Source organism: Carcharodon carcharias, chromosome 1 (genome assembly GCF_017639515.1).
Source record: "Carcharodon carcharias isolate sCarCar2 chromosome 1, sCarCar2.pri, whole genome shotgun sequence".
In the NCBI taxonomy this organism is placed as follows: domain Eukaryota; kingdom Metazoa; phylum Chordata; class Chondrichthyes; order Lamniformes; family Lamnidae; genus Carcharodon; species Carcharodon carcharias.
Window position 1 is genome coordinate 70,952,902 of NC_054467.1, and position 288,358 is coordinate 71,241,259.

General features: G+C 42.8%; 2 protein-coding genes and 1 long non-coding RNA gene across 7 annotated transcripts; 2 read left to right on the top strand and 1 right to left on the bottom strand.

The window, feature by feature from the left end:
- The first annotated feature begins 31,338 nt into the window (after positions 1-31,338).
- Positions 31,339-205,261, top strand: LOC121277646 (tripartite motif-containing protein 2). Of its 5 annotated transcripts, none has more exons than XM_041187257.1 (12): positions 31,339-31,397; positions 152,345-152,523; positions 158,338-158,575; positions 164,457-164,608; positions 175,293-175,473; positions 182,716-183,448; positions 186,768-186,871; positions 189,377-189,544; positions 191,742-191,922; positions 196,733-196,803; positions 202,559-202,699; positions 202,939-205,261. In XM_041187257.1, exons 2-12 carry the CDS (start codon positions 152,390-152,392, stop codon positions 203,089-203,091), a joined length of 2,256 nt encoding a protein of 751 aa, XP_041043191.1. In that variant the 5' UTR covers positions 31,339-31,397; positions 152,345-152,389; the 3' UTR covers positions 203,092-205,261. The 5 variants fall into 5 exon arrangements, with proteins under 5 accessions (XP_041043191.1, XP_041043199.1, XP_041043176.1 ...); XM_041187265.1 differs by lacking the exon at positions 31,339-31,397 and adding an exon at positions 44,137-44,156; XM_041187242.1 differs by lacking the exon at positions 31,339-31,397 and adding an exon at positions 96,641-96,836.
- Positions 53,477-96,401, bottom strand: LOC121277672. Its single transcript, XR_005942961.1, has 3 exons — positions 96,133-96,401; positions 87,860-87,907; positions 53,477-53,623 (listed from the first exon to the last, which is right to left on the bottom strand). It is a non-coding gene; the product is annotated as an uncharacterized LOC121277672 (long non-coding RNA).
- Positions 205,262-214,464: 9,203 nt separating the features above from the next.
- mnd1 (meiotic nuclear divisions 1 homolog (S. cerevisiae)) lies at positions 214,465-279,921 on the top strand. Its single transcript, XM_041187297.1, has 8 exons — positions 214,465-214,558; positions 216,004-216,069; positions 238,915-238,972; positions 251,456-251,604; positions 258,373-258,447; positions 277,514-277,628; positions 278,631-278,675; positions 278,801-279,921. Exons 1-8 carry the CDS (start codon positions 214,466-214,468, stop codon positions 278,905-278,907), a joined length of 708 nt encoding a protein of 235 aa, XP_041043231.1. The 5' UTR covers position 214,465; the 3' UTR covers positions 278,908-279,921.
- The last annotated feature ends 8,437 nt before the right edge of the window (positions 279,922-288,358 follow it).

Here is a 288,358-nt window from a genome sequence, read left to right on the forward strand (position 1 = left end):
CTCAATGACTGATTGAAATAATGCTGTCTGACCCTTTCCTGGATTGAACTATCTTCCAGTAAATACCCAATCTTGAATCAGCATTAAGAAGGTATTAGCCTTGGGTGACCAGGGATCCCCAGTTATCAGTGGCTGCTCTCATCCTCTGTCTGTTACTCAGGATTAAGATGAAATCTAGGTCAACTCTAAGAGGCTTTTGACCTCTTTGACATGTGGAGCTGAGTGCTTGAAAATGTTTTAAGTCTTGGTGGTGCTCTGTCTGTTACTGTGGGTGGAATGCACTATAAAAGCAGTTAATGGCCACAAAAAGCTTTCCATTCAACCAACCTTAATATTTTCATCAGTCTCTTGCAATTAGGACTTTCCGTTCAGCTGATGGTTAATGTTTTATTCACAGTTCCCAGGAAGTAGGTCAGGATGTGTCATGTTTTATCAGCCAGACTTTGACGGATGGGCAGGCACAAGGAGAGTTATCACCTGGGTCACTGTCTGGAGCTACATATGAGGTGAGTGTCAATGTTCCACTTTCTGGTTGGTTCTGTTGCTCATTTTGACTTTCTCAGCTTGATTTTTCTCCAAACACCCTGGTATGTGAATCATCACCCACAGTGGGGGAGTTAGCTCTGCCACGCACATTTTAGCAACCGAGATGAGGGCTCAGAAATCAGGTATGATGCCAGGTTACTGGCAGACTCTTAGGAGGTACTGTTTCCATTACGTTTTTACACTAATTGCTTGCAATAATGGTTTTTTCTAGATATTTGGACCTTAATGTTCCCTTTGCATTCTTCCCTTCCTGCTCCAACCAAGTGTACCCAGTGTTTTAGAACTGTGTACACTGCTTAATAATATGAGAGGTATTTGAGTAAGTGTCAAGGTGTCAAACAACTATCAAGATATAACACAGTGACCCTGACTTGTGAAGGTGGTGAGGTAGAGTTTATGGAAAATAAATGAATAACAGGCAGCGAGCTGACTAGAATGTGAAGAAGAGAAAGTGAGTGAGCAGGAAACAGATTAGAGAGGAAAAATAAGCAAAGGAAAGATTCTATTCAATGAATTAGAGATGAAATGAGTTACATGTTTTGGGATGCTCAATCATTTTACTGTAGAATATCTGGGTATGATTTATATTGAAGTTTTAAATAGAGTTCACAAAGGAAATCCCTGCCTGCTGCAGCAGGAGGCTGCAGGGAGGGTGAGGTGTATACTAAAGTCAGGTGGGCTAGTCTATGGAATGTTGCTGGACTTCATTTCAAAGATGGGGATCCATCCAGGGCCATTGTGTTAAAATTGCCCTATTTATTTTGGAAGCAACTGGGAATAGTTGGCAGAGGTTCCATTCATACTGATAGTGGCATCATTGATCGTTAGCTCATCCATTGGTCAGGGAAAGGACTGAAGTTCAAACCCTCAACTTCTTGTTCAGAAAGGGAAAGGAGACACATGTTCTGATTCTGCCAGTAAGTTCTACTGGAATAGTTAAGTAAGGGCCTGGGGAGGAGCTTTAAGCATGAGCCAACCAGGCTCAGAGCATGCCTTTGTCTGAGCCAATGAAAAGGTTCATTAAAATAAGAGCAGCTTTAAAATTTGCAAAGGAAGGGGCACTTTTTCAAGGTGTAGGGTGGGGGGGTGGAGTTCATCTCTGCCTTAAGTTGCTGCAGGAGATTGGGATTTCAGGGCCAGCATTGTTCAATGCCCCTATAAAAACAGTGCGGTGGGTTTTATTATGTTGTTTGTTATAAAGAAGGATTGAAATTAAAAGAAGGGAAGGTGAAACTTTCTGAAATGTGTTGACTTTCTAACTGTAAAATAAAGCAACAAAGCTTTTCAGTAATATTTTGTAAACATGCAAATTGATGATATGGTTCATGTGAAAATGTCACTTCACATGATGTCTGCATATTCTGATCAGCTACCCTCCGAAAATTACTCTCTCTCTCTCTCTTTACATGGTATTCGTTGTGTGTTCTATGCTAACTTTAACATATAACAGCACAAAATATTCTGCTCTTTAGTGACTTTATAGACGTGAGGCTCACTGTAAAAGAAACGGCAATATCAGTTGGTAACCTTTCTGAGCTACTCAGCTGGAATGGCGAGTATTACTGCGATAGCAAAAGATTAGGGAGAGTTACACAACAATGGAGAGTTAAGAGGTCTTTGACTGCTGGACAAAGTCCTCAAAAGACAAATCAATCACAAAGAAATTGTAAAGATACAAAGAAATAGCATGCTGGGAATATTGTTGTCACTGGGTTACGCTGTGAGGCTGGCTGTGAGGGTACTATTGTTCCATTATGCTTTCAACTGAATGGCTAGCTCTTAGATTTAGCAACCAATATCAGCTGCTATTCACTTCAGGGCATAAGGTTCAAATTGAGGCCAAAGATCAAAGTTGAATGTCTCCTTTCAATTGCTTCTTTTCAAGGTTGTGGTTGGTTCCCATAATGTTTGTGAGTCTCAGCTTAAACCTGTCTTGAGCATAAAAACACCTCACATTCAAAAGCAGTTGCAGCCTAAGAATCCTACAATGGAGAGCAGAAAACAAAATGTGGTAATACACATTGGTTGTGGAATGTGCGTTTGTGTTATATTATATATAGATATAATATATGTATGTGTTTGTGTATTTTTATATATATATATAATATATATGTATGTGGATGTGTGTGTGTGTGTGTGCATTTGTTTCTAGTCAATTTAGTCACCAGAAGTGCAGCACGGATGGCTCTGCTGCTGAAGAAGTGTGGCAGGGCTCTCGTGATATGCGATTCAATAGTAACAGGAACAGACAGGCGTTTCGGCGGCTGCAAAAGAGACTTCAGGATGGTATATTGCCTCCCTGGTGCCAGGGTCAAGGATGTCTTGGAAAAACTGCAGGGCATTCTGAAGGGGGAGGGTGAACAGCCAATGGTTGTGGTACATATTGGTATCAATGACATCGGTTAAAAAAGGGATGAGGTCCTACAAGCTGAATATAGGGAGTTAGGACGTAAATTAATAAGTAGGACCTCAAAGGTATAAACTCAGGATTACTACCAGTGCCCCGTGCTAGAGTAGAAATAACAGGATATATCAGATGAACATGTGGCTGAGAAATGGTGTAGAGGGGAGGGTCTCAGATTTCTGGGACATTGGGACCAGTTCTGGGGAAAGTGGGACCAGTAGAAACAGGACAGGTTACATCTGGGCAGGACCAGGACCAGTGTCCTCAGAGCGGGGTGGGGAGGTTGTGTTTGCTGGTGCGGTCAGGGAGGTTTTAAACTAGAGCGGCAGGGAAGTGGGAACCTGAGCAGGGAGACAGAGAAGGGGGAAACAAGAATAGAAACGAGAGACAGAAAAGTAAGAAGCAAAAGTGGAAGGCAGAAAAAACAAGGGAGAGAAACAAATGGGATCATGGTGCAAAATGAAGCTAAGAAGACTAACAAGGCTAAAAAGACAAGTCTAAAGACATTGTATCTTAATGCGCGGAGCATTCGCAATAAGGTAGATGAATTAACAGCGCAAATAGATATAAACAGTTATGATATCGTTGTAATTACAGAGACCTGGCTGCAGGATGACCAAAGATAGGAACTGAACATCCAGGGGTATCCAATATTTAGGATGGACAGACAACCAGGGAAAGGAGGTGGGGTAGCATTGTTAGTAAAGGAGGAAATCAATGCAATAATGAGTTAGGATATTGGCGCAAAAAATCACGATGTGAAATCTGTTTGGGTGGAGATAAGAAACACCAAAGGGCAGACAACGTTGGTGGGGGTTGTCTATAGGCTCCCAAACAGTAATTGAGATGTAAGGCAAAGCATTAAACAGGAAATTAGAGAAGCATGCAATAAGGGTACAACTGTAATCATGGGTGATTTTAATCTACATATAGATTGGGCAAACCAAACTAGCAATAATACTGTGGTTGAGGATTTCCTGGAGTGTGTACGTGATAGTTATTTAGACCAATATATTAAGGAACCAACTAGAGAACAGGCTATCCTAGACTGGGTACTGTGCAATGAGAAAGGGTTAATTAATAATCTTGTACAGGGTCCCTTGGGGAAAGGTGACCATAAAACGATAGAATTGTTCATTAACATGGAGAGTGAAGAAGTTGAATTAGGTCCTTAACTAAATAAATGGAACTACAAGGGTATGAAGCACGAGTTGACAATGATGGATTAGGGAACCTTACTAAAAGGGTTGACGGTGGATAGGCAATGGTTAATATTTAAGGAATGTATGCATGAATTACAATTATTCATTCCTGCCTGGCATGGAAATAAAACAGGAAAGGTGGCACAACCATGGATTACAAAAGAAATTAGGGATAGTATTAGATCCAAAGAGGAGGCATGTAATATTGCCAGGAAAAGCAGCAAGCCTGAAGATTGGGAACAGTTTAGAATTCAGCAAAAGTGGACAAAAAGATTGATCAAGAAGGGGAAAATGGAGTATGAGAGTAAACTTGCAGGGAACATAAAAACTGACTGTAAAAGCTTCTATAAATATGTGAAGAGAAAAGATTAGCGAAGACAAATGTAGGCCCCTTACAGTCAGAAATGGAGGTAATTATAATGGGGAACAAAGAAATGGCAGAAAAATTGAACACATATTTTGGTTATGTCTTCATAAAAGAGGACACAAGTAATTCCCCAGAAATGTTAGGGAACCAAGGGTCTACTGAGAGGGAAGAATTGAAGAAAATCAGCATTGGTAAAAAAAGGTGCTAAAGAAATTAACGGGGTTAAAGGCTGAAAAATCCCCAGGGCCTGATAATCTACATCCCAGAGTATTAAAGGAAGTAACCCTGGAAATATTGAATGCATTGGTGGTCATCTTCCAAAATTCTAAAAACTCCGGAGCAGTTCCTACAGAATGGAGGGTGGAAAATGTAGCCCCACTATTTAAAAAAGGAGGGAGAGAAAAACAGAGAATTACAGTCTAGTTAGCCTAATGTCAGTAGTAGGGAAAGTACTAGAGTCTATTATAAAAGACGTGGGAAGAATTGGAATGCATTAATGGGATTAGACAAAGTAGCATGGGTTTATGAAAGGGAAATTATGCTTAACTAATCTAATGGAGTTTTTTGAGGATATAACTAGTAGAATAGATAAGGGAGAACCAGTCGATATGGTGTATTTGGATTTCAAGAAGGCTTTTGATAAGGTCCCACATAAGAGGCTAGTGGGCAAAGTTAAAGCACATGGGATCGGGTGTAATATATTGGCATAGATTGAGAATTGGTTGACAGACTGGAAACGGAGAGTGGGAATAAATGGGTCTTTTTCTGGATGGCATGTGGTGACGAATGGTGTACTGCAGGGATCAGTGCTTGGGCTCCAGCTATTCAAGATACATATAAATGACTTGGATGAGGAAACCAAATGCAATATTTCCAAGTTTGCTGATGATACAAAACTGGGTGGGGTTGTGAGTTGTGAGAAGTATGCAAGGAGGCTTCAGGGTGATTTAGACGAGTTGTTTGTGTGGGCAAACACATGACAGATGCAGTGCAATGCAGATAAATGTGAAGTTATACACTTCGGTGTGAAAAACCGAAAGGCAGAGTATAATTTAAATGGTGATATATTGGGAAATGTAAATGTACAAAGGGATCTGGGTGTCCTTGTGAATGTCTTACTGCAGTTATACAGGGCCTTGGTGAGACCACAGCTGGAGTATTGCGTGCAGTTTTGGTCTCCCTACCTAAGAAAGGATATACTTGCCACAGAGGGAGTGCAGCCAAGGTTCACTAGGCTGATACTGGGGGTGGCAGGCCTGTCATATGAGGAGAGATTGGTTCGACTGGCCTGTATTCACTAGAGTTTAGAAGAATGAGAGGGGATCTGATTGAAACGTATAAAATTCTAACAGGGATAGACAGACTGGATGCAGGGAGAATGTTTCCCCTGGTTGGGGAGTCTAGAACCAGGGGCCACAGTCTCAGGATATGGGGCAGGCCATTTAAGACTGAGATGAGGAAAAATTTCTTTACTCAGAGGGTGGTCAACCTGTGGAATTCTGAACCACAGAAGGCTGGGTAGGCCAGGTCACTTATTCAAGAAGGAAATTGATAATTTTTTGGATATTAGGGGCTTCAAGGGGTATGGAGAGAAAGCGGGAATATGATGTTGAGATAGAGGATCAGCCATGATCATATTTAATGGCGGCGCAGGCTCAAACGGCCAAATTGCCTACTCCTGCTCCTAGTTTCTATGTTTCTATGTCTAACACAGAAGCATTAGGATCTTAGATGTGTAGAGACTTGTTAGAGACCACAGCATCAGCAGATCCAAATCCTTGAAATTGAAGGGATCTTAAGATGCCATCATTATCTTAGTATCTACTTAGTATCATGGTCTGAATTTTGCAGTGAGAATAACAGTGAGGCTATACTATTACTAAAGTGTAAATCAGACAGCCACTTCTGGCAGCCGCACAGGGGCAGAATATTACGCCTTGTGGGCAGGCGCATGCCCGACCCGATAGGGCATAAAATCGTGTGAGATGACGTCAAGCGAGCATCCTGACATCATCCCACACGCAAGCAACCTTCAGGTCGGCGGGCGCACACGATTTCATGCTCGCCGCATGGGCAAAACAAGCAGGCAGGCAGCCCACTTTTTGCAAAGGTAGGATAAAAAGGGTCAGCAGCATTGCCATTGTGAGTAGTGAGGGGTTTGGGGTAGAATTGTTCTCTTGTCAGGTGGGCTCAGCCAGGGCGGGCAGGAAGACAACCTCCACCCATGATTGGGGTCAGACTGCGATTTCACACTAGCAGGCTAAATACGGCCCACCCAGCGTGAAACGCATGCTGCAGTGCTCGGGGTGGGGAAGGAGGGTGAGCCCAAAAATTCGCGCATGCGCACAGTTGTGCGCAGAAGCTGCCTCTGGGGAGATGAAGAGATGAAAAATCAAAAATAAAGAATTTTAGATTGTTAAAAAAAAGATCCAGAGAGTTTGCAGCAATTGCTGGCTTCCCCCATGTCCAGGGTGCAATAGATGGCACACATGTGGCAGGTGAGGCCGGTGTCTTCGTCAACAGGATGGGCTTCCACTCCATGAACGTGCAGATAGTATGTGATCACAGGATGCCGATTCTGCAAGATTGTGCAAGGTACCCAGGCAGCTCCTATGATGTGCTTATACTTAGACACTCCCAGGTGCCGAGGCTCTTCAGTGCTCCAGCCCGACTGGATTGATGGCTGCTGGGTGAAAAGGGCTATCCCTTGAAAAGGTGGCTTATGACACCTCTCCGCCATCCAAGAACAGTGTCAGAGCAGTGTTACAGTAAGATGTGCTTCCGATGCCTGGACCGTTCAGGGGGAGCACTACAATATCCCCCAGAGTGGGTGTCAGTGATAGTGGTTACATGCTGTGCTCTCCACAATCTGGCACTGACAAGGGGGGACTCACTGGAGGAAGAGGATCTTGAGGCAGCTCCACAGGCCAAAGAGGATGAATCCAGTAGTGAGTCAGAAGAGGAGCACAGTGAGGAGAATGCTGAGGGTGTGGACCCAGACCTCGGTAACCTCCAGGGAGGCAGGGGCACCCGGGATGCCTTGATTCAACGCTCCTTCACCTAGGCTGCCAAAGATCTGCTTCCACCTTCATCCCCGATATTTGAAATGACCTTTTCATTTGCACCCAATCCACTCTGTGCCTGTGCAATAAAGTTTAGAGCCACTCATGTCCAGCACTACATACCAGTGTACCCTGCACCAAAAATGGTGAAGCATACTGAGGCCATTACAATAAAAGCAAAATATATATAATTTTGACACTCACGACAAATGAACATTACCAAATCTGGTGTTAATGCCCACACCAGTAAACATATAAACAAAACATGGCAGAACAGAAGATCACCTGTGAACAGTCTCTCTTGTGCTCCTGGTGCCTTAAACTTACGTTTACAATTTCTACATCTTGATGACCTCCTCCCCCCCCCCCCCCCCCCCCCCCCCCCCCCCCACCACCTCCCCTCACTGGCACTGGCATTGGAGACAGCCTGCTGACTCTGCTGTCCTGTTGGCCTTGATGACCTTGGTGGCTGTCCTCTGGCCTGTGGAGCCTGTGCTGACCTCGCCTGGGAAGAAGCGGCCAGTTCCACAGCTGGCATCTCCCCAGTCATCGCAGCCTCATCAGATGCCACAGTCACTGGCAGATGGGCGGTGGAACTGCTGCCGCCATCCAGATTGCCCTGAGAGGTGCCCACAGAGACGACAAGCAGGTCATGCACTCTGGACCTCCCTGCTCGCCATTGATGGACGGGTACCTAGCTGGGTGCCTCATGCATCTCCTACATTGGCACTGACCACCTGAGGTGCATGTCCAAATGCAACCCCACGAACACCTGATTCTGCTGATTCTGTTCCTGGAGCTGCCTCTCCGTGAGAGTCACCACTCTCTCAATGGTGGAGGCAGTGTGCTCGGTGATGAAGGTCAACGCAGTGTTCATGCTCCACGTGGACTCCTCCACAACAGAGACCATCATGGATCTCTGCCAGATCCTCCCGCACATCCCGCTGGACACCCAGCATCTGCTGCTGAATGGACGACTCCAGAGGCTCATCATCAGCCTTTGACCCAGCATCGTCCTGGTCTCCAGCAGTCCTCCAACTGCTGGCACACTGGGCACTCTCTGCCTCCGCCTACACCTCAAGTGAGTGTGAAGCGCCCTCACCAATGGGCACCGACATTCTAGCCGACAATCTAATGCCCACAGAGGTGCTGGTATCTGCGTTGTTCCCTGGCTCAGAGAGCGGGTGTAACACAGGTGCAAGTGAAGCCCAGCAGTTCTCTGACGTCAAGGGTGGCTCTTCAGACTCCTTCATATGAGTGCCTGCTGGAAAATCTAAGGGAGAACAATGACATGTCATTAGTTTAAGTCATCACACTGTCACTGTGCATGATGGGCACCCTGGTGAGACAATGGAGATCTGCATCATGGTGCCATCGTCTTTCAATGATCATTGGGGACTCCAGGTTTGAGGCTTCCATCAATGATGAGACTACATTAGAATGTTTGCATAATCTAAAACTCTCACCTATGTGCACTGCACTCTTACCTTCGTCAGAGACCCCTGCCTGTCCACAACCGGCTGACCGAGGTGGGTGGCAGCTCTCCAGCTCCAAAGCGTCCATTTCAAATCTCATCATATTAGGAAGTTTGGGGGGCCTCCGCTTGTCCTTGACCTCTCTATGTTGTTATGGCTCCTCTTCTCCTGAAAGGACAGAGGAGCATTGGCTAGTCCACTCTCTACGTGCAGCGCCAGTGCAGCCTGGTCAACCTTATCTGAGGAGCAACTTGCAGGGCACATCCGAGTCGTGGCCCTCGAGCCGTAAGGCACTCAGTCCAAGCAGCCAGTGCTCACCCCCTTGGCCAGCTCCGGCGTCATTGACAGTTGGCCATCAGACGCTAGCACCCCTGACTCCACAGGGGGACGGCCAGCCCTTAACATTTCTCCACATTAATCCATGTCCACATGGTACTTACCCTTGCCAGTCACAGCAGGTTGTTGAACCTTTTGCGGCACTGTACCCATGTGCACCTCACGACATCGTAGCTGCTGGCCTCAGCTGCCACCTCCTCCCAAGTTTTTTTGGTCTGATGCAGTGGCCTCCTCCTGCCATCCCTGGGAATGAGAGTGTCCTGCCTGACACCCACCTCCTGGCACTGGCCTCCATGCTTCCAGCCGCTGATGAGGCCATTGCTCCAGTCTCTAGACCACAGAAAGATTCTCCCCTGGCAGCTTTCATGGAGCTGTCAATGCTGATTTTAAACCGCCTGCCGGGTTGCAATTGGACCCGACGGCCAACAGGCCCGCGCCCGCCCGACCCTTCCCAACCATTGGGAAGACATATTTCATGCTGGAGGGCCTTAATTGGCCAGCCAGCGTAAAATCATGGTTGTGGGCCAATTGCGGTTGGGGGCCTGTTTCCCAAACACCTCCGGGCCCACCGATCACACGTGCCCGCTGAGGAAAAATTCAGGCCCATGTGTAGTTAAATGCAGAAATCAGAAAATTACTGTCTGAGTTGCTCTGTTCCTCCAGAAGCTGCACTGTATCAGAGTCTTGCTGAGAGACTTGGTATTGAAATACATGGAACTTGTTGTTGAAGTTGTTGTATTTAGATGATGGATATCCACTAAACTTGCCAGAGAAAGTTAGGATTTGCCCATTGGAATGTAGGTAAAATTTAAACACTGTGATAAGTCTTAATTAATTACTGCCAAGCAACTTCTCAGACACTGAGAACTAACTTTTGCAAGTGTGGAGTCTCATTCCTTCACATTTGAATCGTTGCCAAAGTTTATGCAAAATTTAAAAATTTAAAAACATTTTTAACATTTTTTCTCAGTTTATTTTTTCTCTATCTCAATCACATTTTCTCCTTCCCTCTCTTTACGTTGTTTCCTGTACATTATTTTCCATTGGATTAAATAATCTAACTGACACTTCCTGGTCCAGACTGTTGGGGCTGAATTTTTGCCAAGGAGGCGGGAAGCAGGAGCCAGGATTGTTTTTGAGTCATAAACCCAGTTCCTCTGGGAAACTGATTAAAGTTACATTTTTTACAGGGCTGATCCCTTAACTGATATGGCAACATTTTTCCTGTCCCGTCAGAGACAGTGTGATGGGGGGTGGGGGGCAGTGGTGAGAGGGGTCAGATGTAGTGTGACTCTGTACTGGAGCCATTACAGAGGATGTTGGTTGTGCAGTGCAGACCCTCACTTCATCGATGCAAACCTGGACCTATGTGAGGGGAAGGAGGGACATCCTTTTCCCAGAGGGTGGCAGCAGGAGGCTATTTCATAGTGCAGCAGGGACACCACTCTATTCAGTGCCATCTCCCTCTGCATCCTCTTCCTCTTCCTCTCTTACTTCCTGCTCTTCCCCTATGAGCTACCTCCTTCCAGGGACTAACTGTCATCAAGGGCCACACTTCTCTGGAGGGCCATGTTATGGAGAGTGCAACAGAACCATCACAATGATCAAGACCAGCACAGGAGGATATTGGAAGGTGCCACCCAACTGGTCCAGGCACTGGAATTGCATCTTCTGAAGCATAATGGCCTGCTCAATGGTGCATTGAGCAGGTGGCAGGTGGCATTAGTTGTATCGCCTCCTTGCCTCTGTCTGGACTCACTCAGTGATGTGAGAGGCCAAGTCTTCCAGGGATCTGCCTTGTCCTTTAGAATCCATCCAAACACTTTGGGTGTTAGAGTGAAGCTCTGAGATAGCCTGGACCGGTGGAGGATGAAGGAGTCATAGCAGCTGCCAGGAAAATGAGCGCACATGAAGGAAACTCCTGTTGTAGTCACAGTCCAGTTGAACTTTGAGGGGATGGAAGCCCTACCTGTTGATGAATCTGACTAGCTAGTCATTGGGTGCCTTGATGGGTGCAATCGCAGATCCACTGCACTTAAGGGAATCCAGCAATGGAGGTGAAACGCAATGCTCTCTGTTCCTATGAGGCTGTGACTCTCATACTGTCCAGCTCAGGCAAAAACCAGTGACCAGTGTGCAGCCATTTGCAAGATGCCACTAAAGACTGCTGATGATCCTTGGAAAGAACCAAAAGTGAAGAAGTATAAGGCCGCAGGAGCGTTAATTAATACTGGCAGGACATGGCGGCTGGTGCTGTGAGGTGCGAGGTCCTTGGCAACAAGGTCACAAATGTCTGTGACCACCTGCCTGGAGAGATGTAGCCTCCCCCGGCACTGGGCTCAGTCATCTTCAGTTAGCTGCGTCTTTGGTAGTAGGTCCTGTGATGAGGGTATAGTTTCCATTGCCTCCCTGCCCCTCTTTCCTCTCCTATGCCCTCCTGCAAGGACAGGTCCGCTCACCATCACTGGGCCCAAAAGCTGACTGTCGGCCTCATTGCCAGCTGCAGTCTTCCTTTTGGACACATGGCTGCCCACTTGTCCTTGGCAGCCTTGCTCCTGGCTCTTCTGCCCCCATAATGCGAGGGTGCTGAGAATGCCCTTCAATGCCTTGGTGCTGAATGCCCACTTTTCCCATCACCTGTGTAGCACCAACGGCACCTCCTCACTAAATTCCATCTCCCTTTACCCCACTGACCTTCTTATGAGGTGGGGGGTGATGCCTTGCAGCACCGACAACTGACTCTGCACTCTGTCCCCATCTTCTTTCAGTGTTTCTGGAGCAGACACATCCTGTAAACTGTGCACCCCCTTCAAAATTCCATCCTATTCCTTGAGCAAGCTCTTAATGAGCATTTTACATACTTTGGCCTCAGTGAGGAGGAGGGCAGGATGCCTATCCCACCCTCTCCCTGCCCAGGTTAACATTGCCAGCAGCAGGAACAGTATCATGAAACTGACAAGCTGGCCGACATTGTTATTTTTGGGCCCCCCTTCCACCTCCAACCCCGAACTGAGTGGATCCCAAAAATTCAGCCCTTTTGAATCAAAATTCACATTGTAGGAATGCTGGTGATGGTGCAACAGAGGAACCAGACCCTCCTAGTGAGGCAAGCTACACCTCCAGCCACTTTATAGTGTCACCCACACGGTGCCCCATTCTGGGAAGGGTACTCATGTGATATCCACAACTCACCCACCACCTTCTGAAGAGCAATTAGGAATAGGCAATAAATGCTGGCCTAGACAGCGATGCCTACATCACATGACTAAATTAAAAAAACATGCTCCAGAAACCCCTGAGCCTCTGCTGTCTTAATGTCAGTCAGCCCGATCAGCTCTATTTACAAACTTGAACCACACAGCCCATTCAATGTATTCGCTTATCAGTCATCGGAGAAGATGTGTTTGGCTGCAAGTGGGGCTCAGCACCAGCATTACTTAAAAGATCAGACAACAATTTGTGGGTGAGGTACTTTTGACATACTCCTCAGGCTGAGTTTGTTGCAAGCACTGTGCTGTATTTTTGAAGGTTTTTTTTTGGGAGCTGTTGCTTAAAATCAGGGAGGACAGAGGACCAGCAGCCTGAGGAATGGAGGCTGTGGGTGCAGTGCTTCTTTGTCTGCAACATGACCATGAGGTGGAGCAGAGGCTGCAGAGAGGGCAAGCTCAGCAGTGAGGGAGGAGGAGGGGGGGGAATCTGCACGGAAAGCCCCATGCATGGAGGGTTTTTTGGGGCCATTTCCCTACAAAAACCTGACTCAGCAGCAGTGCCTGAGGTGATTCAGGTTAAAAAAAGGAAGTGGTCACTGAACTGCGCCAACCTGAGCTGAAGCCTCAAACCAAGGTGGAGCCAGCCTCATCAGTGGCTGTGAAGGTCATCGTTGCCCTAGGCTTTTTTGCACGCAGATCCTTCCAGGTGGGAGTTGGAGACATCCTCAACATTCCCCATGGGGGTGCAGTAGCATGGTGATAATGTTACTGCACCAGTAATCCAGAGGCCTGGACAAATGATCCACAGACATGAGTTCAAATCCCACCATGGAACCTGGGGGAAATTATATTTAATAATTGAATAAATCTGCAATAACAATCTAGCTCAGTAATGGTCCCACTAGCAGGACAGACCCACCAGACGTGGCGGCACAGTGGTATACAGTCAGGAGGGAATGGCCCTGGGAGTCCTCAACATTAACCCTGAACCCATGAAGTCTAATGGCATCAAGCCAAATATGGGCAAGGAAACCTCTTGCTGATTACCATGTAGCACACTCTCTCAGCTTATAAATCAGTGCTTTCCTCCATGTTGAACACCATTTGGAAGAAACACCAAGGGTAGCAACATGGGGGACTTCAATGTCCATCACCAGACTGACTTGGTAGCACTGCTACTGACTGAGCTGGCTGAGTCCTGAAAGACATGTTTGCCAGACTAGGCCTGCAGCAGATGGTGAGAAAACCAAATGAGGAAAAACCTACTTGACTCATGCGATATCAACAACTCACCACCACCTTCTCAAGGCAGTTAGGGAAGGGCAATAACTGCTGGCCTAACCAGTGACGCTCACATCCCATTGATAAATAAAAAAAACATGCTCCTCTACCAGGTTGCAGTTGCATCTGTCCATGACAATGCTGGTGGAATGACCATCACAATAACCAGCTCACTGATATTCAGTGTGGGTTCCACCAGGACCACTCAACTACAGACCTTATTACAACCTTCTTCCAAACTCAGACAAAGGATCTGAATTCCAAAGATGAGGTGACATCAAGGCAACATCTGACCGAGTGTGGTGTCAATGGGCATCAGTAAAACCGGTCAATCAGGGGAAACATCTCACTGGTTTTAGTCATACCTAGCGCAAAGGAAAATGTATGTGGTTGATGGAGGTTAATCACCTCAGCCCCGGGACATCACTGCAGGAGTTTCTCAGGCTAGTGTCCTAGGCCCAACCATCTTCAGCTGCTTCATCAATGACCTTCCTTCCATCATAAGGTCAGAAGTGGGGATGTTCACTGATGATTGCACAATGTTCAGCACCATTTGCGACTCCTCAGATACTGAAGCAGTCCATGCCCACATGCAGCAAGACCTGGACAATACTCAGGCATAGCCTGATAAGTGGCAAGTAACATTAACGTGACTCAAAAGCCAGGCAATGACCATCTCCAACAAGAGAGAATCTAGCCATTTCCCCTTTATATTCAACAGCATTACCATCGCTGAATCCCAAAGCTTCATTTTCCTGGGGCTTATCATTGACCAGAAACTGAACTGGACCAGCCATATAAATACTGTGGCTACAAGTGCAGGTCAGATGCTGTAAATTCTGAGGCGGGTAACTCATCTCCTGACTCCCAAAAGCCTGTCCACCATCTACATGGCACAAGTCAGGAGTGTGATGGAATACTCTCCACTTGTCTGGATGAGTGCAACTCCAACAACACTCAAAAAGTTCTACACCATCCAGGACAAAGCTTGATTGGCACGCCATCCATCACCTTAAACATTCACTCCCTCCATTGGCAGCACTTTGTACCATCTACAAGGTGCGCTGCAGCAACTCACCAAGGCTCCTTCAACAGCAACTTCCAAACCTGCGACCGCTACCACCTGGAACAGGGCAACAGACACATGGGAACACCACCACCTGCAAATTCTCCTCCATGCCACACACCATCCTGCCTTGGAAATATATCACCATTCCTTCACTGTCACTGGGTCAAAATCCTGGAACTCCTTTCCTAATAGCACTGTGAGTGTGCCTACAACTCATGGACTGCAGCGATTCTAGAAGGCAGCTCTTCACCACCTTCTCAAAGGCAATTAGAAATGGGCAATAAATGCTGCCACACACATCCCATGAATGAATTTTTTAAAATTATATGCCTTTCATCAGAGCACCTGGGAGGATTTGGAGCCTATTTACTCTACATGAAGAGTAAATCATCTTCTTTGCTTCCACCTATCACTGACCCTCTATCCAGCTCTACCTGTCCCACCCCCTCAACCAGCTTATATTTCACCTCATTTCCATTTTTCCTTAGTTCTGATGAAGAGTCATATGGACTCGAAACGTTAACTGTGTTCCTCTCCGCAGATGCTGTTAGACCTGCTAAGTTTTTCCAGCTATTTTTGTTGTTGTTGTTGTTGTTGAAGAAAGTACATCATGTTTTCACTTCGAAGGGACAAGCAGGATGAAAGGATGCGTAGCTTCACTAAGATGGTGGGATTCCCAATGGCTCCATTGACTGCATGCACCTGTCTCTGCCAATCACCATGACAACAGGAAGAGGTACAAGAACCGTAAGGGATTCCATTTCATAAACATGAAGTTGGTGTGCAACCACGTCAAGATGATTATGTTGGTGAATGCCTGCTATCCTGGCAGCAGCCATGGTGCATTCATCCTGGACCAGACAGCCCTATCCATCATCTTCAAGTTTCCTAGAGGAACCAGGCTACCTCCTCTACACATGGCTGATGACGCCCCCTCCACCTTCTGCCATCCCACCATATGAGGTGAGTCTGCTGCAGTGAAAGCCATAGAGATACACAAAATATTGTTGAGCAGTCAACTGGCCTGCTGAACCAATGGCTCTATTTCCTTGACCACTTGGGGAGCCCTATGGTATTTAACTGGAGTGGGCTTTGAAGTCCATGATGGTCTACTGCATTCTCCCCAACATTGCCTCCAGGAATCTGGAGCCCACCTTGGGTGGAGGAGGGAGAGGAGGTGGAGGAGGAGGAGAATGAACAGGGGGAGGTAGGGAGGAGGCTTTCTGGTCCCCTTCTAACAACATGGATTGTCAGACTCTGTTTTCAATGGAACTGCTTCCACTGACCAGCATGAACCCACCATTCCCACCATCACATCCATCTGAGACGCTCCCTCACAGGATCCCCATGGCCACCATCTGGCAAGAAAGGCCACCCACAAAAGGCTTCTCATTAAGATCTTTAACCAACATCACCCAATCATACAAAAGTAAACCAACAATTCACCCTTGCCCAATCCCTTAGTGCCTGTCTTGCCCATGCCTGCCCCAGTGGTCCTTCACAATGCTACCCCAAAGGCTGCAGCATGGCTGGTGAAAGGCTGTTGACTTTCACTGGGGGGGGCGGCCTTGGGAGGAGACCTCGAGCAGACTGCATCACCTCAGCATGAATGACAGCAGCCTGGGCTGGCTGACTGAGAGGCAACTGCAAGGGCATTGGTGGAGTGACAGTGGGTGGAAATGTAAATGCTGTCATCCCGGGAGCAGACAGAATGTTCATTCTGCATGGAGACAATGCCACTCCCATGGGATGGCCCTCCACTGTCGGAGTAACCTGTTGGGGGGCAGATTGCTGGAATTCTGTGAGAACCCGTATACCTTTTGAACATTGGGATCCACAGCCATGATGGGAGCAGGCTGAGTCTGCATGGCAGCAAGCATGGATCTCATTACCTCCACCTCAGCTTCCAGTGCAGTACTAAGACGTTGGTGCCTTCTGCCTGTACAGCAATGGGAGTTGAGAGAGTGGCCACTAGACACCTAATTATGTTTCGATCTGCTGGTGCTTTCACAAATTTGTCTACTACTTCCACAGTGGAGAGGATGGGCTCCAAGCTCTATGCGATGCCCTGTGTCACAATGGAGTTGGCCTTCTCCAGGCTCCTCGACAGTGACAGGAGGCTGTCGGGCAGGCCTGCCACTGCACCATGTATCTCAGCATTTAGCAGCATTCTCTGGTAGGCCGTCCCATTGAAATCCTCATCTGAGTCTCATGTAGCAGAATTCATGTGTGACCTCACTCTACACTGAGCTGGTGCACGAGATATCTTTTCCCCCTGACATGGCTGCAGCCCAGTCAGGTCCCGCATTGGCTCACCATACACAGTTCCCCATTCTACAACGCCAAGGTACATTCTGTGCCAGTATCTGAGCTAATGGCTGCAAGTATCAGATCAAGTGATAGCGTTTCCTCATCACTGGTGTGGAAGTGCCCTAACTCCTGCTCCTGGGTATGCTATGGTTGGCCAGGCAGGAGTCTTGGCTCTCAGCAATAATGTTGAAGGGGAGGGTTGGGGTGAAGGGGGGAGGATGGGGAAGGAAACAAGAGGTCCACGGTCACATCTTGATGGTCTCGATGACACCGGATGCCACAGGTTTTCTCACAGTCAGCCCACAATTCGCAGCACCACCTCCTCAGTCATCGCAGCAGATGGCCAGTTCTCAGGGTCTCCCTCTGTTATAAGTGACCTTGCCCTTCAAGAGAGAAGGCAAAATGTCAGTGCTTGTATTGCATTACGTTTAGGTGATATGCCTGCTATTGCTGAATAGCTGCAGGCAGTGAAATGTGGGAATGAGCCTGGCATCATTGGGAAGTTTGTATGGTTGGGCAGGGGGATCTAAATGTTAGGCCTGAATCCTGAATGCCAGGGAATACTTCTGGATGGTTGATGGGCCTGTGGTGCATTGAACAGTGTGAGAGGCTGGTGGCTGGGTGACTGAGAGATCAGGTGTGAGGATGGGTGAGGTCATTGAATTTCTTCCAGCACTGTTGCCAGGTCTTCAGGCCCAGGCTCAGGGGGCTGACCTCCCTTTCCACCTAATCCCATTCCCTTTGCAGGGTCTTGCTTTGAGGGTTTGCTGGGTCCCTGCAGAAACATGGCCTCTTCTGTCCATCTTGGACACTAATGCTTCTACTGCATCTGTGAACCTGTGGTTCACAGGCCCTGGCCTGTGCTCCATATTCCAGATTCAGATTTTCATGCATATCTTTCAACAACAGCCTTCTACTATCTAGTGCAGCTTTCCCTGAAGAGGGACAGACTGCCTTTAAGAGCTGGAGTCTAGCTGCAACACATGCTAGCCTCACATGCTCTGATGCCACCTGTTGGGTATGCAGCCAACCAAGAGAGCAGGATATGCCGGGCTACATGCAAGAGATAGCACTAAATTTATCTGCCGCCAAACTCCACGACAATGGACACAATCATGTCACAAATCACGACCCAGAAAATAGCACAAACCAATTTTTAACCCTATGTGTGTCAGTAAGGATTCTTCAACCTGCTTGGTGAAGGAGATACACAGTTGCTTGCCCTGTTCATAAATCCCCTGTAGAGGGCACCACGCTGTTTCACTCTCCAATTTACAGGATGTTTCAGTGCAAAATGGCATATAACGTCCTTGGGCAAGTGTAAGTACAATGAACAGCTGGTGCATTCGTTTAGTGCTGAAAAATTTGGGCCATTCTTGCATTGTTAGTAGGACAACTAGATTAAACTTAACATGAAACTGAAACCTCATTCTTCATAATCCCTAGAGGTATTCAGTACCATCATTTCAAATAGAATTTTAATAACGATTATTGCCTTCTGGGAATCCACATGAGATATAAAAGGTCTTTTAGCAATGTCAGAGATATTTAAAATATCTTATTATAGAAGAAAATGCAAAAAAGGTTAAAAAGAAACCTCAAATTGTAAGTTTGAATAAAATAACGTCTTAGAATATATTACTTTGTCCATCTGGTTCATCTGGTTTAGCTCAAAGTTTGAAAAATATTAGACATCACTCAATTCCACATAAGTTTCAATGACTTTCCCTACCAAATATTTACCACATCCCTCTTGAATTTTCTGGCACTTTCCAGCTCTACTATATTCCAAGTTAAATTGGTTCCATTCAGCACACTAACAAACCTGTAAACTCTTACTGGCTGCAGACCACAACCCTACAAAGTGGGAACCTGTGGAAGGTGCAAGATTATTGTCGTGTATTGAGGGCAAGGACAACTTTCACTGGAAGTCATAGGTTTACCATCAGGATTAACTATGTGGTTAGGATGTTTAATGAGAGCCTGCCCACCATCCTTAATGGAATGGTGAGATCAGAAGTGACAGGGAAAATACTCTACCGGTTTGGCTCCCTGCAGTTGTGAGCTGGGGACCCCCATTTGGTTCTGTAGCCAGTGGACACATCCTGCCAGTACTTCAGGTTGATGACACTTGGCCATTCTGTAAGAGTGCTCACTGGGGCCTATCAACAGAGAGCTAGCTGCATTTCATTGTCTCTTGCCTAGACCAACAGGCAGCTTCACTAGGATTACAAGCTTCGTCATGGTGCCGATGCCATTGACTGCACACACATTGCATTGTGGGTGCCCCATTTCAACTCTGCCTTGTACTAGAACTGAAAAGGATTCTGCTCCCTCAAAGTCCATCTGGTGCATGACCATATGCAACATATCATGTTGGTCAATGCCTGCTATCCTGGTAATTCTGTGTAGTTCACTGTGTCAGCCACCACGACAAACCAGTGGGTGACTACTGGGCTATTAGAGCTATCGGTCGATGACATGGTTGATGACTCCAATGAACAACCTACGAACCGTGCACAGCATGCACAGAATGAAAGCCATACTGCCACATAAAATGTGACAGAGGAGCCCATTAGTGTGCTGAAGTAAGATTTCCTCTAGCCAGACTGCACTGGAAGAGCCTTGCTAAATCAGTGAAGCGAATGTTAAGATGTATGGTGGTCTATTGCATGCTGCACAACCTCATCATCAAGAGGGGACAACCCTTCAATCAGCTCTATGGGGAGCAGCTAAGGAGCAGGAACATGAGGAGGAAGAGGAAGAAGAGGAAGGAAGGAGGTAACCTAAACTGCCCCTTTCCCCTTAGGCATGGTTGGCAGCAGCTTGGGCTGGTGGGCAGAATGGCAACAGCCAGGGCACTGGTGGAGTGGCAGTGGTGGGAGCATGAATGCTGTCTCCCTTAGAGCAGACAGCAGGTTCATGCTCCACAAATCCTAGTAATCTGTTGGAGGTCAGATTGCTGGGCTGCTGTGAAACCATGGAAGCCCCTTTGCACACTGTAATCTACAAGCATAATGGCAGCCCTCTGAGCTTGGATGACAGCAAACTGAGTTTGCATGGCAGCAAGCTAACCTTGCATATCTTCAGTATGAGCTTCCACTGCAGTGCACAAGCAGTTGGTTGGCTGCTGCTTGTGCTGCAATGGAAGCTGAGACATCAACCATCAGATTATGATTGGGTCCACATGTATGCAAATGGAGCTGGTGACCAATTCCATGCTAGAAATGATGGACTCCAAGCTCTACACAAATTTCTGTGCCAAGTTGATGTTGGACATCTCGATGCTCCTTGACATTGACCACAAGCTTTCTGGCAGGATCCCCAATGCATCAGACACTTCTCTGTGAAACCCATCAGCATTCTTCTGTAGACTACCCCATCTGATCACCTACAGAAGAACTCGGGTGTGACCTTGCCCCCTGGCAGGCTGCCACCTGCTCTAACCTTATACCATTCCCTGGCTCAAGCATACTTGTGCCCAGTGTCTCACCACACGCAGTTCTCTTCTTTAATCTATCCTCTAAGATACGCAGAGAATCAGGGTCTGAGCTGGCCGCTACAAACGTGAAATCAAGTGATAGTGCTGGGGTTCATTATCACTCTCTTCCTGTTGTTCCTCCACTCCCTAACCAGATCACAGCTCTTGAGTATCTGAAAGAGAAAAGGCATATGGGTAAGGTTGTGGTCTGGGGAGGGTGGGTAAGAGCTTCCTGTCCCCTATGAAACACAGGACACTTCTGCTCCTTATCACATCTTCCACCAAAACCTCCAGTTCAATACACAATAAACCTTGAAGCCCTCACTCTCCCATGTCGTGCCATTCCTCACTATTTCCCAGGACAGGTTCATTCAACCATAACTTCCAGCACTTGCTCCATCTACAATGTACCTCCCTTTAAACAGCGCAGGATTGCAGGCTAGCTTTAAACAATGAGGACTAGCTGTACTGTGAGTTAGGCATTGGACCCTTTAATGTGTGCAGCCATTCAACCAAGCAGTCAACTCTGGCTGCACACAGAAATCATTGTAATGAGTAGGCAACACAAGGTTGTCATGCTGCCTGTATTTCAATCACCAGGGGCAGGTTAATAGCCCATTGTGATCTCCAAGCCTGTGTTTGGCAGCTAGCCAATCTAGTCTCCAATTTGTTTTTAACAAATCTGCACTGGCTAGTCCTTTTAAACCCATGCTTCTTGAGGTCAGAATTAATTTTGTCCTTACCTGTAGTGACAAGGTTTATCCCTCTCCCCTTTCTTGGAAAGGTGTGCAACACTTGCAGTCCTCCAGCCCTCTCGCACCACTCTGATATGCAAGGAGGTTGATAGGTTGTGGTCAAAGCTTATGTGATCTGCACCTCAAAACGTTACATTGATCTGACAACATAAACTGTTTTATCTTTGAAGACTAGGATGATTGATTTGAAATGTTCCAGTGTTACAACTGGTCCCTGGGCGAGGTTCCCCCAATTTGTTATGATCCCAGACAAAGTAACCCAAGCTGTTGTGCTCCCAGGTGTGTGTGTGGGGGGGGGGGGGGGGGGGGGGGGGGTGGTGGTGGTGGTGGTTTGAACTGGCTCCCCTTCTTTATTCAACACCCTCGGTCAATCACAATAAGGTTAATTTAAAAAATATCTCTTCCCTCGTGGATACCATTTCCCAATCCAAAAGTATTATGTTTTAAAAGGAGCCAATTTAACCAGGCTTTCTTGAGTCAAAGATAGAGTGAGTTTATTAGTTACTAAAACATGAGAAAAAAAATAATAAAAACGCAACATACACACAGGTTAGAAATGAGAAGAGAGCCCAGGAATAAAAAGTTAAAAAAATATACGAATCAGTCTCTGGCTTGTCCATGAGGAGTAGATGGCGAATCTTGCGGCCTTTAAGTTGGGTGATTCCAATAAAGCTGACTTTGGTAGTTGAGCAGTGGGTTTGGAGATTCTTGGTTCTGCAGGTTAGCTGAAAGGAGTTGTCCTATTTCATTTATGACTTGTAACTTGCTTCCAGCGATCAGAGAGCAAGAGGACTTTTTACCTGCAAGTGCAGGGATACCTAGTTGATGCTACTCAGCTGTGACCTTCACAACACACCCTTGCACACCAGGCCTGGAAGACCAAAACGAGCACACAGAGTCCAGGGATGCAGTTGGTTTTTGAAGTTTTAAATTCCTTTTCTTGTGTATTCCTGGAAGGGAAAAAACAAACATGTCTTTTGGCCAGATCTGCTTTATTTTCAACTCACATCATATCCACAGTCTAGGATATAACACACAGGTGGTGGTTCCTGCTGAGATGGTAATCAGCCTTCATTATCTCCGCAACCATAGGAGATTATAGTTCAGTTTTTGCATTGTATCTTTTCCTTTGAAGTGTCTCTGTTTGAAGTAGGCCTGGACACCTTTTTAGGTGTGACATTCTGATCTCTGGACCAGTTGGTCAAGTGTAATCCATATAGGAATTTTCCAGCAAGTGGTTACATTACAATGTCAGCCATATTTTTCTTGTATACCCTTTTAAAAAAAAATGTATTGTTTAAAAGTTTAATATGTCCGTAAGTAATTTGGGGCTATGATCTGCGGTCATGACACCAGCTAAGTGGGAAACAGGAAGCAGGGGGATCAGCTGCCCATTTGGTATCCCACCCAATATCGCTATGTATTGGTAAGTCAGACAGGGTAAAAGTGGACAAAAGAGCCACCGTTCCCCTTTTTCGGCTTGGCAAGATTAGTTAACATGGACGTGCAGGAGTTTATATTTGATTGTTAAACAGTTCAAACTTTGTCATGGTTTCTTTACTTCCCCTGTCTTTTGTCACTTTTCTTCCCTTGCCTCCTCTTCATGGCATTGACTCCCTGTTATCTGTAGTTCTGAGATCAGAAAGTGGAATGTTGGCAAGCTATTCAACTGGAGGAGATCTCACAGCTGAAGCCAACTTGACCCAATTTCCAGCCAGAATCACTGATAGTTTAGAAGCTGATTACTCCCTCCCTAACCCACTGACTAACCCCTTGAGGTAATACATTTCATTTAAAAGGCTATAGCATGTCATGCTGGTTGGGATCTGGAATACACTGCCTGAGAGTTTTGTGGAGGCAGATTCAATTGTGGTTTTCTAAAGGGAATTGGATAATTATCTGAAGAGAAAAGATTTGCAGGGCTACAGGGAAAAGGCAGGGCAATGGGATGAGCTGAGATGTGCGATGCTCTCACAGAGAGCAGCATTGGCCCAATCCTTCTGTGCTGTAACCATTCTTTGAACCTGTGACTCTCTGCAGGAGATGCGATGTTTGAAACAATGGCCAGCGATTTTCTTGGAGCTGCCCTTGTTCCATCACAATAACTTTGCCAGAAGTACAACAGAAATTCTATTTACCTGTCTGGACATAATTTCACCTGCACATCAGGTTACATTGCAGTGGGCAGAATGGCACCAGCTCAAGGGAAATTCCCTGCCTCTGTGGGTGACTTCTTCATGTTTCAAAAACAGTTTTGCACCACGTCTGTGCATTAAAGATAAAATGGCCTATATCACTGCACCATTGTGGCATTAGGGGCCTGACATTTGCACTGTGAAACTTTTATTCTGGACAATTTCACCACTGTGGTTGGGATGTCTTATTTGTAACCATACAGGATATGTGGCAAATGATAGTCAAACCGGGAGAGTTTGCTGCATTCTGTATTCTCCCATTGCAGCTTCAAATGTTAAATGAATGCAGTGTGGCTGACTGCAGCTGACTTGTGTGGCCCAGCTGGTATCCAGTTCTGAACCGAACATAATGTCAGCCAACAGTAAGTTGTAGTGGTGCAAATATGTGTTTGTTCCACTTTCTCTAAAATATGCACAGTGGTCACACCCATAGGGAGTCTATCACAGTTCTTCTATCATTGCTTTTCTATCACAGGTCTGTAACACTTGTCCCACAGCTAGACATTTCATTTCCCACAGGCCGATGCTAACAAAACATGCAGTACCCTAGTCTCACAAGACGATCATCGCCATTTCCGACAATGCTTTTGTTCTGCCTGCAACCATCCTTATTGCAAAGTCACACTGGTTGTCGTAAGACTGAGAATGAATACATGCTGCTCATAGAATTTCATACGGCACAGAAGGAGACCATTTAGCCCTGCGCTGGCTCTTTAATAGAGCTGTCCAATTCGTCCCACTCCTCCACTCTTTCCCTTTGGCCCAGCAACATTTTTCCTTTTAACCAATATATCCAATTTGCTTTTGAAAGTTAACTTTGAATCTGCTTGTGTTGAGCTGTGATGAATGACCACTTTGTCTCATGCACCAGAGTGCTGCTGCTGTCTATGCAACCGTACACCTGAAATAAACCACAGCTAACACAGAGAGGAGGGAAAAATAGGGCAGAAAACCAGAAAAATATTAATATTCTAAATATTCTTGTATGATCCTATTGCTTCATAGAAAATGTGAAAAAAATTGATTTCTAGAATGCTTTACAGGATTTGTTCTAAAGCTGCGTAAATCAATGGCAGGTACTTTGAAGAACCCTCCCTCATTTTACATTTATACTTTCCACACTGCTAGCAATTTGAAACCCTTTGATATTTTTGTATGACCACATGGTTGTTCTCATTATTAATTACATTGAATCACATTTGTGTCAATCTAGGTCAGTTATATCAGGTACACACTGCACTGCTTCATCCATTTTAATAGCAAGAAGCCATATTTATAATTTTATACTTAGGATGAAAACTGAGGTCTTACAGTGATGTTTATCTTCATATTTCATGGCATTTCATGATAAATCTGTGCATAAGACAAGATGGCCATTAATATCAGATGTAAAGTGCCATTGCTTTTCACCAAAACTTAGGTTAGACCTTTGCTCTATTATGGTGAGTTAAGGACCAAATCTGCAATCCTGTGTTTAATCCAGTTAACCTCACCATCCTCCTCCACTGTCTGAAGAAGAGTCATATGGACTCGAAACATTGGCCAGGATTTTCCCCTCGGCGATTTGGGGACGGGGCCCGCTCACCGAGGGGAAAATGACGCGGGATGACATCGGGAGGAACCCCCGACATCATCCCGGTCCCTTTAAATATTCACGAAGGCGGACGGACAGCGAAATCAGTTGTCTGCCTGCCGACCTGTCAATGGCCAATTAAAGCCACTGACAGGCTAATTAACATTATTAAAGACTCTGCCTGGCCACCCTTTAGGCTGGCGGGCAGGCCAGGAGCCCCAGCCAGCTGCAGATTATTAATGAAATTTCATCCACTGGCAGGATGAAGCTTCATGTCAGTTTTTTAAAACTTTAATAAATTTTATGTGTTTATTATTAACATATCCCATGAGGGGGACATGTAAATAATTTTAATATTTATCTATTTTTAGAGTTTACTTACCTCTCACGAATCTCCCTGAGACAGGATTTTGCCTCAGGGAGCAGTGCGCTCTTTCAAGTGTCGAAAGAGTGCACTTTGACAGTTGGGGAATCCCTCCACCCTATGCCCTTGCTGTCTGGCAGGCTGCTGGGTGGGCCTTAATTGGCCCGCCCACTCAAAATGGCGGCAGGCCCGGTTTCGGGCAGAGTTCAGCTGGCCGCCCGCCCGCCGCCAAGCCAGTGGGACCCACCCACCCATCGAGGTAAGAATTCTGCCCATTAACTCTGTTTCTCTCTTCACAGATGCTGCCAGGCATTTTCTGTTTTTGTTTAAGATTTCCAGCATCTGCAGTATTTTGCGTTTACCTCTCCACTGTCGTTCAGCTGGTTGGGACTGCATTCACCTGGTTCCATTCTTATCTGCCTATTCATAGCCAGCGGATCACTTGAAATAGCTACTCTTCCTGCTCCTGCACCATTAGCCCTGGTCTTCCCCAAGGACCTATCCATGGTTCCCACCTTTTTCTCATCTACATGCTGCTTCTCGGCAGCATCATCCAAAAGCACAGCGTAAGTTTTCACATGTACACTGACAACACCCAGCCCCTACCTCACACCACCTCTTTCCACTCCTCCACTATCTCTAAATTATCAGACTGCTGATCCAATATCCAGTACTGGCGGAGAACAATATTTTTTCCAATTAATTAAGGAAAGACTGAGTCCATTGGCCAGTATTTTATGCCCCCACCGCAGCATGTTTCTCCCCGACGGATGCAGCGAGCCATTTAAATCTCCATTCAGTTCGACAGGACCATAATATCCCATTGAGCGGAAGGGGCCATAAAATCCTGGTCATCGGTTTCAGTCCCCACTTCAACACCATTACCTAGCTACCGACTCCATTCCTCACCATGGCAACAGTTTGAGATTGAACCAGACTGTTAGCAAGCTTTGTGTCACATCTGACCCTAAGATGAGCTTCTGACCTCATATTCACACCATTACAAGATTGACCATGTGCATCTGTATAATATTGCCTAACTTTGTCCTTGCCTCTGTTTATCTGCTGCTGAAAACCCTCGTTCATGCCTTTATTATGTAGGAACGAAATCCCCTCCAACTCAGAAATTTATCAAATGTAATTTCAAACCCACGGACATGTTTTGACCTCATGACTGGAATGATAAATTTCAAAAAGATAAGCTGCAGTCAGCAGTACAGGGCTGAGCAGCAAGAGGTTAATTCAGACATTTAGTGAAAATACAGTGACTCATCAAAAGGGTTTGGACATTGACTAACACAATCAAGGAGTCTGATTACCCAATACAATAGCACAAAGGACATATCATCAACACAATACACTCAAGGGATTATTCAACCGCCACAGGCAATAGTACTGGACTAGGGTCATTCAAACCCTCATTAACTTTGGAGCCAAGTGCTGATACTGTGCTAAACAAAAACAAAAATAGCTGGAAAAACTCAGCAGGCCTGACAGCATCTGCGGAGAGGAACACAGTTAACGTTTCGAGTCCCCATGACTCCTCAACAGACTCGAAACATTAACTGTGTTCTTCTCCGCAGATGCTGTCAGGCCTGCTGAGCTTTTCCAGGTATTTTTGTTTTTGTTTTGGATTTCCAGCATCCGCAGTTTTTTGCTGTTACTGTGCTGTTTCTGTGTTATTACTATGCCACTTCAAACAGCAAGAGAATTGCTTATACAATGAGAACTGATAATATTCGGCTGGATACACCTTCCATGGAAAACTCCATATTGTTTCAACCAGCAGGAGCTGATGATATTTATCTGGACTTTGCATGGAATCAACTAAATGGGTATTGGAACAACAGGAAATATGTTTTAACATGTCTTGAGTTAAATTATTATAAAAGAAGAGCAGATCCAAATATCTGGGCTGCAGTCAGAAGAAGGGTCGAGTTTGGACACCTTGACTCAGCTGTGTTGGCGATTGTAAATTTCAGCCAAATCGCAGTGATAATGCTTAGGGTTTTGTGAAGGTTTGAGGCAAAAGCTTGGTTTTTTTTGCCGGTACCTTGTAACTTGTTTCATGATTTAGTGATATTGGTCTGAGGGTTTTTTTCTTAAGGTTTCAGGACAGGATGTGGCATTTTATAAGTTTTAACTGAGTTTTTGGTGACTTTGTGTCGGGTACTGGGAATAGGTTATTTGAAATTTTGGGTTTCATACTGTGGGGTTGTGGATGATTCAATAAAGCAGTTGCGAATTATCAGAAGAAACGTGTCTCACTGGTCATTCTGTTCAAGCCATACACTTGTGAATCTGGTGTCACGAATTTGAGTGTGGGGAGGGTCTCTGAGGGAAAATGGGAACCCCTACAATTACCTCTAGACTTAACTATTCCAATACATACCTAGCTGGCTTTCCACATTCTATCCTCTTTAAACTTAACATCATCCAAAACACTGTTGCCTGTGTCCTTACTCGCATCAAGTCCTGTTCACCTATCACCTCTGCGCTCACTGACTTACATTGGCTGCTGGTCAGGCAATGTCTTAATTTCAAAATGCTTATCCTTGTTTTCAAAACCCTCTATGGCCTTGTCCCTCCTCCTTGTCCCTCTTTATCTCTGTAATTTACTACAGCCTGATAACCTCTGATATATTTGTGCTCATCTAATTCTGGCCTCTTAAGCATCTCCGATTTTAATCACTCCACCATTCATAACCATGCCTTCAGCTGCCTAGATGCTAAGCTTTGGAATTCCCTCCCAAAACCTCTCCAACTCTCAACTTCCCTTTCTTTCTTTAAGATGCCCCTTAAAATTGAACTTTTTGATGAAGCTTTTGGCCATCTGCCTTAATAATGCCTTAAGTGGCTCAGTATCAAATGTTGCTTTATAACACTCCTGTGATGTGACTTGGAACACACAGCCCCTGTGCACATGCAGCATCCTTCAATGTGCTCCCTATAAGCTCCCCACTGAGAGCACAAAATCAGGGAATCAGGTCTTTAATGTATCATGTTGATCTGAACAAACAAACATGCATTTATAAACCACATTCCTCATCCCCAGGTCATACCAGAGTGTTTCACAGCTGATGAACTACTTTGGCTTTGGCATGTAGTCATTATTCTGGTGTAGGCAAACACAACAGTCAATTTATACATATTAAGTATCCACAATTAACAGTGAGGTAACTGGCAAGATAATCTGTTTTGTTTGAGGGATGAATGTTGGCCAGGGCATGGGGAAAGCTCCCCTGCTCTTCTTCAAATATTGCTATGGGATCTTTCACATCAACCTGAACAGACAAGGTCCTTAGATGAATGTCTAACCTAAAAGGCAGATTTTTGAATAATGCAAATATATTAACCCTCTTAATTACTATTTTAATCAATTAATTAATACATCCTTGGAGAAATGATTTACAAATATTTATTGTTAACGTTATGTCTCTTGAGAAGATTTGTGCCATTAACTCATTTATCTTCAAACTACACTATGTGAACATCAGTCAATGCCTGATGCATTCATGTGCAGTTCCTATGTCTATTATTTAAAGGGGGAATTAACCCATTTATTTTAAAAGAGTAGACAAGATGATTGTGTTAAAGAATCTTAAATATTTGTGGCCTATTTCTTTACATGTGCAAAATAGGATTTGTGTCAAGTTAATTATTTTTGTTTCGCTGAGCATAAACCTTCTCTGTTTCCTTTTTTTTTGGTCACCCTTTGACCAATCATGATCAAGAGAAGTGACAGAGTGGCCTGTTGTTAGGCTTTATTGCAGCATGGCTCTGAAACCGTTTGGCTGGAGGTGCTTGGAGCAGCACATAAAATCAGGTGGTGGAGGGGAGGGGGAAGCGCTCAGATTTTCTCCTTTGGGAAGAGAATAGGGTGTGTTAGCTGGAAAAAGGGTAAAATTAAAGCTAACATTTAAAAAAAAGACAGCGAGATTTGAAGAATAGCAAACAAGTGAGAAAAACATCAAGGGACAAGCACAGGCAAAATGTTTAATTCTTTTTTCATGTATTTTGTGCACCATTAATTCCTGATGTTTAAATATATTTTGCTGTAATCGGTATCACAGGATGTAAATTGAAAAATGAACAGTATCCCTTAGCCCAGAAACAAAGAAGTTTCTCAGCACCTGCCCTGCCATTTCCATAAATCTTATGATGGACTTATATACTTCTGTCAGTCTGTATGAGTAAAATGAATAGAAAAGCAATATGTCCACGCTTATTAGAAAAAGAGGCTGGGAGAAGCGGTAGAGATGAGGAAGATACTCAAGTCTATTGTCTAATACTCAAGTAACTATTTCTAACTGATGGTGAAAGGATGTGAAAAGCTCTTAGTCGTGAGAAAGGCAAATGCATTTAATTTGCATTTGACCTTATACATCATTCAGGTCTGAGCAGATTTCAAGCCTGTCAATCCTACCTATGAGAGTTTGCACCATACCTCTTCAATCCTGGTAATTGCTTTCCATCTTACCAGGACTAAACCCTTAACAAAAAAAAAATCAACAGCTTCATTGTAGAATAAGAAAATATGCTTTTCCTTCATGAATTTTTAATGGAAAGATGTTCATGTTTGCTGGAACTGAAACCTTAACTGTAGGGTTCCTGATGCTGTAGTATTGGCGGGTCAGGGAAGTTCCCTTCTGTTATTAGGCGTTTTCTCTTATTACAGAGATTTATAGCATACCTGACTTGCTGGGAGTTAAACATGCTGCAAATTACCATTATGATGCAGCTTACAATCCATCTTACTGGGTGATTGCAATGGGAATACTTAGGATGCCATTCTGCAACCTATCCAATCCTTTGATGCCAAACATATTTTTATGCAAGGTCAGTCATTCTTGAGAGAGAAATCATAGATCTAATTATATACTGTTTGTCTGATGTACATCCTCTTTGATTCTGTTAGCTTTTTTTTTTCATCCTTCAACTGTAATATTTAGAATTCAAATACAGAGGTAGCTACAGACAGATGTCATCCCTACATTTTGTTAAATTAAGTAGGCACATTTCCCACATTATCCTTCTTTTAAGGAAAAGAAAATGCTCCTGTAGGTGGGAAGACCTTTTTGTTAAACGGATACATGTGAAATTGCCATGGAAACAACCTAATGGAGAAGCAACTAGTTCCCATGGTTACTATGGCAACGGCTCTGAAGAGACAGGTTCTTCAGCAGGAAATGAGGTGAATATTAATAAGTCATTTTTTTTTAGCTATGTTATTGCTGCATTTTCTATGAATGGTTTTGTAAGCCCTCTTGCACATAAACAGCTGCGTTGGAGGACAGTCAGTTGCTAGGTCCTTACTTGAAATGGGCCAAGCCAACCAACATTGCTAATGTAAGATATTAGTAATTGATCTTTATCAATATAAAAATAAACTGCAGATTTCTACTTGACACCAATTTGCATGTCACAATATTCATTCAACAGTTAAAGATATATTGGCGCACACTGAAGTGATTTGATTTCTCTCCACCAGGTAACCTTGCATCTTCTTTACGAATGCAGGTAATTTCATTTTCATTATCTCTGCCCCCTCCCTCTTTCATGAAGGATCATGACGTGGATAATAAAGCTGGCAGCTGCTCCTTGATACACATGGGGACCGAGCATATGGAAAACAGTAGATTTAAGGAAGCAGCTTTGTTGTGCTCTCGTGCTGAAAGCCAGATATACAACTCTCTCTCTTTCCTTTTTTCTTTTTTTAATAGCTTTTGCTGGAACAATGCACAACTTTCACTAGTACATTTCTACATGTAAGTACACTGGGCTATTTCATGCATTCAGACTGCAAATGTTTTTTTTTGTGGAGGATCCTGTGCAGTTCAGTTTAGCCAGGCAGATATTTTGTGGTGGAAAAAAAGATTGGCAAATGAGCTGTGAGGGGGTTTATGTAGAATGTGGTAGATGGCTAGAATGTGTAGTATTCTTTTAAAGTTGAAAACTAGACAGGAGGTGAATGGATTTTAAGTGTTTTTGAGAGTCTGGTGCACTCTTTAATGCCATTAAACAGTTAGCATTTCAACCATGCTGTCCTTCTTCACCGATCAGTAGGAGACTGCAGAGCACTGAAAGGGATAAAGCTGTCAGGTCTGACAAAGATTACTTAAAGTAGGAAGGAGTTAACAAAACAAAGGGGTGGGGTCAGCTAATATTAGAAAATATAAGATTTTATTTTGGAAAAAAAGAGCCCTGTCTTTCAGCCAGTGTGCGGCTTCTAGTTTGGCTAGCACAGTACAACGATAAAGATGATTGGTAAGACGTGTTTTGAATAAGTGATCAGCAGCTTTCTGCTTTGCTCAGAGAAAGGGGTGCAGAGGAGGCTGCGGATACACAGAGGCTTGGTCCATGGTGTTTGGAGGATGGGGTTAGTAGGTGCTTCCATTTTCACTGCGTTACTTTTCATGACAAGAGACACCTTTCAGTCGCATTGAAATGCTGCTGCCCCTGTATGTCACATAGGGTCAAATAGCCGTGAGCAAGAGTGCTCACATCAAAGCAAATCCAGATCATCATTTAAAATCTGTCACGACAGATGGGTGAGGTTTGTGCATTGCTGTATAATCCATACTGATAGCACACGGTTAGTGCTGATGCTCATTTCCTTCATGTTCATTGATGTTTGTTTCGAAATGTTGTCATGCGATACAATGGTAAGAGACTTTACATAAAACTAAACAAATTGTGTTTAATGCAATGATATTAGATGCTACAGCATCGCTTGTCTGAAATGTGAGATCTTTTTCTTCACTAAATGAGCTGGTGTATTCTTGTTGTACAGTTTTTGCATAGTAAAATATTTTTATTCTAAAATATAGTTATTGAAACCGGTCAGCTTTTCTTCATAGTTTGTGAAAATTTTATCAATCTTAGAGAAAAGGGATGGGGAAGTTTAGCTTCAATCCTTTAACTATATAGATCATTTTTGCTCTGTCTCAAGTGTCGCCATACATATAATATAGTCATACATTTTACTTTGTTAGCGTCCTAAACGTTTCATTTAACTAATGTTGTCAGAGCTGAGATTATAAAATTTTAATGGTTGCTGTATTACAAAATTGATATTGCGTTATTGCAAATTGGTTAGCCCAGTTCAGTTTCCATCTTTGTTGGGTATTTTTACAAGATTGTTGGGCGTTCCAAGAGTCCTGATTTTTTTTCCCCTGATTAGTTTTCCCCATTTGGTCTCTCCAAGCTCAGATTTTTTGTGTAGGTGGTCAACTTGCTTCCAAGCTTCCAACTGAATTGACCATTAGGAGACGTGTAAGAGGAGTCTACTGATGATGTCTACTCTATATTTCCTCCCTCCTCACTGTGGCCTTTGCTCTGCACTTCCTGGGAGCAGCACTGTAGAGTGGAGAACCAAACCTGTGTCCGACCTTTCAAACCTGGAGCCTGTTATTCAATGCTGCTCTGCTATAACCCGTGTAAATGAAGAGACAAGGATTTCAGTGCGCAGCATTCTTAGGCAGATGGCGACACTCTGGTAACAGGATTGTTTTCTTTTATTCACCTTGCAGTTTTTTTTCTGTCCTTCCCTCAGTGTTGCTACCTGCAGCCATGCTTCTTCCTTCAAGTAGGAAGGAATAATAGATGGTCTGGTCTATGTGTGAACTACAATTTAAAACTACAAAATATTTTTCAGGTGGGGTTGTAAGAATCTGAATCAATAGGATTTTTTTCAGATTTGACTTAGTTTTATTAAAGTTTTTAAAAAATGTATACCTGCAAACAACCTCTTGATCATGCAATTTTTTAAAGTTCCTGATGAATATAGACAAAGCTTAATACATGTATAGTTACACTATACTATTTGTTTCAGCACCATTTCAGCCATACCAGAAGACGAAAATGAATACTTAGAAATGACTGGTACTGGTCCTAACTGGAGTTCTTTTTTAAGGTATACAAAACCAGTTCGGACATTTCATGCATCAGACATTTCCAAGTTTTACTAGTTTTTCCTGACCTTTGGCTGGGCAATGCATACCCTGGCCGGGGACTCCTCTGGGCGTGTTGTCGATTAGACTGTTTGGCCAGTTGACAATGGCGGTATTCATCCTGGGCAGCAATGATCCTTATTAAAGAGGGCTACCTCACTGCCACACTGCCACTTTACCTAGTGGAAGCTAATCAGATTAATGGTTATGGTTTGGCTGCCTAATGGCACAATCACAATTTTTTAAAAAAGTCATTTATCTCGTTGAAGTGAAATTTTATGAAATGTGAAGGAAACGATGACAATTGAATGGCATGGATGATGCATAAGTTAGATCATGTCATTCCTCTTCTACCATCTGGTTTGGCTGTCACTAAACTAAGGCAGCTGGGCTGAAAGCCTGCTCATTCTCTGATGGCTCTTAAAGGTCACAAGTAAAATTAGGCAGTGAGATTAGGTAGCTTCAACTCAATTCCCAGTGCTTGAAAGGTCACACAGCACCAAACTGCTCATAATTCAGCCCTAATCAGAGACACGGTATGGATAAAGTGTTTCCAATGAGTGAAAAACCATGCATGCAGAGCAGAGATATATGACTGCAATAAAAAAATGCCCTGTGAGGATAATAAGGCAAGTTATTGGAATAATCTAGATGGAACTCTGTACTGCAGCCAACCTGTGTTTACCTGACCATTCAGGCAGTGCTAAGTAGGATCACTAATCTCACAGAGCAGGGAAACATTCATATTTCACAAACACTATGGGCTGGGTGTTAGCTCAGAGGCAGCGAGCAGGTGGGTCTATTGAGTTGGGGGGAGGAGTGGAAGAGATCATAGGGGGAAGTGTGTTTGAAAGGAGTGGCAGGGGGGATCAGATGCTGATTGGCCATAAGGTCTGATCGCGGGAGGCATGAGTTTTCTGGTAGCTTGTTGGGTCCAGAGGAAACACTCCTGTTCTTCCTGGCCCACGAACAGTATTGGATTCAGCCCTTGTTGTCGCCTTTCACCTGCTGAGTTTCCTGAGCTCAGGGAAAGCTGCCTGATGTGAGTTAAAAATTGAATCTCTGTTAAATTGAAAGCAGGCAGTCTCAGCCTCCTGTGAGCGGATTAGTTGTCTGCCCCCATCCCGCCCTCAGGCTCAAAATGGGTTGGGCTCATGTTCAGATTTTTAACTTTTTAACCTCCCACTCGAATGAAACCTACCTGTTTTAGGGGTTAATGAGTACAAAAAAATCTGAATAAATTCATAAAATAAGGCAGAATAAGATATTTATTTCTAAAACATTGGATCAAACTAAGGTTGCCAGTAGCATCTTTCTATTAACAATTACTTTGAAGCAAGGTCCCTATCTCCCAACAGTAGCACAGCCTCTCTATAGTTTGCCTTGCTGCTCCATCTGGCTTGAAAGGTGGTCTCTGCGGATTTGTCAGTTTGGAGATATGCTGGTATAATTCCATGAAAGCCATTTGCACAGGCACATACTGGGAAAGAGGGCAGCATTTCATTTCTTTGTGATGATATTAGTTCAGGTATGAGTTAATGATTTGCTATAGGATTCTGTGACACTGCCAAAAATATTGCTGCAGCCTGTTTAGATCGAGCGGATCAAGGTCACTGTGTTGTTTTGCAGGGCCGTGTGAAGCAGTAATTTTCTTTTCTCATATTACTTGCTGTCTGTTTAGACATAGGACTTAATCTCTGCATGCCCCATTACTTTTTGACTTTGTTGGTTTGAACTTGGGATAGTCAGCAACGTGAAAATGTGGGTCAAAAAATACATGTGTCAGAAGACATCTTTTTGAGTTGCGTTTGTAGTGTGATGGAGCCTATTTAAGAAGTACAAAGCTCAAATCCTTTTTTGAACTGGAAGATCAACTCTCTACCTGGGGTACTGAACCATAGGCCAGAATTTTCTGCTTCCATTGGCAGCCGGTGTCTTGGTGGGCGTGAGCAGACAATATGGTGAGAAGGCCAAAAATCGGTTTTATGCAATCGTGAAACCAGTTTGCGATCATCCGCTCCACCAATCCATGGTGGGCCGCGTTTCCCACCGCTGCACTTCAGGAACCTAATTTCAATACTTTAGCATCTTTAGAATCATCCCCCCACGCTGGACCACCCGGATCATGCCGATGTGTTTCACAACTGTACACAAGCGACGTGCACCTGGCGAGCTACACTTCACTTGGGACTTCAAGGTTTGTTTACCTACCTTGCTTTGGGCAGGACTCACAGTCATCACTGCCAGGCTTCATAGACAACACCACATCACTTTTAGGGGGGTTCATGGGCAGGTCTTTACCCACCAGACAAACTGTAAGGCGGGGTGCTTTTCATGGCTACAAGGCTAGGGCTTGTTTGGGAAAGGGAGAGAAATCACCTCAGGCAAGGGAAGGAGCTGCAAGGCAGGAGTTGTACTGGAGAAGGGGAGTACCCCAGAGTGTGTGTGAGGATCTGTGCAAGTGGCCTCAAGATTATGAGGGCTGAGGAGGCCAGATGAAGATGTGAGGGTATGTGTGAGAGAGTGAGTGGTGATTTCCCTTGAACTGGCAGTGAGTGAGATGCTAGTGAATGTGTAATGGGCTCGAGTGTGTGAGTTTAGAGTGATGAGATGGTTGCCTTACCCTGACGGCACAGATGAGATTATTCATCCTCTTTTTGCACTGGATGATCAAGCTCTTCTGTGCAGCATTGGCACTGACCACCACTGCCACTGCCTCCAAGTGGGAGTGGTGAGGTTGCTGGACCTCCTGCAGCCAGAGTGGGGGAGGCAGACATCACGGTGGGCATTCAGAAAGGCATTCCAGTGACGAGGCACTGAATTTTTCTTGGTTTTCAGGGCCATGTCTTCACTGGAGCAGTCCTGGGTTGCAAGCATTGAGAACTGTGAAGGTGACTACAGTTTAGATATGGCACCTGGATTGTGGAAATGGTGAGGTAATGGCATGGCAGGTGATTCAGAGGCTGCCCACCAATGAGGCGGTGTATGTCCTGTGGCTGCATAATTAATGAGGCAGGAAGGGGATGATATGGTGCCATTGCAGGCGGTGGGTCAAAGGTCTTTTTTCACACTCGCTACTGCACTTAGTGCAATTCTAGGATGATTCACCCATAGACACCAGGAAGGTTCCAGACTTGATTTCCTGAATATGTTGAACTAACTGACATCAGAGATAAGGATGGGAATGTTATCATTGGCATCCACAGCTCTGAGCTAGAGAAGGAAAATAATGATTAACTATCCAGTGTTTGCAAAGTGCATATTAGGTGAGGACAGGATTGAACCCAATTGATATGCTCTTTATGATTGAATAGCCACTCATCGTCTGTTATATTTGAAGACTGACCATATTCGAGATCCAAGAAGACTGTGATACCCATGGAACCATGCCTCAGTGAAGAGTTCAATTACTTCAGCAGAGAAGGAAGTGGAAAAATTGGCATAAAAAGTGTAATATTTGAAGGTATAAAAAGAAACTACAGTGCAAATGCAACAAATTGAAGAAGACATGGGGCTGGAAGTAGATAGTTTGGTGATGGAAAATTTCAGATGCTAATTGGACATGAGTTTAGACTCAAGGGGTTGGAATTTAGTGTGATTTTGGTCTTTAAACACATGTTCAAAGATTAATCCTCAGAATCAAAGGCCTATTAGTTTAGCAACAGGAAAAAAACAGAAACACACCTCGAAAATGCTTCATAAGCAGGAGGGAAAATAGCAGACACCGAGTAGATGGGAAAAAGGAAATGGGGAAATAGTTTGCACTGAGCTCAGAGACATAATCAATGAGGGTTTTGAGGTTTTTGCAAGCAGATAAAAGGAGGTAACAGGACAGAGAAAGCCAAGGAGGGAGATCCAAAGGATAGGGGTGTAGTGGCTGGAGCAAGGATCATTGATGGTACAACAGAATGAATGGTGAACAAGGAGTTGCCCAGAATCAGAGAATGTACGGTGGGGGGAGCAGGCAAAGTTAGGATGGACTGAGCTGTAATGGATACTAAAGAGATGGTGACAGATGCATTCCTAGCATATGGCACTCTGACAGGAGGGTGTGACTGGAGTACGAGTCCATGCAGGCGAAGCCATGGGTTGCAGTATTCTGAATACAAAGGAGGCCAGCTATAAAAGAATTGGCAAAGTTGAGCTTTAAGATAATATTGAGTTGATCAGAGTTTCAGCAGCAGTTAGAAGTAGTATTAGAGGTCGACAATATGCCTGGGGATAGAGGGAAGCAACTTTGGTAATACAGTGATTTGGGGGGAGGGAGCTAAACTTGGGGTCAGATTTGACATCTCCAGACTCAGTCTGAGGTGACATTTGGAAGACCAGAGACACACAGGATAGAGAGGAGGCTTTAACATGGAGGGAATTTCAAGGAGGCAGAGGACAGAGTGACTGTCAAACCCAGCCAACATCACCGGTTTGAGGCCCAAATTATTTTAACTCCCCACCCTCATTTGCATGAAACTGGCCATCTGACCGCCCCCGAGGGAAGTGGAGAGGCAAGTGGCTAGCTTCAAGTCGGTCAAAATCACGAGTCTGGGAGTTTTCCCATTGGTACCACGGTAAATCACGAGGAGGTGGATCAGGACTGTTTCTTGGGTAGAGGTGGGAGATAACCTGAGGCACCTGTAGTCCAGACATAGAAGCAGTACTACTCCACCTGGCCCTATTAAGAAAAGATTCTGACTTATCTTGAAGTGCTTCTTCTTCCTCCATGCCGGGTTTTACTAAGCAGAACACCTTTGGTAAGCAGTCCATTCAAAAGTCTATTAAAATGCTATTGGGGACCTGATAAAACCCTGATTTCCCTTTATTAATGGGGCTTTCACCAGAAACAGTTGGGCTTCCCGAGTACCTAAACAAAAAGCCCAGTTAAGAAGGTAGCATATGGAAATTGTGTGGTAGCAGGGTGTTAAGTCTTTGCACAGATGTTTGAATTGTGCAGCCAAGTAAGGTGGGTTATAATGCCCCTTGATAGTTACAATTTAGCTGGAGAAAGTTTTGGATTAGTCTGGGTTTAATGTCAGACAGATAAATAAAGAATGCCAGATGAATAGAGAGGCAGAGAACTAAAACTGAGTATTATCACCTTACATGTAGAAATGGATCCCATGCTTTCAGATGATATTGTTGAGGGATAGCGATTTTACTGGGAAAAATAGCAGTGTCTTTAATAAAGGAAATAATTTAGGAATGTAAGGTAAATTTTTTTATTTTTTATTCATTCACATGATGTGGGCTTCATTGGCTGGGCTAGCATCTGTTGCCCATCCCTAGTTGCCCTTGAGAAGGTGGTGGTGAGCTGCCTTCTTGAACCACTGCAATCCATGTGGTATAGGTACACCCACAGTGCTGTTAGGGAGGAAGTTTTAGAATTTTGACCCAGCAACAGTGAAGGAATGGCGATATATTTCCATGTCAGGATGGTGAGTGACTTGAAGTGGAACTTCCAGGTGGTGGTGTTCCCATGTATCAGTTGCCCTTGTCCTTCTAGATGGTAGTGGTCGTGTGTTTGGAAGGTACTGTTGAAGGAGCCTTGGTGAATTCCTTCAGTGCATCTTGTAGATGGTACACACTGCTGCTACTGTGTGTTGGTGATGGAGAGAGTGAATGTTTCTGGGTATGGTGCCAACCAAGTGGGCTGCTTTGTCCTGGACAGTGTTAAGCTTCTTGAGTGTTGTGGGAGCTGCACTCATCCAGGCAAGTGGGGAGTATTCAGCACACTCCTGACTTGTGCCTTGTAGATGGTGGACAGGCTTAGGGGAGTTAGGAGGTGAGTTGCTAATTGCATGATTCCCAGCCTCTGACCTGCTCTTGTAGCCACAGTATTTATATGGCTAGTCCAGTTCAGTTTCTGGTCAATGGTAATCCCCAGGAAGTTGATAGTGGGGGATTCAGTGATGGTAATGCCATTGAACATCAAGGGAAGATGGTTAGACTCTCTCTTGCTGAAGATAGTCATTGCCTGACACTTGTGTGTCGCAAATGTTACTTGCTGCTTGTCAGCCCAAGCTTGGATATTGTCCAGGTATTACTGCATTTGAACATAGACTGCTTCAGTATCTGAGGAGTCACAAATGGTGTTGAACATTGTGCAACCATCAGCGAACATCCCCAGTTCTGACCTTATGATGGAAGGAATGTCATTGATGAAACGGCTGAAGATGGTTGGGCCTAGGACACTACCCTGAGGAATTCCTGCAGCGATATCCTGGAGCTGAGATGATGGACCTCCAACAACCACAATCATTTTCCTTTGTGCTAGGTATGACTCCAACCAGTGGAGAGTTTTCCCACAATTCCTATTGACTCCAGTTTTATTAGGGCTCCTTGATGCCACATTCAGTTAAATGTTGCTTTGATGTCAAGGACAGTCACTCTCACCTCACCTCGGGAATTCAGCTCTTTTGTCCATGTTTGAGCCCAGGCTGTAATGAAGTCAGGAGCTGAGTGGCCTTGGCGGAACCCAAACTGGGCATCAGTGAGCAGGTTATTGCTAAGCAAGTGCCGCTTGATAGCACTGTTGATGACCTCTTCCAATGCTTTACTGATGATTGCGAGTAGACCGATGGGGCGGTAATTGGCCCTGTTGGATTTGTCCTGCTTTTTGTGTACAGGACATACCTGGGCAATTTTCCACATAGCCTGGTAGATGCCAGTGTTGTAGCTGTACTGGAACAGCTTGGCTAGGGGCGTGGCAAGTTCTGGAGCACAAGTCATCAGTACTATTGCTGGAATGTTGTCAGGGCTCATAGCCTTTGTGGTATCCAGTACCTTCAGCCGTTTCTTGATTTCAAGTGGAATGAATCAAATTGGCTGAAGACTGGCACCTGTGATGCCAAGGACTTCCAGAGGAGGCTGAAATGGATAATCCACTCAGTACTTCTAGGTGAAGATGGTTGTGAATCCTTCAGCCTTCTCTTTTGCACTGATGTGCTGGGCTCCTCCATCATTGAAGATGGGCATATTTGTGGAGCCTCCTCTTCCAGTGAGTTGTTTGATTGTCCACCACCATACACAACTGGGTGACAGGTCTGCAGAGCTTAGATTTGATCCATTGGTTGTGGGATCGCTTTGCTCTGTCTATCACTTGCTGCTCATGCTGTGTGGCACGCAAGTAGTCCTGTGTTATAGCTTCACCAGGTTGATACCTCATTTTTAGGTGTGCCTAGTGCTGATCCTGGCATGTCCTCCTGCACTCTTCACTGAACCAGGGTTGTTCCCTGGCTTGTTGGTAATGGTCGAGTGGGAGATATGCCGGGCCATGAGGTTACAGATTGTGCTCGAGTACAATTCTGCTGATGGCCCACAGCACCTCATGGATGCCTAGTTGTGAGTTGCTAGATCTGTTCGAAATCTATCCCATTTGGCACGGTGGTAGTGCCACACAACATAATAGAGGACATCCTCAATGTGAAGGCGGGATTTTGTCTCCACAATGACTGTGCGGTGGTCACTCCAAATGATACTGTCATGGACAGATGCCATCTGCGGCAGGCAGGTTGGTGCGGATGAGGTCAAGTGTGTTTTTCTCTCTTGTTGGTTCCCTCAGCACCTGCCACAAACCCAGTCTAGCAGCTCTGTCACATAGGACTCCGCCAGCTCGGTCAGTAGTGGTGCCTCTGAGACAGTTTTGGTGATGAACATTGAAGTTCCTCACCCAAAGTACATTTTGCGCTCTTGTCACCCTCAGTGCTTCCTCCAAGTTGTGTTCAACATGGAGGAGTGCTGATTCATCAACTGAGGGAGGGTGGTACGTGGTAATCAGAAGGAGGTTTCCTTGACCATAAAAACAAAAAAACTGCGGATGCTGGAAATCCAAAACAAAAACAGAATTACCTGGAAAAACTCAGCAGGTCTGGCAGCATCGGTGGAGAAGAAAAGAGTCGACGTCTCGAGTCCCCACGACCCCTCGACAGAACTTGCGTTCGAGTCCAAGAAAGAGTTGAAATATAAGCTGGTTTAAGGTGTGTGTGTGGGCCCCCCACACACACACCTTAAACCAGCTTATATTTCAACTCTTTCTTGTTCTTTCCTTGACCATGTTTGGCCTGATGACATTAGACTTCATGGGGTCCAGAGTTGATGTGGAGGGCTCCCAGGGCAACTCCCTCCCGACTGTATACCACTGTGCTGCCTCCTCTGCTGGGCCTATCCTGCCAGTAGGAAAAACTATGGGCAAAATGCTCATGTAAATTGGTATTTATGACAAGTAGGTTATGGGTACAAATTTATCAGAGTTGACACTTAAGTATAGTACATACAATTTAGAAAAGATGTGGTAAATTCCTCAACAGGGGACTTGTGTTAAAATTGAATTTAAGGAAATTTTAATGACTTTAAAAAAGGCAAAGCAGAGTTTATATTGTTCAATAAAATTATCATAGATTAAAATTTTATGACCAATCGAAATTATGTGAAAATTGTTTTTGTTAATGCTGAAGGCTTAAAGCAAAGTGTATTATCTCAATTTCTTTTCAAAAAGACACTTATAGAAAAGGTTGTTAATTACTAACAAAATTGTTCTCTGCAATGACTCTAAACAATGATTTAATATTTAATTTATTTTAAAAAAGCAAAAGAATATTTCACCCATTTTGTTGGAAAATTTTTGAGTATGCCTGACCAGAGGAAGATACAAATAGAGAATCCAGCACAGATAGCAAGTTAGGTTTTTGAAAATGTGAGGCAGTCAGGCAATAGGATGTAAGAAGGTTGCAGTGTCGGAGAGAATAGTCGTAAATAATTTTGGCTCAGTGAAGCCTGACCTGTGACCATGAGGAAGCATTAGCATTTTTATTATTTTGCATCATTACACCAAGAAAAGTTTTAATGACTGAACTATGTGACTCTAACCCTAGCACTTTGTATGTTGACCCACTGTGAAGTGAAGCAATTTAGTAATCTGTGTTATTCCCTCCCAAGTATATGCTCGAACTGCCTTAGGGGTGGAGAAGTACAAGTATGAAAGGCATGATTACCTGATTTGGGTCACAATGTGGGGAGAGGGGTGGGAATAACCTTACAAGCAGATATGGGAATGTATTATCAACTCTTGTAACAATAAGATGCTCAGTGTGCTAACAGGAGTGACCGACACCGCTGAAAAATATCTATGGCCAAAATGAATTTGTAAGAAAACTGTCTGGCGATCGCCAAGACAATTAACATGTGTGAAGATAAATTCAAATAGGTGAACTGACAAACCATAAATATTAGCATGAACACACTTGGCATATTGGGGATGTTTCCAGTGGACAGGATATATGGCAGGGTAGGGCAGGTAGATCGATCTTAATTAGAATACTCTTGGATAGCATTAAGAATCAACCACGTAGTGTGGATTGGAGTCACCAATAGGCCAGACCAGGTAGGGGTGGGATCTTCCCTTTCCTAAAGGGCAAGTGAACTAGTTAGGTTTTTACAACAATCAGCTTTTAATGATCATTTTCTGGTACAGCACTCAAATTATCAGATTTTTATTATATCTACATTTACAACGTGCTCTGCTGGGATTTGAACTCCTAACATAAGGAAAGTGTAGGCCATTCAACCTCTCAAACCTGTTCAGACAATAGCCGCTCTGATCTGTTATCTGCTTCTCCTCTGTATCACATGATGCCCCTACCTATTAAAAATTTTATCAATCTCAGTTCTGAAAATTTCAATTGACCCAGCATTCACAGTTTTTAGAGGGAGTGAGTCTCACATTTCCGCCACTTTTTCTTTGAAAAGTTCCTCCTGATTTCACTCCTAAAAGGCCAAGCTATAAATTTAAGATTATGCCCTCTTGATCCAGGTTCCACATTTAACCAATTAAATTCCCTAATCAATTAAAGTACCTCGAGTAGATCACCCCTCAGCCCTCTAAATTCAAGGGAAAACAAGCCAGGTGTATGCAAACTGTCCACATAGCCCTTTAAACCCTGGTATATCTCGTGAATCACTGTTTTCATGCTAATATAGGTTGCTAGCCCAGGACCAAAGCCATACACCACATTTTATAATCAGTAAATATTATCGTCCTTCTGGTATTACCTTTCTTCTTTCTACAGCCCCCTTGATCTGTATGGACAGCCTGGGAGGAGAGAGGGTGCTATGTTTGTGAAAGAAAGTTCCATTTCCAAAGGCAGTTCAAAAATTTTGACTGGAACCTCTTAATAAATGTTGAGGAGGGTTGGGGTGCTACCTGACGTTTAATAAATGATCTTTAATTTTCTGCTAAGCCAATGATCTCTTGGTTTACAGCTAATTTTTTGAATTTAAGAGCCTCCTCAACAAGCCAAAAGATAGGCCAGGAATTTTAGGATGGCAGGGTTTCCCTTCCTACCATCTGAAGTGTGTTCCCCGCCGACACCATCTGCTCCGCAGCGGTTTCACACTCTAAAGGGCATTAATTGGCTGGATGCGAGACTTCCGCCCCTCACTCGGGAGGAAGTCCCGCCTTAGAGGGCTGCCGCTCAATTTGATTGGCCAGCAGCTCTCTGGTCCATAAAGTGCCAGAAGCTACAGTGGACAGGACTGGAACTGCAATCAGTCTGCAGAGCCTCAGTCCCGGGATTCCAGGATGAGGTATGTTTTGGGGAGTCTGAGGGGATATGGGGTGTTGGTGGAGAGGCTCGGGTGGGAAGGAAGGACCTGCTGTTGGAGGCTCCCCCACTCCCCCCTTCCCGCCGAAGGCCTGAACCCAATTTTTTTTCCCGGCTTCCCCCAAACCTGGAACTCCTCCCACCAGCCTGAAAACTGAGGATGGGCAGGAAATGGCCCTTTAGTGGTCAATAATTGGCCACTTAAGGACCTCAGTTGGTGTAAGGGCAAGGCCTCGCCCATCCCAACGTAAAATTGCAGTGAGGTTGGGGTGGCGGGAACCCAGCAGGAAACTCATCCGAGGAATTTTAGTCTCACCCCCCACCTAAGGATCGTAAAATTCTGCTCCTAATTATTCATTTTAAATTATAGACTAGTGGAAATGGCATCTTTGAGGAAAGATGAAAGTAAACTGCTTTTCTCATTTCTTAGAATTGTTCAAAACCATTCCGCTGTTCCTATGGGATACTTTGGGGAGACTTACACTGAAGAATGCAATTAATTCCACCAATGTAGAATTGCACTCCAAGCTGCATGAAGCACTGCGTCCAATAATATCCACAAATCAACAGTGCTGTTTCCTTTTCTCAGATGCACTTTTTTGAATCTTTTTTAAAGAGGGCAAAATATTTAAGGGGGAAAATAAACAACACATTATAAACAACGTATTATTGAGTTTTCTCTGACAAGGTACATGATTAATTTACACTGCATTGAAAGTGTTTAAAACATAGATGAGGTGTTCTCAGCATTGATTTTTCAAGAAAGCTAATTGAGGATTTTCTCATACTTCTGTTAGTTAGAATGAATTCAATTTTTCAGCTAATTAAAGATCTTGAATTGCAAATGAAAAAGACTGTATTTGTGTGTTATGACTTGTGATTTTTCTTCCCTTAGTCTGCTTGTCCTAAAGGCATTGACTTTTGTCAGGGTACAGCTCCATGGGCAATGGTAGAAAACACATTCACTCACACACAATTACAGACACAGAAAGAGGCCATTTGGCCCATTGCATCTACTACAGCTTCATAGGCAATGGTAGAAAGTATATTCACTCACATACATGGGAAAGAATTTAATGCCCTCCCTGAGGTGGATTTGGAGGTGGGGAGGACTCTGCCGCTTTCTGCCTCTGCCCCAATTAATTCTGAGGTGGGAAGACTTGTGGAAGCTGGCAGCTTTCAGGGCGGGACTTCGAGCCCCTGGTTACTTGAACCCAGTGATGACCTGCCGCTGGCCACTTCAGTGCCTTATTGGCACTTAATAGGCTGGACCCTCTCCAAAGGAGGCAATGCGGGACTCTCACTGGCTCTGCAGCCAGCAGGCAAGACCCCTATCAGCTAGATTAAATACTACCCATAGAATCCTAGAATGATATAGCACAGAGGGAGAGCATTTGACTCACTGCATCTGTACTGGCTCTTTGGAAGAGTTATTCAATTAGTTCCATTCCCTCTTGAAAGTTACTTTGAATCTGCGTCCACCACACTTCCAAGCAATGCTTTCCAGTTCACAACTCTACATTTAAAAATTCCTCTTTAAGGTGTTGATGCCCAGAATTGAATACATACCGTAGCTGAGGCCTAACCTGTGTTTTATAAAGCTTGTGCATAACTTCCTTGCCTTTGCACAGCCTCTATTTTGAAAGCCAAGTATCCCATATGCTTTTTTTAGTAGCCTTCCCACCTTGTCTTGCCACCTTCAAAGATTTATGTGCATACACCACCCAGGTGTCTCTGCTCCTGCATCCCCACCCCACCCACCCCTTAAAATGGTAATATTTAGTTAATATTGCCTTTCTTTGTTCTTCTTCCTAAAATGAATCACTTCACACTTCTTGACATTAAATTTAATCTGCCACATACCTGCCTATTTCACCAGTCTTTTTATGACCTCCTGAAGCCTATCACTATCCTCCTCACTGTTTACTGTCATCGGTAACTTTGCAGTTCTGTCATGCTACCCAATTTCCTACCAACTGTGAGGGAATACCACTGTACACTTCCCTTCAGTCTGAAAAACAACCATTTGTCACTACACTCTGCTTTCTGTCCCTTTGCCCATTTTGTATGCACACTACCAAGGTGCCTTTAATCCCATGGGCTTTAATTTTGATTAAACTTGGAGAATTTAAGAACTCTTTCCAATTCTGCCCTAACCTTGCACTGTATATTTCTGGGTAACTGTGCTCACTGAGTAAAATGTCAATGATTAAAGTAACACGGAGGTTGAGGGTTGGAAGGGAAGAGTGTCTTGAACTTAAAAGGAGAGAATATGGGAGAAACTGGGTTCTGTAGTACTCATTTTAAGATTCTATGCAACCTTCAAACACTTGAAAATTACATCAACAATGCACACGCACACTTCCAAAAGGAACTGCGGCAGAAACCAAGGAGTTTGGGCAAATGCACCGACTGACTGCCAGCAGCAAGCAGCTCAGGCAGGTTGTGACATCAGTAAGTGTGCTCAGCTGACTTAATGCCACAACCAGCTTACTAAACTCACACAGCTGAACACGAATTTAACTGCTTGAAGGAGCCCCACTCTCCAACCCTCCAGAACACTATTTAAAGGGATCATAAACTACTTACAAGCTAGATTTTCTTCTGGCTGCTGGTACAATAATGAAGCTTTCCTATACTTGCTCAAAGGTTGAATCCTCTACAGCGAGCGGTTTGGCCCTTGCTGAATTACTTTTTTGTTCATTTAAAAGCTTGTGCTGAAACCAGTTGCTTTAGAAATGGCTCACTTGATAGGACTTCCTCTGAGAATTGAGCATGATTGGACCATGAAGAGAGGCCATGCAGGGCAGGACAAGCTGCTAGAAGAAGGAAGAGGAGAAGGTGGAGAAGGGCTCTCAGCTGGAGACCATATCTACTGAGGTCCTTAGGAAGCAATTCTCCCACTTCAATGAGGATATCACAGGAGATGTTTTTGCTGCACAAAAGAGGTTGTGACTGTAATTTGCCAACTGCTGTAGCCACAACTGCAACCTTAAAGTAAGGCACGTACCCCATTCCCCATGGCCCTTTCCTTTTTATATCTCTGAGTCCTTCTAGGTTGCTATTGAGATATAAGTACACTGTATGGTGGGCTCGGAATTGGAGGAGGGGAGAATTAGAGGGAAATGTGACTTCTTACACTGGGGTCAGAGGGAGGACTATCTCGCTGCAATGAGGCTGGGTGGGGTGGGGGAAATTAGAGGGGAGAGTGTCTCCTCACACTGAGGGTGTGGGGGTTAGTGGGGAAAGGTTCTCACACCGAGGAAGTGGAGTGAATAGTGGGGAGAGTACTTCCTCACACTAGGTTGGGGGAGTTGGGGTGAGGGGGAAAGTGTCTATACATACTGGGGGTTTGGGAGTTAGACAGGAAAGCATGCCCTCACACAAAGATGAGGGGGGGATGCTAGTGGGGAGAGTGTACCTGTGAACTGGAGGCTAGAGGTATTTGATGCCCCTATGAGAAGGGATGAACCCTCTGGGAGGGAAGGAGACTTTAAGTAGCTTTTGAGGAAGTTTGCTGATTATGAGAAATATTCATGAACTCAAATTTTGCTTATTTTTCCTGTTTTTAAGGATTATCAGTTAAGAAATTAATGCAGTGTTTGCACTAATCCTGAATGCACCATTTCTAATGAAAAATTTAAGCATTTGCCTCGAGAACGTATCTCCGAATCCTCCCTAGGATGGTGCCTGGCAGTGGTGCAGGAAGAGGGCAGTATTTAAAAGCTGTGGGGACAATTCAAAATGTGTTGCTTGTGCCACTGATGGTTTTTTTTTAAGTAACTATTATGCGAGCGAGAAAGGTCAATATCAAAGAATAAAACAATTCACCTTAATTTCATCTCTCCCACTCAGACAGACTGTATGCAAACAAGATCTTTCAATTGTCAAAGACTTATTTGGTTTCCAGGTAATTGTTGCTTGAAACCATCGCTAATGCAGTTTTAAAAATGTCTGATTTTTTTTCATTATAACAAGACTAGGTTACACAATTAATGTAAAAATTACAAAAGTGTGTCAAGGATAGATTCTGCTCATCGGGTGTTTAACACTGGCAGTCACTCAGTTCACTTGTTCCAATGTTCCTCAGTGCTATTTTGTTATATATTCATGGCAACCTCCAGGCGTTATTAGCACTCTCAGAGATAGAAACCCAATGCTGCTGCAGCTACTCAAATACTCAAGGTGGCCATTTTGTGTCTGTAACAATGTGGTTCAATGTAATGCTTGAGATTACAGCTTCATCGAGGTATGGAACTCTCAAATTTAAAGGCTTGTCAGTTGAGGTATTTATTACTGCCTGTAATCTGGCAAACTACAATTCAGTTTTGTGGGCCTGAACTGAGGTGGCCCATGATGATTCACAAGTCCATGAGAGGAGATGGGCTTCTTGAGTGATGCCTCACCCTCTATCCCAACCCCTGCCAATTAAAGGATGTTTTCCGAAATCTGACATGTAGTTCATTTGAAGGTGTGCAGTCTGTCTCCACATTCTCTACTTCTTTCTTAAAGGGGAAACAACCAGCATCCAAAGACAATGATGTCTCACCTTCATCCCTCTGAGCATCTGCTGAAAATCATTAGTCTGGCACCTCAGAAACACTGCCATTGCGGGACAAGTGTTAAGCTATCATTGAAAAGGCACAAATGTAGGCCTTACACAGTCAGAAGGCTGTCGGATTTCTTGCCAGTGAGATATGTTTGGCGCTGATGGCACATATGCAGAATAATATGGGGCTAGGTGGAGGAATGCCTGTGTGAAGGATTAACAAACCCATCTCCAAATGGTGGCCCTGAATGTTGTCCAGGAGAGCCTCATGTTAACCAAGGACTGAGATGAACTGGTTGCCAATCGGGGATATTATGGCAGGATTTATGCAATAACTTCATATTTGAGGTTTCTGTTATGAAGTGTGACTGTGGTTATTCCACTGTTCAGTTCAAACACTGCTAAGAGCGATCAAGTAGGTCCACAAGAAAGATTGAGTACCAGTGTGTAGGGGCTGGAAGTCACCTAGAATTCCTGTGGTAACCCTCCTGATCCTCTTCCCTCTTAGTAAGGTCCAAATAAAACCCTATTGGTTCCCGCAGCCGAGATTGCAGTCATAAAATTAAAGTAATATCTGGTAAAAAAAAAATTTTAAAAACACTTCAAAGCAATTTAAAGTCCTTGCAGATTCTTTAAAATTTGTAGATTCTTTTAAAAACTGAGAAATTTTAAAGAAAGATTAAAAAGCCTTATGGATATCTTACACAAAATTACAAAAAAAAATTAAGAATAATTAAAGACAATTTTATATAATAGACATCAAAAAACATAATTAATGAGCCCCATGACCTTCATATGGCTGATCGCAGACGGGCTTCAATGCACCAATCCCTGAGATGTTCTCGGCTGCTGGCAATGGCTGAGAGACCTGTGGCCCTGTATCAAACCCCATCCACCTGCTGTCATTTAGGTTCACTGGGGCAAGGATACAGAAATCCAAGGTATCCACTCCCAACAGGGCTGGGTGGGAAAGGCATCTGGAAAGCCTTTATGGCAGAGATCTGGTTCCATCTGATTTTCTTCTCACTTGGGCAAAAATGAATGACCAAATAGATGAAAATCCAAATGTATATGGACCTCTTGTCCAATCAGCTGATGGGTGGGACTAACCAAAGTATTAGTGGCTCGAGAGCATTTTAAAAAAAAAGACACTGGGGATGAGATGGAAACAATTTTAATGTAAGATAGAGACAGGAGCTGAGGATATATAGACATAGTCAACGAAGGAAAGAGTCAGAATTGAACATGGTTTATAATCATCTGGACCTTGGGACTGGATTGAAACTTTGATGACACAAGAGTACCTTTTATTTCCACAATAAATATGCCCCGTGAAGTTCAGAGTTATATTTAGCTTTGGATCTTAGCTTTTTTGTACCAATGACTGTTGTGGTGGATATCGATGATCTGAAATGATATTCAAACTGTACTTAATGACTGGGAGAAAAATACTTCAGTTTTATGCAGCGATTGTTAATCGTTGATTACTGGTAGATGCAGGGGTTAGTATATGCTATGTTTTTGTCTTGTTCCATGGATGATAACATTATTGATTACTGACTACCATAATGGCTAATTTGGTATATGCAGTAAATAGTATGGAACAGCACCATGTGAATGAGGTTGGTCTATGCATCCTTGAGCTAAGGAGGTGATAGTCCGCCAGGATTCATGATCCTATCCACAGCCCAGTAACTGGCTACACACAATGTCAAGTCTCACAATGAAGCCCTTATGCTTGGTTGAGAGTCCAGACAACCATTATTGTTGTTGCAACACCTGCATCCTAGGGAAAACATTGCTTGATAGACAGCTCTGGCTGTCTGATCTCTGCTGTCAATTTCAAAATGTTTGTTTACACAACATTAAGTGGGTCCAAGAGTTTGTGTTTTTTGTTATCAATACTTTAAAGGGTCTGGATGATTGACACCTTTTATAAGCTTGTAGTGAAATGACTTTTTTTTCAACATAGTGGAAAGTTCAGAGTGAATTACATTTTTAAAGCTTTTTTTAAAACTTTTTTTGTCACTATAGGGTTCATTTGTTCTAGACAGTGTATACTGGGTCAATGGACATGGAAATGTCCACAGCTTCCAACCTGATAGTTGCCCAACCTCGGACGGCCCGCTTCTATCTCCTACCCAAAATCCACAAACAGAACTGCCCCGGTAGACCGATCGTCTCAGCTTGCTCCTGCCCCACAGAACTCATTTCTCGTTATCTTGACTCCCTTCTCTCTCCCCTTGTCCAGTCCCTTCCCACCTACATCCGTGATTCCTCTGACACCTTACGTCACATCAACAATTTCCAGTTCCCTGGCCCCTACCGCTTCCTCTTCACCATGGACGTCCAATCCCTCTACACCTCCATCCCCCACCAGGATGGTCTGAGGGCCCTTAGCTTCTTCCTCGAACAGAGGCCCGAACAATCCCCATCCACCACTACTCTCCTCCGTCTGGCTGAACTTGTTCTCACGCTGAACAATTTCTCCTTCAACTCCTCTCACTTCCTCCAAATAAAAGGTGTGGCTATGGGTACCCGCATGGGCCCCAGCTATGCCTGTCTCTTTATGGGGTATGTGGAACATTCCTTGTTGCAGTCCTACTCCGGCCCCCTTCCACAACTCTTTCTCCGGTACATCGATGATTATTTCGGTGCTGCTTCATGCTCTCGTCAGGACTTGGAAAAATTTATTAATTTTGCTTCCAATCTCCACCCCTCCATCATTTTCACGTGGTCCATCTCTGACACTTCCCTTCCCTTCCTTGACCTCTCTGTCTCAATCTCTGGTGATAGACTGTCCACCAATATCCATTACAAACCCACCGACACCCACAGCTATCTCGACTACAGCTCCTCACACCCCACTTCCTGTAAGGACTCCATCCCATTCTCTCAGTTCCTTCGCCTCCGTCGCATCTGTTCCGATGATGCTACATTCAAAAACAGTTCCTCTGACATGTCCTCCTTCTTCCTTAACCGAGGTTTTCCACCCACGGTCGTTGACAGGGCCCTCAACCGTGTCCGGCCCATCTCCCGCGCATCCGCCCTCACTCCTTCTCCTCCCTCCCAGAAACATGATAGGGTCCCCCTTGTCCTCACTTATCACCCCACCAGCCTCCGCATTCAAAGGATCATCCTCCGCCATTTCCGCCAACTCCAGCATGATGCCACTACCAAACACATCTTCCCTTCACCCCCCTTATCGGCATTCCGTAGGGATCGCTCCCTCCGGGACACCCTGGTCCACTCCTCCATCACCCCCTACTCCTCAACCCCCTCCTATGGCACAACCCCTTGCCCACGCAAAAGATGCAACACCTGCCCCTTCACTTCCTCTCTCCTCACCGTCCAAGGACCCAAACACTCCTTTCAAGTGAAGCAGCATTTCACTTGCATTTCCCCCAACTTAGTCTACTGCATTCGTTGCTCCCAATGTGGTCTCCTCTACATTGGAGAGACCAAACGTAAACTGGGCGACCGCTTTGCAGAACACCTGCGGTCTGTCCGCAAGAATGACCCAAACCTCCCTGTCGCTTGCCATTTTAACACTCCACCCTGCTCTCTTGCCCACATGTCTGTCCTTGGCTTGCTGCATTGTTCCAGTGAAGCCCAACGCAAACTGGAGGAACAACACCTCATCTTCCGACTAGGGACTTTACAGCCTTCCGGACTGAATATTGAATTCAACAACTTTAGGTCGTGAGTCCCCTCCCCCATCCTCACCCCCTTTCTGTTTCCCCCTTCTCTTTTTTTTTCCCAATAAATTATAAAGATTTTCCTTTTCCCACCTATTTCCATTATATAAAATAAAAAAAAAACCCACTAGAGCTATACCTTGAGTGCCCTACCATCCATTCTTAATTAGCACATTCGTTTAGATAATATCACCAACTTTATCTTTAACACCTATGTGTTCTATTGTACTATTGTTGTTGACATCTTTTGATATTCTGCTTCTATCACTGCTTGTTTGTCGCTACAACCACACCAACCCCCTCCACCTCTCTGTCTCTCTATCTCTCCGCCCCCCACACACACACCTTAAACCAGCTTATATTTCAGCTCTTTCCTGGACTCGAACTCAAGTTCTGTCGAAGGGTCATGAGGACTCGAAACGTCAACTCTTTTCTTCTCCGCCGATGCTGCCAGACCTGCTGAGTTTTTCCAGGTAATTCTGTTTTTGTTATGGAAATACCATAGCTTGGCAAGGGAGGCATGAGGGGCCATAGGGGGTGGGTGGAAAGGCAAAGCATGGCATAGGGGGCATGAGGGACAATGGGGGTGAATGGGAGGCCATGAGGTGGCATGGGGAGTGTTTAGAGGGTGAGGGGAGGAGTGACGACTGGTCAGCCTTTGTGTTTTTATTTTAACTGTGACAAAGTCCCATAGCAGTGAGGCAGACCTTTTAAACAGCCCAACTCCGCCTCCGGCAGCCCCTTTGACTGCCTGCAAACTTCTTCCTGGGTCGGCTGGCCAGACTCCAGCTGCACCCGCACCGCAGCAATGAAGATCCCGCCTTTGTGGGAACTTTCTCCAGAGGCGGGCAGGCCGAGCTGGGAATTTTCCTGACCCCCCCAAATCCCCCTTAATCCACCTGAAGGATGAAAATCAAGGCCATAGTAACCCTTTCACAAAAAATGACTCAGGTGCTGGTGTAGCTTTGATTGAAATATTTTTATAAAGTGAACAATTCCAAATCAGGATTTGCTGTGTGCTGAGCTTTGGAACACTTGACAATCACAAAGCATGTCAGAGCTGTGAGCACTCTGGCTGACATGCACATATCTTAGTACCTCAGGGATCACCAAAGTGAACCTACTAACAGTCATTGTGGATCCCTGGGGATTTCAGTGACTTCGGCATCACCCTTCTGGAAGCACGCAATTCTTCCTGGATACCTTGGCATAGAGGACAGGAGCAATCAAATTAACCTCCTCTGAAATTCAGCAATGGTATTTGCAAACAAGTAATCAGACTCCATCCTTAAATTGTAAATATTGAAAATAGGAATGTGGAGACAGGAGTAGGCCATCTAGCTTCCTGAGCTGGTTCTGCCATTCCATTACAGCTTGCCTGCACCTGACGTCCACTTACTCCACCTTTGGTCCATTGATCTTGATGCCATTATCTAACTTCAAAAATCAATTCATCCCGGTCTTTAAAATTTCAATTAACCCAACGTCCACAATCTTTTTCGTCTGCGACTTCCAGATTTCCACTATCTGTGTCAAAAAGTGCTTTCTGATTTCACTAAATGGATTAGTTTTATTTTAAGATAACAGTGCCTCATTGTTCTGGACCGAGATCAAATGCATAAAGCTAAAATATACTTTACAAGTCATATTATCGGGGCTGAATGTAGGGGATTCAGATCCTTAATATTTGAAGTAATAAAGGCGTTTTTAAATCTAATGACAGTTGTGAGAAAACTCTTGGAATCCATAATTGAAGATAAAATTAGTAAGCAGACACAGACACCTACAAATTCCCCTCCAAGCCACACACCATCCTGACTTGGAACAATATCGCATTCCTTCAGTGTCACTGCATCAAAATCCTGGAATTCCCTTGCTAACAGCACTGTGGGTGTACCCGCAGCACTGTGGGTATGGGTGAACAGCAGCAGTTCAAGATAGCAACTGACCACCAGCTTCTCAAGGGCATAGGGCTAGGCAACAAATGCTGGGATCTTGCCAACAATGTTCATGTCCCACAAAAGAATTAAAAAAGCATTTAGAAATGCTTGGTTCAAACTCAGATGACCATTGTAGATTTGTTAAAGGTGGATCATATTTGACAAATTTATTGGAGGTTTATTTTGAAGAAATGACTGGATAGATAACAGTAAAATGCAATAGATCTAATTTATATGGATTTTCTGAAAGCTTTCGATAAGATATTTCACAAGAGGCTTGCTAGAAAAACAGACACCTGGTATAAGAGATGTAGTAGCATAGATAGAAAATTGGTTGATGGACAGAAAATAAATACTTAGGGCATACTTAGGTAGGAACTGAAAAAGGATTGGAACTAGGTATATGCCAGAGGGTCAGTGCTGAAACTTTGTAGCGCATGCAGGAGATTTAGGCCAAGGGAATATGATCTTGAAATTGCTGACAAAACAAAGGAAGAGGTTGGCAACAATAACTCAGGACAGGCCTGCAGAATGGACAGACTTAGGCAATTTAATGCAGAAAAATGTAGGGTAAAGGAAGGAAAATCATGGAGTGGGAATATTCACATAATGAAAAGACACTGAAGTGTGTGAATAAGAAGAGAAAGCTGGGAAATTAAATACGTAATTCTCTGAAAGTAAAAGACTGTTTCCTATGGTTGGGAGCTAAGTAATTAGGAGATAGCAATTCAAAACAATTACAATGACAGTGAGCAGAGTGATTAGGAGAAATTTCTTTACACAGAGAGTATTTGCAGCATGGATGCTTTGCCATGGGAAATGGTTAAAGCAGCGACCATTGCATGTTGCATCCTATAAGGAGAAATTGGATAATTATTTGATGGTGAGGAAGGGACTGGGTTAGGGGAGAGCACAAGGCAATGGCATTAGTTTTGGATTACTTTAGAAAACAGGCAGCACAGACACTAAGGGCCACCCATTTCACAACCATAAAAGCTTGCAGCTCAGAAGGAGAGTTCATGGGATGTGGGTATCGTTGGCTAGGACAGCATTTATTGCCCATCCCTAACTGTCCTCAAGAAGGCAGCTCACCACCACTGACAATTAGAGATGGGCAATAAATGCTGGCCTAGCCAATGACACCAACATCCCATGAATGAATTTTTAAAAAATGGTCTCTTTCTGAGCTGCAAGCTCCTGTGATTGTGAAATGGGCAGCCTGGGCCCTATGGTTCTCTTGTTTGAAATATTTTTGTGGATAGTGAGAACTGCGACTGAATTCGCTGGCTCTGTTTCTGGCTGTTGTATGGCAGCTGCTGAGAATGTAAATGGGAGAGAGTGATTCCCTGGGGTATGGAGAGCCCTGCTACCAGCCTTTTCCTATAAAATTGCCTTAACTTGCGCTGGCTGCAAATCCAAGATAAACTAGAATGAACAATTACTTATAAATGACCATAAAAAGAACAGCAACAAGTCGTGTCTGGGTGTGTAAATCCCAGGATCTGTAGGAGCGAATTTTAATGCTTTTGATGTACTATGTGAAGGAGCATAGATGGTGTGGAAGGGCTTTTTGTTAGTTCCCTCAGGACTGCCAATGTCTCACAAACTTACTTATTTAAAATTTGATCAGGGGGCTAAAGCAGAATAAATATCTAATGAGTAAATCTGCACAGTCCTGTAATTCCCCAGGCATCTATAATTGAAGTGGTTGCGCAGGTGCAGCCAGCCTTCCCTCAGTTCACAGGGTGCATGCTAATTTAGTTCAAGTAGAATGTATAAAAATCAGTTTGTTACTTCCTGATGCTAGGTTCACACAGGAGATACACCCACACCTGCAATTTATTGCAAGCCCTCTTCTTCATATTTGTAAAAATATAAAATATTTAATACTTCATCTTTCATTTAAAAAGAAACAAAGCTGTAAAATATAAAATAATCCAAGTGTTTTCCAGTCAGAGACGGAATACCACCTTGTCACTGACTGATTAGCATCTCTCATGTGGAGCTATTCACCCATTGCTCTGTTATTGTTGGTTTTCGTCTGCATGTGGTGGTCTTGGCCCTGGATTTACTGATCAGGCTGGAGATGATTCTGTTAACAAACTCGCGTATCTTTAATTTAACATTATGTCAACTATTTACAAGGCAGTCTCCGCACGATGCTGTACGTAGACTATCTCTGTTTTCATGTGATCTTATGTCACTAATGATGTAGACTATATATTTACATGTTCAACATTAACCCTTTATATTACATCTCCCCCAAGTCTCTGATTCAAATACTATTTACATTATCCTACATCTCCCCGTCAAAGTCCCTGCCTTCATCTCTGGCGCACAGAGGTGAGTATTGTGGTGATTTCACCAATCTCCTTGAATTGGTTCAGATCTCTTTCAGAGGTTGCATAGGATTCAGGTTCTTCCTGTTCTCTCTTGAACTCTGTTGAGTAGCTTGTGAATCTTCAGAGGCTATTGGTTCTCTCTTCAGGCTGTCTTCCTGATCAAATGGATAGTTAGTCCATTTAAATGACGGCTGATATGAGAGCACTTTTATCTCTTCTCATTATCCCATTCTCTGTTTCAACCAGATAAGACCTCAGACTTTGTGTCTTTTTCAGGACTTGGCCATCTCTATTCTGGTCTCTAAACCAGACTGTTTCACCTGGTTGGAGTTCTGGTAACTCCTACCCTGTATGACAATGGTTGTAATTCTTTGTCTGATTTGCAGTATACTCATCTACTTTCTCCCTTACCCTCTCAATATCAGAGGTTTTCAGACATTGTATGAGTGTATGGGAAGAACAGGAAGTTGTGTGCGTAATCTTCTTCTCATCAGTAGTTCTGACAGAGACAATCCATTCTGTAGTGCTGTGAAACAGTAGCTCATCAGTGCTGTGTTGAGATCATCAATTTTTTTTCAACAAAGCTTGGACATTCTTATTCCTTTCTCAGCCTCACCATTTGCTAGTAGGTACCTGGGTTATCTAGTTGTGTGGACAAATCCATAATCTTCTGTCCATTCCTTGAATCCTTAATTTCGAAATTGTGGACCATTGTCTGAAATGACAAAATCTGGAATGCCCTGTGTAATAACCACGGATCCTATCCCAGAATTACTTATAGACACACTGAACTTTAAGTAAGATTAATTTTTTTAAAAAAAGGGACATACAAGCAAAAGCTGGCTGAGACTGTAAAGTAACCACTTGCTGGAAAATTCCTATGCAGATGAATTGACCAACTAGCTCAGAGAGAACAGAATGTCACACCTAAAATGTTTGACACGGCTTACTTCAGACAGAGGCACTTAAAAGGAAAAGACACATTGCAAACTGAACTGTAACCTCCTGTGGTTGAGTAGTAATGGAAAATGATTACCACTTCAGCCAAAATCACCTCCTGTTGAGTTATATCCCAGACTGGGAGCATGAAATCCGTTTGAAAATAAAACAGAACTGGGTGAAAGACATGTTTGTTTTTCCCTTCCAGGAATACACAAGGATTGGGGTTTAAAAAAGCCAATGGCAACCCTATTTCTGTGTGCTAGTCTGGTGTCCTATTCTGGTGTGTGTGTGCTGTGAAGGTCACAACTAAAGAACACCAACTGGGTATCCCTGCGCTTGCAGATAAAAAACATCTCTCTTTGATTGCTGGAAGCAAGTCACAAGTCAGCAAAGCCACAGTCGAAAAGGAAACAGGAAACTCCTTTCAGCTAACCTGCAGAATCAAGAATCTCCAAACCAACTGCTCAACTGCCAAAGTCAGTGCAACCGGAATCACCCAACTTAATGGCTGCAAAATTTGGCCATCTACCCCTCACAGACAAGCCAAAGGACTGATTCATTTTTTTTGTACTTTTATTTTTGAACTCAGTTTCTCATTTCTAATCTGTATGTATGTGTGTTGCATTTTTATTATTTTTCTTCGCACTTAGTAACTAATAAATTCACTCTTTTTTTGGCTCAAGACAGCCTGGTTAAATTGGCTCCTTTTAAAACAAGAATAAATTTGGATTGGGAAAAGGTATCCAAGAGGGAAGGGATCATTTTTAAATTAACCTTGTTGTGACCAACAGAGGGGGTTGAATAAAGAAAGGGAGCCAGTTCATCCCCCCCCACCCCTTCACCCAGGAGCACAACGGCTTGGGGTATCTCATCCAGGAGCTTAACAAATTGGGGGAACCTCACCCAGGAATGTTCGTAACAGGTGTGACAAATATTACTTTTAATGAATTGGTGACTGCTTCTGCGATTGTTCCATGAAGACGTCTAACCTCAATCCATCTGGAATAATAGTCATCAACCATGAAGAGTGTCCTCACCTTGAGCTCCAATAGGTCCACTCCAAGATGTTCCTAGGGTCTGGATGGAAATGATGATACCATCAATGGTTCTTTTCGCTCTTGGCGATGGTTTGCACAGGTATAGCTTGAAATCATATCTTCTAGTGATTTTGAGATTCCTGGCCCACCAGACTGAATTTTGTGCCCTAGCACAATACTTTGTAATGCCCAGGCGAGTCAGAGAACTCTTGGGGCAGAGTTTTACGCCCGACTCGATTGGGGTTTAAAATCACGCAAGACGATGTCAGGTGAGCGTCCTGATGTCATCCTGCACGTGAGCAATCTTCAGGTCAGCGGGTGTGCATGAATGTTGGAGCCATACCCGCCATCAATTATAAGGCCACTTAAGGTCATTAAAAAGGCAATTGTTCACGATTTTACATTTCCCGTGCGATTTTGCACTCGTTGCATGGGCAGCCCACTTTTTCCAAATCCTCATCCAAGGGCAGGAATAAAAGGGTTAACAGCATTGCCAGTCTGAGTAGTGAGGAGATTAGGAGATAGTTTGCTGCTGGTTGCTTATTTGAACTTGACAGCTTCATCTTAGTTCTGAGCTTCATTCTTAGCATTTCAAGGCTTCATTTCAGGATTCATTGGTGTCTCCAAGGCCCTTGGAGGATTTTGATTATGTGGACTCTTCTAGGTATCAGACAGCCTTCTGTAACCCTGGTAATGGGGATTGTGGTCTCCGCAGATAGTACCCCCTCCTCTGAGGAAGACAGTGGCAGAAGGGAGAGGAGGCCAGGTTTCACAATGCAGCCTCCAGGGGAGCAACCTGTGGGGGGAGAGGCACAGGCACAAGGGGCACAGGGCCAGCAGGTAGTTCAAGGCGTAAGGGGCCAGAGAGGATGTCACTATCCTGCTGCCAGGGTTTACAGGTGGCAAAGCAGCTACCTCAATATGTCTGAGGTGCAATGCTGAAGGAGGGTCTGCCTCTCCAGGGAGACTGTGACCTCCACTTATCAGCTCCGACTGTGTGGATGGACACCCCATGCCAGTGACTCTGAAGATCATAGTGGCCCTCAACTTCTATGCCTCCAGCTCTTTCAAGGGGTCAGTGGGTGATCTTTGTGGAGTCTCCCAATCAGCTGTCTACAGTAGAGTCAAGCTGTTGACAGACGCTCTGTTCAGGCGGGTAATGACATTTATTCATTTCTGTATGGACGAGGCCAGCCAGGCTGAGCAAGCCCACATCAGTAAACATAGAAACAAAACATGGCAGAACAGAAGATCAGCTGTATACAGTCCCTCTTGTGCTCATGGTGCCTTAAACTTACATTTATAAGTGCTGCGTCTTGGTGCCGCCTACATTGGAACATGGATTAGTCCACTCTCTACCTGCAGCAGCATTGCAGCCTGGCCAACCACTGAGGCACACCTCGCAGAGCATATTCTCGAGCTGCAAGGCACTCAGACCAAGCAGCCAGGGCTCACCCTCTTGGCCAGTTCCAGCATTATTGACAGTTGGCACTCAGACTCTAACAACCCTGAGCTCCACGGGGCGACCACCAGCCCAGAACGCTTCTCCACACTGACCCATGCCAACATGGTACTTATCTTTGCCGATCCCAGAAGATTTGCGAACCTTTTGTGGCACTGCACCCTGTGCACCTCACGACATCGTCCTGCCTGACACCTACCTCCTCCATGAGGACCGCAAGGCACTCATCTGAAAAACCGGAGGGGGGGGGGGTGCCGCGTGTTCCCTGCACACACACACACACACACACACACACACACACACAACCCCCCCCCCCCCCGGCCACCGCCGCCCCCAACCTGACCTCCCGCCTGACGTTTCCAGCTGCTGGTGAGGCCATAGCTCCAGTCTCCAGACTGCAGAAAGATTCTCCCCTGGCAGCCTTCAGGGAGCTACCTCTGTGATTTTAAACCACCCACTGGGCCACTATTGGACTCCACAGACCCCTGCCCCTGCCTGGACCTTCCCGACCATTGGGAAGACGTGTTTCACACTGGCTGGTCGTTAATTGGCCAGCCAGTGTGAAATCGCAGTCATGGGCCGATCACGGTAGGAGGCCTGTTTCCTGACTGCTGCTGTGCCCACCTGTCGCCTTTGCCCAATGTGGGAAAAATTCAGGCCTTGGTATGAGCAATTTTTCATCGTAGATTAGTCAGTCATCCACAACACTGAGATGTGTGCGTTGCTCAGAATACAGTTCTGAGATGATATTAGTGGGAATATATTCTGGTCATCCATTTTTGCAGTATTCTCTGATTTTAGCACATTCTTCATCTGTTTTCTGTGCTTGCCGTATTTTGTTCAGCTTCCGTGTAGTTGCTGGTAAGAATTTCATTGAGTGAACTGTATGACTCTACCTCCTCAACAAAGTTTACGTCCTCCTGTTCAGGCTTGTCTACAGGGATGTGTGACAATCCATCTCTTGTTCTTTGCTGCTTGCCTTGTACATACTCGGCCTTTGCATCGGATCTCATGAGTCTCAACTGGAATCTCTGGACTCATGGGGCTAAATTTTCTGTTTGGGGGGGGAGCAGGGTGGGAGCGGCCAATTAAGGCCCGCCCAGCGTAATGCCCGACTCCCGAGGATAGCGAGAATGGGCGGGCTGTGGCAGGAGTGCACTGTTCCAATGGTGATCCGGCAGCCTGTTTATCTGAAGCACTGGCAGCCTTTTGTAGGCTGCTCACAATGACAAGGGGAAGGGCTTACCAGAGGACTTCTGGTGAGCAGGCCAGTCCGGAGGATAGGTCAGCGGAGCATGCAAGGTGGAGGATAGGGCAGCAGGACAGGCCAGGCCAGAGGGTAAGGCGGGGAGCCAGTGTGCCCCTCGTTTTTCGGATGACTCCCTTACTGCCCTCCTCAAGGAGGTGACAGCACAATGGGAGGTGCTGGTTCCCCAGGACGGGAGGAGGAGGTCCCCCCTCCACATGACGAAACGTGCCTGGGAGGAGGTGACAGAGGTGGTGAGCTCCCACATGGTGTGGCGTACCTGGATCCAGTGTCGCAAGAGCTTCAATGACTTGTTGTGCTCTGGCAGGCAGGATGAGTACCATGTTGGCATTGGATCACTTAACTCAAGATGGTAGGCTTTCCCCCATCTGCTGCCCCCCTCCTTCCCAAGTCTGAGTATAGTGACTGCATTGAATCATTGACAGCATGTGTCCTTTGCTGGGTTGGCCAGCAGATATTGCCCATGCTGAGGTCAGCCTGAGAGGGAGGTGAAGAGATGTGTTTTGCCCCTGCAGCATGTGGTACACTGAGACCCACATGACTGTTTTGAGGGCAACCAGAAGGAGCTGCACCTAGGCGCTGTGCTGAAACTCCAGGACATGCCCAAGTCAGGATGATGACACGCTGGGAGGGGAGCTTCAAGGTGGTGTGGCGCCAAACCATCTACTGTCCTCTGCGCTCCACGTGCTTGTGCCTCCTTGCTATGGAAGTATATATTGTGTGGTGCCTAATGTGATGTAGGCAGCATGTGGCCAAGGTCGGGGTGTGGGGGTGGGGAACAGGCCTAGCACCTTTGTGTGAGTATTTGGCAGCAGCGAGGTGAGGAGGCGCTGGGGCCCTGATATGTCCCACTCTGGTTGAGGTGGGCCATGTGCGAAGAGAGTCTATGTACAATTTACACTAATCAATGCTCGTCTCTCATTTTCGGGAGAAGAATGCTCATAATGCGGCCGAGCGTGTGAGGACTGGCGGCGGCCAGGTGCAGTTAGCCACTCTCAGCTAGTTTGAGCAGGAGGCCCTGGATTTGGAGAGGTGCCATGCGCCCAGGGCCACTGGTGTCGGTGAGGCTGGGGTGCCACGGCCAGGTATGTATGCCCAGCAGTAAGGTCAGCATTGTTCTCCCAACAGCCATAGCAGTGCTGAATGTTAAGTGATTTTAATTTTGCAACATGGCTTGACCATTGCTTATGGAAAGATGAGCACATAATGATCCAGGGGACAGGGTTCACTTTGTCATTGTCTCCATGTTAACTGATCCAATGTCCTTGTTCTTTCTTTCAGCATCAGCAGAGCAGGGCCGGGAGGAGGAGCAGCAGATGCCCCCTCTCACATCTGAGGGGCCTGAAGTCTCACTAGCGTCACACCATCCCTGCCAGGCAGGCACCAGCGCAGATTCTAGCACCTCGGTGGGAATTCGTACATTGGCTAGTGTCCCAGGGCACAGCGGTGAGGGCACTTCACACTCGCTGGAGGAGCTGGCAGAGACAGAGAGTGCCCATGGCACCAGAAGTTAGGAGACTGCAGGGGACCTGGCACATGCTCAGTTGGTGCCTGATGATGTGCCTCTGGAGTTGTCCGCAACACAGGAAATGTGGTCAGGTATGCAGGAGCATCTGGGGGAGATACATGAGGCTTGGCTTGGCTTGGTCTCCGTGGTGGAGGAGTCCATATGGACAATCACCGAAGCAATGAGCCACATGTCCGAGTGCCATGCATCCTCCATGGAGAGAGTGGTGACTCTTGTGGAGAGGCTACTCCAGGAGACTCATCAGGGCTTCCTGGGGATGCACTCTGACCAGCAAGCACTTACATCGGCAATGACCTCAGCTGGTCAGTGGCTGTGTGTGAGATGGTCTGGGCACCAAGTTTCCCAGCTCGGTGCCCATCCATCCACGGTGAGCAGGGAGGTCCTTAGCGACCTCACATTGGTGCAGCAGCTGCCTGTCGTCTCTGTGGGCTCCTCTCAGGGCATTCCGGATGAGGGCGGCAACTCCTCCGTCCCTCTCCCAGTGATCATAGCATCCGGTGAGGCTGCGATGACTGGGGAGATGCCAGCTGTGGAACTGGCAGATCCCTCCCAGGCGGGCCCAGCACAGGCTCCAGGGCCAAAGGACGACTGCCAAGGTCATTGAGGCCAACAGGACAGCAGAGTCAGTAGGCTGCCTCCAGTGCCACTCCCAGCACCAAGACATTGCACCCAGAAACAAAAGCTTAAGGCACCTTAGGCACACCAAGGGTTTATCACTGGTGCTTTTGTGTTGGCCTGAGATGAGGTCCTTATGATTTGTTTAGTTTGGTAACACTATTCTCTTTTTTTTGTAATAAGTTTGTTTGCTTGACAGAATAAATTCAGACATCTGACCATGGCTGAGGGTGCCTCTTTTCTTCTGCAGGTGTATGGTTTCCAAAACTGTAATGAGTGCTTTGTGGGACATTCAGCTTCATTAACAAGGCCCTTAGTTACTGTTCCTGACCTGGCAGATTTGGCACTTAGGTGTCGAGCATCAAGCCTACAGCCCAGACCTGTCCTGTAGTCCAGCTGTGGTGTGCTAGATGAAGGTTCGTTGGATTAAAGCCTCCTGGGTGTCCCTGCCTCCCTGCAGTATGTCCTCAGCATTTCCCTGTGCACGCTCATCCTCGGACTCATTGCTGGACTTGTGTGCAGCTGCAGCCACTGCGTTCTCACCTTCATCATTCACTGTGTCCCCCCTTTCCAGTGCAAGATTGTGGAGAGTTCAGCATATAACCACTATCACCGAGACATGATCTGGGGGGTAGTGGAGTGCGCCCCCTGAATGGTCCAGGCATCGGAAGTGCATCTTGAGATGACCGATGGCTTTCTCCACCACAGCCCTTGTGGTGGTGTGGCTCCTATTGTACCGCTGCTCAGCTTCTGTTCTTGGATGGCGGAGAGGCGTCATGAGCCACCATCTAAGGGGATAGCCCTTGTCACCCAGCAGCCATCCATCCAGCAGCGCTGGAGCACTGAAGAGCCCCGGCAACTGGGAGTGTCTGAGGATGTAAACATCGTGGGAGCTGCCTGGGTACCTCGCACAGACTTGCAGAATCAGCATCCTGTGTTCACACACTATCTGCACGTTCATGGAGTGGAAGCCCTTCCTGTTGATGAAGGCACCGGGCTCACCCGCTGGCACCTTGATGGCCACATGTGTGCAGTCTATTGCACCCTGGATGTGGGGGAAGCCAGCAATGGCCGCAAAGCCTCTGGCTCGCTGTGTCTGGCTTGCCTGGTCCCAATAGAAGTGGATGTAAGTCAATGCACGTCTGAACAGAGCGTCTGTAACCTGCTTGACAAAAGTGTGGACAGCTGATTGGGAGACACCGCAGAGATCACCTACCGACCCCTGCAAAGAGCCAAAGGCATAGAAGTTGAGGGCAGCTGTGACCTTCAGAGCCGCTGGCATGGGGTGTCCACACAGTTAACGGAGATCTCAGGCCCTATCATTTCACAGATATAGTTGACTGTCTCCCTTGAGAGACAGAACCTCAAACATATTGAGGTAGCTGCTTCGCCGCCTGTAAACCCTGGCAGCAGGGTAATGGCATCTTCAGCAGCACCTTCCGCCTTGCACTACCTCTTGGCCCTGTGCCCCTTGTGCCTGTGCCTGTCCTACCAAAGGTGGCTCCCCTGGAGGCTGAATGTGCACTCCTGGCCTCTTCCCCCTTCTGGCCCTCCCTTCCTCCTCAGAGGAGCTGCCTCCAGTGGATAGTTCAGCTCCCATTCCCAGGCTAAGGGAAGGCTTCCTGAAACCTGTAGGCCCAGAAAAGATTCCTCACTGCAGAGTGCTGACCTGAAGATTAAGAGTCCAGAAAAAGTAGCTGGGATGCATGCTGAAGTACTGCAGATCACATAGATAAGTTTCAAAAACTTCCAGAAATAAGTGCTTGACTGTGCACACTCGCGACCCCACTGAGCCTTCTTATCCCGCCTGTAGATGAGGTTAATACAAATATCTCCTACCCACCTGCCCGTTGCGCCCATGCGCCAACCCGAAGATTGCACTAGCGCCAAAAACTCTGTGTCGATTGGCATCTTAAGGGCCTTAACTGGCCTGTTAATTAATGGCGGGTGTGCGTTGGACATCATTGCATACCCACCAGCAAAATATCGTGATAGCACGCGGTGCCATCTGGATGCTTGCCCGACGTCACTGCACGTTATTTTACACATGGACGTGTGGAGCCCGGCCCTGCACACCAAAGGCAAAATTCAGCCCTGGGTGGCATCTTTGCTACTTCCTTGATATTTAATAAGGTCACCAATGGTTTGTGGTCCATTTCTATTTTGAACTAGAGGCTTGGGACATAATTGGTGAGCTTCTCATAGACCCAGGTGGCTGCCAGTGCCTCCTTTTGAATCATTGTGTACCTTTGTTCAGTTTCACTCAATGATCTAGACACACAGTGCAGGGGTCAATGGTTCCATCTTTCTAGATTTGAAAGCGTAAGGGTCCTAGTCCGGTCGCTAATGCATCCGCAGCAACTATTGTTGGCTGTTCCAGGCCAGTGTGCCTGGAAGCATGTAAGTACGTTCTCAATGCTCTAGAACAAAATTTGTTGATGTTCTCCGCAACAACATGCCTGACCTTGTTTGAGAAGCTGTTGTCGTGGTCACTTCACATGTGCCATGTTAGGGAGGAACTCTCCTACCTGATTGACCATCCCCATGATGCACTGGAGCTCCGTAACATTGTGGGGTGGTGGCAAATCTTTCATGGTCTTGGCCTTTTGAGGATCAGCCCTAATGCCTGTTGCGTGAATGACATATACCAAGAAATTTATAGTGGGTTGTGAAAACTCACACTTATTGTTGAGAGTTAGGTCTGCTCCTTCAAGAACTGCAGCACTGCTCTTCTCTCACCCACTAATGTTCCCATGTGGTGGACCCGTGGATGGGGATGTCATCTATGTGGCAGATGACCCCTTCCAGTCCCTTCAAAATGGCTATCATTGTTCACTGTAAAATCTCTGGACCCAACGTGATTCCAAAAGGTAGGTGATTAAAACAATACCTCCTGAAAGGTGTGGTAAATGTAGTCAGTAGTTTGGATTCCTCATCCAGAGGTAACTGCCAGAAGCCACTGTCAGCATCCAATTTTGTAAAAATGATACTTTTTGCTACCGTTGCCAGACTCTTATCCACAGATGCCACTGGGCGGATCTCCGTTTCCCCCACCCTATTTAACTCTGTGAGATCAACACAGGGGAACAGACAGGCATTTCTGCAGCTGCAAAAGAGACTCCAGGATGGTATGTTGCCTCCCTGGTGCCAGGGTCAAGGATGTTTCAGAGGGGCTTCAGGGCATTCTGAAGGGGGAGAGTGAACAGCCAATGGTCGTGGTACATATTGGTACCAACGACAGGTGAAAAAGGGATGAGGTCCTACAAGCTGAATATAGAGAGTTAGGACGTAAATTAAAAAGTAGGACCTCAAAGGTAGTAATCTCAGGATTAGTTTCAGTGCCACATGCTAGCGAGAGTAGAAATAACAGGATACTGAAGAAATGGTGTAGGGGGGAGGGTTTCAGATTCCTGGGGCGTTGGGACCAGTGACCGGTTCTGGGGAAGGTTGGACCAGTACAAACAGGACAGGTTACATCTGGGCAGGACTGGGACCAGTGTCCTCGGGGGGTGGGGAGGTGGTGTTTGCTAGCGCAGTCAGGGAGGGTTTAAACTAGATAAACTAGAGTGGCAGAGGGGTGGGAACCTGAGCAGGGAGACAGAGGAGGGGGAAACAAGGATGGAAACAAAAGACAGTAATGTAAGAAGCAAAAGTGGAAGGCAGAAAAACAAGGGTGAAAAACCAATGGGGTTATAGTGCAAAATAAAGCTAAGAAGACTAACAAGGTTAAAAAGACAAGTCTAAAGACATTGTATCTTAATGCACGGAGCATTCGCAATAAGGTAGATGAATTAACAGCGCAAATAGATATAAACGGTTATGATATAGTTGCAATTATGGAGACATGGCTGCAGGGCAACCAAGGATGGGAACTGAACATCCAGGGGTACTCAACATTTAGGAAGGACAGACAAACGGAAAGGAGGTCGGGTAGCGTTGTTAGTAAAGGAGGAAATCAATGCAATAGTGAGGACAGATATTGGCTTGAAAAATCATGATGTGAAATCTATTTGTGTGGAGATAAGAAACACCAAAAGGCAGAAAATGTTGGTGGGGGTTGTCTATAGGCCCCCAAAAAGTAATGGAGATGTAAGGGAAGGCATTAAGCAGCAAATTAGAGATGCATGCAGTAAGGGTACAACTGTAATCATGGGTGACTTTAATCTACATATAGGTTGGACAAACCAAACTCGCAATAATACTGTGGAGGAGGATTTCCTGGAGTGTATACATGGTGGTTTTATAGACCAATACGTTGAGGAACCAACTAGAGAGCAGGTTATCCTGGACTGGGTATTGTGCAATGAGAAAGGATTAATTAACCATCTTGTTGTGCGAGATCCCTTGGGGAAGAGCGAACATAAATTGATAGAATTGTTTATTAAGATGGAGAGTGAAGAAGTTGAATCCAAAAATAGGGTCCTGAATCTAAATAAAGGGAACTATGAGGGTATGAGGTGTGAGTTGGCAATGATGGATTGGGAATCTTACTAAACTAGTAAGTGGATAGGCAATGGCTAATAATTAAGGAACGCTTGCACGAATTACAACAATTATTCATTCCTGTCTAGTGCATAACTAAAACAGGATATTTGGCTCAACCATGGTTTACAAAAGAAATTAGGGATAGTATTAGATCCAAAGAGGAGGCATATAAAATTGCCAGAAAAAGCAGCAAGCCTGAGGATCGAGAGCAGTTTAGAATTCAGCAAAAGTGGACAAAAAGATTGATCAAGAAGGGGAAAATGGAGTAAACTTGCAGGAACATAAAACCTGACTGTAAAAGCTTCTATAAATATGTGAAGAGAAAAAGATTAGCAAAGACAAATGTAGATCCCTTACAAGTCAGAAACGGGGGGAATTATAATGGGGAACAAAGAAATGGCAGAAGAATTGAACACATATTTTGGTTCTGTCTTCACAAAAGAGGACACAAATAATTTCCCAGAAACGTTGGGGAACCAAGGATCGAGTGAGAGGGAGGAATTAAAGAAAATCAGGATGAGTAAAAAAAATGGTGCAAGAGAAATTAATGGGGTTAAAGGCTGAAAAATCCCCAGGGCGAGATAATCTACGTCCCAGAGTATTAAAGGATGTGGCCCTGGAAATATTGGATACATTGGTGGTCATCTTCCAAAATTCTATAGACTCTGGAGCAGTTCCTACAAATTGGAGGGTGGCAAATTAATTATTTTAAAAAGGGAGAGAATAAACAGAGAATTACAGACCAGTTAGCCTCACTTCAGTAGTGGGGAAAATGCTAGAGTCTATTATAAAAGACATGGGAACAGAATACTTGGAAAGCATTAACGGGGTTAGACAAAGGCAGCATGGGTTTATGAAAGGGAAATCATGCTTAACTAATCTACTCTAATAGAGTTTTTTGAGGATATATCTAGTAGGATAGATAAGGGAGAACCAGGGTATGGTATATTTGGATTACAAGGAGGCTTTTGATAAGATCCCACATAAGAGGCTTATGGGCAAAATTAAAGCACGTGGGATTGGGGGTAATATACTGGCATGGATTGAGAATTGGTTGACAGACTGGAAACAGAGAGTGGGAATAAATGGGTCTTTTTCCGGGTGGCTGATGGTGACTAGTGGTGCACCGCAGGGATCAGTGCTTGGGCCCCAGCTATTCACGATATATATAAATGACTTGGATAAGGGAACCAAATGCACTATTTCCAAGTTTGCTGACAACACAAAACTAGGCAGGGTTGTGAGGAAGATGCAAGAAGGCTTCAGGGCGATTTAGACAAGTTGTGTGTGTGGGCAAACACATGGCAGATGCAGTATAACGTGGATAAATGTGAAGCTATACACTTCGGTGTGATAAACAGAAAGGCAGAGTATTATTTAAATGGTGATATATTGGGAAATGTGGATGTACAAAAGGATCTGGGTGTCCTTGTACACCAGTCAATGAAAGTAAATAGGCAGGTGCAGCAAGCAATTAGGAAGGCAAATGGTATGTTGGCCTTCATTGCAAGAGGGTTTGAGTTCAGAAGTAAAGGTATCTTACTGCAGTTATACAAGGCCTTGGTGACACTACCCCTGGAGTACTATGTGCAGCTTTGATCTCCCTACCTAAGAAAGGATATACTTGCCACAGAGGGAATGCAGTGCAGGTTCACTAGGCTGATACTGAGGGTGGCAGGATTGATGAGGAAAGATTGGTTTGACTGGGCCTGTATTCACCAGAGTTTAGAAGAATGAGGAGGGATCTGATTGAGAAGTATAAAATTCTAACAGGGATAGACAGACTAGATGCAGGGAGGTTGTTTCCCTTGGTTGGGGAGTCTAGAACCAGGGGCCACAGTCTCAAGATATGGGGCAGGCCATTTAGAACTGAGATGAGGAAAGGTTTCTTCACTCAGAGGGTGGTCAACCTGTGGAATTCTCTACTACAGAAGGTTGTGGAGGCTGGGTCACTGAGTGTATTGATAATTTTTTGGATATTAGGGGCATTAAGGGGTATGGAAAGAAAGCGGGAATATGCCGTTGAGATAGAGGATCAGCCATGATCATATTGAATGGCGGAGCTGGCTCGAAGGGCCAAATGGCCTACTCCTGCTCCTAGTTTCTATGTTTCTATTAGATACATATGCAGCTGTTCAGTTTTGCTACAGCAACCATGCCTGAACACCAGTCTGTGGGTTTGGTGAGGTGACTCCCTGATATAGCATGGATTCTATTTTTTGTTTCACCTTCTTTAAAAGTGGGTGTGGAACCTTCCCTGGGGTGAACAAGCACATTGTTTTTGCATCTGGTCTCAATGTGATGCAATAGGCCATTTTCAGCTTCCCCAGATCTCTAAATAGTTTTGGGAATTCTACCCTGAATTCTGTTGATTTTTCTGAGCTTTCTAGTTCATCAACTTTATAGATGAGTTGTAAGATTTTTGACTTAACAGTGAGCATCCTTGATTGTGAATCACAAACAAGGTTTCTGTGATTTCTTTCTTTATGCTGAAGTTGAGCAGTCAAATGTCCCTTGACATTCAGCTGAATGCTTCCTGAACCATGGAATCTTATGGTTGATGGCTGGAGGATCTCTGGTTTTATCCACTTTTCTGTACCTGACATAACTGAGACATTTGCTGCAATGTCTAACTTGAAGTTGGTTTTATGTCCATTGACCATAATGTTTGCACTCCATTTGATTGCGTGCCTTCTCCCAAGAATGCTACTTCTAGTCCTTGTTCTTCTTCAACTTCTTGAATGTTTTCAGTTTCCTGGATAGTACACCTGTTTCTCCTTTAATTGTTTGGTTAAAAGCTGTTTTCAGTGGCATACTGATTTAAAATGTCCTTTCTTCTTGCATGAATGGCACTCTGTATTTTTGCTGGGACAATCTTGTGTCGATGCAGCCTTTTCCCGCCACAACGAGAACACTGAGTAATAGCAGCTACTGCGGCTTCTCTTTATTTCTGTTCAGGTTTAGGTGTGCTAAATTTAACTGGACTGTATCAGCTTGATTTCTCTGTGAGATTTCTTTTTTGCCTCGAGTAAAATGTTTGTTTTGCTTTTTCTTTTCTGCTTGTGCCTCTATCTATACCGCTATCAATCGGATCATGTCTTCCTAGGACTGCAAAAAAATCTGACAGTGTCTCTTCTAAGACTCCCACAACAATGCAATCGTTAATTAATTCGTCTTTCTGGGCTCTGTATTCAGGGTTCTGCTATCCGATCCTTAATAAAGGAAGCTATCCTCTCTCCCAGTCTTTTGATGTTCCTAATAATTTTTGCTCGCTCTATGATGGTGTATTTTCGAAGACTAAGGTAAGTATCGCAGGCTTTAATGTCTTCTTAATGTGATGCTGTCTCTTCATTTATACCCTGTCTGACCATTACATTGTCTGCGCTGCTGCCTATGGCATATAGTAAGGTACTGACCTGCTCCTTGCTAGTCTTTTCTGCTGATCCCTATGCCGTTCTGTACTTGGTAAACCCGCAACACCAGTTCTGCCACTTATTGGCTTGATCCGGGCCTTCCACATGGTAAAAGCATTCTGGTAAAGGTAATACATTTTCCATCTCTTCCTTTTTACTCTCACTTCATCTGGGGTATGGTTGAAGATTTTCCTGTACAGCCCTTGTCGTGCAGTTGTTTCCCTCGCTGCTCCTTCTAGTCTCTGGGCTCTTCACTGATTACTCCTTTCATCGTTTTTAACTGTTGCCACCATCTGTTATTGTTGGTTTTGCTCTGGTATGTGGTAGCCATTTATTGGTAAGGCTGGAGGCGATACTGTTAGCAAACTCTTATTTAACATTATGCTATTTACAAGATAGTGTCTGCATGAAGCTCTACATAGAGCTATCTCTCTTCATGCTCATTTATCCTGTGATCTTACATCACTGATGATGTAACTATCTTTTATACATTCAATATTAACCCTTTATTCTACAATTACCCCTGTGCTCACTCACCTAAATTGGCACCTGGACCAGCAAAATCCCAACTTTAAAATTCTCACCCTTGTTTCCAGAGGTTGGATTTTCCAGTCCCGTCAGTGATGGGTGTCGTGGTGGGCGGAGTGGGAAAATGTAGACAACAGTCAAAAGTCAGTTTCCAACCGGCATAAAAAAAAAATTCGCAATTTTCTGCTCCTAACTCATGGCCGCTAATATATACCCACTGCACCATGTCGAGAACTGCATTTGCATCAATTTGAATATCATGAATACTCATTAAAGAGGCAGCTTACCAGAATCACGCCCCCCCACCCCCAACCCTGCCATCCCTCCAGATCAACTAGCCACACCGGCGGCTAATTAGGCCGGCATGCTTCACAACTGGATATAAGTGACGTGCGCCTGGCAAGCACCAATTCACCTGTGACCTCGAGGTATCGTCACCTACCTTTCATTGCGCTGCGCTCGTGGCTGCTCCAACTCAGTGCCAAAGCTGCACAGCCAAGACCAACAGGAACTCAAGTTGGGGTCAGAACCAAGGTTTACCATGCAAGACCAGTGGGAAGGCAGGAGGGTTGGCGGAAGGTGCTGGAGGGCAAAGGCTTGACTGGGGGCAAGGTGTGAGACAAGACAGAGGTGAGGAAAGGGGCAAAGGCTTGACTGAGGGGGGTACAACTGGGGAAGAGAGCACAGAGACACATGACTGAGGGGGATAGGAAATTAGTTGGGGACAGAAAGCATAGACAGTCCTGAGCAATAGAGCCACGGATAATCAGGTAGTTGGGGCCAGAAAGTAGTCAGTCCTGTGGACCTGTGCCACAATGTAGAGAGCTATGCTTGGTACACTTGAGCTGGTCCCAGTCCAGCGAGGGGGAGGGTCTGTCAGTTCTGTATCAGTCGTGCCCAGTATGGTGGGCAGGGCATGGTCAGTTCCTCACACACGTCAGTCCTGGGGGTTAGTGGCTTGATACTGGGCCACATATGGCACAGTCACAGTCAGAGGAGACATCTGCAGCCTCTAAATGGGGAATAGGTAATATGGAGGGAGGACACTCAGTGCTCTCATGGGAGGAATCTGTAAGTCACAGTACAATGGGCCTCAAAACAGGGAGGGGTCAGTTCTACATGGGGCATCGGAACATCAACTTCAAACAGTTCAGGGGGCAGAACAGGGATATCAACACGATAACGATGGGATCAAGATTAGAGGGGGGGAGCAAGGAGGGTGATAAACCTGAACATGTTGCTCCTCCAGCACAAAGGGAGGGATTTTGACAGTCACCGGCGGGGGTGGGGGGGCGGTGGTGGGGAGATCTCGAAGCTGGTCTGGTAGTAAAACCTCAGCACCAACATTTTCCAAGCTGATCCAATGACGGATGTTGAAATCCAAATTAGGAAAAACATTGCCAGGAGACGACTCTCAGGGCTTGTGGGAGGAGTGGACCACTGCACTTGTGGGTCGAATGAAGGGGGACCAACTAAATTCCACTTAACCAAATGGAGAGGAAGGCACAGCTGAGACATGTTAGAAACAGTCAAAAGCTAATTTAGGGAATGTGGCGCCTTAGCTCATTTTGCACTTTCTTGTGAGAGTATAAAACTGATTGGGGCCCTTGTTGGATTGGCTTTCAAAGACCCTTTGTCTCTCTTGTGGGAAATCCCGAGTGTCAGAAGGAACCAACTGGAAATGGCCAAAGGCCAAAGTGCATATGCCTAATAGCCCCAAGACCTCTAAACTTTGCAGCTGGCAGTTTAAGATTTTGAAAGCCCCTCCCTCACAATACTCTCTTAACATGAGTGCAAGTTGAGGCTATTGTGCCCTCCTAAGGATATAATCTGACAGTGCCCTGACTGAGGCTTCCCTCGCCCAGCAGAACTCAGCCAGTTCCAAGCGGGGGTGGTTGGGATGGTAGGTGCCCTATTGGTGATCCAGAAGCCTGGAATAGTGTTCCAAGGGACTAATGGGGATGTAATGTCTGGGATGAAAGTGACCCACAGGCTCCACAATGACTCACTAGTTAGTGACAGGAAGGTGACTATTGCAGGCTTCTGTTCATTCATGTTCCTGTTCAATGTTTCTGCAGAGATGAGCATGAGTGCCTCATGGTTGGAGCAGGCAATGTTGTGTTCATCCTGGCAATCAGGCAACTAAGAAGAAGGGCCTTTTGCCATCAGGCTGACTTAAGGGAAGAGCCTCACCCTGAGGAACAAGGGCCAGTGGGGCCCCCCCAAGACCCCAGAAGCTGAGGCTGACAGAGCCACTGAGCGGAAGCATCTGGCAAGACCAAGGGTGTACAGAAGATGCCTCTCATACCTCCAGGTGAGCGAGAGACAGTGCCGTAGATGTCTATGCATGTCTAGGGATGTGGTGGCTCACATCTGCCGCATTCTCCGAAAGGAGCTGACGCCACAGGGACTGGGAGGCCATCCATTGTGAGTGGCTCTAAAAGTGACCATCATTCTGAACTTCTTCACCAGTGGCTCGTTTCAGGGATCCACTGGGGACCTGTGCGGGATTTCTCAAGCATCTGCTCACAAATGCATTTGAGAGATTACAGATGCCCTAATTGGCAAAGCGCACAATTACGCCTAGTTCTCCCTGCATGAACACAGCCAGCCTGCCAGAGCAGTGAGATTTTCGGTGATCCTCGGATTCCCACAGGTGCAGGATGCCATCGACTGCACACATGTGGCTTTAGGAACTCCCTGGGAACAGCCAGCACAATTCACCAACAGGACAGTGTTCCACTTTCTCAATGTGTAGCTGGTCTGCAACCACCAGAAGCGGATAATGCAGGTATGTGTGAGATATCCTACAAATTCCCAAGACTCCTACATCTTGAGTCACTCGTAGATGCCACAGATCTCGAGGGCCCTCAGTGCATCCAAGGTTGTCTCCTTGGTGACAAAGGTTGCCCGCAAAGGATGTGGTTGATGACACCCGTTTGTCGGCCACAATGTGCCTCAGAGGAGCGGTACAATGAGCTCATTCTGCAACACACTCATTGACTGAGCAGACCATGGGCATGCTGAAGGTACATTTCAGATGACTGGACTTGTCAGGCAGCGCTCTCCAGTACTCTCCACAGAAGGCCTCATACATCATCATGACTTTCTGCACTCAACACATCCTGGCTTTCCAAAGGGGGAATGTCATGCTAGATGGAGAAATGGAGGAGCTGCACATCTCCTCCAATGAAAAGGATATCGAAAGGGCTGAGCTCGATGAGGGTGAGGTAGTGAGGCTCCAGAGGAAGAGGACATAGTGCAGGCCAGACCAGGCAGACATGCATGTGACATGCTAAGATCCACCAGGTTCAGGAGGATGATGACGACTAGTCATACGAGCCTCTTTAATTAGTGTCCTCCATGCTAGATCCACCTTACCACCTTGGTTGTGATCCTAATCAGGTCAACTCAGCACATCCATCTCTGAATGAGCAGTGACAATCTTGTGTCATGATGTCATCATCCTTGGAAGGTATGGCAGCCTCGAGGGCATGTGTCATTTCTGTAATGGGGTGATTACTGCTACAGGGTGTTTTGTGATCAGAGCTGAGATGGTGCGGCCTCTTCAAATATCTTACCAGCATTCCACTGCCAACAGCAGCCTTCAAGAGGCAGCAACAGCACTGCAATCCTCAGTGCTCTTGTGGCAGTATGCCTGCAGTCTGGCAAGGTGCCTCAAGGAGGACAATCATCATTCGGTGGTGAGCCTTCAGCTTTCATGTATGAGGTTGATTCTATATCCGCACTGCGGTTTGTCTGCACAGGCAATGGTTCAGGCGAGACAAGTGTTCAGGCCTCATCATCATACTCAGTCCCAGCACTAAATCTATCTTCAGGACACATTCATCTGTAACTCTCAGTAATGGATGTGAGGCTGCACTTCAGCTCACCATTCAGTGCCAATGAATCCTTCAGGAGCAGCAAAGTCTAAAGTCTGTCAAGCACCATGACCATGCCTCCATTTGGCGTTTCCCAGTGTCCTGTGCTGCCTAGCCATGGCATTTGTGGACACAAAGGAAACTGCTGACACTCCATCTGGGCCTAAAGGACCCCAATCATTGGTAATAAAGAGCATACATCAGATATCTCGGAGACTCGCTCTGATCCCATTTGAGACTTCCACATTTTCATTCCAAAAGTTTGACAAATGCACATGGAACCCAGGCAGACCGATGCAACGGTAAGATGCACATTACCATGTCAATTGACCATCTCAGAGCTGGCAGAAGGTTAATGTGACAAGACACTAGCCAGACCTTCTGGCCCAGTGCTGCATTCTCCCGTGTCCAAGTCAGGCACCTGGGGCCTCTGCACACAACTCCTAGGTTGCAGTTTTAACCATCTAGCAGGAATCACAAGCTTACTATTTGTCACCGAGGTTCATAGCTCTAAATCATGGAGATGGGAAGGTGGGGACTAATGTTGGGGTGATGTTCAGATGTAAACATGGACATGAGATAAGGCTGCAGGCAGACAGGAGTACATAAGAGCTCTGAGTTTGGATTCATATGTAAAACATATACAAGGCTGAAGGAAAGTACATGGAGGCTAATGAAAGATGCACTAGCTCCATGCGCATCGCCATTCAATCCTCTAAGATCCACACTGAGCACTGTTCACTGCAGAAGCATCGGGGACTAAAGCAGCTTCTGGGTTCTTAACTCAAGAGGCAATACCTGTCAGGGATGGTTCTCAGAAGTGCCTTAGCTAGCTGCAACTTTCTTAGAGAAAGACGCTTCACTCATGTTGAGACTGTGCAGAGACCAGTCAGGCACTGTAATGAGACGGTTCTAGACACCACAGAGTGGAGGCAGAGGGTGGGACATCTGGAAGGAGTGGGGGCATCTGTGACACTTGACTGACCACAGAACATCAGATAGATGAGGCATACGCAACATGAGAAGTGGAATGAGTCAAAATCTATTTACATTTGTGCACATTATATACAGATCATGGACACCCATGTTATCTTTGTGTTCTTAGTATTTCTTAACTTTCCATACCCCACCCCTACGTCCTGGTGCATCCCCGACATCCACAGCAGAAGTGGCAGCAGCCTGCTGACTGCTACGACCTGTTGCCTGTGATGATCTTGGCGGGCCTCTGGAGAGCCCGGCCTACTTTGCGTCTCCTGCTGTGGGGCAAGTGGAGTTGCAGCTGATGAGGTCACAAGCAAAGGGGATTAGGACCGGCTGGACACTCTCAGAGTCATCTGGGTGGATAGTCCCAGGGTGTCCAGCTGATGATCCTCCTCCCTATGGGTGCCCAAGGGCCCCTCCCTGACTCCTTGAGGACAGGGGCATCTGGAGTGAAGTCAAGACAGGGAGGTGCCCCATCCGCTTCTTGTTTAGCCACTGATGGATCCCAACTATGACTAGAGTGATGGAGTACAGGTCCTGGCGCAGATCAGGCACAATGTCCTGGACAAAGGGCTGTATGGTGGTCATCATCCTCCCAGTGTTGATCTCGGTGCACTGCATATTGGCACAATGATATCAGACTGAAGGTGGACAGACTCCTCCATTGCCCACTGCAATCTGGTGACAGCATGTGACAACCCTACCTGATGTTCCCATGCCTGTTTTTGCAGCTCCAACATCGGAGTGAAGGCGGAGCCCAGGGGCTCGTCATCTGACTCGGATTCAGCAGGCACAGCTATGCTGTTCTCACCAGATGGTGACCCTGAGCCTGCTCTAGAACTGGGTTCCACCGAGGTGTGTGTCTCTGTGCTGCTGGAGGGTGTGGGTGTGACAGGCTTTCCATCTAGTGGGCCCTCAGGATCCTCATCTGAGGTGCTGTGGGGTCTGGGGCCATTGGGCTGGCTGCAGGTGGGCCTCATCCTTTTCCTGCTGGTGCCTGTTAAAGAGACAAGAGATAATTAGTGACTGGCTGCATAGTCACCAACATAACAATGCTCTCACAGTTTTGCTGGGTGACCGATGAGCTGTTGATGGGTCCTCACTGGCTTGGGAGATGCTGGTCTCATCCTTGGTGCAGGCACAGTCCTGACCCTTGCTGACCAGCTCTGCTACACGCTGTTCATACTGGGTAAGAGCTCTGAGCTCAGGCGTCTCCCCTCCAGTCTGGGATCTCTCCCTGTTGTTGTAGACGATCTTGTCCTGCGTAAAGACAAGTGGACAGACTGTGAGCAGGACAGATGCCAAGGCAGATGTCTGTGCTAAGTGGACCTGTGTAAGGACTAAGGATGTGAGCTGCACAGGATGTGAGCAGAGATGAAGGTGTCGAAGTGTGTTTGAGAGAGTCAGTGGTGATGTCCCTTGTACTGGTAGTGTGTGAGATCCCTATGGACTGTGACCCTGTGAATGCCTGATGGCCTTGTGAGAGTGTGAGCTGACGGTGAGGAGAAGGTTGACTTACTCTGAAGGAATGGGTGAGATCATTCCTCCTCTTCCTGCACTGGATGGTGGTCCTCCTCTGAGGAGTATTGGCACTGACCGCCCTGGCAATCTGATCCCAAGCTGGCATGGGTGAGGTTGGTGGACCTCTTTCTGCTATCACAGGGATAAAGAATGTCCTGGTGTGCCTCCACAGTGTACAGAAGTACACCAGCTTATTGTCATTGAACTTGGGAACAGTTGACTTCTTACCTTTTGGGGACATTGCTCGCCACAACCAGTCCTGGGCTGCAGAGAGTGAATGATGTGCACGGGTGTGGTTTAAATATGGCGCCTAGATATATGAGCCAATGAGATCTTGAAGGGGGTGGACAAATCCCAGCCAGCCCTGCCACAAGATACGACATGCTTCATGTTCATGCATATATAATAAGCTGAAAAGTAGAGAATCTGGCGGGGAAACCTGCCATGCCGGTTGGCGGGAAATGCTCCACTTTTCACACCCGCCACCACACTTAAGTCTCCCGAGTGGAAAATTCCACCCCAAGTCCCACCATGGCCTCATTCCTTCTTATCTCTGTAAATATCTGCAGTTCTGCAGGCCTCTGAGATCTCTGTGCTCCTCCAATTCTAGCCTTTTGCACATCCCCAATTTCCCTTAATTTCTCTAATTAGTGGTTGTGTCTTCAGCTACCAACGCCCTCAGCAATGGAATTCCCTCCTTAAAGCTCTCTGCCTCTCAATCACTCTCTTGTCCTTTAAGACAGTCCTTAAAACCCATTTCTATGGTCAAGCCTTTGTCACTCTTAATGTTCTTTACGCGTCTTGCTGTCAGGTATTGTTTGATAACATTCTTGTGAAGCACCTTTGAATGTTTTGCTGTGTTAAATGTGCTACATAAGTGAAAGTTGTTTCTTGTTGTTCTGATAAATGAAGAGAGCTGCTCATCTGAAATTCTTCAATGGCTGCAGCTGTAAGTCATTCGATTTCAAGATCTCAAAAGCTTAAGATATGTAACCTCCCGTCCATCAACTAGCTACAGGCTTTTAAATCTCAAATTTGACATCATCCAGCCACTGCTTCCTTGTTTATCTGGTCTTCTCTCCTGTTGGTATCCTGTTCTATGGTCCTTGGCACTCTAACTACATGAGTCATTCTGGCTCAGTGGGTGACATGCTTGCCTCTGAGTCAGAAGATTGTGGGTTTAAGTTGCACTCATGACCTAGAGAACATAATCTCAGTTGCCACTGCGGAAGTACTACAGCGTCAGAGGTGCAATCATTTGGGTGAAATATTAAACTGAGGTTTTGTCTGCTGATTCCAGAGAATCAGGCAAATATTGAAGATAATTCAATCATTGGTAGCTGAAGACACAACCACTAATTAGAGAAATTAAGGGAAATTGGGGATGTGCAAAAGGCTAGAATTGGAGGAGCATAGAGATCTCAGAGGCCTGCAGAACTGCAGATGTTTACAGAGATAGGAAGGGATGAGGATGGGACTTGAGGTGGAATTTTCCACTCGGGAAACTTAAGTGTGGTGGCGGGTGTGAAAAGTGGAGCATTTCCCGCCAACCGGCATGACAGGTTTCCGTGCCAGATTCTCTACTTTTCAGCTCATTATATATGCATGAACATGAAGCATGTCGTATCTTGTGGCACAATTCGAAAGAGAGCAGAGTGTTCTCCTGGTGTCTGATTAACATTCCTCCTCCAGCCAACACCACCAAAAACAATCATAAAAAACAAAAATGCAGGTCTGGCAACATTGTGGAGAGGGAAAAACAGAGTTCACGTTTCAGGTAGATGACCTGTTTTGATTTCAGATTTCCAGTATCCATAGTATTTTGCTTTTATGTTACCATCAAAAACAAACTAATTGGTCATTAATTTTATTGATGCTTTTGCAAAATAGCTGCTGCATTTACCGACACAACAGCCAAGTTTTAAATTAAATCATTGTATGAGGATGTGTTTCTGAAATGTGATATAGTGCTATTTATATACAGGTCTCTTCTATAAGTTTCTTTTGTTTAGTTTACCCTGCTACTGGAGCTGCCAATTCTGATTAGAATATATGGACATATTTCTAGAGATGCCATCACATGGACTCCCACAGCCAAACAGGCATTTTTTCTTATCTGCAATATTTTCATCTTAAATGTACATGAACAATAAATAGCACACAATTTTTAATGCCCCTATGGTCTTTCTTCTGGGCTGTTTGCAGCAATATCCAGAAGATTAAAATTGAATTCATGGAGACTCCAACACAATCCTGTAGGGTTGGCATCACACACAAGATGTCAGAGGGTGGAGTGAGGCAGGGCTGTGGTTGGCAGTCATCCAACTGGATGAATAATCAGTGTTGAGCATTAATATCTGAAGCAGCTAGCTCCATGGTCTGCACCACTGAGCATTACTCAATTAACTATGAAAAGTTTATCGGTTCATCTCCTGTTTTAGATGGAGACTAAGGTGAGGCCCAACCCCCTCTGGAAAAAAATATATATTTTGTTAGAAAATGGCACTAGCACAGATAGCAGAGGTCGTGCCTTATGTCTCGTACATGGTAAATGGATACTACATGGGTAGAGTTACAAACAGCTGCCGCAGACCCCAGCAGAGGTTGACAATAGCCTGAATGAATCCATTTCTGGAGGCTGCATATTGATGAGAATGTTCAGGCGACTTTCAGTCATTGATTGAAAGGCTAATTTTAAAATTCTTATGAAATGCTAATCACTAAATAGGCAGAAACATGATTTTTGAAACTTACATTTTTGCTCGGTTTTATGTTGCTTGGTGCACAATTAAATTGAAGAGACAGGAAAGAATAATGAAGTGTACATGAGGCCGAAATGAGAGAGGAATAGGCAATTAACAACAACAACAAAAACACCATTATCTGATCAAAGCTGTATGAGGAGCCATTGAAAGGAAGTAGGGATTAGCATGAGAATAGGCAGGCTGTGGCAAGATGCACTCATGCTTCCACGAGTAGCAGACACAATTGATAATTCCACAAACTCATTAAATTTTAATGAGTGCTTTAACCCTCAATTGACAATAAGCAGCTGGGCTTTCACCTGGTGCTGTGGCTAAGCACCCATCTTCTTTCAAAGGTTTTATTTAAAGAGTCTCCATTTAACAGTGAGGCTGGGAAGGAATCAGCTAAAGCAATTGTCTACAAAATATATTTGGGAATGGTACCTCTATAGGAGGCAAATGTTCAATTAATTTCCACCCAAATTCCCCTTTACCACCCAGAAAAAGGGACCTGTGTAAGGAGAGGAGGGAGGTGAAGATAATTAATCAACAAATTTCAGAAATATTGTGCAAACATACCAAATTCTAGAATAACACAATCAGTCAGCCAGTACCTGAAAAATAGGTTGATTTTTCAGGACGCATTTTTAAAACTCAAGTGATAATCAACCTTTCTCTATCAGGCACTGGCTGCCTTGCTGTGTGTTTCCTACTTTTCATTTCAGATTGCTGACTTCTCTCTTTATCTCTTTCCAACTGTCAGTTAGCTGCTCTGTATAAAAACATGAAATGGGTGGTTAGCGCTTAACTGGATGGAAAATTCTTTGCATTGAGAAATTTCCAATATGTCTGCTTATTATTAATCTGTGCCCTGTGTATTACCATCTTGGCATTAAAAAACAATCAAAGGGCTCAACAGCCTCACTTTTAAAACTGACATTTCTAAAAGGAATGTTCTAGAAAGGAAGTTGACAAGAAAGTGAGTGCACAGTCTGCATGTTATGCAAAAATGTGGGTGATCAAACTTTGAACAGAGGCTTAGAGACTGCTTATTTCTGTATAAATTTATGTCTAAAGGAAAAAAGGTATAGCAGTACTAAAATAACCTAAAAAAAAGCTACACAGTTGTGCAATATAACTGGTAAAAAAAATGTAAGGAATTTACTCAATGGGGTTTGTGAAAATCCCATTATTTTTAGCTAGCATGGGGTAATGGCCACTTGTTCACCCCATTGTATAAAGCACACTGGCGTCTTGAGCTGGCAGGCATTGTCTCATTGTCTGTGGATTGCCTTTTGATGCCCTTTTTAATTGAAATGAGATGTTAAAACAAAAGCTAACTCTTCCAGCTGCAGCCGTTAGCTGTATCAAAGCTTACAGCGCGTTGGACTTGGGAGCTGGGGTGAGGGAGGGAGGGACTTACTGCTGATAATTAATAAAGCCTATTGGTCTGCATTGACCTTGCTGATATTGTGGGCCGACCTCAATAGAGCCTTTGGGTGGAACCTCAGCATTGCTATTGATGTGGGTAGGGTGAGACACAAATAGCTACCCACTGTGCTGTGGTAGGTAACACTTATTTATGCAGAGCAATGTGTCATTGAACAGTGTGGGATAGATATGCAAATGTCTGTTTCTATGCCCTTCTGGCATACTGACATTCAGTCTCTCCTTTGTTCCAGAACATTTAGGAAGGAAGCTAAACACAATATACTGATAATTAAAGAGGCAATGTCTTTGTGAAAACATATATTGGAAACCTTGGGGAGAGAGAGAAGCGACCTGTGTCATTTTTATCATGACATCATTCACAATGACATGAATCATGACTTGTTTTTGTAAGCAATCGGAGAAAGGATTTCCAAACAGTTTTTCATGAAGATAGTGCTCCTTTAAAGGGATGTTTATTTTCCACTGCGAGTAACTGATAGTGTTTTTCAAGAAGTGGAATTGTAGCTGAAGTTATTATGAGTGCCTTGTCTCACTTAAGATAGGGCGACTGTTTATATATTATTTATTTTAATGGGGCAAAAAGAGAGCCAGTGCTTTAACACTAGCACCATTGCTAAGCCACCACTGAACAATTTTATTATTTGTGTTGCATGGAGGCGTTTACAAACCATTGATGTCAAAGTTCATTGTAGTACATGAATGCTTTGAGTGTTCTTTTCTCTGATCCTGACCTAGTGGTTGCCTAGTGTCCTGCACCTCCACCAATGTGGTACTGTGGGGAAGGAAGGGGAAAATATCTCCTTTCATGTGTTTTGGTGGTTGCTCCACTTTTAATTAGTATAATATGCAGTTCCTAATATTAACAAGTAATGCTGCAGCAGCAGAGCTGGAGGTATCACCACAAAATCTGTGTAATCTCAAGGGGCCCCAAGCCCATCAGGAGATCTAAAGTGGATGCAGATTAAGTAGGTAGTTTTTAGCATCATTGTGTAGTAAAATGGAGGGTCCCAAAACTGGACCATGCAATGCAAGTGCAAATCTTCTTCCATCCCGACCACTTTAATTTTGCAATTTCTGTGGAGGAAAACAATCCACAGAATTTAAATCCCTGCAAATATCTTTCCTTCAACTGATTTCAATGATCATACCCTGTGATTACAATTCAACAAAATGTTAGAATTCATGCTGCACATAATGGGCATCATGGTCAAAGGATTTTGCGATAATCTTATCCGTCTGTTTTATCTGAAAGGAGGTGGAGACACTGTGAGGAAATTAGATTCTTTCTTTAAGGAGAATGTAATTACAGATCTCGGTTCAGTCGGTCCCCACATTTGAATCGTTTTACATAAAGAGGTCGCGACAGCAGCAACACAATCCACCCTCCCCCCATGCCTTTCTCACATTCTGCTGCTGCAGTATTTTAATTTCAATGCAGCCACTTGTCATTTTCACAGTGACACACTTCAGGGGCTGGGAATGATTTCCTCAACTTGATTAGTGCCCCACTGTTACATATAGCGTTCCATAAATCAAGAAATGGATTGCCGTTGTTTGGCTTTGATTGTGAAAGTTACAATCAGTATTTGCAGGCACATGTCAGTGATTGTGATCAGACTACTGAACCATTTATACCAAGCCCCTGCTCACTGCAAAGGTGAATTTTTTATTATATAAATCTTCAGATTATTATCCCATTCAATATGATTATTGTGGTGAAGTAAAAAATGTGAATTTACTTGGTTACAAATTTCTAATTGGGGTCTTTTGCTATATTGCCGATTCTTTAAAGGTCTTCTTTCAGCCAGGGTCAGAGCTGTGTAGGTGTCATGTCACAAATTTCGATTCCCTTTTGCAAATTTGTAATGTTGCAAAATTGGGTTTCTCAGTTAATTTTACTTGTTTGAGGGAGTTCAGTTTTTAGGCAGATTAAAGAAACTGGGATTATTCTCCTTAGAACAGAGAAGGCTAAAGAGAGATTTAAGTGAGGTGTTCAGAATTATGGATATTTTTGGACCATAAGAGAATTATGCAAGGTGAGGATGCAACAGGAAAGTGGAGTTGAGGTAGATCAGCCATGATCTTATTAAAGAGCAGAGCAGGTTCAAGGGGAAGTATGGCCTTCTTCTTCTACTTTCTATGTTCTTATGAAGTGTTTTAATGGAGTAAATAAAGAGAAACTATTTCTACTGTCACGGAGCTTCAGTAACCAGAGGGCACAGGTTCAAGATAGTTAAGAATCATCAGGGAGATAAGAAGACACTGGTTGCAGAATTTGGCTCTATGGTGCCTGGTTTCTTGGCACTATGAGTGCCGCTTTGCTGCCAAAGTGGTATTTGTGGTGTGCATGCAAAGTTCTGGGGCTAGCCACACCACACACCATTTTGGAGAGGGTGTTAGTGCACCTGTAGGGAGCATCTGCCAGAAGTATGCAGAGTGGGCATCTTGTAATCAGCATGTAATGCTTTTTTGTAATGCTTCATGTAATTGCCAGCTCTGCAATTATGGAGCTCAACTCTATAACTAATTCCCTCTCTTAACCCCACACATGTGTTCTGCAGCAGGAAGGACCCTAACAATATTATTTAAAGAAGTCATCAATTACTTTCAGATTAGTTGCTGATTAAAGTGTTCGATGGCTTCCAAAATTGTTGCTGAAGTCTACTGGGAGTGGTGTATCAGTTGCTGAAGGACTTTGCCCAGACTTCAAGAATTCTGCACAAACCACTTGCCCTCAGACATGGGTGCAGCAGTTTTCATCCACCTTGGACTACAGCACGATAGGGAGAATGAGTAGAGGTGACGCAGAGCAGGACAAGCTACTGGAAGATGGAGGAGGAGGGGAAGAAGGATTCTTAGCAGGAGGCCATATCCTTCCAATTCTCCTACCTGAACCTCAGTCAGGATCAGTATTTCTGACATCTCCGCTTCACTAAGGGTGTCCTCACTGAAATCTGTCACCTGCTGCAGCCACACCTGCAGCCTCAGAGCAAGGCAAATACAGCATTGCCATGAATCTTTAAGTATCTGGCTCCTTCCAGGCTGGAGTAGATGAAATTTGCAGCATCTCTCAGGTCACCAACCACTCGAGTCAGGGAGGTCACCGAGGCTCTATATTCCAAGAGAGCTGAATAGATTTGTATTTTCTCTTGCCAAAGAAAAGCAGCCTGAGTGGTGCAACAATTGCAGCATTCCTCATGGTGCAGGGTGCCATTGACAGCACACAGGCCATGGTGCAGTTATGTCACATGCTAATTCCGGCAATTGATTTCACTCCCTCAACATCCAACTGGCGTGCGAACATATGCAGCGTGTCATGCAGATCAATGCCTGGTATCCTGGCAGCAGTCATGATGCCTTCATTCTGCATTATTCCACTGTAGAAGTCTGGACTGGCAGGCTAACAGGCAACAGGATGGGAAGCTGCATACATTCATATGCAGGGACCTGTCCTCAGCAGGGAAAAGGCTTTGCACCTTATTTGAATTAAACAAAAGAGTGGGGGACAATACTTCCCTGGTTCAGTCTCCATGGCAACGTCTCAACCAATCAGGGTCAACTTGCTAACCAATCAGCACCCTTTTTCTTATGCAGTATAAATTGTTGCTCCCTTTGTAGTTTGGCATTCTTGTAACATCTTGATGAGTGCAAGACAAAGAGCTTCAACAGCATGTCTCTTTTTGCAGCAATAAAGTTCAGTAATACCAAGTGAATATTTGGATATGTTTGTGCTGAGTTAGCTAAAGTATTAGAGGGATTACAGCTGGAGTCAAAAGGGAATATTATTTTGTTTCTGAACCTGGGGTTATTTGGGCACAGATAATACAGGAAAATTGCACGCAGGTTGGGCAGGGTGGAGTGAGTGGAGGAGAATTTCATTCCAAAAGACCCCAACTGAATGTGCAAAAAATTAGGTTAAGACGTTTGTTCATCTCTGCCAAATTTTGCTCTTTGGCTGCTTGAACCAGACGCCTGAGCAATAGGGGTTAATCCTAATCTGAGTGACTGCACGGGTTTCATTCCATCATCCATTTAACACACAGCCCAAATTAATTTTTCATTGCGATCCATCCCTTATCAGCCTGATTCCCCTATCCAGCGGTTTAGGTTAAAATTATCCCCATAATCTTCTGGCTAAAAAGAAGAAAAATAAGTTATGGTTCCCACTTCTGATTGCTGAATTGCAGTGCCAGTTCTGAATGCTGAGAGTAATCTCAGCTGGAAAAGGAGTATCTGTGGGTGAGGCAGGATTGGCTGCAGTCTAGATTTACAAATCGTCAAAAGCAAGTTAGACTGCAGTGTCCATAGAAACCATACCTCAGCATGAAATGACTGTCTTCAAGAAAAAAGGAAAGAATAAAATTTGGGGAAAATGCTGCACAGTTCTTTAATTTTACATTGTGGAATATGCTCCTAACTATTCTTTGTGTTCCAAGGCTGTAAAACCTGAAGAAAGCATTGTTACGTGATGTATCCTAAATTAACCATTCGCAAGGTATTCAGTTCACCTATCATACAACAACTGTTCTCTCTGTAAGACATGATTCTGACAATTCAGTAAATGATGAAAATATATAATCAGGAAATTTCAATAAATGAAATTCTCAACTTCCAATGCGGAGAATTGATTTTAACATTTACTTTAAGGGCAATTTTTGGGGCAAAAAAAAAAACAATAAAAATAATTGAAAAATTAATAAAACAACGTGGGATTCAAAATGATGATCCTAGGATTAAAAATTCCCAATAAATGAGCCAAGGAGGGGGAAAGGAAATGGGGAGAAGATTAACTGAAAGGATAACAGATAGGAACAGGAGTTGTGCTCGTTTCTTGACATGCCAACTTTTCATCCTGCGTAATACTTATAATGACATAGATTTACACAGAATATACAGCACGGAAACAGGCATTTGGCCCAGCTGGTCCCTGCTGATGTTTGTGCTTTACAAGAGCCTCCTTCTTAACCTTCACATCTAACCCTATTCTACTTCTTTCTTGCTCATTTGCTTATCTTGCTTCCCTTTAGACATATCTGCCTTATTCAACTCAACTGCTCCTTGTGGTAGCGGGTTTCACATTCTAACGACTCTCCAGAATTCTCAATTGGATTTATTTGTGAAAATCTTATATTTGCACTCTCCAGATGTTCCTGCAGCCAGTTCTTTTGAATCTTTGATGAAGAATGACACTGGGAGCAGCTTGTCTGCATAGTATCCTGAATGAAGTAGCTATGCGATTCTGAGAAAACCAATAAAAGGCGATTTTTGGTCTATTTATTAAATGGGAGAAAATGTACTTACAATGCCCAAAAGCAATAATGTAGATGTAATCAGATTATTTAGCATGACCTGTGAAATAAAGAAGAGGAGTATCAAATTATCAGGACCGAAACTAGAAATGAGAATAAGAATTGTTTCTCCATAACAGGCTTCTAGCAAATCCATTTAATGCTCTGTTGATTAATTCCTTTAACAAAGAATTTGTCAAGATGTGCTGAATGAGGTTAAAATAAATATAGATAGAGGTTACCAAGTAAAAACTAAAGCTCTTTTGAGGGGGCTAGGCCAAGCCCTGTGGCTCAGAACACATCCAAGTTTGAAAAGAAAATGGGGTTGAATTTTCTTGGGTCTTTTCTCAGCCACCAGAAGTTCAGCAGAAATCTTGTTATGATGGCAGAGAGGGGGAGGTTCAGAGTAAATCCCACCCTCCATATTAATCAGAAAATTGTGATGCCAATTTTTTAAAAATTAATTCGTGGGACCTGGGATTTGCTGGCTGGGCCAGCATTTATTGTCCATCCCTAGTTGCCCTTGAGAAGGTGGTGGTGAGCTGCCTTCTTGAACTGCTGCAGTCCATGTGGTGTAGGTACACCCACAGTGCTGTTAGGGATGGAGTTCCAGGATTTTGACCCAGTGATAGTGAAGGAACGGCAATATATTTCCAAGTCAGGATGGTGAGTGACTTGGAGGAGAACTTCCAGGTGGTGGTGTTCCCATCTATCTGCTGCCCTTGTCCTTCCAGATGGTAGTGGTCGTGGGTTTGGAAGGTGCTGTCAAAGGAGCCTTGGTGAATTCCTGCAGTGCATCTTGTAGATGGTACACACTGCTGCTACTGTGCATCGGTGGTGGAGGGAGTGAATGTTTGTGGATGTGGTGCCAATCAAGTGGGCTGCTTTGTCCTGGATGGTGTCAAGCTTCTCGAGTGTTATTGGAGCTGCACTCATCCAGGCAAGTGGGGAGTGTTCCATCACACTCCTGACTTGTGTCTTCTAGATGGTGGAAAGACTTTGGGGAGTCAGGAGATGAGTTACTTGTCGCACAATTCCTAGCCTCTGACCTGCTCTTATAGGTATTTATATGGCTACTGCAGTTCAGTTTCTGGTCAACGGTAACCCCGAGGATCTTGATAGTGGGTGATTCAGTAATGGTAATGCCATTGAGCATCAAGGGGCAATGGCTGGATTCTCTTTTATTGGAGATGGTCATTGCTTGACTCTTGTGTGGCACGAATGTTACTTGTCACTCGTCAGCCCAAGCCAGGGTAATGTCCAGGTCTTGCTGCATTTGGATATGGACTACTTCAGTATCTGAGGAGTTGCAAATGGTGCTGAACATTGTGCAATCATCAGTGAACATCCCCACTTCTGATTTTATGATGGAAGGCCACTGATGATGCAGCTGAAGATGGCTGGGCTGAAGAAACTACCCTGAGGAACTCCTGCAGTGATCTCCTGGAGCTGAGATGACTGACCTCCAACAACCTCAACCATCTTCCTTTGTTCTAGGTATGACTCCAACCAATGAAGAGTTTTCCCCCTGATTCCCTTTGACTCCAGTTTTGCCAGGGTTCCTTGATGCCACAGTTGGTCAAATGCGGCCTTGATGTCAAGGGCAGTCACTCTCACCTCACCTTGGGAGCTCAGTTCTTTAGTCCATGTTTGAACCAAGGCTGTAATGAGGTCAGGAGCTGAGTGACCCTGGCGAAAACCAAACTGAGCGTCAGTCAGCAGGTTATAGCTAAGCAAGTGCCGCTTGATAGCACTGTTAATGACCCCTTCCGTCACTTTACTGATGGTCGAGAATAGACTGTGTTATAAAAGCCTATGATTGTAGGATGGATGAGGACCAAGGGAAGGAATAGTCACAGAGTCTTGAGATGCTGAAAATAGAATGAATTAGGATATGGTGATGAGTCTTAAGTAAGGAGGGTTCTTAAGCTGTTGAATTTGGAAACATTATACCACTGAAAGCAATGATGTGAATTGTAGCTGTTCACCTACAGAAATCCTGACAATAATTGTTTATTTTTCATTGTTTGATCATGTTCTGGTTTGTGGTGGCGGCTTCTCACTGCACCTATTTCCTTAAACTTGGTAATTAAATCACAGTTATTTCTAAAATGGTGACAACTTCTTTTTGCAACTTGTTTCATTTAGTCCTTGTCTTCCTGTACACCAATTTTAAGTACTATTTTAGATGGAGAAACTTGAAAGAAAGTTTCCTTGTGAGGCAAAATGGATTGTATAGATTCTAGAATGGAACAAATTGTACAATGTCTATGGGTCAAGTGACCTTTTCTCACCCTATATTTCTCACATTATTATGTATGCAATTTTGTGAAGAATTGTAATACTCTAGTATTATTTTAAAATAACTAACACATGTGGAAAGCTTTGTGGAGAACAGTAAATTCAAATTTTTTACTTCACCACAATAATCATATCATTGAATGGGATAATAATCTGAAGATTTACACAATTAAAAGGAAGATATAATTTATTTCTACTGGAGATGTACAGTGCCCTCCTACGAGAGGATTTGTCTAATTTTTTTCTCAACAGACAATTCATTAGCAAGAATACTGAGAGGACACTTTGTGTTTGTTTAGCTGAATTGAATCTGTGACTAAGCAGCTGGCAGGTTTCCCACTGAACAATGACATCTTCTCTGTTCAGCAGTTCACAATGGCTTATTAGCTTATCCAGCAGAGCCCAGTTGTTTTCACCAACTTTGCTTTGAAAGTCCAAAGGAACAAAGCATCCCAGTAACAGCCGAACTGTTCTGCGACACCATCTGCCATGGGGAGAATTGAAGCTTTGATGAATGAAGCACGGTCCTGTTCTATTTGATGGGACTAACAACTCCTTCTGCCTGGTGGAAACCAAACATTACTTAGCGCTAGCTTTCTGCCACCATCTCCCTTCCACTGGTTTAATCGGGGTTGAGGGATTTAGCTCACCCAGGCAGGAACCTTGTGAATACACTCAAGTCAGATTTCAATAATGTAAGATAGAATCCCAAAACCATTTTTGTGGCATATTGGACAGAAATATTCACTGTGGACACTCTGACCAGCTGCATCTGTTGACCAAGAAGCAGAGGTCCTCAAAGGTATGTGGAAAAACTATTTTTGTACGGCCATGGGGAGCAAGAATGGTGGAAAGATCTTGCAGCATGAAAGCTTTATGCGGTGGCACCTTTTGCCTCAATGAGAGGAGCGGTCTTTGATCCAGTTGTTATGTGCAGGGCATTGTACAGCAGGTGGCCCAGCTCTGTGGCAGCCTGTCTTGTGGATTGGGCATAGCAGCAACAGGTCTCCTTTGTCAGTCTGGGTGCAGGCTCTGAGGCAGTGACAGATGTGATCAAAATACCTTGACAGGGAGTGGGGGGGGGAATCATTCCATCGGCATTTGTTGGCTCATCACAAGATCCTCATCCCCATCTCAATAATACAGCATGTTCAGAGACCCCTAAGGAATACCTCCTTCGCAAAGTCAAAGCCATCAGAAACGAAGGCCAGAATTTTCCAGCCCCATTGAAGTCGGGTGTCATGGCGGGTGGGGAGGGGCACAATATGGTGAGGCTGCCAAAAATCAGTTTCATGCCATCGTGAAACCAGTTTGCGATCATCTGCTCCACCCGTCAATGGCGGGGCACGTTTCCCACTGCCGCACGAGGAACCTCATTTCAAAACTGAGCATCTCATTATAAGCCCTGCTGAGCGGAATCATCCCCCATGCTGGATCATCCAGGCATGTCAGCATGATTGAATGCTGATGTGTTTCACAACTGTTCGTAACCGACGTGCACCTGGAGAGCTGCAACTTGCTTAGGAGTTCGAGGTTTGTTTGCCAATCTTGCTCCGGGCAGCACTCGCAGTCATCAGCACCAGGCTTCACAGGCAGCACCACATCACTTTTAGGGGGGCTCACGGGCAGGTCTCTACCTACCAGACCAGCAGTAAGGTGGAGAATGTTTTTCAATGGCTGCAGGGGTAGGGCTTGCTTGGGGAAGGGGGATATCACAGGGTGTGAGTGGGGACACATGTTGAACTGTGCAAGCGGCCTCAAGATGGTGAGGGCTGGGGATGCAGTCTCCAGACGAGATGAGGCAAGATGGAGATGTGAGGGTGTGTGTGTGAAAGAATGAATGTTGATGTCCCATGAGCTGGCAGTGAGTGAGATGCCAGTGAATGTGCGATGACCTTGTGAGTGTGAGAGTTTGCAGTGATGAGATGGTTGCCTTACCCTGTATGAGATCATTCATCTGTTTTCTGCACTGGATGGCCGACCTGTTGTGTGCAGCATTGGCACGGACTATCTCTAAAAAGCTAATTTTATATTTGTGCAATTACAAATGTGTCCATAATGATTAAAAATTCTGCATTTTTAAAATTGCTTTTTGACAAGTTTGCTTTGATATTTTAGCTTCTATCTTAACCCAATCATAATTAATTTATTTCACTGTCACCACAGCCATTCTTCTGCGAGTAGTGTCCTAGGCCCAAACATCTTCAGCTGCTTCATCATTGAGCTTCCCTCCATCATAAGGTCAGAAGGGTCATAAGGTCACTGATGATCACACAATGTTCAGCACCATTCGCGACTCCTCAGATACTGAAGCAGTCCGTGCCCGCTTCCAGCATGGCCTGGACAATAACATTCGCGCTATCATGCCAAGCAATAACCATCTCCAACAAGAGATAATCCAACCACTGTTCCCTGACATTCAACAATATTACCATTGCTGAATTCTTCCATCATCAACATCCTAGGGGTTACCATTGATCAGAAACTGAACTTGACCAGCCATATAAATACTGTGGCTACAAGAGCAGGTCAGAGGCTGGGAATTCTGCAGCAAGTAACTCAACTCCTGACTCCCAAAAGTCTGTCCACCATATACAAGGCACAAATCAGGAGTGTGATGGAATACTCCCCACTTGTCTGGATGAGTGCAGCTCCAACAGTACTCAAGAAGCTCAATGCCATCCTAAACAACGCAACCCACTTGATCGACATACCATTTGTCACCTTAAACATTCACTTACTCCACCACCTATGGAGGGTAGTAGTGTGCACCATCTACTAGATGCACAGCAGCAACTCACCAAGGCTCCATTGATAGCACCATCCAAACCTCAAACCTCTACCACCTAGAAGGACAAGGGCAGCAGATGCATGAGAACACCACTGCCTTCAAGTTCCCCTCCAAGCCACACAACATCCTGACTTGGAACCGTATCATCATTCTTTCACTGTCGCTGAATCAAAATCCTGGAACTCCCTTCCCCTTCCTAACAGCACTGTGGGAGTATGGACTGCAGCAGTTCAAGAAGTCAGTTCATCATCACCTTTTCGAGGGCAATTAGGGATGGGCAACAAATGCTGGACATGCCAGCAATGCCCATCTCAGAAACAAATAAACAAAAAATTTAGGAATAACGCAAGTGGTTCTCAAGCTCTGGCCAGTAGCTGCTGTTCAGCTCACCACTAGAATGTGGGCCAGAGATGCCTAAGGAGACTTTTATTAATCCTTTATTTTTGTTCTATATTGAATTATTTCTAATATGTATCTTTGTTTTTTAAAGATTTCAAAAGCTTGTCCACAATAACAACAACAGCTTACTTTTATATAGCACCTTTAACATAGTAAAATGTCTCAAGGTGCTTCTCTGGAGCATTAGGCAGATTTTGATACCTAGGTACTGAAGGAGATATTAGAATAGTTAGGTCAAAGGAGGCAATCTTAAGGAATGCCTTAAAGGAGATGAGAGAGGTAGAGATGCAGGGAGATTTGGGGAGGGAATTCCAGAACTAATGGCCTAGGCAGCTGAGGACAAGTCCACCAATGGTTAAGCGATGAAATTGGATTGGAGGAGTGCAGATGTCTTGGTAGGTTGTAAGGCTGGAGGAGATTACAGAGATAGGGGGAGCGAGGGCATTGAGAGATTTGAGAAGAAGGATTAGAAATTTTAAATCTATGTATTGCTAGACTGGGAGCCAATGGAGGTCAGCAAGCATATGGATGATGGGTGAGCAGGACTTGGTGTGAGTTAGGATATGGGCAGCAGAGGTTGGGATGAGCTCAGGTTACAAACGGTACAAGGTGGAAGGCCAGCCAGGAAAGCGTTTGATAAGAGTTTCATCAACAGAATAGCTGAGGTAAGAATAGAGATGGGAGATATTATAGAGCTAGAAATAGGCAGTCTTGGTGATGGTAAGGATATGGAATTGGAGGCTCAGCTCAGGGTCAAGTAAGACACCAAGGTTGCAAACAGTCTGGTTCAGCCTCAGTTGACCAGGTAAAGGATGGAGTCAGCAACTAGGGAATGGAATTTTTCGCAAGAGTTGAAGACAATGGCTTCAGTCTTCCCAAGGTTTAGAGGAAATTTCTGCTCATCCAATATTGGATGTTGGACAAGCAGCGTAACAAATCAGAGGTTGTAAAATGTATCAAACTGGGATAATGGTGTGTTTTAAAAAATGAATAACTGAGTCACAGATTCCTGTAGCTTCTAGTATGTTTGTAAAATTGGTTTCCCTTCTTTCCCATTATTCTTTTGCCTTGTCTCTCTGAAAGTGAATTTCAATGGGGACTGGTCACCTTCTGTGACTATTTGGTATGAGTGTTGGCAGACTGTTTGATCATGAGAGAAGCATCACAGCTGAGCCTTTGTCACCATTAGACTTGACTATTCAAGTCCCACTCCAGGACTTGAGCACAAAAATCAAGGCTGACACTTAATTGAAGTACTGTACCAAGGGAGTGCTGCTCCCTTGGGACTAACAGCATAAAAGTGGAAGTTTTCTCAATTCACTGATGTACACTGGGAGGAACCCCACAGAACACACTCTGGAGGAACATGGAATCATCAATAGTAGCTTCTGGGCTTACCCATTATGCTGTGCATGTGCGGACTCCTGATGTTGCTGTCAAGTTCAGTGAAGTAATAATGGCAAATATTAACAGTTTTACTGTTAGAGGTGTTGTCCTTTGGTTGAGACATTAAACTGATGCCCTGCCTGCCCCCTCAGGTGGATGTAAAAGATCCTATGGTACTTCTTTGAAGAAGAGCAGGGGAGTTAACCCTGGTGTCCTGGTCAATATTTATTCCTCAATCAAAATGATGAAAACATATTATCTGGTCGTTATCACATTACTGTTTGTGGGAGATTGAGGTTCACAAATTTCCTACAACAATGACTAACCATCAAAAGTATGTCATTAGCTAAAGAGTGCTTTGGGATGCCTGTGTGATCCTGAAAAGCACTATATATAAATACAAGTCTTTATCTTCTTTCACTCCAGTGCACTCCTGGCCAGCCTCCCATATTCTACCTCCATAAGCTTGAGGTCATCCAAAACTCTGCTGCTGTGTCCTTACTCACACAAGGCCTGTTCCCCTTCTGTGCTTGCTGACCTACATTGGCTCCTGGTCAAGCAATGTACGATTTAAAAATTCTCTTCTTTGGTTTCAAATCCTTTCATGGCCTTGCTATCTCTGTCATCTCCTCCAGCCCCACGACCCTCTGAAATATCTGCATTCACTTAATTCTGGCCTCTTGAGCATCACTGACTTTAATCACTTCACTATTGGTGGCCGTGCCTTCAAGTGCCTGGTCCCTAAGCTCTAGAGTTCCCTCCCTAAACCTTTCCACCTCTTTAACCCTCTTTCCTCCTCAAAACCTACATCTTTGACCAAACTTTTGGTCATCTGCCCTAAAATCACTTTATGTGACTCGGTGTCACGTTTTCTTTTGCAACTCTCCTATTAAGTAGATTATTATGTGAAAGGCACATTATATACACAAGTTGTTTGGTTGTTGAGTCTGATCCTGCCCTCATCACTTTTTCTACCCGAGGTACTCGATAATGATCGAAAGTGGGAAACCAGGATATTTCATCTCTCCCTAACTCACATCTGGTTGAGATTAACAGAGACTAGAGATGTTTGTTTCTATATAACTCAGCTACTCATTTACTTAAAACAACGGAGTCATTGGAAGAACTAACTTCTAATGTGTGGTCAGTGTCAGAGACACTTCACAGTAAATCCTTACTAGAGAATAGGACTTGTGATGTCTCCCATTCTCATATGCAAAAAGAGCAGTTCTTTAAAAATGCATGTGGTGGTGTTCTCTAGATTTGTGTTACTGGGGTCGGTATTACCCCTTCATTATTCTTGTTTACACAAATATTGTCAACGTCCAGCTCTAGTAACACATTGCGATCATAAATCCTGAGCGGTGTTAACCTTTGGTTATTATTAATTGTTTTATATAAATCCATACCTCACACGAGGGTGTTGTCCAGGCGCACAGGATTATCTGGTTCACAACCTAGTGCTAAAACTGCTTGGAAATGGCTGACAAAAAAGGGATTCACGCAGGATTAAGCTTCTGCCGCTCCTACATCTCCACCTCCTCCCCCTGCTGTGTGTTGCTCCATTTAGTGCTCTGCGGAAAACCGATGGAACTCCCCATTTAAGGCAGCCCCCAGAGCACACACTCAGTACCACCTTCTCCTTCCTTAGAACTGGCTGGTCACCTTGCTCACCGCTGTTCGGATTCAGGCTTCTTTATTTCTGGCATACAAGGATTTTTTTAAAAATATGCTTTCCTGTGTGATTTTATGCTTTTGCCGCGGCCCTGCTGCTCAAATGAGCTGGTGATTTGTAAATTTCTGCTGTCTGTAACCTCTGCTTTAACTGTCCAAACTCCACCCCCTCTCCCAGAACATGAGCTCACAGCAGCCAGGAGAGCTCAAGAACCCAGTCATTGGCTAATTGCACCTCCCTGACTGTCGGCCTCCCCGGCTCTGGCTGTGCACTCGAAGCTGGTTAGTTGTCGTAGCGTCACTCTGGACTCAGCAGCTTGACATCAGTGCCCGTCTGATGGAAAGTCTGAGTGCTGAGCAGAAAGAGGGTTTCTCACAGTGAGGATTATATTTTTTTGCGCTGTGTAGTACATGAAAAAGAAACAACCATGTTGGACAAGTGAGTAAAGATGTATTTTGCTGAAAGCTGAGATGCTGATGGAGCTTTAATTTCACCTTCGGTTTTGGTGCTGGCGAGATAGCATATTATTTAGTTTTAAACATATTTATTATCTAATCCTTCGACAAAAGCCGGGTTGCCTGCTGCAATTTTTTGACAAAAAAGTTTCAGTGACGCCTAGGAAGAATAAAAGAGCTAGTAATTTCAGTAATTTAACCATAAAAGCAGGTCAAGTACAGTGCTCAATCTACTAACGACAAATCCAACTATTTTTGCCTTATTATTCTGGCAATATAATTAATTTGTCACTACTTGGTGACATGACTTGTTTTCCTGTTTAGTAATTTTTAGCTTTTTTTTACTGTTGACATTTACCACAGAACTGTCATATAAATATAAATTTGTTGTTTTAGCTCATGTAGTTTATCATATATAAACATTTGTAGAATAAATAGAAAATGTGAATAATATATGCTAGCATTATAGTCAATTCTAATTGCCAGCTATTCAAGTTTTCTTTTAAGAGCTGCAGATGCTGAGAGGCTGTTCTCCTGAGAGAGTCTAGAACTAGGGGTCATAGTCTAGGATCAGGGGTCTGCTATTTAGGACTGAGATGAGAAATTTGATCACCCAGAGGTTGTGAACCTTTGGAATGTTTTTTACTCCAGAGGGTTATAGATGATCAGATGATGAGTATACTAAGCCATGATCTTATTGAATGGCAGGCAGGGGCTGTATGACCTGCACCTATTTCTTACATTGTAGCCACATAAATGGGACATGGCATCCATCCATTGGGTGCATTCTGGAGACACAGTCCATCATTCACTTTCATTGAACCCATCTGGATATTGTTTCACAAAGTTTATTAAGCCTCTACTGGTCTGCATTCTTTTGTTTGCAAGTAAGAAAACTACACAATAATCCGAAATGGTGATGCAATCTGTCCACGCTCACCTCTCAGCTTTTCATATTGTGATTGAGAAGCTATTGTTACTGGAATGATTTTAGGCTGCCCATATAGGAATATAAATGGTTGAGTCCCAAATTATGTATTTGTCTGTTGGGGTTGGGAGAGAGTAAATTATTTTAAAACTAAGCTTGAAGCTAGCACAAAATGTTTGAAAATAAAGGTGCAGAAGTTGCATTTCCAACAATCTGTATATTATTGCAGTGAATAAATATTCAAACCAGCTTGTTGAAGAGTATGAACGTTTTCTAACAAATGTATGAATACAGTGAAGTACTGAATGTCCGAGCAGTAGCTGGGATCTTGGGATGTTGGGATAGTACTTTTTATGTGTACTGTGAGACAGGTGTAGAGCATGATTTGCACAGAGGTTTGAATAATTGAAGGTTCTGAATGGTAACCTATTGACCAAAATGCAAACAGATATGGAGACCTTCAAAGAGGAAATGGTTTGGGTACTGACTAGACAGATTCCCAGGAGGGCATCCAAAGTTAACGCTTCCCAGATGACTAAAGACACTGAGGTTAAGATAAGACAGAAAAAGGAGGCTTATGGTAATTGTAATGCTCATAATACAGTGGAGAACTAAGCTGAATATAGAAAGTACAGGAGAGATGTATAAAAGGGCATAAGAGGGAAAAGAGAGGGTTTGAGAATACGTTAACAGCTAGCATAAAAGTGCATCCAAAAGATTTTTTACAAAGATATAACTAATAAAGGATAGTCAGAGTAAGAGTGGGGCTGATTAGGGACCAAAAAGGAGATCATCTTATGGAGCAAAGGGCATGGCTGAGGTACTAAATGAGTATGTTCCATCTGTCTTCAATAGAGAAGAGATGCTACCAATGTAGTAGTAAAGGAAGAGGCGATAGTGACATTGTATAGGATTAGAATAGATAAGGAGGAGGTACTTAAAAGATCTGCTGTCCACAAAGTAGAAAAGTCACCCGGTCTGTATGGGATGCATCTAGGTTACTGAGGGAAGCAAGGGTGGAAATTGCGGACACTCTGGCCACAGCCTTCCTTGAACATAGGGGTGGTGCGAGAGGATTAGAAAGCTGCATATGTGACACCATTGTCTCAAAAAGGGGGAGAGGGGTAAATCTGGTCATTTACAGGCCAGTCTGTCTAAGGTCAGTGGTGGGGAAACATTTAGGGATGACATTCCAAACCAAAATTCATTGGAATTTGGAAAAGAATGAACTAAAAATTAGAAAGTCAGCATGGATTAAAGGCAAATCTTCCTTGGCTAACTTGATTGAGTTATTTAACAAAGTAACAGAGTGGGTTGAGGGGGGTAGTGTGGTTGACTTTGTGTATATGGACTTTCAAAAGGCTCTCCAAATGAGCAATTCATTTAATGCCATTCTTCCATCATCTCATTGTAACCCTGCACATTCTTCCTTTTCAGATAACAGACTATTCCCTTCTGAATGCTTCAGTTGAACCTGCCTCCACCACACTCTCAGGCAATGCATCCTGACTTTTACAACTTGCTATGTGAAAAAATTGTCCTTATATCGCTTTTGCTTCTTTTACCAATTTAAATCTGTGCCTCTCATTCTCAATTGTTTCATGAGTGGAACAGTTTCTCCTTACCTATTCTGTCCAGACACCTCATGATTTGGAATAACTCTTTCAAATCTCAGCTCAGCTCTCTTCTCCAAGAAAACGGTCCTAACTTCTCCAATCTACCTTCATAACTGAACTTCCTCATCCCTGCAACCATTCTTGTGAATCTTTTCTGCACTCTCTCTAATGCTTTCATGTCCTTCCTAAAATGCAGCGCTCAGATCTAGAACCAATACTCTAGCTGAGGCCAAACTAGTGCCTTGTACACTATGGAGGAAACGTGGGGGTAGTGTGTCTGACTTTGTGCGTATGGAGTAACAGGTTTCTGGAGGATATTGGCAGATTGATGAAATGGGCAGACACATAGCTGATGAAATTTAATGCCGCAAAGTATCAAGTGGTACATTTTGAAAGGAAGAATGAGGAAAAGCAATATAATATAAATGATGTCATTTTAAAGGCGATGCAGGAACAGAGAGACCCGGGTTTATGTACACAAGTTTTGAAAGTAGCAGGAAAAAAAACAATGAGATCCTTGGCTTTAATAATAGAAGAACAGACTACAAAAGCAAGGAAATTATGTTAAACATTTATCAACCATTGTTTGACCCTTGGCTGGAGTATTGTGTACAGTACAATACTAGACACCACACTTTGGGAAGTATGTCAAGACTGTGGAGAGGATTACTAGACTGGAGAAGAGATTTAGGGAAGCAGGGAAGGTTAAGAGGAAATTTGATAGGGTTGATCAAAATCATGAAGGGTTTTGATAGAGCACATAAGGAGAAACTGTCTCCAGCGGCAAGGGGTTTGGTTATCAGAGGACACAGGTTTAGCTTAGGTTGGCAAAAGAACCAGAGGCAACATGAAGAAGCATTCTTTTACATGAATTGTTGTGATCTTAAATGCATTGCCTGAAAGGTTGCTAGAAGCAGATTCAGTATTAGTATTCAAAAGGGAGTTGGATAAATACTTGAAGGGAAAAAAAACCCACAGGGTTGTGGGGAATAGCCAGGGGAGCAAGATTAATTGGATAGCTTTACCAAAGAACAAGCACAGGCATGATGGACTGAATGGCCTCCTTCCATGCTGGTTTGATTTTATATTCTAAAAAATATCAAACTTGACTTAATAAGAACAATACAATGATTAGGAGTGAACAAATCAGAAAGGAATGCTTGCATTTATATGGCACCTTTTTACAATATCAAAGCATTTGTACAGTTTTTCAGAACATTGTGCCTTGCTCTGAAAATTCCAGTGATTGAATGTCCTTGAATGGACGTTCTTCAGTAGCCTGTGTACCTTTCTTAACCACAGCAATTTCAAATAGATTTCATTTTACCCAGTTCAGTAGATCAATAGAAGATTGCCATGGGTAGGACATGTATTTTGCTTTCACTTAAATCTAATCAAACAATTACATTTTCAATTCTTCTGAGACTTTCTATTCCAAAGTTATAGCACTTAGTTTATGGATGTCATTCCATGCCAAATGAATTGCTTGAACCATTGCCTATTGTTGTGATGTAACATTTAGGCAAACTACAGTGAGTAATGCATGAGCAACAATGCTGGCTGCTTGCACTCATATACCACGCTCACATGATACATAATTACTGGACTAATGTACCTACCAAACCCGTGACCTCTATCTAAGGGCAGCAGATGCATGGGAACATCACCATCTGCAAGTTCCCCTCAAAGACACACACCAACCTGACTTGGAACTATATCGCCTTCGCTGTTGCTAGGTCAAAATCCTGGAGCTCCCTTCCTAACAGCGCTGTGGGTGTACCCACGCCACATGGACTGCAGCGGTTTAAGAAGGCAGCTCACCCCCACCTTCTCAAGGGCAATTAGCGATGGGCAATAAATGTTGGCTTAGCCAGCAACACTAGCATCGAATGAAATAAGAAAAAAACTATTATTTAAATAATAGTGCTGAATAATATTTGCTTCTTTAATCTATATGTACACACAGTACTTTTAAAATAACCCTTAGCTTGGTTATTTGCTTTGCAGGAAACCTAGCTCCATATGGCAAAGCACAACTAACTGGTGATTTCTGGCATATATCACCAATGCGACCCTCTGAGAAATGTTCTCACACTGGTTGTGTGCTCACCTTTTCTCCAAGTTGATCTTGGTGATCACATTGAGTGTTATACTGCATCACAGACGCTGGTACATTCTTCTTGGTCTCCTTCTCTGTCTAATTTGGTAATGATTGGATGATGACAGTTTCAGCATTCAGCGCAAAACCGATGGAGTGCAAAATTCATGAGTTAGTAGGTGGTGGAAATTGGGTGGCCCATTTGCAAGGGAGCTAGAATTTGGAACAGAATCTGAATCTGTTTTGCCTCTTTTCCCACTAGCATGGTGAGGATAGAAGAAGTGGTATTGTATTCTGCCCACTCCTCCTGTATCTCCATGCTACCTTGGGAATACTGCCCAGCAGGTTCCTTAGAGCCGATGTGGATTGCTTTTTGAGCCTTGTAAAGGCCCTAAAGATATAAAGGAGCAAAGACAATCAATCCCAAAGGATCCTCTCTGATTCCCTTACATTTTCGATCCATTAGCAATCTTGGACAACCCCCCCTATTGGAGTGGGAGGGCTGTGCTTTGAATTTTTCATTGGCAACATGAATTGAACACTAATCTTGTGCCTATACAAGCAAGGGCCACCTATTCCCATCTTAATGTGATCCATTACCAAGATTAGGGTTAGGGTGAATAGTCTGGATTGGAATGCAGTCCACCCTGTCACCTCTGGCCAGTACAGAAAGAATTTAGCATTTCTGGAGTATTTCCATCATGGATTCCAAAACAAACTTGGGGTAACCAACAGTACCTTAAGGAATATATCATTGAATGAATGATCAGGGCACATACAGAAAAGGGTTAACAGACATTATCATGGATCCTTACCAAATCTGCAAATTGGAAGACAAGAGGTGAAATTTTCAGTTTACTTTTGATTATGATATAGATTATGATATTTGCAACTTTCTTGTAGAAAACTATTGCTTTAATACTAAAGTCATAAATAATATATAGGTGTACAAAATGACTACTCAAACCCACATTTGCCAGTCTAGCAGCTCTAGTGCCTAGTGACTCTAAAATAAAAGTAGAAAATGCTGGAAATAATCAGCAGGTCAGGCAGAGAGAAAAACTGAGTTAATGGCCGAATCAGGGTGCCTGGGGAGTCCTTTAAAAATGGCAGATGGGTCCTGATTTTGGGATTCTTGACCCCATTCTCGGGCTGTGCGATTTTTGGGAGTGCCTTTAAAGGATGTGGGCTGGCTGATGTCAAAAGCCTGTACCTGGCACTCTCCTGACCTGGCCGGCTCCATTGCGGAGATGAGCGTCTCCTACTCCTCTACAATTTTCATGGAGTCTGGCCAGGTTTTTAATGAGTCAGGGTTCACGGCCCCTTAGAGGAGTCATGAAGCTGAGTCTGCATGAGCAAAAAGCAAGTTCAAAAGGTCCCCCTCATGCCCCCTGTGCCAAGTTGCAAGCCCCCCCATCCACCCCCCAAGGCCCCTGTGCCAAACCCTGCCCTTCCACCCACCCCCTATGGCCTTTCATACCCTCTATGCCAATCTATGGCACTTCCAACCCCAATGACCCACTGTACACTTTGTTAAACCAAGTAATGTAAAGTGACATGTGTTTAAAAAAAACCCTGAAAAAGCCACCCATTGAGAAGTTTCTCCTTTTGAAAAAAAGTATGAAGCACAAGCTAATAAAAGTGTCAATCATTCAGGCCCTTTGAAGTTTCAAAGACCACAAATCCTTGAAACCACTTAATTTGTATAAAAGTCATTGTGAAATTGACTGCAGAGATCAGCGAGCCTGAGCTGTCAATCAAACCTTAACTAAATGAACATTGAGTATTTCTGAAAAAGATGTGCTATTGATGCTTTTCGACTTGTACTCATGAAGACAGCTCACAAGATAAACCAACAGTAAAGAGAGCAACAATTTATGCAGCTTGAGATGTGAGCGCTGATTGGTTGGCAACTGGCCTCTGATTTGTAGAGGCATTGTCATGGAGAATGCAGCAGAGAACAGTTAACTGTCAAGCTTTTGTTCAAATTCAAACCAGGCAGGTTGACTCTGATTGGTTAAGGCATCGCCATGAGGAATGAACCAGGAATGGCTGTTCCCCAAGCTTTTTGTTGGAAAAAGATGCATTGCATGGGCCTGCTCCTTCTGTCAGCAAAGAACAGGACCCTGTGTGTGAATACATATGGCTTCTAGCATGCATAAGTGAGCAACACTGCAAGCCCGAATGGTAGTCTCAAATTGGTTTTCAGTGTAATTCTTAGCACAATCAGGATTGTTTAGCAAGTGTTGTCCAATCACAGAATCACATCTGATGTTGGACACTATGTTGTGAGTTTTGCAAGCATGGGCTGATTGGGTATTGTCTGTAATTTGCCTGTTGCAAACAGCCAAAGGGACATGCTGTTTGATACGATCCACTAGCCATTAGGACATACGGCCTACATGCCAGATGGCATCACAATGGCACTGAAATTCAACCTGAGAGCCCAGACAGCTATTAGAATGTGAGAACACCTCCTCCCCAGAGGAAACATTGTTTGATTGACAGCTCAGGCTTGCTGATCTCTGCGGTCAATTTCACAATGATTTTTTACACAAGTTAAGCGGTTTCAAGGGTTTGTGGTTTTTGAAACTTCAAAGGGTCGGTATGATTGGCACTTTTATTAGCCAAGGCGGGTGAGTGGGGAGAATTAGATGGCATGGATGGGGCATAGGCAGTGTGTGGAAGGTGAGTGGTGAGGGACGGAGAGTTTTTATTTTACCTGGGACAAAGTCCCAAGGCACCGAGGTGGGCCTTTAAACAGCCCACCTCCGCAACTGGCAACCCCTGTGGCTGCCTCCACACTTCTTCCCAGGTTGGCTGGCCCAACTCCAATCCCCACCTGGCCCCCAGCCTGAAAATCCCACCTTTGCAGACACTTCCTCCTGAGGCGGGCTGGCTGAGCCAGTAATTTTCCCAACCCCCTCCCCCTTTACTCGCCTCAAGGATGAAAATCCAGGCCAAAATTTCAATGGCTCTCTTCTTGGAGAAGAGTGGTAAGCAGAGACTGAGATTTGATGATGGAAATTCAGAATGAGGTCAACTTTCAGCAGTAGACTCGGTAATCCAAGAGTTGAACCAGGCAGATTCGCAGTATTCCAAGACATGGCTGATGATTGATGAATCAGCCTGGCTCATTAATGATACTTGCAGGAGCAGACCAGTCACCATGTTCAGATTCTTACAGCTGGGCCCTAAGTAACGCTGTAACCAAGTTCTCTAATAGGTAGCAGGTCTGGCAGCATCGGCGGAGAAGAAAAGAGTTGACGTTTCGAGTCCTCATGACCCTTCAACAGTTCAGTTCTGTTGAAGGGTCATGAGGACTCCCAACGTCAACTCTTTTCTTCTCCGCCAATGCTGCCAGACCTGCTGAGTTTTTCCAGGTAATTCTGTTTTTGTTTTGGATTTCCAGCATCTGCAGTTTTTTTGTTTTTATCTCTAATAGGTAAAGTGGTACTGGCTGCTAAAACAAGGGAATCTGACCATTGCACTATTGTAGCTGGTTGAACTTCACAGTATCTCTGTACACGCTTTGGCAATGCCAAGGCTTAATAGACACTCCTGTCAGTGCACTGTTTTCTGAACATGCTTAAGCGAGGTGACCCAATGGGGCGTGTGTACACACTTCACATTGGGCAAACATGAATTCTTCACTTCTCGATTTCTCCGTAGATTTGTTTGAAGGCTCCTAAATGTGGTGATGAGGATCCATGCATGTGTCAAACATTGGATTGAACAAAGCAATGCTCAATAACAAATATGGACAGTGCTAAATAACAAATATGAACGTATATTTTTAAAATTCACAGTATTGTTAGTCAAATGCTTCCTACATTGGAATATGTTGCTACTTTGTGTACATGCTGTAAAAGCAGAGTGATTTCAGGGTAAGGTAATTTGATCAAGATTCCATCTGAACTACAGTCTAGGACCATAGTCTGAATGTTTGTTTCAAGGAAAGGCTTTCTCAGCTCTCCACATTTGTTAAAAAAATATCCATACAACACTGCTAATGTTGAAAATCCATTTTCTTCATTTCTATTTTTAAAAAACAAGTTTTCATGGTACAGTATTGAGTTCTCCATTGTGTTGTAATCTTTTCATGAGTTCGTTGGTCATACAGAACTGGCATGTTGTGACCTTGTAGTGATTGGATAAAAAGGAAAGCAAATCACACAGACCAGAAGGAAGGGACTATGTTGCCCTGGGAGTGCTGTTGTTCAAGTCGAAACATTGCACTCTAGTTCAAGGTGGCATAAGTGACTTCCCAGGTAATTTCATTGAGCTTTGAATGTTTGAAAACTGGTACATATTCTGAGTGGTGGCGGTGTTAGTGGTTGGGTTAGCATGGTGAGGAGGAGAATGTTAGTACAGTGATGCCTTGTTCAGCAGTTTACAAAATGCAGTCCTACAAACCAGCCTTTTGTGCCACTGTAGTTCAGCTACGGGAAGCTGTAGCATACTAATGGTACAAAGTATTTAATTCTTTTTAAACAAAAAAAAACCGTACACGGAGGTTTGAGCTGGTGTTTGTTTCTGGGTAGGTCACTCAGAAAAAGAAGATTAATATTTCCTCCTACTTGCGCTATGTGTGCCAAATCTTCAAAACCTCTGCTGGAAGTACTAGTGATACAGACTGTTGCATCTTTTGCTACATCTATACTTCATTCCAGCACTGAAATGGCACCTGTCTGTGCTGCTTTCTATGCCAGCAAAGAGCTGAAAGTAGGACATTTGCCTTTGTGTGTAACCATGTTATAGCACAACTCCCAGCAATTCGCCACTGACTTCAAAACATCAATCTAACAGATTTAAACTGACGGACTTGTGCCTTTTGCTGTGACTGAATGACTTACAGGATCATAAAGCAAAGAGGCTAATGTCTGAAAATATGACAGGCTGCACTCGTTATGGAGATTTGTTTGTCTAGTGTCTAAGGTAGATGCAGCGAGAAAAGTGGTGTACACCCCTGTATGAATAATACCCATCACTTACACCAACACTGTGCAGATCCCGTATATATAGTGAGTATCTCGAGATCCCATCTAGGCAGTGAGTAACTGATGGAAAGGAGGAAAGGAAATGATCTTAAGGGGAAAAGAATGATCAAAGATCAGGCTTCTTAAAAGGGTTTTTGAACGTAGGAAGCAAAATACATTGGGGGTGCTAAAGGAGGAGGCCCAGGGGGCAGGATCATATTTACTGAGGAAGATTTGTTGGTGCTGTAACAGAGAAATCAAGGAACAAGGATTTAGAGAGTGTTCTTAGTGATAAATAGTGGAAGGTGTGGAGATGGATAGGGGCAAGGCCTTGAGGGATTTGAAGGCAAGGAGGAAAATGTTAAAAAGCCAATTCTCTGGTACATAATGAGGTTTAAAATCTTCAACTTTTCCATCATAACCCTGGTGTGAGTGCAGCAGAAGAGCTAGGATGAGAGGGACTTAGATACATTAAGTATGACCTGTGCTGGGCTTTGTAAGGGACTGGAACTTTCATCTACCCCCTTAAGGCCAGTGATGTAGAAGAATTGGGATTCAGCCATCTTACATTGGCAGTCCCCAGGACCTCTTAGAAGCTTTGACGAGGCATACCAGCCTCTTCAGTGCTGGTTGAAGGACTTTCCTTGGTGCCTCCTAGACTTCTGAAGATTTAGGCCTAAGTAAAATGTTTTTGTTTTATGAGGTCCCTTTACAAAAAAGGGCAGTGACAGGCTGAATTGAAATTTACTAGAGGAGGAAGGTGTGGGTGCCTGACGTCATCTCCCAGCCCATGCAACAAGGTCTTATTTTGTAGCATTCCCTGTGTCTGAGATGGACCCATATTGGCACAGATTTCTGCTGCCTGTTTTTAAATGCAGTGACCTCCCACTGACCCCACAAACATCTAAACCGTCATTGGAAGAGGCTGCGTGTTGCCTCAAGGGATTTCCAGGCAAATGACAACATCAGCTTATATCTCTATAGCACGCTTCAGGTAGTCAAGTGAGTACACAGCCCCCATGTTATGCCTGCAAACCGCATACTACAAGTATTTACTTTAGCACTTAACATTTACTAGTTGTGTGCTATTTATCTCCAGTAAGTCATTGGCTGTCCTTCTGTACATTGTAATAGCTAAATGAATATTATAGTTTGATAAAAACAAAAAAACTGCGGATGCTGGAAATCCAAAACAAAAACAGAATTACCTGGAAAAACTCAGCAGGTCTGGCAGCATCGGCGGAGAAGAAAAGAGTTGACGTTTCGAGTCCTCATGACCCTTCGACAGAACTAGGGTCATGAGGACTCGAAACGTCAACCCCTTATAGTTTGATAGTCAGTAATGCCACTGCTATTAAACCCTTGGAGCGATTTCCTTCAGCAGCTTCAATGCAAGATTGTCAAGGTTGCAATGCTTCTCTCTGACAGATGCCATACCAACCACAAAGGAAATAATTTAAGCAATAGCACTATCATTTTATTTGTATGCTCTTTCTACTTGCTGCTGTTATTGACATTAAGAAATTAAAAATATTGAAAAACGTTGACTGTAAGGGAGCTATGAGATTTTCTGATCTTTCTCTGTCTTTCCCTGTCATTGTCATACTGTTCTTAGGGCTTGAAATAACTATCTGTGAAGCATGGAGCAACAGCTCTGCAGTGAGCAGAAAGAGACATTCACAATTTACTGTAGCATTCATGCTGGGTTCTCAGAAATCACAAGCAACTTACTGTACAGGGTGGGGCACTGTTGTGAGTGGTGGCCGAGTTGGTACTATTTGTAGATTTGATCAGCAGACATTTCTTGGGTGGAAACTTAAGATGTAGCTTCTCAATTGTAGCAGTTGACATTGGTGACTTCACCTCATATATGTACAACCATTTTGAATGGGCATCGACAATGAGCAGAAACATTGTTCCAAGAAAGGTCTCACAGAGTCAATGTGTAACCACACCCAGGGTCTATCTGGCCACTCCCAAGGGTTTGACAGAGCTGTCGATGGCAATTTTTGCAGTTGCTGATATTGCACACAATTCTTCACTAAACTTTCTCTTTCGCCATCCATCCCATGCCCCAATAGGTAGCTGCATGCTATGGTCTTCATTTGGGAAATTCCTGGATGGGCACTGTGTAGTTCAATTAAAAGTGGCCCCCTTACCTTCGGAGGAACTATCACTCGTGCTCCCCACAATAAGATGCCATCCTGGCTGGTTATTTCATGTCTTCTGTTGAAGTACAGTTTCATTTAGTCAGACACGGGCTCTTGTGATCAACCATGAAGCACTTGTTCTCGTACTTGAGATAGGACTGGGTCACGACTTGTCCAGTCTCTGATCTGTCGAGCACATACCAGTGATGAATCTAAGAAATTTAACAATAAAGCAATAAAACAAGTTCCGATGGAACTGGGACGTGCTCATCATTTTCTTGTAAAGGCAAATGACTAAGTGCATCGGCATATACGATTTGATTGCCAGGCCTATTTAAGAAAGTGTATTCATATGCTGCCGGTATTAAAGTCCGTCATTGTATTCTTGCTGAGGCTATGCGTGGTATAGCTTTCTCCTCACTGAACAATCCTAGCAATGGTTTGTGGTCTGAAATGATTGTAAAATGGCAGCCGTGTACAGACTGGTGAAATCTCTTTATGCTAAAGACGATGGACAGGCCTTCTTTATCTATGAGTATCCCTTTTTTGCTGTGGTAAGTGTCCTTGATTCATAACCTATTGGATGTTCCGTGCCATCGTCCATCCGATGAGAAAGCACTGCTCCCACTCCGTAGAGAGTTGCATCACATGTCAACACCAATTCTTTTGTCTGATCATAATGCACTAATGGGTTGGACGAGTGCAACAATTCTTTCACCAGTATGAAAGTTTCTTTCTGGGGTGCCTCCCAAGATCAACATTGGTACCTTTTGAGTAGGCCAGCACTGTAGACAAATTGGGTAAGAACCGTCCATAATAGTTGATCAATCCTAGGAATGATTTGAACTCTGAGGCGTTCTTTGGCACAGGTGCCTTTCTTATGGCTCTCACTTCCTCCTCAATTAGGTGGAGGCCCTGTGAATCTACCCGGTGACCCAAATAGATTACGTCCCTCTCTTGGAACGTGCACTTTTCTTCTTTTAAACGCACTCCATCTTGCAAGAAACGTTTTAAGACTTCTTCTAAGTTTGCCAAATACTGTTTTTCAGTGGATCCTGTCACCAATAGATTGTCTAAATAGACTACAATGTGGGGCAGTCCCTGCAGTAAGTTTTCTGTTGTTCCCTGGAAGATGGCGCAAGCTGAGGAGACACCAGAAGACAATCAAGTATATTGTTACAACCCTTTGTGGGTATTAACTTTGACAAATTACCGGGAGGCATTAACTAACTCCTAGTTGTTGATAAGCATGACTCATATCGAGCTTCGTGTTGGTGGTTCCACCTGCCAGCTTGGCATACCCTATTGGGTACTAAAGATCATGTGATCTTTGATTTTTGGAATGGGGTGCTTGTCAAGCTTAGCTACTTTATTAACTTAATTTGTAGTCTCCACAAATTCAGACCCTTGGGTCGGGTTTATGGATGGGGACTATGGGCACTGCCCATTCTGAGAACAGCACAGGTACACAGAAGATAAATATTTTAAAACATTTTCTGAGTCAGTGATAATCCAGTGTGCCACTAAAGGCTCTTCGCTCTTCCAGTGTTGTCATTGATATAACAGTTTCCAGAAGAGCTTCTTATTGTTATTTTGTTCATGCTATTTCATGCACATTGGGTCTTTAGATGTAATTTTCACCTTGATAACATGGGCAGTAAGCTGCTGAACTGCATCTCCTGCTTGTTCGAGAACCTGCCCAATTTTTATTTCCATTGAAATGGATGGAAGTGAAAATCAGACTGGCTCTATAACAAGCGGCCAATTTCCTCCACCAGTCATTGCTTAAACAATGAAGGTAAAAGTTATCTCCTTAAGTGTTAAACCAGCAGTAAAATCTCCTCTTACAATTTCATCATTTAGAGCTGTTTACTAACCACAGTCTTCTGACTGAGTGATACATGAAAGGAATAGTCATCCTTTTGAGTACCAGATACCCAGTAAGAGTCAGGACACTTGCTTTTTTAACTCTAGTAGGAAACCGTGTAGCTAAGTCTAGGTAACCTAACATATATTTTCCAACTGCCCTCTGCTGGCACAGAAACTTACATTGGGCATGTTCTGCTCAGGTTTTTGGGATTTTCAACAGCCTAACCAGCAGTCATTCAAGGGATAGTTGAAGACTGTCACCAAAATGTATATTTTCTTTTAAACTTGCCTTCCAGTCCTCCTCCATCCTCTCCCAAACGTACCTGAGGCTTGTTGCCAGTGAGGTAGCTCATTGGCTTAAATTGATGCTCTATTGTTGATGAGCTACCTCTGCACACCTGATTGACTTCCACAGCACACTCCAACTTCACCTCCAACAGGGCCTCCAACTTCACTGCCAGTGCTCCAACTATTCTGTGTCACAAAATGAGCCAAAATGAATTTTTAGCCCAATAAGTGGCCATGAGGTCATGATCCGATGGTCCCAGCACCAAGTGGCACTTCCAATAATTGTATCTCTAGAAATTGGAGGCACCAAGCCATGAGTCTGATTCATTAATTTCAAGGGACAGAAAATCACAGGTTGTATGCTTGTAATTTCCTAAAATATGCCTCTGCCTGCAGGATTGATGGGTCATGTAGTTAACCCAAAAAAAAACATAGATCCCACTGGATTGAAGATTAGCTAGAACTCCTGTTTTGGAATAAAAAGGTGACGGACAAACATGGCTAATGTGATTTCAGAGGATTTTGGGGAGGGGGTGGTAGGTCTTGCCTGACCACTCTCTGTGCTTTGTTGAGGAAATGATGTCCCGATTGGAAATTGGAAAGCCCAATAATGTATTAGATCCAGACTCTCAGAATGCTTTCATTAAAGTCCTTCATGAAAAGTTGAAAGGGAGGAAGCAGCAGGTACCAGATAGAGGAGTGATGACAAGCTTGGCAGGTGCACTGAATGCTCCAAGGATCAGTGCTACACCTTCAATATAGGACAATGAAGTTCAAATTAGCAAAAGGCATTGTTTGGATCTGATTTTGGAGCATTTCTTCACACAATTAAGTGTGATTAATATCTGGACAGGTTTTCCGTGTAGGGTAGTGGAGGGAAAAGTACTAGAGTCATTCGAGAAGCACTTGGATGTCATGAAAGGGAAATTAGGCTTCTAGAGAAGTCTGAGCCAGATGGGCTGAATGGCTTCCTTCAGCTACGCTCATTGCTGTAAGTGAGGAATGTGAAAGATAGAGAAATAGAAATTCCTAAGATCAAGGAAGGAAATGGGGAGAAAGGAAAAAGATGTACAAGATAAAAATAGGAAAATAGAAGGATCAATTACAAAAAAAACTAGAGGGGTATGGAAGTAGCGAATGTTCAAAAACACAGGTCAAATCTTTTAAGCTGTGCGTCAAATTTTTTCTTTAGCTGCAATTAGAGATTGATATAAATATTCATATTGGGAAGTAGCTAAATAAATTAACTAATGTTATGTGTTGCTCCATGTCTGTACTATTTGAAATGGACAATGATTCAATGTGATGGAAAGGTTTATGGGAGACATTTAGGAATTAATTGTAAACTATATATTCAGGAGTCCAGGAGAATCCTGCCAGACTAATTCAATTTGAATTGGTCGACTGTACATATTGAGTGTAGCTAGACGGCTCAGAGTTAATCTTATCATCAAACGACTGTCGATCAAAAATGCCAACGTTTATTCATAAAGTCAAATGAAATGGTATACTACTTTAGAGATCAGGATCAGTAAACTGTTGAGATGTTATTGTGGAGCTTCTCAAAAATAAATAGCATTCGGATCCACTTATTTTCTTTCTTCAGTATGTCCGGTCTGTGTTGTAATTAGAAGACCATAACAAAGCCAGACTGGACTTTTCCCAATGCGGTACTTGAGAGGATTGTTGGTTACATCAAAATCAATCATGGTTGAGGAGGAACCATGCTGCAGTTTTTAAACCAGCACATTAAATGGAACTGGAGAACTGGCTTATAGAAAGGAGGCCAGTCAGATGACTAACACAAACTGTTCCATCAAATTACTGTAAAATTACATGGGTATATTTTTTCTTTGTATCTCAAAATTTTTATACTCAAAATTATAGTTAACTAAGACAGTACTAAGAGAATAAATATGAAGTATAACAGTGTCTTCATATTGTTTAAAATTCATTAATCAAATTTATTGCTGTAAGAATGTGTAAAATTAATGGATCAGTTAATTGATGTATTTTATTATTAAATTCAATAAATTGAAACAAGGAACTATAGGGATTTGGTCTTTTTTTTCAGCTACTCTGAGGGACTAGCTGTTGAAAGCTGGCGCAAACCATTACACAAAAGGGTCATAATCTGTGTTTGGGGCCACATCAGTCACTGAAGAGCTTGATGCTGCTCTCAAATCTGCAGATTTACCTTTGTCTGGAAACATCCTGCTGTGTGATGAGCAGATGGCCTCAACAGCCAAACTGCCCAATCAAATTGCACAGTATCATGCCACATCATCTCGTATAACCAGACTACATGGTGCCAAGGATCTTTTGTATAATTGTACGTGAGCAATTGAATATATTTTTCAATATAGTTTCTGCTTGCGCTGGCAATGTGTGAAGGGCCAACAGATGGAAAGTATTGCATGAGTGTCTTTTGGATCTGTTTTGGTTGACCCTCTGGCTTAAGAACTTAAGAACATAAGAAATAGGAGCAAGAGTAGGCCATTCAGTCCTTTGAGCCTGCTCCGCCAGCATTTTCTTGCGCTATCCCTTGAAGTTTTTAGTGTGCAGCAAGCTATTGATCTCAGTCTTGAAATCGCTCAGTGACTCAGCCTCCACAGCCCTCTGGGGCAGAGAATTCCGAACCCCAGCCAGGGAAAACATCCTTCCTGCACCTGCCCTGTCAAGCCCTGTCATTCTTCTAAACTCCAGAGAATAAAAGCCCAGTCTATTTAATCTTTCCTCATGGGACAATCCTCCATCCCAGAAATTCATTTGATGAAACCTTGTTGCATTCCCTCTATGGCAAGTATATCTTTCCTTGGGTAAGGAGATCAAAACTGCGCACGATACCCCAGGTGAGGTCTCACCAAGGCCTTATGTAATTGTAGTGAGACATCTTTACGCCTATACTCAAATCGTCTTGTAATAAAGGCCATCACACCATCTGCCTTCTTAATTGCTTGCTGCACTTGTATTTTAGTTTCAGTGACTCCATGAACAAGGATACGCAAATCCCTTTGAAGTTCGGCACCTTCCAGCCTCTCATCATTTAAGAAATACACTGTGTTTCTGTTTTTCCTACCAAATTAGATAACCTCTCATTTCTCCACATTGTATTCCATCTTCCAATTTATGCTCACTCACTTAGCCTCTCCAAATCCCCTTGAAGCAACTTTGCATCCTTCTCATAACTCACACTTCCACCTAGTTTTGTGTCATCTACAAACTTGGAAGTATTATATTTGAGCCCCGCATCTAAATAATTGATAGAGATTAGCTGGGGCCCAAGCACTGATTCTTGAGGTACCCCACTGGTCACAGTCTGCCAATCTGAAAATGATCCATTTATTCCTATTTTCTGTCCATTAACCAGTTCTCAATTCATGCCAATACGTTCCCCCCAATCCCATGTGCTCTAATTTTGTTCACTAACTTCTTGTGTGGGACCTTTCAAAAACTTCCTGAAAATCTAAATATACCACATCCACTGGTTCCCCCTTATTTATCCTGCTCGTTACATCCTCAAGAAACTCAAACAGGTTTATTAAACATTTCATAAATCCATGCTGAGCCTGTTCAATCCTACCTTTACTTTCTAGGTGTCCTCTTATAGCATACTTTATTATCGATTCTAACATTTTCCTACAACTGATATTAAGCTAACAGGTCTGTAGTTTTCCATTTCTCCTCTCCGTCCTTTCTTAAATAGCGGGGTTACATTTGCCATTTTCCAATCTGCAGGAACCATTCAAGATGATGACCCTTGCATCTACTGTCTCTACAGCCACCTCTTTCAACACTCTGGATGTAGCCATCACTCTGTCTTGTATTGTGGAATGCAAATATAGACTTTTGGAGAATCTTTCACTGTTGTGTTCCCCCACTTTAAAATGGTACAGTGTTGGGCCTGGACCGTTGATCTTGTGTCTTTGGGGATGTGATGTATTTGCTTTCACCAGATGTCTCTTCATAATCGTCATTCCTAATCTCCTCATCTGAGTTGTTGACCTTTAAATTGAATTTTGATGGTTGGCTTGTGGAAGAATTATCAGTGGAGATAAAGAATGAGATAAATCCTGTCTTCCAAGCTCCTGGGGAAAAGCTTACCAATCTTTAAATTTGTTTACTGGAATATCACAAGGACCACAAGCCCAAATTTGTGAACGGTGAGTCAGGAGTGCAGAAAACAAGAAGTTACCAGAATATTTTAATTAGTTGACTTTACTATTCATGAACTGCAATGTTTTTTTACTACTGTAAGACATTTTCAGTGGACAAAGAGCTAAAAATTATTTATATGTGCCATAACAGCTACCAGGCTTGAGTTTATAAAGCATGCCGGCACTTCAGTGTAGCATGGAAGGGAGTGTTGCATTGTCAAAGGTGCTGTCCTTTGGATGAGATGTCAAACTGTGACCTTGACTCAGCTGGACATAGAAGACGCTATGGTAGTATTTGAAGAAGGGCAGGAGAGTTCTGCCCCTGTCCTGACTATACTTATTCCTCAACCAACATTACTAAAACATTTTCTTTGGTCATTTATTTCATTGCTATTTGTTGGACCTTGCTTTGTACAAATTGGAGGTCATGTTTGATCACAGTACAACAGTGGCTACACTTCCAAAAGCAATTATTAGTCCATGAAATGCCTCAAGATGTACTGAAGTGCGAAAGCAGCACTATTTAAATCTAAGTTCCCTCTTTTTTAAGTGATCATGGATTCAAGACAATGTAGTTGTGATTTTAAGTTTTGACTAAATATTATCGGAAAATCAGATACAGAGGACTTGACAAATGTTGCTACAACACGTAAACATCTTTGCTTCCATTAACTAATTGTAGCAAAAACGTTGGTTGTGAATTAATGAGGTTTCTCACTTTGTGCACATTAGGCTAAATTTTCCACCATTATCAGGAGGTATAACAGCAGAGAAGGAAAGAAAATGGGGTGGATTCCATTGGATTCCTGATTATAGAACCTTGGTTATAAGTTTCCTTATCCTCTTTTGGATCTCGGCCACACCATCTTTGAATTTTTTTCCCTGTATGTAAATGACGATGGAGAATGGACGTGGGGAACTTGGGTGATTAACCTGCATTCCTGTTGCTGTGCTGCCATCCCAAAATATGACCTGAAGAGGAGTGGTGGTACTGATTATAATGGCAACTGGGAGGCTGCTGAAGATCCAGTTGGTGGGAGTGAACATCCCCAACTCAGCTGCCCATCACTAAACTAAATTAGGCCTCAGGCTTTCATCAGAAATCTTCTGGGAGCTTCTGCTTCCTTCATCAGTGGCTCCTCTTATTAATGAGTTACAAAGAATGAACTCTAATCAGGACAAGAAGACTCAGAAGATGTGCTGGTCTTCTCAGCTAGAACATTAAAACATTTAGTCAATTAGTATCATTGTGTGGCAAGTGATTGCCTGAAGTGCTTCACTGTTTGAGAGATCTTAAATTTGAACTCTCGGCTTCAGTTGTTGATTCAATTTCTGCAAGTCCCAGCATTTCCTATTACTCAGGAAATGTAAGTATTTCTGTACAGTGACAGCCCCAGGTATCTTAACGCCCTTCTGTTGTGGTTAATGACATTGTGGTGCAAAGAAAGTATGAATGAATCTTATGTACTGCTTTTTTTGTACTTTCTGAAGATGTGGATTCCTCAGTAACTTTTTTGTCACTATTTTGCACCGCTTATTGCCATCTGCATAACTTGTCACATCATTGATTAGATTCAGTGACTTATTGATGCAGTAAATTTGGATAATTTCCATTAACATCTGCATTAAGATAAAAGACAATGGATCAGATATGCCCCATTAACAGCTTGGCGGTACATGTAGTACCTAAAGCCATAAAGCTGCCTAAGGTGCTTTGATATCTAGCAGCTTGAAAATTCGTCCCCACATACTGGGGTGTGAAATCATCCTTAATATTATAGCTGTTCATTATCACAAAATGCATAACATGTTTCAGAACTTGCTTAAAATTGGTTAATTCGAAGCTTGCATCACTCTGTGTGGTATGGATAATTGGACAGTTTCTGTAGCAACTGTACTCTTTGATACATTCAACTCCAAGGAAGCATCTACTTCAATGTGACAAATGACCTATTACTCACCCTCACACTATAAAATTCATGATTCTCACAAAACACAAAGGAATTGAAAACACATCTTGAAACGATTGTAGTAATACCTTCATTATAATAGCTAACAAAGGAATTTTATATTAATGCATTCATCACTAGCATCACAAAGCATGATTTCACCTCCTTAGATTTGGAATCAGGATCCTAAGCAATGTTCACAATGTGCAGGCAATAAAGGAAGTTAGTTTAATGTTGCAATGCACCCAGAGCCATCAAAATGTTTTAGATCGTGAGGGGATTTTAACCCTACCCACTCAGCAGGAACTGGCTTGGTGGGCAATTAAAATGCCCCAGGTTACTGACTTGCTGGATCCTAAGGTGTTGGATTTTAACCTGCTCTTCTGAGCCAGTGCCGGAGGCCTGCAGCTGACAGGGTCCCTCGATAAATAAGCTATGCCCATTAACATCAATCAGACCCCAAAGCATCCTAATCCAAGCCTGCAGCTTTCCTGCCAGATTGAAAAGGATCAAGATGTGATGAGACTGTAAAGGGTAAGTTTTTTACTTTCCTTTGTGAGACCAGGAGGTGTAGACATGCTGCTGCAGGCATTGCAAGGAAAGTTTAGGCTGGCCCTGCCTTGGATGCCCCCATTGTTTCTTCAGGACTCTCTCTGACTCCCTATTCCTCAGCAGGCCAGGACACGGCAATGAGCTGACATCTACTTCCCGCCCACTTTCCTCGAGGAGCAGGGTCCGTCTCTACATATACTTCAGGTGGGTGCCTTCACCACCTGCTGAAACCAGCAGATTGTAGATGGGAGTGCACTGGTGGCATGGCAATGAAGTGCAGAAGTTGGAATTGCCATGGCCTTTAACTGTGGAAAACTGGCTCCCCACTGGGAGTTAAGATCAACCTCATAAATCATTCTTCTGTAAAATATGTTCTCAAGTCCTTTCTGTTAACTTTATCCGAGTGAATGGTTAGATGAGCTGTAGAGGAAACATTTGCCAAGTGGCTATTTCTCTCGCAGTTTGTGGAAATCCTGATCAAGCACAACCCTCTACCAACTATCACATTCCCCTGAAACTGAGATAATATATTACTAATTGGCACCCAGAACTGACTAAGAAGTTTATTTATTTAACATTTTGGATTGCAAATAGTTCTCGATTTCCCCAAGGAGCCCCAGGGTTAGCATCATAACACAGCTGGGCCTCTGCACGTTGTGTCCTGTGAATCATCTACACAGAGCTGTAGTCCTAACTTGTTTTTTGTGTGTCGTCCAGCTCCACACTATCAGTAGGCTGTAAGTTTAGTTAGACGTGAACTGGTCTGCATTTTAGGGGTTCACCAGGACTGTCGACAGCCTTTAAACACAAGGTATATTCTAAAGGAGGGGTTTGTTGTTTAAGCAAGATGGTGAGTCGTGTCACTTCAATAGCAAATTAACTCAGATTCAGTCTTACAAAACTTAAAGACTCAGCTTGGTTCAAATCTTCTAGCATCAATGGATTGAAAGAAGCCTTCCAACTTCATATTCTTTGGAAAATCCTGATAAATAGAAGCACGCCTCAAATGATTCTATTTGAAATTACTGCGGAATATGTGAGAAGATGGAAATACTACTGCTTGCTTTAATTTTCTACAGCACATGTGGTTCTTTAAGAGCCTGCCAGGAATAGGTGAAGTATGTTTTCATATATAGTTAAAGTTAAACCAATGATAAAGCCTTAGCATTTCCTTCTCTGCCTTAAAAATAATTTACCACAAATATGCACTTAAATATCAGCAAAAAACTATCCACATGTACAAGTTTATACATGCTTTGTGTCTACATATTGTTTCCTGCCTTGTGATAATAGACAATATTGGCTGTTAGTCATGTTGGGAAATAAGCTTCCTTATAATATTAAGATATGTTAAAGCCCAGTTTTGGCACAAAAGGAGATTTTTTTACTATGTGCTATCAAAATTTGAAACCCCTGAATGAAATTACATATAGAACACGGAGGAAATCTTAACTCTAGGATAGTCATAATGTTTTTAAAATAAGAAGAAACTGGTCTCCAATTGCCATTCCTTTGAATTAAAATCTCTGTTATATTTGTGGCAGCAGTGCCTGAGATTATACACAGAGTAACCTTCTAGCATCAATGGATTGAAAGAAGCCTTCCAACTTCATATTCTTTGGAAAATCCTGATAAGTAGAAGCATGCCTCAAGTGATTCTGTTTCAAATTACTGCGGAGTTTGTGAGAAGCTGGAAATACTACTGCTCGCTTTAATTTTCTGCAGCACATGTGGTTATTTAAGAGTCTGCCGATGTGAGATGAATTGATCATGCAAGGCCTATTCCCCCAATATTGGCAGATTTGTGCTTCAATCATTTCTACAGCAGGTAATGGAACTAAAATTGATCAAAATGCATTTGAAGCAAGTGGCAGAAACATTGAACTTCCACCTAAAACTGGCTCCCCAAGTTTGGAGGAGTGACCGCTCAGCCCACCAAATTTAGCATTAAGCATCATTCAGATGTCACCAAGCTGCAGGCAGGAAAGGGTCAGAGAGTGGGGAATCGACCGAATCCCACAATAAGCTGACTGGCAGGTTAGGCTTGGACAGTGCGGCAATCCTGTGGGGGCGGAAGGGCAGGGCTGGGGTGGTGAAAGTGTGAGGTGGTGAGCCTGAGGGGCCTGTAATACAGCAGCAAAAGGCAGGAACGCTCCAGCTTTAGCAAGTTGAAACTAGGCAGAATATGTGCCTTGGAGGACACTTGCTCAGTACCTGGAACAATTAGTCAGATAATTTACATTTGGAACTGAACTCTATTTGTGGCCCTAGGTGCTTAACACTTGTTTCAGGTGGGTGGCCTGGAATCACCTGAGAAAGTGTGGCGTCCAGCACACCTTTGGTTCAGTAAGGTGCAGTGGAACCCAACATTAAATTTGGTGGCTTAAAGCCCATTTTACTTCCACAAAACAGAAAACCAGATATTGAATTTCTCTTGTGTATTTGAAATTCATAACCATGACTGTTGTGCTACTTCCTTAGGTTTCAGAAAGAAGTGCCACTAACATGGTTGCAATTGTGCCAGTCATGATCTCCTAATGTTATTGTGGATGCTAGCCAATTGTCTCTGGCAGTAATGGGGTAATAATTATTCTACTGGCCCTGTGTCTTTGATGTAAACTTTAAACCAGCAGGAACAAAACATCTGACCTCTGTTTGATATCAGATATCAACTTAATATGAACTGACTTGAGCCCAGGGTATGGAGAATTGTATCCAAACTGTGGAAATTGGCACAAAGGTCAGTGGTACAAGTGAGTGAAATCAGATTTCTTCTGCAGTGGAGAATTCTGTAATTGCTCTGTGCCCAAACTGAAGAACACTGTTGGTTCTGCCTAATGAAATTTACCGAATCGGGAATGCCTCAGCTTCCTGACTGGAAATTTTTTCATTCTTCTCGAGGGGCTTGAGTGACAGTGTTTGATATCTTTATCAGCAATTTAACACATGCACAAAATACAGTCCTCAAGACATTAATGAACCTAATCTGGACTGTAAACACACTTTCACTTTCATCACAGGTAATCCCACAAGTGACCAGAGTGTACAAATACACTCAGTGTCAGTAAATAGATGAGCTAATTGTTCATTTACATCATAAGTTATTTTCTGTTTTCTAAAGCCTCATTTATCATTCATCAGATTTTGCTTCTTTCAGATTTCCTCAGGGAAATACAATTGAGTGAACAATAACAAAGGCCATGGCTTTGTGTAGTTCTGCTGAAGAGTCATACGGACTCAAAACGTTAACTGTGTTCCTCTCCGCAAATGCTGTCGGACCTGCTGAGTTTTGCCAGGTATTTTTATTTTTGTTTTGTGTAGTATGTACTTAGTGAACAAAGTTAACTGATACTTGTGAGGATGTTAAAAACAAAAAAACTGCGGATGCTGGAAATCCAAAACAAAAACAGAATTACCTGGAAAAACTCAGCAGGTCTGGCAGCATCGGAACGTCAACTCTTTTCTTCTCCGCCGATGCTGCCAGACCTGCTGAGTTTTTCCAGGTAATCTTGTGAGGATATTTATCTCTGTTACCTGTAGCGATAAGTGGCAAAACCTGAACTGATTCAAATTGGATTTACTTTGCTGGTGGAAGAAAGGGATATCTTTTGAAATTTGTTCCCTTTTGAAATTTGTTCAGATCATTTCAGATATTGCTCAGTTAAGATATATTTAATTTGGGTTTTCTTCAACAGAGATGTTGGAATTCATGCTGTGATATTAGTAGAAAATGCATTGGTGCATTAAAATTTCAGTTTGTTATTTTAATGAAGGAGTTATCCAAATGGGCTTTAATTAAAATGAAAGAATGAGAGACATATATGAATGCATTAACACATTCGTAGCTAATTCCATGACACAATTTTCAGTCAAAGAATCCAATGTTATTTTCACATTTGAAAGATGGGCACAAGTCCAAAATCTGGACTTTGAGAAAGTTCCCAAACCAAATTCAAATTCTGATCTAACTTTACCTAACTCTGATAACATGAAATTGCTCACTTTGATGCAGTTTTCAACCAGTTAGTTATTAAGACTTCTAAAGAAAGCAACATGAATCAGATTGAAGAATGAACAGGCTGGTAGAAGACAAGCCATATAATTGAAGTAAAATCAAAGAATTGGCACTGCAGACATTCATGATGTTGCTATGAAGGATTAGATTTTACAAATGAACACTGGTGCAGAATTATGAGTAACAGAAACACTTAAGCAGGAACTCGAGTGCAGAGCCATCCGAAATTCCAAATATGTCATTCCATCACTGAAGCTCTGCTCCATAGTAAACCAGCAGCAAGCCAGGGAAGATTATCCTTGTCATCCTTGGACTAGGAGATGGAGAAATCAGCTGGGGGTTCCACTTTAGATCAAAACTGAATGGCCTGTGCTGAAAGGTACACATGTGATCCCAATGAGCTGTGGTACCCCACACATTCCATACTGGTGAATGATCTTCTAACATCCACCATCTACAGTGACACCACTTGGGAACAGTCACAGAGAGTTGCTGAGAGCTGAAGAATGTCACCCTACAAGAAAGCACAGCCTGCCTGAGAAGAGGAATAAAAAAAAGAAAAAATATGTCTATTTTAAACTTGGGGAAAAACATGAAGAGGAAATGTGTTATAAAATGGTGTTTGCCATGAAATCACCTAGTTGCTATTGTGAATAGTTCAGTTAGATCCCTGGTTTGATTGTACAAACCAAGCTACCACTATATAAAGCGAGATGGGAGGTGTCCGCAGTGTTTTAATAACATCCTGTAGGATTTTCTCTTATCTAGGGCTAGAATTTTCTGTTCCCGTTGGTGTTGGGAATCATGGTGAGCGGAGTGGCCAATATAGTGAGAAGGCCAAAAATCAGTTTCATGCTGTCGTGAAACCAGCTTGCGGATGTCTGCTCCATCCGTCAATAACGGGCCGCCTTTCCCACCACCCCACATCAGGAACATCATTTTAATAAATTTACTTATCATTATAAGCCCTGCTCCTGGAATCTTCCCCCCACGCTGGATCATCCGGGCATGTTGTGTGATTGCTGGCCAGCATATTTCACAACGACGTGCACTGGGCGAGCTGCACTTCACTCGGGACTTTGGGGTTTGTTTGCCTAACTTCCTTCAGGCAGCACTCGCAGTCATTTCGAGCAGACTTCACAGGCAGCCCCACGTCACTTTTAGGGAGGATCACGGGCAGGTCTCTACTTACGAGACCAGCTGTAAGCCAGGGATGGCTTTTCAACAGCTGCAGGGTTAGGGCTTGCTTGGGAAAGGGGGAGAAGTGACCTCAGGCAAGGGAAGAGGCTGCAGGGCGAGGGCTGTACTGGAGAAGGAGGGTATCCAAGGCTGTGTGTGGGGACACATGTTGATCTGTGCAAGTGGCCTCAAGAGGGTGAGGGCTGAGGAGGCAGTCTCCAGAGGAGATGAGGCCAGATGGTGATGTGAGGGTGTGTGTGAGATCGTGAGTGGTGATGTCCCTTGAGCTGGCAGTGAGTGAGATGCCAATGAATGTGTGATGGCCTTGTGAGTGTGTGAGTTGAGAGCGATGAGATGGTTGCCTTACCCTGGCGGCACGGATGACATCATTCATCTATTTTTTGCACTGGATGGCCAACCTCTTGTCTGCAGTATTGGCACTGACCACCATTGCAACCACCTCCCAAGTCGGAGTGGTGAGACTGATGGGCCTCCAGCGGCCTGAGCGGGGGTAGAGGACATCGCAGCAGACCTCCACAGTGTCCAGATGGCATCCTAGGGATGCGTCACTGAATCAGGGTCTGCACTCTTCTTGGCTTTTGGGGCCATGCCTTCACTGGAGCAGTCCTGGGCTGTAAGCATTGAAACATGTGTATGCAGCTGCAGTTGAAATATGGTGCCCTGCATGAGGAAGCAGTGAGGTAAAAGCATGGCCGACAAATCAGAGGCCATCTGCCAGCGAGATGACATGTTTCTTCTGGCTGCATAATTAATTAGGTGGGAATGGGATAATACAGCGCAAAAAGCTGCCAATGTGGTTGACAATTAAAACGTCCTTTTTCTTGCCCATTACCGCACCTAGTGTAAATCTGGGACAATTCCACCCTAGATGTTGTATGGTACATTTTCAGAGCCTTTGGTTGTGGCTGGCCAATGCTCCACTGCCAGCATACTGTTCATAATCTTCTGACGCATATTGTGGACAGGTGTGGACTCAGGCAAAAATTGTTCAGTCTTTCATGAAGCACGTGTTTTTTTAATTTTTTTTATTCTTCCTCCATGCCAGCCAGCATACTGGCTTGGAAGCTTCCAGGCCTTTGCCAGTAATTGACCAGCAGAGTTACACCATAGGCATGCAGGGTAATATTCACTCTGACTTTTCATCCTCCCTGGGGGAAAATTCCTAAATTGGCTTGACATCTTCTCAAGACTGCACAGCTAATTCAGAAATATATACAGTAGGGAATATGAACATGAATCTGCATTCTATTTCTTAAACAGCAGTGATACCATAGTTAATGCAAAGCTGTGTGACACATATCATTGGAATTGAACTTGCTAGAACCTGATTTGCTACTGGTTTGACAACTTGAGACCACAGTTATTCGACCATTTTTGCACTGATGCTGTACAAATGTTGTGTCACATTAACACAAAAACTGGGCTATAACTGAGCCATTGGACACAGTTGCTAGAAATTATTTTTGACATTAGCTGATGAGCTGCTAAATGACTGCTCAATTTTATTTTTGATTAGTGCGCTGTTTACAAAAACATTGCTTTGTTGATTAATTTTTCCCCATCGTTGAAAAATAGGTGTTTTCGGCTCTTACAGGAACTTGCTCATTACAGAGAAAGGAATCCTCCTGCAGCAAGAGATTAAATTACGCATTGAGAAAACCCCAAATGTATTAGATAAACGGTTTTTAAACAATCATCAAAGATGTGGCTAGCTCTGAATTTTAAAACAGTTTTGGTGGTCTCACCTTATGATCAGACTTCCTCCCTATTTTCAGAATTTTCCTTTCTGTTTCTTATGTGGTGGCTACAGAATAAAAACATCAAGAAATGGTGAAACTGTTTTTTATAATTTTCCTAAATATTAGTGGAAAACAATTGTTACACTTAGTCACAACTAGCGTATGCCACTAAATGCAATTACCACTTCTAAAATACCCTCTATGTGCTGAAAATTGAAGGTCTTGTGGTGACCACTTCCTCATAGAAAATGCTATATCCTTCCTGTTTACTTCATGCATTCTGCTGTGATGTGCTGCTTTTAAAATGTCTCTAACCTATTAGTGGATGACTAATAATCTGTCACCCTCAGTAGTTATGGGAATACTTAATATCAGACTGGAATGAACAAGACTTTATCTTTACTGAACATTGAATGCATGTGGAAAACAAAGATGTTTATAGGTTTTCTTTCAACATTCTGAGCCTAAATGTTTCTCCCATTTTATTGGGAGAACATTATTGTTGTTCCATTTACCCGGCCACTCTGCTCTTCCACCAGAATGGAAGATTGCTTTTGGTTGTTTCTTCAAATGGACAAAATGCTTCAATAGACCTTGTTCAAGAACACAATTCTTTCAGAGTTCGAGATAATCAGGAGATTAGTTTGCTAGGGCTACACATTGTCATTTAACCTCTGAGGTCTAGGCTTGAACTGCTGCTGGTTGTAAGGGTCCACTGTGAAATGCGTTTGGGGAGTCTTAATCCAGTTCCTGTAATTTGTACAATTTGCATCAGAATTGCACTCTTGATGTTGGGGGGAGTGGGTTTAAGGCTTGCTGCAGTATAATTATCCAGTATCAAATGTAGTCCTTAGTGTGCCTAGGAGTGCTCCATAAAATGGGGACAAGTTTCTTTCTCTGACTTTCAATGTGTTTTCAGAATGCAGACAGACATTTGGCCTCTTTTCAGCTGAAAGCAGATCTGAAGCATATTCTTATTATAAGATGTCAATTGACATGGTTTGACGGATTACATGGCCACTCTCCTAGCCCAGAACCTTCTCAAAGTTCAAAATAAATATCTATTAGAACCAAAACTGATTTCAAGCTAGAAAAATCAAAGCGCTGATTGCTTCAAATGCAAGTTTTAAAATTATGGTCTTCTATTTAAATGAAACCAAGAAACCCAGTGCAAACTGGGTGTAGGGAATGATCTCTAAGTCTCGGGACTCATTTAGACAGTTTACCAGCGAGGACAGGTTGAATTTTGGTCTCCTGCATTTATCTCAGTTTATTTGTAGATGATTTAGATTACTGCTAATATTTCTAGAAACAGCAGCCTGTCCATTTTTTAATTGTAGAAAAGACAGGTAAATGGCTCCCAACTCATTACTTGTGGCTTCACAACCATAACAATATTGCAATGGGTGTAATAACGGGCAGAATTTTTCAGTCGGCGTGCGGGGGCAGGCCCAACACACCAAGTGTGTAAAATGACATGCGATGATGTCGGGCGGCGGCCTGATGTCATCACACAGTATCGCGATGTTTAGTTCAGCGGGTGCGCGCTGGAGTTGGCTGCGCGCCCGCCAATAACTGATAGACCTATTAATTAAATACAAATTAGTTAGTGTCATTGTTTATGCTGCCTGTCCAGCCTTAATGTTGGTGGGCAGGCAAAAAGGCCAAGCGGCCTTTACGTTTTTTAGGAAACCTCTTCCACGAGCGGGATGAGGTTTCCTAAAGCTTTTATTAATTAACTTTTTTAAATTTCTGAAATATAAAAATATGTCCCATCTCATGTGACTGTTTTTCATTGGTTTTATTAATGTCTTTATCAATCGCTTCAATGTCCCTGAGGCAGCTTCTTGCCTCGGGGAGATTGAAGCACTTTCTCGTGTGGATGTGCGAAAGAGCGCTGGTCCCGACTCTCCCTCCTCCCACCGCCCGCATAGGTATCGCTGAGCACTACCGTTCATGTAGTACGCTGGGCGGGCCTTAATTGGCCTGCCCATGTAAACTGGCAGCATAGAGCTGATCGTGTGGAGCTCCATGACCGACCCCGCCTGCTCCCAGCGAGCCCGCCCACCCGCAGACTGAAAAATTCAGGCCAATGTGAAAATGGTAAAATGTAAATAAATCAATAGACTTGTAGCTGTAATTTACTTTTACGCCACATTTATAATTTATCAGATATATGACCTCAGGAGTATGTGTTATAGACCCATTCTTTTCATCCTATCCTGCACTGAGATTTGCAACTTGTTATAAAGCAGCAAACTATGATACAATAGATTGCCTTTGAGTGACATGCTCAGTAAATATATATGTGTAAATGGAAGCGAGTTCTAAAGAGTTCATATGGACTCCTAATTAATGGTGGAATCAGAAATGGCAACAGTCTTGGAAAATTAGAAGGAATGGAAGGCAGTTTAATTTTTGGAAAAATGTTAATTGTTCAAAGCATTCCTCGTATGGGCAGATTTGATATGGTCTGTTGTATTATAGCTCACAGTCTGCCTTCAGCATAATCTGCAGTTTAGACTTGTTCTCTCACAAGTGCCATACGGCAAGGACATTGCCTGCTTTTTGAAAGCAACTGATTGGTTTCCTTGTGAGTTGAGCAGCTCAAAGAAAGCCTTGATTTCAAATATGCTTGAGCCTAACTGTAGTTTCAATGTTCCAGTTGTTTGGGGTGACACTGACTGGGTTCCCTTTGCCATTTGAATGGCACCACAGTACAAAAAGTACCAATTCATTACAAACAAAACCCAGAAACTGAAAACAGCTCAATCACGATGTTTGCTCAGTAATTCTAGAGACTGCATTCGATGACTGACTCACTTTGACTATTTTTTCAGCCTGGTGGGCAGGGGCCCTTAAATCCCCATAGTTACTTTAAATTATACATTGTGATTGGAAAATGCACATTGTAAATCATATTCCTTGTTGTACATATGAGTGATGTATGATTATATATGTATATAAAAAGGAGCACAAATGAATAAAATGGCCACTTTTATGATATTTAAGTGTTCTATCCCATAGATGCAGTTGGATAAATCCAGCTGTCAGACCACTGTCTTGCACAAGGAACCGAGCATCATTCACCTTCAGTACAATGGCTGCTTGTTCAATGCTGTCACTGGGCCCATTTTTTTGCAGGCTTTTATGATAGCTCACTTTTTTGCAAGCATAAATTGGTTATTTCTGCAATGCAGATAAATAAATCAAAGCTTATTCATCATATAAAGGGCATGAGCTGATTTTTGTATACGTTTAATTCAATTTCCACTTTAGACCAGAAGAAACTACCACAGATATTTTGCCCTGGCAACAGTGTTTGGCAGTGACCATGCAAACACTGAAACATATCCCTATTAAATACCATTGCCTGACGTTAAAATCAATACACAGTGATGGCAGCCAGCCAGTTTCTAGCATAAATGTGCTTCCAAACACAAGATACAAAGCTGTCATTCCACCTTTTTAGCAACCTTTTGAAATTGTGTTTAAAACTAGTGATTTTGACTGCATCACCCAAATTCAAGGGTTGTCAAAGTGGTTGAGGTTTCTGAGTCGATTGTTAACTTAATTTCGAAATATTAGTTCCAAGATTATAATTGTTAATAAGGATTTTGTGGTCAGCAGGGAAGAAACAGTCTTGTTGTTCACCTTGCTGACATCTGCCCATATAGATTTGACCAGATTTAGAACAAAGACTTTCAGTTATCAGGCATAAGATCTAGCGTGGCACCCTCTACAGGGCATCTGGAACAAGTGTGAGCAGGTAAAGCATCTGTGTGGTTCTTCAGCTAAACAGACTAAAGAATCCTCACTGAACCCCACAGAGTCCAAAGCAGCAAGTATAAAATAGGAATATAAATTAGATTTAGACAATGTATACAAAGTGAAATAAAGATCAGGAAATACAGATGGGATTAAGGGAGTGAGATGAAAGAGACAGACAGAGAAAGTAAAAAAGATTATTATTTTTAAAATCTCCAACACTTATTTTCATCTGAGGGAATTAGATTCCACACTTATAAAATTATGTTTTTCAGGGCCAGAGAGTTTGTTCAGTTACAATTAGCACTTAGCGCACTGTTAAAAACTCACTTTCCACTGACTGCATCAGCCCTAACTTTATCAGCCACGTTTAATGTGGAACCACTTGGCAAGTATCCTGAGCTCACATCATTATGTCATTTCAATGCCGGGTCTATCGACGAGGTCAACCTGTGGAGAAGCAAGGCACCTCTGACAGCAACTTTTGGATTTCTGAGCTCAACTGCACAAGTGTAGATGCCAGAATTTTCCATCTGATTTACCCCATATTAAGATTGAGCACTGATACCCTCACCATTATTATTACAGCAAAATCCAGGCCAAATAGTTTATCCTGAGTAGCATAACGTATGACCTTGTATCTCTTTATCTAAATCATTATACAGCTATCCCTTGTTTAGCACTCCTAGGGCTGAATTTTCCCCCTGTTCTGGGGCAAGTTGATGGGTGGGCATGTATGGGCGCACTTCTGATTGGCGCCCCCGATCGGAGGCGTAGTGCCATTTTACGTTGGCAGACCAATTAAGGCCCGCCCAGCGTGACGTCTGCACAGAAGCGCTATGCGCTCCCTGTGTGGGCTGGGTGGGGGGGGGTGGAATTCCCAAAATCGAGAGTGCGCTCTTTGAGGCATGCACACGAAAGAGCGCACTCATCTCCCTCAGGGAGATCGGCTGTACGTGTAAAAAGACAAAAATAGAAAAACTAGAAAAGGTGCTAAATGAAAATCACTTTCCCATAAGAAAGCATGTAATAAGGCTGGATTCCCTTCCTGATCTGTAATTTTTATATTAAAACCCTAATGGCTGCCTTGAACCTAATTAGCCCAAATGTCCTCTTTCTACCTTCCTCCTCACCCCTTGCCAGCCCCTCACCACTTACCTTCCTGACCTCCTTGGTCCTCATTCGTTCCCACTCGCCGCCCCTCTCCCAAGCCCCCGCTACTCCTCTCCTGAACCCTTACTAACATTGAGGGCTTAGAGAGCAGTAGTGAGTAAGCTGATGAGCAGGAAGCAGCGAGTAGGAGGGAATTATAGGGTCAGGAGAGGGAAGTGGTGAGAGGGGCAGTACGTGGGAAGGAGTGAGCAGTGCAGGAACGGGGATTGAATCCTGCGCTGTTAATGTTATTCTGAATCACATGCTAGCTATCTAGCCAACTGTGCTAACTGCTCCCCAAAGGATGTGCTAATTTGTTTGAAATTAATGCATTTGTATATTAATCTTTGCACAAAATAATTTAAAGTCTAATATTAGTTGACAATAGTTTCCGGCAGGTGAAGAGATATTACTAAATCAGAATCAATGAACAAAATGATGAACTTTGGTAACTGACAACATAAACACAATCATTTGAAATAGTCAATGACAGTTAACATGGTTACTGTTGGGGCAACACACACAGGCTTTTAAAATTATTTCTTGTCCATACCAGTATATGGGTCATTTCTTCAATGATGTTAAGATGGACATAACACCTAATGAATAAAGAAAAAAAATCATCTGACCTGCCATTCATCTTTGCACAGTTTTACATTTTTTCCTTAAGTTTGATGCTTTCCTTAACTTCTTTAGTTGACCACCAATGTTGGCCCTCCCCTAAGAATTCTTCTTTATTCTGTATATTCTGAAATATCCCCTTAAATGTCTGCCACTGCTTCTCTATTGATCTATCCTATAGCTTAGAATCCCAGTTCACTTCAGCTATTTCAGCTAGCTCAGCTCTCATGCCCACATAGTTGCCCTTATTTAAGTTTAAAATACTAATCTTAGACCCCTCTTCTCCCTTTCAAACTAGATGTAAGATTCAATCATATTGTGGACACCGCTACCTAGGGTTGCCTTTACTCATTAAGTAATCCTGTCACATTGCACAATACTAAGTCTAATATAACTTGCTCTCTGGTTACTTCCAGAATGTGCTACTCTAAGAAACTCTCATCCAGGATATTACTTCCAATCTAAATTTTCCAGTTTATATGTAGATTAAAATCACCCATGATTATTGCTGTCCTTTTATTACAAGCACCCAATGTTTCTTCTTGTATACTTTGTCCTACATTGTGGTTACTGTTAGTCGGGTTGTAGACCACTCCCATGAATGACTTTTCCCCCTAATATTCATCATCTCTCCCCAAACCGATTCTACATCCTGATCTCCTGAACCAAGATCATCTGTAACTATTGCATCAATGCCATCCTTGATTAACAGTGCTGCCCCTCCACCTTTATCTAGCTTCCTATTCTTCTTGAATGTCAGATGGCTCTCAACATTCAGGGCCCAATCCTTGGCATCCTGCAGCCACATTGCAACACTGGCTATCAGATCAGATTTATTTACTTCAATGTGGGCTATCAATTCATTTACTTTGTTATGAATGTTATATGCATTCAGATATGGAGCCTTTAGTTTTGTCTTTTTGTTATCTTTATAACATCTAGTCTGACTGTTGGTATATTCTTAGGTTTTACCTCTGTCCCTTCCTGTCATTCACTCCCCCTCTCTCACTCCTCTCTCGCTCTTTTATCCCCCGACTCCTCTCTCACTCCTCTCTCACTCTTCTCTCGCTCTTTTATCCCAGCTCCTCTCTCACTCCTCTCTCGCTCTTTTTTCTCCCGGTTCCTCTCTCACTCCTCTCTCGTTCTTTTATCTCCCGGCTCCTCTCTCACTCCTCTCTCGCTCTTTTATCCCAGCTTCTCTCTCACTCTTCTCTCGCTCTTTTTTCTCCCGGCTCCTCTCTCACTCCTCTCTCGTTCTTTTATCTCCTGGCTCCTCTCTCAATCCTCTCTTGCTTTTTTATCTCCCGGCTCCTCTCTCACTCCTCTCTCGCTCTTTTATCCCCCGACTCCTCTCTCACTCCTCTCTCGCTCTTTTATCCCCCAGCTCCTCTCTCACTCCTTTCTCGCTCTTTTATCTCCCGGCTCCTCTCTCATTCCTCTCTCGCTCTTTTATCCCAGCTCCTCTCTCACTCCTCTCTCGCTCTTTCATCCCCCGGCTCCTCTCTCGCTCTTTTATCTCCTGGCTCCTCTCTCACTCCTCTCTTGCTCTTTTATCTCCCGGCTCCTCTCTCACTCCTCTGTCGCTCTTTTATCTCCCGGCTCCTCTCTCATTCCTCTCTCGCTCTTTTATCCCAGCTCCTCTCTCACTCCTCTCTCGCTCTTTTATCCCCCGGCTCCTCTCTCACTCCTCTCTCGCTCTTTTATCCCCCGGCTCCTCTCTCGCTTTTTTATCTCCTGGCTCCTCTCTCACTCCTCTCTCGCTCTTTTATCTCCCGGCTCCTCTCTCACTCCTCTCTCGCTCTTTTATCCCAGCTCCTCTCTCACTCCTCTCTTGCTCTTTCATCTCGTGGCTCCTTTCTCACGTTTTTATCTTGCAGCTCCGACTCGAGCTCTTTGATCTCCCCAGCTCCTCTCTCACTGCTTCTCACGCTCTTTTATCTCATGGCTCCCCCTTCGCTTCTTCTTGCACTCTTTTATCTCCCGGCTCCTTTCTCACTTCTTCTCATGCTTTTTTATTTCCTGGATCCTCTCTCACTTCTTCTCACGCTGTTTTATCTCGCGGCTCTTCCCTCGCTTCTTCTCTCGCTCTTTTATCTCCCGGCTCCTCTCTCAATCCTCCTCATGCTCTTTTAACTCCTGGATTCTCTCTCACTTCTTCTGGCACTCTTTTACTTGCCGTCTCTTCTCTCGCTGCTTCTCACACTCTTTTATCTCGCAGCTTCTCATGCGCTCCTTCTCGCGCTCTTTTATCTCCCGGCCATTTGTCTAATTAAGTTTGTGATCCACTCCCAAATTATTGGCTCACTTGATGCTTTCAGTTCCTGTTAATCCCACATTGAGAGAATATGGAATTCATACGGTGTGCGAGCAGCACTCGAATTGTTTCAAGTGTAATTTTGAACTTGTTGGTCATTTGTTGGAAAAATTAATGATAGTTAAAGTATATAACTTAGGCACTGTGTTTTGCAGAATTAATGGAGAGCTGGAGAGGAGCATTGAATAGTACCCATTCCATCAGTGGTGCATGGATAGCTCTACTGATGTCACATCTATTCCTTGCATTTGGAATGTATTCAAAAGAATTGTTTTAGATTTCATATTTGCTTCATTGAAATTTCAAAAACCTCATTGTTGACTTTAATTTTCATTCTTTCCAAGCCATGTAGCACCCTGTGGCTCTGAGGTTAGACAGGCAGCTCCCAGGCCACTGTAAATGCTGCGGTAGAGCCAACTGCTGACAGGTGTGTGCAACAGAGACCTGGAGCAATTCACTGACATTTTTCTCTCCCTCTTGTGCTTGGTAGCCTGACTAAGATTGGGAAGTCAGCATGCTAAGAACAATGGAATTAATTCATTTCTTAAAGTTTTGAAGGTGTGAGAAGTGCTACATACCTAAAATACGCTGAAAGCACAATTACTGCGTGGAATGTTTTGGAGTTTAAAATGTGATCTGTTTAATTCTTGTTTGTTCATGTGATTCAAATAAAAATATTGTGACACTTAAACAGTTAGCTCTTTGCAGCTCAGGCAATCCGAATGAAAAAGAATAGCTCTATGTAAAGATCTCAGAAAGATTGAAGCTACCTTGAACTTTGGTTAAGTTTTCTTACAATACTCTTTTTGCAATTTGTAAGGATAATAATTAAAGGCACATGAGAAATCCATTCTTTTCTAGTAGTAATTGCAAGTGGATAGGAATTCTGTCAAGTTTAGGTGAACATTTTACAGTCAATGTGAACAGCTGGTAAGAACCTTCCTTTGTGGTTACTGCAGATGGCTGAACTGCTCGAAACAGATTCTTGGAAAGACTGCAATTGTATGTGGAAAATTGTGAAAGATAACTTAGTTACTGTTCTCCTTGGTTATTCCTGTAAAAGATAATTGTTTTCATTGGAAAAGTGGGAGAGGGTGGTACAGCTGTTTTAAATGGTGGTCCAATTTCTAAAATTTTCATTGAAAATTTGAGAAATGTCATTAAGGAGGCAAAAGAATCATGTAGCATTTTTGTCACAACGTGATTATATCCAAGTGCTGAAATGATCTATTTGAACATGGGAACACATGAAAAAAGAAGTAGGAGCTGGAGATGGCCATTTAGCCATTCGAGCCTGCTCTGCCTTTCAACAAGATCATGGCTGATCTTCCACCTCAACCCCACTTTCCTGCATTATTTCCATATTTCTTAATTTCCTTAGCACCCAAAAATCTATTGACCTGTGTCTTGAATATACTCCATGACAGAGCGTCCACAACTGTCTGCAGTAGAAAATTCCAAAGATTCACAACCTTTTGAGTGAAGAAATTTCTCCTTGTCTCAGTCTTAAGTGGCCAACCCCTTATTCTAAGACTGTGAGCCCATGTCCTAGACTCCTCAGCCTGGGAAAACATTTTCTCAACATCTATTCTGTCAAGCCGCCTAAGAATTTTATATGTTTCATTTAGATCATCCCTTATTTTTCTAAACTTCAGGGAATATAGGCCTAGTTTACTCAACTCTCCTGACAGGACAATCCCCTCATATCTGGAACTAATTTAGTGAATCTTTGTTACACTCTCTTATATGTCTTTCCTTAGTTAAGGAGATCAAGACTGCACACAGTACTCCAGATGTGTCCTCACCAATATCCTGTCTGATTGTAGCAAGACTTCTTCACTCTTATACTCCAATCCTGGTGTAAAAAAATCTAATATACCACCTGCTTCCTAGGTCGATGATTGGTTTATTGAAAAATCATCATGGCAGCATATGCCGAATTGTGTGTGAAATTCATAATTCATAATGAAAAAAAAATTCATAATTTAGTGATAGACAATCATTAAAATTAAAATAAAGTATAAAAGGATTGCACAATTATGAACATTTTAGATAACAAATAACAATAATACATTGCAAAATGCAGGTCTCCTTAATTTACAGAATAAAAATGAAAAGGTTTCACTCTGCATTTTTCCAAAGTCCACAGATCATATGTTGTCAGGTTGAATTCATTAAATTCTCAATCATTTGCATACTATTTATAAGTTTTATTAAGTAGGGGACTAGGCTGCCCTGTAGTCTATTCGTTCTATATCTTATTTGTGGAATGGCATCTTCTTTCCTTAATTCCAACACACATTTACAAGAGATAGTGGCAATCGGAGGTGGGATTCAAGAATTTTCTAGCAAAGTCCAGACAGAGCTTTTTCCTGCCGTTCAGCAAGGGAACACTTATTCAGTTGTTTAATTGGTCAGAGTAGCTTTGGTACATGTTACCTAGGATCAGTTTCAGTGCTCGTTTCTGAACACTTTCAAGTTTGTTCATATGCTCGTGGCTAAGTCCAGAATTCCAAACAGGCGCTGCATATTCAACAATGGGTCTTGTGTAACTAGTAAACACAGTAAATACGTCAGTTAGATATACGTTCACTTTGAATGTAGAATCCCAATAGTTTAATGTGCGCTTTTCGTGCAATCTCAGCATCTTCAAAGTTGATGAGAGGAGGATCAAAACAGTTGCGTATGAACCAAAGCATTGCACTTCAGGGGTTCAGTCCCATGTGATTTGCTGTTGCTCATTCACTCAACAAAGTGCCCCTTGCATGTGAGATGCATCAGGTGTGGTCATAACAATTCAGGCATCGTTGATGATTGGGAAAAAATATATTAGGGCCTAATTTGATTCCTAGTGGGATACCAGCAGGTAGTGTAAGTACTTGATCCATTTCAAAAATATTGTTGTCGATTGTTGAGAAAGTCCAAGATCCAGTGTGCACATGATGGGTTCATTCCTAATTGAAAGAAATTGTTGATTGCAATGTTATGATCCACGCAGTCAAATGTCTTACTGAAATCAGTTAGTACCAATGTTGATGATGTTTTTTGTTCATCAGATTTAATATACAGCTGATTGTGGAGATCCATGAGACAATGGACTGTGGATAATCCCTTTCTATTACTAAACTGCTGATGGCTAAATGTTTCGCCATATCGCTCATTGTCCACTTTGTGATGAAATGTTCAGCTCAATTGGCAAAATGATCAGTGAGAGAGATGGAGCAAACATTCTCAACAGTAGCTTGGGTTGACTTTGGCACAGGGGTGATGATTGCTCCTTTCCAGTGGCAGAATAAAAATGAAAAGTTTTCACTCTGCATTTTTCCAAAGTCCACAGATCATATGTTGTCAGGTTGAATTCATTAAATTCTCAATCATTTGCATGCTATTTATAAGTTTTATTAAGTAGGGGACTAGGCTGCCCTGTAGTCTATTCGTTCTATATCTTATTTGTGGAATGGCTTGGCCCTTCCCTTTCCCCTCTCACTGAGTTTCTCAGTAAAATTCTTTCCATTTTTTGCTCATGTGAAATTTGGGCCAACATTGTGATTCATTAAGCAGCGTCTACAACACCTGATACACTTTCTTAGATTGCCCCACTTCCTCCTTGGAATCTTTGAAACTGTTATCCACTTGATATTCCTTAACATTTGTTGAAAATATGTATCAATGGTTCCCTGAGTTTGTGAATTCTCTTATCAAATGCACAGATCCTCCTGCTCATGATGTTTATTGCTTTTAATTCATGGAAAACCTGCCACTATTGGGCAATATTTTGGGGCTGGTAATGTGGCGACATAGAGACAGGCTCTTATGTAGAATAGGTGCAAAAAGGCCATTGATACGATTGCCGATACCCAGATGATTATCACTGTCAGCATTGGGTACAATCATCAGGAGTCGATGAGGGATGTCAGTCATCAAACATATCCCTTTATACCATCCCGCTGGATCACTCTTCTTCAAGCGCTGGATTCACTCAGAGGAAAGGTTGCGTTTCACATCTATAATTGTGTGGTTCACTTTGTTTCTGTATAAGTGTCTATACAGACTGGTGTTATCATGGTGACAGTCAGGCTGCAATTTTCAAATCATCAATTTGACAAGAATTGTTTGCTGTGCCTCTGTGTTAACTTTCTGTAATTCGTGGACAAGGACATCCAAATCCCTCTGACTAGGGATTTATCATTTTCTCGCTATTTAAAAAAAATTGTGCTTTTTAAGCAGTGGATCATTTCATACTTGCCCACATTATACTGTATCTTCCACCTTCTGCCCATTCACTTAATCTCTTTATATCTCTTTGTAACCTCTTTGTGCCCTCCTCACAGCTTACTTGCTTCGTATTGTAAGGAAACGTGTATATATTATACTTGGTCCCCTCATCAGAATTGGAGATGATTTTTTGAATGTCGGGATTTCCCACCCCGCCACCTGAAGAGCTGGTGGGAAACACATCCCTGCTGATACTGGCTGCCCAGCAGCTATTTAGCATTCTGCGGGGTGTTAATTGGTTAGGGACAAGACTTCCACCCTCATCTGGGGAGCAAGACCTGCTTTTGAGAGCTGCCGGCCAACCAGATGGCTTGCAGTTCTGCAGTCCCAGCATCACCAAGTTCAAACGATGGCCACTGCTGGGACTACAGCCAGTCCCCAAAGATAATAGAGACTGAATGAAAGTAAGTCCAGGGTATCAGCTGGGCCTGGCTGGCAGGCCCAAGTGAAAAGAGTGAGGGGGGTTGGGGGGGGCTAGATTTGACAGGCCAATGCGGTATGACCTTGGGGGGGTACCTCCAATGGGCAAAGGGGAGGTATCCCCACTCTTCTAACACCAGTCTGTGCAGCTAAAGTTGGCAGGCTATCCGCTTGGCATGAGCCTCCTCTGCCGCAGATAAAATAGCGGTGGGGTGGCATGAGGCACTAAAGTGGCCATTGATTAGCCACTTAAGGGCCTCAATAGGCTCAAAGATGGGCAGGCTGCCCGACACCTCCAACGTCCTGTAAAATGAGAGACAGATCATAGGCAGGCGGCTGGGCAGTGGGCAGGCTATGCATTACATGTCAAAATACACCACCTTCAAATCCACCAGCGGGGAAGTTTAAAGTCAGCCCATTGATATTGATTGTAAATGTCTGAGGCCCAAATACTGATCCTTATAGCACTCCACCAGTAACATCTTGTATCCTGGAAATGACCCATTTATTACTCCTCGAACATAACAAAATCATTCACAAACTCACTGTGAAATTTCATCATACACTCTTCCGCAAAGGATCCTTATTAATGAACCCTTTCTCAGCACAGAACACTAAATCTAAAATAACCTATTATCTAGTTGGTTTATCAACCTATATAGAGTCCTTGAGTCATTATGACACACAAGATGGCCATTTGGCCCATCAAGTCCATGCTAACTCTTTGTCGAGCAAAGCAATCAGTCCCATTTCCCCGCTCTATCCCCATAGCCCTGCAAGTTTATTTCCCTCGAATGCCTGTCCAGGCTCCTTTTGAAATTATTGTCTCTGCTTCTCCCACCCTTGTAGGCTGTGTTCCAGGTCATTACCACTCACTGCATAAAAAAAGTTCTTCCACACATCGCCCCTGTATCTCTTGCCAGAAACGTAAATCTGTGTTCCCTAGATCTTGTACCAATAGCCAATCAGAACAACTTTTCATCATCTACCTTATCTAAAGCTGTCATTACCTGTACACCTTTATCAGATCTCCCCTCAACCTCCTTTGCTCCAAGGAGAACCCTAGCTTCTCCAATCTAACCTTGTAGATAATTCCCTCACCCCGGGAACTATTCTGGTAAATACCTTCTGCACCCTCTCAGGGACCTTCACATCCTCCTGAACTGGGCTTTTGGTCTAGAAAATTTTCCATTGCATTCCATTAGCTCATTGTCCAAGCTACTTTTGACAATTTGGTTCGCCCCATGCATATGAGGATTAAAGTCTCTCAATTACTGTACTACTCTTGTTACATGTTCCTCTGATTCCCTGATTTATATTCGGTTCAGTACTATAACTACTGTTAGGAGGACCATAAACTGCTCCCAGGGCAGAATTTTATCCGTGGTGTGCGGGATCGGTAGGGGTGGTTGAGAAGCCAACTGCTGCGCACGATTGGCAGCGCTCCACGATTTTACGTTGGTGGGTCAATTCAGGCCTGCCCAGCATGATAAGCACCGTGGGAATGAGCTCAAAGGGGCGAGCGGGGGCATGATGTCCGCCGGGTCCAATGGCGACCCAGCGGCCAATTCAAATGCGGCCTCAGCAGCCCCCGGGCCAGGCTGCCACCAAAGGACACGGAAGTGTTGCGCATGGAAACCATAGTAGGTGGACATGGCAGGCAGGAGGGCAGGTTGGTAGGGCATTCAGCCCTACGTTTCTCGGATGAGTGCCTCGTTGCCCATTGGAGGACGTGACAGTGCAGAGAGAAACCCTTGTCCCCAGGGATGCGAGGAGAAGGCCCCCACCCCTCCACATCATTGTAAAGGCCTGGGAGGAGGTGGCATCCAGGGTCAGCAGCCTTGACATGGTGAGGCACACATGGATGCAGTGCCGGAAGCACTTCAATGATCTCCTACAATCAGGAAGGGTGAGTACCGTGTTGGCATGGGTCACTTTGCAGAATAGTTAAGAGCTGCCCATCCCCCCCCCCCATGGACCTCAGAGGTGTTAGAGTGTGAGTTCCAAATGTCAGTGAGGCCAGAGCTGGCCAAGGGGGTGAGCCCTGGCTGCTTCGACTGAGTGCCTTGCGGCTCAGGGGTCACGAATCGGCTGAGCCCTGCGAGGTGTTCCTCAGGCAGGGTTGTCCAGGCTGCATTGGCGCTGCAGGTAGAGAGTGGACTAATCAATGCTCTTCTATCCTTTCAGGAGAAAACATCCCATAACAATGCTGAGAGGCTGTGGACTGGTGGGGGATCCCCACACCTCCTCATCCTCATGCGAAACAAGCAGGAGGCCCTGGAGCTGGAGAGGTGCCATGTGCTGAGGTCGAGCAGCCGTGGTGAGGCTGGGGTGACAGAGGAAGGTAAAAGTGCAGTGCATTGAGGTGAGAATGTCAGTTTTTGCTACCATTCCAATGTAGTCTCTATATTGATGCGAGCCCCGAACCTGGAATCCTTATTGGTAATCGAAAGACAAGGGCATCATGATGCATATCTCTATCTCATCAGGATGCCAGGCATGCACAGTGACAGTTTTATGACTTAAACTAATGACATGTCCTTCTTCTCCCTTTTAGGCTCACCAGCAGCCAGTCGTCATGAGGAGCCTGAAGGCCCATCCCTGACCCTTGAGGACCACCATGCTCACAACGCACCTGCGTCACACCCTATCTGTCAAGCAGGCACCAGCGCAGATACCAGCACCTTGGTGGGCTTAACATCGCTGTGTACTCTATTGGTGCACATTGGTAAGAGCACTTCACACTCGCTTGAGGTGCAGGCAGAGGCAGAGAGTGCCCAGGATGTCAGCAGTTGGAGGACTGCTGGGAACCAGGACAATGCTCGGTCGGTGGTTGATGATGGGCCTCTGGAGTCGTCCCTGAGGCAGCAGATGCTGGAAGTCCAGCAGGGTGTGCGGGAGGATCTGGCTGAGATACATGAAGGAATGCGTGCCATGATGTCTGTTGTGGAGGAGTCCCTGCGGAGCTTAAGTACTGCGTTGACCCTCATGGCTGAGCGCAATGCATCCTCCATGGAGAGAGTGGTGACTCCCATGGAGAGGCTCCTCCAGGGACTCAATCAGGGGATGCACTCGTACCTGCAAGCCCTGAGGCAATGACCTCAGCTGGTCAGTGTCAATGTGGGAGATGGATTGGGCATCCAGTTTCTCAGCCAGGGTACCTGTCCATTAAAGGTGAGCAGGGAGATCCAAAACGACCTGTTGTTGGCACATGAGCTGCCTGTCATCTCTGTGGGCTCCTCTTAGGGTGCTCCAGATGACAACAGCAGCTCCTCCTCCCCTCTGTCAGTGACTGTGGCTGTGGTGACTGGGGAGATGCCAGCCGTGGCACTGGCCGCTCCCTTCCAGGCTGGGCCAGCAAAGGCTCCACGGGTCAGAGGACACCTGCCAAGGTCAGCAAGGCCAATAGGACAGCAGAGTCAGCAGGCTGTCTCCAATGATGGTGCCAGCGAAGGGGGAGCACCTAGAAGTAGCACCCATAAACAAAAACTTAAAGCAGCTAAAGCACAACACAGGCTTATCACAGGTGACGTTTGGTTCCCCCATTTTTCTTTTTTTTAATGGTGTGATGTAAAACACCAGTTAATGTTAATTTCTGCAATGTTTCACATTCACAAGTAAATGAGATGTTATTTTGTGAAACTGGCCTCTGTATGCTTCATTTGTTATGTCGGTGCAGGATAGGCCATGATGTTATGAAGGACACGTGTCTCCTCAAACTTTATTGCAAAGGCACAGAGTGTATGTTGTTGACCAAGGAACTAGTCCTGTCAGGGATCGAGTATGGACCCTGCAGCCCTGGCATATGGTGGTGGTTCTTATTTGATAGTCTAGCTAAAGGAGCGTTGGATCAAAGCATCCTGGGTGCCCCGGCCTCCCTGGAGGTTTCCCAGGTCGGCGTCCATGCCCTCAGCATTCTCCTGACCAGGCTCGTCCTCAGACTCACTTCTAGAATCATCATTTGTTGCCTGAGCAGCTGCGTCAAGATCTTCTTCCTCCACTGCATCCCCCCTTTCCAGTGCCAGATTGTGAAGAGTGCAGCATGCAACCACTATCAGTGACACACGATCTGGGGGGTACTGGTGTGCGCCCCCTGAATGGTTCAGACATCAGAAGTGCATCTTGAGAAGACCTATGGTTCTCTTGTGGTGCCATGGCTCCTATTGTACCGCTGCTCAGCTTCTGTTCTTGGATGGCGTGGAGGCGTCATGGGCCACCTTTTGAGGGGAAAGCCCTTGTCAACCAGCAGCCATCCATCCAGCCGGGCTGGAGTACTGAAGAGCCCCAGCACCTGGGAGTGTTTCAGAATGTAAGTGTCATGGGAGCTGCCTGGGTACCTTGCACAGACTTGCAGAATCTACATCCTGTGATCACACAATATCTGCATGTTCATGGAGTGGAATCCCTTCCTGTTGACGAAGGCACCGGGCTCGCCCGCTGGCACCTTGATGGCCACATGTGTGCAGTTGATTGCACCCTGGACACGGGGGACCCAGCAATCACTGCCATTAATTCATCTAGCTTCGTGCGATGCTTTGTGTATTTAGATATATTGCCTTTAATTTTAACTTTTTACTATTTTCCCAGATATGGCCTTAGTCAAATGCCCTATTACTGTGCTCCTTCAAATTATGATTTAGGAACTCAGAACTCCATCTGAGATGGCAGACAGGACCTCGGTTTAACATCTCATCTGAAAGATGGCACCTCTGTCAGTGTAGCATTCCCTCAGTATTGGACTGAAGTGTCAGTATAGATTAGATGTTCAAGTCTTTGGAATGGAGCTTGAACAAGGAATCTTCTGACACTGACCAGAGTGCTACCACTAAGTCATGGCTGACAATATACTGAGTTGGAGCACCAATACACTGTACCACTGTTCCGCTATTTCAGAGGTTTTGATGTATTCAAATCTGGAGGTTCTGTTGACATATTTGTGCAGTGGAATCTTGTTATGAATGCTTGGCTGAGCTCCAACCCCCACTAATGGATTTAGCTCAGCAAGGGTTCTTGATTAAACTATCAAGGGGGCTGTGAGTTTTGTTTAGATTGACAGTTTTATGAGCTCCTAAGAGGATAGCTTGGTTTATAAATGGTATTAATTTTGACAGTTTTATGACCAATAAAGAGGAATTCATTTTTATTTCAAGAGGAGACAGTTTGGTTGACAGTTTTATAAACTCCTGAGAGGATTCAGGTTTTTTGAAGAGATTTTTGAATGACTGCTTGATTATTTTGACAGCTTTTTGAGTATCTCAATATAATTTTATTTTTGGGCTCATGAATTCTGCCCATAGTGGATACTGGGTGATTGGGCTTGGAGATACAGCGGGGACATAGGGGAGATGGCAGGGCCAGGAAGTAGATGGGGGTTGAGGGGGTGAGGGCTGGAGAGTCTAACACACATATACAGAACTGGGCTGATGTCCCAGTTAACTGAGATGGGCCTTCTAACCTGCTCACCTCAGCATCCATCCACCTCCATTCCTGCCTTGTGCCTGCTTTGGGATGCAGCAGCCCCAGCTCCAGCCCATTCCTAACACCCCAATATGAAAGTATCGTGGGCTAACACTGCCAGGCAGGTGGCGGATCATGATGTCAGGAAATCTCCCAACTCCCGATTCCTGTCTCTAAGGGGAAAATCTGGTCCCAGTGTCTGAAACAAATGTTTGGTTCCTGATCTACAAATGCGAAGGGTCTAAGTGCCCACTTCACATCCCCTTCCTAAATTGCACAGCCTAGAGAACTGTTGGTGCCAGTTCACAAATGGTGTTGTGAGGTGATTTTATAGGATTTAAATGGAGACTTACTTTCTTCCACTACTTTTTATTCCTTATGAACTATTTATTTGGCAAGTGTCTCTCATGATACTTAGGAGCCTGAAAGAATACAAGCTCTGAATACTTTAAAAGAGCCATGGTCAGGGTTTTATCCCAAGGAATTTCAGCTCCATGACATATTACTAAAGAACCAGCTGCAGGATTAGTTGTCTGAATTCAAATTGATAGGAATGTATTAAAATTTGAGTGTTTATATTTATACATAGTAGCCACATAGAATAAGCTCTAATTCAATTTATGCTGTTGATCTTGTATTTTACGCCCAAGCTTGTTGCATTGCTACAATTTGCAATGTTTGATTTGTACGAGTAAGAATATGGAAAACTGTCTCAGCTCATTAGATAACTTCATGTATCAACAAAAATCAATTCAATAATTACACATATTTTGCCATTAAACTTTTCACAGTTCCAGATAGTATTTTAGAGAGTAATCCACTACATCAGAAAATTTCACCAATTTGGTCATAATCCCAGGAGAATTAGGTAATTGTTTTGTCACTCGGATTATACCATTATTATTTCCTGTACCATCTGTGTAAATAGATAAGTATATCAGTATATAAGCAGACTCTCAAAGCTGCATTTTAATATTCACAGAGCTAGCATCCAAAATAGCAACTTCATCTTTATACTTGCTCCCCCTTTTTAAAGTCTTCTTTCTGTAATGAATGGCTCCCCAGTTAAGAGAGCAAGGGGCTGGCATTTTCTAAGCCTCAGCCTTGTGATAGGGTTTATGTGCAAGTAACAAAGAATAGCACTTCTTCATTCTTCATTACATTTTTATTTTATTTTCCTCCTTGTGGGAAAGATATTATCCAGCTCCCCACCAAGGACACGGCTTACTCAGAAAGTCGAGGGTCAGTTTTAAGTGTGAAACCACTTGCTGGCCTAAGTTTTAGACCTGGGCCATATTAACTCCTGTGCCTGATTTTAATGCCACTGAACCACTTCACTTGTGAAATGGGTACAGAGCAATTGCCAAGAGGAAAAACTCCAGGTCATTGGCAGTACTGGAGTAGGGAAGGGGTGGGGTGGGGGGAGGATGGGTTGTGGGGTTGGACATCAAGGGAGACTGCAACTTTACTTGTGGGGCCTGGAGGTGTGACTAGTCTGATTCTGACAGTCTTCTGCTGATAGTGGAAGTTCCACCCGTAGTTAAACCACAGCACAGCAGAGGCCACTGTATCCCAGAGCCTAATGTTAAATCCTTTATCCCTTTTTGTAAAAAAATAAATATTTATATATTTTGTTGAATTATTGCTAAATTTGTTAACCCACCTGCCCAGATAAAAATTGCTGGGTCTGTTCTTTGACAACCTTGGATCTGTCTGAGCATCAGTTTTGCTTCCCCAGTGATTGATGCAAATCAGTGCTTACAAATGCAGATCCATCCAAGTTGTAAGAGGAAGTGCTTGTTTCAAACATTAAAGTAGCGACCTAAAATGTTTAATATCAATATGTTAAGCATTTATGTGTTATCACAGTGTAGTGTCAAAACATGCTTCTGCTGTGCATTCATACCACTCTAAAATATTTAGCATATTCTACAGTCTTCTGCCATGTAACTTTTGGGAGATGTTGTAAAACCAGCACCAACTATCTCTTGAATCTTATGCCATTATTGTAAAAATAGTTAAATTATAAAAAGATCTATATTTCAATCTGTAAAATGAAGAGCCTCCAAAGTAACTCTGCTAATAGAATGGAAGACCCAGGCAATGCTCAAGCACTGTTAGCTAGTGCACCTGCATTTTCCCCCATTGTCACCCATAGGGCAAAGTTGTTATTCTTAACCTGTCTGTGAGATACGATATACAAAGAGCTTCCCTAAGAAAAGGGATGAAAAATCACAGCTATTCTCCAGGGTATTCATGTGTACCACCCAGAGGCTGGTTACAGAGCACCAATGGTAGGGGCCTGAGAGCAATTGGTCTACCCATCTTCATGAACAGAGGATATTTGGATGCATGAAAAAACCCACAGGTTTACAAAATGCTAGTGTTACACGATTCAAGATCCAACCGAGCAGTTATTTGCTTTTAATAAACACACGCACTCTGTTAAACACACACAATAGCCACACACTCAACCCCTCACCTTTAAAAGTAATTGTTAAAAAACATTTTAAGGAGTCAATATAGATGGCAAATATAGATGTACTTCCAGAAGAACAACCATGAAAAATGCATTCTTAATATTGTAATTGTTGACTTTACTGCTACACATTTTTTGGGACGCCTGATAGGAATCTTCATGGAGGTTTTCATAATCCATAGCTGTGTATCACTTTGCACTAGTTTGAAGTGGATTCAATTTTAAGTTTGAAAATTGCCTGAGTGTAACCAGAACCAGATGGGAGTCTGGTATTGATTTTGAGTGGTATACATACTTTGGAAATAATTAAAGATTAAGAGTGGAACGCTTGTCAGAGTCACTAGTCTTTCTGAACGAAGCAGTATTGTCTGGTGATGTGGCCTCACAGAAACAGCAGCGACGCCTTTCCCAACAAGCATAGAAGTTGCCAAGGTAACAGTCTGTCGGAGCTGAGCCGCAGAGATCACAAGCTGTTCTATGTGACTGATCAGACTGCAGGGAATGCGAACAGTTTCAGTGTGTACAGTAACTAATGGTTGGGACAGTAAGAATCATTGTAATAGAAGATGTAAAGTTGTATGATGGAGGTAAATGAAAGAATGAAGAAGGATCAGGTGTTTGGAGGCTTTCAGTGGCATCATTCCAAGGAGTTGTAAAGGAGCTAAAATCTATTATTTTTATGTTTGAGGAGATATTAGAGAGAAAAGAATAGAACTGAGTGGAATCTTTTATCAGATATTGTGGAGGAGGGTGCAGTACGGAGAGGGGGAATAGTAATGTGAGAGAAAAAATATATACACCATATATATATATATATATATATATACCACAGGCAGAATATATATACACCACAGGCAGACATCTCAGTGATTTTGTTCTTATTCAGCCTGTTAATTATTGAAGCACCAAAAAAATTACGTTCCTATCAGAGACTCATCAGAATGTTGCTGTGGCAATTTTAGGTAATACACATCAGTGCAAGTTCAATGCCAGTTCTTTCTCTACAGCTGCCACATTAACATTATTTCCTCTTGCTGCAATGATCCGTTAAACAATGTTAGATCACAGGGTATTCAGTCAAGGATGGAGACTTGTGAATGTGTGTAATATATTTTTGTTTCAGATACAGTTTTACAAGAATCCACATTGACAGACTTGCTTATCGTGGTGGTGTATATTTTCTAATTTTATTGAAAAGGACCCTTATCACAGGGTGTTTACCACAAGCATTTGGCTTTACAAAACCAGTCAAAATAGCAAGAAAACCAAAAGAAAATCAATGATCTTATTGAATGTGGAGCCGGCTTGAAGGGCCGAATGGCCTACTCCTGCTCCTGATTTATATATTCGTATGTAAATCTGAGAAGACAAAGGAGGGAATATTCTGAAAGGAAATTAAAGTTTCAGGGGTTGAATAAACTGTGTTGAAATCAAAGATCTAGCTCCAAAAGTTAAAGTTCATCATATGTTTACATTATCATTTGGTTATCATAAAGATTGCTAAAAGAGCCTAACAGACTTAGATTAGATGTAAAAATTCAACTGTGTTTTCAGGTTGGTATTGAGACGCTTTAACTAAAAAAATTAGAATACAAAATGGGATAGGTATGATAGAAGAATGGTTTGGCATATTGAACATTTCATAACACAAGCAGATTAGGATTCAAAATAGGTCACAACAGCATATTATTCATTAACAGCCACGGATAATCTCATCTGTTTGTGGCAACCGTAAAAAAAAGCACAGCCCTATTGTTCGCTTGAACTCATTGCTTTGTGAGTTATTTATGTAGCTATTCGGTTATAGTGTGCCAGATGTACCACAGCAACTATGTTTTAATAACAGCTTCACTTGCCCATCCCATAATAGTGTCCTACTGATCTAATTCAGTGACTGTGGGCCTTTAAGAGTGCTGATTGATGATCTACAGCAAACCAGCAAATCTCAGCATAGCTGACTGCTGCATCCCGATCCCAGCATCCTTTGCATGATTTGCTGCAGTCTCCTAGCACAGAGCAAGAAACATGCATTAAATAAAGACTGATTTTGTTTCAATTCTGCTGGGTCTTCCCCAGCCAGTGAAACACTGCTCGTTACTGACCTAGAAATGTTATTGCTATAGCAGATAATAGGGTCACCACTTTTCTGTTTTCATTGTTTTTTTCCCTTCTCTATTCTCAACATGGAGCATCACTACGTGCAGCAAGACATGTCTTTGCTCTAAGAATTGCAGTACCATGGTAGGATTATACTTCAGATAGTAAACTGCATGTAACTGAAAAGTATTAAATTCCACAATGACTGTAAGCAAGATCTTCTGACTAACAGCTATCTAAAAGAGTACAAGTTTTATTAAAATGTTTGACGAATGCAGAGTATTGGTCTCTTGAATGATATTTGTTTCGGTGAGATTATGAGTAGTCTAAACTATTATTGGTGGATAATAAATCACTGCTGGCTGCTCAGCACAGTTCCTATATATTGTTTTGCATGGAGGGAGGCCAGAAAGGGGTAACTGAGAATGGAGAGTAGCTAAGTGTGTTTGGATGTCTAATTCTGAATCAGCTTCTGAATCAAGTTATTTGTCTCTTGATATCGTCGGAAATGAATTTGATTTACTTTAAGTATTAAGTATTAAATGAGAACTTTTATTGTGACCCTAATTGTAGTTATTTAATTTCTTCACTACATATTACTGCAGTGATGCCAATTCCTAATACTTCTGCACAGCCTCAGTAATAATTCCTTACTAAGCCTCTTCCATTGACATGGGTAGTCTTTAGCAGACAATGAATTCAATTCCAAATCAATTTGAGCCTGGAGGCAAATGCACATGTTTGTTGATTTCACTTTCCAGTTTCAAGTTCATGATCAACAACCAGCATGCGAAAGATCACAATGAATTTAATATAACCTATATTTTTTTTAAAAAAAAACAATGATCCAGAAACTCTTCAATTCTTAAATAATGGTTTGCACAGAAAGCAACAAAATCCTTGCTTTAAAAAGGATAGTAATTGGTGCTGTCTTTAAAAATCACCTTTTAATGTGAAATTAATGTATTATTAATTTAATTACTGATAAAATATAAGATGCATTGGAAGAATTGAAAAATTAGGTTTAGGCCCCACCCCCCAAAAGAGCTGGAAAAATATTTTCCTTTATTTGCTAATTTTAGCAAAAAGAAAAAGCAAGCATAGTGATTTTTCCTCTTTATAACCATGTCTAAAAGTGGGGAATTGAGGAAAATACAGGCAGCTGTGAGTGATTAATCTCTTAAAGCCACAACGTATTTGTTGAACTATTTTGGTTCAGTGACAAGAGTGCGAAATAAGCCATGCAAAACAGAACAGCACAGATAATTTCCACACTCAAAATAACCAAAGAAGAAATGAAGTAATTGCATTTGTATAAGAGTCTGTCATAACCCTAGGCCATCCTGAAGTGCTTCGTAGTCAATGGAGTATTTATAAAAAGTTGTGATGTTAAGAAACATATCAGCCGATTAGTGCACAGCAAGGTTCCACAAACAGCAATGAGATAAATGACCAGTAGGTGTTGCTTGAGGAATAAATGTTGACCAGAAATCAGGAGAACTCCTCTGTCAGTCTTCAAAAAGTATAAAGTTGCATCCACCTGAAAGGGCAGACAGCACATTGGTCTATTGCCTTGCCCGAAAGAGGCATCTCTGACAGTGTAGCATTACTTAAGGCAGGGGTTCCCAAACTGTGGGTTGTGACCCCTCCCCAGTGGGGTTGCGGAACGAGATTTTGAGGTTGCAATCTCTGAAGCAGCAATGACAGCCATGGAGCTCAGACTGAGTTTTTACAGCTGCAAGGCCCCTTTAAATGTTGGGTTTTTAAAAAATCTGTCAGTGGGCGTGGCTTAATCATCTGTTCTCTGAGGCCTAAATACTGTTACAACCACAAGCTGGAAAAAGGTGGGTGTTTGCTTTCTTCAGGGCAAAACCAGAAGTTTTAAATACACAAAGCCAAACCCCCCCACCCCCCCGCAACCCCCCGACCCCAGAACAATTCTCTAACCCTCCTCCAGTTTTCACTCTGGGGTCAAACAAATTCTAAGGCATTAAAATGGGTCACATCAAGAAAACGTATGGGAAGCACTGACTTAAGGACTGCACTGTAATGTCAGCTGAGCTTATATGCTGAAGTTTCTGGAGTGATGTTTGAATCCATGATCCTCTGATTCAGAGGTGAGAGTGCTACCAGAGCCAAGAGTGATATCTGGGAGGTAGGAGTATTAAATTTGGGGAATCAGTAGTGAGACCGTCTTCACCTTGAAATTGTTTAAGATTTTAAAATGCCACTATCAGGTAAATAGGAAGATATTCTTTGGAAAGAATGTTTAAGATCTAGGATCAAATGGTGTACAATTTATAATATGAGCAAAATAAACATAAAGAATTTCTTCCTACTTATGGTGGTTGACCCTAATTTAATGAAGCTCAGTGTTTATTGGGTACAGGCTCTCAAAAAACAATTTGAAAGATTTCTGTTGTGAAATAATGTAAATAGTATCATCAGCTTCTTTGGATGGGATGGTTACTGTGTTTGCACTTGCCCCTTCACTTTTAATATTTCCTCCCATCATCCCAAGTAAGTGGGCAGGTGACCTCCTGTTAGGTTTATGTAGGGTTTATTTCCATAAGCCCCTGCAGCTATACTTATATGTCTTTTTCAATTATGAAAGAGCAGAAACGAGAGAAATCAGTGTGTGCAGAATAATTTATTCTATCACTTAGTGACACTGTGCAGGAAAGTAACTATATTACTGAATTCCTGTACCATACCTGAGGGTTCCGGATTTAAGTTAAAGCAAATCTCTTTTTGATGAAATAAAAATAGAAAATGCTGGAAATACTCAGCAGGTCAGGCAGCATCTGTAGAGAGAGTAACAGAGTTAACATCTCAAGTCGATGACTTTTCATAAGAACTAGGAAAAGTTAGCGATGTATTAGGTTTTGGCAAAGGGTGGGTCAGACAAAGACAAAAGGAAAGATGCAAAGAAAAGGAAATAAAATGGACAGAGATTAAGGTTGAAAATTGTTGAACTTAATGTTGAGTCCAGAAGGCTGTAACGTGCCTCATTGAAAGAAAGATGCTGTTCCTCAAGCTTGCGTTGAGCTTCACTAGAATAGTGCAGCAGACCAAGGACAGAGATGTCAGTGTGACAGCAAGGTGAAGAATTACCTGGGGTCATTCTTGCAGACTGAACGGAGATGTTCCATGATACAGTGACCCAGTCTGCTTTTGGTCTCCCCAAAGCTGAGGAGACCATATTATGAACAGCAAATAGAGTAGACTAAACTGAAAGAAGAAATCGCTGCTTCACCTAGAAGGGATGTTCAGGACGTTGGACGGTGAGGAGAGAGGATGTAAAAGGGCAAGTGGGGTTGAAGGTGAGGGAAAGAGGAATGCTATTATAGTTCTGAGAGGGAAGGGAAGGGGTGAGAGCATAAGTGCAGGGAATGTGGTGGGTATAGTCGAGGGCCCTGTCAAACACAGTGGATGGGGTGAAATCCTAGGTGGAGGAAAAAAGCAAAACAGATCAGTAGCGTTGTTGTGGAAGATTGCATCATTGGAACAGGTGCGACAGAGACAGAGAAATTGGGAAAATGGAATTGAGTCTTTACAGGGTGTAGAGTATGAGGAAGTATAGTTGAGGCAGCTGTGGGAGTCTGTGGACTAATAATGAATATTAGTTGATACTCTGTTTCCAGAAATGGGGATAAGAAGTTAACGAAGGGAAGAGTTGGAGGTGGACCATGTGAAACTGAAGACGGGTGGAACCTGGAAGCAAAGGATAAAAATGGAGGATACGAAAATATATCTGATATGTTTTCCTTTTTCCTGAACTGAGGGTTCCCCATCACTGTGATTGACAGGGCCCTCAATCATGTCTGACCCATCTCTCACACCTCTACCCTTACACCTTCCCCGCCCTCCCAGAATCATGATAGGGAACCCTTGCCCTCACTTTTCACCGCACCAGCATTTGCATTCAAAGGATCATCCTCTGCCATTTCGGCCAACTCCAGCATGATGCCACCACCAAACACATCTTCCCCTCACCCCCTCCGCCCCTGTTAGCATTCTATAGGGACCGTTCCCTCCATGCCACCTGGTCCAGTCCTCCATCAACCCCAACCCCAACTCCTCATCCTCTTCCCACGGCATCTTCTCATGCAATCACAGAAGGTGCAATACCTGCCCCTTTACCTCCTCCAGCCTCACCATCCAAGGCCTGAAATACTTCTTTCAGGTAAAGCTCCACTTGCACCTCCTTCAATTTTATCTATTGTATTCGCTGCTCCCAATGCAGTCTCCTCTACAGGGGGAGACTAAATGCAGACTGGGTGACCACTTTGCAGAACACCTTTGCTCAGTCCGTAAGCATGACCCGGACCTTCCTGTCGCTTGCCATTTCAACACACCACCCTGCTCTCATGCCCACATGTCTGTTCTTGGCCTGCTGCAATGTTCCAGTGAAGCTCAACGCAAACTGGAGGAACAACACCTCATCTTCCGATTAGGCACTTTACAGCCTTCTAGACTTAACAATGAGTTCAACAACTTCAGACCATGGACTCTCTCCTCCATTTTTAAATTTTTATTTATTCTTTAATTTTTATTTTTTTAAATTTCTTTTTCTATCCTTTCTCCCCCACACACAAGGCCACCGTCAATTGTTTTCATGTTTTGCTTTCACAGAGGGCTGACCCTTGTTCTGCTTTTAACACATTCTGCTATCTTACCTTAATGCCACTATCAGCACCTTCTTTAGGCTTTAACACTACCATTAACACTGCCTTTGTCTTGTGTCCATGACATCTTTGTCAAATCTCTCCTTACCACCCATCTATCCCTGGCCTTCTATTTTGCTCCACCTGCTCCACCCCCTCTTAAACAGTATAAAATCCATGATATTTCTACTTCTCTTTAGCTCAGCAGAAGAGTCTCAAAATGTTAATTCTGTTTCTCTCTCCACAGATGCTGCCAGACCTGCTAGGTTTTTCCAGCATTTTCTGTTTTTATAAACAAACAAACTTATTGGGCCAAATGGCCTTTTGTTCTCTAGTCTTACATCGACTGAAATGAAAACTGCATCATATTCTACACTATTAAACTTACTATTTGCTACATCCCATGTTTATCACATTAAATTCTGGTGGCATATTAGCTTTGATTTAGCGGTGCTTTAGTTAGATGCTAGTTGTAGTAGACAGACAACTGATTCACTGATGATTTTATCTCTCCTTGGTTAATCTATTACACACTGTAGCAAGTCAGACAATTGTTTCAAAAATCTGTTAACATTGTTATATGTTAGAAGATTTTATTTGGCTTGAAGTTGTGACAAGATTTGTAAACACATGAACTAAGCTGCAAGTTAACTTTGTTTTTGCAAGTTAATTTCTATTGTTTTCTTTATCCTTTCTTTCAGTGTGCTGGGTGAGGGCAAACTGGACCCATATGTCAGTGCATTAGGATGGCCAGTGACGGCTCGAACATTACCAGTCCTGTGGTACGCCAGATTGACAAACAGTTTCTGATCTGCAGCATCTGCCTGGATCGTTACAAAATTCCTAAAGTCCTTCCTTGTCTACACACCTTTTGTGAGAGGTAGGTAACCTCCTTCCTAACTTGACTGAAAAATTTCCTCAAAGGCTGTGCTTCTCAATATTTTGCATCATACTGAATAAGTTCAAGGGAGTAAGGTGCTGTTTTAAAACCACTTTTCATAGGTGAATATCATTTGTGTAAAAATGATCAAAATCAGACCATTTCGGCATTTGCTTTCTAAGCAGTGAATTTATTGGAACCTGATATTGATGGTTCTTGCACATGGAGTCCTTACTAAGGGAATAGCACAAAACGTTCTTACTGGATCAATTAATTAGATGAATGTAATGCAGTGTTCAAGATAATGGAGGCTTTCTCTTCATTTCACGAATGAACCTCTGTGACCCTTGAATCTCTTGTTTCTTCCATTAAACTGGTTCAATACAAGGTGTCAGATATCTGTCTGGAGTCTGGGTTCCGGGAAAAAAAGGATGTGGCTAAACATATCCTTTTTCACAGTTCTGCTAACATCAACACGGATTTATAGGTAACTAACACTGGGTCAATTTCTTGCGAGTACTTCATTCACAAGATGATATTTTATTTTACAGCATGTATTCCAGTAACCTGTACAACGTACAGTGGCTTTCTCAATGGCAGCTAAAGCTCCCAGCACTACCAAAATGTTAATATCTTTGCTAAACTGTGAATTGCAAAATCATAGCACAGAATTGCTGCCAATGATGCTCCTCCAACAGCATTGTATCCACTGAGACCTACCCAAGTGAGTCTTCTGCTGAAAGACTGGCATATAGGTGCATTGTAGAATTGCCACAAAATTTAATGACTTGCATAAAACTGTATTTTATTTTAAAAGGCCAAGTTTTCAAATCTGGACTTTGTCGTTATTATAAAGAATAGCTCAGAAATGTTTTTAATTATATTATTGAAATATGGTGGTGCTAGGTGACAGGGCTATTGGCTTCTCAGTTCAACAAATAAAACTGACTCCTTGTTGCCATGATTTACTCTATAGCTTTATAGCACTATGTTTTATGCCCGTATTAGACTGAAGAGTTCATGAGCAATTCGAAGTTCAACCAAAAAGGTTTATTGTGTTTCTGATGACTAACAGCTCTTTGAGGAGTACGAGTGACCTATAACTACAATGACTGCAGTAAAGGTACCAACCTGCCCATGGAACAAAACCTAGTCTTGCAACAAATTGAGATGTGACTTTACAGAGGTGCATAAGACCATAAGTAGTATAGAAAAGGTAAATATGGAACAGCACTGTAAAATAAACTGTAACAGGAAGACAAGAGGACACAAGTTTAAACTACTGAATGGCAAATTGGGATCGGATGTCAGGAAGTTCTTCACAACAGGAATGGTTAGCATGTAAATGGACAACTGTGTAGGGTAGTGGAGTTGAAAATCCTGGAATCCCTTAAGGAACTATTGAATACTGTGAAGGGAGGATGTGAAGTAGGATTTTCAGGCTGGGTGGCTTAAAATGGTCTGAATAACTATCCTTGTGTTCCTGTGCAGAATACAAAAGCAAAGGCGATAACGTAATTAGAAGTAGATGTTGCTGAAAAGATACCCATGTGACATATACATTGCAACAAAGCATGCAAGCTGCAGCTGAAGGTGAAATGTGCTGAGTTTGCCTAACTGAATCCTTGTGTTGCCTGAGTCATGCCTTTTGGGAACAAATTGCATTCAGATAGAATGGTGTGAGTTATACATGTGGGATTCATTTATACCCATTGTTGATCAATCTCAGGATCAATTCCTGCACTTGAATAGTGAGGCCTGAGGCACTCCCAATATTTAGCCTCGGGTCTCATTTCCATTGAGCCAGCAAGCTGCCCATAGCAACAGGCAGCTTGGTGACAAGTTTGATTGAAGACTAGCCGGCTGTTGGTGTCACAGCAGTCCTTGGTTAAGTGAAGAAGTGGACCAGGAAGGGAGGTAGTTACGGTGGTGATCAGGAGGGCACGCATACTTTGAATATGGAATAGGGCGATTGCTCCTGTTCCTCCTGGCCCCACGTTGAGGTAAGAATGTTTTAAAAATATTACCTTGTTATTTACAGCAGGGTCTACCTGTTAGACTGCATATTGACCTGGTTTTTCTGAGGTAGACCAACCTTGAACTGGGGCCCTCAAATATGTGTTAGGCCCCTTATTTCCACATGCAAAGGGATTAACAACTTTCAGCACAAGTAGCGGTAAATGTTAGGTGAATAAATAATTTTAAATTTGAGATTGGTAGATTTTTGCTAGCCAAGGTATTTGAGGTATATGGACGAGGATAGGACGCAGATCAGCTATGATCTCTTTGAATGGCGGAACAAGTTCGAGGAGCTGAATGGCCTCCTCCCATTCCTATGTTCCAGCGCGGGCACTGCAGACTGATTTATTCGCCTTAACATTGGGGCAGGCAAGGCACTTCCACCTTGTAAAATGTGTGTCCTGCCTGTCTGCTACATTAGGAAACCACCCGAAAAATGGGCCCTGCATGTCTCATAACAATGAAGTATGGACAGTGTTACATATTTAGAGACCATGCTTATTTATAGTTAACTTTAAAGGGCTTAGATAATTTCTGATTTTATGTAGCTTAGAAGTCATTAATACTGAATGTAATTCTTATTTGTATGTAACTCTTAATATTTCACATAATAACTTAACACCACTGTTCCTTCACAGTGGATGACTTATGTGTATGCACTCATCTTAAAGATAATGCTGCATGTGTACAATCTATTTGTCCTCTGCACAACACATTCCAGAGTTTAGAGAGAATGTTGGTTATTACAAAGGCAACAACAATTTACATTTATATAGCGCCTTTAATGTAATGAAACGTGCCAAGGCACTTCACAGGAGCATTATAAAACAAAGTGTGACCATAAGTCACATAAGGAGGTATGGAATTAGATAACCAAAAATTTGACCAAAGAGGTAGGTCTTAAGAACTGTAAGAATGTGAGTTAGAGAGAGGAAAGGTGTAGGAAAGGAATTCTGAAGCTTGGGGCCTAGTCAACTGAAGGCATGGCCACCAATGGTGCAGCAATTAAAATTGTAGAAGCACAAGGCCAGAATTAGAGGAGTGCAGGAATCTCCATGAGTGGGGCCTGAGGAGGTTACAGAGATTTGGAGAGCCAAAGTCATGGAGGGATTTGAAAACAAGGATGAGAATTTTAAAATCAAGATGTTGTTTGACTGGGAGCCAATGCAGGTCACCAAGCACAGGGATGATGGGTGAATGGGACTTTCTGCCAGTTATGACATGGACAGAGATTTGAATAACCTCAAGTTTACAGAGGGTAGAATGTGAGACACCAGCCAGGAGTGCATTGGAGTAATGAAGCTTGAGGTAACAAAGGCACAATCGAGGGTTTCAACAGCAGATGAACTGAGACGGGCGAAATCGGATGATGTTATGGAAGTGGAAATAGACAGTCTTGGTGATGGCATGAATATGAGGTCAAAAGCTCATCTGGGGATCAAATGTAACACCAAGGTTGCGAATAAACTGGTTTCATCTCAGACTGGTGCCAGGATGAGGGATAGAGTTGGATTATTTGAACCATCAAAGAAAAATGATTTCAAAAATATTATTATCAGGGCCATTGTGTTTTACAATGACTAAGTCAAATTCCTATTTTTTTGTTGCACAGAATTCTGGAGATTTTACTATTTTGGGTTTACATTCAAATACATTTTGCCATTTTAATTACTTCCATCGGTCTGTGGTAACTGAACATGTCACATTCCAGTTTTATTATATGGAATTAAAGAAGTTTATTAGTTTTTATGGCAATGATGTTCTGTGATTCAGCCCATTTTTCCACTAACACTATAAATCAATGGCCTTGGTAATTAATAACACGGTTTTATTTGCATCCATTTTATTATGTAAACCTGAAGAATAATAGATTAATTTGTCGGATTAAGTACTGGGACCCTGTGATATTGTACTGAGATTTAATTTTATAAAGTACAGGCTACTCCAAGAGCTCCTACTCAGGATCTGCTGTTTGGTAAATTGTACATATCAAAAATTGATTCAGAAACAACAAGGCAATTAACAGAGGAGTGACTAATGCACTGATTTGCAATTGATTAAATTTACTATCTAGAGCAGTTTTAGTAAAATTAATTTTGACTGATTGGGATAGCATCAGCAGGCTAAAAGCGCATTGATTTCTTTTTACTTCAAACTGGTCTCACTACGTTTTGCAAGGTAGTCAGAAATGAAACGCTGTTATATTTTCTTCCTATTTAATTTTACTTGACAAGTGCACAAAACAATTGTCTCTGTTTTGAAACTTTTGTATCCCGGGATCAAAATACTTTTTGGGCTGCATGAGCCAAGCAGAAACAATTCCTAATTGTGAGTGGGGATCAGTAGAAATCTAAATTCCAAACTCAAACTGGGTCAGTTCACATTATGCCAGCTAATCCTTGAATCCTGTCATCAGTTTTTTTATATTCGAGGACAGGTCTGAAGATATAGTTCAATAACTAGCTTTTTGGTTCTCTTAAACAACTTGATCAAGAGTCTAATATATGAAATGAATGCTTTCTGCAAAGTTGATTTTGAAGAACACTGCACTGAACTCATTAGTTGGCCTTTTTCCCTTTGGTGGATGTGTGTTCTGCAGGAGGGTCTCACTGGCCGCCTGCTTCTCTTGTCCATTCTGGGTGGCCCAGAAGAGGGTGTCCATTGATTCGCTTGAGGCATTCTGCCACCAGTTGACACTGCAGGAAATGAAGCTTCTAACAGATGCGTGGAATAACATCACAATTTAGTTTTCTGAGGTCCTTTTTAGTTCAGTTGAAATCAGACTTCACGTTTCAATTTTTAAAATGAAGGGGCACGTGCAAATTTATGTCTCTGTTCATTACATTTAGCAACCCAGCGCCATCTCTGTGGATCAATTGCATGGTTAATTTTGCCAATATGCTGATTTAGTTTTATTTTAAGCTCCTGTGCGTTTAATTGGACCGCATATTAGGCTATTGTATTAGTGGTAAAAACAAAAAACTGCGGATGCTGGAAATCCAAAACAAAAACAGAATTACGTGGAAAAACTCAGCAGGTCTGGCAGCATCGGCGGAGAAGAAAAGAGTTGACGTTTTGAGTCCTCATGACCCTGTTGAAGGGTAATGAGGACTCGAAACGTCAACTCTTTTCTTCTCCGCCGATGCTGCCAGACCTGCTGAGTTTTTCCAGGTAATTCTGTTTTTGTATTGTATTAGTGGTGCCCTTCAAAAGGAGTACTTGTGTGGCTGATTTTCTGTCAGGTGATACGGGATAATTCAATTAAAATAGACCATTTAGTTATATATCTCAGAGCCAGCTGCTGCATATAATCCTTTCTAGGGAAAGTGGACTTTGTTCACAGTTAAAAGGTACCACTGTCTGAAGGTTAGAGAAACGAGCAATCATTTTTTGATAAATATCTATTAGTAGCAGAAAGATTCTGGACAGGTTAAAATTGATTATCATGTTATTATAAAATAAAGGAATGGTACTGGTTTAAACTGGTTTCTCCTCAAGCGTAAGATCTTCCTTGTGTCTTACTTTTCTTGTTCATTGTGATTAATGGTTGAATGCGTGTGGTTATACCTGGGATCCCTGAATTTCTGCAATTTGCAAGACTATTCTCATAATTTGAAAAATTAATATGGAGGAAGAGAGACTTGACATTTCGATGTTCTTTTCTGCGACAATGTAGTGTGTTTTAGCATCTTTATTGATAAATTTGAAAGTGAAATTCCTTTCCAACATCAATATTAATTTCAAAACTCTATCAAGGGAGTCAAATGACTTTTGATTGTTTCTCTTCCTCATCAGGTGTCTGCAAAACTACATTCCTGCCTACAGTTTAACTCTTTCCTGCCCAATCTGCCGTCAGACTTCCATCTTGCCTGAAAAGGGAGTTTCTGCACTACAGAATAACTTTTTCATTACAAACCTAATGGATGTTCTTCAGCGGACTCCAGACAACAGCTGTGAGGACTCCTCCATTCTGGAGACTGTCACAGCAGTAGCAGCAGGGAAACCCCTTTCCTGCCCAAATCATGATGGAAATGTAAGTTAGTCTTGGTATTAAGTGTGATTCTACTCTGCTGCAACTTTAATCAGGATTCTTTATTATCCTTGTCTGTCTTGGTGATGGTGGGATTTTACAATAAAGTTACACCCACTACAAGTTGAGTATATTGTTCAATCAATTAGACTGGATTAGTAAATTTGCTTCACTTCTTTGTGTACAAAGACAAGACTTCTTGCTTTCAATCTTGCAATACCCTATACCTGCAGTCCTCAAACAACATAAAAATCAAGCAAATCAGGCTGTAAGTCATGTTATGACTATGGAGCATGTTGTCAGAGAATTGTACCATACTTACTTTAGTGTCTAGTTTCTCTGTATTTATTGCACTTGCCATTCTGTGAAGGCTTTTTCATCTCCAGTCCAGATATTTAGATGCGGTGAGAATCAAAGGCAAGCTTTATCCTGTTCTCCCCAATTGGCATGTACATTTTCTTTTAGCAGAGATTTCCAGACAGTGATTAGGAGTTGGAACCTCGACTTCAGTTCTTTTTCCCATCACCCCTTTTCCTTTCTGGGGTTTTGTAGCACTAACATTCAGCTCCATGGCATATACAATCTGCATCATGCAGAATTTCATCATCTTAACTGCAAAAGTTAATCACTCCCTCAAAGGGAAAATGGGAATTAGAGGAAGCAGTTTATTTCCATTTGTCCATTTCCATTCTTATCTATATTGTTGTAGCTGTGGTATCACTTTTTTTTCCCTTTATTCTTTCATGGAATGTGGATGTTGCTGGCAAGGCCAGTATTTGTTGCCCATCCCTAATTTCCCTTGAACTGAGTGGCTTGCTCGGCTACTGCAAAAGGCAGTTAATTGCCCTTGTTCAGAGGGCATTTAAGAGTCAACCACATTGCTATGACTCTGGATCACATGTAGGCCAGGTTAGGTAAGGTTGGCAGATTTCCTTCTCTGAAGGACATTAGTGAACCAGATGAGTTTTTACAACAACCGATGATGGTTTCATGATTACCATCATAGACTAGCTTTCAATTCCAGATTTATTAATTGAATTCAATTCTACCAGCTGCCATGGTGGGATTTGAATCCATGTCCTCAGAGCATTAGGTTGGGCCTCTGGATTACTAGTACCATTATACCACTATCTCCCCCTAAATGCTTCTCTTCCCACTCCATTACTCTGGTGACCTCAAGAAATTAACCTTGTCCCCCTCCTATTTCTCATTTATTTGCTGCCCCTTGGTGACATCATCCGAAAACAAAACAGAAGTTTTCGCACGTATGCAGATAACGCCCAGCTCCACCTCATCAGCACCTCTCTCACCTCATCCACTGTTGTCAAATTGTCAGACTGCTTGTCTGACATCCAGTACTGGGTGAGCAGAAATTTCCTCCAATTAAATATTCGGAAGACCAAAGTCTTTACTCCCTGCTACAAACTCTTCCATAGCTACTGACTCCATCCCATTCTCTGGCGACTGTCTGAGGCTGAACCAGTCTTGGTGTCATATTTCTCACCAAGAGGAGCTTCCAATTACAAACACACACCCTGCTGAGACTGCCACCATTTCCATCTCCTGGTACATACAAACAGAAGAATTAGATGCAGGACTAGGCTAATCGCCCCCTCAAGCCTGCTCCATCATTTGATAAGATCATGCCTGGTCTGACTGAGGCCTCTGTTTTCCTGTCTCTTCCCTATATCCATTAACTCCTTTGTCGGTCAAGAATCTATCTAACTCAGCCTTAAAAATATTCAATGACCCAGCTTCCGCTGCTCTCAGAAGAGAATTCCTTTCATTCTTCTAAAATCCAATGGGCAAAGGCCCAACCTGTCCAAACTTTCTTCATAAGACAAGTCCTTCATCCCAGGAATCAGTTGAGTGAACATTCTCTGCACTGCTTCCAATATAATTAAATTTTTCCTTAAGTAAGGAAACCAAAACCACACACGGTACTCAAAATATGGTCGTGCCAATGCCCTGTACAACTGTAGCAAAACTTTCCTACTTTTGATATTCCATTCTCCTTGCAATTACTTGCTGTACCTGCGTACTAACTTTTTGTGATTCATGTGCCAGGACACCCAGATCCCTCTGTACCGCAGAGTTCAGCACTCTCTCCATCAAAATAATATGCTGCTTTTCTATTCTTACTGGCAAAGTGGACAAGTTCACATTTTCCCACATTATACTCCAGCTGCCAATTTTTTGCCCATTCACTTAATCTATCTATATCCCTTTGCAGACTCCTTATGTTCTCTTCACAACTCATTCTGCTGCCTATCTTTGTGTCATCAGCAAATTTAGCAACCATACATTTGGTCACTTCATTTAAATCATCCAAATCATCAAGGTAGATTGTAGATAGTTGAGGCCCAGCATTGATCCTCGTGGCGCTCCACTGTTTATTTCACGCCAACAGAAAAACTTTCAACTTATCCCTACTCTGTTTCCTATAAGCTAACCAAACCTCTATCCATGCTAATATGTTACCCCCTATAACACAAACACTTATTTTGTGTAGTAACTTTGTCAAATGCCTTCTGGAAATCCAATTACCTGGGAATTTGTCAGCTGTTAGATTCAATATCCTTACTCTGTTGATTGTAATTGTTTTAAATTCCTCCCACCCTTTCACCTCTTGATTCATGGTTATTTATGGGATGTTATGTGTGTTTTCTACAGTGAAGACAAACACTAAATACCTGTTCAATGCATCTACCATTTCCTTATTTCCCATTATTAATTCCCAGACTCTCTCTCCAGAGGACCATTACTCACTTGTGTTACTCTTTTCCTTTTTAAAAACCTGTAGAAACTCTTAATATCTGTTTTTTATATTTCTAGCTAGCTTTCTTTCATACTCTATAATTTCTCAATCTTTTTGTAACGTCACTCAACTCTGTCCCTGTCATAGCTCAACAACTGCTGGGACCCTAATCCATGCCTTTCCCACCTCTAGACTTGACTATACCAATGCACTCGTAGCTAACCTCCCACATTCATTCTCCATAATGCTGTGGTCATGCAAAACTCTGCTGCCTGTGTCCTTACTTGCATGAAGTTTCATTCCCCGAACACCTCTCTGCTTGCTGACTTACATTGGCTCTAGTTTAACAAATGTTTGGATTTTAAAACTCTCATCCTTGTTTTCAAATTTCTCCATGGCCTCACCCCTCCCTATCTAAAATCTCCAGCCGCACAATCCTCATGCGATATCTGCACTCATCTAATTCTGGCTTCTTGAGCATTGCTGATTTTAATTGCTCCATCATTGGTGGCCATAACATTAGCTGCCTAGGTCCTAAGTTCCAGAATTCTCTCCCTAAATCTCTGTGCCTCTCTGTTTCCCTAGCCTCCTTTAAGGTGTTACTTAAAATCACCTCTGACTTAACTTTGCTCTAGTATCACCCAATGTGGTTTGGTCTCCAATTTTGCTGTATAATGCTTCCATAATGTGCCTTGCAATGCTTTATTACATTAAAGGTACTAGATAAATACAAGTCATTCAAAGCATCAATTTTTTTTCCACACCTTGAATAACCTTGCAGTGTGGGTTGAAAATATTGGAATCACTTAATGGTCTTTCTGAATGCATGATTTAAGATCGCCTAAATGGCCTTTTACATCCAGAATTATCAGGTTCGTCAGGTCACTTCACTGCCCTTAACCTCATATGGGAAGGAGAACAGGAAAGAAATGCTTTATTTAAGAATCTTTCCCTTTCCCCAAAAATACTGAATGCATTTCCTACTGTGGGTCAACCTTTGACAATTTGCCTAAGCAGTGACTATTCCTGTATGAAACCTGGAGGAGACTCAATCAGGTTACTCATTACTAGGGAAATTATCTTTGTAAATGATCCTACCATTGATTCATTTACATTTATTAGAAACTTCTTGTCACTTGTGATTGGCAGATGAGACAAAGAGGAGAAGAAAAACATGCTGGTAGAAGGTATAGTTGGAAAGCAGATTAAAAAAGTGGTGCGATTTATCCTTACACAAGAACATAAGAAATAGGAGCAGGAGTAGGCCATTTGGCCCCTCAAGCCTGCTCCGCCATTCAATAAATTCATGGCTGATCTGCCCCAGGCCTCAACTGCTTTTTTGTGCCAGCTCCTCAGAGCCCTCAAATCCCTGATATTTCAAAAATCTATCTACCTCTTCTTTAAATACTGTCAGTGATCTAGCCTCCACAACTCACAGGTAGAGAATTCCAGACATTCACTACCCTCTGAGAAGAAAATCCTTCACATCTCAGTTTTAAATGAGTGTTCCCTTATTCTGTAACTATGTCCCCTAGTTTGAGATTCCCCACTAGTGGAACCAACCACCTTCTCAACATCTACCCTGTCAAGCCCCCTCAGAATCTTGTACGTTTCAATAAGATCACCCCTCATTCTTCTAAAATCTAATGAATAAAGGCCTAACTTGTTTAGCTGTTCTTGATAACTCAACCCCTTCATCCCTGGAATCAGCCCAGTGAACCTCTTTTGAACTGCCTCCAATGCCAGTATATATTTTCTTAAATATGGGGACCAATACTGTACACAGTACTCCAGCTGCAGCCTCACCAACACCCTGTACAGTTGTAACAAGACTTCCCTATTTTTAAACTCCAATCACCCAGCAACACAGGCCAAAATTCCATTTGCTGCCTTAATTACTCGCTGCACCTGCATACTAACTGTTTGCGTTTCATGCACAAGAACATCCAGATCCCTCTGTGCTGCACTTTTTTGGAGTCTCTCTCCATTTAAATAATAGTCTGCCTTTTGATTCTTCCTGCTAAAGTGCATGACCTCACACTTTCCTACATTAAATTCCATCTACCAAGTTTTTGCCCACTCACTCAACCTATCTATATCCCCTTGCAGATTCCTAATGTCCTCATCACAACATACCCTGCCACCTATTTTTGTATTGTCAGAAAATTTGGATACGTTACGCTCTGCCCCCTCCTCCAAGTCATTAATATAGATAGTAAATAATATGAGGCCCTAGTACTGATCCTTGTGGCGTTACGTCTTTCCAACCTGAAAAAGACCCATTAATCTCGACTTTGTCTTCTGTGTGTTAACCAATCCTCAATCCATGCTAATATATTACCTCTAATACCATGAGCTATTATCTTTTACAATAACCTTTTATGCGGCACCTTATCTGGCCTTCTGGAAATCAAAATACATTACATCTACCAGTTCCCCTTTATCAACTCTGCTTGTTATATCCCCAAAGAACTCTAGCAAATTTGTCAAACATGATTTCCCTTTCACAGAACCATACTGACTCTGTTTGATTGCGTTAAACTTTTCTAAATGTCCTGCTATTTTTCCCTTAATAACGGACTCTAGCATTTTCCCAATGACAGACCTTAGGCTGACTGGACTGGCCTATGATTTCCTGCTTTTTGTCCCTCTCCCTTCTTGAACAGGGGCGTCACATTAGCGGTTTTCCAATCCACTGGGACCCTCCCAGAATACAGTGAGTTCTGGAATATTTCAACCAATACTTCCACTATCTCTGCAGCTACTTCCTTTTAAACCTTTCAACCTCAGCTCAATTGTAGCTATAAATAAGCTGTGTTTCCTTTTCATAAAAATATTGCATTGGTTATTTTGATATTTATCTTGCTTTAGCCCAATTATCATGCCACAACATCAAACAATGAGACCATTTTGCCTAACAATGGTTATCTATTAAAGCGATTCTGGAATTGTGCAATTTTTGTTTTGAGTCTTGAGTAGGAGTTTGAAGGACTGTGAATGTAGAAATCTTAAATAAAAGAGAAATGGACTATTTATGTATGTTTGCAGCAAAATCAAGTGCTTTGGAAAGTACTACAATAAATCATTGTGGTTTTCCCCTCCAATTCTATTACTGCCTTTCTCCAGGTGATGGAGTTTTACTGCCAATCCTGTGAGACAGCAATGTGTCATGAATGTACAGAAGGTGAACATGCTGAACACCCAACTGTTCCCCTCAAAGATGTGGTAGAGCAGCACAAAGCTTCCCTGCAGACTCAACTGGAGGCTGTCAAACAGAGGTAATTGTACTACGGACATACATCATGAACCTGCCTAATTCGATCACCTAATTTGATGGTATATGTTGATTACACCTGTGAGCTAGTTGGGATTAACAAATTCCTTTAACCTGGGCATAGGTTATCAACGATCAGTTTTGTAATCTTGCTGCTTACCATGTGCTGCAAATTATTTTGGAATCGTGGGTAGTACAGCACAGGAGGGGATTCTCCCAACCCCAGGAGATAGGGAAGAGGAGGCAGGAAAATAGGGGTGTGGCAATGGGACAATTGTCTTCGGGTGTCTTCGGAAAGGAAGCTCCATGTCCTGATGCTGGGTCTGTGGCCCAAACTAATCATCCAGAGGCATTTATTCCCCTCCGCTCTGAGAACCTCTTCACCTTGTAATCTCATGAACGCCTCCATGTTGAGATGCCCTCACTGTCCTGGGTCTGCCTCAGCAGTGCCCATCTTTCCTGATGGGGTTACAGGGCTGCTGGCTCTCCATGCTGGAGGCCCAATCTCCAGGATGGTGGAGGTAGTCGATTAGGAACCCCATTCTGGAAAGATTGCTTCCGGCATGTGAGTGCTTGGGATCCTCATTTGGTCCAGATGTGGCATCTGGTATAATGCACTCCATTCTGTCTGCCAGTTCTTTCAAAGTGTAATCCAATTAATCCCGCTCCCCTGCTCTTTCTCTTTGAGCCTGTATTTTTTTCTCTATTTATCCAATTCTCTTTTGAAAGTTATTGTCCTTTCAGGTGGTTCATTCCAAATCATCGCAATTCCTCGTGTGAAAAATATTCTCCACTCTACTCTGGCTTGTTTGCCACTGATATAGTTAAAAATTCTAATTAAAACCTAAGTCTTCACATAGAAGCAATGCATCTGCGATGTTTAAGACCTCTTTAGATCTTTAGAAAGGGAAATGCTGCCCTTTCTTGTTTGCTGTGTGTCCTCAATCCCCGTAATGTATTTGTAGTGAAAGACCAATTGCCTCTGGTTCACAATGCTGTCAGATTCTCAGCGGAAGTAAATTGAATTGCACTTCAAGGTAAATGTTCAGTGCTGCTCTGCATATTATGGCAAAACAATCCCTCTCCAGGGATTACAAAGGAAAACTGAATGAAATAAAAAGAGAAATGTTGAAAATGCCCAGCAGCTCAGCATCTGAAAGAAATGTTTGGTGGTGGAACACCCGAAGCGTTAATCACTTTCTCTCCAGTTACTTTGCAGTTCCAACATTTTTTCCTTTGTTTTCTCTCTCTCCGCTGGCTGTGTATACTGTCCACAAGGCAAGTGTAGGCTAGAATCATTCATCCATGAAAGTGAGAGACATGCCTTGTAATTGTGCACTTCAACTTAAGCTGTTTCAAATGTGCCCTGTTTTTGTCAATATTGAAACCATATGGTAATTCTAAATTTTCCAAGGGGTCCAGAGTGGCACTCAATTGGTGACCCACTACCTCCGTACATTATTGACTCAATGTTGCTGTTTGTGCTAAAATCAGAGAGCCATGAGTTCCATTAGTAAACCTGAGGGAATTCATTCAGTTGCCTTTTCTTAAACGTGGACTCAGTTACAGCTCACAGGAACATTGTGTTCTCTGCTGCCACAGAGGCTGAATTGTTTATAAGTGCAGTTGATTTGCGAGAATCGTGAATGTGCTTGCACTCGTACCATTACATAGTGAATAGAAATGTGAAAGGAAGGAATCATGGTTTTTTTGGTGAAATCTAACCACAGTGGTTTAGTGGCTTAGGCTTTGGTTGCTTTTGTATGCATGTATCTTTTCTGGCTACAACTTGCTGCCTTTTGAGTTAATTCAATGTTTGTTGGAATGCTTCTTTACCACTGGCTTGCAGATTTTTGAAGAAGTGGAAAGTTTGCTTCAGCAATAATTCAGTCAGTTTTACTAGTTCACACTCAGTCATCTTTCTAATATAAGAGCACAGAGGATAGCAGTAGAACTACAAAGAAGTTACAGCACAGGATCAGACCATTTAGCCCAACTGGTCAATGCTGCTGTTTATGTTCCACGTTAGCTTCCTCCCACTCTATTTCATCTAACACCGAGCATAATCTTCTCTACCTTTCTATCTCATGTACTTTTCTAATTTCTCTTGAAATGCAACTAAATTATTCACTTTGACTATTTTGTGTGGCGTTGAGTTCCACTCTCTAGTTTCTTTTGAATTTGTATTTGATTTATTAGTGACTATCCCATATCTTTTATTCTTTCATGGGATGTGAGTGTTGCTGACAAGGTCAGCATTTGTTGCCTACACATTTAATCTATCTATATCCCTTTGTGGCCTCCTTGTGGCCTCTTCACAACTTTCTTTCCTACCAACTTGCCATCAGCAAATTTAGCAACCATGTATTCGATCCTTTCATCCAAGTCATTTATATAAAATTGTAAAAAGTTGAGGCCCAGCACTGATCCCTGTGGCACACCACTTATTACATCTTGCCAACCAGACAAAGACCCATTTATGCCTACTCTCTGTTCCCTATTAGCTAGCCAATCTTCTATCCATGCCAATATGTTACCCCTTACACCATGAGCTTTAATTTTTCGCAATAAACTTTGATGTGGCACCTTATCAGATGCCTTCTGGAAATCTAAATATGGTACATCCGCCTATTCCCCTTAATCCACAGCATATATTATTTCTTCAAAGAACTCCAGGAAAGTTGGCTAAAGATGATTTCCCTTTCACAAAATCATGTTGAGACTGCCTGATTATCTTGAATTTTCCTAAGTGCCCTGATGTAACGTCCTTAATAATAGCCTCTAACATTTTCCCTATAACCAATGTTAAGCTAACTAGCCTATAATTTCCTGCTCCCTCCCTCCCTTTTTGTCTCCCTCCCTCCCTTTTGGAATAAAGGAGTTACATTTGCTATTTTCCAACCTAATAGGATCTTCCCAGAAACTAGGGAATTTTGGAAAATTAAAACCAATGCATCAACTATCTCACTAGCCACTTCTTTTAAGAACCTAGGATGAAGTCCATCAGGACCCGAGGACTTGTGAACCTTCAGCTCCAACAATTTGCTCCTTCCTTATCAATATTTTGGCTATTCTTTGCTGTTTTTTATATTCTGTCCAATCTTCTGACCTGCCACCCATCTTTGTGCAATTATATGCTTTTTCTTTAAGTATGATACTGTCTGTAACTTTTTTTAGTTAACCACGGACAGTGGGTCATACCCTTGGACTTTTTCTTTCTCATTTGAAGTCTCTCCATTCTGTGAATTCTGAAATACCCCTTAAATGTCTGCCACTGCATCTCTATTGACCTATCCCTTAACCTACTTTACCAGTTCACTTTAGCTAGCTGTGCTTTTGTGCCCTCATAATTGCCCTTATTTAAGTTTAAAATACTAGTCTTGGGACCCACTCTTCTTTCCCTTAAACAGAATGTAAAATTCAATCATATTATGATTGCTGCTACCCCTCAGGGCGCCTTTACTATGACACCATTAATTAATCCCAATCATTGCACAATACCATGTCTAGTATAGCCTGCTCTCTGGTTGGTGCCAGGACATACTATTCTAAGAAAGTATGCTGAAAACATTCTGTGGATTCTTCTTCTAGGCTACCTTTGCCCATCTGATTTTCCCAGTGCAAATTAAAATCCCCCATGATTATTGCTATTCCTTTCTGGCAAGGTCCTATTATTTCTTCCTTTTATATGCTGTCCTACTGTATGTTTACTGTTAGGAGTGCCTGTCCACCACTCCAAGTGACTTCTTGCCTTTATCATTTCTGATCTCTGGCCAAACCATTTCTACATGCTGGTTTCCTGAAAATAAGTTGCCCCTCTCCAATGTGCTAATACCATCATTACACGTCCATTCTGCAAGTTTTTTAATGCCTTGTATATTGTAGTGTTGTTCTTCAGTCTTAAGTAGCTCCTTCTCTCCTCCACATCTTGCACACAGACATACAAAATTTGGTGTCATCAGCAAATATTGAAATTGTACTTCTGGTTTCTGAGTTTAAATGATTTATGTAAATGGTGAAATTAATGGCCCTTGCACCAATCTCTTTGGACTACCACTTCTCCACCTTCAGCCAGTTGGATAGTGAAAGGAGGGATTTAGAAAGTGGTGCCTTGTACATTTTGAATAAATGTTTACTGTCAAAATATTTGCCTCAGCACTGTAGTCATAACCTGCCATCTGTTCAGCACTGAAGTTTTCAGTTTTCTCCATGGCACCAATAGCAAGTAATACTACCAAGATGTTTACATGAGTAATTTTTCCTATGAATTATGTTAAAATCATTGATGTAACAGCTTATCTGATCATTATACCATTGCTATTTGTGGAAGCTTGCTATGTGCAAATTGGCAGCCTACTTGTAACAGTGACTACACTGGCCTGGCTAGCGACGCCCACATTCCATGAATGAATAAAAAAGCATTTCATTGGCTGTAAAGTGCTCTGCGATATCTCATTGTTCTGAAAAACACTGTATAAATTTAAGTCATTAGCACTGAGAAAAGTGTGATTTTACACAGAGAGCCACTGTCTAATTAGCACATGATGAATCTGCAAACATTTTGGTGTAAAATGTCATTCCAACCCACAAGAAACAGCTTAGATGCAATCTTTGGTAAGTGATTCTTAGAGATACATAATGACACATTTTGATCATAAAATTGTAGTGACCATAGGGAGAAATTATCACTTTTGAAATTGTAATATGTTTTGTACATGAAAATTAAAAAAAACTGTAAGTCTATTCAATTAATGAGAGGGTTGCTCACCTGGTTTCCCCCACTCTTTTCTGTCGTTACCTTTCCCCTTACTCATCTCACCCATTTTGTTTTTTCCCTTTAAGCTGAGGGATGTCTGAAGGTTAATTATGAAGGTTAATTATTTACTTTTTCAGCCATCGAGTACAACAAAGATCACCTTGTACCACGTTCCAACTAGCTTTAATCCCAGCTTCAAGCAGTACCAATAGGCCTACCATTGCCAATCCCATCGCAGCCATTCTTTGCCCTTCTGAGACCAGTACTGTAGATCTGTTTGTGCTAAACAATTTTTTTACTCTATTAAATGAGCTAAGATATTCGTCCAAGGAAGAAGACTTTGGGCTGAATTTTCCCCCGTCAGGTTGGGGGTGGGGGGCGCGTACAGGCGCGCTTCCGATCAGTGCCCCTGATCGGAGGCGTGGCGCCATTTTACGTGAGTGGGCCAATTAAGGCCCGTCCAGCGTGACGTCTGCAGGGAAGCGCTGTGCACTCCCTGTGTGGGCGGGCGGGGTGGGGGAATTCCCAAAATCGAGAGTGCGCTTTTTCGTGCATGCGTATGAAAGAGTGTACTCATCTCCCTGAAGCTAAGTGCTGCCTCAGGGAAATCGGCTGTACTTTCAAAAATATTAAAAATAGAAAAAAAAATTCTCTTACATGTCCCCTCATGTGACAAAGTGACATGAGTTGGGACATGTCCATAATTTTTACAAAATCTTTATTAAAAATTTTTAAAGCCTACATGAAACCTCATCCCACCTGTGGAAGAGGTTTCATGTTTTTTCTACTTCCTGCCAGGGCTCCTGGCCTGCCCGCTAACCTTAAGGTCCCCGCTCACCAACTCGTAAAATTCTGCCCTTTATTTCTATTCACTAGATTTTAACCCAATTCTCAGATGTATGGGCTGTACTTTAACTTCTTGCATCATGAAATGTATTTGTATTTAGTGAAAATCAAATATGAATTTCTCTGACAGCGCTGGATTATATTGCTGCACTTTATTTTTATTAGTCCAGTTCGTCATCTAAACAGGTTCAAGTGACAAAATGCACTGTAAGCTAAATACTCAACACTGTCAGTTTGATAGATGGCATGGATCTCACTCAGTGGAAAGTAATGATAATCCCATTGAAGATATCGATTTTTGTTTTTTAACTGAAATAGAAAAAAGGAGTTTTATAAGAAGCAATTGCCCTTTTTAGGACAGACACTATTCAGTCACTCCCACTGTATTGCAATTTTACTCTTAAGGGCTGGATTTTGCTCTTGGGATTGCATTTTACGAGTCAGGCCATTTTGCAACTGGCAAACTGCACACACAACTGATGAGACTTTGCCTGGGATTTTTGTCTTTACCTGCGGGGTTCAGGTTTGAAGAGCAGTTTGCAAGCTGCAAATCAGTGTTGGAGGAGTGCAGGCGTGCAGGTGGGCTACTGAGAAGGCCCACCTCTGTTCTTGGCGGCAGTGGCAGCACGGCTCCTAACATTGCTTAAAGACTACCTCAACCTGACCACTCATCCCCCTAACTCCCTCATGCACCCCCCTGAATGAGGCTCCACACTATTAAAAAAGATGAGAGGGAAACCAGGGAATTATAGACCAGTTAGCCCAATACCTGTTGTCGGGAAATTGTTACAGTCGATAATTAAGGATAGGGCTACTGGACACTTTAAATTTTCAGCTGATAAGAGAGAACAGGGATGGATTTGGATTTGTAAAGGGTAGGCCAGGCCTGACAAATCTGACTGAGTTTTTTTTTAAAGAGGCGACTAAAGTAATGAGCAAGGGAGTGTCTACGGATATTATTTATATGGATTTCTGGCATTTGATAAAGTCCCTCGTAAAAAACTATTGACTAATGTTGAAGCTCATGGGATTAAAGGTAATTTATTTACCTGGTTAGGAAATTGGCTGAGAGGAAGGAAACAGAATAGGAATAATGGGTATATACTTTAATTGAAAGGATGTGATTAATGATATTCCACAAGGATCCATGTCGGGGTCTCACTTATTCACCCTGTTTATTAATGAATTATGATGGGATAGAAAGCCACATATCCAAATTTGCTGATGACAAACATAGGAGGCATTTTAAGCAGTATAGAGGAAGCATAACATTGTAAAGTGACATTAGTGGATGACGTGAATGGAGAACACTGGAAAATGCATTACAGTGTAGGGAAATGTGATGTTCTCCTCTTTGGACCTAAAAGGATCGAACAGAGTACTTTCTAAATGGTGAAATGCTAGAAACTGTGGAGGTCCAAAAAGATTTGGGGGTCCACGTAAATACAGTATTAAAATGTCATGAACAGGTACAGAAAATAATCAAAAAGGCTAATGGAATGCTGGCCTTTATACTTAGAGAAATAGACCACAATGGGGTAGAAGTCATGCTTTAGCTATACAAAACCTTGGCTTGATGATACCTGGAACACTGAGAGTTGTTCTGGGCACCACAAGTTAGGAAGGATATTTCAGGTTGGCATGCAGGGTTGGGCTTCGCTTGCCGACGTGTAAAATGACGCACGGTGACGTTGGGCATGTGTCCCGATGTCACTGCATGTCATTCAGATGTTCAGTTCAGTGGGTGCGCACCAGAGTTGGCTGCGTACCTGGCGAACTGTCAAAGGCCTATTAAGGCCATTTAAATATCAATTAACATACTCAACTGAGCTGCCCGTCTAACCTCAAGGTTGGCGGGCAGGCGATGAGCCCAGGTGGCCTTCATGTTTATCATGAAACCTCATCCACGGGTGGGATGAGGTTTCAAGAAGGTTTTTAAAGTTTAATAAAATTTTTAAATAAAATTCATTGACATGTCCCAGCTCATGTCACACTGTCACATGAGGGGATGTGTCTTAAACATTTTTTTTTGTCTTTATCAAAATTTTTAAAAATCAAACTGATCTCCCTAAGGCAGCTCTTTGCCTCAGGGAGATTTCTGTACTCTTTTCGCGTGCTTGCATGAAAAAGCGCAGGTCCAGACTCAGTCTATTCCCCCGCCCACGCAGGGAGCGCTCAGCATTTCCGGATGCATGTCATGCTGGGTAGGCCTTAATTGGCCTGCCCACTTAAAATGGCAGCATGCAGTGGACCTCGGGCGCCGATCGGCTGCGCGCCCTCTCTCGCCCAACCCTCCCGATGGGGAGAAAATTCTCCCCCTGAATATTATTCAAAAGAGAGACATGTGGCTGAACCTTTTTGTCTTGCACTCATCAGGACAAAACGCAAGAATGTTTAACTGTCGTGATCGGAAATTTAGCAATGTAGTACATTGACTGCTGATTGGTTGGCAAGTCGACTCTGTCGACATTGCCATGGAGAAAGCAACTGGGAACTATAGGCTCCCCAAGCTCCCGGGTAATTCAAGAAAGGTGCAAAAGCCTTGGCCAATCACTGTTGACTTGCCAACCAATCAGCATTCTTTTCTCTTGCAGTACAAATAATTGTGATCATTTGAAATTTGGCATGAAAAATTTTGACAACATTTGTCTCTTTTCAGCAATATTCAAGTTCTGTACTACAAAACAACTTAATACACCAATAAAAATTCTCTTGCACTGTAATGGAAAAGCACTAACTTTTTTCTGATGCATTCAGTGTGTATCCATCACATAAACACAGCAACTTCATGTCTTTCTATGTGTTTCAATAGCTGGCCTCTCAGTGAGATACAAGTGCAGCTTGTGGAGGGGCTGGGCAACTCTGACAGCAACTTCCTGATTTTGGTGTTTAACTGCACATGTGCAGTTGCAAGAAGTTGCTGTCCAATTTACCCTTTAATACCAGTGATCATTCACCAGTTTATAGAGCCAATGTCTATCACACATATCCAGATATGATTTCCAACCTTTTAGTAGGTAGATTGACAAACACTGAGATGAGTCCAGATATGAATTGTTGAGCTGCTTTATTTTACCAAATTAAATTGAATGTGCAGAGTAACAATTATAATCCAAAACTTACTCAATTTATTTAACTTCAGGTACCTTTTTGAGTAAGAGAAACAATAAACCATGCTATACTATCCCATTTTAGTGCTTACCTGAACTTTTCCTGGGGCAGAATTTTCCCCCCGTTGGGGGGGGAAGTTCAGGGGTGGGCGCACCTCCAATTGGCTCCCTTGATCGGGGACGTGCTGCCATTTTATGTGGGCAGGCCAATTAAGGCCCGCCCAGCGTGACATCTGCCAGGAAGCGCTGTGCACTCCCTGTGCGGGCAGATGATTACCTAAGCCGAGAGTGCGCTCTTTCACACACGTGCACAAAAGAGCGCACTCATCTCCCTGAGGCTAAGTGCTGCCTGCAGGAGATCGGCGCCAAATTTCAAAATGGTCACTGTACAAAAATAAAATTTCCCTGCCATGTCCCCTGATGTGACACTGTCACATGAGTTGGAACATGTCCATCACTTTTAATTAAACTTTTATTAAATATTTAAAAACCTACATGAAACCTCATCACGCCCTTGGATGAGGTTTCATGCATTTTCTGAAGCCCGCCAGGGCTCCTGACCTGCCCGCCAACCTTAAGGTTGTGGACGGGCAGGACCTTTAACTACTTCAATTAGTTTTTCAATGGCCTCAATAAGCTGTTGACAGGTTGGTGGGCGCATAGCTGATTCAGCTGCGCCCCCGCTAACCTGAAAATCGAAATGATGCGGAGTTCCGCCCGACATCATCCCGCATCATTTTACGGGTCGGCGAGCGGGCCCCGCCCCCGACTTACTGACCCCGCCCCCCTGCTCGCCAACCTCAATATCCTGCCCCTGGTCAGCCACTGATTCTACTGCCTTAGCATTTAGGTTAAATGAATTTTCCCTCTCTAGATTGGTACCACTGCCCAGACCTATCGTTGTTGACTACAAGAAGTGGGTGGGCTGAGATGAATAGGACATCCGAATTAATATGTTACAATGTTTGTCGGAAGCTGGGGTGGGTCACTCGGGTTGGGGGGGTGTTGGGGGGGGTGGTGTGAGGTGATAATGAATTTAACTGCCGCTCCCAGTTGTTTTGGAAACCCATTGTCACTGCCTCATTTTCACACATGCTCCTCTATCTCTGCAGTTGCAACATTTTTTCTTTGTGAGTGGATGGATTTAAAGAAAAATCTCAAACTGTGACAAAAGCATTAAGAACAAGAACCCACTCCATCCAACACCAATCATACTGAAAACAAATTTCAGATCTTGTTTTTGGCTTATTTCATTTTACGATGTAAAATATTTATTTGGTTTCTGTTATGGCTAGTACCTTTTAAGCTGTACAAATTTACAGCACAAACGGAGGCTATTCAACCTGTTGTGCCTATTCTTCACCTTATCTCCTTCTCACTGAGATGGCCTCCAATGTACGCTAAAGATTTTCCTCCATAATGTGAACATAACCGCTGAGGAAACCCTTGTGATAGAATTCTTTAACACTAGTGCTCCTCATTTCCTCCCCCTCTATTTTTCCTCAGTAATTACAATCCCAGTTTGCCTAAAGCCATAGCAACTCTATTATAACTACAATGTCGTGCCCCTCCATAGTTTGCAGTTGTATTTCTCTAAATCTGTTTTGAATGCTTTTTGAGTTCACAAACATGCAATTCAATCCTGTCTCCTTTTTTGTCAGTGCTCAACTCCCCCTCCTACTTACTTTCTCTTTGCTACTTCCCTATTTATTTCTCTTGATCTTTGTTTGTCCTCTGTCTCTTTCCTCTTTTTCGTTCTTTTCTGCTTTCTTTTGTTTTCTTGCTGCTCCCTGCCATAATTAACTGTCCCTCCCAACAATAGTTACTCTTCCAGTGAGGATGTTGGGCCCGCCCTCTTCAGGTGCAGCCTAAAGGTTGCTAATGGCTCACAATTTATGCTATCAAAAAATTCTGAGTAAAGTAGCTAGCAAAGCCATGAAAAGAATCCGCAGAAATAACATTTGATCTTTTCACAGATTGCCCGAGTTGGACACTGCTCTGAGTTTCCTGTCCGAAATCTTGCAGGATTTGACCAATGAGAAAGTAAGCATTGAAGAAGAAATCCATGCTACTTTCGATGAGCTCCAGAAGACTTTAAATGTACGAAAAAGTGTTCTGCTAATGGAACTGGAAGTCACATATGGCGTTAAACAAAAAGTAAGAGAACTTCAGTATTTACCAAATTAATGTTGAGTGACTTGCAACAAACTTACAACTGCTTAAGTAGATTGATTCATTCAAAATTAGTTTTTTTTCACTCCTGGTTTGTATGAAGTAAGACAACTGAAGTAAGGCTATGGTTGATGGATTATGTAAAATTAGCACAATTGTAACTGCTTGGTAGAACAGTAAATATTGCAGAAAGCAGCATGTTTTCAGTAGCACCAGGACAGTTGCTATGCAGAGGACCTAGCAAGAACAAAGGGTAAAGGACGTGTCCTGATTAAAACATGACAGTTAAGTGTATAAAGAATCCTTGATAACTAAACCTCTTTAACCAGTTTTTTTTTAAATTTGGAATTGTTAGCTTGCTCTCTCAATCTCTCAATTTTCTCTCTCCCCCTCCTTCTTCCTAAAGTTGCTTCATCCTTGCTGTAGTATGGTTTCTGAGGTGCAGTCACTCTCTAGTTCCAAATCATGATTATTCATCATGGGCCTATACATTGAATATTAACATGCTACTACAGGGAGTGTCATAACTGAGCCGAGCCTTGTTATTGCCCAAGGTTTGCATCTCCAGCAGAGACTGATAGATAGCTTCCATTCCTTAATTCAAGGGGACTGACACTATACACCATCCCAGCTGAGATCAGCTAACTTGGTACAGATTGGGGATGAAATCTGGCTCAGCTTCTTGCAGGAGGCTGAGGTTTTTTTTGTTTCAATGAACATTCAAAACAGGAGTTGACATCTTTGGGATATTCTGGTGCATACTAAACAAAAATAAAGTTAAATTCTACTTGATTAGTCTCCACTTGAAATGGAAGTATATTGGTACAGAAAATATATTCAATCAAGGGTAAGGTTCTTCACATTAATGAAGGCTTGAGGGTTCAAAAGAAACTGTCAATTTAAATGATTTGTGATTTACTGTTACTTCTAATATTATGCCAATATTTTAATCCTACTGTCTTGTCCAAGGTCCCGTGTGCTAGACTATTATTCACTGTACTTTGAATTGCAAATATCTTTAACAGGACATTAATAAGGAGTTTTATATCAAAACATAGTGTACAGATTGTTTTGCTTGGAATTGAAATCAACATGGTATGGAGTCAGACAGTTATCCATGAGACATCTAGTCAAAACTTATTTTCCTCTTATGACTAAAATTGATATTTTTTTTGCTATTAATCCAGTATTTGAGGAAAGCATGTGATGCTGTATCAGTTTACAGGAACAGCCCTCCTGTTATTTTACTGTTTTTTAAGAAGAAAAGAATTGACCTATAAGTTGATTTTTTTCCCACCACTCCCACGATTATACCCTGCTGATCTGGGAACAAGAATACCTGACTTTATATTGCAAGTATGAATAGTTGTGCACAAGATGATAAAGCTTGTCTGAGTGAAATAGAACAAAGAAAAGTACAGCACTGGAACAGGCCCTTCGGCCCTCCAAGCCTGCGCCGATCATATTGCCTGTCAAACTAAAACATTTTGCACTTCCATGGTCCATATCCCTCTATTCCCATCCTGTTCATGTAGTTGTCAAGCTGCCTCTTAAACACCACTATCGTACCTGCTTCCACCACCTCCTCTGGCAGCAAATTCTAGACACTCACTACCCTCTGCATAAAAAAACTTGCCTCGCACATCTCCTCTAAAGTTTTCTCCTCTCACATTAAATCTATGTCCCCAGCAATTGACTCTTCCACCCTGGGAAAAAGCTTCTATCTACTCTGCCCATGCCACTCATAATTTTGTAAGCTTCTATCAAGTCGCCCCTCAATCTCCGTCATTCTAGTGAGAACAATCCGAGTTTCTCCAACCTCTCCTCATAGCTAATAACCTCCAGACCAGGCAGCATCCTGGTAAACCTCCTCTGCACCCTCTCCAGTGCCTCCATATCCTTCTGGTAATGTGGTGACCAGAATTGCATGCAATATTCCAAGTGTGGCCTAACCGAGGTTCTATACAGCTGCAGCATGACTTCCCAGCTTTTATACTCAACACCCCTGCCAATGAAGGCAAGCATGCCATATGCCTTCCTGACTACCTTATCCACCTGCGTTGCCACTTTCAGTGACCTGTGGACCTGTACACCCAGATCCCTCTGCCAGTCAATGCACTTAAGGGTTCTGCCATTTACTGTATAATTCCTGCCTGCATTAGACCTTTCAAAATGCATTACCTCGCATTTGTCCAGATTAAACTCCATCTGCCATTTCTCCGCCCAAGTCTCCAACCAATTTATATCCCATTGTGTCCTTTGACAATCCTCTTCACTATCTGCAACTCCTCCAACATTAGTGTCATCTGCAAATTTACTAATTAGCCAGTTACATTTTCTTCCAAATCATTTATGTATACTACAAACAGCAAAGGTCCCAGCACTGATCCCTGCCGAACTCCACTAATCACAGCTTTCCATTCAGAAAAGCACCCTTCCACTGCTACCCTCTGTCTTCTATGACCAAGCCAATTCTGTATCCATCTTGCCAGCTCACTTCTGATCCTGTGCGACTTTACCTTCTGTACCAGTCTGTCACGAGGGACCTTGTCAAAGGCCTTACTGAAACCCATGTAGATAACATCCACTGCCTGTCCATCATCGATCATCTTTGTCACTTCCTCAAAAAACTTGATCAAGTTAGTGAGACACGACCTTCTGTTCACAAAACCATGCTGCCTGTCATTAATACGCCCGTTTGCTTCCAAATGGTAGTAAATCCTGTCACGAAGAATCTTCTCCATAATTTCCCTACCACTGACGTAAGGCTCACCGGCCTGTAATTTCCTGGATTATCCCTGCTACCCTTCTTAAACAATGGAACAACATTGGCTATTCTCCAGTCCTCTGGGACCTCACCCATAGCCAGTGAAGATACAAAGATTTCTGTCAAGGCCCCAGCAATCTCCTCCCTTGCCTCCCTCAGTACTCTGGGGTAGATCCCATCTGGTCCTGGGAACTTATCCACCTTAATATTTTTCAAGACGCCTAACACCTTCACTTTTTTGATCGCAACATGATCCAGGCTATCTACACACTCTTTCCTAGACAAATCGACCGCTAAGTCCTTCTCTTTGGTGAATACTGATGAGAAGTACTCATTTAGTATCTCTCCCATTTCTTCTGGCTCCACACACAGATTCCCACCTCTGGCCCTGAGTGGGCCTACCCTTTCCCTGGCTACCCTCTTGCTTTTTACATATGTATAAAAGGCCTTGGAATTTTCCTTAATCCTGGTTGCCAATGACTTTTCATGACCCCTGACTCCTTGCTTTAAGTTTCTTCCTACTTTCTTTAAATTCTCCACGGGCTTCATCTGTTCCCAACCTTCTAGCCCTTACGAATGCTTCCATAATCTCACAATATCCTTCGTTATCCACGGTTCCTGAAACTTGCCATACTTATCCTTCATCCTAGCAGGAACATGCGGTCCTGAATTCTTATCAACTGACGTTTGAAAGCGCCCCTCCCGAACATGTCAGTTGTTGATTTGCCCTCAAACATCCGCCTCCAGTCTAGATTCCTCAGTTCCTGCCTAATATTGTTATAATTAGCCTTCCCCCAATTAAGCACCTGCACCTGAGGACTCCTGTTATCCTTATCCGCCAGTACTTTGAAACTTACTGAATTATGGTCACTTTTCCCGAAATGCTCCCCTACTGAAATGTCGACCACCAGGCTGGGTTCATTCCCTAATACCAGGTCCAGTATTGCCCATTCCCTAGTTGGACTATCTACTTACTGTCTCAGGAAGCCCTCCCGGATGCACCTAACAAATTCTGTACCATCCAAACCCCTAGTACTAAGTGATTCCCAGTCAACATAGGGAAAGTTAAAATCACCCACCACAACAACCTTATTGCTTTTACATCTTTCCAAAATCTGCCTACATAACTGTTCCTCAATCTCCCGCCGGCAATTGGGAGGCCTATAGTAAACCCCCAACAGTGTGACTGCACCCTTCCTATTCCGGAGCTCTACCCATATTGCCTTGCTTCACCAGCCAACTGAGATGTCCTCCTCTAAATAGATACAATAACTTAGCAGTTGTCTAACTACAGTAATGAGGACCATTTGTAAATATTGACACAGTGCTGAGGATTCCCTCCACTAGCTTCCCAAAAAACTACTTGTCAGTTATTATAATGAAAACAAGGTATTATTTCAGAAAACATTTTCATTTGTACATAGTGCTGTCTCAGATGCCCATAAATCTGACCTCTTTGCCCCCTTAGAGTTCCTGTTTGAAAATCTATGCAACAATTCCTGAAATCAGTTGAGTTTTTAGTGACAATTAATATTCAGCAACAGTATATGTTTAAAACTACAAACTCTTTCACGTAACCATAACCTCATGATACGAAACTTGGAAATGTAGTAAAATATGAGGATGATAATTACACACTTCAGGAGGAAACGGGCAAATGAAATTTAATGCAGAGAAGTGTGCATCCTATAATGATACAGCATAGAAGGGGGACATTAGTTCCGATGTGCTTGTTCCAGGTCTTTAATAAGACAATCCAATTGGTCCCATTCATCAATCTGCCCCAGAGCCATATAATTTTTTTCCCTATAAATGAAGTAATACATTTTTGTAGTAAGAATAAGAAGTAAGTGGTACAATTTTCAAGGGGATGCAGGAACAGGGAACTGCAGTTCTAAGTGTAGAAACCTTTGAAGGTGGCAGAACAAGTTAGGAAGGCTCTTTTTTTTAAAAATAGGATCTTTGGCTTTGAGGAATCTATTACAAGAGCAAAGATGTTATGCTGAGTCTCTAAAACACTGGTTAGGCCTTGGCTTTCTATATTTTGTTCAGTTCTATGCACTACAATTTAAGAAGGATGTAAAGGTCTTGGAGGAGGTGCAGAAGAGATTTACTAGAACAGTACTAGGGATGAGGGACTTCTGTTATGTGGAGAGACTGGAGAAGTTGGTAATGTTCTCCTTGGGGAAGAGAAAGTTAAGCAAGATTTGATAAAGGCGTTCAAAATCATGGATGGATTTGATAATGTAAACAAGGAAAAACAGTGGCAGAAGAGCCAGTAATCAGAGCACTCAAATTTAAGGCCATTGGCAAAAGAACCAGAGGCAAAATGAGACCTCTTTTAATGCAGTGATTTTTTAAATAATCTGGAATGCTCTGCTTCAAAGGTGATGGAAGCAGATTCAATGATATTGAAAAGGGAATTGGATAAATACTTCAAGGGAAAAAAATTGCAGGCGAGGGGGATTAATTATACAGCTTTACCATAGAGCTGGCAAAAGTACAGTGGGTCGTATGGCCTCCTTCTCTGCTATACCATTCAATGATTTGGTGATTTGTATCTCAGGAGTCTTCCAGGAATTCACCTTTGGCCCACTTACATACTTTCCCTTGGTGAAACTAAATCAATTTCCATGAAGTTGGATTTTCATGTTGGGCTTAGGAAACGTAAGTTGGACCATTCCCCGACTGCGGAAACCAAGCCTGTCACCTCTGCACAAAACATACCATGTTTCTATCTCCTGGAGACATGGGTGGGCAGCATTTGGGTTTTCCGACTTGCAAGGCAGCATCGGAAGAGTATGGGTGCCAGTGCAGACTGGTTGGAAGGCCTACCTCTGTTTGCTCAAACACTGGCCCAACTTTCCAATATGGCCCCTAATCTTACCATGCTCACTTGCTCTCCATGAATCCTCAGAAGCCATGCTAAAGCAATGGGAAGTCTTTGAACAGTACACCTCTAACAAATCTAATGGAACTGTCACTCAAAACCACAACCATTCACACTGGGGTTAAAAACCCACACCCAATGAAAAAAACTTACATCCACTCAAGTCATTCTGTTGTAAAAAACAAACATTTATTCAGTAACCACATCAAAGATCCTTTAATAATCTCTTAAAACTGTCAGTCAAATTGTCTACACAACCCCCTGCATGAACTAATCAGTAATCCAATCTGCATCATAAAGCTGCTTGTAAGAAAGCATTAAATGCTCATGAGACAAAATCCATTGATCAGCTTCAACCCAAACTGGTTATGTTTTTCTGGTCATGATGGGCCAGTTCCGTTGGGCTTGTTGCATTCAGTTGCTCTGTGCCTTTCTGTGCCTTTTGGCTCTAAGCCATATCCTGGGGCATTGAGAGCTGCCGAATGAAATGAGACTCCAGAGCTTTGCTTTAATTCAGGGTTGGCAACCAAACGCTGTACTTTCATGCGATTCAGACCCTCCCCTCACAGGCTGACCCACAAATGGGGAATTTTCCCTGAGTCTCTTCCCTGCCCACAGCCTTTGGCTGATGAGTCTGGAGCACTCTCGCCTTCTGAAGCCCAGTCTCTCCCAGGCTTTTGAGGATTTGCCTGGCTCCTCAAATTGCACCCTTCTCACCACATGCTGCTCTCTCCTTGACACCACACCCCCCCACAACACCCACCTCGAACTCACAGTTCCTCCAATACAACTCCCCCTCTCCAGCACTTGTTGCTTCTCCAATCCTATATTCCTTCACTCCTGATCTGAGTCTTCTTCAATCACAGCTGTACTTTCCCACTCTTTCCAGCCAGTTGCACTTTTACTTTTAGGGTTTGAGCTCGCTGTTGTCAGCGACCTGTTTAGCACAATACATGGCACATTGGAGATGGCTGAGCAGCTGTGTACCCTCAGAACTTAGAGGGAGAGTTGCAGTGTTATATAAAAATGTTCATGGAATTCGTTAATAATTAATGAACTCTTACTTCTCTTGAGTAGATCTAGTAATCTGTATTTTGCAACTAGTGACTGCCCTGGAAGATGGGAATTTGTAAGTCAGTAGTATGAAAAACACATTCATGCTCAATGCTTGTAGTCTATTTTGTTGGCATTATAACTAGTTTGAGGCTTGAGTCAAACAAGACAAAGAATCTCATATCTTTATAACCTTGCCTTAATGGAAGGTGGCATATGGTAGTGTGTTGATGTCCCCAACCCTTTAGTTTGTGAGACCTGGTTTACATATTATCTTTGTGAGTTGCATTGCCTTCTCAGGTCTGAACAATTTTTCTCTCTTAATTGATCCATTAACTATTAATTAGCCATTATACTTTGCACGAATGCTGGTGGTGGAGGGAGTTGAAAGTTCTTGTTTTGTGGGTTGTACTCACTGCTTCAATGAAAGAAATGTAATTTACTGAGATTTTTGAGCAAATATTAAGGTTCTGAAATAAAAGATATGTATAGATATTTTAATTTTTTTTTGTTACAGGTCCTCCAAGCACAACTGGATGCATTACTGCAGGGTCAGGAAAGCATCAGGAGTAGCTGCAACTTCACTGAACAAGCTCTAAACCATGGGACCGAAACAGAAGTTCTTTTAGTTAAGAAGCAAATGGGTGATAGGTTGAATGAACTAGCTGTTCAAGAATTTCCTTTACAACCTCGAGAAAATGATCAGCTGGAGTTTGTGGTGGAAACTGAAGGGCTGAAAAAATCCATTCATAATTTAGGTACCATAATCACCACGAATGCAGTGGCATATGAGACTGTTGCGACAGGTGAGGGTTTGAGACAGTGTGTGATTGGCCACCCTACATCTGTTACTATAACAACAAAGGACAAAGATGGAGAACTGGTGAAAACTGGAAATGCATGCCTAAGTGCTGAAATTGCATCTCCTGATGGTAGCGTGGTCGATGGGGAGATACTTGACAATAAGAATGGCACCTATGACTTCCTTTATACCATTCAGAAAGAGCAGAAGGAGGGTGACTTTACACTCACTCTCAGACTTTATGATCAGCATATTAAAGGAAGTCCATTTAAGTTAAGGGTTGTCAAACCCACTGACCTTTCTCCAACATCTGATGGAGTCAAACGACGTGTGAAGTCACCTGGTAGCGGACATGTTAAACAGAAGGCTGTAAAACGGCCAGCAAGCATGTATAGCACTGGAAAAAGGAAAGAGAATCCAATTGAAGATGACTTGATCTTTAGAGTTGGTATGTAGAATTTTTAGATTTTTTTCTCTTTCTCCTCTGCACCCCCTCTCCCCACAGTGCAGCCTGGGGAGAGGTTTGAACAGTACCAGTTTGCAATCACACCATATACCTGAGTCATTGACCTGGGAATTGGTTGAAAGGGGGACCTCGGGCTTCATCTGCATGAAACCAGTGAGTTGCAGGCACCAATCAGGTGTCCTGTTGCAGCTTGCTGCATGGGGCCTAAGGAATTATGCCAAGCTGCCTCTTGACTCCACAGAAACTAATTACTTCTTTTCACTTTTACTTACTATTTTCTGAAGACCTGAAATATCTAGCAGTGCATGCATAGTGCATAATCCGTCTTGTCAATTAACAGTTTTGTTTCCGGGTCCTGCAACAGACATTAAACCCTGATTTGCATTTCCCAGGTGCTTCATGGCTGCCCTGACTCAGCTGTTAATGTAGCTGTCAGTGCACTTCCAATAGGAGAGACCAGGCACAAGGGTTTGTAACCTGAAATGGGTCTTCCCAGCTTTTATCTAGTCTAAAATACAGACACAATGGGAAGAATTTCACAGATCCCCCCGACCCAGCTGGTGTTTTTACAGGTTGGGGAGGGGTATGTGAAATTCACTGGCTTGCGACCCACACCTTCCTGCCCACCCTGAGCTGTTCCCCATAATATGATGGACGGCTAAGGCTTCAGCCAGTCCGTCCACCCTTAGGCCTATTAATGCTTTTAACTGGCCTCATTCTGCCTCCACCACCATAATATGGCTGGGGCTGGGGGGGTGGGGGGCAGTGGTGGGTGCTGTTGGGAGAAGGTGCAGTGAAGAAAGCCAGCCACTCTTTCACATCCTCAGGCTTAAAGGTGGGAAGGCAAGAGGGTTACCTCCTTTGAGGATGTGCTGTGCCCATCAGGGATAACCCCCAAGTTGGTATCCCCTTTGTTCCTCCCTTGGTATCCAGAACCCAACCCATTCCTCCCTAGGGTCCCTGATTCCTCTCTGACCAAATGCCCAGGAATTAGCTGTAAGTCCAGCATCCATGTTCTTCTTTCTTGGAACTCCTTGTAGCCCAGCAGTGGGCACCACTGAGTTCTGGCGTTGCTGGCACTACTCTGCTTCCAGCCAATCAGATTGGCTGGCAGTTCTTGAGGGGCAGGACTTCCTTTCCCTGAGGGGCAGAAGTCTCACTCTCGGCTCGTTAAGGGCAGTTGAAGGACAAGCATTTTTGAAGTCAGTCGGCCCAAGACCAACTTTTTTAACTGAGGTTGGGGGGGGGCAAGAAATATGCCCCCCCCCACTAACATAAAATTCACCCCAATGATATTCGATTCTTCCCTCAACTCCCTCCTGTTCCTCCAATCTCGTCAGTGTAATATTGCCCCATCCAAGCACTTCATTCCTCCTGGCTCTGGTCTTTTGTGCAACTTCCTTTGCATTCCCCCAACCTTATCACCATTGATAGTGGATCATTCATAGAAACATAGAAACTAGGAGCAGGAGTAGGCAATTTGGCCCTTTGAGCCTGCTCCACCATTCGTTATGATCATGGCTGATCATCCAACTCAATAGCCTACTCCCACTTTCTCCCCATACCCTTTGATCCCTTTCATCGCAAGAGCTATATCTAACTCCTTCTTGAAAGCGTACATTTAGCTGAGTGAGTTCTACTTTCTGAAATTCAAAACATACACCTTTCCATTCCCCTCAGCTAAACTAATCTTTTGAAGCTTTAGATCACCCTTCTTAATCTCTCCCACTTTGGCTGTTTGGCAGTTTTTCTTGTGTGAAATCCCTTGAGACGTTCTTTATGTTAATGATGCCACATAAATGTTGGCTGACAGTAGCCATGGTAAGAATATTAATTTATCAGTGATTGAACATCACTATGTGGTCTGAACTACACTTGCACAGTGAAACAAATAATAGATAGTTTTAGACAATGAGCATTAGCAAATTAATGAAACATATAAGTTTCTGAGAGGGCCTGACAGGGTAGATGCTGAGAGGCTGTTTCCCATGGCTGGAGAGCTTAGGACTAGGGAGCATAGTCATAGCGTAAGGAGATGGCAACTTTGGACTGAGATGAGGAGAATTTCCTTTACTCAAGGGGTTGTGAATTTTTAAAACTTCTCTACCCCAGAGACTATGGATGCTCAGTCAATGAGTACAGGATATGCAAGGCTGAGATCAATAGATTTTCCAGGGGAATTGATGTATATGAAGAACAGGTGGGAAAATGGATTTGTGGTTGGGGATCAGCCATGATCTTTGTAATTGTTGAAGCAGATAGAGGCACTGTGGGACCTAATCCTGCTCCTATTTCTTAAGTTCTCCTTATCCTTACAACTGAGTGCAAGGTGCAAATTCTGACCTGCTCCCGAGATATTGCTTTGTTCTGCTACATATCTAGAGATTGCCACTTTGGCTATGATCTGACCATATAAAATGTGTGCAATGCAATGTTGAATTTAAGTTGAATAAATCCCTTTTCCTACAAGTAGATATTGTCTTCACCAATGATTAAGATTATTCATGAAAGCATATCTGACTCAGTATTTAAAAATCAGTTCAAATCAAATTATATGCTTCAGTGATAGTGTATCAAATACAGCCCCTGAAGCTCCATGGTGTGATTTGATGCTTTTGCTATAGTGGGAAATTCCTTGGACTTGTAGCTTGCTTTGCTAAGTTACATTGAAGAAAACATGGACGTAAATTTTCACTGCGCTGCACTGTCGGCAGAGAGGGAGCTGCTAATGGATGTGGGCGTCGCTGGCTAGGCCAGCATTTATTGCCCATCCCTAATTGCCCTTATTCAGAGGGCATTTTAAGAGTCAACCTAAGGAGCATAGTCGCAGTATAAGATGATGTGGGTCTGGGATCACATGTAGGCCAGACCAGGTAAGGACAGCAGATTTCCTTCCCTAAAGAGACATTAGTAAATTAGATGGGTTTTTATGACAATTGGCGATGGTCATCATCAAACTTTTAATTCCAAATTTTTATTGAATTCAAATTTCACCATTTGTCATGGTGGGATTCAAACCCAGGTCCCGAGAGCATTACCCTGAGTCTCTGGAATACTCGTCCAGTGACAATACCACTATGCCACCACCTCTGAACAGTGTATTGCTCTCTGTAAAACTGTAGGATGTTATGAATGTGGACTCACTAATAGTGTTTTTTTCTGATTTATTTGAGTGTTTTTCTCCCATAAACATTCTGGTAGAAGTGATGCTTGCTTAAGAATATGCTGTGGCTCCAGTTAATGCAACATTTGTCTTTCCAAATAAAGGTGTGCACACTTCACAAGTTTTGTTTTATTGCAGGAACAAAGGGAAGGAATAAAGGGGAATTCACTAATTTGCAGGGAGTGGCAACATCCACCAGTGGAAAGATCATGATTGCAGACAGTAACAATCAATGTGTGCAGGTAAGGGTATATTGTAAAAGGTTTTCATTCTTATGTTGTGTGTCCTGCTCTACTCTTGAGTTGCCAATATGTACTTGCATCAGTATATTCTTCTGAATTGTTAAATGACTTTCACAACATTCTCCTGTACAACATTCTCAAGTCAACACATCTTGCAGCTCCAGGCATTCTTCCCTCCCTCTCTCCAGACACCTACTTGAACTTTTGCAATCCATGTGGTGTAGGTACACCCACAGTGCTGTTAGGAAGGGAGTTCCAGGATTTTGACCCAATGACAGTGAAGGAACAGTGGTATAGTTTCAAGTCAGGATGGTGTGTGGCTTGGAGGGGAACTTGCGGGTAGCGGTATTCCCATGCATCTGCTTGGTGAATTGCTACAATACACCTTGTTTATGCAAGGCCATTTGCAGACTGTTCCACTGAAAGCAGCCTTCCACCAGCCACATGCAGCCACTGGGGTTGTACTGTGTAGGAGCACTAGGCCAAGCAAAGACACTCTCAAGACAGGCACTCGGGGAAACATCGAGTGAATAGGACATTTTTTTATATTTCAGAATTTTGGCATGGAAGACACTGGTGGTCATAGCAGAAGGCATGGGGAAGATAAAAGCAAAAAATTGCAGATACTAGAAATCCAAAACAAAAACAGAAATAAAAATACCTGGAAAAACTCACCAGGTCTGACAGCATCTGCGGAGAGGAACACAGTTAACGTTTCGAGTCCGTATGACTCTTCAGCAGAACTAAGGAAAAATAGAAGAGAGGTGAAATATAAGCTGGTTTAAGGGGGGTGGGGGGCGGTGGGACGGGACAAGTAGAGCTGGATAGAGGGCCAGTGATAGGTGGAGATTGCCAAAGGATGTCATAGACAAAAGGACAAAGAGGTGTTGACAGTGGTGATATTAGCTAAGAAATGTGCTAATAGGTGACATTAAGGGTAGAAAGCAGGACGAGAAACGTACAGATAGCCCTAGTGGGGTGGGGTGGGGGGAAGGGGTCGAAATAGGCTAAAAGGTAGAGATAAAACGATGGATGGAAATACATTTAAAAATAATGGAAGTAGATGGGAAAAGAAAAATCTGTATAAATTATTGGAAATTTATGGGGAAGTGTTGAGTAGTGGCAACATGGAGATGAGATTTTAGGGGGCTGGATTCCCAAGTAGCTGCTCGTGGACAGCCCACCTGGAGCGACAGGGATCTTGGATGCTGGCTCTTCCTCTGCTGCTGCCTCCACCTGAAGTGCTGACTGGTAACAAGGGCTGTGCCCTCATGGGAGCTGGGTTGCAAAGGATGCAGCTGACCACCACAATTTTGGAGACATGTTCCTGCATGTATTGGAGAGCTACTCCACCCTCACTCCCCCACCACCACAAGAAAAAGTGAAGAAATAGTGGGACTAATTAGAATGCTGTGGGTGATCCTTCTGTGCTGAATTGTTCTATGATTCTGTAGCCCCCAATTTGGACAGCAGGCTTTTTGCTGACATGCCTTCAAACTCTCTGACCCCTTTGGCAAAAGCCCAGCACTGCTCCCTTCTGAATCCAACAACTTCTCCACCAACAGTGAACGCAGTACTTCTACCTCGCAGCAGCAAAAGAAAGTCTAAAGGACCTCAAGTGAAAGCCTGATGCTGATGCCTTTAAGTAGCAGAGTGGGTGAGGGTTGGGGGTTGCTGCTTGAATGCATGTTCAGCTTGAAGTGTTTGAGGAAGCACTAATAGAATCGGAAAGGTCCAAAATGGAGGTTGAGTGCCAAATCAGCATTGGATACTCTGTTTATTGTCACAGTCTACCCTGCTTCTGGTGCATGAATAGCACACCTACGCTAATGTCCTTACAAGCATTGTGTGCTGTGCCAGAAGTGGCCAGAAGCAGATAGGACTCCATTTTGCAAGCTTCAAGCCACCATAGCATGGCACTATGAAGCCAAATTTTGCATTCAATTTGTTCAAGCTTGCAAACATTATTAACAATAAATATGGGATTAATCGTGTAGAACTATTTAACTGATCTCAAAGTAGTATTCCTATAAAGTCTCTTCAAAAGCAACAATGTTGTCATGGTAACTTGGGACCAAATTTCCAACATAATTCCATGGATCTTGCTCTGGAAATTACTACTTATGCCAATATTTGTAATCGAGGCTTTTAAAAACATTGTCACATTTTCCATTTTGAGTAAAATAGCATTTGGTAGAATTGACCTAGATGATGTCCTTGTTGGTAAAGTATAGGCTGATAGCCATGACTCAATGTCTCAAATCTATTCTGGTTTAGGCCAGGTTGATAAATTATTGGGGAATTAAATTGTGAATGTACTTCACTAAGTGGGTTTTCCTTCTGTAGTGATACAGATGATCATTCTGGTTCTTCACAATGCCTAACTGATTCTATTTTAAAAAAAAATACAGACTACAGTATAAATTTTTTTTTATAAATGACAAAATATAATATCTTGATTCATAACTTCAACATTATACAAGATGTAATAAACTTGTATTCTAGATTTTCTCAAATGATGGACAATTTAAAAACCGGTTTGGTGTTCGTGGCCGATCTCCTGGGCAGCTGCAGCGTCCAACAGGTGTAGCTGTACACCCAAGTGGTGATATCATCATCGCCGATTATGATAACAAGTGGGTGAGCATTTTTTCACCAGATGGGAAATTCAAGGTGAGCAGGTAGTCTTTGTAGTAAGCCAGTTAATTAACTGAGTTGTGTGCATGCTTGCATGTAAATATGGCTCAAATGTTTGTCAAATATTCTTGTTCATTGTTCATTCAATCTATTTTTTTTAAAAAACTAAACGAGTCCTCGATGAATAAATCAATCAAGACAATTCCCGTATGAGCCATGCACAATGCAATTGTAACTTCAAACAGGTAATAATTGGTGCAATCTTTGGCCCAGATTTTCTGATCTCCAGATGGTTGGAGACCGGACGTACCCCGGAAGATGCGCCACGGAACCTCTCAGAAGTCCCAACGCAAGGACTCTGTGGGCACTGCCCGGGATATTTGAATTTTGGAGGGGCAATTCACCTGCTCCCTGGGATCCTCCAGAAAAGTCTCCAACTCTGAGTTACAGTCGGAGACTTTGGACAGTTCCAACTCACTTACCAGGATGGTTAGGCAGGAAATGCTGGACAGAGAAAAACCTAGTCTAACTCCTGGGTAACTATACAACTCACCTCCAAATCACTCACATTGTTTCCATCCCCCCACTGTCTCCCTTTCTACGCCCTCAACTCACTCCGACCTGATCTGACTAGCCCCATTAACCCAACCTAACTAGCCCCCAGCACCAGCCAATTTTCCCCCCACCGACTCCTCCATGACCTGATCTGACCAGCTCCCAACCTGACAACCCCAATGACCCAAACCAACTATCCTCTGACCCATTTACCCACTCACCCACCTGCCATCCAACCCACCTACCAACCTGCCGTCCTACCTGCCTTCGTCCCTACCTTCTTATGCATCTAGCTCACACACCCTGACCCCTTACCCACTTAGCTTACTTGTCCTATCCCTTTATTCACCCTACTCCTTACCGAGACCAATACAATGTGAGAGAATTTCAATGTGATGTGTGGCAAAAATCATATTTAAATGGAGCCTGTTTTGAGAGATTTGCATTAAAGGGGTTTTAGGTTAATACATAATAGCCCAGATCTTCCATGCAGCGGCAATCATCATCAGATTGCTTCTCCACGCAAACTTTTCCACACCTTTGTTGCTCCGCATTTCATGCTAGTCTTCCAAGCCCGGCTTCTCCAGAAATGCTGAGTGCAGCATCCATCGAAGAACTCCATCATAGCTCTGTAGCGTCAGATGAAGGACAGGACAAGCTCCCTTTTTACGGCACTAGTTGCTGTGTGGTAAGTTTACTGAGGGAATGCTGCACTGTCAGAAGTGTTGTCTTTTGGATGAGACATTGAACCAAGAACTCAAAAGCTCTTTGAGTGAATGGCACTATTTTGAAGATGAGCAGGAAAGTTATCCCCGGAATCCTGGTCAATATCTTTCCCTTAATCTACATTACAAAAACAATTTATTTGGTTATTATTACCTTTCTGTTTCTTGGACCTTGCTGTGCACAAATTGACTAACTGTTCCCTCCATTACAGCAGTGACTAACTTCAAAACTACTTCATTGGCTGCAAAACACTTTGGGACGTCCAAAGATTGTGAAAGACACTATATAAATGCAATTTTTTTTCTCTTTAGGTGTTTCTGAGCATTTAACACCACATCATTTTTTTATGCAGCAAGTTATGATCTGGAATGCACAATTTAAAAGTGTGGTGGAAGCATACTCAATAGGAATTTTCAAAAGGCAATTGGATAAGTGCTTGAAAAAGAGAAATTTACAAAGGAGATTGGAAGTAATTGGATAGCTGTTTCAAAGAGCTGGCACAGACATAATGGGACGAAAGGCACCATTCTGCACTGTGATTCTATAATTCTAACGTGAACAAAATATTTGCCTCACATAATATATCTTTTTTAAAAAAACTTTTCCCACATCCTTTGTAAATTCAGATGCATGGTTGCTAAAATTTTCAAATTATTATTTTAAATACCCAAGTTACTATTTTCAAATTAGTCAAAGTAAAATACAATTTTATCTATTGACAGCAATTATAACAAACCATAATTAGACATCAAGGCAGTGCACTGTTCTGGAACTCCACTGCGGTAGGATTACATTCATTCCTGAAATTCCTCAGTCTCACTGTGGCACTTGTGTCCAAATGACTACAGAATGACTTTGGAAATTCTGCACATCCATCTGGCTGAGGGGAAAAATGGAGAATAAAAATATAAAACTACTTTTAAAATGATTGCATTCCATTCTCTCCTGACAGACCAAGCTAGGTTCTGGGAAGCTTTTGGGACCAAAAGGAGTAGCAGTGGATCGGAATGGTCATATAATTGTGGTGGACAACAAGGCTTGCTGCGTCTTTATTTTCCAGCCTAATGGGAAACTGGTGACAAAATTTGGTAATCGAGGAAACAGTGACAAGCAGTTTGCAGGTACACTTGATGGTAATACTTGAACCCCCTTTCTTGCCTCTTCTGCACACATTTGCATGAAGACTTAGCATGGTCAAATCTTGATGCATAAATTGAATGCATGCTTGTTCTTATCCTAAACACAATGATAACTGCATGATTCCTGCCAAATGTACTTCACCAGTTGTCATCTGTATTAAATGAATAAATCCAAAAAAGATACATGTCAACTAAAAGGATGCCAAAAATTCATAAAATTGTGTTCTGGAGAGCAAATCAAGGGGAAAAGAATCCCATATTTAGAGCTTAAACAGATTTCCATTTAATGAGTCAACTTATATTTTGTGTCTTATTCTAAAATGAACCTGGCAATGAGTAAAATCTTGGTTTTGTTTAAAAGTCTTTTGTGACATTCTACATGTCAGTTGTTCGAGTTGTGCTTCCTACCAAGAGACATCCCATTCCTATAACTAGTGCATGCCTCTAATACTACTGAAATTGCAAACTTTCAACATGGGGATATTCTGGAAACGATTAATAGTCGTATCCTTATGCTCTGTGCCATCAGTTCAATAATCTTTTAGGGCATAAAGGGTCTAGGTGGTGGAATGGATCTTGTCCTTCTATGTCATCTGGTGGCCTACTGTGGCATCTTTATTTTTATAACAGCAATTGGCATCTTAAGTAGTGTGGTATATCTTGCCAAAATGTGCTTAAATTTATGATAGATCCATTTACTTTAATATTTTTACTTTTTTTTATGCTGACTCCATTATTGTTTCTAGCACATGCCTTTACCTTCCTCTGTCTGCATTGCTCTCTTTTCATTGTTTGAATGTGCTTTTTTGTATTTAAGTGGGGATTTTGTGGTGTCAATGGCTGATATAATTGTTTGAACTTTGTTTTTTGATATTGAATTACAATGTGTATACCATGATTCTGGGGGCATTCTCCAACCATTTACTAAATAGTAAATTCTGCTCAACATTCCCTCCCAGGAAGAAATGTTATATAACCATTTCCTTTTGTAAACATTATAATGTTAATTGTTGGGAACATTCCGTGATTGAACTTTCAATCCATAATATTGACCTGAAGAAGTACATTGCTTTATATAAAATATATATTCATTTATTTTGCTTAATTTGTTTTTTTCATTGGATTATTACAGTTGCCTGAACAGTTTTTTTTGTACTTTTTAACAGTTGACCAGTTACTCTGTTTGGTACTTGATGTGTCAAACCTCTTAATAAGTACTTTGTGATTGCTGGGCAAGAACCTAGTGATCTTATAGCATAGGGCTACTAAGAATACCCCTCCAAGAGAATTGAGAAGCAATCTTAGGATCAATGCTAAAAGCAAAATACTGCGGATGCTGGAAATCTAGAACAAAAACAAAAATACCTGGAAAAACTCAGCAGGTCTGACAGCATCTGCAGAGAGGGATACAGTTGACATTTCAAGTCCATATGACCCTTCATCAGACATTTTTGTTTTTATCTTAGGATCAATGTTAGTTAAGCTTGAGCTTTTGGTTTGGTTTATTAATATGAACATTGATTATTTAGGTTTTTGTTTTACAAATGTGCATAGGGATGACTTTTTTCACTTCCCTTTCCTAGAAATGGTTTAATTATTTTGGTTTGGTTTAAAGGTTTTCTGATGATGCTGTTAGGAGAAAGTAGTGTTTGCTGCATGACTTTTGACAAAAAATACTTTGAAGTAGTATATGAATTATTTATAGAGAGGAAAATTAATTTAATCCACATATAATACTACAGAATCTAATACCCTTCAGGTCAGACTAATTGGACATTTTTTAGTTTTCTTAAAGAATGACCAGATTTACCAATTTTTATGTCACAAAAGAATCAAGTCCCCACTTGTCAACCATTTCTTGGACATTCCACACAAATTACATCCTCATGGTGGTGATAAACTAAATGCTACATTAGATTTTCCACTGATTATGACCCTTTTTAAAAATATACACCTCACATTTGGAATTTTTCAATTCCTTTGATGTTGCAGTTGCCCTTTTGGCATAGGGTACATCTATTCTGCAGAGCTCTGACAGGCTTGCTATTTCCAGAGTCAGAAGCTACATTCATTGTGATGCTAAATGACTGTTCAATAATGAATGAGTTTAAAAGGTTTCATGAAACGTAAAAGAGAAAGAAGTCAGGCATAAAGCATTACACAACAATTACACAGGCAAAAGCTGAAGTTAAAAGTTGCTGGCCTTTAGACTTCTTTTGGAAGTGCTTGTTGATCTTTCCAACCAACTGACATGTACTACACTTTTTTTCATTAATTAAAGTAGAGGGACCTGGGTTACTAACTGACACTGTTCCAGGTCTTTGTAGAACCGCAGAAATTACCAGCGTAGACCAAAACTATTTGGCATATTGTGTCTGTACCAGCTTGAACAATCCAAAACTAATCTCAAAAAACAGAAATACCTGGAAAAACTCAGCAGGTGTGGCAGCATCGGCGGAGAAGAACAAAGTTGACGTTTCGAGTCCTCGTGACCCTTCAACAGGGGGTGGGGTGGTTGTTGGGACAAGCAAGCAGTGATAGGAGCAGATAACCAAAAGATGTCACAGACAAAAGAACGAAGAGGTGTTGAAGGTGGTGATATTATCTAAAAGAATGTGCTAATTAAGATTGGAGAGCAGAATGAGCAAGGTAGCTCTAGTGGGGGTGAGGTGAAATAAACCATGGATGGAATACATTTAAAAATAATGGAAATAGGTGGGAAAAGAAAAATCTATATAAATTATTGGAAAAAACAAAAGGGAGGGGGAAGAAATGTAAAGGGGGTGGGGATGGAGGAGGGATTTCAAGATCTAAAGTTGTTGAATTCAGTATTCAGTCCGGAAGGCTGTAAAGTGCCTAGTCGGAAGATGAGGTGCTGTTCCTCCAGTTTGCGTTGAGCTTCACTGGAACAATGCAGCAAGCCAAGGACAGACATGTGTGCAAGAGAGCAGGGTGGAGTGTTAACATGGTAAGCGACAGCATTGGGAGCAATGAATGCAGTAGACTAAGTTAGGGGAGATGCAAGTGAAATGCTGCTTCATTTGAAAGGAGTGTTTGGGCCCTTGGACGGTGAGGAGAGAGGAAGTGAAGGGGCAGGTGTTGCATATTTTGTGTTTGCATGGGGAAGTGCCGTAGGTGGAGGTTGAGGAGTAGGGGGTGATGGAGGAGTGAACCAGGGTGTCACAGAGGGAACGATTCCTACCTAATGCCGCCGGGGTGGGGTGGGGGGGTGAAGGGAAGATGTGTTTGGTGGTGGCATCATGCTGGAGTTGGCAGAAATGGTGGAGGATAATCCTTTGAATGCGGAGGCTGGTGGGGTGATAAGTGAGGACAAGGGGGACCCTATCATGTTTCTGGGAGGGAGGAGAAGGCGTGAAGGTAGATGCGCGGGAGATGGGCCGGACACAGTTGAGGGCTCTGTCAACTACCGTGGGTGGAAAACCTTGGTTACGGAAGAAGGAGGACATGTCAGAGGAACTGTTTTTGAAGGTAGCATCATTAGAACAGATGCAACGGGACTTAGATATGACCCCAACTTAGTCTACTGCATTCATTGCTCCCAATGCGGTTTCCTCTACATTGGAGAGACCAAACGTAAACTGGGCGACTGCTTTGCAGACCTTTGGTCTGTCCACAAGAATGACCCAGACCTCCCTGTCGCTTGCCATTTTAACACTCCACCCTGCTCTTTTGCCCACATATCTGTCCTTGGCTTGCTGCATTGTTCCAGTGAAGCTCAACGCAAACTGGAGGAACAGCACCTCATCTTCCGACTAGGCACTTTACAGCCTTCCGGACTGAATATTGAGTTCAACAACTTTAGATCTTGAACTCCCTCTGCCATCCCCACCCCCTTTCCATTTCTTCCCCCTCCCTTTTGTTTTTTCCAATAATTTATATAGATTTTTCTTTTCCCACCTATTTCCATTATTTTTAAATGTATTCCACCCATGGTTTATTTCATCCCACCCCCACTAGAGCTACCTTGCTCGTCCTGCTCTCCAATCTTAATTAGCACATTCTTTTAGATAATATCACCACCTTCAACATCTTTGTTCTTTTGTCTGTGACATCTTTTGGTTATCTGCTCCTATCACTGCTTGCTTGTCCCAACAACCACCCCACCCCACCCCCTTAAACCAGTTTATATTTCACCCCTTTCCTATTTCTACTTAGTTCTGTTGAAGGGTCATGAGGATTCGAAACATCAACTTTGTTCTTCTCCGCCGATGCTGCCAGATCTGCTGAATTTTTTCAGGTATTTCTATTTTTGTTTTGGATTTCCAGCATCCAGTTTTTTGTTTTTATTACCAGAACTAATCTCGATCCTTCATTATCTCTCCTAAGGGCTATTTTTAAAAAAAAATGTTTCAATTATTTATCCCACTACCCCTTTTAAATAAAATGATGGTTCTTTCCACGAATGCTCCCTGTGACAAAGCAGTCCAAGCTTCAGAAACACTTGAATCTTTTGATTTAGTAACAGGAAAGGACTTAAATTCCTTTCCAAAAGAAATTGGGCCTTTCATTTTGGAATTGAATTTGTTCAAATGCAAATTGTTGGAAATGCAAGTTCGGTTCCTCCATGCAGATTTTATAGAATAGGAAGTTCCATGTACGAAGATAATTTTATTTTTCATCTGGTTATCATCAATTTGTCTATACCTATAGTGTTTCAAAAAAAGCAACATGTTAGAATACATGTTGTGTTCAGAATCCAAATCCATTATTCAATGTTTTTCAAAGAAAATTGTTCTTAGAAACATATTGACAATATTGTTAATTTTCTGCCTTTCTCTTTCAGGTCCTCATTTTGCAGCAGTCAACAACAATAATGAAATCATTGTTACTGATTTTCATAACCATTCTGTTAAGGTATAGAAAACTTTACATATTGGCAATCTATTAGACACACCTTTTATTAAGGATGACTAAATGCAGAGAGCTGTTCTCAGGCTCCTTTACAAAGTGAAGATTTCATTAGGTTGAAGGGTGAGCACTGGTCTAAAATGGAAACCCGATTGGCTGTTGTGGCTTATTCACAAAATGCTAAATTGACCTTCTGTAAATTTTGGTGCAGATGAGGTGATGGATGTCATTGTTAATTTTTTAAACCTTAGTCAATTAACTGTTAACACGCCTTAATCCCAACTTTAATGCCCCTCTGCTTCAGTTTTTAAATTCTATTTCTCATATTAACCATCTTTACGAGCTGAGAGATTGGCAATTTGTACTGGATTAATGGGCCGTGTAGGTATGCACCCAAAGATACCGAAAAGAATTAGGATGGTCCTCATTTATTATACATAGGATTCTTGCAGTTCACAGAAAGAAAGGGGGAGCATTTCATTCCATCCTTAAGGACTGGTTTGAAACCTGGGTTCCAAAGATGAAAGGACAACGTCTTATGCAATTTGCTTCTCTCCCCTTCCAGCTTGATTTTTAGCCAATTTCGATTTAGGGTTCCAGTGCCTTGTTTTGTCTCTTAAATCTGTTGTATTTTAATCACTGGGGATAGTGCCACTGTACTTCTATTAGGTGATGTGCAGTCTTTATAGGGGGGTTACATTTAAGTAGTATCTTCAATAATTGACTGTATTGTATCTACAATGGGGCATTATTACAGTCCAGAGTGAATGAGATTTTATCATGCAGTAGCATGATTAGAAATACACTATCTGATTTACAGCTCTAATTCTGCCATCCACGGTGTCATACATTGGTAATACAACACAGCTGTTATTATAAAGCATCTTTAATATAAAATATCCCAAGGTGCATTACGGGAGCATTATAAAACAAAATTTGACACCAAAACACATTATGGGGCATATGACCAAAAAAGTAGGTTTTAAGGAGCATCTTAAAAGAGGAAAGAGGTAGAGAGATGGAGAAGTTTAGAAGGAATTCTAGAATTTAGGGCTGTAGTAATTATGGTTTTGTTAAATGTTGGACTGTACATTTAAGAATAGTCCTGTGGTGTAAGATCACATGATCTGTGTAAACCAATGCATTAGCAGCATGGGCTACCTCCACAGTCAGTGTAGAGATAGAGATGGAGTTGAATGCATATCTGTAGTTGCTGCTGGCTGTCTTGTAAATAAACCTACTGTTTCCACTTAGAAAGTTGTCTGCAGATCAACTCTATTACAAATAGGCGACAAGGCCACAATACAACAAGGGCCAAGGCAGTTGGAGATATGGCTACAAATACTGAATCAATTTAAAATTGGGTTGCTCGAGGCCAGAATTAACGGAGCACAAATATCTAGGAGGGTTGTGGGGCGGAAGAGATCAAAAACAGGGAGAGATGTGGCCACAAACAAATTTGAAAATGACGATGAGAGTTCTAAAATAGTGACATTACTTAACCAGGAGCCAATGTAGGTCTGCGAGCACAGGGGTGACGGGTGAATGGGACTAAGGCCTAAATGTTTGGGTGAATGGAGAAGGTCCTTGGCTTAGGCAAAATAGTGCTAGAGGCTTCAATCCAAAAGTCCTGTCCCTGAACTCGGCCCACATCATTTTTGCAGGGGATGGGGATAGGTGGAGAAAAGGGGCAGGTTGCACTTTGCATATCTGTGGTTCACAGCTGTGCAGCTGTCTTCAGTTGGTTCCAGTTCACACTAGTGGGATGTCTGAAACATAGCTTGTGCACTTTAGACCTATCAGGAGAAGGTCTAAAGTTAGTGGAGATGTTTGGAGAGATAGGATACCGGGACATTTTTGGGATACGTGAGGTGCCCTTTGGGAGAGGTAAGCTGCCCTTTGGGGGTTGTTAAAATTAGACAGGAATTTGTGTAAAATGTGGATAAAAACTGTCAAGTTCACTGGAGCTGTCAAGGGCACTGTCAAGCTGTCAAGGCATTTAAATCTCTTACTCTTTAAATATTTGAAAAATACTGTGTATAATGTTTTTAAAAAGCAGTGCTTGCTATTTCACTCTGTCTGTTGACATACGCCTGATGGTTGTCATTATAGGATTGGTGCTGCATGATTGATTTCACAACCTATCATTATCATAGTGAGGTGCCTGTCAGTTCACAGTTTGATTGACAGCTCCAAGTGCTTATAAAGTCTTTGAAGTGGGACTATGAATACAATGCTCCTTGTCATAAGGGTAAGTGGTTGAAGGAATTTAAATGCAGTGAATGGGTTTTTAATTAATGAGAGTTTTTAATAGTGAATTCATCAATAGACCATTAGAAATTTATTTCCTCTCAGCATGGGTCCTGGTGGATACTGGGTAAGTTGGTGTGGACGGTGTAAAGGCAAAGGGTGTTGTGTGGGGACATGGGTAGGCATTAAGTTGGCATATGGGCAATAAAGGACCAAGGGGGTGGGTAGGGTATAGATTGGCATGGAGGGTATGAGGGTCCATGGGAGCCACAAAGGGTCGGTGGGGACATGAGGTGGCATGTGTTGGCATCAATGGGTCATGGGCTGAGGTTGAGGGCTAGAGGGATTTTTTAATTCTATTGTTTTGTCTTTTGCAGCTGGGACAAAGTATCAGATCACTGAGTTTGGTCTTTCGCCCAGCCTACCTCCACACCGAGCAGCCCCTGTGCTGACTCCAAACTGTTTCTGGGGTTGGTGGGTACAAGTCCCATTACACCCCCCACCCTCCAGAATGAAAACCTGAACCTTTGGGGCTGTTTGTCAAAGTTGGGTTCATGGTACTGAACATTCTCCCGACTCTGTGCTCCTGATCCAGGTGCGAAAATTCAGGTCTTGGTGTGGGTTAGGAAATGGGCAGCAAAGATTTGGATGACCTCAAAGTTTACACAGAGTAGAAAATGGGAGGCTATCCAGGAGTGTGATGAAACAGTCAAGTTTCAAGGTAACAAAGGCATGGATGAGAGTTTCAGCAGTAGTTGAGCTGAGGCAGGGGTGGAGTCAGGCAATGTTAGAGGTGGAAATAAGTGATCTTCGTGATGACACAAATAGACGATCAGAAGCTCACCTCAGGTTCATATATGACACCAAGGTGAGAACAGTCGAGTTCAGCCTCAGACAGTTGCCAGGGAAAAGGATAGAGTCAGTACCTGGGGGAACAGAGTTTGAGGTGGAGATTGAGGACTATAGCTCCTGTCTTCCCAATATTTAATTGGAGGAAATTTCTGCCCATCCAGTCCTGGCTGTCTGACCAGCAGTCTGACAATTTAGAGGCTGTGGAGGGGTCGGCAAAGATGGTGGTGAGGTAGAGCTGGGAGTCGTAAAGTATATGTGAAAACTTTTTGGATGATTCCACCACAGGGTAGCGTGCAGATGAGGAATAGAAGGGGGCCAAGTTGGATTCTTGGATGACACCAGAGGTAATGGTGCAAGGATAGGAAGAGAAGCCATTGACGGTAATTCTCTGTCCAGATAGTTAGTAATAGAACCAGGTGAGGCCGGTTTTACTCAGCTGGTGGAGGGGTATTGAAAGAGCATGGTGTGGTCAACTGTGTCAAAGGCTGCATTCAGGCCAAGAGAAAAAGAAAAGACTTGCATTTATATAGCAATTTTCCCAACCACCGGATGCCTCAAAAGTGCTTTACAGCCAATGAAATACTTTTTGAAGTGTAGTCACCTGTTGTAATGTAGGAAAGATGTAGAGAGATAGTTTACCTTTCTCACAGTCATACATGATATCATTTTTCACTTTGATAAGTGCTGTTTAGTACTGTGCCAGAGGTGGAACCCTGATTGGAGGGGTTCAATAATAAAGTTGCAAGAAGGATGGTTACCAATTTGGGAAGCAACAACACGTTCAAGGAGTTTGGACAGAAAAAAGGAGGTTGGAGGTTGGGTGGCAGTTTGCAAGGACAGAGGTCCAGAATTGCTGCTGCTTTAGGAGACACGTGATGATGGCAGAACTGTTTTATTTGCAGGAATAACATTTGTTAGGCCTATGTAGAGCAATGTACTATCTCTCTTTAGGACTTATAAAAAACAGTAGTATTTGGAAACTAACTGCTCACGCAATTCATGATGCTTATTTTCCCTTCAGTTTCAGCCAGTTATGTCTAGATATATCTGATGGCAGGAGGTATTGAACTGCCCTGCACCATTGTCTGACTTAATATTTAAAACATTGATACAATCCTTTCCATTAAATAAACAAACACAATAGGAAACAGGAGAATGTCATGTTAGTCACTTGTGAAACAAACTCGTCTCCATTTCATATTCTGTATGCATTTCTTCCAGCTTGAATATTTCAGATACGAAATCATTAGAGATGTTTTTTTTTGTTAAATGAGGTCAGAATCACTAACCTTTAAATTATATGTGACAAAGGTCTCAGGGATTTTCTCTAGTTTTGAAAGCTCAATGAAATGTCAGGCAAACATTTAAAATTATTAATAGTTTGACTTAACTGTCTTGCTAAAATATTGAAGGACCTGGATGTTCTGTTACTGTTTTGATCTGTTTATTATTGACTATAAGCTCCTTACGCTAGGTTTGATTTTGGTCTAGTTTCAATAGATTAATACCAGTAATGATGAATAGTCTAGCATTTATTCTCCTGACCACATGTTGTCCTATCTTTGTGCTGACACTTATGTGACATTGAGGAAAAATTAAATACCGATATTGGCATCACATTAAAATAAAGTTTCTATTCTCCCACTACAGCAGCACATTGCAATTCTATGCTATTGGGAATAAAATAGCATTTTTATGCACATTTAAACCATTAGTTTAACTATGATCCAAGTATTGCTCTAACAAAATTTATTTTTGGGGGTAGAATCAGAGGAAGTAAAATAATTACCTTTCTCGACTGTTAATATGATTTTGAACTGCATTTGGCTTTCAATGGCTTGAATTCACCGCAATGAATTAAGGATTTTTGCATAGACAAAAATAAAGCCATACAGGATTTTAACTTGGTTGCATCGTTTTTAAAAACAAAATAATTGTACTGAACACTAAGGGTTAGATTTTCTCATTGGAGGTGGGAATTATCCCATATTGTCTTCCCATCCCCATCTCTGTCTTCAGTGTTCCATGAAGCGTGATTTTCACAAGGTTGGGGTCTTAATGACCCTAGAGTCTGCTGCCCACTTTGTGACTGGCAGAACATCAGGGAAATTGCCCATGTTCCAGCCTGAATCGGCAGCCATCTGTATGTTATCTTAAAAAGAGGATCTTCATCTTCCAAGTGGTCAGGGCAAATGAAGAGTTGAGACCTGAAATAGAGTAAGGAAAGGTTTTTTAGTAAAATTCTATTATTGCTCCTTAATTTCTTGTCAAAACTGTCACTTTTTTGCATTAAATAAAACTTTCAGCACTGCTGCCCCTGTTCAGCTGGTCAGCTTCAGAGAGCTCCTAACACCAGCCCACCCCTTGAAAATTTTGGGAGGTCAGAAGGCATTTTTGAAATGAGCTCCCAAATGACTTCAATCTGTACTTGACTTGTTCACCTGTCCCACCCGCCTCTATCTTTGTCCTTGGGAATGTCACTAGAGGTGGGAATGGAGGCAGCAGACTAGCAAGCAGGGCACTGGTGCCATTGTTCTTGCCATTCTGCCTCCATTCCATCCTAATTTGAGATGGGAAAATCCTACCCTGCCTGGCTTAAAAGTTTAAGGTTAATTGTGTATTTTTTAATATGTGCTACATACTCTCATTTTATGCATAGGTGTTTAACACAGATGGCGAGTTTGTATTAAAATTTGGGTCTAATGGAGAAGGAAATGGCCAGTTTAATGCTCCAACAGGAGTGGCAGTGGATTCCAATGGAAATATTATAGTTGCTGACTGGGGAAACAGTCGCATACAGGTAATAACAATATAGTTTTAATCACGAAGTCACATACATTTTTGTTACAAGTTTGTTCTTCAGCTAACCGATGCTACGTAAATGATTGGTAAATGCAGAGATTGAACAATATTATTCAAAAAAACTTCTAGCCATTTACAACATTTTACTGTAGCTTTGAATATATAGAAGACAAACTGAAATTAATCTTTACTCTTAAGTTGTAGTTTCAATTTTGGTTTATTTCTATTTTAAAACAGGTGTTTGATGGAAGTGGATCATTCCTCTCTTATATTAACACTTCAGCTGATCCTCTGTATGGTCCTCAAGGTCTGGCATTGACCTCTGATGGTCATGTGGTAGTAGCTGACTCTGGAAATCACTGCTTTAAAGTTTATCGCTATTTGCAGTAATAGTTGATCTTTGGATCCACAAATCTAATTGGAGAACTGGATACAGAAGAGCTCCTGTGTTAACTCATTCAGTTTACCTTTAGGATGGGAGTCGCCTGTTTGAAGATTGTTTTTGTTTGGCACCCTCTTCCTGCCCCAGTTTATTTAGGTAAACTAGACATGTGGAAGAATATGTGCAGTTTTATACCCAAGGATTTCCTCTACCCTTCATTGTGCTGTGTGTTCCAGCTTCACATGAATCAAACATTGTTATCATAAAACTAATAAATTAAACAGACGATTGCACATCTAGATATGCAGGTACAAATAATGGAGTATGTAGCTAGCTGCTCATGAATTTAGGAATAAAACGTACTAGTGTATTATTAAACAGAAACTGCATTCATTCTGTACTGAAGAGCTTTCACATCAAATGTCCAGATATATATATGTGTATATATATATCTTGAGTATATGGTTGCAAATCAGTAAATGGCAGAAAGCAGGAGAGGTGTCCTGAGTGACATTCATAAGTAAATTGAGCACTTGATTTTGCGCTTATGGATATCTCTCTGCTCCTTAAAATGAATGCTACTGCCCTTGTTCACACCTATATTTTTATTTTTTATAACCTATATATATATATCTCTCTCTAACTAGGTCTTACAATTAAACCCTCATATTTTAGTATGGAGGGTAAATCACTGGAAGTCTGTAGTGAATGCATTAAGTCATTTTCTTACATTGACAGTTGTATCACATTAATGCAGATATTCTATTAAATACCACAACAAACCAATTCCAGAATAATGCCACTTGTTTTGCACCAGGGTGTAATGGTATAATGCAATTCCATAGCAAATTCATGAGGGAATTGACAGCCTAGTATATATTGTGCTTTAATCCCTTGAGATCTTTTAGAATAACGGCATCAAATATAGGTCTCTGGTTGTTTTATCAAGATTCCCAGTTTTAACCAAAGTCCATGATGCATGCTATGTGCCGCTCTGTTAGCTGTGCAATCTGTCATTCTTGATTTAAGACAAAATGTTTGAAATAAATAAAACATTAATATTAGCCTGACTTATTTAATGTATCCTAAATTAAATTGATGAGAGGTATAATCCTGCAGAACAAAAGGATGCAAAGTGAAAGTACATGTACACCTTCATTAAGATACATTTTCTACTGTCGCTATTTATTGAATTTGCTAGGTTTGTTGTATGATTTGCTAGTTCTTTCTGCAGTCTACTCAGGTAATTAGTTTGCATTTATTTATCATTATTCTAATTTGTGCTAAGATTGCATAATTGGAGAAAATTTGTCAATCTTTTGAAGTGCACTAAAATATTGAAAGTTGAGAGCTGATTTACATTCAACATAAATATAGTCTCTTTTAATCTGTGGCTGCTGTTTTAGAACTATTTAATTGCTGTTGTGCACATTTTCTTTCATGAGGGGATGGGGAATTTGGGAGGATGAGGAGAAACCCAAGTTAATGTAAATGGTTAGTATTGTGTGTAGATTAGTAATCATTTATTTGGACCAGTAAGTAACTAATCTCTCCTGAGCAGGGGACAAAGAACAATGTGCTGCACTAGGCTGTAAATTTAACATTATTATTTTGTCTGTAAAAATGCTGAACAAAACTATTTATATTTTATCTCAATGTATTAACAAATGCCTCTGTTGCCAAATGTTTGGGAAATTGAGAGAATATGTTCAAAACACTAAAAAGTGATGCTGAAGGTGGTATTTTGAATAGCTGAAGCTTGGATGTGATGTGTATAAATGTAAGCCCTCTTTTGCTCCTTTTTTGTTGTACTTCAGAGAATGGAGTAGGTGACTCCTTTCTCCTGCTCCCTTCCCCATGCATCACTGAAGTTCGCATGGTGTGTAACAGCATGGCCTTAACAGGTGTACTCTTCTCTGTCAGAAATCATACAAAAAAAAAGAGTTTCCACAGAAATGTTTGGGGATTCTGCATTGTGTGTGCAACAAAACTGGAATTCAGTTTATCAACTTGGGCATTTTTTTGTTGTAAGTTCCATGTTAAATGCTTCTGCTAATATTTGAGGGATAATTTATGCATTATCTGAATGTTACAAACATTCCATTGTTGTGATTCAGTTGAAAAGAACTTGTTTTGTGTACAGCACATGGGGGAAAAATAAAAATGTCATGCATTCAAGATGTCCAAATCCTGTGTTCTTTTAAATACCTAATACGTGTTTCCAAAAACAATCAAGTTTGACTTTCTTTTGTGTTCTTATACTTCAGCTTAAGAAATAGACCCTGCGTGCTAAAACTTTTTGGATCCTGTTCTTTCCTGTCTAATTTATTGAGGCAAACTTGGACTAATTCAGTAGAATAAGTGCAACATTGCTGCCTTACATTTTCAAATGTGCAATGAGTAAATGTTGGACACATTTTCAGAAAAAACCTTGAGATTCTGTCTAAATTGAGAATATAGACTGCTTAAATCAGATTAAGGAGTTCAGTTATGGTTTAGTTTCTTGATAAACTTATTTTTCCTCTGACAGATCAAAACCACCCTATTAAAGAAAATAAATGACATTCACATAGCACCTTTCACCTACAGGACATTCCAAAGTACTTCACAGCCAAGGAAGTTCTTTTGAAACATAGAGTTGGATTTAATGTTCCCAACAAGGATTTTGCCCACCGGTTGGAGAACCGCTGGGCCTTCCCTGGGATTTAGGACTCTGACAGTAGAAATCCCACCTGCCAAGTGGTGGCCACCCCTGTTAATACTCCAAGGACTTCACCAGAGACCCTTGACTCAGGTGAGTGAGGGCAGGATGGGGGTTGCAGTTGAGGAGTTGGAGGAAAGGGTGGAGAGAGCAGCTTTCAGTAGCCCAGCCCTTTCCAAAAGCTGGGTCCCTCAGCCACGCACCAAATGCCTTACAACGAAGAACATTACCCCCCCAAGTCAGGTTTGCCAGCAGTATACGGGTGAGAGAGGAAAGCCATGCAACTCCCATTTAATCACTGAGCCACCACTAAATTCTAGATGGCTCAGGGATAAATAGTGCCAATTGGCTCATTAATGAGTCTAATTGATATCCTGCTGCGAGCGGGCAAGTTTTTCACATCAGTCCCTCCCCACCTCCAACATAATCGTGGGAGATTTTCAAACATGAAAAATGCTGGAAAAATCTGTGGAGAGAGGAAGACTCAACATTTCATGTCAATAACCTTTCATTTTTCATCCAAACCCCTTTCCGCCTATTTCCACCTGGACAACATTGCTCGACTTCGCTCCTGTCTCAGCTCATCTGCCACTGAAACTCTCATCCATGCCTTTGTTACCTCTAGAATGGACTACTCCAATGCACTCCTCGCTGCTCTCTCACATTCTATCGGCCGTAGACTTGAGGTCACTCAAAGCCCTGCTGCCCAAGTCCTATCTCCCCTGTGCTCTCTGACATAAATTGCCTCCTGGTCAAGCAACAACTTGATTTTAAAATTCTCATCCTTGTTTTCCAATCCCACATGACATCACCGCTCCCTTTCTCTATAATTTCCACGAGATATCTGCGCTCCTTTAATTCTGGCCTCTTGTGCATTCCCAAATATAATTGCACAACCTTTGGTGGCTGTGCCTTCAGTTACTTAGGCCCCAAGCTCTGGAATTCTCTCCATACACTTCTCTGCCTCTTTACCTCGCTTTCCTCATTTAAAACACTTCTTCAGACCTACCTCTGACCAAAATTTTGGTCATCTGACCTCGTCTCTTCTGTGGCTCAGTGTCATACTTTTGTAATATTCCTGTGAAGTGCTTTGGGATGTTTCATTGCATTAAAGATGCTTTATAAGTACCAGTTGTTGTTACTAGGTACACTTGAGAATTGATAGTAAGTATTAAAAAATAATGGCACAGAATATTTGGCCCGCTCTGGTGAGGCACAAGTAAAAATAAATCTCTACTTTTCTAGACATATTAACGCTTAAGGGAGTGGTTTGCTTTAACTTTTAATGTAAGATGCAATTTGATTCCGCCAAATATAACTAAGTGCTCCCTTGTAGAGCCACCATATTTAATGTGGTTGAATTAAGCTGCTTGCAATTGTTGTTTACCTGCAATCTACTTCTACTTTTCACTATGCAGTATTTGGTCAGATAAAGTTTCCCTATTGTGTTTAAACAAGACAGTTGTATTTTCCGTGATAAAATATCACCACTGCTATGCTAAATCTTTTCTAAAGCTGCTCAAACATATTCCCTGAATAGGGCTAATTGTCTAAAATCTAGTTTTTATATATTGTATTCTCTGAAACTCTCCCATTAGTATTTGAAAGAGTATGTTGAATCCAGTGGGCTGTCAGAATTTCAGCTTAGGCTATCATTTCATCTTGACTGCAAACCTTGTTTTTGGCCTTGGTACGATGTATGTTGTATTCTTATTGGTTAACAGGAAGTGTATTTCCAAACCCTTGCTGTTAGTTTGGTTGAGCATGAATGACATCTTAGAATGAGTCTGAGACTCAATCTGAAATCTGTTGCAAAATTCAGCATTCCTTTGTCCTGTTGCATTGAAGTGGCAGTTCAGAGATGGCTAGCTCAGGTTTTTGTTTAATAATGGCAGTTATTTTTGCTAATATAAATGGAAACAAAGCTTCACTTTGTCATGCCATTTGCTTTCCAATTTGCAATCTTTTGTATATTGTCTTAAAATGCATATAGTGTAAGTACATTTCTGTATCTTTCAAGACTTTAATAGGAGGCCTTTGTACTATATGTTTCCTTCAGGTTTTCATAATCTGAACCTTTTAAGCCCCATTTATTTTAAATGATGCACTTTAAGATGTTTTTTTTAAAAAATTGAGCATTCCGAGGCGAACCCGGTATTTGGGAGAGAAAAATTACTTCATGGAAATTTAACTTGCATAGATGTGAAATGAGAACAGGTTTGAGTTTGATTATGATGGCCTCACATAGAACAGTGAATACTGAAGACCGTGAAGGACTCCTCCAACAGGTAAAAAAACCAACGCTTATGCTACCTGGGGCCTCTTCTCCACAATTTAGCAGCAGATACAGGAGTGGCAACTGTGAAGCCCTAGAGCTGACTACCATATACAGTGTGTGGTGCGAGAAGGACAGTTGGGCTCACAATTGCATCTGTCACGTACACCACAGGTTGCTTGGAAAACTAGCTGAAGATAGGCAGCAAAATGCTGATGTAATTAGCTCTACTAACTCCTCTATTTTGGCAGAAATCTATCACAAACTGAAATCTTGTGCCCTCCCATTTATGATGTGTGACCTTTGTATTACTATACAGTAGGGTGAAGTGGGGGGGGAGAAAAACTTTTTTTGTATGCGTATTAAAACTCCATTAGCTTGAAGCTGCACACAACATATGGACTGCCAAACTGCTGAGGCAGTTTGAATAATAAAGTGTATCAAGCAAGAACACACAAATGGAGGGCTCCAACAAGTAACTGCAGAGAAATAAGAAAACAGGGATGGGGAAAGCTTCAACCTTAACTCCACTGGTGTGATGTGGCCCTCCCCAATTCCAGGAGCAGTGAACTGGATACAACAATCAGAGGAAGCAAAGAATTAGGCAAGAAGGTGGAAAGAAAAATATATTTCCACTTTCGCACAACGATGAAGGATGCAATGTCAGCTCTTCGGCCCATCATGTCTGTGCCAGCTAAAAAAGCTATTAACCCTAATCCTGCTTTTGGTAGGTTACAGCACTTCATATCCAAGTATTTCTACATGCTACAAGGATTTCTGCCTCTACCAGACTTTCAGGTAGTGAGTTCCAGAAAACCACCACTCTCCGGGTGAAAGAATTTCTCAACTCCTCTATAATCCTTATGCCAATTACTTTACACCTATGCTCCTTGGTTACTGACCTCTCTGCTAGGGGAAATATGTAGTCACGGATTTGGGCCCCGTTTAATTTTATACATCTCAAGTAAATCTTAAACAAAAACAGAATTACCTGGAAAATCTCAGCAGGTCCGGCAGCATCGGCGGAGAAGAAAAGAGTTGACGTTTCGAGTCCTCATGACTCTTCAACAGAACTAAGCTTTCCTCAGCTGCCACCACTCCAAACAACCCCAGACTATCTAATTTTTCTTCATAGCTAAAATTCTCCATTCCTGGCAACATCCTTTATTTCCTCTCAAAATATAACCACATTTTTACTGCAATTCCTTGTCCAGAACTGTGTTTTGTACTCTAGTTATGGTCCAATTAGTGTTTTTCTAGCATAACCTCTCTGCTCTTATATTCCTCTGCTAATAAAGAAAATGAGCCCATCTGCCTGCTTAACCACCTTATCTGCCTGCCCTATTACCTTAAGGGATCTGTAATACGTTCCTCTACATTTCTTAGTTTCTTATTTATTTGTATTTCCTTGCCTTGTTTGCCCCCTCAAATGCATTACCTCACACTTCCCTGTATTGAATTTCATTTGCCATTTTTCTGCCCACCTGATCAGTCCAATGATTTCATCCTGCAGTCTCTAGCTTTCTTCCTCATTCAACCACACTACCAGCTTTTGTAACATCTGCAAACTTCTTAATCATGCCTCTACATTTAATCATTGATGTATACCATGAAAGGCAAGGGACCTAGTACTGAACTCTGCAGAACGCACTGGAAACAGTCTTCCAATCACAATAACACCTGTCAGCTATAATCATTTGCTTCTTGCCACCAAGCCAGTTTTGGATCCAACTTTTTCCTTCGATTCCATGGGCTCTTACATTTCTAACAAGTCTGTCAACTGGGACCTTGTCAAAAACCTAGCTAGACTACCCTCACTGAATTTTTTTGAGGAGCTAATAAGGAGGGTCAATCAAATTAGTCAGATATAACCTCTCTTTAACAAACCCTTGATTAATCCAGCATTTTTAATGACAATTTAAAATGTCCCTTAGAATTTTTTTTAATAGTTTGTCCACCACTGAGTTAAGGCTGACTGGCCTGTAATTAGTCGGTGTATCCCTACCTTCCTTTCTAAACAACACTACGATGTTAGTTGCCTCCCGTCCTCTGAAACCACTTCTGTAGCCAGAGACAATTAAAAAATAATGAGAGTCTCTGATATTTCCTCCCTTCTCTCTTATCAATCTGGGATACATTTCATCCCGACCTGACAATTTATTACTTTCAAAGATGCTAAGCCCCTTAATATTTCTTTCTCACTAAATTTAAACCATGCAATATTTCAAACTCCTTTTTAACTACAATGTCTCATCTCCCTCTTCCGTGAAGAGAGACGCAAAGTATTCATTAAAAACATGCACTTCGTCTGCCTCTACACAAATTATCTTTTTGGTTTCTAACTGGCCTTACTCTTTCCTTATTTATCCTCTTGCCCTTTGGTTTTCCTTGGATCTTAATGGCAATATTTTTTCATGCTCTCTTCTTGCTTTCTTAATTCCATTTTTAATTTTACCCCTGGATTTTCTATACGCTTTAGGCTTTCTGTGTTTTTGACCTCTTGGTTTCTGACTAAGCTTCCTTTTTTTCACCTTATCCTGCTCTGTAAGTCTTTGACATCCAGAGGCTCGAGATTTGGGAGTTCAACCCTTTTTCTTTCAGGAATGTATTTGTTCTGAACTCTCCCTTTCTCCTCCTTGAATAACACTCACTGCTCTCACACTGTTTTACCTTCAAGTAGCTGTTTCAAGTCGCTATTTCTAAATCACATCTCAGCTTAGAAAAACTGACCTTTCCCCAAATTAAAACTTAGTCTTGGTCTATCTTTGTCCTTTTCCATAACTATGCTTAGCACCAAAATGCTGTCCCACTGATACTCCTTCCATCTGCCCAGCCTCATTTCCTACAGCTAAACCAAGGACTACCCTTATCTTGTTGGGTTGAGTATGTACAGCCTAAAAAGGTTCTCCTGAATTCAGTGCCCTCTACACCTTTTATACTGATTTTTATCCCAGATAATATTATGGTAGTTCAAATCCACTATAATTAATATCCTATTGTTTCTGCAGTTCTCAACAATTGCCTATATATTTGTTCTTCTATCTTCTCTGACTGTTTTGTTTGTTTGAGAGTCCACAGTGTATTCGCAACAGGGTGATTGACCCTTTTTTGTTGCTCAGTTTAACCCCCATGGGACACGGCCAATCCACAGGATTCCGCCCCCCAATGTCTCCCACTTCCCCCCCCCACCCCACAGGGGACTTCCCACAGCCCACGGGACTTCCCCGACCCACCCTCCCCCAGCCAGGCCTGACTGTCAACCTTCCCTAAATCTCCCCTCCACCTCCAAATCAGGTCTTGACACCTCCACTGCCTGCTCCCCACCCCGCTCCCAACATCCAAGGATCCAAGGTCTGAACCGACACACCACCACCACCCCCCACGAAGGCCCAACCCAAGCTGACATCGTCCCTCAGGCCTGACTCAAGACAACACCCCTGCACTGCCCCCCCCCCCCCCCCCCCCCCCCCCCCACCACCAATACACCCCTGCAGCCCTCCCCAAAGGCTCAACACAACCCGGCAAAGCCCCTGCACCCCCACCCCACTCCCAATAATCCTGCTCACTTACCTTATATAGTTATCTTCTCCCAGCCTTGTCAAGGACTTTTAAACCTGTTTGGATCTTTTAACCTGGTTTACAGCAGCTGTGCCATAAAAATGGGGGCATAGCTTCCTTGCCTGCGACTCTAGGCCCCAGGGACGCACTGCACTATCCAGCTCTTGCCTGGCCTGAGTCGGAACATCAGGCGAGATAGGATTACAAGGTAAAAACTTTCAAGCGAAGTGGCAATCCAACTCAATTACCACTCCATCGGAAATTGTGGCCCATAGTTTCTTTAACCAGTATTGTGACCCGTCTCCTTTTTAACCCCCTCTCTATTCCATTTCAAACCCTGTAACCAGGAATGTTTAGCTGTCATTCCTGCTCTTTAAACCAATTCTCAGTAACAGCTATAATATACTTCCAAGAGTCTATCTCTGCCTTCAGATCACCTGTCTTATTCACCAGATTTCTTGCATTAAAAGCATATACCACTGATTCCTCCCCCGCGCCCCCCCCCCAAGGATGGTCTGAGGGTTCTCCGCTTTTCTTCCTTGAACAGGGGCCCAAACAATCCCCCTCCGCTGCCATCCTCCTGGCTGAACTTGTTCCCTCACTGAACAATTTCTCCTTTAACTTGTCTCACTTCCTCCAAATAAAAGGTGTGTCTATGGGTACCCACATGGGCCCAGTTATGCCTGTCTTTTTTGTGGGATATGTGGAACATTCCTTGTTCCAGTCCTTCTCAGGTTCCTTCCCACAACTCTTTTTCTGGTACACTGATGACTGTATCGGTGCAGCTTCATGGTCTCATTTGGACCTGGAAAAGTTTATCAATTTTGTTTCCAATTTCCACCCTCTCTCACCTTCATATGTGCATCTCCGACACTTCCTTTCCCTTCTCTCTCTCCATTTCTGGTGATAGTCTGTCTACCAATATACACATTACAAGCCCATCGATTCCCACAGCTACCTCAACTACACCTCCTCACACCCTGCTTTCTGTAAAGACTCGATCCCATTCTTCTACTTTCTCTGCTTCCATCACATCTGTTCTGATGATGCTACCTTCTAAAACAGTGCTTCTGACATGTCTTCCTTAACTGAGGTTTCCCACCCACTGTGTTGACAGAACCCTCAACTGTGTCCGACCCATCTCCCGCACCTCTGCCCTCACCCCTTCCCCTCCCTCCCAGAGCCATGATAGCGTTCCCCTTGTCCTCACTTTTCAGTCCACCAGCCTCTGCATTCAACAGATCATCCTCTGCCATTTCCCCCAACTCCAGCATGATTCCATGCACATCTTCCCCTCACCTCCTCTGTCAGCATTCCGTAGGGACTGTTCCCCCCATGACAACTCCTCTACACACCCAACATCTCATCCTCTTCCCACGGCACCTTCTCATGTAATCACAGGAGGTGTAACAGCTGCCCCTTTACCTCCTCTCTCCTCACTGTCCAAAGCCCCAAACACTCCTTCCAGGTGAAGCAATGATTCCCTTGCACTTGGTTCAATTTGGTCAACTGTATTTGCTTCTTCCAAAGCAGTCTCTTCTATATTGGGTAGACTAAACGCAGACTGGCTGACCGCTTTGCGGAACACCTTCGCTCAGTCCGCAAGCATGATCCGACCTTCTTGTCGCTCACCATTTCAATTCACCATTTTGTTCTCGTGCCTGCGTTTCTGTCCTTGGCCTGCTACAAATGCTCCAGTGAAGCCCAACGAAAACTGGAGGAACAGTACCTCATCTTTCAATTTGGTACTTTACAGCCTTTTAGACTTAACATTGAGTTTAACAACTTAGACCATGAACTCTGTCCTCCATTTTGATTTTTTTTCCCACAACCCCCTCCCCCAACAGAGCCTGTCTGCACATTGTTCTTATGTTCTGGTTTCTGAGAGCACGGAGCCTTGTTCTGCTATTAACACATTCTGTTACCTTACCATTATGCTACTATTAGCAACTGCTTTAGTCTTTAACATTATCATTCCCACTTATTTTGTCTTGTGTTCATGACATCTTTGTCAAATATCTCCCACCTATTCCTAATCTATTTTGTTCCACCTGCTCCACCTTTTAAACAATATAAAATTCATCACATTTCTACCTCTCTTCAGCTCTGAAGTCATACGGACTCAATGTTAATTGTTTCTCTCTCCACAGATGCTGCCAGACCAGCTGATTTTTTCCCCCAGTATTTTTAGTTTTTATACTATTGATCATTATGCTGGAATACTCTCCACTTGCGTGGATGAGTGCCAGTCCAATAAAACTCAAGGAGCTCAACATCGTCCAGGACAAAGCAGCCCGCTTGATTGGCAGCTGTTCCATCACCTTAAACATTCATTCTATTCACCAGCGACGCACAGTGGCTGCAGTGTGTACCATCTACAAGATGCACTGTGCCAAGGCTCCTTCAACAACACCTGACAAGGGAGCAGAGACATAGGAACACCACCACCTGTAAGTTCCCCTCCAAGCCACTCACCATCCTGACTTGGAAATATATCACGGTTTTCTCTAATGTCGCTGGGTCAAAATCTTGGAGCTTCCTTCCTAACAGCACGTGGACTGCAGCCGTTCAAAGGGGCAGCTCACCACCTTCTCAAGGGCAATTAGGGATGGGTAATAAATGTTAGGCTTGCCAGCGACACTCACTTTCCACGAGAATGAAAACATCATTTAAGAAGTGCACATTATCAAAACCAGCAGGTTCTCTAGCTGCTGAGCTCCCTTTCCATTCTCCAGCTGCCACAGGGGCCGCTGTCTCCAGTCGGCAGTGCGGAGGCCTGTTGCTCAGCAACAGGAAAGCCAGGAGGCGTCCTTTCTTTCTCCCGGAAGTCTTTCTTCAGCAGATTCGCATGGGATGCTGGGTGGCCGGAAGGCGCCAAGATTTGAGCTTTGCGGTTGGTCTCCTTGGAGACGGCGGAGAGTCTGGGCTGTCCGACAACATGGTGAGTGTGAATCCCCTGGCCTGGAGCCTGCTCCTCTCCCCGCTCCGTGTACATCTCTCTGAAGCCCTTCCTTGTGTTTAAACTTTTCCTTCTATCTTCATCACTGGTCTCTCCAACTCCCCAATGACCTGACGCTGTTACCTGCCTCATGCATTTTCTCATCTCTGGGATCGCCTATCCCAGCGCATTAAAATGCTAAATGTAAAACCGTCCGCCCCCACCTCCACTAACCTGTCAAATTGCAGGCTCCAGTCTTAAGCCCAGACATAATCTTTCCTGCCCCTTCTATCGCCTCTTTTTTTATCCCGCGCCCTTCCTGATGTACTTTACACAGTTGACTACCAGATGCTTCTTCTCCATCACCCAGCCTATGACCCTGTATTTCCTTGATTAAATTGATAACTGTCTGCAGCAGTGGCTCTTACACTATTACTTCCGCTATGCCCTTTCCATGTCTACAGCATGCCCTGCCTCTCTTTCTGTACCTTGCGCCCACTGCCACTCGAAAACCTTTTCCACGTTTTTGTCACCTCTGAATCTGATTTCTCCAATGCCGCCTGTAGTGGCCTCGAACTTTCCAAAACTCAGCTGCGAGTCTCATGTGATGCGCAATGGTTTACTAATCTCTTCTGCCCTCTCAAACGCGCAGTGACTCTGAAAAGAAGCCTGAGGAAAGCTCACTGGGCTCCACCATTGCCCATTTTATCCATTAGGTGGTGCAAGCTCGTGCACCTTTCTCCAATACCTTGTATTGCTAATTCCTGGGAAGGCAAAATCTTGTGGGAAATGCTCATAAGGAAATTTCTTGCTGATTTCTTTAAGGCCGTTGAATAAATTTCATGAGACCATTGTTGTTCATGATGCCTCACTAGCTGTACTTCTAATCTACACATAATCCAATGTTATTAAGAACACACAGCCAGAGAGACAATTTCTATGCATTGGACCAGTCTGAAAGGTTGCAGACTTCCTTCCCCAATCTGGTGCATTCTTAATTGCAGAAAGATAAATTTGTTTTCTACATGTTCTGGATCTTAGAATAAAGACTAAGTAGTACCAAAGAGAAGCCACAAAAATAGAAAAAATGAGATTAAGTTATATTGTAAAATATCAGTAAATTCAGGAAATGGTCAAAGAATAAAACTGTCCTTTGTGCAACTGAATGCCATAGTACATTTGTGATTAAAATCTTAATCGCCAAGATGGTGAGCTAAAATTCCGTAGCATTCATTCATTGCCTAATCCTGTTTGTAATATGCATTTCTTCCACTGAGCCCACTTACATTGAAAATGATGATCTTGGCAGAGTACTGGACCTACTTTGTAATTTTTTAATTAAACAAAATGGCAGAAACTGCACAATAATTGAGTGAAATGCTTTGAATATTGTAACACAATCAGGTAAGCTTACAGTAACCTTTCTATGTTGATCCTTGAATTCTTAGTCTAAAAAGAAAGGACTGAGCATTGAAGAGAAGCGAACTCGTATGATGGAAATATTTTTTGAAACAGTGAGTATTGAAAATTCCTGCTGTAAAGCTGAAGTGCTTCATCAGTATTGTTTGTTTCACAGATTGATCAGCACTACATTACATGTGAAGTAACAGAAGCTTGTAATTAAATGTTTGTTTTGCACTTAACCAGTTCTTTATTCAGAATAATTGACTGTTGGGAATAAGTAGACAAATGGGAACAATCAAGATGCATACTTTTACTTGCCTTTGGAGTGACACTCAAACCTGAATGAAGTCATTGGGTCTGCTGCTCTTGGATATTCCCCATCAACAACGGTGTGCATTTATGTTGTACCTTTAAAATAGTAAAAAGCCCCAAGGCGCTTCAACAAGAGTGTTATAACATAAAATTTGACAGTGAACCATATAAAGAGATATTAGGAAATGTGACCAAAAATTGATTGAAAAGGCAGGTTTTAGGAGACATTAAAGGTGGAGAGTGAAACGGGGAGGGAATTCCAGAGCTTTAGAGTTCAAGCAGCAGAAGACACTGCTACCAATAGTAATTAAAACCAGCAATGTCCAAGGGGCCGAAATTGGAGGGAAGCAGAGATCTCAGAGGGTTGTGGAGTTAGAAGTGGTTGCACAGATTGTGCGGGGGTGAGGCAATGCAGGGATTTGAAAGTGAGCATGAGAGTTTTAAAATTGAAACATTGCTGGACTTGCTTCCAATGTAGGCCAGCAAGCCCAGGGATGATGGGTCAAAGGGATTTAGTGCATGTTAGGATACTGGCATAATTCATAAGAACATAAGAAATAGGAGCAGGAGTAGGCCATTCGGCCCTTAGAGCCTGCTCTGCCATTTTAATAAAATCATGGCAGATCTGATTTTGGCCATTTTCCTGCCTGTCCCCGATGACCCCGGTAGATCAAAAATTTGTCTAACTTGTGTAGCCTACCAAGCAGAGAGACTCAACCTTAGGGGTGGCATAGCAGTAAAGACAACAATCATATTTCAAGAGCAGTGGGATCATGCATGTTAGCCGTTCATAATACTTAAACTTGTCCACAGGTGTATTGTGGGTTTTTGGACTGAAGCAAGTGGCAATCAGAGAGTAATAACAGCACAGTGCCCTCTACAAGGGATCTGGGACCTGTGTGAACAGGGCAAGCAATGGTGTGTCTCTTTAAGCAATCAGATTGAAGAATCATTACTAAGACAAAATTAGGAAGTGAATATTAGGATAGTTAATTCAATGTCAAATCATGCAAGAAAGATGGAATTAAGATGGAGATGAAAGGCAGAAAGGAAAAGTAAAACAAAAACTTTAAAAAATTTCTAATGATAATCAAAATCTGAAGCAATAAGACTCCATATTTCTAAAAGTTGATTTTCAGTGCCTGAGAGGTTATTTGGAAGTAATTAAGATTCATCACACTGTTAAAAATCCACAAAGCCCACCCCCTCATTCTCGCCATGGAACCTGGGCAATGAGTTAGAAAGGACCGATCAAACCAGGATGAAGTACGGTGGGACTCCTTAAGTCATGGGCCGCTTTGGGAACCATGGAAATACTCAGTGGATGGTGCTGTGGCAAGCAAGTCCTCAACGGCAGAACAGCTGGAGGAAGATGTATCATCTGGAATACCTCAATGGCTGTTCCAGCGGACTAAGGCTGCAGCAAAATTAAACCTCCAATCGCCTTGGTTTCCTTGCCATTGGATCAAAGTTTTGTTCTTTCAAGACACGCGGAAGCTGCTGTGCAACAGTTTCTCCACGCTAAAAGATGTCATGCACCGTTGTCTTTCTTTCCGAGGACATCATCCAGCTCCTTCAACGACCAGCAAATGGTGACAGGAGCAAGGTTGTGTGGTCTGGAAGCTTCTAGTCATGATCTGGCACAGAGGTGGCAGTTACAAAATGGTCGTCCAGCACTTGGACGAGGCAGGGATGCCTTTCAACACTTGTAACTGCGACAGGAGCAAGGTTGTGTGGTCTGGAAGCTTCTAGTCATGATCTGGCACAGAGGTGGCAGTTACAAAATGGTCGTCCAGCACTTGGACGAGGCAGGGATGCCTTTCAACACTTGTAACTGCGACTGAGCAGCCCTCCTTAGATCTATTCTGCCAACTCCTTATTGGGGAGGGGGTTAGAAAAGGTGCCCTAAACATAGTCTGCCTCACCTCTCCTGACTGGATAGCCATGTCCAGAGGGATCACCTTCTGCATTCGAAACACACAAAAGACAAAAGTAATAAAGTTTGCCACCTGGATCATCAGCACACCCAAAGTGTTGCACGGTGTTTGTCACCCGAGAACTCCGGCAGTATGATATCAACATTGCCACCCTGAGTGAGATCTGGTGATCTGGAGAGGGGCAGCTCAGAGAACTCCGAGGCAGGCATACTCCCTTCTGGAAAGGGAAATCAGAAGAATGCAAAGTTCATGGAGTTGGATTTGCCATCAAAATGAACTACTGAACCAGCTTCATGGGCTCCCTCTTGGAAGAAATTGCCTCATGACTCTGCATCTCAAACCGGCAAGGCACCAATTTGCCAATGTGATCAATGCGTATTCCCCAACTCTGGACGCTGATGATGAAACCAGGGAAGATTTCTATGCCAAACTTGACCAAGTTCTCTCTGGAGTTCCGAAAGAGGATAGCTTATTCTTCTCGAAGATTTCAATGCCAGAGTTGGAAGAGATTCCAGTCTCTGGAATGGAACTATTGTCAAGGAAGGCACTCGAAATGTCAACTACAGTTGCATTCTTCTCCTTACCAAATATGCAGAACATGGGCTTATCATCACCAACACCCTGTTCCACCATAAGAACAAGTACAAAATATCATGGCAACACCCATGGTCCAAGCATTGGCACCTGATCGATTACATCATTGTCTGTCCCTGAAGTCATAAAGATATCCACACAATGAGAGCAATGACAGGCTGATAACTGCTGGATCGATCACCGACTTATTCGTTCAATTATATCCATCAAACTGGCTCCCAAATGATGGGTGCAGCAGAAAAGATGTCCACAATAGATCAACCTTAAAGCTCTGGTGGACCCAATCAAAAGAGACCGATTCTAACAATGCCTTGGGGAACAATTTACCAACTTCAATCAAGAACAGAACAAGACTGTCCACAGTGCTTGCGATGTCCTTAAGTCCAATATTATCAATGTCTGTAAAGGGGCATTTGGATTTTCTGTCAGGATTGGTTTGATAAAAATGATCAGAATATCGACGAACTGATCGTAAGCGCAAGACTCTGTGCCTGGCAGAATGACCTGAACTCAAAGCAAAAGAAACTGGCTCACTGACAGGTAAAGGCCCAGGTACAAAGGTGCACCAAGAAGAATATATGGGCAGACAAGGCAAAGGAAATAACATCTCACTGACATGAATGATATCCATGGCTTCTTCACTGCCATAAAGACTAATTACGGCCCAAGTACTCAAAGACCAGCTCCTCTTAGGCCTAAGGGCAGGGGGGTATCTGATCATGGAAAGGAAGTTGTCAGTGACCATTGGAGAGAACATTTTTGGAAGACCTTTTCAATCAAGAATCAATTGTTGGTTAGAATATTTTCAACTCCATCCCACAACACCCAGTTAGAGACAAGCTCAGAACTTCACCAATGCCTATGGAGGTGATGAAAGCCACCACACACATGAAGAACAACAAAGCAGCAGGAGCTGTTGAAATGTTTAAGCACAAGGAGCAGAACCAACATTACAGCTCCATGCCCTTATCTTACAGGTCTGGAATGAAGAGGAAGTTGCAAATGATCTTGGACGCCACAAGTGTGACAGCCTTCAAGAAAGGGGACAAATCCAACTGTGGAAATTGCAGAGGCATTTCCTGCTTTCCATTGCAGGAAAGATCATTACAAGCTTCAACTTCCAAATCAACTTATTACACTTGCTGAAGAGCTATTCTGCGTATCTGTGGGTTTAGGCCATCAAGAGGCACAGCTGATGTGATTTATTTTACCGTTCACCAACTACAAGAAAAATGTCATGAACAACATCAACCTCTCTACATAGCTTTCTTTGATTTGACAAAGGACTTCGACTCTAAATCGTGAGGCACTCTGAAAGATTCTGCTGAAGTATGGATGCCCTCCAGAATTCATTACCGCTATTCTCCTTCTTCATGATGCTATGTGAGTGATGATTCTTAACAATGGATCCATTACTGACCCTTTGAGGTTAAGACAGGAGTCAAACAAGGTTTGTCATCGCTCCAACTGTTTCTTTTTTGATCTTCCTTGCTGTTATGCTCCGACTGACTAGAGACAAGCTCCTTGCTGGAGTGCAGCTTATTTATCGATGGACAGTAAACTATTTCAACTCTGATGACGTCAATCAAAAACTAAGATTACCCATATCTCAGTCATTGTGCTGCAATATGCTGATGCTATTGCAGTAAACACTGTGTTGGAGACTGATCTCCAGAGATTCGGTGACATTTTTACTGAGGCATACAAGAAGATGGGACTTGCACTCAACATTAAGAAGTCCAAAGTTCCCTGTCGGCAAGCTCCAAATGCACACGCCCCAGCCCCATTGATTAGGATTCGTGGTGTTTGGAAACTATGGAACCCTTCCAATACCTTGGAAGTTATCCTTCACACAAAGCTCACATTGACAAAGAAATCTAGCATTGCCTGAAATTTGCTGGTGTAGTCTTTGGCCTCTAATGAAGCAAGTTTTTGACGATCACAACATCAAAATTGAAACCAAGCTCATGGTTTACCATGCGGACAAGATCTTTCCCTAACAGCATGCAACTAAAACATGGACAATGTACAAGAGGCATCTCCAAAGCACGAGTCAGATGATCAACACTGCCTGCAGAAGATCTTAACATATTAAGTGGGAGGACAGACGCATCAACATCAGTCGTCTTTCACAAACAGGCAGCACAACCACCAATGCTATGATCACCCACCATCAGCTTTGTTAGGTTGGTCATATAGTTTAGATGTCAGATACCAGGTTTCTAAAGCTGGTGTTCTTCTCCCAGCTCAGTCAGGATGCACCAGAGGAGGACAGAAGCGCTTCAAGGATGTGCTGAAAGCCAACATGAAGAAATGCAACATTGACGTCAACTCCTGGGACACCATCACCTTGGACTGAACTGGATGGTGGCAGAGTCTGTGGGAAGGATCCCAGCATTTTGAGACCCAACGACGTCAAAACGAAGAGGAAACGTGAAAGTGGCGAAAAGAATGTGCCATGATCCAAACTGATAATACACGACCAGACATCAAATCACAGAATTTTGACAGTGCAGAAGAAGGCCATTTGTCCCATTGAGTCTACACCGACTGTCTGAAAGAGCACTCCCCCTAATCCCACTCCCCTACCTTATTCCCGTAATCTTGCACATTATTTCTTTCCAGGTAGCAATCCCAATTCCTTTTTGAATACATCGATCGAACCTGCCTACACCTTCCTTTCAGAAAGTTCATTCCAGACTCCAACCACCCTTTGGATAAAAAAAAAATTCTTACATCACGTTTACTCCTTTTGCAATTATTTTGAATCTGTGCCCTCTAGTTCTTGATTTTCCCTTGCGTGGGAACAGTTTCTCACTATTTACCCTGTCCATATCCCTCAGGATCTTGAATGCCTCTATCAAGTCCCCTCTCAGCCTTCTTTTCTCCAAGGAAAAGAGTCCCAACCTCTCCAATCTATCCTCAGAGCTACAGTTCTTTATCCCTGGAATCATTCTTGTGAATCTCCTCTATACTCCCTCTAATGCCTTCATGTCCTTCCTCAAGTATGGTGCCCAGACTGGATGCAGTACTCTTGATGAGGCCTAACTAGTGCCTTATACAAGTTCAAAGTGAACACCTTACCCTTGTACTCAATGCCCCTCTCAATAAAGCCTACGATACTATATGCTTTATTAACTGCTCTGTCAACATGTCCTGCCAACTTCATTGACCTATGTACATATACGTCTAGGGCCCTCTGTTTCTGTATCTCCTTTAGAATGTCTCCCTTTATTTTTTACTGTCTCACCATATTCTCCCTGCCAAAATGGATCACTTCACACTTCTTTGCACTGAACCTCATCTACCACTTGTCTGCCCAATCCACCAACAATTCTATGTCCTTTTGAAGTTCAAGACTATCCTCATCACAGTTGACAACATTTCCAGCCATTGTATCATCTGCAAATTTTGAAATCATCCCCTGCACGCTGCAGCCTAGGTCATTAATATATATCAGGAAGAGCAAGGGTCCCAACGCTGACCTCAGTTGAACTCCACTACAAACCTTCCTCCAATCTGAAGAAAAAACATTTATCACTGCACATTTATCATTTATTCCCCCATGGCAAGAAATGTCCCACTTGCAATGAAGTCTGCAGATCTTGGTTTGGCCTCATTAGCCATCTTTGGACTCATGGGCGAGGGATAGCCAATAATTTGAATGGACAAGCCTTAACTTTTCCTGTTATGCCTAGTGCCCTTCAGTATATCATAATGCTAAGTTTCTTTGCTAAATACTTAAAGCAAAGCATCTAGGGGAGCAGGGCAACTTGGATAGCAACTTTATGATTTCAGTGTTAAACAGCGCATGTGCAGATGCTTGAAGTTTTTTAATAAAAAGTCAGTCAAAATTCTACATTGAATTTCCATCAAGTTATTTTAAACAGTGCATGTACTTACTTGGACATCCCTTCCCTTTGAAACAGTACAAGAAGAAAATGAAATTACTGAGAAATAAGCCCAGAACTAGAGTTTTTCCTTTCTGGTTCAAGATATTTCAGGCAATCATTTCAAGCTATAATGGGAAATCGGACATTAAAACCCATTAGTGCATAATCTAATGTTTATGGTTTCATTTCAGGCCAAATTTTGCAGCTGATTAAAGAGTCTACTCACATTGAGTCTATAATTATCAGTAGCAAATTAGACCTGAAATTGTCTGCGTGTTCTTTTGTATGGATAGGAATACTTTAGAATTTAAATTTCTGTGACTCATGGAAGAATCCAAGTCTCTTTTCCCTTGTGGTGGCAACCTGTAGCTAAGGAACGTATGCTATATTTGTGCTATTTTTACTGAATATTCTTAGGTGCAGATTTAGTTAGGTAGAGAGCACATTAGGAGTGATGTAGTAAATTACTTACAAGTGAACTTTAAAGGAAGGGAGCCAAATAAAGTGGAGAGTCATAACAGGGGATAAAAATTCTAAAAGACTTGTAAGGCGCCTCAACACCTTAATCAAAGTTATAGCCAAGGCTGAAGGGGGAAGAGAACAAAAAAGTGATGGGTGAAAACAAGGGGAAAAAAATTCTATGTACAGGCTATGTCCTGTCAGTAAGTGATCTATCTAATTGCTGCTAAAGTGAAGGTTCTACTGCTTGAGGTAGGTGCAAACAGGGTGACCCTCTGTGCCATTCCATAATTGAATATTCCATCATTTTTCACGTCACAGCTTACTATTATTATTGCTAGATTTACCAAGTCTGTGCTGCATGGTAGCTGCAGGTGTCCCTCCAGTTCCACAACTGGCTCTCTAATGATCCGGACTCTTTGAAGACTGTTTCCCACCAACATTGTGTCACAGTCGTGTGCCAGGGCTGACAGATATGATTTGTGCTATCTTGGAACATGTCCCCACTCTGCAAACATTGTCTGTTCGCCCTGACATATCTTCTTTCCCATGCCCATGTTAATTGGTTTATATTCTCACAAACTTAGATTCCAGCAGTTTTTATTCTTAAAAATTGAAATGGTCAAATAGTGACCAAAAGATTAAGAGTTGAAGTTACTTATCTGTGCTTTTGAATTGGCTACTAGCACAGTTGATTCCCTAACAAGCCTGGTAACCTATTTCTAGGCGGATTCCTTTGTTTTGTACACCCAGATGTTGGAAGGCGGTGTGCACAATGTTCCTACTTCAAAATGCATGTGAATGAATTACCTAAACAAAACAGAAATACCTGGAAAAACTCAGCAGGTCTGGCAGCATTGGCAGAGAAGAAAAGAGTTGATGTTTCGAGTCCTCATGGAGTTTCAACTCCAGCATGATGCCACCACCAAACACATCTTCCCTTCACCCCCCCCCCCCCCCCCCCCCCCCCCCCCGGCGGCATTCCGTAGGGATCGTTCCCTCCAGGACACCCTGGTCCACTCCTCCATCACCACCTACTCCTCAACCCCCACCTATGGCACCTCCCCATGCCCACGCAAAAGATGCAACACCTGCCCCTTCACTTCCCCTCTCCTCACTGTCCAAGGGCCCAAACACTCCTTTCAAGTGAAGCAGCATTTCACTTGTCCCCCAACTTAGTCTACTGCATTCGTTGCTCCCAATGCGGTCTCCTCTACATTGGAGAGATCAAACGTAAACTGGGCGACCACTTTGCAGAACACCTGCGGTCTGTCCGCAAGAATCACCCCAACCTCCCTGTCGCTTGCCATTTTAACACTCCACCCTGCTCTCTTGCCCACATCTGTCCTTGGCTTGCTGCATTGTTCCAGTGAAGCCCAACGCAAACTGGAGGAACAGCACCTCATCTTCCGACTAGGCACTTTACAGCCTTCCGGACTGAATATTGAATTCAACAACTTTAGATCTTGAACTCCCTCCTCCATCCCCACCCCCTTTCTGTTTCTTCCCCCTTCCTTTTGTTTTTTTCCAATAATTTATATAGATTTTTCTTTTCCCGCCTATTTCCATTATTTTTAAATCTTTTATGCCCTGCTGGTCTTTCCACCCCACCCCCACTAGAGCTGTACCTTGAGTGCCCTGCCATCCATTCTTAATTAGCACATTTGTTTAGATAATATCACCACCTTCAACACTTCTTTGTTCTTTTGTCTGTGACATCTTTTGATTATCTGCTCCTATCACTGCTTGCGAGTCCCTACAACCACACCACCCCCCCCCCACCTTAAACCAGCTTATATTTCACCCCTCTCCTAATATTCACTCAGTTCTGTTGAAGGGTCATGCGGACTCGAAACGTCAACTCTTTCCTTCTCCGCCGATGCTGCCAGACCTGCTGAGTTTTTCCAGGTAATTCTGTTTTTGTTTTGGATTTCCAGCATCCGCAGTTTTTTGTTTTTATCTTATGAATGAATTACCTGCCTGTTTGAAGTGGGGTCACCTTGGCCAGAAACTTCACAGTTCAGCAGGAATGCCCTCCCATTACTGATCACTTCACTAAAGTTGCTACCAGCCGACTTGTTCCCATTTTCACCCAGCAGAGATTTGTTAAAGGCAAATCATGTTTAACCAACTTGTTTGAATGTTTTGATAAGGTAACAGAGGGTTGATGTAGTCTATATGGACTTCGAAAAGGCACTTGATAAAGTGCTACATAATAGGCTTAGGATGTAGGAAATAGGAGCAGCAGTAGGCCAAATAGCCCCTCACATGCTCCACCATTCAATAAGATCATGGCTCATCTGATTGTTGCCTTAACCTCCACTCTCCCCACTGTCTATCATGACCCTTGACTCCTTTGTAGAATTCCTAATGTTTGTGACCCTCTGAGAGAAGAAATTCCTCCTCATATCTGCCTTAATTGGGAGACCCCTTATTTTGAAACTGTCCCCTAGTTCTAGACTCCCCCATGAGGGGAAACATCCTGTCAGCATCTGGTCTCTCTGAATGTTTCAATAAGATTACCTCTTATCCTTCTAAACTCCAATGAATATAGGCCCAACTTGCTCAACCTTTTCTCAAAAGATAGCCCCTTCATCCCAGGGAATCAACCTGGTGAACCTGGTCTGAGTTTCTTCCAATGCAATTATATCCTTCCTTTAATAAGGAGACCAAGACTGTATATAGTACTCGAGGAGCGATGTTACCAATGCCCTGTATACATTTAGCAATAAAGACCAATATTCCATTTGCCATCCTAATTACATGCTGTTCTTGCATGCTAACGTTTTGTGATTTGTGTATAAGGACACCCTGTACTACAGAATTCATGCAAGCTTGCCAGCATAGTTGAAGCTAATAGAATGAAAGGGACAGTGGCAGTGAGGATACCAAGTTGGCTGAGGGACAGGAAACTGTGGTGAACAGTAGTTTCTCGGACTAGAGGAAGGTAAATAGTGGGGCTCCCTAGGGGCCAATACTCTGACCACTGCTTTTCTTGACTATACATTTATATATTAATGACTTTGACTTGGATGTACAATTTCAAAATTTTCAGTTGACACAAAATTTTGAAGTATTGTGACCTATGAGGAGGATAGTGATAGACTTCAAGAGGACATGGACATAGGCTGGTGGAGTGAGTGGGATATGTGGCAGATGAAATTTAATGCAGAGAAGTTTAAAGTGACGATTTTGATAAACAAGGAGAGGCAATATAATTAAAGATTGCAATTCTAAAAGTTGTGCAGGAGCAGAGAGACCTGGGGCAGGATCTTTCGCTCGGCATGCAGGCATGAGCCTGACACACCCAAGTGGGAAATAAAGTGTGCTAACTTCAACGTGCGCACTCGCGATAGTTAGGTCGGCGGACATGCGCCGGAGCCGGCAGCACACCTGTCGACAATTAAAAGGCCTATTAAGGCCATTAAGTTAACAATTGTGCTGAATTTTTCACTGCCTGTTCAACTTTTTCATTTGCCTTTGCATTTTTTAGGAAACCTCATCCATGGGAGTGATGAGGTTTCCTAAAGCAAATAAAAACAAAAGAAAAATTTTAGGCTTGAACTAAAAACACGTCCCTGCTCATGTGACAGCTCCGTGCCTCAGGGAGATTGAAGCATACTTCCACGCACGTGCGTGAAGTTCGTGCTAGGCTGGCCTCACCCCCCACCCCGGCTAGTGCTGCTGCTCATGTTCCACGCTGGTCAGGCCTCAGTTAGCCCGCCTGTGTAAAATCAGGGTCGGCTTCCTGACTACCCCTGCCAAGGGCAAAATTCTGCCACTGGGGCATATGTGCGCAAATCATTGAATGTAACAAGAAAGGTTGATAAAGTGATTAGATGTGGGATCCTGGACTTTATAATTAGAGACATAGATTACAAAAACGAAGAAGTTATGATGAATCTGAACACTAATTTAGCTCAACTGGCGAATTAATTCCAGTTCTGGGCACTGCACTTAAGGACGCGAAGGGTTTAAGAGAGGGTGCAGTAGAGAGTTATGAGAATGGTTGCATGAGATGAGCGACTTTAGTTACTCGGATAGGTTGGAGAAGCTAGTGTTGTCCCTAAAGGAGAAAACATTGAGAAGAGATTTGAGCGAGTTGCTCAAAATCATGAGGGGCCTAGACAGAGTACATGAGAAATAAGAGCAGGGGTAGGCCATTCAGCCCCTAAAGCCTGCACCGCCGTTCAATAAGATCATGGCTGATCTGCCCCAGGCCTCAACTTCCCTTTCGTGCGAGCTCCTCATACCCCTCCACTTCCCAATATTTCAAAAATACATCTATCATCTATTTAAATACTTTCAATCATCTAGCCTCCACAACTCAGGTAAGAATTCCAGACATTCACTACCCTCTGAGAGAAGAAATTCCTTCGCTTTTCAGTTTTAAATAGGTGTCCCCTTATTCCGTAACAAGTTTGAGATTTCCCCACTAGTGGAAACATCTTCTCAACATCTACCCTTTCAAACCCCCTCAGAATCTTGTACATTTCAATAAGATCACCCCTCATCCTTCTAAACTCTAATGAATAAAGGCCTAATATATTTAGCTGTTCTTGATAAGTCAACCCCTTCATACCTGGAATCAGCCTCGTGAATCTCTTTTGAACTGCCTACAATGCCAATATATCTTTCCTTAAATACGGGGACCAAACTGTACACAGTACTGCAGGTGCGGCCTCACCAACACCCTGTACAGTTGTAACAAGACTTCCCTATTTTTAAACTCCAACCCCCCTTAGCAATAAAGCCAAAATTCCATTTGCCACCTTAATTACTTCCTGCACCTGCATGCTAACTTTTTGTGTTTCATGCACAAGAACACATAGATCCCTCTCTGCTGCACTTTTGATTTTTCTTACCAATGTGCATGACCTTACACTTTCCTACATTAAACTCCATCTACCAAGTTTTTGCCCACTCACTCAACCTGTCTGTATCCCCTTGCAGATTCCTTATGTCCTCATCACAACATGCTTTCCCACCTATTTTTATATCGTCAGAAAATTTGGATACATTACACTCTGCCCCATCCTCCAAGTCATTAATATAGATAGTAAATAATTGAGGTCCTAGGACTGATCCTTGTGGCACTCCACTAGTTATGCCTTTCCAACCTGAAAAAGACCCATAAATCCCGACTCTGTCTTCTGTGTGTTAACCAATCCTCAATCCATGCTAATACATTACCCCGAATAATGTGAGCTCTTATCTTGTGCAGTAGTCTTTTATGTGGCACCTTATCGAATGCCTTCAGGAAATCTAAATATACTACATCTACTGGTTTCCCTTTATCAACTCTGCTTGTTATATCCTCAAAGAATTCCAGCAAATTTGTCAAACATGATTTCTTTTCACAAAACCATGTTGACTCTGTTCGATTGCATTAAGCTTTTCTAAGTGTCCTGCTATTTCTTCCTTAATAATGGACTCTAGCATTTTCCTAACGACAGATGTTAGGTTGACTGGCCTAAAGTTTCCTGCTTTTTGTCCCTCTCCCTTCTTGAACAGGGGCATCAGATTAGCAATTTGCAAATCCGCTGGGACCTTCAAGGAATCCAGCGAGTTCTGGGATATTTCGACCAATGCCTCTACTATCCCTGCAGCCACTTCCTTTAAAACCCTTGGATGCAGGCCAAGACTTGTCTGCCTTTAGTCTCATTAGTTTGACAAATACTTTGTCCCTTGTGACAGGGACTGTTACAAGATCTTTCCTCCCATTAGCTCCTTGCTTATCTGATACCTTTGGAATGTTTATAGTGTCCTTTACCATGAACAGTGATGCAAGATATTGGTTTAAATTATCTGCCACTTCCATGTTCCCTGTTATCAATTCTCTAGTCACATCCTCTAAGGGTCCCACGCTCACTTTAGCTACCCTCTTTCTTTTTATATACCCGTAGAAGCTCTTGCTGTTTGTTTTCATATTTCTTGCTAATTTACTTTCATAATCAGATTCCTCCCTCTTTATTAGCTTTTTAGTCGCCTGCTGCTGGTTCTTAAAAAAAATTCCCAATCCTCTGGTCTACCACTAATTTTGCCGCTTTGTATGCCTTAGTTTTTGATTGGATACTCTCCTTGACCGCCTTTGTTAACCATGGTTGGTTCATCCTTCTCATCAAGTCTTTCTTTTTGACCGGGATAAATTTTTGCTGAGTGTTATGAAATATCTGCTTAAATGTCTGCCATTGATCTTCCCCTTAGTGTATTTCCCCACCCCGCTTTAGACAAATTCTTTCTTCATACCTTTGTAATTGCCCTTATTTATGTTGAGGACACTGGTTTGAGATTCGAATTGCTCGCCCTCAAACTCATAGAGTCATAGAGGTCAACAGCACAGGAAAAGGCCCCTCGGCTCATCAGTTCTGCACCAGTCAAACAAGTACCTAACTATTCTAATCCCATTTTCCAGCACTAGGCCCATAGCCTTGTATGCCATGGCATCGCAATTGCACATCCAAATACTTCTTAAATGTTAAGAGGGTTTCTGCCTCTTCCACCCTTTCAGGCAGTGAGTTCCAGATTCCCACCACCCCCTGAGTGAAAAAATTCTTCCTCACATCCCCTCTAAGCCTCCTGCCCCTTACCTTAAATCTATGCCCCCTGGTTATTGATCCCCCCCCCCCCCGCCCCAAAGGGGAAAAGTTCCTTCCTGTCTACCCTATCTATGCCCCTCATAATTTTATACACCTCAATCATGTCTCCCCCTCAATCTCCTCTGCTCCAAGGAAAATAACCCCAGTCTATCCAATCTCTCCTCATAACTAAAACTCCCCAGCCCAGGCAACATCCTGGTAAATCTCCTCTGCACTCTTTCCTGTGTAATCACATCCTTCCTATAATGTGGATTCCAGAACTGCACGCAATACTCTAGCTGTGGCTAACCAGCGTTTTATACAGTTCAAGCATAACTTCCCTGCTCTTATATTCTATGCCTCGGCTAATAAAGGCAAGTATCCCATATGCCTTCTTAACTATCTTATCTACCGGTCCCACGACCTTAAGGGACCGGTGGACATGCACACCAAGGTCCCTCTGATCCTTGGTACTTCCCAGGGTCCTACCACTCATTGTGCCTTGTTTGTTCTGCCCAAGTGCATCACCTCGCACTTATCCAGATTAAATTCCATTTGCCACTGATCAGCCCACCTATATCCTCCTGTAATCTAAGGCTATCCTCCTCACTATTTACCACCCTACCAATTTTCGTAACATCCACGAACTTACTGATCAACCCTCCTACATTCAGGTCTAAATCGCTTATATGCACCACAAACAGCAAAGGATCCAACACCGACCCCTGTGGAACCTCACTGGACACAGGCATCCAGCCACAAAAACACCCTTTGACCATCACCCTCTGCTTCCTGCCACTCAGCCAATTCTGGATCCAAATTGCCCTGGACTCCATGGGCTCTTACCTTTGTTATCTACCTCCTATGCAGGACCTTAACAAAAGCCTTGCTGAAGTCCAAGTAGACTTCCTCAAATGCATTGCCTTATCTACACACCTGGTCACCCCTTTGAAAAATTCAATCAAATTGGTCAGATATGACCTCCCTTAACACAACCATGCTGACTGAGCTTGATTAATCCCTGCCTCTCCAAGTGTAGATTAATTCTGTCCCTCAGAATTGCTTCCAATAGTTTCCCCACCACTGAGGTTAGACTGACTGGCCTGTAGTTCCCTGGTTTATCCCTTCCTCCCTTCTCGAATAATGGTACCACATTGGCTGTCCTCCAGTCCTCTGGCACCTCTCCTGTGGCCAGAGAGGCATTGAAAATTATTGCCAGTGCCCCTGCTATCTCCTCCCTTGCCTCATTCAACAGCTTGGGATACATTTCATCCAGGCCTGGAGATGAATCTACTTTTAAACCTGCCAGACTACTTAGAACCTCCCCCCTTTCTATGTTAATTTCTTTAATTTTATCACAGTCCTCCTGCCTGATTTCCTTACCCACGTCATCCCTCTCACTTGTGAACACCGACACAAAATATTCATTTAGAACCCTACCTACGTCTTCCGGCTCCACACACAAATTACTACTATGGTCCTTAATGGGCCCTACTCTTTCCCTAGTTATCCTCTTACTCTTAATGTACTTGTAAAATAACTTTGGATTTTCCTTTATTTTATCTGCCAATGTTTTTTCATGCCCCCTTTTTGCTCTCCTAATTTCCTTTTTAAGTTCTCCCCCACACATGCTATGCTCCACCAGGGCTTTTGCTGTTTTGAGCCCTCAGTATCTGCCAGAAGTCTCCCTTTTTCTCAATCCTGTATATCCTCAACATCCAGGGTTACCTGGATTTGTTGGTCCCACCCTTTATCTTTACTGGAATATATAGGCCCTGTACTCTCCCTATTTCCTTCTTGGATGAGCCTCACTGCTCTTAAGCAGATTTACCTAAAAGTAGCTGCTCCCAGTCCACTCTGGCCAAATCATATCTGATTTTATTAAAATCGGCCTTGCCCCAATTTAGAACCCTGATTTCTAGCCCATCCTTGCCCTTTTTCATAAAAACCTTGAATCTAATGGAGTTATGATCACTATCTGCAAAATGCTTCCCCACTGATACCTCTGCCACTTGTCTGGCTTCATTCCATAAAATTAAGTCCAGGACCGCCCTCCTCTTGTAGGACCTTCTATGTACTGGCTTAAAAAGCTCTCCTGGATGCATTTTAAGAATTCTGCTCCCTCTAAACCTATCACACTATGACTAACCCAGTTAATGTTGGGGAAGTTGAAATCCCCCACTGTTACAACCCTATTATTTTTACACTTCTCTGAAATTTGCTTACATATCTGCTCTTCTGTTTCTCCCTGGTTTGGGAGCCTGTAGTACACTCCTAGCAATTTGATTGCTCCTTTTTTATTTTTCAGTTCTACCCATATGGCTTCATTTGAGGAGCCTTCTAAGATGTCATCCCCACCTTATTGCTGTAATTGATTCCTTGATCAATATTGCAATACCCTTTTACCTCCTTCCTTGTCTTGCCTGAAGATCCTATATCCTGGAATATTGAGCAGCCAATCTTGCCCCCCTTTCAACCATGTCTCTGTGACAGCAATGACATCATACTTCCATGCATTAATTTGTGCCCTCAACTCATCTGCCTTATTTGTCAGACTCCTTGCATTAAAATAAATAACATCCAATCTTGCCAAACTCCCATGTGTCTTAACTGGCCTATAATTTCTATGCCTTCCAGACTCACTTGCTCTCTCTTCTAATTTTGGCTGTGTGTCTCCTCTCGCTGAACCTCCGCTCTGGATCCCATCCCCCTGCCAAGTTGGTTTAATCCCTCCCCAGCAGCACTAGCAAACCTGCTTGCAAGGATATTGGTCCCATTCCAGTTCAGGTGCAACCCGTCCGCCTTGTACAGGTCGCACTGCCCCCAGAAACAGTCCCAATGTCCCAGAAATCTAAAGCCCCCTCTCCTGCACCATCTCTCTAGCCACGCATTCACCTGGACTAACCTCCTATTTCTATACCCACGAGCGCATGGCACTGGAAGTAATCCAGAGATTACTTCCTTTGTGGTCCTGTTTTTCAATCTGTTTCCTCGCTCCCTAAATTCTGTTTGCAGGACTTCAGCCCTCTTCCTAACTATGTCATTGGTACCAATATGTACCATGATCTCTATCTGTTTGTCCGCCCCCTTTAGAATGCCCTGCAGCCGTTTAGTGACATCCTTGACCCTGGCACCAGGGAGGCAACATACGATCCTGGAGTCACGTCTAAAGCAGCAGAAATGCTTGTCTGTTCCCCTTACTGTCGAGTCTCCTACCACTTTTGCTCTTGCCCTCTTTTTCCTCCTGCCCTGTGCAGCTGAGCCACTCACGGTGTCATGAGCGCAGCTGCACTCCCCAGAGGAACTGTCACTCTCACCGTTTTCCAACACGGGAAAATGGTTCTTGTGCGAGATGCACCCTGGGGATTTCCTGACCATCTGCCTGACATCTTCCTTCTGACTGATGGTCACCCATTCCCCCTCTGTCTGCACTTCTGTAAGCTGTGGGGAGACCACGTCTAAAAACATGCGATCTACGAAACTCTCAGCCTCACGGATGCACCTCAGTGCCTCCAGTTGCCGCTCGAGCTCCGAAGCTGCAGTTGGTGGCACTTCCTGCACAGGTGGTCGGTCAGAGCGCAGGGAGTTTCTAGGACTTCACACATGTTGCAGGCGGTACATAACAAGGGACTGAGCTGCTCTGCTATGCCTCTAGTTGAAAACAAACCCTTTAAATTAAATACAGTTTTAAAAAAAAAGTTAAATTATTTATGCACTCTAAATAAAAACTAGAATCCTTACCTTTCTTTAGCTTAATCTATTTTAAACTGGAGAACAGGACTTACCAATCAGCTCTCACCTTTGTGCTGACGTCACTTTTTGAAGTGACTGCTTCATCACGATGTTGACTGCAGGATGCTCTTCCCAGACTGCTTCACCGTGATGCTGACTGCAGGACACTCTTTCCAAATTTCTAATTCTACCATGTTGTGATCGCTACCCCTTAGAGGATCCATAACTATGAGATCTCTTATTAAACCTACCTCATGGCACATTACTAGATCTAAAATAGCCTGTTCCCTGGTAAGTTTTGCAATGTATTGCTCTAAGAAACAATCCCTGATGCGCTCTACAAATTCGTCTTCCATGTTACCCCTGCCAATCTGATTTGTCCAGTCAATATGCACGTTAAAATCATCCATGGCAATTGTAGAGCCCTTCTTACACGCCTCCATTATTTCCAGGGTTATACTTTGCCCTACAGGGTCTATAGACAACTCCCACATGTGACTTCTTCCCCTTGCTATTCCTTATTTCCAAACTGATTCCACATCACGACCTATTTCACCTATATCACTACTCACCACAGATACCTTCCTTTATTAACAAAGCTGCCCAACCGCCTTTTCCTTTTTTGCCTTTTTTTCCAGAATGTCAAATACCCTTGAATATTGAGCTCCCAGTCTTGCTCGCCCTGCAACCACATCTCTATAGTAACTATCGAGTCATATTCATTTATTTCTATTTGTGCTATTAGCTCATCTATATTGTTACAAATGCTGCGTGCATTCAGATAAAGAGCCTTAAGCTTTGACTTTTTACCATTATTACTCATTCCAATTTCTGCTGTACTCTTCTGCTTATATTGCCTGCCCCTTCCTGTCACACTTTGATTATCGTTCGCCTTTTCACTACCGTGAACCTCCGCTCTCACAGAATCACAGTGCAGAAGAGGCCCTTTGGCCCATTGAGTTTGTACCGACACGTGAGAAACACCTGACCTACCTACCTAATCCCATTTACCAGCACTTGGCCCATAGCCTTGAATATTATGACGTGCCAAGTACTCATCCAGGTACTTTTTAAAGGATGCAAGGCAACCTGCCTCCACCACCCTCCCAGCCAGTGCATTCCAGACCGTCACCACCCTCTGGGTAAAAAGTTTTTCTCACATCCCCCCTAAACCTCCTGCCCCTCACCTTGAACTTATGCCCCCTTGTGATTGACCCTTCAACTAAGGAGAACAGCTGCTCCCTATCCACCCTGTCCATGCCTCTCATAATCTTGTACACCTCGATCAGGTCGCCCCTCGGTCTTCTTTGCTCCAACGAAAACAACCCAAGTTTATCCAACCTCTCTTCATAACTTAAATGTTTCATCCCAGGCAACAACCTGGTGAATCTCCTCTGCACTCCCTCCAGTGCAATCAAATCCTTCCTATAATGTGGCGACCAGAACTGCACACACTACTCCAGCTGTGGCCTCACCAAGGTTCTATACAACTCCAACATGACCTCCCTATTTTTGTAATCTATGCCTTGATTGATAAAGGCAAATGTCCCATATGCCTTTTTCACCACCCCACTAACATGTCCCTCTGCCTTCAGAGATCTATAGACACACATGCCAAGGTCCCTTTGTTCCTCTGAACTTCCTAGTGTCATGCCATTCATTGAATATTTCCTTGTCAAATTACTTCTTCCAAAGTGTATCACCTCACACTTTTCAGGGTTAAATTCCATCTGCCACTTATCTGCCCATTTGACCATCCCATTTATATCTTCCTGTAGCCCAAGACACTTAACCTTACTGTTAACCACCTGGCCAATCTTTGTGTCATCCGCAAACTTACTAATCCTACCCCCCACATTGTCATCTATGTCGTTTATATAAATGACAAATAACAGGGGACCGAGCACAGATCCCTGTGGTACGCCATTGGACACTGGCTTCCAGTCTCTAAAGCATCCTTCTGTCATCACCCTCTGCCTCCTACAACTAAGCCAATTTTGAATCCACCTTATCAAATTACCCTGTATCCCATGTGCCTTTGCCTTCTTTATAAGTCTCCCATGTGGGACCTTGTCAATGGCTTTGCTGAAATCCGTTTAAACTACATCAACTGCACTACCCTCATCTACACACCTGGTCACCTCCTCAAAAAATTCAATCAAATTTGTTAGGCATGACCTCCCTCTGACAAAGCCATGCTGACTATCCCTGATCAAACCTTGCCTGTCCAAGTGGCGATAGATACTCTCCTTCAGCAATTTCTCCAATAGTTTCCCTACCATGATGTGAGACTCACTGGCCTGTAGTTCCCTGGCTTATCTCTACAACCCTTAAATAGCGGAACCACATTAGCTGTTCTCCAGTCCTCTGGCACCTCCCCCATAGCCAGAGAGGAATTAAAAATTTGGGTCAGAGCCCCTGCGATCTCCTCCCTTGCCTCCCTCAGCAGTCTGGGACACAAATCATCCGGACCTGGAGATCTGTCCACTTTTAAGCCTGCCAACACCTCCAATACCTTGTCACTCCCTATATCAATTTGCTTAAGAACCTTGCAGTCTCTCTCCCCCTAGTTCGATACCTTCATCCTCATTCTCTTGGGTGAAGACGGATGTGAAGTATTCATTCAACACTCTAGTGATGTCCTCTGGCTCCACCCATAGATTGCCCCCTTGGTCCCTTACGGGCCCTACTCCTTCCCTGGTTATCCTCTTCCCATTGATATACTTATAGAATATCTTGGGCTTTCCCTACTTTTACCAGCCAGAGCTTTCTCATATCCCCTCTTTGCTCTCCTAGTTGCTTTCTTAAGCTCCACCCTGCACTGTCTGTACTCCATGAATGCCTCTGCTGATTTGCTTCCCTTGTACCTGCTAAAAGCCTCTCTTTTCCTTCTCATCGTAAACTGAATATCTCTGGTCATCCGTGGTTCTCTGGGCTTCTTACTCCTTCCTATCACCCTAGAGGGAACATGTTGAGCCTGTACCCTCCCCATTTCCTTTTTGAACACCCCCCCACTGTTCCTCTGTAGATTTCCCCACAAGTAACTGTTGCCAGTCTACCTTGACCAGATCCTGCCTTATTTTAATAAAATCCACTCTCCTCCAATCCAAAACACTTTTGTTCAACTTGTCCATAACAAACTTAAACTGTACCATGTTGTAGTCGCTATCACTAAAATGCTCGCCCACCACCACCTCAGCCACCTGTCTGGCTTCATTCCCCAGAATTAGGTCCAGCACTGCACCATTCCTTGTTGGACCCTCTACATATTGACCTAAAAAGTTCTCCTGTACACATTTCAAGAAATCCACTCCATCCAAGAGCACTTAACACTATGTCTATCCCAATTAATGTTGGGAAAGTTGAAATCACCTAATATATTACCCTATTATTGTTTTTACACACCTCCACAAATTGTGCACATATTTGCTCCTCAATTTCCTGCTGACTATCTGGGGGTCTATAATAAACACCTAATAATGTGGTTGCCCCTTTTTTATTCCTAAACTCTACCCACAAAGCTTCATTCGATGCCCCCTCCAAGATATCATCTCTCCTTTTTGCAGTAACAGACTCCTTAACTAATAATGCAATGCCTCCTCCTCTTTTACCCCCTCCCCTGTCTCGCCTGAAGATTCTATATCCCGCAATGTTGAGCTGCTAATCCTGCCCTTCCCTCAACCACGTCTCAGTGATGGCTACTATATCACAATTCTGCATGTCAATCCTCACCCTTAACTCATCTGTTTTACCTGTAATACTCCTAGCATTAAAGTAGAGGCCATCCAGCCTTGCCTTACTCCCTTGAAGCTTATTGCAGCTGTACTCCCTCTGACTTGATTGTTTTACTGTATTATGATGTGTCCCTATTCTGCTAACATTCTGTGTCCCCTCCCCCTGCCAAATTAGGTTAAATTCCTCCCAACAGCACTAGCAAACACGTCCGCAAGGATGTTAGTCCTGCTCTGGGTCAGATGCAGACTGTCCTGCTTGATTTTTTAAACTTCCCTTCAATTAAACTCTCTCCCCACTGATTAGTTTAAAGTCCTATATACAACCCTAGTTGTATGATTCGCCAGGACACTGGTCCCAGCATGGTTCAAATGAAGCTAGTTCCAATGGAACAGCTTTCTCCTTCCCCAGTACTGGTGCCAGTGCCCCATGAATCAGTACCCATTTCTCCCACACCAATCTTTGAGCCACACGTTTACCTCTCTAATCTTATTTGCCCTACATCAATTTGCACATGACTCAGGTAGTAATCCGGAGATTATTACCTTTGTGATTCTGCTTCTTAATTTAGGCCCAAGCTGCTCATAGTCCTGCGACAGAACCTCTTTCCTAGTCCTACCTATGTCGTTGGTACCTACATGGACCACAACAACTGGATCCTTCCCCTCCCATTCCAAGTTCTTCTCCGGCCCAGAAGAGATGTCCTTAACCTTGGAGCCAGGTAGGCAACACAGCTTTCTGGACTCTGTCTTTGCTGCAGAGAACAGTATCTATTCCCCTAACTATGCTATCCCCTATTACTACCACATTTCTCTTTCCTCCACCCAGTACCCCCCAACCACTTGAATGTTGCTCTGTACATGGTGCTGTGGTCAGTTCGCTCGTCCACCGTGCAGCCTGTGCCCTCGTTCACACCAGGAGCAAGAACCTCGTACCTATTGGACAAGGGCTTCTCCGCGCTTCTCCTGCAGATCTGCTCTCCGTATGCTCCCGGCTTCCTCTTGCTGTTTTAAACTGTGAAAAACCTGGCTCTTCTCTTGCTGTTTTAAACTGAAAATTCTGGCTCTTCTCGCTGTTTTAAACTGTGAAAATCCCAGCTCTCCTCTCACTGTTTTAAACTGAGTAGACAAGGAGAAACTGTGCCCATTGATGGGAGGGTTTGAGAACCAGATGACAATGACTTAAGCTGAATGACAAAAGAACCAGTGATGCCACAAGGAAAAGTTTTATTACACAGCAAATGGTTAGGATCTGGAATGCACTGCTTGAGAGTGTGTTGGAGACAGATTCAATCATGGCTTTCAACATAAATTGGATAAGCACCTGAAGGGAGAAAATTTGTAGGGCTACAGGGAGAGGGTGAGGTGTGGGACTAGCTAAATTGCTCTTGCAGAGAGCAGGAACAGTGTTGGTTATTTCCTTTGCTGTAACCATTCTTCTAATGATCAATAAAGATTTGTTGTTTTCCCACAAGTTCCTTTGCTTTACGTTTCATTAATAATTTTAGTTGAATTTTAGTATATTTGAGATTCAGTTTGGTTTTGTTTCTTTTTTGTGTTTTCTTCATTTCCTGTGACAGAAACATTTTTGTGTTTGCGTGTCTGTAGGTGAAACAATAAAATGGATGGTCAGATTTCCACTTATTCTGTAAATTTTAGAAAATTCAGAATCTTTTAATGCTTGAAGATGATTGACTTAAAACTTATCTACGTTCTTAGAAAGGTGTATTTCAGCTGAAAGATTTGGAGAAGATTGCCCCAAAGGAGAAAGGGATCAGTAGGTATCAATTTTATTGTCACCACTTTCTGCTGTCTTGCCCGTGAGGTTACAATATTTGGAAGTAGTTATGGCTCATTTTGTTTTTGCACATTTAATCATGCGCAGATTACGTAAAGGATAGTTGGCTTCAGTTGACTATAAAATTGACATTGTTTTGGAATGTATGTAACAGTTACATTTAAGAAGTTAAACCAGTATCTTTCACAACTGGAAAATGAGTGGATTGGGTATCACAGTTAGCAAACACACTACCCTTTCACCTCTAGAATTAGATTCAATGCAACTCCCACTGATTGGATTAAAATGTTTCTATTCTATCATGAGGAATTGGATTCGGTGCAGCTTGCATGGATTGGATTAAAATGTATCTATACAAGCATGAGGGTTTGTTGTGGAAAATTTCAAACTATTTTTAGTTGTGGCTTGGCCACAAAAACTATCCACAATCTGGTACAAATTAACCATCAGAATAGTTTACCTGATTCATAATCCTGCCAGAATAAAATTGGCATCCAATGTTACTAGGCCACACGTTGAATGCAGAAGGCAATTTAATTTAACGATGCTACATTTACAGTTGCTGAGAAAACTTTATCATTGAGTCTTTTTCTTGTTGAGATTACTTTCCCTTCTGCCTTTATGTTACTTCTAAAGAGTTGTCAATCCCCCTCACGTTTTAGAACATAAAGGGCATTTTACGACAGCGGGATTTTACGTTCCCACTGTCGTCAATGGGATTTATAATGGCTCAATGCATTTTACAGCCTCGTCCCCGCCGAAATGGGGCCATAAAATTCTGCCCAATGTGTTTCTTTGCCTCTTGTAGGAGAAGGAGCACCAATGTATATTAGCAAAGGCTACATCTTGCATTTGATCATGAATCAGTGTCTCTGAGGACTCCATTTTCCAAAGAGTTGCACCATGTGCTGCAAGTGGACTTTTGGATCCACCTCCTCTATATGTACCACTCTGCCAGTGATCGTTAAGGTCACAGGTGTCATTAACTTCTATGCCTCAGGTTGTTATGCTGTCACTAGGAATATTAGCATAAATAAAGGAACTACTGGTGCATAGCGAATAATGGCTGTATTGATTTGTTACTTAAAGCTAGCCATTTCATCGGGTTCCCTATGGAAAACTGGTGGCAACTTGCTGGGTCTGATTTTTATTGAGTGACTGGATTTTCTGAGGTCCACAAAGTCACAGATTGCACTCATGTGACCATACATGCTCTTGATCATCGGCCAGTTAATCGTCAGCAGATAAAGAGAACACTCATTCAGGGGAAAGCAGCAAATGATTATGCGTCCCATCAGTGCTATAACAATGTTTTTATTGTAAAGCTGCCCAGCATGCCAACAGTCGTTAACCCAGAAAGTTAAGTATTTGGGTGGCTTCTTGGAGCTCAAGGCTATCCTCTACAGCCATCCAGAAGATGACGCCAATATGTGCTCCTAAGATTGCAACTGAGCAGTATGTTCAAGATCAATTTTAGGAGGCATTATTGATCTGGGGACATCTTGCAGTATGGTGTTTAGTGGTAGGTTACATCCTGCACACCTTTGGCTTCAAAGTAGTCTCCATGAGGAAAGTGCAGCAAAGACACTTTAAAAAAAAACATTTGGAAGCAAAGAGCATTGCAGTTTACAAAATATATTCTGATGTTCAAGGCTTTCTCTTGTTTACTACATCTACCCATTGCATGAACAGTCCTGTGTACATCTTTAACAAAAACAGAATTACCTGGAAAAACTCAGCAGGTCTGGCAGCATCGGCGGAGAAGAAAAGAGTTGACGTTTCGAGTCCTCATGACCCTTCGACAGAACTTGAGTTCGAGTCCAAGAAAGAGTTGAAATATAAGCTGGTTTAAGGTGTGTGTGTGGGGGGCGGAGAGATAGAGAGAGAGAGAGAGAGAGAGAGAGAGAGAGAGAGAGGTGGGGGGGGGTGTGGTTGTAGGGACAAACAAGCAGTGATAGAAGCAGATCATCAAGAGATGTCAACGACAATAGTACAATAGAACACATAGGTGTTAAAGTTAAAGTTGGTGATATTATCTAAACGAATGTGCTAATTAAGAATGGATGGTAGGGCACTCAAGGTATAGCTCTAGTGGGGTTTTTTTTTATATAATGGAAATAGGTGGGAAAAGGAAAATCTTTATAATTTATTGGGAAAAAAAAGGAAGGGGGAAACAGAAAGGGGGTGGGGATGGGGGAGGGAGCTCACGACCTAAAGTTGTTGAATTCAATATTCAGTCCGGAAGGCTGTAAAGTCCCTAGTCGGAAGATGAGGTGTTGTTCCTCCAGTTTGCGTTGGGCTTCACTGGAACAATGCAGCAAGCCAAGGACAGACATGTGGGCAAGAGAGCAGGGTGGAGTGTTAAAATGGCAAGCGACAGGGAGGTTTGGGTCATTCTTGCGGACAGACCGCAGGTGTTCTGCAAAGCGGTCCGCTTTGGGCGACCGCTTTGCAGAACACCTGCGGTCTGTCCGCAAGAATGACCCAAACCTCCCTGTCGCTTGCCATTTTAACACTCCACCCTGCTCTCTTGCCCACATGTCTGTCCTTGGCTTGCTGCATTGTTCCAGTGAAGCCCAACGCAAACTGGAGGAACAACACCTCATCTTCCGACTAGGGACTTTACAGCCTTCTGGACTGAATATTGAATTCAACAACTTTAGGTCGTGAGCTCCTTCCCCCATCCCCACCCCCTTTCTGTTTCCCCCTTCCTTTTTTTTCCAATAAATTATAAAGATTTTCCTTTTCCCACCTATTTCCATTATTAAAAAAAAAATTAAAAAAAAACCCCCACTAGAGCTATACCTTGAGTGCCCTAACATCCATTCTTAATTAGCACATTCGTTTAGATAATATCACCAACTTTAACTTTAACACCTATGTGTTCTATTGTACTATTGTCGTTGACATCTTTTGATGATCGGCTTCTATCACTGCTTGTTTGTCCCTACAACCACTGCCCCCACCACCCCCCACCTCTCTCTCTCTCTCTCTCTATCTCTCCGCCCCCCCCCCACACACACCTTAAACCAGTTTATATTTCAGCTCTTTCTTGGACTCGAGCTCAAGTTCTGTCGAAGGGTCATGAGGACCCGAAACGTCAACTCTTTTCTTCTCCGCCGATGCTGCCAGACCTGCTGAGTTTTTCCAGGTAATTCTGTTTTTGTTTTGGATTTCCAGCATCCGCAGTTTTTTTGTTTTTATCTCTGTGTACATCTTTCTTCTCCCCGTCACAAACATTCCATTACTTATAAGACCCTCTCTGTGAGCATCAAACTGCACAGCTCCCAAACATGCCATGTACATACAAACATACGAATTAGGAGCAGGCGTGGTCTACTTAGCCCCTCGAGCCTGCTCTGCCATTCAGTAAGGTCATGGCTGATCTGATTTTAGCCTCGACTCCACAGTCCCTATTACCTCGAAAACCTTTCACCCCCTTGCTTATCAAGAATCTATCTACCTCTACCTCTGCCTTAAAAATATTCAAAGACTCTACTTCTACTACCTTTTGAGGAAGAGAGTTCCAAAGACACTCAACCCACGAGAGAAGAGACTGTTCTACATCTCTGCCTTTAATGGGCGACCCTTTATTTTTAAACAGTGACCCCTAGTTCTAAATTCTCCCACAAGAGGAAACATCATTTCCACAGCCACCCTATCAAGACCCCTCAGGGTCTTACATGTTTCAATCAAGTCACCTGTTACTCTGATAAACTCCAGCCTAGCTTGTTCAACCTTTCCTCATAAGACAACCCTCCCATTCCAGGCATTAGTCTAGTAAACCTTCTTTGAACTCCTTCCAACACATTTACATCCTTCCTTAAATAAGGAGACCAATACTGTACATAGTACTCCAGATGTGGTCTCACCAGCACCCTGCTTAACTGAAGATAACCTCCCTACTTTTTTATTCAATTCCCCTCGCAGTACACAATAACATTCTATTAGCTTTTCTAATTACTTACTGCACCTACATACCAGCCTTTGGCAATTCATGCATTAGGACTGCCAGATCCGTCTGCATCTCAGAGCTCGGTAATCTCTCACTATTTATATAACTTGCTTCTTTTTTTATTCTTCCAGCCAAAATGGACAAGTCCACATTTTCCCACATTATACTCCGTTTGGCAGATCTTTGCCCCTCACTTAGCCTAAGTATATCCCTTTGTAACCTCCTTATCTTCTCTTCACAATTTACTTTCCTACCTATCTTTGTGTCATCAGCAAATTTAACAACCGTATATTCGGTCCCTTCATCCAAATCATTTATATAAATTGTAAAGAAGTTGAGGCCCTAGCACTGATCCCTGTGGCACACCACTCGTTACATCTTGCCAACCAGAAACTGACCCATTTATGCCTACCCTCTGTTTCCTGTTAGCTAGCCAGTCTTGTATCCATGTCAATATGATACCCCTAAACCATGAACTTTATTTTCCACAGTAATCTTTGATGTAGCTCCTTATGAAATGCCTTCTGAAAATCGAAGTAGAGTACATCCATCCTTTGTCCACAGCACATGTTACCTCTTCAAAGAACTCCAATAACTTGGCTAACCATGATTTCCCGCTCTCAAAACCACGTTGACTCTGCCAGATTACCTTGAATTTTTCTGAGTGCCCTGCTATAAAGCTTCAGTAATAGATTCTAACAGAAGTTAAGCTAACTGCCCTATTGTTTCCTGCTTTCTGTCTCCCAACCTTTTTTGAATAAAGGAGTTACATTTGCTATTTTCAAAAAAATTCGTTCATGGGATGTGGGCATCACTGGCTAGGCCAGCATTTATTGCCCATTCTTGTTCAGAGGGTATTTAAAGAGTCAACCACATTGCTGTGGAGTCACATGTAGGCCAGACCAGGTAAGGACGGCAGATTTCCTTCCCTAAAGGACATTAGCGAATAAGATGGATTTTTACGACAATGGTTTCATGCCGTGGTGGGATTCGAACCCAGGCCCCCAGAGCATTACCCTAGGCTTCTGGGGACCTAGTGACAATACCGCTATGCCACCGCCTCCCATAGGGGCTAATGGGAATGTCCCTGAATCTAGAGAATTTTAGAAAATTAACACCAAGGCATCAACTCTCACAAGCAACTTTTTAAGACCCTTGGATGAAGTCTGTCAAGACCTGGGGACTTGTCAACCCACAGCTCCAACAATTTGCTCAGTACCACTTCCCTGGTGATTGTAATTTTCTTGAGTTCCTCCCTCCCTTCCACTTCCTGATTTACAGCTATTTCTAGGATGTTACTTGTATCCTTTATAGTAAAGCCCGATGCAAAATACCTATTCAATTCATCTGCCCTCTCCTTATTTCCATTATTAATTCCCGAGACTCACTTTCTATAGGACCAACACTTACTTTAACTTTTCTTTTTTAAATATCGACAGAAACTCTTACTATCTGTCTTTATATTTCTAGCTAGCTTTCCTTGTACTCTAATTTTTTCCATCCTTATTAATCTTTTAGTCATTCTTTGCTTTTTTTTATATTCTGCCCAATCTTCTGACCTGCCACCCATGTTTGCGCAGTTATATGCTTTTTCTTTAAGTTTGACAGTGTCTTTAACTTTAGTTAATCACGGCTGGTGGGCCCTCACCTTGGATTTTTTCTTTGCGGTTGGAACCTTACCTATTCTGTGTATTCAGAAATGCCCCCTTAAATGTTTGCCACTGCTTCTCTATTTGCCTGCCAAACAGCATAAGCAGCAATTGATAGACAGAGCTAAGCGATTCCACAGCTATGGATCAGATCTAAGCTTTGCAGTCCTGCCACATTCAATCATGATGGGTGGGCAATTAAACAACTCACTGGAGGGGGAGGCTCCACAATGATCCCTACCCTCAGTGATGGGGGAACCCAGCGCATCAGTGCAAAAGATAAGGCTGAAGCATTTGCAACAATCTTCAGACAGAAGTACCGAGTGGACAGAACTACCTCAGCCTCCTTTGGAGGTCCCCAGCATCACAGATGCAAGTCTTCAGACAATTCGACTCACTCCACATGATATCAAGAAACGGCTGAAGGCACTGGATACTGCAAAGGCTATGGGCCCTGACAATATTTCAGCAATGGTACTGAAGACTTCTGCTCCAGAATCTGCCACCACCCTAGTCAAGCTGTTCCAGTACAGCTACAATATTGACATCTACCCAGTTATGTGGAAAATTGCCCAGGTTTGTTCTGTACACGACAAGCAGGATAAATCCAACAGGGCCAATTACCGCCCCATCAGTCTACTCTCGATCATCAGTAAAGTGATGGAAGGGGTCATCAACGGTGCTATCAAGTAGCACTTGCTTAGCAATAACCTACTCTCGATCATCAGTAAAGTGATGGAAGGGGTCATCAACAGTGCTACCAAGTAGCACTTGCTTAGCAATAACCCGCTCAATTTGGGTTCCACCAGGGTCACTCAGCTCCTGACCTCATTACATAGAAACTAGGAGCAGAAGTGGGCCATTCAGCCCATCGAGCCTGCTGCACCATTCATTATGACCTTGGCTGAGCATCCAACTCAATAGCCTGCTCCTGCTTTCTCCCCATACACTTTGACCCCTTTCGCCCCAAGAGCTATATCTAACTCCTTCTTGAAATTATACAATGTTTTGGTCTCAACTGCTTTCTGTGGTAACGAATTCCACAGGCTCACCACTCTCTCTGGGTGAAGAAATTTCTCCTCATCTCAGTCCTAAATGGTCTACCTCATATCCTCAGATTGTGACCCCTGGTTCTGGACTCCCCCACCATCGGGAACATCCTTCCTGCATCTACCCTGTCTAGTCCTGTTAGAATTTTATAGGTTTCTATGAGATCCCCCCTCATTTTTCTGAACTCCAGTGAATATAATCCTAATCGACTCCACCTCTCCTCATATGTCAGTCCCGCCATCCCATGAATCAGTCTGGTAAACCTTTGCTGCACTCTCTCTATAGCAAGAACATCCTTCCTCAGATAAGGAGACTGAAACTGCACACAATATTCCAGGTGTGGTCTCACCAAGGCCCTGTATAATTGCAACAAGATATCCCTGGTTCCTGTACTCGAATCTTCTCACTATGAAGGCCAACATACCATTTGCCTTCTTTACTGCCTGCTGCACCTGCACGCTTATCTTCAGTGACTGGTGTACAAGGATACCCAGATCTTGTTGCACATTGTCCTCCCTCAATTTATAGCCATTCAGATAATAATCTGCTTTCCTGTTTTTGCTTCCAAAATGGATAACCTCACATTTATCCACATTATACTGCATCTGCCATGCATTTGCCCACTAACTCAGCTTGTCCAAATCACACTGAAGCATCTCTGCATCCTCCTCATAGCTCACCCTCACACCCAGCTTTGTGTCATCTGCAAATTTGGAGATATTACATTTAGTTCCCTCATCTAAATCATTAATATATATTGTGAATAACTGGGGTCCCAGCACCGATCCCTGTGTTATCCCACTGGCCACTGCCTGCCATTCGGAAAAAGACCCGTTTATTCCTACTCTTTGTTTCCTGTCTGCCAACCAGTTTTCTATCCAAAACAAAAACAGAATTACCTGGAAAAACTCAGCAGGTCTGGCAGCATCGGCGGAGAAGAAAAGAGTTGACGTTTCGAGTCCTCATGACCCTTCGACAGAACTTGACAGAAGTTTTCTATCCATCTCAATACACTACCCCCAATCTCATGCGCTTTAATTTTACACGCCAGTCTCTTATGTGGGACTTTGTCGAAAGTCTTCTGAAAGTCCAAATAAATCACATCCACTGGCTCCCCCTCATAAACTCTACTAATTACATCCTTAAAAAATTCCAGTAGGTTTATCAAGCATGAATTCCCTTTCATAAATCCATGCTGACTCTGTTCGATTCTGCCACTGTTTTCCACGTGCTCAGGTATTAAATCTTTTATAATGGACTCTAGAATTTTCCCCACTACCGACGTCAGGCTGACTGGTCTATAATTCCCTGTTTTCTCTCTGCCACCTTTTTTAAATAGTGGGGTTACATTAGCTACTCTCCAATCTGTAGGAACTGTTCCAGAGTCTATAGAATCTCGGAAGATGACCACCAATGCATCCACTATTTCTAGGGCCACTTCCTTAAGTACTCTGGGATGTAGATTATCAGGCCCCGGGGATTTATTGGCCTTCAATCCCATCAATTTCCCCAACACCATTTCTCTACTAATACTGATTTCTTTCAGTTCCTCCCTCTCACTAAACCCTGTGTTCCCCAACATTTCTGGTATGTTATTTGTGTCCTCCTTTATGAAGACAGAACCAAAGTATATGTTTAGTTGGTCAGCCATTTCTTTGTTCCCCATTATAAATTCCCCTGTTTCTGACTGTAAGGGACCTACGTTTGTCTTCAACAATCTTTTTCTCTTCACATACCTAGAGAAACTTTTACAGTCAGTTTTTATGTTCCCTTACTCTCGTACTCTATTTTCCCTTTCTTAATCAATGCCTTGGTCCTCCTTTGCTGAACTCTAAACTGCTCCCAATCCTCAGGTCTGTTGTTTTTTCTGGCCAATTTGAATGCTTTTTCTTTGGATCTAATACTATCTCTAATTTCCCTTGTAAGCCATGGCTTGGCCACCTTTCCTGTTTTACTTTTGCGCCAGACAGGAATAAACAATTGTTGCAGTTCACCCATGCGCTCTTTGAATGTTTGCCATTGTCTATCCACTGTCATCCCTTTAAGCAACGTTTCCCAATCCATCATAGCCAACTTGCGCCTCATACCATCGTAGTTTCCTTTATTAAGATTCAGGACCCAAGTCTCAGAATCAACTACATCACTCGTCATCTTGATGACGAATTCTATCACATGGTCACTCATCCCCAAGGGGCCTTGCACAACTAGATTGCCAATTATTTCTTTCTCATTACACAATACCCAGTCGAGGATAGCCTGTTCTCTCGTTGCTTCCTCAATGTATTGGTCCATAAAAACATCCCGTATACACTCCAGGAGTTTCTCCTCTATGGTATTGTTACTAATTTGATTTGCCCAATCTATATGCATATTAAAGTCGCCCAAAATTACAGATGTTCCTTTATTACATGTGTCTCTAATTTCCTGTTTAATGCCATTCCCAACATCACCACTACAGTTTGGGGGTCTATATACAATCCCCACTAACGTTTTTTGCCTCTTAGTGTTTCTCAGCTCTACCCATACAGATTCCACATCATCGGAGCTGATATCTTTCCTCACTAGTGAGTTAATTTCCTCTTTAACCAGCAATGCAACTCCACTGTCTTTTCCTTTTTGTCTGTCCTTCCTAAATACTGAATACCCCTGGATGTTCAGTTCCCATCCCTGGTCACCCTGCAGCCATGTCTCCATAATCCTGACTGTATAATACCTGTTAATATTTATCTGTGCAGTTAATTCATCCATTTTATTGCGAATGCTTCTCGCGTCAAGGCACAAAGCTTTAAGGTTTGTCTTTTTAACATTACTTGTCCCGTTCCCACTATTTTTCACTGAGGCCCTGTTTGATTTTTGCCCTTGATTTCTCTATCACTTTTCTTATTCCGCTTTCTGTCTTTTGTTCTTGTCTTTGATTCCCCGACCTCTGACACCTTGCATAGGTTCCCATCCCCCTGCCATTTTAGTTTAAACCCTCCCCAACCACTCTAGCAAATGTTCCCCCAAGGACATCAGTCCCGGTTCTGCCCAGTTTGTACTGGTCCCACCCCAGAACCGGTCCCAATGCCCCAGGAATCTGAAACCCTCCCCTTCACACCATCTCTTCAGTCACGTATTCATCTGATATATCCTGCTATTTCTACTCTGACTGGCACGTGGCACTGGTAGTAATCCTGAGATCACTACCTTTGAGGTCCTACTTTTCAACTTACTTCCTAACTCCTTATATTCTGCTTTTAGGACCTCATCCCTTTTTTTACCTATGTTGTTTGTACCAATGTGTACCACGACCACAGCCTTGATTTAAACATGGATTAAAGATCTGAATTCCAGAGGTGAGGTGAAAGTGACTGCCCTTGAAATCAAGGCAGCATTTGACTGAGTGTGGCATCAAGGAGCCCTAATAAAACTGGAGTCAATGGGAATTGGGAAAAACTCTCCACTGGTTGGAGTCATACCTAGCATAAAGGAAGATTGTTGTGGTTGTTGGAGGTCCATCATCTCAGCACCAGGACATCACTGCAGGAGTTGCCCAGGGTAATGTCCTAGGCCCAACCATCTTCATCAATGACATTCCTTCCATCATAAGGTCAGAAGTGTGGATGTTCGCTGATGATTGCACAATGTTTGGCACCATTCACGACTTCTCAGATACTGAAAGCAGTCCATGTCCAAATGCAGCAACACCTGGACAATACCCAAGCTTGGGCTGACATGTGGCAAGTAACATTGCTGCCATGTACATGCCAGACAATGACATCTCCAAGAAGTGAGAATCTAACCATTGCCCCATGACATTCAATGGCATTACCATCACTCAAATCCCCCACTTATCAACATCCCTAGAGTTACCACCGATCGGAAACTGCACTGGACCAGCAATGTAAATGTGGCTACAAGAGCAGGTTGGAGACTGGTAATTCTTCAGTGAATAACTCACCTTCCAAATCCCCAAAGCCTGCTCACCATTTAGAAGGCACAAGTCAGGAGTGTGATAGAATACTTTCCACTTAGCTGAATGAGTGCAACTCCAACAACACTCAAGAAGCTTGTCACCATTCAGGTCAAAGCAGCCTGCTTGATTGGCACCCTATCCACAAACACTCTGCCTCCAGCACCGACGTGCACTGGCAGCAATGTGTACCATCTACACGATGCATTGCAGGAACTCAGCAATTCTCCTTTGCCAGCACCTTCCAAACCCATGACCGCTACCACCTAGAAGGATGAGCAGCAGACATGGGAAGTCTACCACTTGGAAGTTCCCCTGCAAGCCACTCTCCTTCCTGCCACGAGTGCTGGGTCAAAATCCTGGAACTCTCTCCCTAACAGTACAGTGGGTGTACCTACACTACAGGGACTGCAGCAGTTCAAGAAGGCAGCTCACCACCTACTCGAGGGCAATTAGGGATGGGCAATAAATGCTGGCCTAGCCATTGACACCCACATCCCATGAATGAATAATAAAATAAAATTGACCTATCCTTTAACCTATTTTGTCAGTTCACTTTAGCTAGCTCTGCTTTTATGCCCTCATAATTGCCCTTATTTAAGTATAAAATACCAGTATTAGACCCACTCTTCTTCAAACTGAAAGTAAAATTCAATCATAATATGATGACTGCTACCTAGGGGCGCCTTCATTATGAGGTTATCAATTAATACTATCTCGTTGCATGATACTAGGTCTAGTATAGCCTGCTCTTGGTTGGCTGAAGAACGTAGTGTTCTAAGCAACTATCTCAAAAATATTCTATGAACTCCTCACCTTTGCCCATCTGATTTTTCCAGCCTCTATGTAGATTAAAATCCCCATGATTATCGCAAATTAATGTAAACATTATGTTATATTATGTAAACATTTAGCCCTCATTCAGCAACTCCAAATACAGATTATCAGGCCATTTATGTTATTGCTATTTTTTTAGGACCTTGCAGTATGGTGGCTGCTGTGTTTGCTGCGAAACAATAATGCAAAGTGCTTTGGGACTGCCTGAAGATGTGAAAGGTGCTAAGCACTCCCACTAGCTGGCTAGGCTTCTGCTCACATCTTCCATTAATATAATCATAAGAGAGCAAGCATTTCAATAGCTTCCTTCAAGTCATCAGGACATCACAGAATGTTTCACAGTACTTTTGAAATGTAGTTAATATTCTAATATAGAGAGGTATGACAACTAATTGGTGCACAGCAAGGTCTCGCAAACAGCACTGTGAAAAATTACTAATTAATCTAGTTGCTGGATAAATGTTGTCCAGGGCACATGAAGAACTTGTTTGCTTTTCTTCAAACAATAGCCCCCGGAGGTTGAATTGACAGACAGGGCTCATCCAAAAGACAGCACCTTTGAAAACATGTCAACCCAGATTGTGAGCTCCATTGGGGCTTGAAACCTTTATGTTTTGAGTCAGAGTCCAGTCTACTATCACTGAGCCAGGGCTGACACCATGCACAATAATTGGTTCTTCTGAGAGGAAAAGAATGTATGCTCTTTTAATGTTTCAGAGCACAGTTGTCCAGCAGCACAGGAAAGTTGCCTAACTTCAAAAGTTTAATAGCACTATAACACAAATTAATCATGATCTCAGTAACCCTAGCACAATGTTGAACCCGACCTCACCACAACAGCTATTAATGTCAATAAACTACTGTAAGTTTTTGTTTCTGACTAGCCAAAGTTTAGATAGGCTGGTGAAAATCTTGTCTCACAGCTAAAACCCTTCTGTCTTGCAATAACCATGATTAATTTTTAGTTGCTTTATTCAGAGGGGCAAGTGCAAGCTGTTAATTTTTTGTTATCATTTTAGCCTCCATGTCAGTGAAGGAAGTACTGCAGAGTCTAGTAGATGATGGAATGGTGGACACTGATCGAATTGGCACTTCTAATTACTTCTGGGCGTTCCCAAGTAAAGCTCTTCATATCAGGAAAAGGAAACTGGAGCAATTGGAGAGTCAGGTAAATGTTGTGGGGTTAGAAATGACCAAAGGTTTTGGGTTTAAAAGAATACTTGTCATCTGTATTGAATCTAAAATGAATGTTTAATTACAATGATTATTCAAAAGTGAATGAGCTTGCCTTTGTTAGCAAAGTTACATACAGCTGATCTTTCATTTGCTTGTCTTTTTAAATAGCTTGCCCATATGCCGTGACACCACTTTGTGAATACATAATATAGAAAACTTGCAGGTGTGAGAAAAGGATGTTCAGTTTCATCGAACTTGATTTTATCTCAAACTTTCGGATTGGTTTGACTTTTTTTAAAATTCCAATCCCTTAAAACTTGATAAAAGCAAAATACTGTGGATGCTGGAAGTCTAAAATAAAAACAGAAAATGCTGGAAAAACTCAGCAGGTCTGTCAGCATCTGTGGAGAGAGAAACAGAGTTAACATTTCTGTTAACTCTGTTTCTCTCTCCATAGATGCTGCCAGACCTGCCGAGTTTTTCCAGCATTTTCTGCTTTTATCCCATAAACCTTGATCCTTTTCGTTCTACTTTGAAACTTAATGTATTGGTCAAATTTGCAAATACTCAGTTCAGTGCAAATTGGTCAAATACATAACTGATACTAAACTAATGTGAGGCTCGTTAGCTAATGAGGATGTCAAAATTAGTTATATTAAACTTTTAATGGGGCAGTAGAGCACCAGATGAAATCCCACACAAAGCCTAAGTATCATACACCATCAGAAAAAAATGAGTAACGTATATAGTATAAATGGGGTCAAAAGAGCAAAAAACTGAAGTTAAAAGAGATCTGTGGTTCTTGGCCTTGCCACTTAATGGGCTGAATCTTCCTAAAGCAGGTGGCTTGGTGTTGGGTCAGAGATTAGAATTCAAAATATTTGAAAAGGGAATCCAGCCTGCCTCAAGCCCATCCACTTCACGTTTAAACAGTCAGGACAAGGGGCAGGCAACCAATCTTTTCCCAGCACGTGGGTTGGTCAATTAAATACCATACTGAGGCTGCCTGCTTTCATTTTAACAGTCATTTTACTTTTAACTTGTGTTGGCAGGGTTTCCCCGACCTCAGCAAACCCAGCAACTGAAAGGAGGTGAGAAGGGCTAAATCCATGAGGCGAGTACCTTTCCAGAACTACTCATGGACCAAGGGGAGCAGGAAGTTTTTCTCTAGACCCAGCAAGCTAGTGACCAGTGACCCCTCACCCCTCAATCTATCTGCTCCCTTCCGCTGCCCACACCAATGATTGTTAGACCCCTGTCCCCTCCAAGTGGGACACCCCCAGCTATGATCAGAACCTCACCTAGTCCTATCTGATCTGCTTGGCTGTGGCCTTGTGAAACACACTTCCTATCCAAAAGACCACCAGCCTGTCAGTCAGGTTCCCCATGAGGGGGATCCCAACAAGAAACTGTTAAAAGGAAACTTGCAGTTAAAACCTGCAGGACATTCAAGAAGCCTGTTCTTTTCCTGACCTCACAAGCACCATCCCCTGCCACCTACTACCTCTGGACTGAAATCCAGGCCAATATGTCTATTTACTATGGAAAAACAATCAAAACACCGCTGAACACTGGTAATATTGATCAGTAGAGTAAAAGTTGAAGTATGTCGTGTTGAACCGTGCAGTGCTCTGACCAAATTGAGCCTTGATTACTGAGTACGGTTTTAATCACGAGACACAAGGAAACTGTTCTAGCTATCCCTAGCTTCAGACAGTAGAGTTATGAGGGAAGCCCCAGGAAACTTAAGCTTTTTAACCTTGAAAGGAACTTGCTGTGAGGGAATCTACATGGATAGTAAACAGCATAGAGAAGGAAAATCTGAAAGACCACTGCAAGTGAAACTATGACAGTAGGGCAAGAGGTGCTGCTCCATATTAGTGAAAGGCAAATCTAGAAGTTCTCTGTCATGATGAACATGTTGATGAGCTACAGTCTTGTGTAATGGAGTGAAAAATATTGCAGTTATTCAGAAGTCCAGAATGTGTGATCTGAGAGAAATGCAAGGCTTTCTTGATGGCTGAGTTGAAATAAGATGACTGGTCTTCCTCAACCATATTGATCTCATGAATGTATTACTGAGCTGCCATTTTTCTACTCTGGCAATCTGTTCCACAGGCCAGCAATACTGACCGTCACATAAGTTTTCCTCCTCCTTTAAGGAGAATTAAGGAGTGTGTTTTCAGTATAAACTACTGTCCACCTTAACTTCTCTAAGGAAGCAATTATTTTCACTCTTAGAACCCTGCCCTATTCTAGTTCTTAGAGCCAGTTCAAAAGGTTGAGGCCATCCAGGAGCAATTTTGTGTATTACATGAAGCTGATACTTTGGATTAACCTGGGATATTGATCCAGTGGCACCAAATTCTGGAAAACCTCTAACCAGCGGGTCTTGAATAGCAGCATTAACTTAGAAGTTGGAACTTCAAGATGGACTTCAACTGTCCCATAAATTACAGCTCTTAAGGGGACCTGGAATTACAGATTTCAAAAGGGGAGGAATTGATGGATTAAACTTTTAAAATTAGACAGAGTTTAGAAACTTTACTTAGAAACCCTCCCTAGAGCCTTTCTTCTCCTTTAAGTTTAGCTTCTGGCTTCTATAAGTTACAAAGTATCCTGTAGTTCTCCATTCCCACAACCTGATTATTGATTTCTTTCATTATTTTAAGAACTTGGATTATGTTCTCTAATTAGATATTAATTACCACCTGATTACCATCTACTCCTCCCCCACCTCCCCCCACCTCAGCTAATGAATTAGTGCTCCTCCATGTTGAACACCAGTTGGAAGAAGCATTGAGGGTGGCAAGGGCAGAGAAGTACCCTGGTTGGGGGACTTCGATGTCCATCACCAAGAGTAGCTTGGAACAGCGCTGCTGAACTGGCTGAGTCCTAAAGGACTTAGCTGCCAGACGAGGTCTGTGGCAGTGATGAGGGAACTAACAAGAGAGGAAAAAACGTACTTGACATCATCATCACCAATCTACCTGTCACAGATGCATCTGTTCATGATAGTATTGTTAAGAGTGACTACCGCAGAGTCCTTGTGGAGACAAGGTCCCGTCTTCACATTGAGGATACCCTCCATCATGTTGTGGGGCGCTACAGCATGCTAAATGGGATGGATTTCGAACAGATCTAGCAACTCAAAACTGGAATGCACAAAGTGCTGTGGGCCATCAGCAGCAGAACTGTATTCAACCACAATCTGTAACTTCATGGCCTGACATATCTCCCAGTACCTGGTTAAATGAAGACTGCAGGAAGGTATGCCAGGAGCAGCAGTAAATGTACTTAAAAATGAGATGTCAACCTGGTGAAGCCACAACACAGGACTACTTGCCAGCCTTGTTGACGGCATTGTTGATGACATTTTCCATCACTTTGCTGATGTTTGAGAGTAGACTGATGGAACAGTAACTGGCCAGGTTAGATTTGAGCTACTTTTTGTGGAAAGGACATACATGGGCAATGGCTAGGGGCACAGCTAGTGCAGAAGCAGCATGCGATAAACAGAGCTAAATGAACCCACAACCAACAGAGCAGATCTAAGCTCTGCAGTCGTGCCACATCCAGTCATGAATGGTGGTGAACAATTGAACAACTCAGGAGGAGGAGGCTCCACAAATATTCCCAATCTCAATGAGCGGGAGCTTAGCACATCAGTGCAAAAGTCAAGGCTGAAGCATTTGCAACCATCTTCAGCTAAAAGTGCCAAGTGGATGATCTACCTACTTCAGAGGCCTCCAGCATCAAAGATGTCAGTCTTCAGCCAATTTGATTCACAACACATGATATTAAGAAACAGCTGAAAGCACTGGATACTGTAGAGGCTATAGGCCCTGACAATATTCTGGCAATAGCACTGAAGACTTGTGCTGCAGAACTACTGTGCCCCTAGCCATTGCCCATGTATGTCCTTTCCACAAAAGGCAGGACAAATCCAACCTGGCCAATTACTGTCCCATCAGTCTACTCTCAAACATCAACAAAGTGATGGAAAATGTCATCAATAATGCTATCAAGCAGCACCTACTCAGCAATAAAATGTTCACCGATGCTCAGATTGGGTTTGGCCTGACCCACTCGGCTCCTGACCTCATTACAGGCTTGGTCCAAACATGAACCAAAGAGCTTAAACACCAGCGGTGAGGTGAGAGTGACTGCCCTTGACAACAAGGCAGCATTTGACTGATTGTGGCATCAAGGATTCCTTGAAAAACTGAAGTTAGTGGGAATCAGGGAGATAACTCTCCATTGGTTGGAGTCATACCTAGCACAAAGAAAGATGGTTGTGGTATTTCGAAGTCAACCATCTCAGTCCTGGGACAACTCTACAGGAGTTCCTCAGGGTAGTGTCATAGGCCCTACCACCTTCAGCTGTTTCATCACTGACCTTCCCTCCATAAAGTCAGAAGTAGGGATGTTCGCTGATTGTGCAATTGCAGCACCATTCACGACTCCTGAGATACTGAAGCAGTCCGTGTCCATGTGCAGCAAGACCTCAACAATATTCATACTTGGGCTAATGTGTGGCAAGTTGCATTCATGCCACACAAGTGCCAGGCAATAGCTTTCTTCAACAAGAGAGAATCTAACCACCTCCCCATGACATTCAATGGCATTATCATCACTGAATTCCCCCACTATCAACATCCGGAGGGGGGTTTACCATTGGCTAGAAACTGAACTGGTCCGGCCAGAGAAATGCTGTGGTTATAAGAGGAGGCCAGAGGCTGGGAATTCTGTGGAGAGTAATTAATCTCCTGACTACCCAAAGCCTGCCCACCATCTACAAGGCACGTCAGGAGTGTGATGAAAAACTCTCCACTTGCCTGGATGAGTGCAGCTCCAAAAGCATTCAAGAAGCTTGACACTGTCCAGGACAAAGCAGCCTGCTTGATTGGCATCCTGTCCACCACCTTCAACATTCACTCCCTCCACCAGTGATGCACAGAATGGCAGAAATGTGTACCATTTATAAAATGCATTGCAGCAACTCACCAAAACTCCTTGGACAGCACCTTCCAAACCCAGGACCTCTACCACCTAGAAGGACAGATGCATGGGAACACCACCATCTCTAAGTCCCCCACCCCCCCAAGTCTCTCACCATTCTGACTTGGAAATATATCACCATTCCTTCACTTTCACTGGGTTAAAATCCTGAAACTCCCTAACAGCAGTGTGGGAGTTCCAACAAACATGGACAACTGCAATTCAAGAAGGCAGCTCAGCCACCACCTTCTCAAGGACAATTAGGGATGGGCAATAAATGCTGGCCTAACCAGTGATGCCCACATCCCATGAACGAATAAGTAAGTACATTATGAAGTTTCTTGGTGTACTCCATATTCTGCATGGTTGGTTAATTTTTCAGGCTCACCAGTCTGCAGTCATCTTCCAGGTTGTATTGAGTTGTTGGCTTCGACTGTTCCTCTGTTTTGTTTTGAATTTTGCAAAACATTTCAGATTTCTATTTTAAAGCGCTTCCCTTTGCACATGAATATCTATTTGGTTATTGAGGGCTTTTTTGTCACATTCTTTTGGAAGTAACTATAGGCATCAATCCCAAAATGGCATGCACTGGAAAACTTCCATTACTTGATACAGAACTAGTAAACTACAATGCATAGTCAAATGAATGCATGAATCAAAATGCTAAAGATAAGCACCAAGTGTCTGACACTGGGAACGTTCTGCCCTGCCAGTTCAGATGTCACTTCATGTCAATATTGTGGCCTGTTGATTTTGGGCAATATTCTTATCTGCTTGGGAATGAACTGGGTGTGTTTGAAACTTTCTTGTAACTTTTAACTTGAAGGATGCTGCAGCTTAGTGATAAAATTTCCCACCACTAGATGTCATATGGTGATGGATTGTAATCTGTGACTCCCAGTGGTGGCAAGCTGATGTCTTTCAAGAGTAGTAAAACCTGCTTTAAACAGTAGACAAAAATATTATTTTCCTACACTGTCATTTTGCTTTAAGATGGAATGAGGTTTCTTTAAAACTGCATTTTAAGCTGTCTTGCAGTTTGAATAAGATTCCCCTCTGCCTTTAGGACTCAGAAGTATTAGCATTTAGCAATGTGTTATGCGATTCCCGATAAATGTTGGAAGACTAATTTCTATGATTAACTAAATGCCATTACAATAATGATATTTGTTCTTTAAAGTGAATTTAATAAATGAAAATGTATTGATGCAGTATTCCTTCAGGTTGTGGTGTTCTTAGGTGCAGTGATAGAGTGCTTGGCTGAGAGGCAAGAAGTAGAAACCAATGGGTGTGGTTAACTTGCTTACCTCTTGGTGGGTAGAACAAGTGCACTATTGTAAAGGCCTGCTATCTTAGTGAAGTGATGTATGTGAAGTGATATATGTGAGTGGGGAACAGTTAAGATTATGTTTTTAAACCAGATATAATTCCTTCTCTTTTGCCACAAGGATGTACTTGGGGTAATGAACGGTTTTGACAGAGAAGTGATAATGCTCGATGTTAACAAGATACAGTGTTTGATGCACACACATAAGCTTGTGTGTCAGATTCGTTCAAGTTCTGTGTCCCTTAAGAATGGTCTCCTTTGGCACAGATTCCATTTTATCTGATCATGCCTCTGAAACTCAAGACGCTATATAAATGCAAGCTATTGTTTATACCCATAAAGTTTGTGAATCTTAAATTCCACATTTATGGATAAACTCATACTTCTTTCTAAGTTTGCTTTCTGAATTTTATTTCCCCTTTTCCTTTGCAGCTCGTTGAAGGAACCCAAAAAAAAGAGAGTTTACAGCGAAGTATTGAGAAAGCCAAAGTGGGGCGCCAGAATACAGTAAGAATTTTTTTGTTGAAACTTGGGTCTACCTAGGCAAAATGACAATGTTGGTAAAATATGCTTTTTTTCCTAATTGGGTTTACTTGATCAATATAAAAACTGCTTTAATATTTATTTTAGAATTTATAGCTTGGCATTATTATGACTAGTTTAAAATGCCTATTTTTTTAGGAATTGAGTATCTTGTTAATGTCTTAATGTCACTGCACGTAGGTATTCTTCAAAGCAACTTGACTAACTAATATCACAGCTGAAATTGTTATCAGTGCTGACCAATACGTCAGAGGAAGGCAGTCATTTCTGTATTAGAGATGCTTAGCTTTGTTTCACGGGTTCTATCAGGAAAACGGTCAGGTGATTTCTGTGCCACTGCACCTCTCGATGGGCAGTGTTGTGTAAATGGAAAGGTTCCTTTTGTACTATCTTTCTTTGTCCCTAATTCAGAGGTTGAAGAAAAGTAGGGTGGAATTAGGGCCTCGTATAATATTTGTTCAGTAAATAGCAACTTTGTCTGTCCCAAAATTCAAGAGACTGAAAGTCTATTCATAATCCGCACAGCTGTTCTTGGCTTTGTTTTCAGGTATGAACATTTTACACTTCTCTGGAAGATTTTGGAAATACCTATTTCATGTATAAACTTTGCACCAAAGACGTTGGTCAAACTAAGAGTAATCCATGAGAGTTTAAAGATTCTTTATTGTTTTGTGCTTGATTACATAAGTCAAGTCAGAACACCCGACCTATAAACCTGCAGGTTTTTCGTTTTGCTTCTGATTTTATTAATAAAGTTGTTTTATAGTTGTAGCTGAAGTATACAGTCTCTAATTGTTTATATGTTGGAATAGTCCATGGTCACAGTTCCCAGCGTTCGTATCAACACTAAATGGGGTTACTGTTTGCCTAGGCACATTGCCTCCCAAATTACTTCACGTATATAATCGATCACTTGTGTTTTCATAAGAAGTGTGCCCCACCTGGTGAAATGGCCCTTTGGCTGGATGCAAGTAATGCTTTCTAGAGAGCCCCTTAATTGTAACAATCGGCACAGGATAGTTATTTACTCTTAGCCCCATACCATTTCGAATTGTGAGTAAAGTTTTGCTGGAATAAGAATATGGCTAGATTTCCACTGTTTTGTGCTTGTTATCTATTAAATTTTGTTCTTTTAAATTTTGATTGGATAATTGCTGTCCTGCATATTGGACTGATTGCAAACTTAATCACGGGAATATTCTAGTTGTCACAGTGCGCTGGTAATTAAAACTAGCACTGAAGTGTTGAATGGAGGAACCATACTACTTTGCCTTCAGCAACCAACTGAAATCATATATAAATTTGTTTTTTGCAGGCCTGCACTGAATTATGTTTCTTGGGGAAAGTTAAAATGCTATAAAATCCACCCTGTTATAGGTAGGTTGTAAAGATTATCTATACTTAAATTTGCCTCTGGGAGTTCCCTATACAGGGCGGCATGGTGGCACAGTGGTTAGCGCTGCTGCCTCACAGCTCCAGGGACCTGGCTTTGATTCTGACCTTGAGTGTCTGTCTGTGTGGAGTTTGCACGTTCTCCCCTTGTCCGTGTGGGTTTCCACTGGGTTCTCCAGTTTTCTCCCACCATCCAAAGACATGCGTTAAGTGGATTGGCTATGGTTAAATTGCCCCTTAGTGTGTGTCTGTGTGTGTGTGTGTGTGTGTGTGTGTGTGTGTGTGTGCATATGAGTGTGTGTCCTGTGATGGACTGGTGTCCCGTCCTGGGTGTACCCCGCCTAGCACCCATTGCCTGTTGGGGTAGGCTCTGTGACCCCGAATTTGAGAAGTGGTTCTGGAAAAGTGAGTGGGAGTTTCCTATACAAACCTTACGATGTATGTGTATGAGGTTTTAGTAATATATGTTGCCCTATGGCTTACATAAGGGTTTTCATATTTGTGTTTTATCTTGAGGATTTTATTGCATATCTTTCAGATTATTGCAGACTTGTATTCTTGTTCTTGAGTTCCCTGCCCAAAGGCAGGTCCGGCCCACAGCACGCAATCTCCATCACAGGTGGAGCAAGGAAGGTGGGTCCCAAATTCACCCAGCCGGAACGGGGATCAAACTCCATGCTGTTGACACCAATCTGATTGACACCGACTGTCCAGCCAACTGCGCCAACTAGCCCCACCCACCCAAAGAGTCTGAGTTGCTGTGGCTATTTTTGTGTTATAGCCTGGAGCTGTGGAGAGTGATGGTAGAGGTTCCATTTTCTTTCCATCACATGGCTGATCAGGAATCTCTGCCGCTCTTATCGCCTACAATTGGCGTATGTTGAAAGGATTTGCAAGTTGACACTCAAGCTGTTTGGCCGCATGACACATGCATCTTCCTTGGCTATCAAGTCCTGGAGTGGGACTTGAACCCAGAGCTCCTGACTCAGACAGAGACAGAGACAGAGACAGAGACGCTACCCTTAGAAAACCCCAGTAAGGAAACTCTTCCTTCTTTATGCATAGGAGCAGTTCAAGGTGATTGATTTCAAGTGCTTGGTTTGATATGGGAAACTTACTGTGCAATGAACCACGGGTACAAACCCACATTGTACCACTCCATTAGGTAGCGTATTATTATTCTGTGATTCTCAAAAGTTTTTTGGTTAACAGACCCCTTTTCAAATGAATTCATAATCATGATCCCCTCCCACCATCTAAAATATAATACTCATAATATGAAGTACTACATGTAAAGAGTGTATAAATAATGCTTTTAAGAAAGCCAGATATCAATGAGATGGGTGTGCCTGCTTGTCACTGCAGAGCTTGTTTGTCTTTTATGTGATGTTTGACAGTGCCGCTTGTATATCATTCAAAAGCAAACATTTTTTTTAATATGAAAAGTGAATGGATTTACAGAATGTTGCCCCCCAAAGCACCTTAAAAAATCCCTTGCAATAGAATTTGGTTCACTCAGTCTGGTAAAACAGTAGCCCTGCAGAGCATTTGGAAACAAACTGAAGGGTAGATTGAGACTTGTTTGCCAGCTTTCTATGCCTCATGGAGTGGCAGTACAACAATGAAGCAGACTGCAGACTCTTGTCACATTTACCATTTCACTTCACGTGGGGCTTTTAACCAAAACTGTGCATCTTAAGCAATGGCAGTCACTTCTAAGTGGCTAATTGGCATAAAGATGTGATCCAAGCCCTGCGCATGGTGCCCTGGGCAGTTACCTTATCTGTAAGGCTGCCCCTGCTCAGTAAGTACTTCACATTTCACAGACCTGGAAAGTCTATGGATCCCCAGGGGTTCATAGAACCCCAGTTTGATGCTCTGATTTGCTGATGCTGTGATCATTGATTTAAAACGTTAAATATGTTTCTCTCCACAGATGCTGCCTGACCTACTGAGTGTTCCCAATATTTTTTGTTTTTATTGTTTATTTTCATTTTTGCTTGTTTTAGTAATGCACTCCTTTGCTTTGGGCTGGTTTGAGAGTGTATCATTAATTTCCAGTCTCGTCATTTGGAGCATTACAAAAACAAAATTCTGTGGATGCTAGAAATCTGAAATTAAAAAAAGAAAATGCTGGAAATGCTCAGCAAATCTGGCAGTACCTGTGAAAATAGAAAGAGTTAACATTTTAGGCTGGTGTCCTTTGAGCAAACTCATAAAGAACTAGCTGTGTTGCTGATACAGGAGAATGTAATGATCTCCTTTTATGCCTAAATTTCTGTGATCCAATGAGACTTCCACATATCTTGCTCGGTTTTCATCTGCACCCAGTCATGTTTAAATGGATTTCCTCAAGGACACATTATATTAGATTGTCTATCAGAAAAATAATGAGTTTCCATGGCCTTTCAAGATATTCTGCTTGCCCATGGAATGCTTGCAGATGTTTGGTGTGAAACATTTTGTATCCCAGTAAAGCCAATCAAACATATTCGGTAAGTCAAACAAGGATCTTTATTATGGTCAGCGCAGATGCAGCAAACGTGTTTGTCAAAGGTGGCATCAGCGTGACATACAACGCTTCTGGCATTGTTGATGGAGAAAATTAAGTGAAGGGTTTTTTTTCAGTTTCCCCCCCACCCCTTACAAATACAAAGTTAATTGTGTTTTCTTAAATATGTGGGCAATGCTATCTTCATATGGCAGGAGTTCTAGCCTAGAACTATGATCCGGAACAATTATATTATTTATCGCCTTCAATTTAATGAGGATAGCAACTAAAAAATAGTGGATCAGCATGTACTTATTGGATAATGCAACAAAATTGTAATACCATATTTGCAGGAGTATTGCTACATTGCTGAAATTTACTTGTAATGCGTAGCATTTGGATTTTTGTCAAGTCTTAATCATTTTAAGCCTCACTTCACTGACATATGGTAACATGTTTATTAAATTATTGTGGTATGTTATTTTCAAGAACCTTGTGGCATGTCACTAAGAAGCTGCAAGATCTGCAAACATGCTGAAACAGGTAATAATTGGCAGGTAATCAAGTATGGTTTGGCTGAATTTTAAGCTACACAATGTACTCATCTTGGTAAGTTCTTGAACTCTACTGGCAATATGTACTGAGGAGAAGTAGTGTCAGTATTTATAATAAGTTGTTTCTTTGTTAACAATTGAGCCAAATTAGCTTGTAGACTCTAATGCAAAAGGAAAATACTGCGGATGCTGGAAATCTAAAATTAAAACAGAAAATGTTGGAAATACTCAGCAGGCCAGACATCTTCTGTGGAGAGAGACCTAGAACTAACATTTCAGGACCTGTTTACTTCTACCCGCTGACCTACACTGGTTTCCAGTTAAGCACTACCTTCATATTAAAAATCTCATCCTTGTTTTCAAATGCCTTGCTGGCCTGGCCCCTCCCTATTTCTATAATCTCCTTCAGCCCTGCAACCCTCCACGATATCTCCACTCCTCTAATTTAAGAACATAGGAGCAGGAGTAAGTCATTCAGCCTCTTGAGCTTGCTCCACCATTCAGCTAAATCACAGCTGATAGTTGACCTCAATGCCATTTTCTCTTACCATCCCTTTGATGTCTTTGGTATCTAGAAATCTATCTGTTTCTGACTTGAACATAATCAATGACTAAGCTTCCATAGCTCTCTGGGGCAGAGAATTCCAAAGATTCACTACCCACTGAGTGAAGAAATTCCTTCTCTTCTCAGTCCTAATCGGCTTGCCGCTTATTCTGAGACTGTGTTCTCTGGTTCTAGATGCTCCCAGGCAGGGGAAACATCCTTTCTGCGTTTACCTGGTCTAACCCCTTAAATATTTATAAGTTTCAATGAGTTAAATTTTTGTCATCTTTAACATCTTGATTTTAATTGGTCCACCAGTGGTGGCCCTGCCTTCAGCTACCTTGGGCCCTAAGTTCTGTATTTCCTCCCTAAACCCTTCTGCCTCTCTTTCCTCCTTTAAGACACTCCTTAAAACTTATCTATTTGATGAAGCCTTTGGTCATCTGCCCTAATAGCTCCTTACCTGGCTTGGTGTCATACTAAGCTTTATAATGTCTCTGTGAAGTGCCTTGGGATATTTTATTGCTTTAAAGATGCTGCATAAATATAAGCTGGTGATGGGGGAGAAATAACGACCAGCAGTGGCCAGGTCTGATTTATTGGTTTATATTGATGTGCCTCCCAATCACCACTGCTACATTAATGAGATAAAACATAGGACTTTAGACATTACTGCACATCCTATTCCCTTATAGCTCTTTAAAAGGGTCCAAGGAATCTGCCAGTTTGGGCTGTTAGTTTGATTCTGCCGAGCTATTATGATTTGATCCAAAACCCTGCTGCCTGTGTCCTAACTCCCACCAAGCCCCTATTCATCCATCACTCATGTACTCGTTACCCTGCATTGGCTCCCAGTAAGTCCTTGAATTTAAAATTATCATCCTTATTTCCAAATCCCTCCATGGCCTTAGGCCTCCTCATCTTTGTAATCTCCTCCAGTCCTACAACCCTCTGAGATCTCTCCTCCAATTTTGGCTTCTTGCACATCCCTGATTTTGATCTCTTCATCATTGGCAGGCTTCAGCTGTCCTGGAATTCCCTCCCTAAGCTCCTCTGCCTTGCTACTTCTTTCTAAAGTCTACCTCTTTGATCAGATTTCTGGTCATTTTTAAAAGCCATGTGAAGTGCCCTGAGGTAGTTTACCAAATGAAAGGCACCATATAAGTGCAAATTCTTGTTGATATAAGACTGTCCAAGGAGTATGTCTCCCATCTTGCTGCCATGTGAGCATTGAGAAAAGAAAAATCATGCAGTGCAAGACTTGAATTACTGCCGGATCAATTATTGTCATGCAGTAGACCTGGCAAGATATCTTTATGAAGCATCGTGTATAATAAGTACATTCTTTTGCATACTCAGACCTTCCTTGAAAAGAAGCCTCCTTGGTTGAATATTTTTTTCCGCCTTCAGAAGCCTCATGCGAACTTAAGAAATAGAAGCAGGAGTAGGCCATTTGACCCTTTGAGCCTACTCCGCCATTCAATAAGATCATGACTGATCTGCTTGTGTTTTGAATTCCACTTTCCCATCTACCCCCAATAACCTTTGATTCCCTTGCCTAACAAGAATCTATCTATCTACCTCTGCCTTAGAAATATTCAATGACCCAGCCTCCATTGCCCTCTGAGAATTGCAAAGTTGCACAACCCTCTGAGAAAAAAAAACTCCTCATCTCTGTCCTAAAAGGGTGATCCCTAATTTTGGAACACTGCCCCCTAGTTCTGGACTCACCCACAAGAGGAAACATCCTTTCAAGCCCACCTTGTCAATACTGTTCAGGATCTTATATACTTCAATCAAATCACCCCTCAGTCTTCTAAACTTCAGTGGAAACATGCCAGCATGTCCAACCTTTCCTCATAGACAACCCGTTCATTCCAGTTGTAAACATCCCCTGAACCGCCTCCAATGCATTTACATCCTTTTTAAATAAGGAGACCAAAACTGGACACAGTATTCAAGATGCGGTCTCAACAATGCCCTGTATAACTAACTGAAGCATAACATCCTTACATTTATGTTCAATTCCTCTTGTAATAAAGGATAGCATTCTTCTTAATTACTTACCTCCTTTATACCTAACTTTGACCTCATCCTCTGCTGTATAATTCCTTTCCCACTACTGCTTAGGTCTGGTCAACAAATTAAGTACATATAACTGTACTTTGTTTCTATTTGGATTTGAAAAATGCAGAAGGCAGAAAATATTTATCTGTTTAGTTTCAGAAAGCCCATGTGATGATGTACAAAGCACTGACAAATTGCAGGACCAATGTTGCTTTCCGTATAGGTATTAATTCAGTTTAACTTGTTTACTGATCTTTGATTCAGTGAAAATCCATTTTATTGGGAGAAGATGATGCTATGCAAAAAACAGTTTATTGCCAGGTAGGAGCAATAAAACAGAAATAATGATGGAGACAATAATAACTTGACTAGAATGGAGCAGATTTGATTTGAGTGCATTGCCAGTTTATATATCTCTCAATTACTGCTTAAAACCTATTCCAAGACGTGTTTTGGATTGTAAACTGTCGTGTTGAAGAGAAGCTTCTGCCAGATCAAAGGGGTAAGATGTCGAAGGACTTCAGACTTCACTATACGTCCCATTACTCCATAACTTGACCAAAGTCTAGAGAGATAATGCTCCTGTCAATTAATGGATGTTTGCACATATTCCCTCTAATGTGACATGTTTACTTCCTAAAACATCACAATTTTGTTGAAGGTTTAATAAATCAAAGTTGAAAAGGCAGGAAATAACAGAATCAAAAATGAGGAAATTGGCTAGCTTGTTACTAAAGGGAAACTACTGAAGATGTATTGAAAACAAAGAATTCTAAATTATCGATCAAAAGAGTATACTAATATATGCAATGAGAAGTTGAGTAAATAAAATTAAAATCACTTTATCTACAATTTCTCAGACTCAGGTTATTATAGTTTATAACATGAAAAAATGCATATCTCACAAATACTCTGTTGAATTTAACTATGAAGTACTTTTTGGGTTTCTTGACTAACTTCATTTATTTGGCTGGATTTAGTGGTAGAAATAAATGTGGTGAACAGAGGTCACTTATTAACGTGGAAATTGGACAGCAACATCTGGCATCTGAGTGAGATTGTTAAATTGTTAACTTTGTACTGGGGACTTTCTCGCTAGGATGTAGAAGATTGTGCAATGAATGCTGGCCTTGCCAGGAACATTTTATAAATGAATTTTTTTTAAAAATCTGTCTTGGCTTCAATTATAATGAAAATCCTCACCGCCAGCTTGAAATACTCTTATGTGAAAGTTGTATTAACAGTCTCAAACCTGATGGGATTTGAGCTTCTGTCTCTGGACCCTTAATCCAAGTCTCTGGTTTATTAGGCCAATGCCATAACCACTGTGCTACTGATGAGGCAATTACATTCGAATCTATTGCAATACCAATTCCCATGGAATTGTTAAGTTGGAAAAAATCCTTATGTAACTTGTATAGTTGCTGAGTCTGCCAGTTTTTGGGAGCACTGTAGTTGACTAGCACTTATTGGCTAACGAAGGGAAAAATCAACCAAATGCAGCCATTTTAATTATTAAAGCTACTTCTTGGATATTGTGTAGCTGGCTGTTAGGCAGAGACATGATCGAGCTGATTGGTAGGATGTGATGAGTGGAGTCCCACGGGTCTGTACAGGGGCCCCAACTTTTTATGATTTACATCAATGACTTAGATGAGGGGAGTGAAGACATGGTAGCTTAATTTGCAGATGACACAAAGATAGGTAGGAAAGTATGTTGTGAAGAGGACATGAGGTTGCAGGCGGATATAGTTAGGTTGAGTGAGTGGGCACATGTCTGGCAAAATGGAGTTTAATGTGGGAAAATGTGAAGTTGTTCACTTTGGCAGGAAGAACAAAAAAGCAGGGTATTACTTAAATTGAGAACGGCTGCTTAATTCTGAGGTGCAGAGAGATCCAGGTGTTCAAGTACATAAGTCACAAAAAGTTAGTACAGGTATAGCAATTAATTAAGACTAATGGAATGCTATCCTTTATTACAAGAGGAATTGAACATAAAAGTAAGGATGTTATACTTCAATTATACAGGGCATTGGTAAGACAGCACCTCAAACAGTGTGCAGTTTTGGTCTCCTTGTTTAAGGAAGGATGTATATTCATTGGAAGCAGTTCAAAGGAGGTTTACTAGATTGATATCTGGAATGAGTGGATAGTCTTATGAGGAATGGGTTGGACAGACTGGGCTTGTTTCCACTGGAGTTTAGAAGAGTAAGGGGTGATATGATTGAAGTATACAAGATCCTGAACAGCTTTGACAAGGTGGACATGGAAAGGATGTTTTCTTTTGTGGGTAAGTCCAGAGTTAGGGGGCACTGTTTTAAAATTAGGGATCGCCCTTTTAGGACAGATAAGGAAAATTTTTTTCTTTCAGAGGGTTGTGCAACTTTGGCACTCTCTGCCACAGAAGGTGGCAGAGGTGGGGTCATTGAATATTTTTAAGGCAGAGGCAGATAGATTCTTGTTAGGCAAGGGAATCAAAGGTTATCAAGGTTAGATGGGACTGTGGAAATTGAAACACAAGAATATCAGCCATGATCCTATTGAATGGCGGAGCAGATTCGAGGGGCCGAATGTCTACTCCTGATCTTATTTCTTATGTCCTTATGAGCTCAGCTGTGATGCCCTACCTTGCCATGTTCAAAAGGCCTGATGGTATGCATTAGGCATGGCCGCTGTAGTGAGGTACCAGTGAGCTCCAGGCACTGCAACATAAGTCACAGGTATTAGGAAAGCTAAGGAAAATCAAAGTGCACATTTAAAACTCTCCATTATTTATGAAAATACCTTGTACAATCAAATTATGTTGAGCCTGCTACACCTGTTCAGCAATTTTGGATTCAAATGTAACATGCATCCTGCACTACAACAGTACTCCAGTTCATTGGCTGTAAAACATGTTGAGATGATCCGAGGTTGTGAAAGGCGTTATATAAATGCAAGTTTTTTTCATTCTTAGTATGTGATCATCACATTTAGGTATTTTTTGGCTCTTTGTCCACAGAGAGAATTTGCGCAAAAAGTTATTTTTAAATGGTGTTTTTTTAAAGTTAAGTCTATTTGCACAGGCTTGAAAAGGCTGCAGGTCACAAACATTCACAAAAGATATATTAACACAAACTTATGCTGATATCGAGGAGAAGTGGTAACAATAGTTGAGTTACTCCTCTGAAGAGGTTCCAAAAATTGTTTACACCGTATGATGATGAACTGTTCCTTCCTGTGGAGCTTTGAAACCATTATTATGCGATGTAAGTGTGTGTGGTTGCAGGTTTGATCAGCAGCTTTTCAAGCCAACCCCTGAGAGTTCAGGAACCAAGCACCAGCTTCTGATGGAGCAGAAATGAGATGCATGATGACCAACAAATTGACAATGAAAATTGTGAAAAGTTAAACCATGGGAGCCTTCTGATGTGGAAAGGCCAGAAATGCTGGAAGGTAGTCAAAAGGCATTAGGTGAGATGTTCAATTGGTAGTGGACCATTTCTCGTTTGAAAAGCAGGCAGCTGATGGTTGGAAATTACAGCAAGAATGACATATCTGCCATTCCATTGATTCCCATGGTGCATTTGGTGGTGTTTTCAGATAGGCCTGGAAATACATTAGCACTCCACCCACCTGTTTCTGGTGGGTGGATGCATAATTTTGGAAATTGGACTCCTATGCCAATTGTAGGATCTCAGTTCAGGTACAAATGTATGGGGTGGTCCATATGGGGACATACAGGAAACTGCTTAAAAAAATAGCCATGGAAATTTGACTTTTATTCCTGCACAGTAATGAGGAGCAGGAAATAGTTGAGCTGTGATCCACCAACAGCCCAATTTACTGGCTGACTCAGCATGGGAACTGGCTGATTTTGTGGAAGATAAAAGAAAAACTTGCATTAATACAATCATATGATGTCCCAAAGTACTTTATAGCCAGTGAAGTACTTTTGAGGTATAGTCAATATTGCAAAGTAGAAAACATGGCAGCCAATTTATGAACAACCAGCTCCCACAAATAGCAATCTGATGATGACCAGATAATCTCTCTCTGTGCTGTTAGAGGGATTTGAAGGATGTATAGTGGCCAGGGCACAGGCAATAACACTCCTGATGATCTTTGAAATAGTGCCTTCGAACCTTTTGCATCCACCTGAAGAGGGTATATGGGGCCTTGGTTTAACAACACCAAGATGGACAGCACTTCTGATAATGCAGCACTTTCTCAGTACTGCACTGATAGACCAGCCTTGATTTTTGCTGCCTTCTTGCAACTAGAGGACGGTATTTACATGAACAGCCAGTTATCAGGCTCCTGGGAATTTGTTCAGTAACTTCCCTCCACAGTTTCTAAAAAAAAAATCTAAATGATAGGATCTATAAAGCCAGGTTTCACTCTGGGATCTGACTTGTATAGTATTAACATCAGCTGGGATTGTATGACTGTACGTTCACTTACTGTGAAAGAAAGCAGCAGCATAAATAAGGTTTCACCTCACTTAAGTATGCCTCCAGAGAGATTGCAGATGATGCATGGGCAAATAATATAAATTTCCAGTTCAGGTCTTGAGGGGTATTATTGTTACACCCATTGCAATACACTATCTTACAAGTAGATATCGGGGAATGTGAGTCAACTTTCGTAGAGATTACCAATGGGAACAATTGACGCAATGGAACCCAAGAAGGTAATGAAAGTATGCCTATATTTATAACATTGCCAATGCACCCACTTGGGTGTATTGTTGCTGCTCTCACTTGCAGTCAATAACAAATGTATTTTTGGGGGACAAGTGTAACTGGAGCCACTGTGAGATAATTGTTAATCTCTCAAACTGAGATGTAGATCTTTCTGTTGACTGCCTGATCTTAAAGCCATTATGTACTTCTACTTGAGGTTTTCTCTTGGATAAACTCGCTTTGACAACATGAAGCATAGCACTTTATGCATTAACTTGTTTCTGACATGAAAATGCTTTTCTGCAGAGCAAGAGATCTAATGTAAATTATTCTGTTCTCATTTTCATGCAGATGACACAAAGCTGGGTGGGAGGGTGAGGAGGATGCAGAGATGCTTCAGTGTGATTTGGACAAGCTGAGTTAGTGGGCAATTGCATGGCAGGTGCAGTATAATATGGATAAATGTGAGGTTATCCACTTTGGTAGCAAAAACAGGAAGGCAGATTATTATCTGAATGGCTATAAATTGAGAGAGGGCAATGTGCAACGAGACCAGGGTGTCCTCGTACACCAGTCGCTGAAGGTAAGCATGCAGGTGCAGCAGGTGGTAAAGAAGGCAAATGGTATGTTGGCTTTCATAGCGAGAGGATTCAAGTACAGGAACAGGGATGTCTTGCTGCAATTATACAGGGCCTTGGTGAGACCACACCTGGAATATTATGTGCAGTTTTGGTCTCCTTATCTGAGGAAGGATGTTCTTGCTATAGAGGGAGTGCAGCGAAGGTTTACCAGACTGATTCCTGGGATGGCAGCACTGACATATGAGGAGAGATTGAGTCGATTAGGATTATATTCGCAGGAGTTCAGAAGAATGAGGGGGCTCTCATAGAAACCTCTAAAATTTTAACAGGACTAGACAGGGTAGATGCAGGAAGGATGTTCCCAATGGTGGGGGAGTCCAGAACTAGGGGTCACAGTCTGAGGAAACGGGGTAGACCATTTAGGACTGAGATGAGGAGAAATTTCTTCACCCAGGTGAGCCTGTGGAATTCCCTACCACAGAAAGTAGTTGAGGCCAAAACATTGTATGTTTTCAAGAAGAAGTTAGATATAGATCTTGGAGCGAAAGGGATCAAAGGATATGGGGAGAAAGCGGGAGCAGGCTATTGAGTTGGATGATCAGCCATGATCATAATGAATGGTGGAGCAGGCTCAAAGGGCCGAATGGCCTACTCCTATTTTCTATGCTTCTGTGTTCAACAGGCGAATGAGATGAGGGTGATGCTTCTAAAGGTTCCCAAAAAGTGTCCATTCTGAAGCAATTATCCTATTGTTTGGGAATGTTAGCAATGATTATATATCACTCTGAATTTCTTCCATATTGCTTCAATAAGTAGCAATTTATCTGACAGTCAGAATGAGTGCTACTTACAGTCTGATTTTATAAATGTTCTTTATCCAAGCTGAGCAATTTACCCATGTTACAAAGAAAAACCACATCACCCTTTTAATTTCTGCATGTTGCTAGTAGCGATTTTTAATTTTTTTTTAAATGTTGGATGCCAATGATGATTATAGTAAGATAAACCCCCTATGTCCTGATTTTCATTAGGGTTTAACTAGTGACTTTATTAAGTGCTGACTCTAGAGCAGACTTCTCCAGCCTTCATACTCGGGGGGGCCGCATTTGCATATTACTCTCACTCAAGGGGCTGATGTACAAATTTCGGAAAGATAAGGTTGTCACAACAATAAGCTGAACTACAAAGAAATTGTTGGGTTTTAAGAAAAGAAACAATTGCTGAGCAAAAGTACAGCAATGTCATAGCAAGAAATTGTTAATTTAAAAAAATAGTAATCAATAAAAATGGCCAGAATGTGAGAGGGTCAGGGTGTGTGTCCAGCTCAGTCCCAGTCTCAGGGTGCTCACTCACTCCCTCACTCAGTGTGTTGGTGTGTGGCAGTAAGAGAGTGAGAAACCTGAAACTGGACACAAGGCAGACTTGTACTCCCCCACAACACACTCACTCAGTCACTCTCTCACTTGCCCACACACTCAATCAGTTGCACTCTCAATTGCCCATAAGCACTCTCTCTCCCCTACACACACACTCACACCCCTACACATTCACTCCCCCACACACACACACACTCCAACTCTCACTCGCCCCTACACACACACACACACACACATTCACTGTCTCCCTCCCCCCAGTGAGCCTATCAGCAGCAAACATGGGAGAGAAACAGTCTCTGATTGGAGGAGCAGCTCCATGCCGAGTCCTCCATTGAAACTAACCAGTTTGACCAGAATTTTGAAAATTGACTTTGCACGTTGGACAAGCCTGCTCTAGAGTATCATGTATGCTCAGGGCATCTAGTAGGGACTAAAGGGCAATAGTTGAATTTTATATCCGCTTGGTAAAACAGGTATCAAATATTTCAGTGTGGCTAATAATTTGCAATGTATTCAACCGGAATAACTTTATGCATACCTTGGTCTTTAGTCACAAATATATTTTTGCATAGTTAATCACAATATGGTCCTGTTGTGTTTAATATGTTTAGGATAGAGTCATTTTGTACCTATTTGTATTTCTGTATTTAATTTGAAGCCTTGCATTAAAAAGGTAATAAAAATTAAAATCTTGTGATGATTGTCTAACAGAAGATTAACAGACTCCCAAGAATTGGCTGCTAAGGGGTATTTTTCCAGAGCTTCCACTGAAGTTGGAGATTGGAAGAACCCAATGAAAATTTGGATAGGGCTTTGAACCCCCTATGTTACTTTACCATAAGACCATAAGACATAGGAGCAGAAGTAGGCCATTTGGCCCATTGAGTCTGCTCCGCCATTCAATGAGATCATGGCTGATCTGATAATCCTCAATTCCACTTTCCTGCTTTTTCCCCATAACCCTTGATTCCCTCACTGATTAAAAATCTGTCTATCTCAGTCTTGAATATACTTAACGACCCAGCCTCGACATCCCTCTGTGATATAGAGTTCCACAGGTTGTCTACCCTCTAAGAGAAGAAATTCCTCCTCATCTCTGTCTTAAATGGGTGCCCCCTTACTCTGAGATTATGCCCTCTGGTCCTAGACTCTCCCACAGAGGGAAACAACCTCTCAACATCGACCCTGTCAAGCCCCCTAAAAATCTTATATGTTTCAATAAGGTCGCCTCTCATTCTTCTAAACTCCAATGAATACAGACCCAATCTACTCAACCTTTCCTCATAAGAAAATCACTCCATACCCAGGATCATTGTGGTGAACCTTCTCTGGACTGCCTCCAATGCAAGTATGTCTTTCCTTAGGTAGGGGGACCAAAACTATTCACAATATTCTAGGTTTGGTCTAACTAGTGCCTTGTATAGTTTTGGCAAGGCTTCCCTATTTTTATACTCTATTCCCTTTGAAATAAAGGCCAACATTCCATTTTCCTTCCCTATTACCTGTTGAACTTGTATGTTAGCTTTTTGGGATTCATGCACAAGGACTCCCAAATCTTTTATGCTCCCCCCACCCCCACTAGAGCTATACCTTGAGTGCCCTACCATCCATTCTTAATTAGCACAGTCGTTTAGATGATATCACCAACTTCAACACCTCTGTGTTCTTTTGTCTGTGACATCTTTTGATGATCTGCTCCTATCCTAACACCCACCCCCCCCCTCCACTTTTCTCTCTCTCTCCATACACAAACACACACACACCTTAAACCAGCTTATATTTCACCCCTTTCCTAAGATTCACTCAGTTCTGTTGAAGGGTCATGAAGACTCGAAACGTCAACTCTTTTCTTCTCTGCCGATGCTGCCAGACCTGCTGAGTTTGTCCAAGTAATTCTGTTTTTGTTTTGGATTTCCAGCATCCGCAGTTTTTTATTCTTATCTCTGTGTTTAATTGACTGCCACTGCTCTTCAAGAAATGCCTACCTTGAAGAAGTTCTGATCGTCTCTGCGACAAGATTTCTGTGTCTCTCTTTTGCCTTGTTCACCTTCATTGCTTTCCATTTCTCTCCTGGTGTTTGACAAGGTGTTTACTAAAGCCCGCTTTCACAGCCATATCTCCTTTCTCAGTGACTGTCTCCGTCTCCGACTTACCCCACGTGGATTTCAACTGAAATTCCACCCCTCATGTTTCGAACCCACCCAGGATTACAGGTATCTCTGGGACATAAAACGTTTCTCGGACTGCTGTTCCCGTCACATTCTGAGATCCACACTCAGTGCCATGCACCGCCATATGAACACACTCGACCTCTCCCTCCAGCAGCACTGCCATATCCTTTTTCAAAGCTGCGCGTGCCCCCAGTTTCATTTTATTCTTCATCTCATCCGACGCCTCAACAAGAAACTTTTTCTCTTTCTCTCAAATGCTAAGGAGCGCAAGCTCCAGCAACTCATCGACACCAACACCCATCTAGGACCCTTCACACCTGCCTGTCCCTCCGTCCCCACCCCATCTTCCAATCCCAGCCCCAGCCATGTATTCACTATACCCCCTGACCTTCCCCTCTCCGACACTGAACGTTCAGTGCTTAGCAAAGGACTTAGTTTCATACCCTTACGCCCTCATCTCAATGAATTTCGGGCTCGGCACAATGCTGAACTCTTCTTCTGCCGTCTTTGTCTCCAGGCTCACTTCTTTGGGCAGGAGTCCTCTCCCCGTTCAATGGATCCTTTTCCCCACCTCCAATATTCTCCCTCCACCTGGACCCCTCCCTCTGGTTTCTTACCTTCTCTTGATCTTTTCATTGAGAACTGTCGGCGTGACATTAGTCGTCTCAGTTTCTCTGCTCCTCTCACCCATAATCTCTCTCGCTCTGAACTTACTGCACTCCGTTCTCTCAGGTCCAACTCTGAAATTGTCATCAAACCCACTGACAAGGGTGGTGCTGTTGTTGTCTAGCGCATTGACCTCTACCTTGTGGAGGCTGAGCGTCAACTCGCAGACACTTCCTCCTACCTCTCCCTGGACCATGACCCCACCACTGAACATCAGGCCATTGTTTCCAGGACTGTCACTGACCTCATCTCCTCTGGGGATCTTCCTCCCAACCTGATAGTCGCCCAACCTCGGACAGCCCGCTTCTACCTCCTACCCAAAATCCACAAACAGAACTGACCTGGTAGACTGATCGTGTCAGCTTGCTCCTGCCCCACGGAACTCATTTCTCGGTATCTTGACTCCTTTCTCTCTCCCCTTGTCCAGTCCCTTCCCACCGACATCCATGATTCCTCTGACACCTTACGTCACATCAACAATTTCCAGTTCCCTGGCCCCAACCGCTTCCTCTTCACCATGGACGTCCAATTCCTCTACACCTCCATCCCCCACCAGGATGGTCTGAGGACCCTTAGCTTCTTCCTCGAACAGAGGCCCGAACATTCCCAATCCACCACTATTCTCATCTGTCTGGCTGAACTGGTTCTCACGCTGAACAATTTCTCCTTCAACTCCTCTCACTTCCTCCAAATAAAAGGTGTGGCTATGGGTACCCGCATGGGCTCCAGCTATGCCTGTCTCTTTATGGGGTATGTGGAACATTCCTTGTTCCAGTCCTACTCCGGCCCCTTTCCACAACTCTTTCTCCGGTACATCGATGATTACTTCGGCGCTGCTTCATGCTCTCGTCGGGACTTGGAAAAATTTATTAATTTTGCTTCCATTCTCCACCCCTCCATCATTTTCACGTGGTCCATCTCTGACACTTCCCTTCCTTGACCTCCCTGTCTCAATCTCTGGTGATAGACTGTCCACCAATATCCATTACAAGCCTACCGACTCCCACAGCTACCTTGACTACAGCTCCTCACACCCCGCTTCCTGTAAGGACTCCATCCCATTCTCTCAGTTCCTTCGCCTCCATCGCATCTGTTCCGATGATTCTACCTTCAAAAACAGTTCCTCTGACATGTCCTCCTTCTTCCTTAACCGAGGTTTTCCACCCACGGTCGTTGACAGGGTCCTCAACCGTGTCCGGCCCATCTCCCGCGCATCCGCCCTCACGCCTTCTCCTCCCTCCCAGAAACATGATAGGGTCCCCCTTGTCCTCACTTAGCACCCCCACCAGCGTCCGCATTCAAAGGATCATCCTCCGCCATTTCCGCCAACTCCAGCATGATGCCACCACCAAACACATCTTCCCTTCACCCCCCCTATCGGCATTCCGTAGGGATTGTTCCCTCCGGGACACCCTGGTCTACTCCTCCATCACCCCCTACTCCTCAACCCCCACCTATGGCACCTCCCCATGCCCACGTAAAAGATGTAACACCTGCCCCTTCACTTCCTCTCTCCTCACTGTCCAAGGGCCCAAATGCTCCTTTCAAGTGAAGCAGCATTTCACTTGCATTTCCCCCAACTTAGTCTACTGCATTCGTTGCTCCCAATGCAGTTTCCTCTACATTGGAGAGACCAAACGTAAACTGGGCGACCGCTTTGCAGAGCACTTGCGGTCTGTCGGCAAGAATGACCCAAACCTCCCTGTTGCTTGCCATTTTAACACTCCACCCTGCTGTCTTGCCCACATGTCTGTCCTTGGCTTGCTGCATTGTTCCAGTGAAGCCCAACGCAAACTGGAGGAACAGCACCTCATCTTCCGACTAGGCACTTTACAGCCTTCCAGACTGAATATTGAATTCAACAACTTTAGGACTTGAGCTCCCTCCTCCAACCCCACCCCCTTTCTGTTTCTTCCCCCTTCCTTTTGTTTGTTTTTTTTTTCCAATAATTTATTTGGATTTTTCTTTTCCCACTTATTTCCATTATTTTAAATCTTTTATGCTCCCCCCACCCCCACTAGAGCTATACCTGGAGTGCCTTACCATCCATTCTTAATTAGCACATTCGTTTAGATAATATCACCAACTTCAACACCTCTGTGTTCTTTTGTCTGTGACATCTTTTGATGATCTGTTCCTATCCTAACACCCCCCCCTCCACTTCTCCCGCACACACACCTTAAACCAGCTTATATTTCACCCCTTTCCTAAGATTCACTCGGTTCTGTTGAAGGGTCATGAGGACTCGAAACGTCAACTCTTTTCTTCTCCGCCGATGCTGCCAGACCTGCTGATCTTGTTCAGGTAATTCTGTTTTTGTTTTGGATTTCCAGCATCTGCAGTTTTTTGTTTTTATCTCCCAAATCCCTCTTTGCTGCAACCTTCTGCAGTCTTTCCCCATTTAAATAATATTCAGCTCCTCTATTCTTCCTGCCAAAGTGCATAACTTCACATTTTCCCACATTATATTCCACTTAGTAATTATCTGTGTATAATAGCATTAAGATATTTATTTTCAAAATAGGACAGTCGTGCAGCTATGTTGAAAGAATTGGAAGGACTTAGACAAGAAAGAAATCAGTTGAAAGCAGAGCTGGAAAAATACCAAGAATGTGATCCAGAAGTAATCGAAGAAATCCGTGAGTAACTAATCCATTTGTTTCAGTTAAAGTAGTTGTAATGTTTCCATTTGGAACATTTTGATTATCTCAGCTAGTTTAAATTGAGGTTTAGCTAAACACAAACTGAACAGCATGTGTTAACAGGTGAGCAGTATATTGTGATGTTTTGGCACAATAATACAATGCTCAAGTATGATTTAACATTGAAATATATCACTGTCTTAAAAGATTATGCTGCATCTTGAATGAGCATTTTTTGGTTTCAAACAGTATGGTCCTAGCTCTTTTATTGTGAGTGGTGTGAGATAATTTCATCCTATCAGCTCTCAATACCATATTCTTGGGTAATCTAATGGCACAAAACATATTTCCACTTGCTGGTGGGGGATATCAAAGCATTCAGTCATATAAACTTGTAATAGTTTATCATTAGAGTGCGACTCTCATTAGATTGTCTCTCTCATGTGTTTTTCATTTCAGTTGAAGCAGAATATAAATTAAATGGTTATAAGGCTGTAGTCATTGCTGTGAGGCCAGTGAACTCAATCGGGATCAGCTGTATTTTTAATTCAAACATTATTTGTACACTATCAGTATGTGATAAATGATATTTTCTTATCCAATACTGTCCTGCTACTGCTTTGATAGCTGTACAGTTGGCCACATTTTTTAGATTGACCAGCCCATTGTCCTGCACTGGACCAGAGGAACTAGGTTCAAATATTGTATCCATTCTGAAATATGGAGCATGACAATTGAGACTTTACTGACCACAGACTGAAGCAAAAAGAAAATTATTAAAATACTTTTTGACGATGGTAACTGTTTTAGGTTTGGTAGCTACAATCCATTACCTACTTTAAATCTGAATTTAAATCAATGCCACATAATCCAATAATTTGTTGCAATTTCTATTGGTGCAGGAGGCAGATAAAATGTTGCTTTGCATACTCTTCAGTTTGAAGAATAAGTTTGTGTACAAGTAATATGGCCATGCTGAATGTGTTTTTCTTTTTATAGGACAGAATAACAAGGTAGCGAAGGATGCAGCTAATAGATGGACTGGTATGTTACAAGAAACCTGTATCTCATAGTAAAGTTATCCAGTACTTTTTCATCCATTTCCAAATGTCTCAATGGAGAGTCAGCTGTTCTTTAATGTTAACCATAATTTATGTTTGTTCCTCTAGATAATGTGTTTGCCATAAAATCCTGGGCAAATAAAAAATTTGGATTTGAACGGAATCAAATTGATAAGGCTTTTGGAATTCCAGAAGATTTTGACTATATTGACTGACGGTTTCTATCAGTACAAATAAATCTTTTTTTTTAAGTTTGTATCGAACCTTTTGTTTATTGAAAAATTGTCTATTTTTATCACAAGAAAATTTAAACTCCCTATCAGTTATCAGTTTTGTGGAGTTCAATTTGCTTTCGATACCTTGAGTCTTCTATTCTGCTGTTTTAAATCAGTGTTTGCAGCAGAGAATTATTTAACAAAGCACCTGCTATTATGAAAGACAAATTCCTGGCTGATATTGACAATTGATGGAAGATTGAGTCCAGCTAAATTAAAGAGCAATTGAATAAAATAGAATGGCAGTGTATATTGCAAGCGTACTAATAATAGTGCAACATATATATAAGTCCCCTCTATAACCTGTTGAAATAGTCATTTTTATTAAAGCAGTCCTACCAAATAACAGTTTGTTCTGTACATTGTGACCCAGTTTCACTTTATTACAATGCTGATCTCTATAGTACCATCTCAATCTGAGAATATTTTATTAGTTGAGCCTGTGTTTTATTGAATATTCCTTTCCTGCCTTACTGACAAAGGAAAATGCATCGCAATTTTATTATGAGATCAGTTCAGATAAAAATGCACGTTTATGAAGCTTAAAGCCTAATTGCAACTAAAAAGAGTTTTTTAACCCATTAATTGTCTGCCCTATAACTATTAAATGCATGTTGCTCAAATGTTCCACACTGAAATTTCTGTAGTGCTTTGCTTCATTTTGTAAAGGGATAAAACCTTTCCAGGTATAAATATTAGATATATTGGGGATTGAAACCAGATTATTTAATTCAACAAGACTGACTATACTGTGCTTATGTTGACTTAAGTCAGGAAGAAATTGGGATAAGATAAAGATTTTCATATCTTCTATGCTGGAAATGTGTTCTGTGTATAAGTGAATGACATTGTAAATCAGAAATTTGTATTATTGTGATAAATATCATACACAACCTTAAGCAAAAACCCAGCCTATTATTTGCTCTTTGTCATTGAAATAAACATTGAACTATTTATGTGCCAAGCGCCTGAAGATAATTTTTGCTAATTATTTTGTTCCTGAGCCTGACTATACATAAAACTTTAATTAAATAACAAATCTGAAACCAGATGTCAAAATATAAAGGAACTGAATGTTGAAGTGATGCATAGGTAGATGTGAGTTTAAAATATTCTGTATGTTTACAGCTAAGACCTGTCCCTTGGGTGTTGTTAATCACTTGGCAGCATTTGACTGCAGTGTGTCTCCTGCAAAGCTGGAGTTATATATTTCAGGTTGTGAATTGCATTCTGCCTCCCTGAAAAAGTTGTGGACTCCTCTTTGGACATTCTTTTTCAATATTAATAGAGTGCAAGCAACTTTTTCATGTGTTTCCCACTCCAACACTCCTCCCAGGCCATTGTTCCTTAAGTGCTTCCGGGCCTAAGCTACATTCAGACCCAAATCCAAGACCCAGCAGTTCAGTTTTCTTGCATGTTCAATGAAATAACCAGTGGCATAGTTAATTTTCCAATGTGTTCCACAAGATTTGGGAAAATGGTATATTTGCCACAATCCATGGTTCATTAATAATTCAGGGGAGGCGATGGCGTACTGGTATTGTCACTGGACTAGAGATCCAGGGTAATCCTCTGGTGACCCGGGTTCGAAACTCACCATGGCAGATGGTGAAATTTGAATTAAATAAATCTAGAATAAAAAATCTAATGATGACCGTGGAACTATTGTCAATTGTCATAAAAACCCATCTGGTTCCTACCTTTAGGGTAGGAGATCTGCCGTCCTTACCTGATCTGCCCATGTGACTCCAGACACAGCAATGTGGTTGACTATTAAATGCCCTTTGAAATGGCCCAGCAAACCTTACAGATAATGTCCCTGACACCACCATCACCATCCCTGGGTATGACCTGTTCTACTGGCAGTGCTGACCCAGCAGACGTGGCGGCACAGTGGTATACAATCGAGAGGGAGTTGCCCTGGGAACCCTCAACATCGACTCTGGACCGGAAGTCTCATGCTATCAGGTCAAACGTGGGCAAGGAAACCTCCTGATTACCATTGATTAATCAGTAGTCCTCCACCACCACTTGGAGGAAGCACTGAGGGTGGAAAGGGCATATAATGTACTCTGGTGGAGGACTCAATGCCCATCACAAAGAGTGGCTCGGTAGGACCACTACAGACCGAGCTGGCCAAGTCCTAAAGGACATAGCTGCTAGATTGGGTCTGAGGCAGGTGGTGAGGGAAAAACATACTTGACCTCATCCTCATCACCATGCCTGCTGCACATGCATCTGTCCGTGAAAGTATTGATGGAGTGACCACTGCACAGTCCTTGTGGAGACCAAGTTCTGTCCTCACTTTGAGGATGCCCTCCATTGTATTGTGTGGCACCACAGCCGTGCTAAATGGGATAGATTTCGAACGGGTCTAGCAAGTCAGACTGGGCAACTGTGAGGCACTGTGGGCCATCAGCAGCAGAATTGTATTCAACCACTCAGTAACCTCATGGTCAGCATAGCCCCCACTCTACCATTCCACCAAGCCAGGGGATCAATCCTGGTTCAATGAAAAGTGCAAGAGGGCATGCCAGGAATGGCACCAGGCATACCTAAAAATGATGTGTCAACCTCGTGAAGCTATAACACAGGACTATTTACATGCCAAATAGCATAAGAAAGTGATGCACAAGGCTAAGTGATTAGTTACCAATGAATCAGATCTAAGCTCTGCAGTCCTGCCACATCCAGTCCTGAACGGTGGTGGGTAATTAAACAATTCAGTGGAGGAGGAGGAGGCTGCACAGATATCCCCATCCTTAATGATGGGGGAGCCCAGCAGATCATTTGCAACAATCTTCAGCCAGAAGTGCCGAGGCGGATGATCCATCTCAGCATCCTCCGGAGGTCCCCAGTATCTCAGATGCCTGTTTTCAGCCAATTCAATTCGCTCCACATGATATCAAGAAACTGCTGATGGCACTGGACACTGCAACAACTATGGACAATATTCCGGCAATAGTACTGAAGATGTGCTCCAGAACTTGCCGGTCCCTAGCCAAGTTGTTCCAGTATAGCTACACCGCTGACATCTACCCAGCAACGTGGAAAATTTCCCAGGTATGCCCTGTACATGTAAAGCAGGACAAATCCAACCCAGCCAAATACTTTTTTTTTAATTCATCCATGAGGTGTGGGCTTCATTTATTGCCCATCCCTAGTTGCCCTTGAGAAGGTGGTGGTGAGTTGCCTCCTTGAACGGCTGCAGTCTAATACTGCCCCATCAGTCTACTCTTGATCATCAGTAAAGTTATGGAAGGGGTCATCAACAGCGTTATAAAGCAGCACTTGCTTAGCAATAACCTGCTCTCTGACGCTCAGTTTGGGTTCCGCCAGGGTCACTCAGCTCCTGACCTCAGTACAGCCTTGCTTGAAACATGGACTAAAGAACTGAACTCCAGAGATGAGGTGAGAGTGACTGCTCTTGACATCAAGGCAGCATTTGACGAAATGGCATAAAGGAGCACTAGCAAAACTGCAGTCAATGGGAATCAGGGGGAAACTCTCTGCTAGTAGGTGTCATACCTAGCACAAAAGAAGATGGTTCTGTTTGTCAGAGGTCAATCATCTCAGTTCTAGGACATCACTGCAGGAGTTCCTTAGGGTAGTGTCCTCGGCCCAACCATCTTCAGCTGCTTCATCAGTGACCTTCCTTCCATCATAAGGTCAGAAGTGGGGATGTTCGCTGATGATTGCACAATGTTCAGTACCATTCGCGACGACTCAGATGCTGAAGCAGTCCATGTCCAAATGCAGCAAGACCTGGACAAAATCCAGGCTTGGGCTGACATGTGGTAAGTAACATTTGGGCCACATAAGTGCTAGGAAATGACCATCTCCAACAAGAGAGAATCTCAACATTGCCTCTTGACATTCAATGGCATTACCATTGCTGAATTCCTCACTATTAACATTTTGGGGCTTACCATTGACCAGAAACTGAACTGGATTAGCCATTTAAAAACTCCTGTTACAAGAGCAGATCAGAGGCTAGGAATCCTCCTGATTCCCTAAAGCCTGTCCACCATCTACAAGGCACAAGTCAAGAATGTGATGGAATACTCTCAACTTGCCTGGATCAGTGCAGCTCCAACAACACTCAATAAGCTTGACACCATCCAGAACAAAGCAGCCCATTTGATTGGCACCCTATCCACAAACATTCACTCCAACCATCACTGATGCACAGTGACAGCAGTGTGTACCATGTGCAAGATGCACTGTAGGAACTCATCAAGGCTCCTTAGACAGCACCTTCCAAACTCACAACCGCCACCATCTAGAAGGACAAGGGCAGCAGACATATGGGAACACCACCACCTGGAAGTTCCCCTCCAAGACACTCACCGTCCTCACTTGGAAATGTGTCACTGTTTCTTCACTGCTGCTGGGTCAAAACCCTGGAACTCCCTGCCTAACAGCACTGTGGGTGAACAGGAAGGCAGCTCACTACCACCTCAAGGGCACTTAGGGATGGCATTAAATGCTGGCCTAGACAATGATGCCCACATCCCATGAATGAATAAAAATAGTTACAGACCCCATGATTCTGATGGTAGGGGAATTCTGCAATGGTAGTGTCACTGAATGTCAAGAGGAGATAGTTAGTTAGATTCTGTCTTGTTGGGGATGGTCATTGCTAGCACTTATCTAGCGTGAATATTACTTGCCCAATCCTCAGTGCTATCCAAGTCTTGTTGCATGCAGTGACGGACTGGATCGTTATCCACGGAGTTGCAAATTGAACTGGAAGTTGTGCGAATATCAATAAGTATCCCCGTTTCTGATATAATGATGGAGAGAAGGTCATTGAAGCAGCTGAAGATGGTTATGCCATCTGGAGATAATTGGCTTATAACAACCGTAATTATTTAATGGTACCTTGGTTTTGACCTAGTTTAGTAGTTTGTAAGAACTATTAGTCTGATCCTAGTTCCACTTAATTTGATTTGCTCTCTGAATGGGTTAATTTGAAAAATATTGGAATCGGATTGAAGTCATAAATACCAACTCAGATGAACTGTGGGAATGTCCACTCTGGATATAACCAGCCAGGGTTGAATAATGTAGGCTGCCATATCACGCTGAGATTCTGGCATTTTCTGTTGATTACTTTTTGATATTAAGGATTGAATATCTTACTTATGATGGATTGATCATTGGTCAATAACATTCTTGCCTCTGAATCAGAAGTGTTGGGTTGACCTATTCTGGATAGCTCCAACAAAGGGAGATCTGAACGCCAGTTCTGAAGACTGGATTGATGTCCAGCAGGGATATTTGCATCCAACTGGTATGGATGATCATCCCATCATAAAGGGTAGCTGGGGCTCTTTAGCCTGAATTGCACCTCACCCAGGAAAAAGAACTCTGTTTTCTTCACAACTTGTATCTGCAATAGGAAATCACTGCAGTTTCTCTTGCCTGGTAAGTTCTCAGGAATCTTGTGGGAGACTTGAACAAGTCAAGCGTAGATCACAACAGATGTATGATCCATTTGTCTCAGGAGATTCAGTTATCAATGGTCCATGAATGCAAATTATATATGATCTTGAGAATAAATATTTAATAAACCAGATAAAGTGGTATGTTGTTGGGGGGCGGGGGGGGGGGCGGTGGTGGGTGGTGTTGTGGGGGTCAGGGAGAGGAAAAAGGTGATCTCTTTAGGGTGACTGCTCTCTGTGGTTGTATTAGTGCCTCTGACTCAGAACTGCTCAGTCACCTTGGGATATAGTCACATAGAGGTGATATAACTGAACTAGCAATCCAGAGCCCTGGATTAATGACCCAGAGACATAAGTTCAAATCCAATAACGACTACTGGGAGAACTAAATTCAATTAATTAATAAATGTGGAAGAAAAGCTAGTCTCAGTAATGATCGTGAAACTATCAGTTGTTGTAAAAATCTATTTGGTTGATGACCTTTACCAAAATCTGCTGTTCTTACCCGGCCTGGCCTATATGTAACTCCAGACCCACTGCAATGTATTTGACTCTCTTACCTGCCCAGGCAAGCGCCTCTGTTTTCTTCAAGAAGGTGGCTCACCACCTTCCCAACAGCAATTAGGGATGGGTAACTCTCGCAACTAATGAATAAAAAAAACACTGCATGATCAAATAATTTTTCAAAGTAGTTTATAAAATAATATGATGTAAAATATATAATGCATTGTTTATTACAGCCATATTGTATTATAGGAATATAATAAAATGGGTCTGAGAGCAGCTAAAAATGCATCTAGTTTAATCAATTTTAAAATATGTATTCACTTTCATTTAATATCTAATATATAACTTCAACTTGAGTTAACTTAATTATTGGAACAATGTAGCAGATATAATTTGACTTAATTATTTTAATGTGTATTTATTTATTATATACTTGTGTAACATACGTGTATGTGTTAAAGAGGATAGAAGAGTGTTCTTGAGGCATAACCTGGAACCTCTCAGGGGCTGGCCAGCAGGGTTAGGGAGAGAGGAGAAGGTGTGAATGACCTGGAGGATTAAATCTCCAGCAGTAAGAACTGGCTGAGTATCAAGATTGAAAATCAAATACCTTAGGAGGTGGGGAGTTGGCCAGATGGCTGAGAGAAGGCAGCCTTGGAACTAGAATACCCTGGGAGGTGGCAGGGGTGATGAGGAAGGAAAAAAAACAACTGAGAGTAAGGCACAGACAGAAAATGTTGAAGTGTTATCCCTAAAGTGAGTTTTAAAAAAGTAAACTTATTGGAAAAGAAAAATCAGAGAGCCATGAGTGTGAATCTTGTTTTACTTCACTTGAGGTGCAAAATAGGCTGCTGATTCACTATCACCTGTCTTTACCCGGAGACATAAGTTATTGGTGGCTGATATGGCAGTTTCAAAAATCTGCCCCTGTTGCCACCCAGTGACTAGAGCCTGTAAATGCATGTAGGTTGAAAATAAATTTCTTTACGTATGCTTTGGGGCAAGCCTTTGGCTTGGGGGCGGCCTATTGAGTCAATATGTTCAGTTCTGATGATGTAGACCACAGCTCTGGCTCTGAATTTTTGGTTTACAGTCAGCAGAAAATACTCAAGCTCTGCCTCACTGTACATGTTGTGGAAGCCCTATCCACCTGCTAGTACAGAATAAAGGTGGTTTTGGTCACAGAAGGAGTGATCATGTTGTGGCTTGTCAGACTGTGAATCTTTCCACTACTTATACTTTTATCCTAAGGAGGAGTGTGTTATGTCTTCTGGTTCCCACAAGGTCGAAATAAACGCACTTTAAACTCCAAAATGCTTCACCGAGTATATTTCCTGCATCTCTCCATGTTGCTGGTAGACTATTTTGTTGCTTCATACATGACTGCAGTACAGCAGTAAAATGTGGTACCCTGGATGTACATTCTCAAAACAATTGGTTACTATTTCTTTACAAATAATATCCTCTTTAGAAAAGAATTGATATAGAGGTTTTTTTTAATGAAATGATTGGAACAGTTAAAAAATTAGATTAACAATCGACTTTTATAAATAAACTGAACACCATGAGTCGTGTTTAGCTTTTTTCTTTTCTAAAAGTATTATTTACTATCGCTTAGGTGGTAGGATGTTGTGCCTCCATCTTGTGGTTTTGATGTTCATTGTGCTCAGTGATAAGTTGGCACACTCCACAGGTGTGTTGTTCCTGGTGTTGCAGGAGCTGTTGATGTTGCTAATGTCACTTGCTGGTGACATTGATATTGCACTGCTTGTTCGTGATGTTCTTGATGTTGTCTCACTGGTTAGTGATGTTGCTGCTGTTCCTGATGATCTTTTCTGCTTTTCCAGCTTGGGTTTAGGTCGAATATGGGCGCTGTTCCTTCTCACTCGCTTACTGACTTCAGTCTCAATGATGTATGACCTTGGAGCTTCATCAATAACCTTTGCTGGGTTCCATGTTTTTGTAATTATTGCCTGTGCATGTACAGTTTGTCCTTTCAACAACTGAGGCAGGTATTTAGCATGCTTGTTGAAGTGTTAACCTCTTCCTAACTGTGTATCGGTGAGTTGTTCTCTTATTCCCTTGTAATCAGGAGTATGCACCTTGCTTTATATTAGGGATGAATCACTTGTTTCATCGCTGTGATACTCAATCTTCAAAGCATCCAATCATCTCATGAAAACACTCTGGATACGTTTGGACCGGATCTTCCTACTTTCTGATTGGAGAGTGCTTTTCAATGGGTATATTACCATAAACCCTTGGTATCATCTCCTTCATCTCATGGGTTACTGAGTTCAGCTGCAGCTCTTCACAACTGCTTAACCCTAGGATAACAGGAACATCTGTTTCAGTAATATAAAGCAGACAGTCAACACTTTTTCCTTTGTGTGTCTCTGATTTGAGCTGTTCCTAGCTATCAAATCTCAGTTCCACCATAGGCTGGTAGCATGACGTAGCTTGGTTCCAGAGCGCCTATCCTTTGGTATCTATCTACTTTCAGATTTTCAGGAAAGATCTTCTGGCGTAGTCTGAGCAGGATGATAATCTGTGCTTTGGTATCAAGCTTCAGCTTCAGATTTATGGTTGTGGGTTTATTTCTCACCCTCTCCCTGATCTGAAGGGCTGTGTGAATTTCTTTTCTCTGGGAACTGTCACATCCAGCCATTTCATGCAGTTATATGGTTCCTGTGCCTATTGTGTCCTCACACTCAATGCCATCTTCTGGGGTATGGATGTTTTGTTCCCTTTTGCTTCTCATTCTCCCTGTTGCTCTGTCTCTGCTATCTCATTTACCATCTTTTTTCTTTGTTCTGCACATCTTTTCCTAGTGATTTGGCTTTCCACAAGCTCTGCAGTTTGATTTACATGTGGTACATTTCCTTCTAGAGTCATAGAGCCCACAGCACAGAAAAAGGCCCTTGGCCAATCAAGTCTGAGCCAGTCAAACAAGAACCTAACTATCCTAATCCCATTTTCCAGCACTAGGCCCATAGCCTTGTATGCCATGGCATCACAAGTGCACATCCAAATACTTCTTAAATGTTATGAGGGTTTCTGTCTCTACCACCCTTTCAGGCAGAGAGTTCCAGATTCCCACCACCCTCTGGATGAAAAAATTCTTCCTCACGTCCCCTGTAAACCTCCTGCCCCTTAAATATATGCCCCCTGGTTATTGATCCCTCCACCAAGGGAAAAAATTCCTTCCTGTCTACCCTATCTTTGCCCCTCATAATTTTATATACCTCGATCATGTTCCCCCCTCAATCTCCTCTGCTCCAAGGAAAATAACCCCAGTCTATCCAATCTCTCCTCATAACTAAAACTCTCCAGCCCAGGCAACATTCTGGTAAATCTCCTCTGCACTCTCGCTAGTGCAACTGTGAACTTGTGGTTGTCCACAGCTCTTGCATATTTTTCTTTCCATCTGGTGTGCA

Excerpts from the sequence above, each read along its gene's own strand:
- mnd1 (XM_041187297.1), top strand. The coding sequence starts at position 214,466 with ATGGGATGCTGGGTGGCCGGAAGGCGCCAAGATTTGAGCTTTGCGGTT. Across the intron at positions 251,605-258,372 it reads TGGAGCAATTGGAGAGTCAG|CTCGTTGAAGGAACCCAAAA; the intron begins GTAAATGTTGTG and ends TTTCCTTTGCAG. Across the intron at positions 278,676-278,800 it reads TGCAGCTAATAGATGGACTG|ATAATGTGTTTGCCATAAAA; the intron begins GTATGTTACAAG and ends TTGTTCCTCTAG.
- LOC121277646 (XM_041187257.1), top strand. The coding sequence starts at position 152,390 with ATGGCCAGTGACGGCTCGAACATTACCAGTCCTGTGGTACGCCAGATT. Across the intron at positions 186,872-189,376 it reads GTAACAATCAATGTGTGCAG|ATTTTCTCAAATGATGGACA; the intron begins GTAAGGGTATAT and ends CTTGTATTCTAG. Across the intron at positions 189,545-191,741 it reads CACCAGATGGGAAATTCAAG|ACCAAGCTAGGTTCTGGGAA; the intron begins GTGAGCAGGTAG and ends CTCTCCTGACAG.